This window comes from Capricornis sumatraensis, chromosome 12 (assembly GCF_032405125.1).
Source record: "Capricornis sumatraensis isolate serow.1 chromosome 12, serow.2, whole genome shotgun sequence".
In the NCBI taxonomy this organism is placed as follows: domain Eukaryota; kingdom Metazoa; phylum Chordata; class Mammalia; order Artiodactyla; family Bovidae; genus Capricornis; species Capricornis sumatraensis.
In genome coordinates this window covers 22,149,416-22,437,773 of record NC_091080.1, presented here as the reverse complement: position 1 = coordinate 22,437,773, position 288,358 = coordinate 22,149,416, and the positions used below count along the sequence as shown (strand labels likewise).

Below are 288,358 nucleotides of genomic sequence, written 5' to 3'. Positions count from 1 at the left end.
CTTTTATTAGTTCTCCTTTCCCTCAAGTTCACCTAAACTTTAATATATCACATCTTTGTCTTTCTACACTGCATTCTGGATATTTTTTTTTCAACTCAATATTCTAAGCCATAACTAATCTATTAAACTCTTGTTTTTTGGCTCCATTTTTTTTAATTTTAGAAGTTTTTACTTGTTTTTTAAAACTATTTCCTTGCTTTCTGCTGTTTTTAATTCAATTTACTGATATATAACTTTTATCACACAAAATTCATCCTTTTAAATATAAAATTCAGTCTTTATTCAGAGTGGCATAACCACTTGTTATGGTTTTTCAGTTGCTAAGACCTGTCAGACTTTCAGTCACTAAGTCGCAAAAGTCCAACTCTTTCAACCCCATGGACTGCAGCACACCACGCTTCTCTGTCCTTCACTATCTCCCTGAGTTTTCGCGAACTCATGTCCATTGAGCTGGTGATGCCATCCAACCATCTCATCCTCTGTTGTCCCCTTCTCCTCCTAACCTTCAATCTTTCCCAGCATCATGGTCTTTTCAAATGAGTCGGCTCTTCACATCAGGGGTCCAAACAAAGTATTGGACCTTCAGCTTCAACATCAGTCCTTCCAATGAATATTGATGGTTGATTTCTTCAATCACTGCTGCTGCTGCTGCTGCTAAGTCACTTCAGTCATGCCCAACTCTGTGCGACCCCATAGACAACAGCCCACCAGGCTCCTCTATCCCTGGGATTCTCCAGGCAAGAACACTGGAGTGGGTCACCATTTCCTTCTCCAATGCATGGAAGTGAAAAGTGAAAGTGAAATCGCTCAGTCATGTCTCTTTGCGACCCCATGGACTGCAGCCTACCAGGCTCCTCTGTTTGTGGGATTTTCCAGGCAAGAGTACTGGAGTGGGGTGCCATCGCCTTCTCAATCTATATAATTCCAGAACATTTTCATCACCCAAAGGAAACCCTGTACCCATTAACAGTCATTCTACGTTCCCTTCTTTCTCCAGACCCTGGAAACAATTAACTGTCACTATGGATTTGCTTATTCTGGACATTATATATAAATTGCATCACCCAACATGTGGCCACTTGTCTGCCTTCTTAGCATAGCATTTTTAAGCTTCATCCATGTTGTGATGTGTATCACTATTTTATTCCTTTTAATGACTGAATATTTTATGGATAAACATTTTATCTATTCATCAACTGATTGACAGTTGTTTCTACTTTTGGACTGTTATGAATAGTTTTATAAATATTCATGCACAAGTTTTTATAGAAATCTGTGTTTTCACTTCCCTTGAGAATCTCCTTAGGAACAGAATTGTTGAATTATATAACTTTTACTTTTTGAGGAACTGCTCACATGAGAGTTAGCCTATCAAGTCTCACGAAAGATTTTTAACTTGAGTCACTGCCAAAGTTTGAGAGAAGTTTTCTTTCAAGCCTCGGAGTGCGAAAGCTGTTCCCCCAACCCCAACTTCACTTTGATACTGTGGGTGTAGTCATCTGAGGTCTTCACTCTGGTCATGCCCCAAAGTTTGGTGTGATGGTTAAGGAAAAATGCTTCAGTTTGGCTAGGCCACAGGGCCAGATACTTGGTCACACACATCTGGAGTGCAGATATATTTACCTGAAAAGGAACTCTTTTTAATGAGATGAACATTCAAATCAGTAGATTCTGAGTAAAGCAGATGACACTACATTGTGTGGGTGGGCTTCATCCAGCCAGTTGATCTTACAAGAAAACAGACTGAAGGCCCCTCCCCCTAAAAGAAGGAATTCTTCCAGCAGGCTGCCTCTGGACTAGAGCTACATCATCAACTCTTCCCTGGGTCTCCAGCCTGCTGCCTGTTCAGATTTTGGACTTGCCAGCCTTCACAATCATGTGAATTAATGCTTTAAAATAAATCTTTCTCAATAGAAGATAAATAGGTATCGATAGATATGGATAGATATAGACAAGTATCAATAGATATCAATAGATAATATGAGTTCAGTTCAGTTGCTCAGTCGTGTCCGACTCTTTGCGATCCCATGAATCACAGCATGCCAGGCCTCCCAGTCCAGCACCAGCTCCTGGAGTTCACCCAAACTCATGTCCATCGAGTCAGTGATGCCATCCAGCCATCTCATCCTCTGTCGTCCCCTTCTCCTCCTGCCCCCAATCCCTCCCAGCATCAGGGTCTTTTCCAGTGAGTTAACTCTTCGCATAAGGTGGCCGAAAGTACTGGAGTTTCAGCTTCAGCATCAGTCCTTCCAATGAACACCCAGGACTGATCTCCTTTAGGATGGACTGGTTGGATCTCCTTGCAGTCCAAGGGACTCTCGAGTCTTCCCAAACACCACAGTTCAAAAGCATCAATTCTTCAGCGCTAAGCTTTCTTCACAGTCCAATTCTCACATCCATACATGACCACTGGAAAAACCATAGCCTTGACTAGATGGACCTTTGTTGGCAAAGTAATATCTCTGCGTTTGAATATGCTGTCTAGGTTGGTCATAACTTTCCTTCCAAGGAGTAAGCATCTTTTAATTTCATGGCTGCAATCACCATCTGCAGTGATTTTGGAGCCCAGAAAAGTAAAAGTCTGACACTGTTTCCACTGTTTCCCCATCTATTTCCCATGAAGTGATGGGACCAGATGCCGTGATCTTTGTTTTCTGAATGTTGAGCTTTAAGCCAACTTTTTCACTCTCCTCTTTCACCTTCATCAAGAGGCTCTTGAGTTCCTCTTCACTTTCTGCCATAAGGGTGGTGTCATCTGCATATCTGAGGTTATTGATATTTCTCCCTGCAATCTTGATTCCAGCTTGTGCTTGCTCCAGCCCAGCATTTCTCATGATGTACTCTGCATAGAAGTTAAACAAGCAGGGCGACAATATACAGCTTTGACATACTCCTTTTCCTATTTGGAACCAGTCTGTTGTTCCATGTCCAGTTCTGTTGATTCCTGACCTGCATATAGGTTTCTTAAGAGGCATGTCAGGTGGTCTGGTATTCCCATCTCTTTCAGAATTCTCCACAGTTTATTGTGACCCACACAAAGGCTTGGCATAGTCAATGAAGCAGAAATAGATTTTTCCGGAACTAGATGTAAATGCACCCCATAGACACAGAAGCCTGGTGAGCTAGTCTACAGGGTCGCAAAGGAGTCAGAGACAGTTTAGCAACATGTATTCTTGCAGGTGGTTTCATCATGTTTTTGTATTTTGGGCTTTAGTTATGGTGAAACAATGTAGTGTGACGAGCAGAACTTAGGCTCTGGAGCCTGGGAGATCATGGCATCACCACTATGCCTGCTGCAAAAAATTTCAACCTGAGCCTGAGTCTTCTCACAGGAAAAATAGGAATCATAACAAGATTGATGTCTGGATTCAATAACATGGAATGCTTGCCATAATGGTAAATAGGATTATTGTGTGAGCAAGTGTTGCATTTGGGTGGCTCCTTTCATTTTCTATCTTATTTTTTTTTAATGCTGCTAATAACCCTGTGCCTTTAGAGTTCAATTTCCTTCTTAGAAAAACAGTATCCACCTCAGTAGTTTCTCTTCTCAGCAGAGGTAAACATAAACTCTTTCAGTTTATCAGAAATTACCTTAATTTTTATGATCACTTTTTTAAATTAATTTATTTAATTTTAAAATCTTTCTTACATGTGTATGATCACTCTTGAAAAATAGCTTAGAAAAATATGAATTTCTAGATTTGATGGTTAACCAGCACTTTGAAGCTATTCTCTTTCAGCACACTGTTGAGCAGACTGCTAATCAAACTGTTGTGCCTTCTCAAAAAGTCAGGAAGCCACAATTTGTCATTCCTTTATCCACATAAAATGCCTCATTAAAATAGATACTATATCTCTGGTATTCCTTCATGCCCGCTGGGTAGTTCTGTTGAAAAAGGAAATGTAAATTGAAGCTGCTCTTGGTAAACCCAGGCTGGCTTTCCCTTCTTTCGTTTCTATATTGCTCTTAATAATTAGGATCTGTTCCCTGTTCAATAAACTCACCAAGTCTGTAATTTCTAGACTCTCCTTCCCAACTCTGCACAATCCTAGAGAAGCGAAGAGCTGCTAGAGAATCAGATTTCCTAAACACATCAAGTAACTCATCTGCTTTAAGTCAGTTTGCATCTCAAACACCTATACGGCCCCAGCAGGCAACACAAGCGAGCCAAGTGAAGCATGTCAGGCCACAGGCCAAGAGAAACAGAAGGCTGGACTACAGGAGCAACCATTATGCAGCTCCTGTCAAACTACTGCTACACAGGAGTCCAATCAGTGCGTGCGTGCATGCAAAGTTGCTTCAGTCGACTGTTCCACCTCTCTGCGAGCCAATGGACTGTAGCCCACCAGATTCCTCTGTCCATGCGATTCTCCAGGCAGGAATACTGGAGTGGGTTGCCAAGGTCCAGGGGACCTTCCTGACCCAGGGATCAAACCAGTGTTTCTCATGTCTTGTGCACTGGCAGGCGGGTTTACCACTAGCACCACCTGGGAAGGCCCCAATCAGTACTCCATGGCATCCAACGCTTCAAGAGATGCTGAAACACAAAACCTATTTAAATGTGAAATCTCCTTATTTTTAAGTGTTGGCAATTATTTTAAAAATCAGATCTCACATTGGACCAAAGCAGAAGTTTAACAGTGGGCTGAATCCAGCACACAGGAGTCCGGTTTTAATCCCTTGCTCTAAACTAAAAAATTGAAGTGTCTGTTTAAAAGATGACATGGGGTGGGGGATGGGGAAAGGCAGGGAGGGAAAGACCTAAAATGTCAAATTTGAAGCTTCAATCCTCTTGAAATGTCTCTTTTCATCTCTTTCCAATCTAAAATATTACCCTTCTTGCTCCAGAGCACAAAAGTAAAATGACGGTGAGGTGATTACAAAACTACAAAGGACAGAGAAAAAAACAACCATCACTCCACTCCCAAGGGGCAGCCTTCCTGAACTCGTTTCTGGTGTAAATGCTGGTGCTAAAGGCTCTGAGGTTTTCACTCCCACCCTTTGCATAATAGCACCAAGAGTATATTCACCCTGGGATATGTGGCTCTTCCATCTTTCATACTTTAAATGTGTGGTAATTCTTCAAGACTTGTCTCTCATCCTCCCTCCTTATCCCAGCTGAAACACAGATCTCAAACAGTAAGAGGAAAAAATGCAACCACCACTGCACTCCCAAAATGCAACTTCCTAAACTCTACTGTTTCTGCTGTAAATAAATGATGCTGCAAAGTTATTCAAATGTCATTTGTCACAAGGTCCCATTCCTTTTGAAATGTTTTTCCTCTTTGGAATTACAGTCAAAAGAATCTTATGGTTTCAGAGCATTTTGTTTTCTTGGTTCCTGAGATGTACTCATACCCAAGCCATTATATGTGATCATTATTTCCTAACATTTTGAAACATTCATGAAAAGCTAGAAAATCACTAATTCCAAGGCTCAAGACACTTAAAGTCAAATTCCATTAGTAATAAATAAGCACCTAGCTTTGAAGTGCCTGATGCTATACAGCATGACAAAGGTCTGATCTGTATATCCTACGGAAGAAGTGCTCAGTCCAGGCTGGAGAATTCCCTAACACACTTATATTCAAAGGCAATCACAATATTCCACTTAGCACTAAAATCCAAAAGGCAAACAGCCTGTCAAGTCATCCTGTCAGCATTCAGAGGCACTCGAATAAGAACTTAGGATTCAGTGTCCAATTAAAATATTCTAGCTTCCGTTCTTCTTTAAAATAATGTGAGAAACACAGAGGTTGTTTTATGTGCCTTCTATGCATTTGTTTTAGTTCAGTATTGAGTGTGTTAACAAGATACTACAGATTGAAAACCAAAGTCAGGCATCTCTTAAGTTTATTGGGAAATTCTTAATTGGGAGAGAAAGATCACAGACTTAAACAATTGGAAAAAATAAAAGAACAACTGATTGCAAATTATTACAAAAGTAATTTCTGAAATGTTTATTTTTGAGCCACTGCAAAAACAAAATTTTAGTGCATCCTGAAGTTCATATTTTGGTAAATGAACATATTAAATTACTGAAAAAGCAAAAGAAAAAAGTTACTGTTATACAAGATCTTAACGGAATAATTCAGCACAGTCAAATAAACAGCTGTAATTATTCAAAGCTGCTTTTGCTCTACAGCTGGTATATTAAACAAGAATGTGAATTGTTACTATTAACACTGCACAAGTAACAAAAGGTAGCAAATCCAGCAATATTAAAACCTGTATTAAATAGTGTTCAAACATTACAACAAAAAACAAAACAATGAGCTTCTAGACCTATGATTCTACCCCTGTGAGAGGAATGTACACGGATGGTAGAAAAAAAATAAATAAATAAAGTGACAAGTGTGACCAACACTGCGTCTGCATCTCCAGAGCAGGAATACGGTGAGTGAGTCAACGTATGCAGGGCCTCAAACAAGAGTGAGAAAAAAAGCATTTCACTTGAGCACAGCTTCATAATTCCCACGGAAGCTCTACTTCTCTTGTGCTGGTGACGGGTGGACGGAGTTTGAAATGGAAAGGATTTTCCCTACACCCTGAATATGGATGCATTATTATTTTTCTTAATTCTATGGAAAGTTTCTCTTGAAAAAACAAAATTTAAAGCAACAGACTGATGGGAAATTGATCATTTTAATTGTGAGAGAGTAGTATTTACTACTGAGAGTCTAGACCCTAGTGATGAGTTAAGGTTAAACACTGCATCTGGGGAATGTGCATCTATCAAAACCACATGGGTAAACCATCTTTTACTTTATAACTGGTGCATTTAATAAGTAACTAATTTCTCCTACCAGCAAAATAAAACCTTTAATTAAGCAAAATGAAAGTATTGAGTTGAATTAATTCATATCAAATATCTAAAAGGGTAAATAGAATGGCTGTCAAACTATGAAGATGTTATCACATATATTCACTGAGTAAATGTTCTCAAAGATTTTAAAACTCCATTAAACCATTAAACTGTGTTAAACCATCCCAGAAATACTGTAATTTTCTTCTGTGATTTATAAATGAATCATTCCTTTTGTGAAAATCAGGAAATAAATCAAAATCAAAATGAGTTAATACCCCAAATATAAATGGAATTTTAAACTTGGCTTGGAAAAAGAAGTTCCGTCTGAAACAATGTTCTAAAAACCCCATCCAAGGCCTCCTTCACTTTTTTTTCACAGTTCTCCAATGGTTCTGAAACTGATAAAACAGAAAATTCAACCCAAAGCACATCACAACTTTAACAGTTCTGAATAAGACATGATATTTCATAAAGGCCAAAGTATGCAGAATAGCAATATTACAGTATCATAATAAAATTACATCAAATAGATTTTTAACAAAATAAGACAGAGTCTTCCTCAACAAACAGATCTGTTCTGAAGGCTAAGCAACCAAATAGATTCTACATCTTTGGAAAAATCACAAAGTGCCTTTAAACAAAGTAAGTTTAGACTGTTCTTGATTAAAAGATACTGTTCTAAACTCCAATGTTCTCTCTATATATAAGGAAGCTTAACTCCCACTTCTTTTCACATTTGCCAACGTTTAACATTTTCTCTACATCCCTGCACTGAACCGCTGTGTGTGGAGCTCCACTGTGATCAGTACTATACATGCTAGCGTCCAAGGACTGGTCTGTTGGGCCACAGTGGCTGAATAGGGAACTCGGAATCCAGCACAGCTCCAGAAAACGAACAAAAACAAAGACAGGAGGAAAACCTTACCATACAGGAAATCAACATTTTCAAGTACAGAGTTTTACAGAACTAACATATTGTCACTTTAGCTTAAAAGAAATTCAGAACTCAGTTTTGCTGTTAATAACACCCGTACATACACTGAAAATACCAAATACAATTTGATAGCTATACACTTGTAAAAATTCAACCTAAGCTTAATAATCAATTAATCTATGTTAAAACAACCTGCTTCCTAACAATTAAGAACCTAGTCCAGTGCTGCTGCAGATCAAATTCTAAGAAGCTAAAGACAGAATCAATTCTGCTTACATACATTTTCTACATCTCTCCAACCTTAAAAAACACCCAAGAAACTTTTGCAAAATTTATCTTTAAGGCCTGCTCAATTTCTTCATCTTAAATTGGGAAAAATAGAAGCTTCTGTAAGTGTAACCTCAAAACACTCAAAGAGATTTTGGCATTTTTCTTAAGAAGCAATGATTTCCCTGCCATAACTGTAATTCAAATCAATGCAAGTGCCCTGTTCCTTGTCCCCTGGCAGGTGCTACTGTCCTCGATACTTCGTGCAGCTTCCAGAAGAGTCAGTTCTCAGGAAAAAAAGTGAGAGCAAAACCAAAAGCCTCCAACAAAAAATGATTTCCTCATTTAAAAATCTGCTAATGGAAGAATCAAAAATTCACACGCATATACCCTCATACAAAACACAATCCTGGTCCTCTATTCAAGTCAACTCGCAGTTACTAAAGACGAGTGGAACAAAATGCAGAGCCCAGAAAGACTGTATCAGAGGACTTTACAAAACAGTACAGATACATTTTACTGGGGAAGGGGTTGGTGGGAAGGTCCCGATTTTTCTAGAAAAAGCTAAAGTGGAGTTTTAATTTAAAAATCCTTACTAAAGGATTTTTTCAAAATCCCAACAGAGAAAACAATTATTGGGCTTCTCTAAATACATTTCCAAATGAACATTAAGGTTTAAAATTTCAATATGTTTTGCACCTTTATTTTCATTTAAAGAATAAGTTGGGGACTCAAAATAGTCAAAAAAGAAAAATTCTTACTGCACAATCTTTATAGACATTTTATTTTAAAGCACCTTTTTAATGTTAACAGTGGGTTTGTAACCAGAAAAGAGTAAAATAAAAGAGGGTACCCACCACTAGCAAGGTTAAAGTTCTCCTTTACAATACACACACACATACACACACACACTCTCTCTCACTCACTCACTCACTCTCATGCCAGAACAACTGGTAACATTAGCAAATAAGATCATTTAATGAAAGGCTGGGGAAACTATCATTTATAGTATTTATAGAAACCTAAACTACTGTTTATAAGAAATTAAATAACTTGGGGGATTCAAAAAATACCAATAGCTGAACCATGAAAATAAAACTGACCCTTAAAAATAGAAAAAGATGTCAGAAAAATAAATTAGCCTCAATGCTGTTTTTTTGATGTCAGATTTGTTATTAACAGGAAACCGTTTGCTTGAAAAGGAGCAAAATTATAACTCTTTATCCCTGGAACCCCCCTTCAGCCACCTCAGTGCAATTTCTAGCAGCACTATTTGGATGCGAAAAGAACGCCATCAGTCAATGTTCCTGAAAGCCTCATAGTCAGACCTTTCTTCAAATACACGTTCTTAGGGTCTTACTACACACACTGCACATGTGTACAGAAGAATAAGTAAAGCTAATATTTGACAGATGAGGAGAGTATGAACTATATACACCATATGATGACACAACACACTTAACAGCTATTTACTTTCCCCCCAATTCACTTTAAATGTTAAGATTCACTACTCAAATTTTACCCTATGCGTCTTTATCTGTTTCTTCCTCTCCCAAAACAAATAATAAAATACACTGGTTTGGAGTTTGTTCTATGCATTTTCCAAGAGCCAGTCAAACAGGGACTTGCATCTCTCCTCACTGGACGTCTTCTCCATCACCTCATAGTATTTAAGCACAGCCTGCAGGAGGTCTCCCACTTTCCAGCCTTTTTCCTGTAGCCGTTTTGAAAGCTAGTAAAAAAGGAAGATAAGCCAAACAGTAACCGAAAGCAATTTTTTAACAATAAAGTTTTCATTTGTATTTATAACCCTGGATGAAACTGCTGTTTGCAGCAAAATACTGTTTCCCAGTTATAACAAGGTATTCTCCCCTAAACCACCACTCTTTACACAAATTAAACATTTTTCCTTCCTGGCTTTTATAAATACTCTCCTCCACAGAGTGACACTTTGGGATTGCGGGAGCCAGAACCCCACAAACCTCACCCACCATAGTGTCTGTGTGGGCGTGGAGAGACTCCATCTCTACAGGAAACTCTGAACTGAACTAAATACATCTGCCACACCCTCAACCGGCAACATAAAATAACAAAGACAATGTCAAGCTTAATAAAAGGATGTGGATTTTCCTTCCACAACGTATAGTGTGGCTTTCTCCCCTGGAATACGCACTCCAGGCTCAACAAAAACATATAAGAAATGTTCATATTTCAGAAAAAAGTAAATAAATATTAAATACTGTGGCAATCATTTTGTAGTATGTACAAATATCATTATGTTGTTCACCTGAAACTAATATGGTATTATGTATCAATTATACCTTTTTTTAAGTATAAAAATACAGGTTTAAATAAACTATCATCACCAATCTGAACATGTCTTCAACTCAGATTTTTTCCTATTTAGTTCTATAAAAACTGTTTGTAATATAAATATGCTTAACCTTTTCAAAAATAGTTTTACTGTGATATAATTCACATACCACACAATTCACCCATTTAAAATAGACCAGCCAATGGTTTTTAGTGTATTCACAGAGTTGAATGCAACATCACCACAAACAACATTAGGATACCTTTATTACCAAAGAAAAGTCTACCTGTTAATCACTGCCCATTCCTCCCAACCCCGTCAACTCGAGGCAATCACTAAGCTACTTTCAGTTTACAGATCTGCCTATTTTGGCCATTTCATTTTAATGGAATCACAAAATATATGGCCTTCTGTGACCTGGCTCCTTTCACTTAGCATAAGGACTTCAAGGGTCCTCCACCTCCAGGGCGTAGCATGTCTCTACTTCATTCCTTTTTACTGACAACCAATATTCCACTGCATGGACAGACCACGTTTTATTCATCAGTTAATGGACATTTAGGATGTTTCCACTTTTGGCCTATTATGAATAACACTGCCTTGGACATATGTTTTCATTCCTCTTGGGTACAGACCTAGGTGGAGAATTGCTGGGTTATATAATAATGCTGTGTTTGACTTTTTGAGGAACTGCAAGAATGTTTTCTTAGGTTATGTGGGGATGCAGTTCCCTTACCTCAGCACCATTACACTCAGCTCTGCCTAAGGCCTTCCTTAGCCCTCAATTTATCCAAGACTAAACGACTTGAAAACGCTTGCTTCTATAGTCAGTTCTAATACTTTCCCTACCTATTCTTTCCCCTTGACAATTCATTTCCTGAACATCCCCTTTCTGTCTTATTTCCTCCCTCTGCCTCTAAACAGAAATCTATGCTGGAAAAATTCAAGAAGTCTAAATAAAAACAACAAAATACAAAAAACAATTTTTTTGTATCTTTTTCACATACTTCTTTCAATAATATTTTTGTAAATTCTGAACCAGAAATCAAGACAATTCCTTTTCTGTCATTATTAATCATTTTATACTGGTTATTCTTTGAACTATTCTACATTATACAGTAAGAGTAAATGAAAGTTCTGATAAAGAAAAGTCCTAGACAAAAACCTTAAGGCTGCAAACTAAAAATTCTGGCTAATAACATAACTGGTACACAGTAAATTATCAATAAAAATATTTTATTAATGCACCTAAACTGAATGCTTTAGTATTAGAACCCTACTAAATGCTCAAAGTGAACTACTGTCCCTTATTAAATGTTTATAAACTTTTTACTGGCTTTTGCTTATGCTAGCTTCTCATACTAATGACACTGGATTAACTGAAGAGACATACTCATTACTAGGCATAATTATGCATCAATTAAGGACAAAGAATGGACTTCCCTGGTGGCTCAGACGATAAAGCGTCTGTCTACAATGCGGGAGACCCAGGTTCAAGCCCTGCGTTGGGAAGATCTCCTAGAGAAGGAAATGACAATCCACTCCAGTACTACTGCCTGGAAAATCCCATGGACAGAGGAGCCTGGTAGGCGACAGTCTATGGGGTCGCAAAGAGTTGGACACGACTGACTTCACTTCCCAAGTACAAAGAATAACTCGATCTTTTTGCTTATTAAAGACAATCAGCTTTGAGAATTCAGGATGTGCCAGGCACTGGATTAAGCAACTTTTAACAGTGTTATATTTAATCCTCACAAATCTCTGCCAGGTAAATTCTATGCTCATTTCCACAGCCCAGATAAAAAGACTGTGACTAGTGAACCTGCCCAAGGTCACACTGCAAGAGTGCGGCAGAGCTGATATCTGAGCCCAAACACTGGACTCTAATGCCCGGGCATCTGCCCATTTGCTATCAGTGGGCATCTTATCAGATCAACTGTGACACAGAGCAGCACACACTGTGCCCTCACACCCACCCTACAAGGCAGGTACTTACTTGCATAAACTCCTTCTTTGCAGAGTCATGAAAATAAAGTTCTGCAACTTCTGCCTCAGAAGCAACAAGCCACTGAAGAATAATTCTTAGCTGGGGGTCTACTGTGCATGGCTCCATGTCAATATTTGTAATTAGCAGAGTCTTTCCATCTTGCGCCAAACCTAAAATTTAAATTTTTAAGCAATATGCAAAGAAATCCATCAATTCAATTCTCAGTACTCTGGTTTCTAAGGATATATAAGCATTTTCCATTTCTTAAGATTCCAAGGAATTTTCCAAAAAATAATCTTTTCTTAACTGCACTGTAACACCAACTAAACCATTACTTTGAAAGGGCAAAATAATGCTAAAATAAAAAAATAGGTTGATCATCTGTGACAACACAATGCAAAACTCTATTCTGAGGCACTGAATTCAACTGGCAATTCACAAATGCCATAATTTATGTCAAAATATAATCCATAGGTATAGCAAATAAAACTAAAATGCTACAATTACAATCAAAACACAAATAAATATATTAAATGGACTTTCAGAAAGCTTTCTGAACTAAGAAAAGTGAATACTTGGATCACACATATTATAGCGTAAGTGCTGACCTAAGCTCTTTAGACACACTAACTCCCTCACCCATCACAAGCACCCTAGGAGGAGGGAACCACAACCATCCCATTTTACAGGTTAGGGATCAGGGGTAGAGACAGACCAAGAGTCTCACAGCTGGGACACAGCTGAGTCAGGATATTAACATTGGCAATCCAGTTCCATGCTCTTAATCACTTCACTTTTCAGGCAAAATATGGGGGGGTGGAGGGGGGAGTCATATACAACCACTTACATCCACAAAACCAAACCAGGGACAGTGGTAGGAGATACTGTTCTCAAGTTTTGTTTTGTTTTTTTAAATAAAAACTATGTTTTCAACATAAAAAAAGATGAATCTCTGTTGACTATAAAACTAAACCAATATCCTGTGTTGAATACCGCTGCTTAGTGGTGGCTGAGCAACCAGCAGTGCTGAGGCCCGGGCCTCCCCCACAAGAGGCAGGCAGGGGGGCATGCAGGCATACACCGCACCAATTTGCACCAGTAATGGACATTTGCTGGTGAATGTCCCTGTTTTTGTTTTTTACAGTTGGCAGGGCATTTTAGACCACTACTAATTTTTAGGGTTCCTACTGACCTGTAAGATTTTTCATTTAAAAAAATTGGTTCCTGCTATTCTCTTAAAATAAATGTATTATCATTTCCTTCCTTTCCGCACTCTGATTCTCAAAAATGGGTCTGGCACACAACAGTATCATAGTCTTTGGACCATTCTATAAATTCTGCAGAGGTCATGGAGTTGAAAGGTTCTCTGTACCACTTGATTTTTCAGTTCAGGGTGTCTGGTTGCCTAAGAGTGATCTCTAAGAGAGGTCATTCAACTCTAGTGAAAAGAGAAAGAATTGACATCCTGCAACTACAAACAAAAATAAATAAATAAATAAATAAAGCTTGCTGCCTTAGGATTTCCATAATTCTGAATTGTTTTCACTCAGCAAAAAATAAAGCAAATATTCTTCCCTGGCTGGCTCAGATGGTAAAGGATCTGCCTGCAATGTGGGAAACTCGGGTTCGATCCCTGGGTTGAGAAGATCCCCAGAGGAGGGGATGGAACCCACTCCACTATTGTTGCCTGGAGAATCCCAGGGACAGAGGAGCCTAGTGTGCAACAGTTCATGGGGTTGCAAAGAGTTGGGCATGACTGAGCAACTAAGTATAAACAAACAAATACTAACAAAAACTAAAAATACTACCCAATCCCCCTGGAGAAGAAAGGCTACCCACTTCAGTATTCAAGCCTGGAGAATTCCATGGACTGTATAATCCATGCGGTCTCAAACAGTCGGACACGACTGAGTGACTTTCACTGTTACTTTCCCTTTTCACACCTACTTTATATCAGAAGTGTAACTCATCAGAAAAAAAAACTTACTTCCAGAAACCCTGTATGAAAAATGGCTACTAAGGAGTAGTTTTATAACTAAATAATAATCTTAGGTTTGAGGATTTGGACTCAAAATTGATACATGACCTTTCTAAATTAAAAAAATACAATTGGTAATAAAACTTACTGGAAACCCAGGTGGAAAGTACATTTTAAGAAATTTGTTCCTACAATTTTCTGTTTGCCTATTTCTGAAGAGATGATTAAAGAATCACTGGTTCAAAAACTAATGTCTAAATATGAATATTCTTTCATGCCACTCTATAGAAGACATTATTGGTATTTTCAGAAATAAAGGAAAATTAAGATTTTTGAAAAAAAACTCAACACCCATCTAAATATAATGAAAACTCAATTTCAAAGTGAGAAGTTTTTGAGATTCGCTTAAGACATTCTAATATATTTAATTAAGAATTACAAATCACATTCCAGAACTCTAGTATTTACACATTTGGAACCATGATCATTAACGGAAGGAATGAGTATTTTCTTCAAATATATGTGTGAGTGTAAGACTGGAATTAATGAAATGGAGAACTGGTTTAAAAATATCTTTTATTTATTGATTTTTATAAGACTGACATCAAGCACTAATTCTAGAAATAACTAGTTTGAAAGGAAAACAAACTGATGTGATAATTATAATAATTATATCTCATAACATTAAGAATTTTATATTTTAAACAAAATAATTATATGAAGAGACTTATAAACTTCTCCCTCAAATAACTGAATACTTCTTTTAATGTAGTTTGGTCTTTATACTGATGAGTATGCTTCCTTTTAGTTTAACAATCAAATAACACAAGCTGCTCAGCAAAAGATCTGACACTGGATAGATTAGTTCAAGAATACTCTGATTTGGAATATTTCTTCAATTCCTTTATTATCTGTGTAATAAGAAATGTAGACAAGAACTTCTCCTGGGTCTACTCTAATTGCAAACTTCTGTAATTTTAATAGAAAACAATTTAAAAATAAATCATTTGTCCTAATAAATAATTTCAAGTTACACTGAATAGTTTAAATGAGTAATAATGTGTTGAAGGGATCTCAAAAGACATTAATAACCAAAAGGGAAGGGGAAAAAAACACCATTATGGAATTATAAAATGATTTTTTTCTGTTATTATTAACAGTCTTCAGTATTTCCCATCTGATAGGGCTCCATATAGATTCTTATAAATGTCTTTTTTTTGGTATGTTTGTATTGTTTGAATGTTCCAAGTCTAGTAAAATGGCAAATAAATTAATGAATTTAAACAGAAAAGAATGTTTTGTCATGTAAAACCCTGATAACTCAGCAATAATACAGTGCCTATTTGATGAAAATGCACAAACATTAGACTTTCCTAAAGAACTTTATACCTTATACAAAAAACAGGCAAACACTTTAAAAAACAAACAGCCAGTTACCTTCTTCATCAGTCTGATGCTCCTCTTCTTCATCATCTGGCCCATCACTTACCAAATGAAGCAAAAGCAGTTAAAAAAAAAAAAGCTTTAATTAATAATGGTATTAAAGCCAATTCTTAAAATGTGACCAAAAAATGAATGTTACAATATGACATATGACATTTAAAAGGGGGAGAAATGACAAAAAAAAGGAAGCTTTGCTTCTCACACCATTTCATGTTAAAATCTCAAGTGCCAATGATGCCTAAAAGGAAGTTATCAGTAACAGAATTTCCACCTGACCATGATATACAGAGTGTCAAGTAATTATATAATAAAATTTAAAATAATTTAAAGCCAAAATATGCTAATTTGGTTTTAGATAACACAGCATTTGAATATCACAGAATGCCATGAATAATTATTTATTAGTGCTTCGGTTGATGCCATTTGTATATTTTTAACAGTTAAAAACACATTTTTTCCTATACTTTTCTTATAAATGGAATGAAACTATATACAGAAACAAACAAACAAAAAAAACAAAGCAACAGAAATCCTGTAGGAAGCAAGCTCTTTTTAATGAAACAGTAATTGGTAGAATGAAAAATAGCAAGCAGTGCAACACATGCATAAAAGTAACACATTTTGCAATTAGGTGTCAGTCGTATCTTAGCAGAGTTGAATTTTTTCATTAGATGTAAATTTATCAAGCAGAATCATGTGAAATATAGGAGAAAAGCAGGTTGATAAATGTTGGCACTCTAACCCACATTCTTTTAAGAATATGATATCATGCATTAGTGGTGAAAGACTCATCAGTGTTTAGATTTCTGGACTGGACCAACCTGTCTGATGTTGGAAAGGATAAATTGTCCTCACACAAATCTCCTTCTAAACCAAGACTGCTCCAGCTACTGCTGTTACCATTACTGCCAGAGGAAGAAAAGAACAGAGCTGAACTAGAAAATGAATGGTAAAAACAAGCCTGGTTTTCTTTGGAACGGCGTCCATCACTGATAACTGAGGATGTTCTGAAGCTGCCTCAGTGGGCACAGCATCCGTGGAGTTATGTGAAGACCATCGTTGCTACTATATTGAGGTGTTCGACAGCTTCAGAGATTAGGGAGTTTTCTTACTTGTCCTCAGCAGTTCATGAAAAGTATCCTAAATTTATATTTATTTTACAGATTCAGACAGTGACTTTTAGGACAGTAAATGAATGGAAGAACAAAAAAGTTTCACAAGGAAATTAATGTCACACAGTGACGGCCAGGGCAGGGAAGGAGGATGGGGAAAGGATGAGAAGGAAAACACTGAAACACAGTCCCAAAAGACTTCGTCTAACTACGGGGAGAAAACACATCTTCTGATTTTAAGATACTCATTATTATGTCAATTATCTTTATTTCATACATTATGTATAATTCAGCAGGTGGCAAATAATGTACATTTTCTTCAGAATATTGCATAGCCAAGGTCTAATCAAGCATTACACTTGACAGATCAGCCAGTCACTAACACCTCACCGATACCTTCTTACACTGCCTAATCAAAAGAAGAAAGCAACTACGTTCTACAAGTGCAGCAAAGCGACAGGACACAAAAAGCAACTGTGTTCGGAAACAAAACTAAATTCAGTTTTTCAGATTAAAATCTAAACATGCAATTTTTAAAAATTCTTATCATTAAAATAATTAGTAAGCACATTAGTTTGCAGTGATAAGCAGCTGTAGGCTAGACAATTATAAAAATATTTACACAATAGAAAATTTGGGTTCTAAAAATGAATTAACATAAAATCATCTTTTATGCATCAGTAAATGTTGATATGGTTACCGAAAAGGGGCTGATTATTTAAAAGTTCTAAAGAGTTTCCAGGCTATTTCAATAATTAACAGGTACATATTAGCACTATTCAACTGTCACAAACCATAATGCATTACATAAAAATTAAAACTGATCAGTGTCTTTTCAACATTACATTCAAACAAATATAGCCCTAGTGTAAAACCATGAAACCAGCCAGTTTTGCCTACATAGTCTGGTGACAGACAAACCAAAAACGAGAAAATATGGAAATACAGAATGGTTAGACAGCTGTGAGCCAAAGAGAGAGAAAATAAATGATCTCAAACACCATAATTTACTTCTATTAATAGAATGGTTAACTAAGCACAAAAAAAATAACAAAATTAAAAGTTTTACCCATTTCTACACTAAAGTCATGTATCTTAAGTGTGGTCTCTGAAACACCTGCTTTAAAATCATCTGAGGCACTTATCAAGCATGCAGAATCTTGGGACTGCCAATGACCCAGCAAATCTTAATCTCTAGGAGGCAAGCACACCACCAACCCCGGATGAGCCCCACTAAGTTTTTCTTTGTGCCGGAAACTTATTCACACAGTACTGTTAGTTCTTATTAATTCTATGGTCAATTAAACCACAGGTTTTTTTTTTCCTGGACAAAATGCTATCAGGTCAGGTTTTTCCCATTCAAGTAATTAATTTTCTGAACCTAAAGATATTTACTCATGTTAAACACAACTGGTTTAGCCTCAGCCTGATTTGGTCTTTCTGAACTCTGGTTCTGTTAACAGGATTACCTTTTCATCTCTGTTTTGAGTCACTCACAAATAATGAGTGTTCTACACCACTGATAAAATAATGCTAAAGAGGAAGAACCAACGGCTGACCCTGGTAGGCACTTCCCTTCTTTTCATCATACTGGACAGCATTCCATATTGAGTCATTCAACCAGCTACAGCCCTTTTATGGCCACTAGCCTCTAAGTTCTCCCATTTTAACACCAGGATTTCATAAGCAACAATGTTAACTCCACTGAAATTCTAGAAGCCTGTTTCTCAAAGTGAGAGAAGAATTTAAGTGTAAACATTCTAAAGGTATGGAGAGGAGCAAATGATAATCTGTGATATTACCCCACTTCCTACTACTAGTTTTAAAGACTGCCTTTTCTGGATTTAAATTTTGTAAAATATTGGTGGCTTGTGTCACATTTTAAAAACTATGACAATAAAAATATAAAAATATTAACACTCACTGGTTAATCCAAGCATCAAACCAAGTACTTTGAGATGATGTGTTCTAACAGCTGAAAAGCCATTTCCTTTCCTTCTGCTTCGTCATCCCCTCTTCCCTCCTCCTCCTGGTAAGGGCATTCCAAGGGCCTGTTCTGCAGAAGCTTCACAGGGTCCTTTCTACAAGTGCCCAAAACCCCTTCCTCTCCCTAGGCTCAGCTATGGTCAGTGTTTACTATTTCCAAGTATCACTTAATGTGAATAAAGATTTTGTAACATTTTATAGGTTACTCAGGAAGGCCTGTACAGCATTAGGAATAAAAGAAATAATTCTATTATAATTAATAAAATATTCTAAAACTGCTTTTAGGAACAAGGTTAACTGAGAGAATGATACACGAAGTGCCTTCTGTTATATCATACTGTATTTTTGTAATGAGTTTATGTATTTTCAGTCATTCGAGTATAACTGCTCAAGTTACAGTGATCCTGAATGGACAAATAAGGAATCCTTCCCCTAGAAAAATACTACTATAATATCAAAACAATTACAGGACCATTTTGATGCCTTTTACAGATAATTATTCTTTTTCCTGTCCTTTAAAGTGAGAAAGAAAATTTTCTCAAAGTTCATGAGAAAGCCAAGTACAGCATGAAGCATAGAAAATCAAATGTATGACATATTTTTCAATTATTGGCACAAAGAAAATTAGTCCAGCTAATTACTATATTTAATAAATGTCAAACCATTAGAAATAATGTTGGAACAAAATACACTTTGATAATAATGGTTAGGTTTACAAATTCAGAATTTTAAAATCAAATTCAGTATAAATTTGGAACTTATTTCTGAGGAGTCTGAGTACCTAAACTATGCAATTACGTTCAAAATCACAGTTACCTTTCACTTAGATGGTGAAAACTACTGCTTTCATCCTGGTGTTCATCTTCAAAACTTAAGTTGGACCAGCTTCCAGTACTGTCCTCACCAATACTGAGATGCATCTGCTGGCTACCAAGAGACTCAGCCGACTGAAAGTCTTCTGTTTCTTTTGGACTAGAAAAAACAAAGAAAATAAGTCCAAAAGCATCAGGTTCTGAGTTGTATTATTAATAGGAATATCCATTTGATGATAACGATGACAAAAACAAGAAACGGGACCTTCAGAGTTAGACCAGTGGTCAATCTAACCCTTAGTTTGGGTCTGCTAATAAAGAGACTTGGCAGGAGAGCGTATTAATTTCAAAATTAACTGAGATACCCACTGATATTCCTAACCTACTCTGTTCGTCTATTATGGGGCCATCCCAAGCACAGCACTTATTTAGATTCTCTTCAAAGCAGTTCATATTTTCAGCTGGGACACTATGACGGAGCACAAGTTCCTAAGTCTGCCACATCTGCTTTGTAAACAGTATTTTAATTTGTACCAAAAATTACCCCTTTTCTGGCTTTAAGAACAACAAAAAAAAAGTAGTTCAAGGAATTCTGGACTATCAATCGAGGCTACAGTCAGACTAGCCAAATCTCTTCAAGATTCTGAGCATGGATCATAATCCCTCTCATTTTTTTCCTCAATGAAAAAACACTTATAGTTTTATTCTATCTTCACAAGAAATTCCCTTTTCTGTTCAATTACTGTGTATGCCCCTTCTACATTTTATTCTTGACTAACAGTTTAAAGTGATGTTTTAACTTTGTGTTGAAGTAGTTGATTTACAGATATGCAGATGACACCACCCTTACGGCAGAAAGTGAAGAACTAAAAAGCCTCTTGATGAAAGTGAAAGAGGAGAGTGAAAAACCTGGCTTAAAGCTCAACATTCAGAAAACAAAGATCACGGCATCTGGTCCCATCACTTCATGGGAAATAGATGGGGAAACAGTGGAAACAGTGTCAGACTTTATTTTGGGGGGCTCCAAAATCACTGCAGATGGTAATTGCAGTCATGAAATTAAAAGACGCTTACTCCTTGGAAGGAAAGTTATGACCAACCTAGACAGCATATTCAAAAGCAGAGATGTTACTTTGCCAACAAAGGTCTCTCTAGTCAAGGCTATGGTTTTTCCAGTAGTCATGTATGATGTGAGAGCTGGACTGTGAAGAAAGCTGAGTGCCAAAGAATTGATGCTTTTGAACGGTGGTGTTGTAGAAGACTCTTGAGAGTCCCTTGGACTGCAAGCAGATCCAACCAGTCCATCCTAAAGGAGATCAATCCTGGGTGTTCTTTGGAAGGAATGATGCTAAAGCTGAAACTCCAGTACTTTGGCCACCTCATGTGAAGAGTTGACTCACTGGAAAAGACTCTGATGCTGGGAGGGGTTGGGGGCAGGAGAAGGGGACAACAGAGGATGAGATGGCTGGATGGCATCACCAATTCGATGGACGTGAGTTTGAGTGAACTCCAGGAGTTGGTGATGGACAGAGAGGCCTGGCGTGCTGCGATTCATGAGTTGGACACGACTGAGCAACTGAACTGAACTGATTTACATTATTTTATTAGTTTCAGGTGTACAACACAGTGAGTCAGTATGTTTAAGGATTATATTCCATTTAAAGTTATTAAAAAATAATGGCTTATATTTATTTCCCAATGCTATAAAATTTACCCTTGTTGCTTATTTTACACATAGTAGTTTGTGCCTCTTAACCCTATACCCCAATCTTGCCCCATATTTTCAAGCATGAAGAGGGGAAGTGTTAGTCTTCTGATCAAAATGTTCCAGTGGCTTCTCATCAATCAGAATAAGAGTCCAAACCCTTTTAACATGCATCTGGTATGATGACCTCTCATGACCTCCACTGGGCTCCTGCTCTCCCTGGCTCACCCACCTCAGCCGCACAAGCCTCTCTGCTGTTTCCCCAATACACAGTCCCACTAACCTTGGCTGGGAACTCCATTTCCCTGATTCCCACTTAGCTATTGTCTCTTCACCTTTGGCTCGCTGCTCCAATGACACTTTGTCAGAGCTGCTTCCTGCTACCTCTTCAAAACTGCACACCACCCCCAGCACTAGCTCCCTGCATCTCCCTATCTTAAGATGGCCAAGAAAAGAGGCAGTGCTTGTCACAGCACTGACAAAAGATACTAAAATATCCTGGGTTACCATGTGGCTCAATGAAATTCCTCAACTCAAGAAATTTTCTCTTTCCATGAGACTAACAAAAATAATCCTACAAACTAATAACACCAGTCAGTCCTAATGTTTTCCCAGGGAGAGAGAAGGCTAAAAGTGAACATCTGAACTAAGCTGTTAGGACCACTGAGCACAAGGCACGGCCTCTAAAACACAGAACACTGTAGGACTATCACAGAGAGCTGTCCCTTAGATGGCGGCTTATCCAGAGGAGTGGTGGCAGGAGGGGGTTAGTTAGAGAATGCCTGCTTTCTTCACGGGGCCTCCTTGGTGGCTCAACTGGTCAAGAATCCACCTGCAACACAGAACCCTAGGTGGGTAAGACCCTCTGGAGAAGGAACTGGCAACCCACTTCAGTATTCTTGCTGGGACATTCCATGGACAGAGATGCCTGGCACGTTCAATTATGCTCTTTGTAAGAAAACTTACCTCTGTGAACAGAAATAAAAACATAATCTCAGAGTGGTACATTAATATGGTGATACTCAGTATTTGCTGTATGAACTTCTCCAGCTGTTTCCTTGATTCAACCTTACCTACTCTACAGCTGTGTAAACTTGGGCAAGGTGACTATCTACTCTAAGCCTCACCTTCCAATTGAGGAAATGGTTCATACCTTCCTTCCCTCAAAGGGCTGCTGGGGGATAATGAGACAGTGTCTATGAAAGGTAACGGGTAGGATAGCAACGATATGCAAATGTAATAGGGAGTATTTCTTTTTGTTCATTTAGGATTAAAAAGAATCACATCTTTCTGAACATCTTTCTAAGACATAAATAATCAAGTTAACTCTTTACTTCAAAACCCAAAAGAAATCAGAAGCTTACCTGCTGATGGCCTGTCCAGCACTGACCACTGCTGATGCCAGTATCTCTGTGCTGAGGCACTCGGCAAAGCTGGCGCCTTCCTGTCCGATCCCACTGTCGGCTGCCTGGCTGGTACTACTCAGCTCTCTCTCTGCCTTTTCAATCGCTTCAGCAACTATCTTCTGAGCAAGCACTGTCTTCTTATCGAGATTAACGTGAATTTGAGGGACATCAAGATGAAAAATCCTAGATTTCTGATAGAAGCTGCTAAGCTGTGAATGAGAAACTGGCTTACTACCAGCAAGTGAATCCGGTCTGGGAAAGCGAGGAGACGAATTTCCAGTGCAGTCATGGAGCTCTTTACGGTCACAGTATCGGCAAGCCTGACCCACCAGATGCGACAGCGTTTCTGCGTAAGTGATCCTATCAACTGCTTTTGTGGCTTCAGACACGTGGAAGACGGCAGATCCTAAACCCACCTCTAAAGTGTCGCCCACAACTTTGTTAGCATACTGCTCGATAGCTTGAATGACAGTCTCTCCATAGCCACACCCACTCAAGCTGCCTGTACTCTGAGAAAATCTGTGATTCTGTGAAGAAGGCTGCAGAGACTTGGGAAACTCTGGCCCGACATGAGTCTCAGTATCTTCGTCACAAGCGTTTTTTTCATAAAGGCAAGAATCTGTTAACGATTTTGGCAAGCCACCTGTTGATGCCATCAGCTCTTTTGTAACATCTCTTGTGATGCTGTGAGCAAGACAGGTTGAAAAACTATGTAGTTCTGAGCACTCATTTCTGCACGTGTCCCGTGTCCACTCACAAGTCTGGTTTTTATGAAGGTAACTTCCACCACTTCTGCTTTGTCTTTTTTTATCTGCTTCTTGCTGGTGTTCTTTATTTAAAAACAGTAACAGTTCATCGTTGGTTTTCATCTGTGAGCTCTGCACAGGGAATATTTTGGAGCCGCACTTCACTTTGGCTGTTTTAGCTGCTTCTTGCAATCCTGACTTAACGGACCGATAGGCAAGTCTGTTGGCGTACTGGTCCATTATTAAGTCACTATTACCACCTTCCTGTTTTAGTATTTGGATAATGTGACCTGCATACTCATCTGTCACACTTTCACAGCTGGGATACTTGTACGTTAGACCTGACAGACAAGAACTTGGTGGTAAAGGAAGAACAAACGGATCTACTCCTCCCGGGTGTGCTACAGCCTCTACATCCGACTTCTCTTCTGATCTATAATCCTGGTCACCATCAACACAACTGTTCCTCTTCCTCCTGAAAAACATACAGCTCCTAACTTTTGCTATTTTTTCAGCTTCCGTAATGACTTCTGCTGCCATATCCCCTGCAAAACTACATAATGCTTGTAAGCTTTCATCTGAGCAATTTAAAAAAGCAGGTGACAGGTTTCTTTGACTCTGCACATTTAAGCAAGGGCTTTTCACCCTGGCTTCTTGAATCACTTTATTATCCAAATGAGAAGCCGCCATTTCGGTTGCAAGAGAAACGATGTGTGTCGCTAACGTGTCTGCAAACTGAACTTTCTTCCCTGCTGGCTCCAACTTCACGTCCACCTCTGGCTGCTCTTCGCCTTCACTACTTTCAACTTCTTCTGAGAGAGACCGCATGAGCTTCAACATGAACTCTTCTTTTTCTATTGCATTTTGTTCATTTTCAGACAAACTGCTTACAGACGAGTTGTGAGGTGTGGACGGTGGTGTGGCCGGTGCAAACTCTTTTGCTAACTCCCCCTTAAGCTTTTTGGTTAACTTCTTGATATCCCACTCAGAAGAAGCCTGGGATGGAACCAGAGGAGTTGATGGAGGGGTGTCAGGTATTACGTTCCCATCTCTCATTTTCTGTTTCTCTTCCACGTGCAAACCATCTGCACAGCTGAGCACTGTGGATGAGAAAGCATGTGAATGGGGAAAAGAGTTTTCCTGCCCAAAAGCCAAGGGCTCAAGGGCTGAATTATGCAAATTCTGCTTTTTCACAGATTTATCCTTAGCAATTTCCTTCAGGTCGGCTTTCTGGCCTGCTGCTGCCAGACAAGGTGGTGGTGTCTCCAAAGAAAATCCAGGAGCCACAGAACCTTTACCTCCTGGAACACAATCCTTTCCTTCTGAAAGTGAACAGTGAGTTAAATGATCTTGAGCTTCAAGAAACTTGGGGAACTCTTCCAAGGTCTGTGACTCGTCTCCAGGAACAGGCAAGTCTTTCTTGTGGAGGACATTTTTATCTACATTTAGGATCACTAACTTGCTTTCATCTATGGAATGTTTGATAATAGATTTAGATAACTGATCGGCGAACATGTCCTTCTTGCTAGCCTCACTCTGTGGCAGTGTTGCTTGATCCCAGCAGGGGATCGAAGAAGGGGTTTTTCCCTTTCCTGTTTGAGTTAAACAATCTGTGTGTTCTTCTGTTTTTGCAACTTTGGAAGATGTCACTGAATCTATAGTTTCATTTACTATCGTATGCACCATTGCAGCAGAAAAATCGCTAATAATGACAGGATCATTTGTTAACTTTGAAGAGCTTTTTGTTTCAACAACATCACTAGTTGGTTTCACCTCATTCTGGCTACCGGAGTTGTGGTCTGAAGGTAAACAAATATTCCTGAGACAAGCTAGCTCCTCTTCTTTGCTTTTTGTGGCAACACCTGCTAGGGTAGGGCCACCATTCAAATGACTATCATCACATGATGGATAAGACTTTGTCTGATACCTATTAGAAGAAATACGGTATGGGAGAAGGGCACTTCCTGCCAAGGGCACTGGGATTGAAGTAACAATTCCTGAAGTACAGAACAAGGCCTGCTGCACTGTGTATTCCTTTTTATACTCCTGCACTGGTTTTGTTACCACAACTGTTTGACTGTTAGAAGTAGGGGAACACACAGAAGTCTGTGTCGCTGACACTACATCTTCTGTGCTCACGAACTTGATGTTTTCTGGGGAAACGCTAACTGCTGCCTTTGTGGTGAAGGTAACATCAACCTGAGACAGCTCAATGAACGCTTCCTGTATTACAGATTCAGACAGATCTCTTGCATAGGACTTCACCACTCTGTCTTCATAGTGAAATGACCGACCCTGCAGAGATGCAGGTGTTGGAGGATACGAGAACTGACACACTTCCATGATGCCTTCAAAAATAAGCTCTTCGGCGAGATCTGCAGCAAATCTAGTGACGGTGTTAGTGAAGATCTGTTTCTTTACATATTGTAGATCTTTTAAAGCATTTGAGAATGCCTCACTCACCAAAAAACTAGCCAGGCCACCAATGGCTTGTTCTTTCAGTGAAAAAGCACGCTGCCTTCTCAGTTCGTTAAATGCCATTTGAAAAATGGATGACGTCAACTTGATGGCTAACTGGCATAAGGCATTGGTACATGAAGAGACCCCCTTCTGTAAGTCTTTAAATGCACTGCCAAAACTTTTTTCCACGAGATCTGCTGCAAACTTCTGAATGCTATCAATCATTAAGGGTTTATTTTTAGATTTACTTTTTTGATCAAGGCTTCCATGCTGAAGAGCTACCATTTTATTTTCTCCCTTTTTAATACTATTAGTGTTGGATGTTGCATTTGTATGCTGGCTATGAAGAACTGAGCCCAGAACTTCACAGGAAATGCTATTTGCATAATCTTCATAGGTGTAATAAAGAGAATCAGGATTTTCATGACTCCTATCTCCACCAGTATCTGTTTGGCAAAAGCATTCAGCTGGAGTACAGCCTCCAAGAGGACTGAAAGCAGAGGATCGAATAGGACTAAACAAACCACTGTCTTCCCCTGAGGCCTTCACGGGGCGGGGAGAATCTGGGGTGTCACACAGGTTACTATAAGGGGATTCGGGTTTACGAGGTGTTGGCTTCCTAATGTTAGCTGGGAGAGCTGGCCGATCAAACTTGAATTTTTGAGGATTCATAGTAGTGGTTACAGAGCACAATTTTTCATGCTTGTGCCCTTTCTTTTGCGATGACTTCCCTATAGCAAGATCTTTCAGAAACGGACAAGCAGTCTCTAAAGTTTGTTCTAGTTCATCAAACTGATCAAAACTATCAAAAAATTCACTCACTTCTGAGTCTGAATCCTCAATATCATCTTTCGTCACAGGAATTTTAGGTAACTCAAGTTTTGCTTTCAAACTTTTTTGATAACCTTCTTCATCCAAGAAAATAACAGGACTTGGACTTGAGCACTCTGATTCAGACGAGTAGGCAGGAGAAGAGGAGAACAACGGTTTCTGGGCATCACTACCTTTCTCTGAAGCAGCAAAGGACCTATAGAAACTCCTCTGGACCCATGGTTCAGAGACTGATGTCGTGACTGAAGCTCTCACTGGAGGCAGTTTTTTATGTCCCAGAATGTTTATTAAAGAAGCTGAAGGTTTAGCCAGTGACTTCTGCTGCTCAGAGCCAACCAGAACCCTGAAATCATGGGTATCCAAATGGTGACCAGAAATAGTCTGTGAAGCAGCATCACACTGGCTCCTTGGTGCAATTATGTTTAATCCTAGAGGAAAAGAAAATGATTATTCTCGAAAAGAATTTTTTAATTGATTTAAATAAATGGGAATAAGTAGACTTGAAGCATGAAATACTCATTTGTATTATAAGTATCGTCTATACTATTTCGTTTTAACACAGGGATCCCCAACCTCCAGGATGTGATGCCTGATGACCTGAGGTGGAGCTGATATAATAATACTAGAAATAACGTGTACAATGAATATAATGCACTTGAATCATCCCGAAACCATCCCCTTCCTGCCCTAGTTCCATGGGAAAATTATTTTTCATGAAACCAGCCCCTGGTGCCAAAAAGGATGGGGACCACTGAATTAACAGATTTATCTCAAGTTGTACTTAAGAACAAGTATTCAGTTCAAGTCAATCGCTCAGTTGTGTCCAACTCTTTGTGACCCCATGAACCATAGCATGCCAGGCCTCCCTGTTCATCACCAACTCCCAGAGTCCTCCCAAACCCATGTCCATTGCATCGGTGATGCCATCTAACCATCTCATCCTCTGTCGTCCCCTTCTCCTCCTGTCCTCAACCTTTCCCAGCATCAGGGTCTTTTCTAAAGAGTCAACTCTTTGCATCAGGTGGCCAAAGTATTGGAGTTTACCCATTACTAAAATATTCTCATTCTACCCCACATCTAGAAATACCTGGTCTAAGGAATATCTAGCATGCTACCACATGTTAGAAACACTAATATTTAGGTGACCCTGCCAGCTAGCAATAGATGTGGGTAACAATGATCTTAAAAGACATGAGAAAGTTAATTCCTCAATCAGAAAAAAAAAGATATCAATACTTAAATTTGATCAAATTTCAAAATAAATTTCAACTGAACAAGTCTGTCTTAAAACTTTTAAAACTGAACTTTAAACGTTAATTCTCTATTTCAAGGAAAAAAATCTAATGAAGAACAAACCATCATTATATGGCTTTGAAGTCTCTTCCTCCTCTAAGTGCTCAAAAGCAGTGACAAAGTCATCTTCGATTGAAGATACAGACTGGTTAGTATCATCATCATCTTCATTGGTGGCCTCAGGTTGGTGCTTGTGATGCAAATATGTGTCCAGGGTGTACCTTATGCCAGTAGCGTATTTACTTAGGAGACTAAAGATAAAATCAATTTTAAGTCTTGGTAACGTAGGTGACACTCTCATGACACAAAGCATTCCAGGATGTTGACTCTGGGAAAAGATAAAAGATGGTAACAATTTTAATTTCAAAATATACTACACTTACAAGACATATTACCTGGAAATGAAGTCCAGAAATAACACAATACCATTTTAAAAGAAAAAAAAAGAAACACATGCATCCTAAAAGGCTGCCTGATTTTGTAATGTTTAATTATTTTCTTCATTTTTTCTCCGCAACACTTCTCACTTTCCAGTATCTTCTCTCACCTTTCTCTTATCCAGGTATTCAAATTCTACCTATTACATCTCCTTAAATGTCAAAAGAACTTGCCATCCATTTCTGTGGCAATGATGCTTTCCTGTATTACTATACAGCCCTGTGCTTTTTCTTAATCATTCACCTGGTTCACCAACTATATTATTAACTGCTTAAGGACAGGAACCAGGTCTTAGTCTTCCTGTATCCCATTTTCCTGCAGCTTTCAGCATAATATATTCTCTTCTAGTATAAAAGAACTGTCCCTTCCCTTCTCCTAAATTCTCCTAGTATTTCAATTTCCAAGGTTTATAGCTTCGATTAAAAATAAAAAGTCAACTGAATTTTCCCATACATATTATTTTAAAAGACAAATGTTGACAAATGACTTGTTCAAAAGACTAGAAATGAGATAAAATAGCTGATCACCTCTTCTAGTAAATAAAACAAAGTAAATATAAATGAAGAATCTAAAGAAGGAAATGAGTACAGTTCTACTTTTATCTGTAAATCTCATAAAAAACACAGTAGTCTATAACACTTGAAGGAATAAGTAACCTAAATTTAAACCTACTGATTCAAGTTTTAGGAGGGAAAATATGCAATGCATTTTTGATTGATGCATTATCAAGAAATTAACACTTAGTAAAGAACTAATTGTTCAATGTTAATGAAACTAATGACCTCACTGAAATGGTGACATTATTGCTTATAAATAAATAAAGAACACATCTTCAGGTATTGATTTAACATGAAATTTTTTAAACCAGAAAATGAGTTAAAGTATATTCTTTAAAAGATACAGCTCAATGTTTACATAAATTTGGAGGTGGAAAGAAAAGGGAAAATTTTGTATGACTTACACATAGGTAAAAATTCAAGAAATCCAGAAATAATCAATTTTCAGAAAAAAATTAATATGTCTTACATACCACTTATGGAGCTTCACACATGGAAAATCTAATTTAAAGCTATGACCAAAATTATTTTATCCTTCAGTGAGTTCAAGGATTTATGAGTTAGATTTCTTATGAATTATATTTCCTTGAGATGGTATTAAACAAAAAGAAACTTTACCCAAGCATTTTAAAGTTTAATGCTCTAAATTAACCTCTTCATGGATTGCAGCCTGTTGTGGCAAAGTGGCTTATGTAACTCAATGAAGCTATGAGCCATGCCATGCTGGGCCACCCAAGACAGGTCATAGTTGAAAGTTCTGACAAAACGTGGTCCACTGGAGGAGGGAATGGCAAGCTACTCCAATAATCTTGCCTAGAGAACCCAGCAACACTATAAAAAAGGAAAAAGTTATGACACCAGAAGATGAGCTTGCCCAGGTCGGAAGGTGTCCAATATGTTACTGGGGTACAGGAGCGGGCAATTACAAATAGCTCCAGAAAGAATGAAGACCAGGGGCCAAAGTGGAAACGTGCTCAGTTTTAGATTTGTCTAGTGGTGAAAGTGAAGTCAGATATATAAAGAACAATACTGCATAGGAATCTGAAATGTAGGTGTATGAATCAAGGTAAATCGGATGTGGTCAAACAGGAGATGGCAAGATTGAACATCAACATCTTAGGAATCAGTGAACTGAAATAGACAGCAACTGGCGAATTTAATTCAGATGACCACTGTATCTACTACTATGGGAAAGAATTCCTTAGAAGAAATGGAGTAACCCTCATAGTCAATGAAAGAGTTCGAAACGCGGTAACTGGGTGCAACTTCAAAGATAATCGAATGACTCTGGTTCGCTTCCAAGGCAAACCATTCAACATCACAGTAATCCAAGTCTATGCCCCAACCATTAATGCCAAAGAAGCTGAAATTCACTGGTTCTATGAAGACCTACAAGACCTTCTAGAACTATCACCAAAAAAAAGATGTCCTTTTCATCATAGGGGATTGGAATACAGAAGTAGGAAGTCAAGAGATAACCAGAGTAGAGTAACAGGCAAGTTTGGCCTTGGGAGTACAAAATGAAGCAGGGCAAAGGCTAACAGAGCTCTGTCAAGAGAACATGCTGGTCACAGCAAGCACCCTTTTCCAACAACCCAAGAGACAACTCTACACATGGACATCACCAAATGGTCAATACCGAAATTAGACTGCTTATGTTCTCTGCAGCCAAAGATGGAGAAGCTCTATAGTCAGCAAAAGCAAAACATGGAGCTGACTGTGGCTCAGATCATCAGCTCCTTATTGAAAAATTCAGGCTTAAACTGAAGAAAGTAAGGAAAACCACTAGACCATTAAGGTATGACCTGAATCAAATCCCTTATGATTAAACAGTAGAGGTGATCAATAGATTCAAGGGATTAGCTCTGGTAGAGAAAGTGCCTGAAGAACTATAGAAGGAGGTTTTTAACACTCTATACAGGAGGCAGTAACAAAAACCATCCCAAAGAAAAAGAAATGCAAGAAGGCACAGTGGTTGTCTGATGAGGCTTTATAAATAGTTGAGCAAGGAAGAGAAGCAAAAAGCAAAGAAGAAAGGGAAATACATACCCAACTGAAACCAGAGTTCCAAAGCATAGCAAGAGAGATAAGAAGGCCTTAAATGAACAATGCAAAGAAACAGAGGAAAATAACGGAACCGGAAAGACTAAAGATCTCTTCGAGAAAATTGAAGATACTAAGCAAACATTTCAAAAGGGCACAAAAAAGGACAGAAATGGTATGGACTTAATAGGAGCAGAAGATATTAAGAGGTGGCAAGAACACACAGAAGAACTATACAAAAGAGATCTTAATGACCGAGATAACCACAATGGTGTAATCACTCACCTAGAGTCAGATATCCTGGAGTGTGAAGTCAAGTGGGCCTTCGGTAGCATTTCTATGAATAAAACTGGTGGAAGTGACGGAATTCCAGCTGAACTGTTTCAAATCTGAAAGATGATGCTATAGAAGTGCTATACTCAATATGCCAGCAAATTTGGAAAATGCAGCAGTGGCCGTAAGACTGGAAAAGGTCAGTTTTCATTCCAATTCCAAAGAAGGGCAATGCCAAAGAATGTTCAAACACCAGATAATTGTACTAATTTCACATGCTAGTAAGGTTATGCTCAAAATCCTTCAAGCTAGGCCTCAGCAACACATGAACTGAGAATTTCCAGATGTACAAGCTGGATTTAGACAAGGCAGAGGAACATGAGATCAAACTGCCAACATTTGTTGGATCATGGAAAAACCAAGGAAATTCCAGAAAAATATCTACTTCTGCTTCACTGACTACGCTAAAGCCTTTGACTGTGTGGATCACAACAAACTGTGGAAAGTTCTTGAAGAGATGGGAGCACCAGACCACCTTACTTGTCTCCTGAGAAACCTGTATGCAGGTCAAGAAGCAAAAGAACCAGATAAGGAATAAGTGATTGGTTCAAAACTGTGAAAGGAATACGTCAAGGCTGCACATTGACACCCTGCTTATTTAACTTATATGCATAGCACATTATGCCAAATTCCAGGCTGGATGAACCACAAGCTGGAATTAAGACTGTTAGGAGAAATAGCAACAACCTCAATGTGCAGATGATACCACTTTAATGGCAGAAAGTGAAGAGCACCTAAAGAAAAGCATCTCTTGCGTGGGTGCTAAGTCTCAGTTGTATCCAACTCTTTGCAACTATGGACTGTAGCCCGCCAGGCTCCTCTGTCCATGGGATTCTCCAGGCAAGAACATTGGAGTGGACTGCTATGCCCTCCTCCCCGGGAGCTTCCCATCCGGGGTTGAACCGGAGTCTCTTGCCTCTTGTGTTGACAGGAGGGTTCTTTACCACTATCACCACCTGGCAAACCCAGAAGATGGTCAAAGCAGAGAGTGAAAAAGCTGGCTTAAAACTCAACAATGGAAAAAAAACTCATGGAATCTGGTCCCATCACTTGATGGCAAATAGAAAGGGAAAAGGTGGAAGTAGTGACAGATTTTATTTTCTTGGGTCCAAAATCACTGCAGACAGTGACTGCAGGCATCAAACTAAAAGACGCTTGCTCCTTGGAAGGAAAGCAATGATCAACCTAAACAGCATATTAAATAGCAGAAATAGTACTTGGCTGACAAAGGCCTATATAGTTAAAGCTATGGTTTTTCCAGTAGTCATATACAGGTGTGAGAGCTGGACCAAAAAGAAAGCTGAGCACTGAAGAACTGATGCTTTCTAATTTGGCGCTGGAGTGGACTCTTAAGAGTCTCTCACATAGCAAGGAGATCAAACCAGTCAGTCCTAAAAGAAATCAACCCTGAATATTCACTGGAAGGACTGATGCTAAGGCTGAAGCTCTAATACTCTGGCCACGTGATGTGAAGAGCTGACTCGCTGGAAAAGACCCTGATGCTGGGAAAGACTTGAGGCAAAAGGAGAAGTGGGAGGCAGAGAACTAGATGGTTAGACGGCATCACCAACTCAATGGACATGAATATGAGCAAACTCCAGGAGATCATGGAGGCCAGGGGAGTCTGACATGCTGCAATCCATGGGGTTGCGAAGATTCAGACAGGACTGAGTGAGTGAACTACAACAACGCTCAATTAAGTCGTTTATAAAATGTGCCAACAAAAACTCATTAGAAATAATATATAAAAGTTACCTGGTTTAGAGGATCACTGTTTATATCTGATGATTTATTTATATCCTTCATACAAATAATTTCATTTTCATTTAGACTGCAGAAGTGCAGTGAATTCAGAAGATCTGGGAGTTCCAAAGAAACTGCAGCCAAATCCTAATGTAAAGCAATAACACAATAAACAACATTGTAGCATAACACTTTAAGTCCCTTATATTGTGGCCCTGAACTAAAATCATAAAGTCTACTTGTCATTGTTGTTCACTGCTCAATCATGTCCGACCCTTTGCAGCCCCGTGGACTGCAGCACACTAAAGTCTACTAGTTAGTAAACTTTCCAGTTCATAATAGCTAACACTTGCAGTTTATTGACCACCATCGATTGTTTGGAAACTCAAAAATAAAATGTACTAAAATATTTTAAAATTGACAATTTTTGTAGCATTTTAAACATAATGATACCAACTGCAACAAGATTTTACATGGTATCTAACATATCAACAACAACGAGGCATTTAATAGTTTTCAGCAGCAAATGTCAAACCTGGAGTCCTCAAGTTTAACCACGAAATTTCTCAAATGGGATTCTTGCTTTTACACTTCTTTGATGGTTAAGTTACATATTTGTATAATCCAAGTCTATTTTTCTGCCTTTCCTCCCTTTAGTGAAAATTTTATGAAGATGTAAAGAAAAATGCCTGTTTTTCTTTCCATTTGCCCCTTTTATGCAACTGTTTTGCTCAGTGCAAGAATTATTACCATCTCTGACCATTCATACAGTACTTTCCTTCGTAAACTTGGTTTTATCAGTCATTCTTAAAGAGGAAGTGGAGTATGAAAGAAATAACTTTGGATACGTCTTTTCAGCCTTACGTTCTCGCAACTATATCTTCTCCTGTGCCCTTTGTCTAGACTATTTCCTGCAGGCAAGGGCACGATCAAGACACACAGCAAAGTTTTCTTTTCTCATCACCAGATACGCGTTATCTTTACAAACAGTGCAGTGCTAGTGCTGCTGCTTCTGCTAGATGTTTTACTGACACAAAACGAAACACGACAAGCACAAGTTTTAAGAAGCAGTACAAGGTGGAAAAAAAGTACCCCTATCACATCTACCCGAGCTTCAACTCCTCTTCACGTAAGTGTGCAGCTTTCCTTTGCTGATCCTAATCTCAACTGTCAGTCCCTCTATAAACACCTGCCTAAATCAAACAGGCTAAAATTTTTACATTGGTTCTTCATTATTTTTTACAAATTTATTCTTACTTTAACAATTTTAACTCTTTTCTCAATTAAAAACATAAGAATATGACTGTTGAAGTTAGATTATAAAAACCATTGAAATAAAAAATAAATCTTCCATTCTACATTATGACAGATGCAGAAAAAGTTAGCCTGTGGTTTGCAACCTTCTCAGATAAATGACTTTTGTGGTTCCCTAACCTAAAACTGCTTTCCATAACAGAAACAGTGAAAACACTAAAAGTGAAAATGTCGAGGACACACTCAAAATGACCTCAAAATGTCATCTTTTAACTTTAAATCGGAATGATAACAGAAGAGTTTAATGTAACTTTGGGGCTAATGAGGCAAATTTTCCATGCTCTCAAAATTTGTTTCAAATAATCTCTCATGTCCCTTTCCAGTTCAATAAGTCGACCATACCTGTATATGAGCAGCATCTGTTTCTTCATTAAAACCTAGAAATGTGACCTGAATAAAAAAGGAATAAAGGTCCATTAAAATTTTTAAGTCTTATCTCAATTAGATTGTTGACAGAGCTGAGAAACAGAAAGCAAAGAACACAATGCATTAAAATGCTGCTGCAAGATGATTAATTTTTTGAAAGATGATCACAAAGGTTTTTCACCAAAGGTCTGGCTCCATAATTGGGGTTCCCGAACCTCTCCCACACCCACTCATTAGCAAGTTCAATCCTCACCCTCAAACATAAAGCACACGACTCTTCTCTCCACAGCCTCTGCAGCCACTTCTCCCCCACACGACCCTAGTCCTCTCCTACCTGCCTCGGGATTCATCCTGTCATTTCCCTGTCAAAACTTTTCCAAGCTTCTCAATGCAGAGTTCTAATGCAGGTCCCAAGGTTCTGGCTTAGCTGGTGGCTTCAACTTTCCCTCACCTTCATGCAAACACATGGGCCCCCTCTCTGGGTCCAGGACACTCCTGATTGTTCCTGCCTAAGGGCTTCAGAGTAGTGCCTTCAACCTGGACCCCTATTCCTTGCCATGTTTACCTGTCTAGCTGCTTCTTGTTCTTCTAGTTCCAACCTAAACGTCACCTCCTCAGAGAGGCTTTCCCTGGGAACCTCTCAAGCTACCTTCTGACTGACTCTCTGTGGTATCACATTTATTTCCTTCAATACCTTTACCTGGAGATTTCTCTACAAAAGTTTATAGAAATTAAATTTTTAAAGACAATCTAATGATCTGAGGAAATGTCACATTATTAAGCAAAAAGGGCAAGTTATAGAAAAATGATATAGACTATACACACCATTTCAACCTTATTTTTAAAAATATACACCAGGAAAATAATTCTGGAAGTTAATATACCAAATTATAAGGAGGGATTAACTTTCAATGATGGAATTATAAGTGATCTTATTCTTCTCTACTTTTATCCCCTCTATGGTTTTTTTCTTTCCTCACTTATAGGATTAATGACTTTTTTAAAAAATACTTTCAGTATTTCTTATTTTGCTATATGGAATATGTACAGTTTTATAACCTGAATAGTGTTAATTAAAAATTTTGTATTTCCTTATCTTTGACATCATAACAAGAAATTGTGACTGCTTGAAGAGAGACTAGTAAACTGTCTACCAAGTTCTGTGACTAAAAATATGAAATAAGTGGCAACAATATAGATAATCAATTCTCAAGAATTAATAGAAAACAGCATAGTTAAAATACAAAGCAACACTCAATATACTTTTGACATCTTTCTGATGACTCAAAAGCAAGTCAGAATCTTAAGGTTGTTGTAGAATCTTTACTCTCGTTAATTATGAGTACGACCTTCACAGAAATGCTACAGTAAACTTCGAGGTGTCCAGATAAGTCATTAACCTGTAGGAACCTGTCTCCCTACGTATAAATCTTAAGGCAACACAACTCCTCTCCCACAGTTCTGAGGGTTAATATGAGAATGTGGAGGAAAGTGCCCAGCATATCACAGGCACTCAATAACAAAGAGATACTCAAATAACAAGCTTCCTTTCTTCAACAAAGATACCTGGGAAATATATACGCCCTAACATGAGACAGAATTCCTTCTATTCTTTCAAGCTTCCTTTCACTGAATACAAGAGAGAAGGTGAGCTGGCATGGAGGTCTGAAGTTGCCAGCAGAATACTGCGTTTCACAGTGCCTAAGGAATGTGGGCTCAGAGGGCACTTCATAAACAGGACACCGGCTGGGGGCAGAGGACACAGAAGCCCTGCCATGCCTGGCAGCAGCCGAGATCAGGAGCGGCTCAGATCGACTAAAGCAGAAAGGGATAACAAACAGGAAAGCAGCCCAGAGCCAGAGAACCAAGCTCACACAAAAAGAAGAGGCTCAGGTCGGAAGCCACTGCAGGCCTGAAAGCTGTGCTTGCCATCCTATGCAGCTACTTCAAAAACAGTTCCTCAAGGAATATGAAAGAAAACCATACCCAAAATAACCAATATTTTTATTAGAACCCTGATTTCAAAAAAGAATCTTTAATCAACATATTTATCAGTTTTGAGCTTCAATGACCCCAATACCCTGTCTCTCTTCTTTGGTAAATAAATGTATAGATGGACTATGGTTATATATTGTAGGAAAAAACTTTACCCCTTTTTTATAGTAATAAATTCAAACAAAGATTGGAAACTGACGCAACAGAGAAAAAGGTGAGCAAGTAGTGTATCATATCCTTAAGTGGCAAATATCTTACTTCAAAATAAATATATCACTACTATTTCATTTTTGAATCAAAGCACTGAATTTAAACAACCAATAAATGAGTATTAGAAATAAGTATATATTTTGTTTCAGAGTAGAAAATTTCAGAATGTAAGTCCCAATTACTGAACATAGTAGAAATCATCTAATACAGAGCTGTGTGTCTGATGAGTGGTCAGTAATGACTATGCTGTGTGTGCGTGCTAAATTGCTTCAGGTGTGTGGGATTCTTTGCAACCCCATGTACTATAGCCCGCCAGGCTCCTCTGGGATTTTCCAGGCAAGAATACTGGAGTGGGTTGCCAAGCCCTCCTCCAGAGATCTTCCTGACCCAGGGACTGAACTCACATCTCTTACGTCTCTTGAATTGGCAGGCAGGTTCTTTACCACTAGTGCCAGCATATTAGCAGGTACTTAAAACAGGTACTTCTCACACATGAATTAATGTGCAGAGATTTTAGGCATTTACAAACAGACCATGCAGTTCTACAAAGATACTTGAAAATACACTGTGCTGTATTAGGAAAGGGTACAGAGAGTAATCCGTCAAACCTCAGTCAAATTGGCATGTTCATCCTGCTTCAAACAGTCCTCAGCTGATACACTGCACAGTTCCTTCTCGCTCTGCAATAAAGACTTCACAGACTGGAACACATCTTCATTGAAGCTCTGAAAACACAAGATACTCTTAATTTACTTAATTCTAAGACAATGTAAAAGATCCTGATGATGGATTAAAAGCAGAGTCGAACTTTCCAAAGAATATTCACTGGGCACCTTTTGATGTAACAGAACTCAATCAACAGAGAGAAAGAAAGAACAAAAGGCTGAAGCAGAACTCCACATGCTCAACACTCAACAACCCCAGGCTCTCAACCTGGAGAGACGTGAGGCCCTCAGCCAGGTCCTGTCCCTTTCACCCTACACTGACACCTAGCAGATTGCACACCTGATTTCCAAGCCGCTGGCAGAACAGAAGCAACAATTCCTAAGATGATGATGGGGAGCTTACAATAAGGTGTGCTAACAGTGTGATTAATTTCATAGCAAAGTTGGAGATGGAAAAATCAAAGCGGTAATAACCCAAAATAAGGCTTTTCAGGGTTCTTAAAGCAGCAATATGATGAAAGAGGGAAGGCACTCCAGATTTGAAAGAAAAAGATGTCATAAGTGCAAAGAAACAGAGGAGGAGGAAAATTTCATAAAGAAATGAGTATTATAGTTGAATATAAAGAGAACATTAATTTCTCTCTACCTTATTCCCCCCTTCTGATTTGATCACTATTCTAGCAAAAATGTCCTTATTCCCTAATGTTCCCCTGTAGAAATCCTATATTCCAAGACCTGTGAAGATTTCCCATCCCTTAGTCGTAATAAAGGTCTCCCAAACTTCCTACTGTATTGTTTGCACATTAAGATCATTTAATCTATACCACAATGTATTATAATTACTGCTTTTGTATCTATGTCTTTCCTACCTGTTAACCCAAATTACTGAAGTAACTGTCATTTACTCAATCTGTTACCCCAGATTTCAGTACCTCACATACAATATGAACTCAACAAAGAGAAAAGATGCAAATATGAAATCAAAGCAATTTTTTAAAAATATAATGTTAAATCTGAACTTTCAATATGAACTCAAGACTCTTTAAACGTATGTACTACGTTTTTTCCATTGATAGATCATAGAATCAATGACCCCTAAGAGCAATGAGCATATCCAGCACAGAAATTTTGGTTTCTAAATACCATTCACCAATTAAAAGAACTAGAAGTTCCCTGAGTGAAGGAATTCCAGGTCTGAGGCAGAAACTTATGAAGTGCAGCTGAACATCTTACTGTGACACAACGAAAGAAAGTGTCTCAAAAGAACACAGAAGCTTGAAGAACACTTGAAGGAATTCCAATTGGCCAAATATGGGATAATCTAAGCATCAGAAGAATACAGATGGTAATGGAGTACAACAGCTGAGTTTTAAAAGAAACTACAAGTCCATTAAGAGAGACGGATAAAAGGGTAGGGGTTGCTACCTTACCTTAGAACGCTGGCTAACAAATATGAACAGAATGACAAAATTTTAAAATTCCATTTGTAACTCCCAATATAACTACTGATTCAGGAAAGGACTATCAATGTATCCTCATCCACCAGATTAAAAGCTACTGGGGAACAAGATACAGTGTTTTGCCACATCACCCTATGGATTACTTATTAACAGTAATAATTATAAAGGGGTTATGTGTCTTTATGCTGGAGATAACTGGTGGTTTATCAGAGTTAAGGTAGTTAAGGGTAACTAACTATCCGGTCAAGCCTGGCCTTAACAAGATGCACCTTCTGATCCGACACACGAGAATGACCACAACATCATCCTGAGGTGTGCCCCCTGAACCTAACCCCAGGGAAAAACAAGTGAACTAGGAATATGAAGATGTTCTGCAAGATAAGTGGTACAAACTCTTCCAAAGATTTGCTATCAGGAGAAAAGAATTTAGACCAGAGATGGAGCCAACGGGGGTAGGGAGATCAAAAAGATACAATACCCAAGTAGACAATGTCAACCTTGTTTGACTCCCAGATGAGAGGCAAGGGGAAAATCATCACAAGGACACTGAGACAACTGGGGAAATTTAGGCATGGATTACACGTTAAGACTGTGCTACTGAATTAATTATTTTCTGAAGGACAGTAATAATGCTGATGTTCCTAAGAGAAGCGTGCTATCATATGAAGACAAGAAGTAAAATAATGTCTGTAGCCTACTCTCATTTGGTTTCAAAAGGGAAGTGTGTATGTACGTATATACACACAGAATGGGTTTGGTAAAATGTTAACAGGGTGAATCTAAGTGAAGAGTGTATGTGGTGTTCATTGTACTGCTTTTCCCCCCAATATTTGAATATTCGAAATTTTAAATGATTCTCTTCACTACTGAGTGGAAATTTTCAGGCTAAATTATGAACATGAACTTAAAATAGGAAAAAATATGAAATGTGATATCTGAACATAAGCAATCAACATAAACTCATGACAGTAAAAGAACAAGAGTCACAGTTAGTACCCAGATCTTGATTTCTAAATCAAAAGGTTCTGTGGAGAAAGAGTCCATTCCACGTCTGAGGAAGGTAAAGCAGAAACAGGGTCAGTCTTATACTAGAAAGCAAGGAAGCAATTAAAGAATTATAAGCCTGAGAAAAGGACTTTGGCATTGCCTGAAAGGGCTTATAGGGACCAAGTCTGGGGCAATCTGAGCAACTTAAATAAACGAGTGAATAAATAAATAAATGACTGCAAATAAATAAAAGATGAGAAAACATAGTTATTTTAAAATCAGTGCTTCCAGAGCAACACAAATAAATTTAAACTACTTGCATCCATTTAAGGTGACTATTCCACCAAGTCATTCATCTGAAAATTGATAATCACCATTTTGCAACTTTCAAGAAATATAAAAATATAATTACTACAGAAACTAGCACAATACTATAAAGCAATTATCTTCCAATTAAAAAATATAAAATAAGTAAGTTTACTTTCTGTTTTCCAACTCTGCAGGCACCTTTTTCGACAACCACTCTATTCCAGTTATAGACAAACCCAAACATTTCTTAGATCTCTGAAGAAGTGAATAGCTAAATGAAAAAGCAGGCCTAGCAGCTTTTAAGAACACTAACAATGAGAAGCTGGAAAGAAGATCTGCAGAGAAGACAAGAGCTACCATAAGAGAGCAGCGAGGAAAAGCTACAATGCAAGAAGTCAAAGACCATTTATCAAGCAAGGACTTGTCAACAGTGTCATATAATGCAGGAGATGAAGCTAAAAAAAGGTTTGACAAAGACTGCTAACCATCCTCCAGTGTTCATTCTCCCTTTCGTCAAGTGACACCCCCACAGTGTTAGTCAAGAAAAATGTCAAGAATGAAAGGTAACAGAATCATCACAAGAGAGGAAAAGAGAGAGGGTTCCTCCTCAGACTAGAAACCCGAAAGCATCAGGAATCACATTTTATTTGCTCGCTCTTTATTTTCCACCTGCTACCTAGCCCAGGGCCAGGCATACTAGCAGCACTCAAGTTTATATCTGCTGAGTAAATCAGTGAACAGTAATATTTTGAGGTAAAGCTAAAGCTTATGTAAGAAAAGTCACACCTGATGCTTATATTGTGAAGAAGAAGAAAGAAAACTACTGAGAAGAAATAGGGAGAGATTTTGATCTTTGGGAAATAAAGTTTATTGTCTCCATGATTTCATATCACTATTTTCATATATCCCAATCTCTGCATTTTGTCATTATTGATTTCAATAAATAAGATTCACTTAAAAACAGTAATATCAATTCCTTCTTGGCCTTTTGGCTAAGATCAAGTGTAAAAACAGTAATATTATAACACAGCTGCTTAAAGACTCTGACTTCAGAAAAAGATCAACATTTTTACTAAAACTGTCACTAAAAGGAATCTAATATAGTGAACTTACTTTTCTGACAGATGCTCTAGTTTTCATGTGATTGTTCCTGAAGGACTGGAAGGTCGCCATAACTATACTGCTGTTGTATGTAATCAATGAGGAGTTAATCCACTAAAGACCTAAAGAAAAAATAGTAAAAGAAACGAATTTATTGATCTGAGTAATTCAGGCAAGCATTTTGTCCTAAAATAACTTCTTCAAATTCAGTCACTTAGAAAAATGAAAATATAAAACAAAGATTCTCAGACATAAAAATGTACTCAACAGTCTAACATGAATATTTGAATATTCATGAAAACTATGAGTACTGGCACCTTAATGAGATCAATCATTACAAAATGTTATTTTTAGGTTCAAAATTATTATATATTAAAAATTACCCACATTTAGTCAGTCTTAGCCCTTTTTAATTACAAATAATAGCTGAAAGCCTTAATGAGAAATATTTCAAAAACTTTTAAAAAACCTAAAACATAGGATATCACAGAAAGAACCTCAACCTTCTTGTCTCCTTAAAGTGACTCTATTCCTACAGCAACCATGAATGCTCTAGACATTCTTATTTCTTGGGGAGAAAGGTTTAATAATATACAAATGAAAATATGAAATCTGTACATATCAGATAAAAACAAATCCCTTCTACAGGACTCTTAGGAGCATACCAATGACAAAAACATCCAATTCAAATGATTAATACCATAGTATTTAAAACACACACACACACCCTCCTTGGTAGAAAACACTAGAGCTATGTCACTTTTTATCAATGCTTTAATGTAATACATTTGAGAGCTTAAATCAACTTGGGTATTAACCACTGAATACCCACATTTGACCACAGTTACTTGTCCCTTCGTTCAAAATCTATGGGCACCAGATGCTATGGATACAGGTATAGAACGGGGCATATACAGCCCTTCTGGGTCAGAGCCTTACAAGGAAAATGCTTTATTACTGTAAAGGGCAGGAGTGAGAACTGAATTCTAAATCCTTAATACTAAAAAATATCTGAACAGAGATTAAAGACATGCCTAATCAGTTTCAGTCAAATTGTCTTATCAAGAATTACCTAGTTGAGGTTTTCAAGACATTTGGTTGATATTATACTATGAAGAGATTTATACACAAAACCAAACTTCAAACTAGTCCCCCACAGAACTGCAAAAAAAAGAAAATCTAAATTATATAGTGGAGTTCTAATTTTATATTCTTTTGCTACAAATAAAACTTAAGTATCAGTGCCTGCACACACATGCACCTCACTTTAGGGGTTCCTAGATTCTAATTTTTCACAAAGAATTATATTTTTTATTTCCTGGGGGGCCACACTTTTGGGGAGGATATCAGCTCCCCAAATAGGGATCAAACCTGTGCCCTCTGCAGTAGTACCGCAATCTTAACCACTGGACTGCCAGGGAAGTCCCAGAATTTAATATTTTTAGACAAAGAATTTCTATTCTGAATTAAAATAAACTTCTATTCTATTCTGATCTAACAGTAAAACGTGATTAATGACTGGAATTGAAGCAGAGTTGTCAGAAAGACAAGGAATGTCCAGACAGCACAAGATAAAAGAGCAATACACTGGGATGCAGAAAAGTAGCATTTATCCCCCTTGTGTCTCTCATTAGCTCTGTTCCCTCTAGGCAAACTGCATTGTCTCTGGATCTGTTTCCTCTATGTATATATCTGTGTGTATATGATGCATGTTAACCTCGATGTATACTACCCTACTTACTGGACAAGTTTATTTTAAGAACCAAATAGAAATTTATAAGAGGCACTTTAAAAACTATAAAACTTAGGTAAAAGGAGAATTAAAATATTTACTTACCTACCAAAATGATTAAGAGGACCAAAATTCTCAAAACAAAGCATAAAGGTTTATGTAACCAAAGCAAAGAAATAATCCTTTTCTTCGTCCCAGTCCAAGACACTCTCTCTTCCTCCTCTCCCCAACCCAAGTTCTCTACAGCTACCAAAACCCCTCAGAGACAAGTGAACTTGCCTCAAACTTCACATAAAACATATAAAATTAAGAGGCCAACACAAGGATGCCACAACAGTGAAACTCTAACTCAGTTCCTGAGTCAACTAGCACCTTTCTGGAGCGCAATTTTGTAATGCATGCCAAAACCCTGAAAACACCCCTACACTCTGACACAGCCACTCCACTTCTGGGAATTCATCAAAGGAAAGAATGCCCCGGAACAGCCAGGGTTCTCAGGAGAGCTTAAAACACACCAACAGCTGTGCTAAAAGACTTCCTTGCACGTATCATTCAATCCTTGGGACCGGCAGAATCCAGTTCTACAGTGAGAAAAACAGAGGTGAGCAAAGTTAACCACTCACCAGGCCCACACAGTGAGCAGTAGAGAGCTGAGACGCAAATCCAGGTCTTCAAACTCTAGCACCCACTCGCTTACCCTCCTCTCTACAGTGCACAAAGGCCTGAAAAGCTGTTCATCCCACTTTGTAATAGCAATAAGGACCACCCCAGATGTCAGAAACAGAGCCCGAGAGGGCCTTCCCACCATGGCATGATGTCAGCCATGGTACACAATGAGCAAGGACAGACAACCAGCGTGCAAAGCATCTTTACTTTCTCTGACCCCTAATCTTCCCCAAGAGATGGAGTTGCCCAAAGAGATGGGAGACAGCAATTACCTTTGCAGCTGCTGAATAAAGGCAACAGGAGCAAAGATTAAACTTGAACTCAATGGCGGCGTCACCAAACGTGAAACTGACCCACTACCTCACCAGAAGGTGGATGCTGCAACAGGCCAAGCCCCCGAGGCAAGAAGCAGTCACAAGGCCTTCAGGGAAGGCCAGGGCCTCTGGCACAACATCCACATCTGACACCATGTGCTACTCCAGCTCACTACCTGAAATATTCCTGAATGGCAGACCTAAACAGGACACCCTTTACAAAGCTGAGAACTAAACAATCCAGTATGAACCTACAAAGAATCATTAAAATACACACACACACGAGACACACTGAAGAAAGGAAAAAAAAACTTCAAACACACTCATGCCACCCAAAACTCACATTATCTATTTTTAGAACTTAAGAAACTAGTTTTAATCCCACATTTACTCTGCTTCACTCACTGAGGAAAAATACTTACTGAATCCTACTGCATTACTTCTTTGTTTCACTTAAAACATAAGCAAAATATTAACCTAGCAGAGAAAAGAAATCTATCAAAGAATATCTAGGAAACAGTCCATAAAAGTGAATCCAGCAAGAGATGGTATGACTCATACTTCTGATAAAGCAAAGAAACAAAAATCTCTTTAGAAAAGACACAAAGCCATATAGAGGGAGACAGGGTTCCTCACTCTTTCATAATTACAGAAGATGTACTTTTAAACAGATTTCACAAAAGGTGCAAAAATACAGCATTTTTTTTGGAGCATCTTTATGTTAGGAACTTTTCCCTTAATGCTTTTTTGTGTTCCATTCTGGGTGAAAAAACAAGAGTCCTAAACAGGAAATCGCTAAGGGTTTTTCTCTAGAGTCAAATATTAGAGTGAACCCGGATAATGTTTTACTAAGCAGCTCAAAGAAAAGAAGTACATATGGACAAGGCAAACAACTGAAAAGTAAGCTGTTAGAGCTCAGCAAAGCCACAGGATATAAAACACCACGAAATAAATGAAATCTTCTGAGAAGCAGCAAAAAAGCAGAATAGATATTGCTGAAACGGAAACAACCAAGAAAGTTTTAAGAACTATCACAATGGAAAAGTAAATATCACAGAATGTAAAAGAAAACAAATGAAAAGTAGAAAAACAATTGTAAAGAGCACAGAAAACAGGTATCAGACACTTTGAATAAACTGTACCTATCCTTGATCCTGCGATTTCACTTCTTAAAATTTATCCTATATACATACTCACACAAAATTCACCAGGATATATGTGAAAGAATATTCACTAAGACAAAAAGGATGAAAACTAAAAATAACCTAGAAGCCCAACAAGTCAAATAAATTATAATAAATTCATATGACTGTGTTGGAAAGAAGGCAATATATACTGACGACAGTCCAGAATGTTCACAATATATTAAGGAAAAAAGAAAGCTACAGAAGAACGTAAATAGTGTGCTCTCGGTGATTTTTTAAAAATTATATACATACAAAACTGACACTGCATGCTTCCCTCTTTTTGAGTTTTGAAGACAAAGTGTTTTATTGTATTTGTATTCAAGTACAGTAAGCATTCAAACATCTGCTGAAAAAATAAAAAATTATTTTTAAAGTACAAAGTAGATCTTTAAATGTTTAAATGGATACTTCTACATTTAACGAATTATTTCTAAAAATATAACTCCAATGATTTCTAATTTTATAATATTTCTGAACAATTTATAATAAATACTCCAAATACATATTTTGGCCAAATCCGAAAATATCCAGTGTTAAAAGTAAATATTCTGTTGACTATGAATCCAACTCAATAGGACAAAATAAGTGAAACATTAGTTTTAGACACTATCAGACAAGAGACAACACAAGACTGGATCTATGCAAGACTATGATCCAAAAGAAACACTTGCAGGTCCCAACACAAGGAGACGCATGCCAAGCAGTCTGGCAGTCTCACCGAATCAAAGAAACAGGGGCCAGAGTTTGGGAAGGCCAAGGTGCTTAGAATCTGCAGGGCAGAGTACTGGAGAAGAGCTCAGAAAGAGTCAGAACTTTACAGATCTGCAAGGTGGGTTTCCTAGGGTCCTTGGTCTACTGCTGATATGTGCCGAGTAGCTGAGTATACGGAAATAATTTCCAGAGAGCAGTAAGCCAAATAGTACCTTAAGCCACACAGGACTTTCAGAGTAAGTCCCACCAACCAGAGTGGGAAAACTCTGTAACATACCAAGAAATGGATGGACTCCTCAAAAAAAATTTGCCTCAGTTGAGGAAGTAATTCAGCACTAACGGCTGTTCTGGACTTACCCTAACAAAGATAAAAGTCAAGCCTCAAAACACCCAACAGACTACAAATAATCTAGCTGTATACTCCAACTAACTCCAACACTTAAGGAATAGAATGAAACTGAGCAAGTAACAACATAAAATTTAATGGCTGGCACACAGTCAAAAATTATCAGATATACAGAGGAGAAAAATAAGACCCATAAGCAGGAGGATAAAAGTCACTAAGTGCAGATCCAGAAATGACCGAGATAATGGAATGCACAGAAAAGATATTAAAACTATATTACAAATGCATTCCATATAGTCAAGAAGGGAGAGAAAACATGATTATGGTAAGAAGAGAACAGAAGATGCAAGAGATTCAAATTGAAATTCTAGAGATAAAAATAAAGTACATCCCAGATGCAATTAACAGCAGATTAGACACTGCAAGAGAGAAGCTCAGTTAATTTAAAGACATAGCAATAGAAACTACCCAAAATGCTGTACAGAGAAACTTAAAAACAAACAAATGACTCACTGTAAAAGATGAATAACTGGAATCCCAAAAAGTGTGGGAACAAGGAGCAACATATGAAGACAAAATGGCTCAGAATGTCCCAAAGTTGATGAAAACCATAAACTGACAGATGTAAGATTAACAAACCCTAAGGAAAACAAACATGAGGAGGACTTCACCAATACATACAACCAAATTTCTGAAAATGTGTGATAAAGAGAAAACTCTTGAAAGCAACCAGAGAGAAAACTACACATTACATACAGAGGAACAAAGGCAACAAATTTCTTATTAGAAACTATGCCAAACCGTAAAATAAAACAATGGGCAAACATCTAAAGAGTGTCAACCCAGATACGCATTCCCAAATATCTTTCAAAAATTAAGAGAAAATAAATTTACTTGAACTAAAAAAAGCTACGAGAATTCATCACCAACCAACCATCATTATAATCAATGTTAAAAAAAATTTTTTTCTACAGGCGAAAGAAAAACAATATCACATGCAAATCTGGATCTAAACTAAGCATAATATCTCAAAGGGTCAATATAAGGGTAATATAAAAAATATTTTCTGCTTTTTTAATTCCTTAAAAAATAACTTTTAAACTGAAAATAACAATGAATTATGGGCTTTACAACATACATATAAGTATGATGTGTGACAAAACATATCGTGTGTTAAGAACTGAAAAAAATCCTGTCCTACACTATACAAGAATATTGATAAGTTATCGTTAACCCCAGAGCAACCATCAAATACAAAGTGGTGTGAAAGGGTGCTATTCTCTTTTTGCAGATAAGGAACCCAAGACTTCATCTTCACAGGATGGTTATAAGGATACAATTAAGTAATACATTTAAAAACAATACCTGATGTACAAAGAACTGAAAAATGCTAGCTTTTTCCTTGGGTACAGTCCTGCAGTTTGATTTATAAAATCTAAAAATATCACACTATCAGTTACTACTTTGTCTTTCAACCCAATAATCATTCATGTAAAAAGTGTGAATGTAATCTATCTACTAAGATATCTGCTTCTCTATAATTTCCTGTATATGATCAACAAACACAACTTAAAAAAAATACCCTAAAATACTGAGGCTGCGCATTCAATGTGAATACGCTTCCTAGAAAGTAGGGTAATAATGTTCTTAACCTTCTGCATAATCCCCACCTACAAGATTATTTTTAACAAAAAAGTATGCTCAAAATTTTAATTCAGGAACACATTTCTCCATGTCAGTGGCATCTGTGATTTCACAGCTCTAAGAATATATTGCTGAAAAGGCACTTAAGCAGCTCGTGCAAATAATAATAACGTTCTACCCCCAACTGCCAGCAGCAAGAATGAGTGAACAGATCTCCTTTGCAGATGGGCCCAGTGCTTGGCACATGTGAAGCATTCTAAAATTCTGTGCAGAGCCTATTAACCAACAGAATACGCAAGGCATAAAAGAGTGTGAAAGGTAATTTTAAGGTTTCAAGGTTGGGGAGCTGTAAGTGAAGCCAAATAGAGGGTGTAGAAGATAGTGTTATTTTATGTCAAGATAATATCCAAAGAGCACCTAAAAAATACATTTAGCTGTGGCAGTCAGAGCTAGAGACGCTACTCTAGGAATTATCTGCATAGAGAAAGCTTGAAAGCTGACCCTAGAGACTCTGACAAGACAAGAAGACAATCGTGCCGAACAGTCCCCAGGCAGGTAAACGAAGAACCACAAATCAGTGGCAGTCAAAGCAGGTAGCGATTTAGGAGAATTTAGGTGTCACTCAAGTCAAGAAACAGTTTTAAGTATGCAGTGGTCAGCACTAGACTTAGCTAGGAATGAGTTTCTTCTTCAAATGCTGCAGGAGCCACACCGCAGTACCCACAGCCCTCAGTCACAGTCACACCACATCCCTTACACTCTGCCAGGCAGGCACTGCTGAATTGCTGATAAACAGAATTCATATTTTTCACAGCAGAAGTTGCTGTTTTATACCCATTTTTACATAAGAAAACTGAGACACAAAACATTTACTTCAGCGGTCCTCTAACCATTCTGGCACCAGGGTTCAGTCTTGTGGAAGACAATTTTTCCTCCAACTGGCAGGACTGGGGGGCGGGGGGGGGGAATGTTTTCAGCATGATTCGAGCACATTGTACTTATTGTTCACTTTATTTCTATTATTATTACATCAGCTCCTCAGATCATCAGGCATTAGGTCCTAGAGGCTGGGGACACCTGATTTACATACACATTTGGCCCTCATACACCTAGAACCTGTCCTGAAGGAGATCATTGCTGAGAACAAGTTCAGAGGATTACTAAGGGGAAAATTCTAACTGTAGGAGGTCAGAGAACACCGGAAGTACCCACCTTTTCCTGCCTGTTCACACTCCCTTTACTAGAGAACTTGTAGTACCCAGCCTGAAAAAATACAAACTGTGGGACTTTTTCGGGACTTTCGTGTAGGGCACACCTACATCTTCTCCATCTTTCCCCACCCTCAGCCAACAGGACTACAAGTAGGTACCTGACCAACTGGACTATCTATCTCTCCAGAAATTCGGAATTAAGACATGAAGATATCTCTAGAGAACCATACTGCAAAATCAAAACATCTTGTGTCGGCACTAAAGCAAACCAAGTCTCATGCAAACCAAAGGTACGGGGAAACAGAAACCAAGAACTTGAAAGAAAGAGTCAGTCTGAAAGAAGTCGAAACAGACATTACAGAGTAACAGAGACACAAGACCCATGTCATGGCTTCCCAGAGGAAAACTGGCTGGTTAACTGCCTGTTCTGGTTTCCAAACGCTGAGCTGGACTTCAGACGCTTCTGTCTGACAAATGCCCTTTTTAAGTAAGTTAATTCAAATGGTTTCTGTTTCTTGCAGGCAAATAATTCTCAAGACATTAAAAGAGGTCAAAGAAAAAACACTGGGTAAGCAGTTACTATGTGCTTCACAGTAACTAAGGTTTTAAAAACTCTCCTGTCGGGGATGAAGAAAAAGAGGCTTTGTAATATCAACGAACAGATCTGCTGGATTCCCAAACACAAACTCTCTTCTTTTTACTTTTTTCTTTTACACTGTACCTCTCTTTCACTCAAGTAATATCTAATCTGTTCCAATCCTCTATGCCATTTACCTATTTTTTCCCATGAAACATTCTCTGATTAGTCCAAAAATGTTTTCTTTTCTCCTGTCCAGTCTCTAACCTATACATTTCAAATGCCTTGATGCCAATAAACTTTAATATACGAAGATGAGTGACAGAATAAAGCCACTTGGAGCTGTCTGATTTGTTTCTAAATTGATGAAGTATGTTTCTTTCCTTACTTTACCAGTTTATATACTAACCCTTAACTCAAGCCCAGGCCAGCTTAGATCTTTTCCTGACCTGTCCCATTCCTCATTTCCTCTAAATCATTGATTTTACTACTAAAATGCAGGCCAGAAAAAGAACAGTTTAGCTTATCAAATAATCACCCTACCCAAAGTTACTTCATTAACAAGTATCTACACCCTAAACCTGAAAATATTGCCAACAAGTGATACAAACCAGCAAAAAAAAAAAAAAAAAAAGTTTTTCTATCCCTAAAAATCAGCTTCCCAAGATGAAATGGCAGAGAACTTCTTAAATCTATAAAAGTCTCTTTTGCCCATTCTCAGAAAGATACTGCTGAAGTTTTTCATGTTTTCTCCAAGTACAAATAACAGCATAGCCTACTCATTAGTGGAAATTTCCCTAAGAATAACCTAAAATTTATCATCTGATTTGGTTTGATTTACTTTTCCAGACAGTTAAGTTCCTGGAATTTTTCATTAAAAAAAAAAAAGAAAAACAAATGTACTATCCTTCTTCCAGCCTTGAAAGGCAAAGGAAGACTTCTTCAGCTTCTAGACTTCTCTGAAGAGTTGAAAAGCTAGAGAACTTCTTACTGTGGTTCAGGGTCTTCGGCAGGTCCCATCTCCTCAATAACTGGGAAATATCATCAGCCTGGCGGTAAACCACTAGGCCTTAATAATATTAACAGAGCAGCTAAGTGGGTACAGATATTCATCACTAGGTACCAGTTCAATTTGGGGAATTTGTTCTGACTGCCCTTTACATTCTCAGATTCCTCATAAACTTCTGTTACAGCCAAGAGTGAAATTCACTGTCAACCTTTGGGTCAGTTCTGCCACAAGAGCCATACAGAAGTATGCATAATCAGTGTACTTCTTCAAAAATATAACTGTGAATTTAAAGAGCTTCATTAAAATGGTAGTATCTAAACTGACAGTGATTGTGCTGGGCACTGGGATGCCATTTCCTCTAAAACCATAAATAAGACAATAAGAAGACATTAAAATAACTGCTGAGAACCCTAAATTTTCTGAGTACATTTCCTATTTCCAGACATACCAAAATCAGTATCAATCAATATATCATCCCTAACAAGGTGGAAAACAGCTAAGAAAAGCTTATGAGTTTTGCAAGGGACTGAGGAATTACAAGGCTGAAAAGCCAACCAGAATGTTTAACGCCAGGCTGCAAAAAGGCCATCAGATATGTCTCAGCAGTATTTCTCACCCTGAAATTTCCTTAGCATCTTAAGCTAAACTACCTCCAGTTTACCAGGGGTTTCAGTGGAAGGAAACCAGAAAGACTGTCCCCACGTCATACACTGCGGTTCAGATTCTACTCCCATTGTTATTCTGCCAACGTTTTTAACACTTTGGTCACACCCACGTATTTTTTTAATAAGGCAGTTTAAGTGCCTGGAATAAAAGAGTAAGTCTACCCAGTCCATTCAGATGAGGGGTGGTGGCCTGCATTTGAGCCGTTTAACAGCGCTGAAGGAAATCTGAGAGCGGATAAATCCAAGTAGCACGCCGAGGAGCTGCTTGACGCTTTCCGTTTGTCACAATATTTGGCCTGTGCCCGATTCCAGGGCTCAAAGGGGTCTGACAGAGGATGGCTGTTGGTTCGGGGGACAAAGTGCATCCTGCTATTCCTCCCGCAAAGGTTTCTGTGCGTGCAGCACGCACACCAACGAGGCACACGCAGCAGCACGCACGGCGTGGCCCCGGCTCTGAAGACCACCTTAGGGGACGGAAACTAGGCCTGTCACCCAAAGAGCTGCCGCCCCGCCGCCGCCCTCAGACCCCAGGAAGCCCGAGGTCGCCCGTCCCCGTTTCCTCAGGCCCAGAGCCTCGGGCTTCCTCTCCTCTCCTCTCCCCGCCCCGCTCCTCCCTCCGCCGTGCGAAGGCGCAGCTCCAGGCAGCCCCGAAGTCAGAGCCTGGGCTGCGGGCCGCTCCCGGCCGCTCCATCCAGCGAGGCCCCACGCCCCGCCGCCGCCCCAGCCAACGGGCGCCGCTCACCTCAGCTGGCGGACCCGCGCCAAGGCTCACCTGGGGGGCCGCAGCCTCCGCAGCTCACAAGCATGACACCCGCCCGCAACGACCAGCGGCGCGAGCGGCCAAGGAGGCGGGCGCCCCCCTCCCGCAGCGGCCCCCAGCCCTCCCCCCCTCCCCGCCCCGCGGCCGGCCCGCCCGCCCCCGGCTTCCGCCACCGCAGCTCCAGCCCGCAACACCTCCGAGAGTCCTCACGCCTCCCACTCGCTCTCGCGAGAGGACTCCCCGCCTCTCGCGAGAAGAACTCCGCGACCAAGCCCGCGCAAAAAGTGGGTGGGCTTTTTAAACGGGAGAGAAGGAACAGGAAAAAGCCTTCCCACGTGCTCCGGGGCTGCCAGCCGGATGGCCGCGCGCGTCACGTGACCACGCCCAGCGGCATTGCCATTGGTCAGAGTCCGTTTGGCCCACGGGAGCTTTAAACTCGAGGCTGACCTACGAACCTCCCGCAGACGTCTTGCGCGCTTCCTGGTCCGTTACCTGGGGAACCGTTTAACCCTTTCCTCTGGCAAAATATCCAAACCTTGGCTTGCTCTGCGGTTCGGGTGTAAGGCCCTGCCTCCTTTCCTTCGTCCCCTAGGTTCTATCGCCGGAGGTCAGCTGGGCTCCTTCTTCGCCCCAGATTAGCTTGTGCTTGCTTCTGATTCCGGGAGCCCCTTCCCATAGCGGCAGCCCCTCGAGATCCGATGGCTCTAGAAGGGCTCATCCTCTGACACAGCTCCACCCCTTCCCCCCTGCATTTCCCGGAGAACCACTCACAGCTCTCCAGGCCCACGGCCCCATGCAGACCTCAACAATTGGCATCAAGGGATCTCCAGGCCCTAATGCTCACCTTTCCGTCGTGAGGCGATGTCAGAATCGAGAAGTAAAGCCTTGATCACCGAGAAACCAAGACGGAGATGAAAAGCTAATATGTTTAGAATCAAGGTAGAATCGGAAGGCTAGTCCAGTGAAGTTGCAGTCTCCTCGAAGACATCTTTTCCTCAAGAGTGGAGATACCTGATAGATGAGAAGGACATTTTTAACTATCGTCATTATGAGTTTTGCCTTGGTTGGAAGAGAGGAGGGCAAGGAAGAAAGGGCATATTCATATGTCCGTTTCTTCACTTAACAAATTTTTGTTGAGCTTCTATGTTAGGGACTATTCAGACTCTCGATTGAGCATCCTCAAAAACACGTAAATCTAGGTTCTAGGGAGTTTATGGGCAGGGGAGAAAAATATCTCGGTGTTAAGCTCCACGCAGAAGAAATGCAGGGAATGATGTGATGACGATTGCAATGGAGTGGCCCTTTTGAAGAGGAATCATTTAAGAAGCGGTTTGCATAACAGGCATGCAAATATCACAGAAGCATTTGGGGCAAAGGAAACTGCTAATTCTAAGGCCCTGAATTCGGTTTGAGGGGGAAGGTATGAGAAAGTAAAAGGAAAGTAAGCTTGGAAACACGCTTGGAGAAGTAAACAAGCACAGGTTATATCCTGTAGGGTTTTGTAAGCCAATATAGGAATTAGTTTATTCTGAATGCAGTGGAAAGCACTGGAGAGTTTTAAATAGGGAAGAGACGTCTATGGTTTAATAATTTTAAGCTCTTCGCTGCACAGCACGGATCTTAAGGCCACAGAGGAAGATGGGAGATTAGAGGATTATAATCTATGTAAGAAGGAGCCCCGAAATTTTTAATTTCCGGTTGACATTGACATTCTTGTTCTAAAATCTGTTAGGTCAGAGTCCTGGTTCTGTTTGCCATATTTTGTTTAAAAAAAATCTAGATATTCTTCAGTTACTGCTGTTTAATTAAAACTGGAGAAATAAATGGGAAATTTTGTTACAGGGGAAAACGAATGGCCCCCCAAAATCGTTACCTTTGATTTTTTCCCCCTCCATTTACAACTCCTAGATTACCACCTCTTCTGTACAAAGGTCAGTTCTAAGAATAGCCAACATAAAATGACGTTCAATGTAGATATTTATTCATGAGTATAAGATTTGAAAAGACAGAGGTCTAGGGCTAGGAAATGGAGATGTTTCCCTAACAAGAAACAGAAATCTTGAGACCTGAGTTCCAACTAGAAGAACTCATTAACTGGTGACTCAACCAAATCAAGCAAGGTACCTTATCATCTGTGAGTCTCAGCTTCCTCATGCATAAAACAAGACAGTGAACTAGCCTGCACGCAAAGTGGTTAAGCCTGAATTATATTTTGGCATGCACACACCCGCAAGAGGGAAGCTGGAAAGAGAAATGAAATGAATTTTTATAAAAACCTAACAGAGTCAGCAGCACAAGTGAAGTGAAATTGGAAGCTCGTACACACACACACACACACACAACGTATGCACGCACACACAGCAGCTGAGAAACTATCACACACACACACACATATGCACGCACACACAGCAGCTGAGAAATTATCAAACTGATTAATACAGATACCAGGAATGCTTCCCTAAGAAACCTTGGCCTTCTCAGAGTGTGAAAATGGAAGCATTCCACCACCTCAACCTCATATTCCCTTTCTCTGTAGCTATTTTGAACCTATGTAGTGTGTAATAATGACTCACATATTCCTAATCAGAATTTAAGAACTAGAAAAGAAATGTTCTAAAGATCTGGAGCAATATTTTAAAGTTAAGCCAACACCTTGATTTTAATGAAAATAAGATTTCAACACTATAGGGTTTTTTTTGAAAGGAAAAATACTGAATGAGAATAAGTATTATTTTAACATATTAAGAGCGTTCATTTAAAATGCTGAAGGAACCAAGTAAGTACTCTTTGAATGCTGTTTGCAGTCCTTATAATGATTAACTGAAACAGCTGCTCCATACTGCTAGTTTAATGCACAATGGGCACAACTCTCTCATTCTAACCTAAACTAAAACAGCAATAAATGCTCCCAGCTCAAGCTAGCAGACAGTCACTGTTGTCTCTTGCGATCTACAATTATTTCTAGGCCAACAAATATAAAATGAGAAGAAATTAGGATTGAAATCCATTTCTACAGGTGTCCCTAGTTTCTAGATAATTTTTTATTTTCTTTTTTAACAGCTTGATTGATATATAATCCACTTATCATACAGTGTTCAAATGTACAATTCAGTGGTTTGGGTATACTCCCAGAGTTGCCCAATCATTAGCAAAATCTAACTTTGGAACAATTTTTTTTTTCCCCCGAAAGAAACCCCTTATCTGTTAGCAGTCAATCCTCCACCCTGTCCCCAGCCCTATACAACAGCTTTTTTTATAAAAAAGTATTTTTTTATAGACTTTCCTATTCTGGAAATTTTGTATTAACAAATTTATCCAATATGTGGTCATTTGTCTCACTCAGGTCATTTAATGTTTTCAAGGGCCATCCATGTATCATGTAGCATGTATCAGTACTTCATTTTTTTATTGCCCAATAATGATTCCATTGTATGGATATAGCACATTTTATTTATCAATTTGTCAATTAATAGACATTTGTTTTATTTCCAGTTTGGAGCTGTTTGTGTGGATGTTGCTTATTCTTTTTTAATACTTTAAAAAATAATATATATCCAGTTTACAAGTCCATCTTTTTTTTCTCCTAGCAGAGTTACTTTGCTCCTGTTGTTATTTACTCACTGAGTCATGTCTGACTCTTCGGGACCTCGTGGACTCTAGGCTGCCAGGCTTCTCTGTCCATGGGATTCTCCAGGCAAGAATATTGCAGTAGGTTGCCATGCCCTTGTCCAGAGGATCTTCCCAGACCCAGGGATTGAACCTGTGTCTGCTGCCTTGGCAGGTGGATCCTTTCCCACTGGGCCACCAGGGAAGCCCCTAGCTTTGTCTTTTTGGCCTGCTGTTTGAAATCTGCACTCATCCCCAGAAGGCCGGCATTTCTATTTGGGTATTTCACATCTGGCCATATCACTGCCCTGTTTAAAACCTTTTCAGTGGCGTATGATTGGTCTACCCGTGATCTTCCTAACTTTCTTCCCTGCTCTGATGTCATTCTCTTTCTCAGATAGTCTTCGTTTCAGTTCCTGGACGTAGGGCCAGACCCTCCTTGCTTCAGAGCCTCCCCACAAGCTGTTCCTTCCTTAGTAAATGTCCTTTCTCTCCCCATTCCCCTCAGCCTCTGAGTGAATGCCCGTGAATCTGCCAGCATCCTGCTCTGCTCTCACTTCGTCAAGAACTCTTCCTAACTCCCCAGACTAAGCTCCTCCTTATCTAGTACTCTCTACTTTTTCACCAAAGCATTCATCAACTTAAAATGATTTCTACTTGAGTAGTTGTTTGGTTACTGTCTGTCTCTTTCCCCTGCTAGACTGCAAGATCCCTGAGCAGGAACCACATCTGTTTTTACTTAAACATGCCTGGCACACAGCAGGCGTTAGTAGTTATTCAGTAACTATTCAGAGGAAGGAAGGGAGGGAGGGAGAGAGGGAGGGAAGGAAGGAGGGAAGAGGAAAGAGAAAGAAGGAGAAGGAGGGGGTGGGGAGGAGTGGGGGGAGGAAAAGGAAGAGGAAGAAGAGAAAGATAAGAAGGAAAGCAGGGAGGAAGAGAAAGAGAGGGAGGAGAAGGAGGGGAGAGTGGGGAGGAGAAAGAAAGGGAAGAAGGAAAGGGGGGTTCTATTTTTCCCTCTTTTTCTAGACTTGAACTAAATTTTAGGCCCACCATGGAGACTCTTGGGCCCACAGTACTACCTCAGCAAACCAAAACTTACAGAACTTTTATGTTCCTGTAATTCATCCACTAGACCAGAAACAGTATATTCAGTCAGACAAACCCCCCTGTTCTTGCCTGGGGAATCCCATGGACAGAGGAGCCTGGTGGGCTACAGTCCATGGATGGCAAAGAGTCGGACATGACTAAGCGACTAAACAAATCCCCAAATGGCAAGGCAACGCTGAGTTTATTTCCTTGTTCCTTCTCACCCCAAGCACGGTTGACAGTGTGGCCCCAGACAGTCAGATATTTTCTATTTTTGTTTTCCCCTGTTCTTTAACCTGTAAAAGCTTCCTGCCTTTCATTCCATTTTGCAGTTCTTGGAATGGAGGCTGTCTACTTCATGAAGAGTTAAAGTCCTGATAAATGTTGTGAGGCTTATCTGTGCTGTGGTAACGGAAATGAATAGAAAGCCTGGGCCATGCTTGAGATGGTGTAGCAAGGGATGTACATATCCCCTGCCCCATGCTTCTTACAGAGAGGGCAATGTCCGGAGGGAAAGGCATTGGTGTACAGTGACGCTGAGGCCTCAGTATGACAAATCAGAGAACACAGGCTGTGTCTAGTTTACCTAACATATGCCAAGGAAAGCCTCGGCGGTCCCCAGTCCCCAGGACACATTTTAGTGGGCTGATTCCCAGCAGTCAAGTTAGTGGCTGGTGGATCTCCTCCAAAGTAATTTTGCCATTTAATGAAACTGTTACTTCCATTTGTTCACATATCCTAATGGAGCCAAGACATTTGAGTTATAAGCGCATGAAAGAATCCTGGCCGAGCCCAGGTGAATGATTTGTTCTGATCACCTGGGGCGTTAAGCGTCATGTTGTTGTGGCTGTTGTTTAGTGAGCTGTGTACAACTCTTTTGTAACCCTCTGGACTGTAGCCCGCCAGGCTGCTCTGTCTATGGGATTTTCCAGGCAAGAATACAGAGTAGGTTGCCATTTGCTCCTCCAGGGCATCTTCCCAACACAAGGATCAAACCCGCATCTTCTGCATTGGCAGGTAGATTCTTTATCACTGAGCCACCTGGGAAGCCCACTAAGTGTCATGGTTCTGACTAAAGTTAGCTCGTTCAGTCTGGTTCTGCCTTTCCACGGAACTAGGCATGCGACCCAAAGCTAGCTGTCAATGTAATCCTCCTAATGACCTTTTGACGACAAAGCAGGCATCATCTTTCCTCCGGACCTCTGGAGCTTTACACCAGCAACCTCTGACAGCCAGGAGTAGATTCCATGTCGCTTCCTGTTTGAAAACTTGAGTCTCCCTTTGGCCCACTTGCTGAATTCCTGTTTCCTGCCTGAGTGAGGGTGCCAGCTGGCTGTTCACTTGTGACAGAGAGATGTCAGTCCTTCTTTGTCACGCTGCTCTCTGGGGATTTGGGAGGTTTTAGTATAATAAATCAATACTCACACGTATGCAGAATAATGGAAAATACAGGAAAAGAGAATAGAGCTGATTCCCTTTCTGGTGCTTGCTTTACATACATTACCGTTTCCCTGATGGCTTAGACTGTAAAGAATCTGCCTGCAATGCTGGAGATCTGGGTTAGATCCCTGGATTGGGAATATCCCCTAGAGGAGGGCATGGCAACCCACTCCAGTATTCTTGTCTGGAGAATTCCCATGGACAGAGGAGCCTGGTGGGCTACAGTCCATGGGGTGGCAAAGAGTCAGATGTGACTGAGCAAGTAACGTTTTTATTTTATGTATGTTATTTAGTAATATTTAATAAACCAACTTTGGAAGGTGGGAAAATATGAAATTTATAATTTCATCAGCCAGTTAAAAACATAAAAATACTTTTTAAATTTAAAAGATGAAGTATCTCATTCATGACTTTGTTTTGCATGAGTGATTACTCAGTCATGTCAGGGTCCTCCATCCATGGGGTTTTCCAGGCAAGAGTACGGGAGTGGGGTGCCATTGCCTTCTCCGTTAAAACGTCATAGTCATAGCTAAATTACTAACAAAACTTCCAATATGTAAAATACAGGTATACCGTCTTTTAAGAAAACATAATGTATAATTGTATGAAATTCAAAAACAATGTCTAAATGTAACTGCTTCGTAAGACAATTGTTAAAATATCAATGCCCTACTTATTTTGCATGGTTGATATAGAGTTAATTGTGGGCTTTCCAGGTGGTGTGGTCATAAAGAATCTGCCTGCCAGTGCAGGAGACACAAGAGACATGTGTTCGATGCCTGGGTCGGGAAGATCCCCTGGAGGAGGAAATGGCAACTCACCCCAGCATTCTTGCTTGGAGAATCCCGACGGACAGAGGAGCCTGATGGTTACAGTCCATGGGGTCGCAAAAGAGTTGGACGTGACTGAGCACAAGCACATAGAGTTAATCATAAAATAGAAGAGTAACATTTTATAAAATAAATTTTTACTACAGCGATTTCCCTGGTGGCTCGATGGTAAAGAATCTACCTGTCAGTGCAGGAGACACAGGGTTCAATCCCTGATCCGGGAAGAACCCACTTGCCAAGAATCAACTGAACTCATGGGCCAAACTGTTGAGCCTTTTCTCTAGAACCGGGGAATCACAACTACTGAGCCCATGAGCCACAACTACTGAAGCGCACGTCCTCCAGAGCCCGTACTCCACAACAAAAGAAGCTTCCACAATGAGAAGCCAGAGCGTGGCAGCTAGAGCGTAGCCCCCCTCCAGCAGCAACAAGAGAAAAGCCTGCACGGCACAGCTCTGTGATCCAGTGGATGTTATTAATTTGATCTCTGGTTCCTCTGCCTTTTCTAAATACAGCTTGAACATCTGGAAGTTCTCGGTTCATGTACTGTTGAAGCCTGGCTTGGAGGATTTTGAGCGTGATCTTGCTAGCATGAGAGATGAGTGTAATTGTGCGGTAGTTTTAAACTTTCTTTGGCATTGCCCTTCTTTGGAGTTGGAATGAACTCTGACCTTTTCCAGGAGCTTTTCTGGAGTCGGTAGCCATTCCCTTCTCCAGAGGATCTTCCTGACCCAGGCAGGGATGGAACCTAGGTCTCCTGCATTGCAGGCAGATTCTTTACTATCTGAGCCACCAGGGAAGCCCTGCCTTTTGAAAGCCTGTCCACATCTCACATTTGATTGTACAGGTTGCTATCCTTATCAGCTGCTGTAATAAGATTCTTACAAGGATCTTGTTATCTTGAAACATCATGCTTAAAGGCAAGGTGTAATGGGTGTAACATGACTCCTAACAGTGCTCCTGTTTCACACTTTAATAGCCTGTAACTCTCTTTTTCAGGTGCATGCATGGGTGCCTAGCTGCTTCAGTTTTGCTGTTGTTTTTTAGTCACTACTGCTACTGCTACTGCTGCTGCTAAGTCGCGTCAGTCGTGTCCGACTCTGTGCGACCCCATAGACGGCAGCCCACCAGGCTCCGCTGCCCCTGGGATTCTCCAGGCAAGAACACTGGAGTGGGTTGCCATTGCCTTCTCCGATGCATGAAAGTGAAACGTGAAAGTGAAGTCGCTCAGTCATGTCTAATTCTTTGTGACACCATAGACTGTAGCCCACCAGGCTCCTCTGTCCTTGGGCTTTCCCGGGCGAGAATAGTGGAGTAGGTTGCCATGCCCTCCTCTCAGGGATCTTCCTGACCCAGGAATCAAACCCTCATCTCCTGCATTGGCAGGCAGGTTTTTACCACTGACACCACCTGGGATGGTCAGTAGCTATTCTGAAATTCCTATATAAACATCTGATGAAAACAAGATGTTTAGTAAAATAGAATCAATAGAATACCACACTAACTTTTGTATATGAGTTGCAGAAATGTCATTCTTTTATGGAAAATAGAAGTCAAGACTTTACTAGGTTGGTGCAAAAGTAATTATGGTTTTACACTGTTGCACTTTGCCATTTGACATTGGAAAACAGTCTTAAATGAATGTGGTTATGTTATACATCATTTGATGCACATTTCTTGCTTTATGCTTTTTTGCTAATGACTTATTACTTGCTGTTTATTTTAGACTCTAGAAATGATGTCAGACAAAAAGCAAATTTGAGTGATTTTTTTTTTTCAAGTTCAAAATGGGTTGTAAAGCAGCAGAGACAACTCACAAGATCAGCAATGTGTTTGGCCCAGGAACTGCTAATGAATGTACAATGCAGTGGTGGTTCAAGAAGTTTTGCAAAGGAGACAAGAGCCCTGACGGTGAGGAGCATAGTGGCCGGCCATAGGAACTTCACAACAATCAAATGAGAGCCATCATCGAAGCTGATCCTCTTAAACTACGTGAGAAGTTGCCAAAGAACTCAAAATCAACCATTCTACGGTCATTTGGTATTTGAAGCAAATTGGAAAGCTGAAAAAGCTTGATAAGTGGGTGCCTCATGAGCTGACCACAAATTTTTTTAAAAATTGTTGTTTTGCAGTGTCATTGGACTGTGATGTCAAACAAGAAGTGGACTGTATACACCAACCAGAAACGACTAGCTCAGTGGCTGGACCAAGAAAGAAGAGGCTCCAAAGCACTTCCCAAGGCCACACTGGCACCAAGAAAACATCATGGCCACTGTTCAGTGGTCTGCTGGCCTGATCCACTACAGCTTTCTGAACCCCAGAGAAACCATTACATCTGAGAAGCATACTCAGCAAATCAATGAGATGCACCAAAAACTGCCATGCCTGCAGCCAGCATTGCTCAATAGAAAGGACCCAATTCTTCTCCATGACAATGCCTGACCGCATGGCAGGTCGCACAACCAGCACTTCAAAAGTTAAATGAGTTGGGCTACTCTCGCCAACCAGCTACCACTTCTTCAAGTGTCTCCAGGAGTTTTTGCAGGGAAAACGCTTTCACGACCAGCAGGAGGCAGAAGGTGCCTTCCAAGAGTTCATCTAATCCCAAAGTATGGATTTTTGCACTACAGGAATAAACAAACTTATTTCTCATTGGCAAAAAATGTATTGACTGTAATGGTTCCTATTTCAATGAATAAAGTTGTGTTCAAGCCTAGTTATAATGATTTAAAAGTCACAGTCCGAAACCACAATCACTTTTTCATCAACCCAATACTAGGTACTTCTTGGACTTTAGTGTCAAATCCTGTGCCCTGCCAACTTTAATATTAGTCTGAATTTTTTATGAATATTCTTAATTATTATGAATATTCCTTGCTCACTATACTCTTTATGTAATGCCAAGAATTCAGCTAAATTCCAGGAGGAACTAAAGCCCTCAGTGTATGTCTGCTGAAATGTACGGTATCCTATTCGATTCTGAATCATTATTACCTCCTCACACTGGCATCCTCCAAAGTGCCTGCATTTCTACCTGGTCTCTACCAAAAAGGTCAGTGCAGCCTTCTGCTACAGCTGCTGCTGCTGCTGCTAAGTCACTTCAGTCGTGTCCGACTCTGTGACCCCAGAGATGGCAGCCCACCAGGCTCCTCCGTCCCTGGGATTCTCCAGGCAAGAACACTGGAGTGGGTTGCCATTTCCTTCTCCAATGCATGAAAGTGAAAAGTGAAAGTGAAGTCACTCAGTCGTGTCCGACCCTCAGCGACCCCATGGACTGCAGCCTACCAGGCTCCTCCATCCATGGGATTTTCCAGGCAAGAGTACTGGACTGGGATGCCGTTGCCTTCTCCATCCTTCATTAAAGCAGAACTGGAGCTCTTTCTGAAGAAGTAATTGATTCTTAGATGCCATTTGGACTCTGTAGGACATGGTATGCAGGACATGGCATGTCCTTCTGCCAGGACATGGCAAATGATTCCTCTTCTTGTTTTTAATGATGTGATTCACCACCTCCCCTGGATCAATCCTCTGATCCAGCCTGCATTCCATTCCTGTCCCTCATCCAGAAATGACAATAATATACGAAAAGTCTTAGTTGATCAGTTATGTCTGACTCTTTGCGACCCCATAGACTCTAGCTCACCAGGTTCCTCTGTCCATGGAATTCCCCAGGCAAGAGTACTGGACTGGGTTGCCATTCCCTTCTCTACGGTATCATTCCAACCCAGGGATCGAACACAGGTCTCCTGCATTGCAGGCAGATTCTTTACCATCTGAAGCCCATAATATATGAAGAGATCCAGCAAATTCTCTGCCTTCCCTCAATCAGAAGTCTCTCTCACATTACCTACAAGTCAGAGAAGATTGTCATGAATTGCCATGAATCCTGACTGTTCATTTGTAAACTTTGGCCACCTTGGGTTCTACTTTTCATGACTCATGGCTTCTGATACCTGCAGGTCAAAAGGTGAAAGTAATGAAACATAAAGATGCACAAGTATACACAAGAACAAACACCTGATGGGAGAAGCCAAAGGCTTTCTGTGTTCCCTGCCAAGAAGTTAGTTTCCCTGTCCACCTTCATGATGGATTTCCTCACTAAGCTCCCTCCTTTTCAGTGATGTAACACCAACTTCATGGCTGTTCCACTAACAAGTGGTTCACTTCCACCTATGCCAGGAGCCACTGGGATATTCATATTGGCCATCTTCTACCTCCATAAAGGCATCAACAAAACTGCTGTAGTCTCAGGACCACGCTCTCACCCCAGCCCCGATATTTATATTCAGGATCACTTTACATCCTGTTTTTGCCTGGTACAATCATATACCATCCTGATTCAATCATGGTTCTTGCCTGTGATCAGTACCTCTTTTCTTTCTTAAAAAAATCTCAGTTTGTAAAATAAATTATAATGACATTGTATGTATGTCCTGCTAGACAGACCTTTTCTTTCCTGCCAAGTCAAAATGGATCTGTCCTGGGATACTTGCCAGAGAGAAATAACCGGCCAAATCCTAAAGTTACAATCTTCAGTTCTACTCTTCCCCCTATCAAGAAATCTAATTGATCATTTCTCCTTCCCACCGTCTAAATTGAAATATCATCCACCCTTACCTCAGAATATCAAAAGTGAATGAACTACATTTTCTAACTAGGGTACTTCCTGGACTTGATTCTCTTTGTCAGCGTTTGTAGCTGTAAAATATGGTGAGGAATTCTAAGTCGCAAAAGCTAATTGACAAGCTTTCTCAAGGAAGCCAAAGTGACCTTCAAGTGATATGTCAGTAGTGGTACCCAGGGACAACCCTACCAGCGTGTTACTAATCTCAGTAGCATCCTGGTAATTTCTCTCTTTAAAACCTTTTGCAAAGCTGCCTGACACCTGTCTCATCTTCTCAACATTAAGGCTGTCATATGGGTTTGACCTACAACTATAGCTCCTAAGTGCTCTCAAATTCTACAGTTCTTAAATCTAGCAGCCTCTCCTTCATCCTGCCAAGCACAATCCCCACTGTTCCCACTAATAAAGGATATTTAGGAATATGTAGTTCATGTCATACCAGATTTTTTGGATGTCCTGGAAAAAATTCCAGTACTTCGATAAATGGAATACAAGCAGAAGACCAAGGCTGGGAGCCTGCCTTCTCATCTCTGCTTGCCATTTGCAGGCCTAGGCCATTGACTTTTGCAGATAATGCAGAGACCCACAATTCTAAAGTGTCTATAGCCACTTCTGCCCTAGAAAATGATCTAGTCCACTTAGAGAAAATGGCATCACTACCTATCCACAAGGGTCTAACTCCCCCTGAGAATTTCTGAAAACTCATTTGGCAGGAAGCCGCCATGGGATAAATTTTCCTCCACTCTGATCCTGCCCTCTTCACCCATGATTTTTGCTTCATTGCAACCTGTCTGATAGCTGTGCCACTTGAAGGCAGGCAGGGACTGTGTGTTGCTTATCGTTGACTCTCCCCATGTCACAAAATTAGGCAAGGAGCTTCCTAACCTAGTGGTGCAGTGATAAAGTGCATTGCCTGCCAATGCAGGAGATGCAGGAGACACAGGTTCAATCCCTGAGTTGGGAAGATCCCCTGAAGGAGGAAATGGCACCCCACTCCAGTATTTTTGCCTGGAAAAAAATCCCATAGACAGGGGAGCCTGGTGGGCTATAGGCCATGGAGTCGCAAGAGTCAGATACAACTGAGCGACTAAACAACAACGAAGAACTTGGCAATGAGCTTCATTTAGGCAGCAGACTCATCCCTGCTGCTTCACTGTATCTTGCAGCTCTCTCTTTTTCATATGCTGACCTCGAGGCTTGGTCTGAAGAATGGGAGCAAAAAGCACTGGAAAAAGAGGTGTATGTTTTCTATATATAAATGTTTTTCTACTGCTGGTTATTTTACAAATTGAATCAAAATCTGTACTCTAGCTTCTTGTTTTTCCTCTCACAACCATCCAGGGTTCTTTTCCTTCCTTCAATAACACAATTATGTCAGGCCTAGAAATGTAATGACCCAATGAGACCAAATCACTATAGTTCTCCATCATCATATCGTGGTACACCTTCTTTGGAACAGGGTCAAGAAATTCCCACTCACGCTGAAAGAACTCTATGGCCACACCCTGAATGTTATTGAGCCACAGGCTTTGGTTTTAGACTTGCAAGAGCTGATCAGTCCTCAGGGTTGCTTTACCAGAAAAAACTCAGAAAGATCACACACGTTGGTATTTGCCTTTCTCTGTTAGACTTCACTTAAAATGGGGCTTCCACTGGTCGCTCAGATGGTAAAGAATCCGCCTGCAATGCAGGAGATTCAGGTTCAATCCCTGGGTCAGGAAGATCCTCTGGAGAAGGGCATGGCTACCCATGCCAGTGTTCTTGCCTGGAGAATTCTATGGATAGAAGAACCTGGTGGACATAGTCTATGGGGTCACAAAGAGTCCAACACAACTGAGCCACTAACACTTTTACTTATTTTCATTTTCTTCACTTAATATAATGCCTTCTAGATCCATCCATGTTGTGGCAAATGGCAGGATTTCCTTCTTTTTATGACTGAATAACCTGCGATTGTATATATACCGCATTTTAAAAATCCATTCATCTCTTGATGATCTCTTGTTGTTTCCATCTCTTGGCTATTATAAATGGTGCTGCATTTAACACTGGGGTGCTGATATATTTTCAAGATGTGATTTTGTTTCCTTTGGATAAATATCAAGCGGTGGAACTGCTGGGTTGTATGGTAGTTCTAGTTTGGGTTTTGGGGGGGACTCTCCATGCTGTTTTCCACGGTGGCTGCACCAGTTTACATTCCCTCCAGCAGTGCATAGGGGTTCCCTTTAGTCCACATCCTTGCCAACACTTGTTATTTCCTGTCTTTTTGGTAAATGGCTATTCTTGCAGGTGTGAGGTGCTATTTTATTGTAGTGTTGATTTGCATTTTCCTGATTACTGGTGATGCTGAACTCCTTTTCTTGTACTTATTGCCCATTATTGTATCTTCTTTGGAAAAATGTCTCTTCCGAGCCTCTCCCTGTTTTTCATTTGGGATGTTTGTTTGCTTTTCTATTAAGCTCTATAAGATTTTTTAAAATATATTGTGAATTATAAATCAACTATATTCTAATATAAAATTAAAAAAAATTTTTTTTAAGCAGTGGAGCTCTGGGATCAGAATTAGTAGCCCTGAAGATAGTGGGGCTTCAGTTTGGGTGTGACCCAGTTGCTAACGGATCTAAATCAGGCCTGAGCTGTAGTCATCTCTAAAAGGGCAATAAACAGAGGAGTCTTAGAAGAAGCAAGAAGACAAGCTAGTAGAGCCAGAGAGAAATGTTCAGAGAGCAGAAAGACCACACTGTTCAATGCAGAACTATTCAGGAGACCTTGGGCAAAGTGTTGCTGACAGATGTTGTGTTTCACAACACAAATAGCCTGGAGGCATGCCATCCTGGATACGTGCTTAAAGGACTCATGATACCCCAGTCTTCTCTAAGACAGAGGGTTATATTTCCAAAAGGCGCTTTAGGTCTGAGGAGTAAGAGAAGGTTAAGAGAGACAGCTGTGTCCTAATAAATGAGTTTCTATTCTGAAGGCCTGGATCTCAAGAGTGTTTAATTTGATCAGTCTGACACAGGTTAGGTAGGAAGTCTGAAAGCTTAGCAAGTATGGAGAGCTGTAAATTTTCATCACTCTTAGCTGAGCTATCTATTACACTCATTCACTGGACTGGGAGAGGTTTCAGACAACCGAGCTGGGTGGAAATCCAGTCTGGAACTCAGAGTTCCATATCCTGAAATAGTTCATGAATGCAGCAGGTGTTAAAAGATCTAACAAGTCTAAGAGGTGATTCAAAAAGCAGACAAATCCAGGCTCAGGGAACCGAGGCTCCAGAGATATTCAGAAATCCAGGCTGACAGCTGGCAGGATGTGTTTAAATAAAATAATGTCTCTCTATATGGGTGCAGAAGTGGGACATCAGTTTTGGAAGAGAAATGGCCCAAACAAGAAACTTCTGTTCCTAGATCAACTCCTTAGGTACCCAGGAGCTCAGGTTCAATGAAAAGAGAAGAATCAATTGTGTGAATCAGCAATTAAGCTATTAAATTGAGATGTAAGATCAGGGCCAAACACTAAGATATTTGGGGGACTTCCCTGGTGGTTCAGTGGCTAAGACTCTGCACTCCTAATACAGTGGGTCCAGGTTCAATCCCTAGTCAAAAAACTAGATCCCAGAGGCCATAACTAATACCTGGCACAGCCAAAGACATAAATTAGTTAATTAAACAAAATACTAGGATGTTTTGTATACCTTAAAGAAGTTTTGCAGTAAGGATAAATTCTAGAACCTGGCTCAGCTTTTCTGCAGGGACAAGATGGAGGCAGAAGATGGGAACTAGGTATAGTTTTAAATTAAGAAAATTTACAAGAAGCTGCAAGTAATATAACAGATTTTTTAAAAAGAAGTTAAATGTTCCAGGTACAGTTAAAGCTTTATTCTCACCATGCTTTCTTCTTTTCTTTTCATAGGAAACTGCCGTCCTGAAGTTGATGCATATCTTTACCACAAATGTTTTTATACTTTTAGCATATGAATTCATAAACAACATATGCTGAGTGTTAAAATTTTTACATAAATGGTGTCACATGGTCACGTGGTGTGTATATATTTGGCAGCCCACTTATTCTTTCATTCAACACTAAAAAGTCTAATATATTGATTGATGCATGCTTATATGATTCATTCAGTTGTATTAGTAGACAAGTTTATTTACGCGTTCTCCTTGAGCTTCTCTGGTGGCTCAGACAGTAAAGAATCCACCTGTAATGTGAGAGACCCAGGTTCGATCTCTGTGTTGAGATGATCCCCTGTAGAAGGGATAGGCTACTCACTCTAGTATTCTTGTCTGGAGAGGTCCATGGACAGAGGAGCCTGGCAGGCTACAGTCTATGGGGTCGCAAAGAGTCAGACAAAGCGACTGAGCGGCTAACACACACATTATTAAATATCTCTAGTTTTTCATTAAGACAATCTTGCAATACACCCTGTTATACATATCTCTTTGTGCCTATATGTATATACACAGGAGTGGAATCACTGGGTCATAGACCAGAGGTATCTTCAACCAATAAGGTATTACCGAGTAGGTCTCCAAGTGGTTATACTGATTTACATTCCCATTTGCAGTGTGCATTAATTCCTGTTTTCTTTTGCTCTTGCCAAAACCTCTGTTATCATACAGTTTTGCCAGTCTGAGGGATCTAAATTGATCTCTCATTTGCCTGCATTTCTCTGACTACAGTACCACTGCGCATATTTTTCGATTTTGTTAACATTGATTATCTGAATTCCTTTGATAGAAGTTGCTTTTTCATTCAAATTGCCCATTTTTCTAATGGATTATTTGCTTTCTGAAATTATTTGATATGAATTTATACAGATGGCAAAGAACCATATGAAAAGATGCTCAATATCACTAGTCACTAAATAAACAGAGTAAAACTATAATGAGATAAGCTAACTTACTAGAACTTACCCACTCATCTGGCTCAGTCACTTGATTGTGTCGGACTCTGTACGACCCTGTGGACTGTAGCCCACCAGGCTCCTCTGTCCATGGGATTTCTCCAGACAAGAATACTGGAGTGGGTTGCCATGCCCTCCTCTAGGGGATATTCCCAATCCAGAGATCTAACCCAGATCTCCAGCATTGCAGGCAGATTCTTTACTGCCTGAGCCACCAGGGAAGCCCAAGAACATTAGAGTGGGTAGTCTATCCCTCCTCCAGGGGAACTTCCCAATCCAGAAATTGAACCAGGGTCTCCTGCATTGCAGGCAGATTCTTTACCAGCTGAGCTATCAGGAAAACCTATATGTATACAATAGATACTAATTCATGGTACAATAGTTTTTATGTTTGAAAGTATTTTTCCAGTCTGTGGTCCATCTTTTAATTTTTATATGTTGTTTATTATTGAACAGAACCTTAATAATTTTGTCTAGTCAAATTTTGAATCCTTTTTAAAAAATGGTCTATGCTTTTTATACCTTATTTAAAATAATCCTTCCCTAGCCCAACAACACAGAATATTTTCTTATATTTTCTTTAAGAAGTCTGAAGGTTTGCTTTTTACATTAATGCATTTTGTTTATTAGAATTAATTTTGAATATGATGTAAAGGAAGGGATCTAATTTTTTTCTTCTTCCTTGTAGATGTGTAATAATTCCAGCACTATTGACTGAACAGCTTTTTACTTCCCTCTTAACTTTAAGCATTGGTTTTCATTCCAAGAGTCTAGGAAACATGCCTGACACTGCCTTTTCTACATTCATATTTTGTCCTCTCAAATAGCATGACGCTCCACAAGCCGAAAATCTTGTCACTTCTGAGAGATGACACTGACAGCAAACCAAGTGTTTATTAAATACTCCCTTTTAGGATAAAAATTCTAGAAAGTAACTAGAATGTATTCAGTTCAGTTCAGTCGCTTATTCGTGTCCAACTCTTTGCGACCCCATGAATCGCAGCACGCCAGGCCTCCCTGTCCAACACCAACTCCCGGAGTTCACTCAGACTCACGTCCATCGAGTCAGTGAGCTTTTTAAAAATTTCTTATTCAATTAAAAAAAAATTAAAATCTCCATTTGTGCTCATAAACACCCTTATAATATATATTAAGCACCCATAAAGTACAAAAAACTAATATAATGCTGTGATTAAAAACAGGTACATTTCCTAAATAATACTACAGACTGGATTACTTAAACCATTACAGTCTAAAAGAAATCTAATGCAAGCTATGCATGTAATTCACTTTTTTTTCTAGTAGCCATATTAAAAAGGTAAAGAGAAATATGAAAAACTAATTCCACAATATGTTTTATTTAGCCCAATATATTAATAATATTATCATTGCAACATTTAGCTAATATAAGAATTATTATTAAGGCATTTTACATTCTTTTTTTCATCCTAAGTAGCAAAATTTGATGTGTATATCTGAATTCAGACTAACTTCATTTCAAGTGTTTAATAGCCACATGTAGCCAGTGGCTACCATATTGCATAGTGCATATTGAGGCTCAGACGGTAAACAATCTGCTCACAATGTGGAAAACCGGGTTTGATCCCTGGATCTGGAAGATCCTCTAGAGAAGGGCATGGCAACCCACTCCAGGGCTCTTACCTGGAGAATCCCAGGGAAGAGGAGCCTGGTGGGCTATAGTCCATGGGGTCACAAAGAGTCAGACACGACTGATCGACTAACACTTTCCCTGTAAATAACTAAAACTGTTGGATAAAATCTGAATGAAGACAAAATTCTAGAGAGTTAAGTTTATTACTGAATCAGGTTTTATCTGAGGGCATTTGCCAAATGGCTGAATGAATGGCTATTTTCATGGCTTCCAGGATCTCAGGAGAAAGACTGTCAAGTCAGGACCACTCTAGGGGAGGAGTCTAACAGGAAACTGTTGTCGTTGTTGTTGTTTAATAGCTCATTCATATCCATCTCTTTTGTGTCCCATTCCCCCTCCCCAAAACACAAAAAGGCTGCCCCCTCAGCCTCATTCAGGTGAGTCAGAAATTAATCCATCCCATGGACTATGGGATGACTAGACCCATCTATGACTAGACCATCTCCAGAATGGAAAGCTGCCATTAACACACGTATTAAAATCTTGTGAATCAAAGAAAAAAATCATGAAGTAAATTATTATATGCTTGAAATTGGGTACTGAGGCTGAATGTTAAAATTTGGGGGATACGCAATACCTTCCCAGCATCAGGCTCAGCCTTGCTATGTCAGTCCTGAGCAGGGCATGGGCCTCTGTCTGTTGGAGAGCTTATCATACAGCATTAGTATGAAATTGCAGGTCTGGTGGCTGGAGGACTTGCTCTCAAACCTGGACATCCACAGAATTTTTCCACTGAACTGCAGCCCTCTCCTGCTTTTACCTTGCTGGATTGATTGTCTGACTAGGATTTGGCCTGAGTTTCCTGAGGTTAGAGACTTGTTAGAGTCTAACCCACAGACCTCTCTTAAGTGACTGAACTTGTCCAGGAAGTCCCAAACAGGCAGATGACTATCTTGGACCTATCCATGCATGCGTGCTCAGTCGTGTCTGACTCTTTGTGACCCCACTAACTATAGCCTGCCAGGCTCCTCAGTCCATGAGATTTCCCAGGCAAGAATACTGGAGTGGATTGCCATTTCCTCCTCCAGAGGATCTTCCCAACCCAGGGACTGAACCCATGTTTCCTGCATCTCCTGCATTGGCAGGCTGATTCTTTACCACTGAGCCAAGTGAGAAACCCCATCTTGGACCCAAACACGGCCTCTAAAAATAGAAAAAGAAAAATCCTGTGGGATGCAGCTAAAGTAGTACTTAAAGGAAAATTGATGATTTGTATCCTTTTATTAATTCATAAAAAGTATATACTAAACATCCAATCCAAGAAGTAGAAAACTAAAAAGAGAAGCAACTGAGAGTTTCTAAGAAACTAAGAACCTAACAACTAACAAGACACTAAGAGGAAATAAAGTCATGACTGAATAGTTTCACTGGTAACTCCACTGTATGTTCAAAGAACGGACAACTCCACTCTTACATAAACCTTTCATGGGATAAAAAAGAAGGAATGCTTTCAACTCATTTTATGAGTTCCTGTAACCTTGACTCTCAAGCAAGGGCAGTGTCGCTTTTGAACATAGATAAAAGAATTTTAAACAAAATATCGCACATAAGATATCTTCTTCACTCATTCAATAGACATTTTTTTGAAGACCAGCTAGGAGCCAAGCTTTGTTCAATGTGATGGGGACAAGATGAATAATATATGCTCTTTGTTCTTAAACCGCAAATTTAGTGGGAAGAGAGATGCATTAATAATTATGCTGTAACATAGTTGCTCTAGTCAAGAACAAAGTGTAATGGGAACAGAATGTCTAAGTTTGCCTTGAGAAGGTCGCATTGGGAGACCCTCTGAGCTGCGCCTCTATGGCTAAGCGGAAACTTGGCAGGTAGAGGAGAGGTGGTGTTGGTAGTGGAGCCAGGGAGGAGGGTAGGAGTGTGATTTAGGGTACTCTGTGTGTGTGTGTGTGTGTGTGTGTGTGTGTGTGTGTGTGGTATGTGTTGTATGTGGAGGGCAGGGGAAATGATGTAGACAAGGATGAGAAAAAAACACCAGTTCAGAGGTAGGCTTGAAAGCTTTCCTTTCATGTAGACTCAATATACAAGGGAGAAAAGTGACTTTGTGCTGTGCTTAATCGCTCAGCCATGTCCAACTCTTTGTGACCCTATGGATTGTAGCCCTCTGTCCATGGGGATTCTCCAGGCAAGAATACTGGAGTGGGTTGCCATTTCCCCCTCCAGTGGATCTTTCTGACCCAGGGATCTAACCCAGGTCTCCGGCATTGCAGGCAGATTCTTTACTGTCTGATCCATCAGGGAAACCCAAGAGTATTGGAGTGGGTAAGCCTATCCCTTTCTCCATGGGATCTTCCCAACCCAGAAATCGAACCAGAGTCTCCTGCATTGCAGGCAGATTCTTTACCAGCTGAGCTACCAGGGAAGCCCTAAGTGATTTTAGTTAATACCTAAACTACTCTGTAATTAAATTTTCAGAGAATGCAGAATATCAGAGAATGAGTCAGTATAAAATGAATATAAATTAATATTTAAGTTCACAGAGTGCACAATGAATTGATTCACTAAATTTAGTTTGACTTCCAATTTTTGCTTGTGTTTATTTTTACTCATTTTATTGTTATTGAAGTCCATATATTAAGATAGATCGAAATTACATTAAGATCATTTCGATCTTGATGAAAATAGAGACTGAATTTTACTTCTAAATTTAGAAATTACTTCTGGCCAAAAACAGTAAAACATATTTCCAGGATTCTATAATCATTTTCAAATCAGCTGAAGTGCTCTTTAATAATTTGATTTCCAGTTGAAATTGCGTATTTCATCAAATCATTATTAAGCTAATTAGAGTGTTACAAATCAGTGTTTCTTGATGGTCAAAAAATTGTCATCATCGAATAATGAGCTTTTAGACATTCATACCATTGAGCTGAACAAACTTTTATCACAGTCTTGAGATGTTTAATATTCTTATTGTCAGTCTAATGGTCATTGGCTTCTGAGGTTTAACTGGTTATCAGTTTTGCTGATTTACTGTGGGGATATATTTTGAACAAGTTCTGAGAGGTAAGTTTTATGCTCTGTTGCAGATTTCTTGTTATTAATTTCCAACTTAGATGCACTATGGTTAAGAGTCTGTAGTTTGTATGAGTCGGGTTCTTTAAATTTGTTGACAATTGCTTGAAGCCCAGAACTTAGCCTTTCAAGCTCTAGTTTATTTTCTGTAAACTAGGGGCGAAGGTGAGTAGAGAGGTTGGATCAGATCAATGATTCCTAAGCCTGGTCAGAGGTAAGAATTATGCAGGGAGGGTGATCAGAATGGCACACTGATCCCTTCCCCAAAGAGTCTAGTTCCATAGGTCCTGGACATTTTTTAACCTGCTTTCCAGATGATTCTTGGGAAGTCAGTGGAGCATTGGAAACTGTTGAACCAGGGCTGCATTTTTAAAACTGTAGAACTATGGACAATGACCTATTAGTGCAGGGGTCAGACTGCCTTCTGTTTTGTTTTAATATTTATTTGTTTATTTGGCTGCATTGAGTCTTACTTGCAGCATGCAGGATCTTTGCTGTGCCATGTGTGATCCTTTATTGCAGTGCATGGATTCTCTAGTTGTGGCGCGCAGGCTCAGTAGTTGCAGCTCACGGGTTCTCTAGTTACAGTGCATGGGCTTAGTTGCCCAGAGGCCTGTGGGTCTTAGTTCCCTGACAAGGGATGAACCCACGTCCCCTGCATTGCAAGGTGATTCTTAACCACTGGACCACCAGGGAAGTCCCCTTGTCATCTGTTTTTGTAAATAGCATTCTGTTGGAGCACAGTGATGCCCATTATCCACTTGTCTGTGACTGCTTTTCTGCTGACACAGCAGTGTTGAGTAGACTTAAGAGTCCCACATGGCCCACAAAGTCCAAAATATTCACGATTAACCCTTTAGAGAAAAAGTTTGCCTATTCTTTCACTAGTGAGTTATAAAATCATTTTAATAGGTTGCAATCAGTATTTTAAAAAAGAAAATAGAGGTGCTTCCTTGGCAGTCCAGTGGTTAAGACTTTGCCTTCCAGTGCAAGGGGCGCAGGTCCGATCCCTGGTTGGAGAGAACTAAGATCCCACATACCTCACTGCCAAAAATCCAAAACTTAAAAACAGAAAGCAATATTGTACCAAATTCAATAAAAGACTTTTTAAAAAATGGTCTACAAAAAAAATAGAAAATATTAAAGCACATTGCATGTACATAAGTGCTGTTTAGTTAAACTTGTTAACATATAAACGTGTATATATATATGTATGCATACACACATATTTATATATTTGCATTGTTCAGTCGCTCAGTCATGTCCAACTCTTTGCGACTGCAGCACACCAGGCTTCTCTATCCTTCACCATCTCCCGGAGCTTGCTCACACTCATATCCATCGAGTCAGTGATGCCATCCAGCCATCTCATCCTCTGTCATCCCCTTCTCCTCCTGCCCTCAATCTTTCCCAGCATCAGGGTCTTTTCCAATGAGTTGGCTCTTCACATCAGGTGGCCAAAGTATTGGAGCTTCAGCCTCTGCATCCGTCCTCCCAGTGAATATTCAGTATTGATTTCCTTTAGGATTGACTGGTTTGATCTCCTTCCAGTATTTGTGTATACTGGAAAAAATGTATTTTTTGGAAAAAATGAATAGAATGCTTTAAAAAACCTACAGGATCATCTTTGGTCCCTTCCCTTCGTGGACTTTCTCCCAGTTGGTAGGGTGCTATGGCAGGGTGGATTGGGGTAGGAAGGAGGTATTCGGAGAATGTGCTTTGCTGATACCATGCTTCTGGGGCTGCTTCCTACTTGGTAAGTCAGTGTCTCTCCTTTAAGGAAGGGTAATGTGCAATGCCCATATTGATCCAAAATATTATGGCCAAAAGCAGAACCAACCTGAGTTGTGTGGAGGGTGTGAGAACATTTCACATGGGACTAATGCTAAACTTATAGGGTTATGATGAAGATTAAGTGTACATGTGTGCATGTGTGCTAAGTCTCTTCAGTCATGTCTGACTCTTTGTGACCCCATGGACTGTAGTGTGCTAGGATCCTCTGTCCATGGAATTCTCCAGGCATGGATACTGGAGTGGGTTGCCATTTCTTACTCCATTAAATGTACATATAGTGCCTCAAACTAAGAAGTGCTATACAATTCTAGGACTCTACAATTTCTCATCTGTATTTTCTCATTCTTGTGGCTGGAATCTACACCCCAGTCAGAGGCAAGTTCCAGGATGTTACCAACCATAGCACTAATTGTCGCATTTTGTGAAGGCACCATGATGGCACAGGACTGGGGAAGACAAACACCAAGGCCTGAGATATGGGAGGAAAGATAAGGTTCAGATCCTGGACTACTGGGAAAATTCTTATTTCTAAAATAATAACAATAATGCAGGGAAATTTACTGTATTTAGATTTCTTGGTAAAAAATATATTTTGCTAGCACTACGCCATGATCTGAATGTTGAAATCCTAACCCTCAAGAAGATGATAGTAGGTGGCCGGGCCTCTTGGAGGTGAGTAGGTCACAAGGACTGTGCCATTGTAAGTGCGATTAGTGCCCTTATAAAAGAAACTCTTGGAGAAGGAAATGCAACCAGTCCAGTATTCTTGCCTGGAATATCCCATGGACAGAGGAGCCTGTTGGCCTACAGTCCATGGGGTCACAAAGAGTCAACATGATTGAGCACACACACAAAAAGAGGCTCCAGAGAGCTTCCTGGCCTCTTCCAACATATGAAGACAGAGGAAGAAGGTGGTCCTCTATGAACTAGAAAATTGGTTCTCATCAAACACAGAATTTCCTAGGACCTTGATCTTGGACTTCACAGCCTCCAGAACTGCAATCCATAAATTTCTGTTGTTTGAAATCTATCCAGTTTATGGTATTTTGTTATAGTAGCCTGAATGGACAAAGAGAGACTATACACTGTTAGCTGCCAAGATTAGGAAACTGACCTTCTGATTAGGGAAGAATTATGACTATATAAACAAGTTAACTGCTTTAAAGGAATTTTATAGAATATAATTTGCACTTTAAAGTAAAAATAATTTAATATGATGATTCAGAAAGTCCTTCAGACAGTATCTCAGGGTCACCATGGAAATGAATAAATGTTTCAGTCACTAGTGACTTGTTTTTAAAAGGATGCTGGATGACAAGCTTTTTTGGGGGGTTTAAACTCTGGTTCTTTTTTTTTTTCTAACTTGGTTAGGATTCTGCATATTTTCCCTTTATATATAACCAAATACAAGGTTAAAGGGCCCCTCAAGATGTTCTGCTTCTGTGATCTGATGCTCGAATTAATTCTTATTTAGTCATCAAATAGATCATATGCATACCATGTGCCAAGCACTGATCCATACACTGGGATACAGTGGTTAAAAATTTTCTTCCCCTGTGGGTTCACATCCTCTCAGTCTCTGGACCCTTCTCTTAAAGGGGAACTCATTCAATGACACAGTGCATCTTTGGACATCATGGTTTTTCCTGTCAATTTCACTTGTTTGTCTCATTTAGAAGTGCCCATCAATAGATGAATGGATAGAGTAGCAGAGATGTTTTATATAAATATATATATTATGAAATACTATTCAGCCATGAAAAAAGAATGAAAATTTTGCCATTTGCAGCAACATGGATGGACTTGAAGGGTATTATGCTAAGCCAGACAAAGACAATACTGTTTAACATCACTTACATGTGAAATCTAAAAAAATACAAAACACTAGTGAACATAACAAAAAAGAAGACAGATATAGAGAGTGACCCAGTGGGTACCAATGGGGAGAAAGAGGAGGCAATATAGGGGTGGGGGAGTGGAGGTACAAACTATTGGTTAGAAGACAGGCTATAGGGATGTGTTGTACAACATGGGGACATAGACAATACTTTGAAATGACTGTAAGTGGAATGTAACCTTTAACATTGTATAAAAATATTAAAAATTTTAAATTATTAATGATTTAATAATTTATTAAAGATGGATAAATAAAAGATAAATAATTTAATTAAAAATTAATGCAAGCCAAACTCCCTGTGATTGTCAAATATCTTAATCAACTTTAGGTCCAACCTCATCTCCTCCCACCTCTACCCCATTTCCTCAACCCGAAATTTTCTCTTTTTCAAACTAAGAATCCTCTAGTCCCTCCGCTGTTCCTCTGGGGGCAACATCTTGCCCCACTTTCCACTGTTCTTAAAGAAAAGTGCCGTGTGAGACTGAGGCCACTGACCTCTCAGCTCCCAGTACACACACTGTCTGCTGTGATGCTGGGGTTGAGGCTCTTGCAATACGAATGCTCTGCTCCTTTGCCAGCTGGTTTCCTGCCCGCTCTGCCAAAGTGGGGCACAGGAGGGCAAGTGGGAAGCAAAGAGGCTTACTCTTCCTGCTTTCTTCACCCTTGTTGCCAGCATGGCCTGGGATCAGTTCTCACCTCTGAAGGGTAGTTGGTTCTCCAGCCCAGAACCAGCTTCATCACCCCCCATCTCCCAGAGGCACCATCTAGACAGCACCCCTTCCTCAGAGGTCTGAGTCCTGGCTCTGTGGACCCCTCTTCTGAGTCCTTGGGGATCTTTCAAAACTTCACCTTTCTAATGGCTTCAACCCACCTAATGAGGCTCCCAGATCTGTATTTCCTTCCCATCTCTCCCCCAGACATTGTCATGTACTTTATGGAAATCCTATGGTCGTCTTATACCTGTGATGCCCGAATATTAAGTTGACCGAGGTACTTTCCTTTTCAGTTCGTAGAAATCCGAGTCTTCTCTTCTCCTTGCTTATCCATTGCCAGTCTCCAAGCACAAGCTGTTTTCATCTCAATATTTCTCAGACCTGTTCCCTCCTTTCCATTTCCACTAAAACTGCCCCGAAGAAGTCCCTCATCATCCATTGCTTCGATCTCTAGCTAAGCTTCCTGTCTTTAGTCCTGGGCAGGTCTACTCCACCCATGGAGGTCAGACCTGATCACGTGGTCGGGCCGTCACCAGCTCAGTTTCCATCTCGCTGTATTCCCTTAATGCCTCTGCAGCACCAGGCTGCACTGTCAGCCCTACATCACACACCTGTACTTTGCCTGGCTAACTGCTTGAAGACTCAAAGTCACTGATCCAGGAAGTCACCCTAAACCTCCTCTCATCCTCTGTCCCTCTGTGCTCCCCACATACAGTTAAGTCCCCTACATACGGCCCTTCAAGATGCAAACTTCAAAGACGTGAACATGCGTTCACATGTCCAGTCATATAAGTTAGGTCATGTGTCTAACCCACATTATCACATGGGTGCATCTTTTACAAGTGGTTGTGCTTTTGTGCACTTTAGAGTATTGTAGAGTATAGTATCTTTATTTCAAACCCAAGATGTCCAGAAGTAAGCTTAAAAGCAGTGGAGACGTAGCTGGCACTGCACTGTATTTGCCAATGTATGGTACTATGAAATATAAAATGTTTTGCTTGCTTTTATGTTATTATTTGGGTGAAAAGTATTATAAAGCTATTACAGTACAGTTCTAGACAACCAATTGTGTTCATTAGGTACCTAGGCTAACTTACGGTATTCTTGGAACGGAACTCATTCCTTTGGGGGGGACTTGCTGTACATGGTTGCAGACGTTTATTACTGCACATAACGGTCTGTGTTACAATAGCCTTTCTTTCCCACTAGACGGGACTATTCATAGATTGTTCCCACTGGAAACAGCTACTTGGTTCTTAACAAGTGTTTATCAGTAAACTGCAATGACTCATTACTGTAAGGATAAACCAAATAAACATTTACTGTGAATCCCCCCACTGAATGGAGTATTACTCAGCAATAAAGAAACAAACTATTGATGACTACTGATATATGCAACAACTGGATGAATCTCAGAAAACCAGACTGAGTTAAAAAAGGAAGTCACACACTATATGATTCCATTAATATAATGCTCTTGAAATGCTAAGATTATCAAAGTGGAGGCAGATTAATGGTTTCTCAGGATTAAGGATGGGGTGGAGGTAGGGGGGGAAATAGATGTGGCAAAACAAGGGGATCTTTATTGTGGGTCCTTGTGATGAGAGAACGTTTCTGTCTTGACTGCGTCAGTGTCGATATCCTGGTTGTGACATATGTTTGCAAGATGTCATCACCAGAGGCAAATGGGCAGAGGGTACACAGGATCTCTCTCTCTCTGTTAGTTTCTTATGACTATATTAGACTCCACAATTATCTCAACAGAAAAGATTTAATTAAAAAAAAAAGAGAGAGACTCCAACCAGAAAAAAAAATGGAGACTTCACACACTGTCCAAATGCATTCTTTTTATTTGAGAAGGACAATCTCAAGGCCGTGCCCTTTGGGAAAGGCATCTCTCATCATCAGGTACATCAAGATCAACCATTACTCTCGGCAAGGTACAAAAATACACGCATCAGTGACTTCCATACAATAAATACATAATCATGCATCCCACAATAAAAGGCACAGAAACCTGGTCACTTAGTAGTCATAAAAATTACTAGCTACATTAACAAAGCCACCCAAATTATCAGTATAAGGAACCGTAACAATATATTCCAAAGGGGAAAACACATAAAACATCTTTAAAATAGTATGCAATAAATATCTCAATTGTTGTATATATTTAAAAAATTATGCCATTGTAAACAGCATGTAAACAAACAAAACTCACGTTTTCTTACCATTATTAACAGTTATTAGAGCTAAAGTTATAACCTCTGCTCTGTCAGGTATATTTCACTGGCAAGTGTGCTAAGCAGTTTAAAGTTTCACTCTTTTCTGCAGCAAACAGAGCCCACTGTATAATAAATAGATAGGATCTCCATCTTTCAGATAAAAGTTTCAAAACAAGACTACAAAAATGTAGTAAATTATTAGCTATAAGTAATATGGCAAAGGCTAGAGTACAACTATCTTCTGCAATGCAAGGGACGAAAGGAACTATGCTGTTAGATATTCAGTGTGATGATAACTAAGAGGCAAATCATTACCAATTCTCTTTATTGAAAGGTAGAATGATGCTACTGAGTGTAATGGTCAAGTGTCCAGTCTTCTGAGCCTCCTTTGTTTGTGGGCCTTTCATGAAATGGAACAAAGAGTAAAGTTCTATCAAACTAAGAATTTCTTTTTGTTAGAGAACAAAGAAATGGTTGATATTTTATACTGATGGAAAATGGTGACTTCAAAATATGCCTATCAAAATGTAAGTATACCTTCAAGTAAGGTTTTTTCCGTACTTAACAATATTTTTTCCTTCTTATAAAGGAATCCAATTGTCTAACCATTAATAAATTTTCAGAGAAGTTAATTTTTTGCAACTCAAATATTTTTATTTCATCTATGGATCAGTGCATTGTGGCACACAAGTACTAATAGTGGATTTACTATATGCTTAGATAAGTATGCCAGCTGTTAATATTGTGACTCCTTTCTCCCCGTTAAAAATAAAAGTGGTGGAAACATCAACCCATAACTGCAAATGGAGCCTTTGAAGTACATTGCAAAGCACTGTTTTATAACTTTTTCCTTTTACTGTGAATTCCCAACGGATATTTCATATATTTTGGAGTAACTGTCATTAATAAGGATATATGCCTTCCTAAAATGGACTTAAAAGTTGAACTTGTGTTCTATAAACTCATTAGTCATTTGAATCATATATAGCACCTATGGTTGCGGAAATGGGGTTTTATAGAATTGGTGGAAGATGTACTTGATGAGTGATGGTCAAAAATTATTTGCAGTTGACCTGAAAATACAAAAATTATGGACATAAAAACGAGGTTAGTCCTTTATGACACAGAACTTGTTAGTTTTTTGGGTGGAAGGTGACGACTTCTCTGGAAAACCCTGAGAAGTAATATTTGCCTTAAAAACATGTCCTCCCAATTTCTTAAACAGACTAGAAAAATAATCATGAACATGAACTTGAACTCTATTAGATAAGAGCAGTCTTATTTTATTTGTATCCCCAGCATTAATCAAAGGTCAAATGTAGAGCAGGTAGAAAAAAACCTACTGAGTGAAGTAAGAGGTGATTTAATTTAATTATATGCAAATTTGGGACTTATTTAATTTTGAAAATTGACTTTAAAGGACTTTTTGTGTCAACCTTTATCATAATTTGGAGACATGGTAGAAAGGCTTTATAGAATCACAAAATAAAAACAGTCCCTTAGGTAATAGTTTTTAGTCTTTATGTTCTATGTGTGTGTCTCAGCTGCTCAGTCATGTCTGACTCTTTGCAACCCCCTGGACTGTAGCCCACCAGGCTCCTCTGTCCATGGACTTCTCCAGGCAAGAATAGTGGAGTGGGTAGCCATTACCTTCTCCAGGGGATCTTCCAGATCCAGGGATCAAACCCAGGTCTCCCACAATGCAGGCAGATTCTTTACCATCTAAGTCACCAACAGTGGCAAAGAAGCCTTCTTACATTTACATAATAAAAAATGAAATAACCATTAATTATAAATGACCTGAAACTGCACAAATCATTCTCCATCTCTGGTTGAAATCTATTTTTCAGAAAATTTTACCTTCATGTTTTTTTTTAATTCTTTCTCTAGTGTCATTCTTTTGTGTAGGTCATTAGTATATGTATCTATGTAGACTGTATACACTGAACACAGAACATCTGCTGATGAGAAAGATCATCTTCAAGGCATATTTACAAATCCCAAGTAAGAATTCTGCAGGTACCAGAAATTTTTCTAAGCCTCAACTTTAGAAACAAGAATTCAAACTTGGTAAATATTTCTCATGAGTAGCTAACGATTATCCTTCATAAATCAACTGTTCTTTCCTGCTGTTTCTCTTCTGTTGATTCTCCCAGAGTTCCTGCATGCTTCTGAACACACACCCACCTCTTGTGGACTCTCGGGAAAGTTTATGCATTCATTTGTGGAAGTGCAAAAATACAGAGAAGTCTGGGCTATATATTACCTTCACCATTTCAAAAACATTTACTAAAATCCTATGATGGGCTCGCTAGACACTGAAACTACGAAGATAGAGAAATCCAGTTGTTGACAAGCAGATATATACATACAATTGCTGACATGTGATATATATATACATACATACGTATATATATATATATATCTTATATATGGGGGCTTCCTGGATGGCTCAGACAGTAAAGAATCTGCCTGCAACGTGGGAGACCCAAGTTTAATCCCTGGGTTGCAAAGAGCCCCTGGAGAAGGACATGGCTATCCACTCCAGTATTCTTGCCTGGAGAATTCCACAGACAGAGGAGCCCATGGGCTACAATCCAGGGGCTTGCAAAGAGTCAGACACAAATGAGTGACTAACACTTCCACTTTTCTTTCATATATTCATACATATTCAATAATTATTGAAATAATTTTATAGAATAAATTTCAAGAGACTATGGAGCATGGATGAAATACTTAACCTTCTGGGTAGTTAGGCAGAGTGTCACAGAAGGTAAAATCTGAACTGAATCTTAAATGAGTTAATCTCCAGCAAGTGATTATGCCAAAGCACTGAACTGTGAGTAGCTCCAAATTCCCGGGTTACGAAAGGTCTCTAGTGGAATGGTAGGTGAGGATGCTAAAAATGGTGGGACGAGGTCATGGAGATCCTTATCCATCACTCTAAGGAGGTGGCTTGCTGCGCTGTAAAGAGGGAGAGTCTAGTTAAGATTTTTTTCAGCTGAGTCATGACAAAAGAAATTTGTGTTTTAAAAAGACCACTCTGTCAGTCATGTGGAAGATGGATGAGTGGTAGGGGAGAGTGAGGCAGGAAAACTGGTTACTGAAAAGCTATAGCAAAAGCACAAGAGAGAAGACTAACGAAGGTTTGTGCTGATAAAGGTCTGAATGGAATTATCACTTTGCTTTACTGCAACTAATTAGAAATAGAACATAAAATGCTAATTCAATTTTTGAGATGGACAAAAAATAAAATATGCAACTGTATAAATACTAAAAAAAAAAAACCTTTGATATAGAAAATGCTTCGGCTTACACAATTCAAAACCAAGATTAGGTTAAGCTTGTGTTTTGTTCCATATTTTAGCTTAGGAGTTTCTTGGCAGAAGAACATGATCCCATAATGTTGCTATGAGAACTGTGTCACCTCTCAAAAGCTTTCTGAAAGCTTTTCAAGTAAAAGGAGGCGAGGAAACAAAAGAACTCCTCGAGTTTGCAATGCTTTCATCCTCATCATTATGTATATAAAAAATTTGCTGCACAACAGCAATCTGTATACAGGGAAGGTTCTAATTTAAATTATAATTAATTTAAGTTAGACTAAGATCAACTATATATCAGGTCATTGTGGGAAGCAAATTCCCAGAAAAACAACTTATTCCCATCACTGTACCAAATCATTCTGGAATCATCATTTAGAGATCTGTTATTATGAAAGCTAAGCTGTGCCACTGTTGTTGTTGAGTCGCCAAGTTGTGTCCAACTCTTTGTGACCCCACGGACTGTAGCCCGCAGGGCTCCTCTGTTCATGGGATTTCCCAGGCAAGAATAGTGGAGTGGGTTGCCATTTCCTTCTCCAGGGGATCTTCCTGACCCAGGGATCGAATCTGCATCTCCTACAATGGCAGGTGGGTTCTTTACAACTGAGCTGCCAGAGAAGCCATTAAGACAAATCAAAACACAGGTGAATGAGTTCGGATTCAGCCTTTTCCTTGATGTCATGCAGCTTACAGCCTCTTAGAATCCCAATATTTTTAGGGGAGAGGGATGCCACAGGAGTGCCAATGTATCATATTATACTATTATAAATAGTAGATTTAGCAAAGAACTTTTTGAGTCAAGTGGTCAGATAGTGACTGAATTCAAGGGTCAGGGGAAAATAAAGTCAATATTCATTTACCCTCATCTACATTTGATAATTTTAACTGGGTTATTCTAATTTCTTTAATTGTACTCAGATTTTCATTATGGTAATGAGTAAGACAATCTCTAGCTTCATTTCTTTACCGGAAGTTTTAAAGGTACTTTGCAAGAGAGAGTACCACTCCATAGCTAGAGAAGACAGCGATGCATGCTTCAGATGATACAGGATGCTCGGGCTGGTGCACTGGGATGACCCAGGGGGATGGTATGGGGAGGGAGGTGGAGGGGGGTTCAGGATGGGGAACACGTGTACACTCGTAGTGGATTCATGTTAATGTATGGCAAAACCAATACAATATTGTAAAGTAATTAGCCTCCAATTAAAATAAATTTATATTAAATAAAATAAATAAATAGCAAGGAAACCATTCAGGATTCACTGGGTAAATGACATCACAGAGTTAAACATCCAGTATTCCTTTTTTTCAACGCAGATTTAAAGAGACATTTCCTCTTTGGGGATTTAAGCTATGAAAAGATGTGTAGGTCTTAGTTATGTATATATAACAGAATCACAGAACTCAGCTATATTATATAATATACATTATATATATATTTATAAAATGTTTGTCTGAGGTGAGTGTAAAAAAATTACTCTAAATTTCTGGAGATTTTAGAAATCAGTTTTTAGCCTATCCTAAGATGAAAAGATAAATCTATACTACATAGATGAAAATACCTATAACCTACTCTGGGCAAGATAGTGCTAATGTGACTTCACTCTCATTTTTAAAATAAACATTGAAGGATATTAACTTGGACTTTTAATTTTCACGCTAAAGTCTGGGAATCCTTTATATCTAAACGACAGTGGGAAAAGAGGTATGTTTAAGTACGATTCACACTTACATAGTTCCTCTTGTAAAAGAAAACACACCTGGTACTTATAACTGATAATATCTCGGGCCATTTCTAAGTAGGGAAACCAAAGGACCAAAACATAGAGCTCGTAGAAAGGACACAGGGAGCCAGGGCCAAAGTCAGTTGCAGAATCCAATGAACCTAACCCTATTCCCACCTCTAGACTCACAGGATTCAGCTTCTAGGAATACTGTAAATTTGAACACTTTGTTGTTTCAAACGAAAGGAAAATCCATCCTTCTAACAAATTTCAGGCTGAGAAGGTTCATTAATACCTCTTTACTCCGTGTGGTCTGGTCTCATCTACCTTTACCAAAGCTCTTCTTTAGGAAGTTGCTAAGCCCTACTGACCAGTTCTCTATCATTCACTAACGTGAAAAAAGAGAAGTCACTCAGTCATGTCCGACTCTTTGCGACCCCATGGACTGTGGCCTATCAGGCTCCTCCGTCCGTGGGATTTTCCAGGCAAGAAAGAGTACTGGAGTGGATTGCCATTTCCTTCTCCAGGGGATCTGCCCATCCCAGGGATTGAACCCCAGTCTCCCTCATTGTAGGCAGACGCTTTACTGTCCGAGCCACCAAGGAAGTCCAGGGATTATTGTCTAGGAAGGCTGCATATATATTATGGTTTATCTTGCCTCATGTAATGCACACAAATGATCAGGTCATCCAAACCATATCATAGCTATAAAATGTTGTGGAAAAACCTGAACGAGCTTTCTGGCCAACTAATACCTGTTTAATTGACTTTCAAGCTTCAACCGTAGAATGGGCTCCTTAAACTCACTGGTTGTTTTGAAAAGAGTAAAGATACAATTCCAAACTTCACCAGTGTGACATTTTTATGTTTTTCTTGTTTTGTGCCTGCCATATATCTCACACCTGCTTTGCATTTCTATAAAATAAGCTGAAAGAGATCTACATTCACACTCTTCATTTCCAAAACTCTCCCAAATTACCAAGCTCCTTTATCCTTTAATTTCCATAGAATGTTTCTCATATATTTTCTTCTTTCCTGCCTTCAATAATTGATTGTGCAACAGTAAAATTAATATAAAACTCTTTTTTTGAGTTAAATTAATTCTTAATTTTCTACATTTCTTAAACAGTTTACAATTCATCTACTGCTTATACTGTAAAGCAATATGGCAGTTGAATTTAGGGCTTTAGTATGTGACATTTTTCCTTGAAAATGTGATTTTTATTCTGTGTGGTATGCTGTTGTGCTATTATGTTTCAGATTTTTGGTTTTTAAAAAGTTGAATAGAGAATATTTCAAAAACAGAAATAATTCAAGACTCAATTAGAATCTCACTGACTTAACTGACAGAACCAAACTAACAAACCATAATTGCTTATGGGTACTCTGACTGAAGCAGCCCAGAGTCAAATGCAAACCTCTTAAAAACATACGCTTTGAAACCAAGAGCTGGAAGTAAGTGAAATTTGGAGGGTTCAAGATTCTGGATGTTCATTCAAATGTCCCCCACGCCTGTGTGCTCAAGCGCTTCAGTTGTGTCTGACTCTTTGTGACTCCGTGGACATGGACTGTAGCCCACGAGGCTCCTCTGTCCATGGGATTCTCTGGGCAAGAACACTGGAGTGGGTTGCCATGCCCTCCTCCAGGGGATCTTCCCGCCCCAGGGGTTGAACCTGCATTTCCCGCATCTCCTACACTGCAGGCGGATTCTTTACCTCTGACCCACTGGGGAAGCCCTCAAATGTTATACTGGCAGTATAATCACTGAGCTCTCTTTTACAACAAAAGTTGAAGCTTTATTACAGAAAAGATGTTCTGACTTGAAGATAAAATGTATATTGGGCAGATACAGCATGACGAATCCCTTTGCTACATTAAATTCTTAACCTTGATGATTTCATTTTTTGATTTATGTCTTTTTCCATATTTATTTTAAACATGAAAATGATTTTTTTAACAAAGTCCCTATGACTTTTCCATTGTGTAGGAAGGTAAATAATACCATTTTTTACAAGAAAAAAAAACCGGGCATCTGTTTGGCAGAAATGAGTACTTCAAGTACATAAGTAAATCAGAAACAGAGCTATTACACTCTAAGCAACAGCAGTAACAAGGAAAAGAGCTAGAATATGCATTTTGTATAAAGATTAAATTTCATGGTATAATAAATAAATGCACTCTGATTTACGCAACTTGTAAAACCCTTCTGCTGATGATTATGAATAATACTGTCTATCACTGACTTTGCTGATACCAGCACTGCCTCACATAGAGTTTCAAAGGCAAAATTCTTGCCCCCAAAGCCACAAAATGTACAAAGCTGCTTTGTTATTAAATATTTTGTCTGCCAAAAGCCCTGCAAACTAAAATACATCTTGGAAGTCTGAATCACCAGTGTGATCGTTATTTTGGTATAAAAAGATAAGAAAAATTTTAATATGAAAATTAATAAAACCAGTCAAAGGAGAAACCTGTTGTATAAATAGACATTTTAACATAAAAGTGAGACTTTTATCTCACTTAAGAGAAAGAAAAAATTTGATACAACTTACTTGAAGATTTGAAAATATCATATTTTCCCAGCTAAATATATTACTCCAATTTATCTTCAATATACAATATATAACTCACAAAACTGGGAATATTACAACACCAAAACCTTTCACAGCACTAGCTACCAGTTACCAGAACTGTAAGAAATCTCATAGCTACATATCAGCTTAATACTTAGAATATAGAAACAGATATGACTAAGCTGTGGTAAACAACAGTGCAATCAAACAGTAAGGACCACAAAATATATTTGTTTTCCTTTTTAGCTTGTATACTTAACCTCATTAACCTACTTCAATAGCCTTATCAACTGAGTATGAAACACTTTATTCCATTTAAAAAGTTGCCATATGTTCCCTTAGGTTAGGTTAATTTATTCTTGAAGTGCAGTTCTATGAAATATCCAGACTATTCATAAATTCCTATACAATGAGTAACTTGTAGCTAAAATGAAATATTTTATGTGGAGTTTTTTTTAATAACTTTTAAGTAGCGGCTTGGTTTCTGTTTTTCCAACTAAAACTTGGAAGTGCATACAAAATTAAGAGGGAAGATATAAATATATGTAAATAGAATCTTAATTACATAAAAGAATTAACTTGTTCACCTATATTAGTAATATGGGGTTTTTATTAAACACCATTACTGAGTTTTTTTTTGTTTTTATTTTTTATTTTTGCCGCATTGTGCAGCATGAAGGATCCTAGCTCCCTGGCCAGGGATTGAACCCATGCCCCTTGCGTTGGAAGCACAAGGCTTAACCACTGGACCTTTGGTGAAGTCTCTATCGTTACTGAGTTTAACGCAGCCTTGGTTACTGTGTTAAGCTTCTCCTGAAAATAACAGAAAGAAATACACAAATAGGAATAGCCCAGCTATCATTTCTCTCTCTGTTCTCTGGAATGACAAACCTTTATAGCTTTTTCCATTCTAACGGAAATATCTCTCAACAAAACTTGGAGAAAATAGAAGAGAAAACAATAAGAAAGATATAAATTAGTGCTCTGCATATTATAAAAATCAACCATTGTCGTTCTAAAGTTTTGCTTGTCTCTTCAGGAAGGCATCCCATTGCAAAGTCAACATATTATCCATCTAAGACAGAGACTGCTATACAGGAGTCACTGGGGAGATGCCAGAGCAGACAGAAACAAGCCCCGGGCCCCCTGGCATCCGGCGAGGGGCAGTGAGGGGACAGACATGGCGGCCAATCTCTGGAAACCACTTGGGAAGCCATCCCCCTGGCCAACAGCGAGTACTGAGAACTCTTCACTTCCCATTCTTTTCAGCTGACTTAACGAACTGCCACTTCGATCATCAGTCCAAGCTGCACTTGAAACATTCAAGATAAGTTCATTTTGGAAGGGGGTGGCAGGAGGGACCATAGATGTCAAGGTTGAGAGATATAATGTTTTTACAGCTTAATGAAAAGCAGTATCTTTAAAGAATTCACATCTGTACAACATTAAAAGTCCACTATGTTGTCAACTCTGTTGGGCAAACCGGATCATTTACTTTAGACATGACATAGAGAAGTTTCCGCTCTAATTTCTTAAGTCATAGCTTTGTATGAGTATTTCCTTCCTCCGTTCCTGTTACAAATAACTTTTATGGAGACTCAAGCAGTGATCTCATCATTCTTCAAAGTTAGCTGAAGAATCTCTAGGCAGTAATGTTTTGGTCAATTATATCATCACGTAAATAGTGAAGGCTTACTGATTGTACGTCACTGGGAAAGATCTTATTATAGAATTACATAATTTGTATTTTGAGGGTCAAGAATCTATTATTTTTCAGGCACTATTTTAAAGAATTATTAACTACCTGAAAATAAAGATAAGGTAGCATAATAAGAAAGCCAGATTTTAGTCTAGCAAAACACGCCTTGAGGGCTTTAATGACCTATTCACTTTATTTGCAATCATTTTGGGTCTCTCTTCCCCTCCCTTTTTTTTTGCATGCCTAATGATTCATTTAATGTGTGTGTGCTGCTACGTGTCCTCAAGCATGAACAATGTCAATAGGATAATCTGCTGATAAGAGAAAGTGAAAAGTACAAGTTGCTGGAGACCGACCCGGTCTTTCCTTATCTCAGTACATATTCTTCTGAAATGTTCCCTGTGGTTTAAGTTGTGAACAAATGAGAATGTCACATGAGCAAGTGCAGATTGTTAGTGACTTAGATGTGGGGTGAGGGCCTAGAGTGAGGTCAGCTGTGTTGGCCAGGATCTGTGTGCCACCTTAGTTACCAAAATATATACTGGGTAAGCAGGGCTCATTCAGAACCTGAATTAGGAATAAGGATTGAGAGGGAAACTCAGCTGGGTGATGAATGAGTTTCAGCTCATTTCTGGGATTAGTTGGAGAAGGGATAGGAAAGAGTGGGTTGGACAGTCAGCCATTCTAAGCACCTCTGAAGACCTCAGATCCCACTCATCTAGAAGAGATAAAACCAGTTAGGCCAGTACTAATCACCTCACAAATCTTAGTAAAAGGAAGATTTTGACTCAGTAGGGACGGAGTGGACTGAGATTCTGCACTTCTCTAAGCTCCCAGGTGACAGGATGCTGCTGGTCTATGGACCATATTTTGAGTAGCAATGATTGTAGCGTGTTACCCAGTAAAATTTCTTTAATGATGAAGTATTCAACATCTGAATTGCTACTATGGTTACTGAGCACTTGAAATGTGGCTAGGACAGGTGAGAAAGTAAATTTCTACTTAAATTAACTTTAAATAGCCACATGGAGCTAGTGGCTACGATGTAGGACAGCAGAGACCTTGGACATTCACGGACCTCTTCTCCACCAGAGCAATTTACGTCATGGCCCCCAGATGCTCTAATCCATCAATTCATTTAGATGAGTAAGTTTCCTTCCATTAAATGAAACTATAAAATTTAAATTTAAATTGTTTTCTTCCTAATAACACTTGGCTAGATGACCCACAATGAGGGGGCAAAGGTGCAGTAGTATCTGACTCTTTGCAACCCCGAGGACTGCGTAGCCTGTCAGGTTCTGCTGCCTGTGAGATTCTCCACGCAAGAATACTGGAGGGTTGCCATTTCCTGCTCCAGGGGATCTTCCCAATCCAGGGATTGGACCCGCGTCCCCGATGGTTTAGCAGTAAAGAATCCGCCAGCAATGCAGGAGCCGCAAGAGATAAAAGTTTGGTCTCTGGGTGGGGAAGATCCCCTGGAGGAGGCCATGGCAACCCACTCCAGTGCTCTTGCCTGGAGAATCCCATGGAGAAAGGAGCCTGGTGGGCTCCAGTCCATGGGGTCGCGAAGAGTCGGACGTGACTGCAGTGACTTAGCACGCATTTCTGCATTGGCAGGCAGATTCTTTACAACTGAACCACCAGGGAAGCCTGGGGGCAAAAGTGGGGTGAGACAAAAGGAGCCCTGTTGCAGTGGGATAATTGAAGAGGAAAGAGTAGTACATGGCAGTGAGAATGTGAGTAACCATCCCTGCATTGGACATACAGAAAGATCGGAAAGTGAAGCCACTCAGTTGTGTCCGACTCTTGGCGACTGCATGAACTGTAGCCCGCCAGCCTCCTCCATCCTGGGATTTTCCAGGCAAGAGTACTGGAGTGGGTTGCCGTATCCTTCTCCAGGGGATCATTCCGACCCAGGGATCAAACCAGGGATTGAATCCGGGTCTCCCACATTGCGGGCAGATGCTTTTACCAGCTGAGCCACCAGGGAAGTGCTGAAAGATGGGAAGCCAGGCAGTAAGAATGAAACTCAGAAAGTGATGTAGAAGGATGGATGGAAGAGAGAAAATGAGTACTTGGAAATTTTATTCAGGCCTGACCACATCCCTGTCTTACTTGAAGTCAGTTGTTCCTCAGGAAAATGAGCAAAGTGAGGGAACATGAAAAGAAGTGGGTGCTGGGAGGTCGGCTGTGAGTCTCCCCCAGCGCTCCGAGATTACCCACGTGTGGGAGAGCCTGGAGGGGAGGAAAGGCTGCAGTTACAGCCCCCAAGCCAGGCTCTGGCTTGAGCGTCTCACCTCAGCTTATATGTGGACCCAGGCACAGAGCCCCTCTGCACTCCCCAGAGCTCTCATCAGCTCTCATGGAGAAGCTCCTCCTATCCTTGCTGTAACCCCCTCTATGACAGAAGCTGGTTCCTCTGTGAGGCTGGACGGTGGCCTCCAGAGGCTCTGAGGTCACTGTCCTGGCAAGCAGGTATGGGTGAAGTCCTCTGGGTCCTACAGAGCCATGCACGGATGACTCATATAGTGAAAAGTGCTCTTATTTAACCCCAAAGATCAATCTTGTCATTTTTAAAGAATTTCCCTCATCCAAAAGCCACGTGCAGGAAAATTCTAGCTAACAATTCTGTTTAGTGAGGTTCAGCATACATAAGAGATGTTACTCAAGACTGAAAAGTGTTAGTCACTCAGTCGTGTCTGACTTTTTTGCGACCCCATGGACCATAGCCCCACCAGGCTCCCTGGTCCATGGAGTTCTCCAGGCAAGGACACTGGAGTGGGTTGCCATTCGCTTCTCCAGGGTGAGGGTGAAAGAACATCAAAGAAAAAATTCAGTCGTTAACATCTTACTCTTAAACTCTGACCAAGTGATAACTTGAGAATCTTTTCTATTGGCAAAGAAGAATTTGGAGAGAGTGAAAAATCAATAAAGCTTTTTTATATTAATTCACTTTTCTAGGATTTCTTGCCTCCTTTTCTCCTTTTTTCTTTCTTTTTTTTTTTTTTTTTTTTGTGGACAAGGATTTCTGATCTAAGCAGAGTTCAGAGAATCTGGACTGCCTGATTTCACAGGGAAGTGATTGAGGACACTTTCCAGTGCGGATGACTCTAAAAGGAACTGGAAATGACTTTTGATTTCCTAAGTGTGGATCATGTTAAAATTACTAAGTGAGTAGCTCTTGGCTCTTTTAAGCTACCTGATACAATCTGGAAAATTTCCCATTTATTCACAACTTCGGTAAAATATATAGTCAGACACGTTCGGTCAGGCGCCTGAGTTCATTTATTTTTAAGATATCCGAACTGTGACTTTTACTAGTAAATACTCAAATCATAAATAAGAATAAAGTGTCAAATATGTAAACCCTTTTGATACAATTAAATTATATGTCTGGCAATAGCTCATTTTAAATGTTTTCCCATCAGTATTTCTCTTTAAGCATTTGGCAAAAAAGTCTAGAAAATATCAATGAAAGTATATTTTAGATTACATGTATGCAAGTATGAAGGTACATATAAATGTATACGTGTATGTGTACATATATGTGTGTCTATATATTTAGTGTATATGTCTATCTTTTGAGCACCTACCTAGAAGGCTACTTTATGAAACCTGTCACCACTGGGTCAGTATCCTGTTTAATTCTCTTATATAGAAGATTTTTAAATACTATAATGAATTTTTTAGTATATAATGTCTAAAGTAAATTTATTTGAGGACATTTTTCTGACTTTTTGATAGGTATGCCTTTGGCTTTCAAAGATTTTGATCACAGAAATGTTAACTTCTCATGCACTATACATTGAAGTAGAGTGTTTTATAAAAAGGAAAATAATACCTGCCTGACAGGATATAAGAATTAAGTGAGATAATAACGATGGAAAGCCCTTAAGAAAATTTTAAATCTCTTTCACTGGGAAGTTTCTGTCGGTTGTCTCTTTAGCAAATGGATGACACTGGTGGCCAGTCAGTATACTGATCCTAGTTTGAGACACTGGGGAAATTCCTGGTTGTCAACAGTCTGCTATATTATAGATGCAAACAGAGTATTAAATAAACATTAAATTGAAATGAAAAACAGAGTGTGGGAATTTTGGTTTGGAGAGCTATACTAAGTTTTCTTAAGACAACAGAACATATAATTTTATGAAAATGTACAGAGAATTTTCTTAATGTGCACACCTGCTGTTTATGACAGACTGATATAAAATTGGCTTGCATAAGATATATATCATTGGTTGACTGGGGCCCTGACACATGTTCACAGATTCTTAGACATAGAATATGCAAAATTCCCCATCAAAGAACAGAAAAGTGCCTTTAGCCAACCAAAAGGTATTTAGGTAATCATAAATTAAATTCCATTAAAACTGACATTAAAGCTAAGTGTTACATATTAAATGTGACATGCAAGAAACAGAAAAACAATTCAGGCAGCAACATCGTGCATTAAGATTTGCATTCAGTCATAGTGTTTGAGGGATTTTAACCATACTCTTTGACCACTGAGAGCTAGAGATCTGAAATGATACCAATTCAAAACACCACGTAACTGACATCTTAGTCTTCTAGCCAGTGATTTGACGGAAGAAGCCAATGCCTCTAACAATGAAACCCAGTAAGTTTCAGCCACATGTTTTTCTGTGGTTGTGCGATAAGAAAATCCCACCTGACCAGATTAAAGGGAAGGAAATATTCTACAGTTCCACCTTTTGGACAATGCAGTTGTCTTAGATTCCTCCTACCTTTTTACTAATACGAACGTATTTGAACATGTCAGGTTTGCACAATAAGAAAATGGCTTCGTGGAATGTACTTTTTTTTTTGGCACAAAAATATTTTCTAATACCTCAAATCAAAAATTTCACCCACAGCAAAATATTAAGCCATAGAGGTGTCTTAGTGGTGCTTACTAATCTAGGCAGAAAACTACAAGAACAGCCAATGGCTCCCAAGGACTTTGTATTAAGTAGCGATGACTTTCCTTCCAAGGAATAGCACCAGTATGATTACACCTCAGGCTGGAGGGTGCTCCTTTCAAGCTCTTTAATTCCCTGGAGAATTCGCTTCACATGACCCACTTTCGGTATCCCCAGGTCCTAAAAAAAAAAAAGGTAAAAAGAAAGAAAGAAGTTAACTGATATGAGAAAACTGATGGTTAAATATTTAGTGAGCTAATAAAATGTAGTTAGCATTCATCTTAGTTTAGATTCAATGATTTACAAAGAAAAGTCAGAAAAGTAAGTTTATAAAACCAAAATCCTGAAATTAAAAAATTACCAACCATTAAAAAAACCACATCTTACATACTCTTAAATGTAACATTCTCATAGGTTACACACAAGGTAGTCAAAATTACTTTCTCCTTTTTCTTTTTTGATTTAGAGAAACACAGGTCTTATTGGAATCTGAGAGAAGTGACATATGATACCAGGGTATCCGCAAAATCTACTCAAATAAATTTTGTAGTCTTAAAACAACTACACATTTCCTTGCTAAAATATTAAACTTACAAATAAGTCCTGCTCCTCAAGGAAGACTCCAGTACCTATGACCTACATGTGGAATGTAAATCCTTTTAAACTTGCATTTAGAGTCTTTGATGTGAGTGAGATATTTAAATAATTTTTATGTTTTATAAGTGTAAAAAAAAAATCACATAGACATAGGTATATGTGAGTTGATGTTTTTCCTCAAAACACTTTTGACTCCTTTCCCTCAGAACTCTTTTTGTTTTTTAAAGACCCATCTTCCTGAAAAGAACCAAGAAGCCAAGATTTATTGGGTTGGCCAAAAAGTTCATTTGGGTTTTTCCTATAACATTGATGGAAACATCCATACGATGTTATGGAAAAATGCAAATGATCTTTTTGGCCAACCTAACAGTTTTCAGAAATGAATGGTGACTGCTGAGTGTGCAGCATAGAGCAGGAACTTGGCAAATGAATGCTTGCTGTATGGATAAAGGAGATGCATTCAAGGCAGCCATAATATTTACTGTCTGAAAAACTGAAACAGATGGTGAAGATCTATACTCCCAATAGCTTCTTTAAGCTTAATGGCCATAGTGTATTTGCCAGTATGTGAAATCAACTTCTTCACAAATCACAGTGTGGAATATCTGAAAATAAGTAAAAAGATGACTTTCAAAGCAGTCTCAAAAGTAGGATTATAAGGTATCACAAGATTATTTGTCTGAGAAGACACAGACACACACACACAGACACACACACACACACACAGACACACACACACACACACATTCTCTCAATCTCCCCCATATACTTCATGAACTCTGAATTCTATAGCACCAATGCTACTGAGGATTCAGCATCTTTCTGGAAAATAATCTTTCCACAGTGAGTGCTCTTTTCAAGCCTGAGATAACTTCAGGGTAATGTTTTTACAATATTTAATTGATCCTGAAAAACATCTGCTCATGAGACACCAGGTCACCCAAAACTAGTCTTACGTCAACTATCCAGCTCCTGAGTGTGTGCTAGAACAGCAGACTTAAAAACAAGGCCAAACCTTAAAGGAAGATAGACATGCAGATGCATTTGATTTGAGTGGAATAGTTAAGTATTCTTTATATTTTGTGATAATGTAGTTATCTGATTAAGAAAGATATTTAATATCAAATATTTTATATATAGTATGCCATACTATATTCTCAAGAATAAAAGCTTCACTGAGAGAAGCAGACTCTACTCATAATTCATGAGTCATGAGATGATGTTTCCCCTAGAGTTACACTAACTTCTTGGCTATATTTTCTTTAGTTTGAGTTCAACACATTCATGTCTTCTAGGAATCAGGCTGTGATAAAGTTATGCCATGAGACCAAAATCCTGAAATTAAAAAATTACCAACCATTAAAAAAACCACATCTTACACACTCTTAAATGTGTAAGTGTCGACTTTTTCGTTCTTTGGAAGAAGAGCTTTAACTTTGCAGAGGCATTCTTTGTAGCTGCCGTTATCCTTTGGCCCACACATAAACAACTTTCTAAATGGAGAAAACAAAACACCAACCAACCTCCCCCCAACCCCGTGTCTTTACCACTTTATTTGGGGGGTGTGTCTGTGTGTGCTCAGTCACTCAGTCATGTCTGACTCTTGAGGCCTGCCGGACTGAAGCCCACTAGGCTCCTCTGTCCATGGGATCTTTTCAGAAAAGAATACTGAGCAGGTTGTCATTTCCTATTCCAAGGGATCTTCCCAATCCAGGGGTTGAACCTGAGTCTCTCGTGTCTCGTGCACGGGCAGGCGATGCTTCACCACTGTGCCACCTGAGAAGCCCTACTTTCTTTGGTATCCCTCACTGCTTTCTACTGTCTTCCAGGAGAGAAAACACTGCAGTTTGTCTGTTACAGCACATTAGAAATATCTTCCCTTTCCCACCTTTAGACTGTCACATTGCTATCCCCAGTTGTTTGGTGATAATGAAGTAACACCTAAGCCAAGATCTGAGCAACAGCTAGCCAAGTGGCAGGTAGGGAAGAAGCATACCTTCAGAGGGTACACCCTTGACGTGAGAGTTTCATATTTTTAAATAAATGAAGCACGGCCAGATTGGAAGAGTATAGCCCCAAAGGGTCAGTGGCCCCACAGCTGGTTAAATACATAGGCAGAACTTTGTGGGTGTCCCATAGATGCTGAGTCTTTATTGGAATTGAAATAGGAAGCCATCGAAAGGTTTTAAGCAGAAGAGTGATATACCTGATGTTATTAAAGCATCACTCTGGGCTTCCCTGGTGGCTTAGATGCTAAAGAATCTGCCTGCAGTGTGGCAGACCCGGGTTTAATCCCTGGGTTGGAAAGAGCCGATGGAGAAGGGAATGGCAACCCACTCCAGTATTCTTGCCTGGAGAATTCCAGACAGAGGAGCCTGGTGGGCTATACTCCATGGGGTTACAAAGAGGCAGACAAGACTGAGCGACCAACACACATCATTCTAGTTGCAACGATAATAGATGAGAGGGCAAGAGTATCAGTGGGTGGGCCAGTGAGGAAGCTACTGACCTTACACAGGCAAGAGGAAGGACTGTGGAAAGGAGAAAGGTAACTAGATGGAGATTAAAATTAAACTACTTTGTGATGGTCTAATGAGGCAGGATAAGGAAGAGGAAGATGCTAAATGTGACCCTGGGTTTCTCTGGCTCAGGTCCCTGAGTTGCTAAGATAATAGACCACAGGAGAAGGGGCAGAATAGGAGGACAGGACTGCAAAAGTTTGGCTGTGGACACTTGGACTGATAGTCTGGGTCGTGGCCTAGTGGCAAGCAGACTTGGTGATACGATCCTAGACTTTACAAACGACGTCAGGGCTAGAAGTAGAACCGTGTGAGCCAATGATATATCTATGGACGGTATCCGAAGTAATGGAAATGGATACAGTTACCTAGGAAGTAGATAACCCTTCACCAACATTCAGAGACTTTCCTCTGAAGGGGCTGCTCCCTCTTAAAGCTCCAGTGACAGAGAACAAGGTGGGCTCCTTTCTGGCTTGGTTTTGTTCCACTGAAGACTCTGTAAAATTACTACCCTTCCCATTGCCCTATACTGTGTTTTAGAACCAAAAGAGTTAAAACTGACTAGGTCAATACAAATTTCTGAAAGCAAAGTTTTACGGGAAAGAATGTCATTTGCCTTAAAAATAAAAACAAAAAAGTCTCATGCTAAATAAAAGTTTTAGTAACATAATTCTTAATCACCTCCTTTGTACTCTCATTGTTTTTTCCAGCCGGGTTCTATCAGTCTAACTTTAACTTTTATATGTGAGCTTTGTTTTTTTCTTCTGCAAATATTATCACTCATCGTGTGCAAGTGTATGTTTGTGCATGTTTATAATACATATATTATATATAGACAAAACTCTTTTTGTTGAATGTATGCTTGTTCATGGCAAGTGAAATGCAAGCTTCTAGAGGGCAGATGCTACCTAGAGAAGAGAACAATATAGTCATCAATATGTACATACGTATGTGTTAGTCGCTCAGTTGTGCCTGACTCTTTGCGACCCTATGGACTGTAGCCTGCCAGGCTCCTCTGTCCGTGGAGTTCTTCAGGTAAAAATACTGGAGTGCATTGCCATTTCCTTCTCCAGGGGATCTTCCCAACCCAGGGATCGAACCTGGGTCTTCTGCTTTGCAGGCAGATTCTTTACCCTCTGAGCCACCAGGGAAGCCCATTCATCACTAGCTATTCAATAAATATTGCTGCCTGTTGAGGATATCAGAAGCTACACAAATATGTTACCTGTAACGGTCTTCCTCATTTACTTTTTAGTGTATTCATTTGAAGTGCTGAAGTCAATTTTTACTCGAATACTATATATTCTATATATTTTGCTATGTTCCAGATCTGGGACTTTCAACTAAGGTAACTAGTTAATCTATTATTTTATTATTATTCTGGCTAAAAATGTCTAGGTATATGTCTTTAGGTATAATGTTTAGCTATGTGGGCGTGCGTGCATGCTAAACCACTTCAGTCCTGTCTGAATTTTTGTGACCTTATGGACTGTAACCCACCAGGCTCCTCTGTTCATGGGATTCTCCAGGCAAGAACACTGGAGTCAGTCGCCATGCCCTCCTCCAGGGGATCTTCTGACCCAGGGATCCAACCCAGGTCTCTTCCATCTCCTGCACTGGCAAGTGGGTTCTTTCCCACTAGCGCCACCCGGGAAGTGCCAATGTTTAGGTATAATATACTTTATGTTACCCAGTTGGGTTTAAAAGTCTCTACTAAAATATTTTTAGATAACGGCACAGCTGTTCATGAATTTATTAGGAATTTACTGTCTCATAATGTTATGCATTGTTAGAACCAGGTGATTAGGAAAGGAATCAATCCATCAAATGTTGACGGCTTTATCACTGGCTTAATGAATCAATCTTGGAATTTTTAAATGGCAGTATGTGGCAAGAAAATATAACATGACAGAATGCTACTTTTAACCCTGGAACAGAATATGCTATTTAGGCCATTTCTGCAGTTGAGTGTCCACTCAAAGAAGAAAACTGAATTGCTGCAGACCACGAATTCATAATTTTTCTTCCCTGTCATGAAAGACAAATAAGTTTTGAGAAGCTCTCTAGCAAAAACAAGGCATAATTTTTACTTCATTCACTAAAAAGGAAAATACGTTTATTTTCGGGAAGAAGACAATCTCAATAATAAGCCATGGAAAGGAAATTTGAATTTGTCTAGTTGTTCACGTGACCTCTGAAAGGTCAATTTAGAAACACAACCAAATCGTAGAATTCTAAGTAGCCACTGCTGCTAAGTCTCTCATCTAGTTTCCTATATTAGAAAGGCTTTGTTCTCGGTATTTTGAATGAATTTTTAGTTATTTGAACTTTTTAGTAGATATTTTCAATCATTTTAAGCAACAAAAATCACCTTTCATGTTGATCCAAGAAAATGAACTGATGGAAACGTGATCCATTTGGAGATATTAGCACAGCCATGCCAATGGACACAGAGAAAAATTACTAAGTTCATGCTAAGCTTTAGCTGTAACTGTCAGACAATGATTCTGACAGAAAAATATTACTGACTTTCTCTTTTCAAAAGCATATAATGAACTCGGGCCACAGAACAATGCATATTATATAGATTACATACGCATACCATGAGCCAAGCTGCAAGCACAGAACTGAAGGTCGCAGAAGAAAGGAGTCTGTTTTGCAAGAAAAAAAATTTAAGAACAGAAGAGTAGCACAAAGGAAATACCTTAAGATCTCGCCTTTCCAGATGCAAAAGTTCAGCCCCTCTGATGTCATGACGGATGAAGATTTCTCTGTACTCTCCCAAATTGAGCAGATCCAGCCAAGCAGCAACTTCCTCTGTGCCCCACTTCTGAACTACCAAAGTTAAGAGCAAAACCCCCTTAATTTCTACATGCTCAATGCATTACAAAGCACAGGTTGGCCAAAGAAGAAGCAAAACAGCAGCAGTGCTAGCCAAGGGAAAGGTTCAAGGTACTGTCTCAACAGAACTACAACTCCGCTTTTTCCCATGCAAGTTTCAGACTGTCAATCAACATGAGGTCCTGACTCTACAAAGACATTCACTGCTGTGCACTTGCGCCTTTCGCTTTAGCTCAGTTTCCTCCTTAAAGCCATGCAAACCACACGACGTGTATAAAAATGTGTTCCTCGTAATTGGGATCAGCAGTACAAGGTCTAAATAAACTCTGATGATTTCCTTAAGATCATATACGAAACTTATTATAGTTGAGCTACCAATGCTAATAAAAAGTTCAAATCTGACACAGGATAGAATTTGACACAAACTTCTGCTTCAGGCCTTGCCAGCTTCAAGACCTTTATTGGTTCTCAGCTGCCTTTGTTGGTTCTGTTCTATTGATGATTCCCATTACAGACAATCACGCAATGCTTGCATGCTAATAATTATGCAAGGCTTGCGTGCATGCTAATCGCTTCAGTCGTGTCCGACTCTTTGCGATCCCATGGACTGTAGCCCGCCAGGGTCCTCTGTCCATGGATTCTCCAGGCAAAAATACTAGAGTGGGTTGCTGTGCTCTCCTCTAGATCTTCCCGACCCAGGGATCGAACCCATGTCTCCTATGTCTCCTTCATTGGCAGGTGGGTTCTTAACCACCAGCACCACCTGGGAAGTACAATTATACAATAAGTGTCTTGTTAAATCAACTTAACATTGTCTAAAAACTGTCAACACTGCTTTCCAAGATTAATTGGGTTATTTTACTGTATGTATTTTCTTTCATACATTTTACCCAACCTTGATTAGCTTAATAAAAAGTCTCCTTGTTTGCCACATTTGGTTTTAAAATGCTCTTCAACAGCTGCTTTGTGCATTATCAAAAATAAGGTTATATATCACTTTTTAATATGAGATGGCTAACTCAGAAGAGTTGTAAAATTATTCAATAAGTTAAGACATCTACCATCATATACATAGAACCTGAGGGTCTTCAGCAGTATTACAGCACTAAATTTAATCTCTAGGGAAAGGTGAAAGGGGAATTTGAAAGAATATCCAAGAAAGAGTTTAATCTTTGCTTGAGAATGCAAGTATCACAGTGAATTGTTATTAATGAGCTGAAACGGTGTTCTAAGTCTTTAAAAGAGGAGGAACAGAATATATGACTTGAGGTGGAAAATACACCTGGCAAGTTAAAGGATTAAACGAAAGTTTCTACGTTCCATTTGTCAAAATGAGGTACATTGTGCGTGCTAAAGAAGGAAAACAAACTGTAAGCGCTGAACTGCTGTTGAGCAAGATGAAGAACGATCAGAGGCGCTGACATTTACACAGTGAAGCGGAAGCAAATCAGCAAACTACTTCGTAGTCTTGTGTGCTTCATGACTACAGACTCCTGCTCACAGTGGGACTTATTTTAGGTGTGCTATGATTTTTTTGTATGGTGGTAAAATGAACATAAAATGAAATTCACTATTTAAACCATTTTACAGTGTATGATTCAACAGCATAAATGCTACTTATAAGTACATCCAATAAAAGCTATTTATGAGTATATCCATATGTGGTACAATGATTATCACTCTCTAATCTCAGCTCATTCTCATCCCCTTAACGATATCACGTTAATCTGTTATTTTTTCCAAAACATTATACTTTCCCTTTCCGTGTGGATCACCTACCAGGCTGTGAACTTGTCTTCTGCTTCTGAACCTTCTCCTTTTTGAATTTGGGCACAATACGAAATACCGTGCTTTTGCTATTTCTCTTGGTGCAATCCATGGGGGGCTCCTGTTTGAGTCGATCAAGCAAAGAATTTTCTCAGGATGTTAAGAGAAGAAAAACCCACTCTGACAGCAGAGATAACATAGGAAGAGTTATACACACAGAACATTGTTGGAGTGATAACTCCCTCCCCAAAAGTTCATGGTGTTGCATACTCCTGAAAATGTACTGACTCCTGCAAGATGATGTGTTCACATAAATGCTTTTTCTCATTTGCTCAAGAAAAGTGCATTCAAAAGGAGAACAGTAGTCTCCCCGACCAGGACAGTAGAGTGGTTCTCCTTTTCGTGGTTTCTGTTACCTGCCGTCAACCTCAATTCTGAAAATACTACATGAAAATTCCAGAAATAAACAATCCATACACGTTTTAAGTTGTACACTGCTCTGAGCAGCATGATGAAGTCTTGAGCCATCCTCATCTATCCCATCTGTTAGTCCCTTCATAACCCATCTGAGTTATCTGACCAGGTGTTGTGGTATCACCGTGCTTGTGTTCAAGTCACCTTATTTGACTTAATAATGGTGCCAAAGAACAAAAGTAGTGATGCCAGCAATTCACACATGCTAAAGAGAAGCTGCAAAGTGCTTCCTTTAAGGAAAAGACGAGAGTTCTTAATAAGGGAAAAAAAAAAAAATCGTATGCTGAGCTGGCTAAGATCTACGGTAAGAATGAATCTTCTGTCTGTGAAACTGTGAAGAAGGGAGAAAAAATTCATGCTAGTTTTGCTGGCACATCTCAGACTGCAAAGGTTACGGCCACAGTGCATGAGGCACGCTCAGCCAGTATGGAAGGGGCATGACACCTGCACAGGAAGGTATTTTGAGAGACGGACCACATTCACGTAACTTTTGTTACAGTGCGTTGTTATAATCGTTCTATTTTATTATTGTTGTTGTTGATGTCTTAACTGTGCCTAATTTATAAATTCAACTTTATCCTAGGTATGTGTGTGTAAGGAAGAACATAGTACATGTAGGGTTTGGTACTGAGGTTCCAGGGGTCCCGTGGGAGTCTTAGAATGTATTTCCTGCAGATAGGGGAGGATGGCTATATTTAAAATGTATTTTCTCCTGAACATTTCTTTTTCAAAAGGTGCATTCAAATTCTACTGTCACAAAGCATACACATTTATAAACAGGTTGAATTTTACATACCTCATCCTCATTCGGGTGTAAGATATAATAAAGCCACGGAATCTCTGTTAACTTCTGCAGCTCCACTTCCACGGAATGTAAGGCATTGGATACGCGCTCTTCATGTGGAGATTCCAATTGCTATTTAACAGCAGATTAAAAACCGAGATAAAACAAGCCTCAGAGACCAACCTCAAACCCTCAAACAGAATAAACTATTTCACTGACATTGAACATCCTCACCTCTTGTGAGGCGAGACAGAGTGTTGTTGGTTTTAACACAAAAAAATAGAGAAAAAAGAACAAATTATTTTATACTGACTTCATTTAAGCAATTTGCATAGATTTATCCTCACTTCCCAAAGGTGATGTAAGTAAGTAGTGTGACTTTAACAATTTCACAGAAAAAATTATTGCTATTGGTGGTTTTTTCCTATGCAAATCCCTTCTTCCTTCTTATCCTTGCATCCCATCTGCCTTGCTGTAGTAAATAATCTCATCATTTTAACATATTTGTGGCAAAAATCATTTTGATCTACACAGGCTACAGTGTAAACAAATAATGATATTTCAAATTGGTCAAAAACATGTCACATAATAAGAATCGCCTGCCACAATAATCTTCTGGGTAACTAAAATAATAACTTAAGGAGAAAAAAAGCCTACGGATCTCAGAAAAATTGGTGATAAAAAGCTGTTGTACAAATCGGGAAAAGCTAAATGGCTTGTAAACTGGAAGAAGCTTTGGAAACTTTAAAGAGAATTTAACTGGTCACCTCTTGCTCATTCATTTAAAGCACTTATCATCACTATTTTTAAAAATTTTTTGGCTACATGGGGCAGCATGGGGAACAGTTCCTTGACCAGGGATCAAACCCCTGCCCCCTGCATTAGGAGCTTGGAGTCTTAACCACTGGACCACCAGGGAAGTCTGTAAAGTAGTTATTAAAAGTCACAAATTCAATAAATAAATAAAGGTGAAATCAACACTACTACAAGCAGAATTGGGAGGCGATGAATTCTAGCCTTGGCCTTGTTACTAACTATGCCACCAAGGGATGATGAATTGATTCGAGGAGTCTCAGGTTCCTTCTCGGGCTTCCCTCATAGCTCAGTTGATAAAGAATCTGCCTGCAATGCAGGAGACCCTGGTTCAATTCCTAGCTCGGGAAAATCCGCTGGAGAAGGGACAGACTACCCACTCCAGTATTCTTGGGCTTAGAACATGACTACACAATTTCGAGGATCTCTTCCAGCAAATCAAACTTTGATAAATGATGTCAAAATTGTACAGTACCTATATATAGGTTCATGGAGATTGAATTTATTTATTTTGGTCACACTGCAAGGCATGCAAGATCTTAGCTCCCCAAACAGGGATGGAACCCACACCTGCTGCAGGGGAAGCGTAGTCTTAACCACTGGAACACCAGTGAAGTTCTGGTTGACAAGATTTTAAACTGAAAGTTCAGAGAGAATATTATTATTATTTATTATGGACATTATTTTTTCCCCTCTGTTATTCAAATGCTCTCAAATCCCCTCTGTTATTCAAATTCTAGTATTTCTAGAAGCAAATACAAATACAGAAATTCTCCACCATATCATATAAAAGTTATCACTTTTATTTTAGTCTAAGTATGTATGTCTTATAACACTGATAAAATAGTTATTGTATGTGCTATGTGCTAATAAGTTGCTTCAGTTGTGTCCTACTCTTTGTGATCCTGCGGACTGCAGCCCGCTAGGCTCCTCTGTCCATGGGATTCTCCAGGCAAGAATACTGGAGTGGGCTGCCATGCCCTCCTCCAAGGGATCTTCCTGACCTAGCGATTGAACCTATTTCCCTTATGTCTCCTGCACTGGCTATATTCATTCTATAAGCAAACTACAGAGTATAACTTAGCTGCTCTCAAATATGATTGATTTTTTATTTTGATATCAATATTGCCAAACATTTAAAAATCATCCACTGGTAAAGGGGAATTCCCTGATGGTCCAGTGGAGAGGACGTATCCTTTCATTGCCGTGGACCAAGGTTTGATCCATAGTCAGCGAACTAAGATTTCACAAGCGGTGCAGAACAGTCAAAAAATAAAAATTTCACTGGTGTACATTTTCAAACCAAACATCCATATTTGACTATGACAGAAGAATTAAAAGTGCAGAAGAATCCTTCTATATTAACAAAATATAACTGATTAATATTAACCAAGTAACACTCAATGGGTACTTTCAGTACAGAGAGCTAAAATATAAAGTAAGTTATGATTCTAGTTCTTCTCAATCAGCAATTATCTTAAATATATTTCAAATAACACACACAAAAAACATGTCCTTCATCCAGTAATTGGTACTGAGGTCATGACTTGCTGGATTTCCTGTAGGACTAATTTTAGAAGAGCAGCAAGAAGATTTTGGTTCAAAATAGAAGTGTCAAGAATAACCAAGATGATATTCCTATTGGTTTTATCAAAAGATATATCCAATATTTCTTCTGAAAGTTTCTATTCACGACCATAGGCAGCCACCTCTTGCCCCAAGGAAGTTGCTTTTGAGTTTCCCTTGGAAATGGGTAAAACCAATTGATTCATGCAGCCTTTAAGATTCTCTTCTCAGAACAAAGGATGCTTCAGTGGCAATATTCTTCTGGACAGCAGCCAAACAGAAATTCCAACCAATCACCTCCAATCACCTCTCTCATTCTTTCACTATGCCAGATACTATGATTTTTATTCTCACTTTTATTTAGATGTATACATTTTCCCCAGTAAGAGATAAAATTATAGTAAACAGAAATGTTTTAAGATTATCACCTCATCTATCAATTAATGAAAATTGTTACAAAGAATTAAAAAATAGCTAATATAGCAGGCTTTCTACATTTACAACAGCATGTGTGAACAGCCTAAAATTGAACACTAGGTGGCGAGAAGACCCAATGCTAGAACATTTCCAGGATGAGGGAGGAAAAGCTAACAAGGGAAGGATTCTGGGCAAACCAGACAGAAACGTTTACAGAATCCTAGCACTTATGCTTGAGGTCCAAGGACTGTGGTCTGATTCACACCTGGCCTCAACTCGATTCCCAGCACCAGTCTTGAGCTAATCCAGGGATAGGTCTAGTTCCTGAAATTTAGTTCTGGACACACTGAGTCTAGAAAGCATCATCTAAGCCCATCTAGAAAACAGTAACAATCATATTTCAAAGGTTAATTTCGGAGACACAGCTCAAGACTTCCTCTACTTTTCTGCAGTCATGGGTGAACAAGTCCCTGAAGGAGGTCTAGTAAGACCTCTGTAAAGCCCAAGATTCTCAAAGCTGACGGGGGAGAGCAGGATTATACAAAGACATGCTGACAGGGCAGCTCTGCTCCTGCTGTGGTTTAGCTGCAAGGTGGTCTCTGACTCTGTGACCCCACGGGCTGTAACCCACCAGGCTCCTCTGTCCGCGGGATTCTCCAGGCAAGAATACTGGAGTGGGTTGCCATTTCCTTCTCCAGGGGATGTTTCCCACCCAGGGATCAAAGCCGGGTCTCCTGCATTGCAGGCAGGTTCTTTCCTGACTGAGCTACGAGGGACCCTCTACTCCTGTTAGCCTGGAGCGTACTGCCAGGTACAGTCATATAGATTCTTAAAAGCAAAAGCGAGGTGAAAAGGAAGCTCTAGAGAAGGGGGCCAGAGCCTGCCTGTGCATTAGAATCTGATGAATGCATGCTCCCCAATGAAGGCAAGAACCATACATTTATCATCATTCTGATATTATCCATCATTTCTTTTCCTTACCAAAGGAACCCTGCCCACTAGCAATGATTCTGTTTCATTATATAGGGCCTTCACATTGATGGCTATTTCAGTGGCAGTATCTCTTGTAAGACTCTAGGAAAAAAAAAAACAGAGACATCAAAAACAAGTAGTTCTGTATTAAACTGGGATTCAATCATCAGAGAGTACATTTTATCTTTCTGATTTAAATTCACACTGCAAATATTTTTTAAAATCTGCCAAAACACTCTTGTAACTGCAAAATTTCACACTCACATTTGTTAGCAGGATTACCTCTTCTACGTCTTACCGCACAGAACCAAAAGAACACGCTGACTGTAGTAAACACACAGAACCACATCTCGGGCACACAAGCATGTATATGCTGGTGACAAAAGACACATATTCCCACAAAAATTAAGTCAAAGAAAATCACGTCTTAAAAGGGGCATTATCTGATCACATTAGTTCTATCCACTGAATTTCACTCTCATTAGTTCCAACCAACCAGACTGATTTTTAGACTTTCATCTTAAGGATGAACACTTCTTTTTACCCCAGGTAACTTCAACTAAATAACTGAAAGGATAAAAACAATGCCATGTATCACTTGGCAAGTGAATATAACTTCAAGACTCAGATTCTATTCACCTGTTGTAACTTCTACATTAGAAAACTGACCAAATTTACTGAGGCAGTAAAACGAAATGAAGAATTATTTCAGTGGACAACTTCAACACCGAGTGATCAGTTCTAGTTAAACGCGTGATACCTAGGTGTGCCCTGTGTGAAGGTGCAGGGGAGAAGGTGAAAAAGAGGAATGGCAGGTGCTTAAAAGGACAAGGAGTGCAAGGAAGATGGTAAGGTGCCAAGCGAGTCGAAGTGAAACAGAAAAAAGGTGAAGTGAACTTAAGAGCAGGAGTGGGAAAACGGTGGCAGGAAAGGAAAATCAAGAAAGCTTTGGTCATAAGTGAAGGGTAAGCTTTCGGCAGAGACTCATATACTGTTTTCCTTCAAAGCATGTGGCATGTTTAAAGTATCAAGCTGTGTACGTAACACCAAAAAATGTGCGGAATGGGCATTCACCATTAGCTCCTCACCTCTGGGAAGCGTGGGTTGGCTTTGTTCAGGGCGTGGGAGCAGGCGTTCACCGCGTGGGCCAGCTCCTGCTCCAAGAGACAGTGGATGGTGGCTGCATCGCAGATCCTGGAGGCAGAAACAAGACCCATGAACACACCACTCTTCCGAGCGCTACTTGAGTTTTCTGAAGTGTAGAAATGGTGGAATGAAACAAGTGAAAAAAAAAAAAGGCATGAAAGGAAAAAATTTTTTAATAACTGCTCAGTTATGGCACAGGGTAGATTTACAAAATTCAAATCCTACTGCAACAAAAAATGTGTGTATGTGTTAGGCGCTCAGTCATGTCTGACTCTTTGTGACCCCTTGGACTGAGGCCGCCAGGCTCCTCTGTCCATAGGATTTCCCAGGCAAGAATACTGGAGTGGGGTGCCATGCCCTCCTCCATGGGATCCCGGATTCGACGCAGGGATCGAACCCGGGTAGCCCACATTGCAGGCAGATTCTTTACCATCCAAGCTACCAGGAAACAAAAAATACCAACCCCAGAATCTTTTATATAAAAAGTTAGGCCTATGGACTCTCTGGCTGGTTAAGAATCTGCCTGCCAATGCAGATCAAACACAGGTTTGATCCCCGGTCTGGGAAGATTCCTCATGCCTTGGGGCAATCAATCAAGCCCGAGTGCCACAATGACTGAAGCCTACGCATCCTAGAGCCCGGGCTCCAGGAGAGAAGCCGCCGCAACCAGACACCTGCACGCTGCAACAAAGAGGAACCCCTGCTCACTGCAACCAGAGAGTCCGTGGGCAGCAACGAGCACCCAGTGCAGCCAAAAATAAATTAATTAAATTGAAAAAATGTTAGGCCTAGCATCAGAGATATGCATACTGAGGTGCTACTTGGAAGCACAAGGTATAGTGACACTTCATTTTGCATTATCGCTGGAAAGTTGAGAGGGGTCCCAAATGTAGAGTGTAGACACATCTTATATTCACTGAAACTTCAACCAGGCACAGTTACAACAGACTCAGTCAGTTCACTCCAGTTGCTCAGTCGTGTCCGACTCTTTGGGACCCCATGAACCACAGCACTCCAGGCCTCCCTGTCCATCACCAACTCCCAGAGTTTACCCAAACTCATGTCCATCGAGTCAGTGATGCCATCCAACCATCTCATCCTCTGTCATCCCCTTCTCCTCCCACCTTCAATCTTTCCCAGCATCAGAGTCTTTTCAAATGAGTCAGCTCTTTGTATTAGCAGGCCAAAGTACTGGAGTAGGGGAAAATATTGCCACATATATCATCATGCCAAGTGCTTTATATGCACTGTCTAATTTAATGTTCACAACCTAACAGGTAGTTGTGGTTTTTCTCCACTTTGTAGATGACGACATAGGAGGCTCAGAGAGCGTTAGTATGTACACAAAGCTAATCAGTGATAGAGCCTGGATTTTGGTCTATGTCTATCCAACCCCAAAGCCTGTTGTGCCGCAGTCCTTTGGAATCTAGACCTTCAAGAACAGTCCTAGAAAGACAGGATTTAGAAAGGCAGGGCAATAAGGTCAAAGAGAAAAGGGAGAAGTTCTACTGACTGCTAGAAAATGAGAAAGGTGTGCAATAAGCAAGAAGGTACATCTATTCTAATCATTTTGCTTCTGTCATCTTCAAGCAGAATGATCTTCAATCCAGAAAGGGAAGAACAAAGGAAGAGACAGAAGTCCTCCATGGCTGAATCACGAGCAAAGGAGAAGAATTTAATTCTTAAGGATCATATGATTGATAGCCAAGACACAAAGGAACTTGCAAACATCACCTAAGCATCCTTATCAACAACCTTGAAATCATGAGGAAGAGGAAGAGGAAGAACAGAGATGAGTAAATGTTATTCTAATTTTCAAGGCAAAAGGAAGTACTCAACCTCAAGGGAACATTTCCAACTGCTAACTGAATTTCCTACTAGGTGTGGGCTTCCCTGGTGGCTCAGATGGTAAAGAATCTGCTGCAATGCAGGAGACCTGGGTTTGATCCCTGAGTCAGGAAGATCCCCTGGAGAAGGGAATGGCCACCCACTCCAGTATTTTTACCTGGAGAATTCCAAGGACAGAGGAGCGGGAGAGGCTGCAGTCCACAGGGTCACAGAGAGCTGGACCCAACTATGAGAGCAACTTTCACTTTTCTGCCTTTTCAAATGAATACGCATTCTGAAAATCGATGAATGCGCCTGATTTACTGGCTGATGGGGAATCATGTCCCCCTCTTTTTTTTTTTTTTGATATTTGGTTGGTTGACAGGATGATAATATAGGAAGAACACTGTGATTTCAAGGGAGCATGCTTTAGTTTCAAGAAAACTAAGGAATCTCTATACTGCTTTCCATAATGTATTAATTAGCTGGATTGTATTATTTCAGAATGTATATGTACATCAAATCATCACACTGCATACCTTAAATATACAGTATAGAATTTTTATTCGTCCATTGTACCTCACTAAAGCCAGGAAAAATTTAAAAAAAAAAATTCTGTAAATTGAAGTCAACAGAAGATGTTCACAGTATCTAAGATGTATTTACCTTAAAACTACTGTGTCTGTGGATAAGAAGCTGAGATGCACAATAATGCAGTTACATGGATTTAGTTGGCTAAATATTAATCTTCCCTTATCTTTTTCCTAAGCTGCTCAGTATCTTACAGTTATCATCCTTTATTCTGAAATTTTAAATATTGGTCTCCAGCAGTAGGGAGTGTGTATCTTTTTTCATATCTCTAACATCTAGCATACTCTGGGCATCTAACACATACTTAAAGAGCAAAATAAGGAATGAGTGAGAGAGAGAGCAGACGGAGAGGGTGGGGAGGGGAAAGGAAGCAAGTTAGCTCCTCGGACTCCTAAGCTTTGCTTTCCTTTTTTGTTTCAGCATTTTGATGAGTGACCAGGTAAAGGTGTGGGAAGACTATAATAGCCATCATGCGCGGAACACCGAATATGCCGGACCTGCTGTGCCAAGGGCGCTTCCCATGGCGGGTCTCACTTAACCTTCACAGTGACCTGGTCAGGCAGCTCTTACCACATTGGGTAGATGTGATTCGGGTGAGGAGGTGAGAAGATGCATGCCTGTGGTCCCGCCTCATCTTTGAAGCTTAATCCTGGTCATAGTGATTTTTATCTGTTTTATGTTCACAGAACTTTTTCTTTTTTTTAATCTTCTCTTTCTGTCTCCTAAAATTAATTTCTGTAGTCTGGCGAAGTCCGTGATGTATCTACTGGAAACAGATTTTTGGACTGTTCCCACCCATCCCCACCCCCTAACTCTTCTTGGGAGCAGGGTTAATATTTCCTTCGACATCCTATAAACATTTAATAATTACAAAGCACCATATAAGTGAGTAATGTAGTATAAAGAGGGCTTCCTGGGTGGCTCAGGGGTAACAAATCCGCCTGCCAATGCAGGAGACCCAAGAGACCTGGGTTCAATCCCTGGGTGGGACAGATCCCCTGGAGGAGGGCACAGCAACCCACTCCAGTATTCCTGCCTGGAGAATTTCATGGACAGAGAACCTTGGTGGGCTACAGTCTGTGGGGGTCACAACGAGTCAGACATGACTGGGCTACTGGGCATAGACGCACAGTGAAGACTGTATGTAAAGTGGGGAAATAATAACAAAAGGGTTATACATATGTAATATATATACATAGTACATACAGATATGTTTCATATGTGATAAGTTGCTTCAGTCGTGTCCGACTCTTGCAACCCCATGCACTGTAGCCTGCCAGGCCCCTCCGTCCACGGGTTCTCCAGGCAAGAATACTGGAGTGGGTTGCCATTCCTTTCTCAGGGGATCTTCCCGACCCAGGAACTGAACCCACATCTTTTACATCTCCTGCCTTGGCAGGCGGGTTCTTTACCACTAGCGCCACCTATAAAATAGGGCTTTCCAGGTGGCTCAGTGGTCAAGAATCCAACTGCTATGCAGGAGATGCAGGAGACACAGGATCGATCCCTGCGTGGGGCAGATCCCCTGGAGAAGAAAACGGCAACCCACGGCAGTATTCGTGCCGGAAGAACCCCACGGCCTGAGGAGCCTGGAGGGCTACAGTCCATGGGGTTGCAAAGAGTCGGATAGGATGGAAGCGACTGAGCACATACAGAACATAAAATAGATACAATAACAAGAGTGTACATCGGGCAAGCTCTCCCTTGTGTTTCAGGAAGTCTGAGACCTGGCCTGTCCTGGTGTCGGAGTGGACTGATGAAGGAAAACAGGGATTTCGGAGGCACAAGTGAAGTGAAAGTCGCTCAGTCGTGTCTGACTCTTCGCGATCTCATGGACTGTAGCCTTGTAGGCTATCAGGCTCCTCCGTCCCTGGGATTTTCCAGGTAAGAGTGCTGGAGTGGATTGCCATTGCCTCCTCCAGGGAATCTTCCCGACCCAGTGATCGAACCCGGGTCTCCCGCACTGCAGGCAGACGCTTTACTGTCTGAGCCACCTGGGAAGTTTCTGAGGCACAAGGGAGGTAGCAAATGGAGAACAGAGGCGTCCCTTCCAGAGACCTGGAACCCCCGCAGAGACGAATTCAAACTACGGAAAGCAGAACGGGCCACGCTCGGCGTTCTCGCAGCCGCAAGGCTCGCGGGGCCCGGGTACCTGGTGATGAGCTCCTCGGCCGCCTGCGAGCACAGCTGCATCTGAGACACTTCCTCCGTGGCCAGGTCTGCCGCGTGCTGGATGTACAAGTGCGTTCGGAGAACTGGCTTACCAGAATCGCACTTCTGCTTATCTTCCCAAGACTTCAGGGTGCTTTCAAAGGCCTGTTTAAAATCAATAAGGCAATGAACTGTGCGCTTAGAGCTAAACACAAATAAATGTGTGTTTAGACAGTACACGAATGGGTTTAAAACTACTATTACTTTTTTCCTAATCCTAACACTTCATGAAATATATTGCAAGGATGAAGAAGATATCTTAAAGTTTTCTCATATATTACAGCAAATAAAAAGCAATGAACTGATGATCATTATATCAGAAAGTTTTTAAAAAGCTTCAACTTTTGCGTCAATATTTACTACTATATATGAATAACAAACAGGATGGAGTTGTAGTCTTATTTGTTATGGGTGTGACCTTAATTAAGAATACATATTCTGGTAAGGTAAAACTGTAAAGACAGAAAAAGATGGGGGTGCCAGGGTTGGAAAAAGGGAGGGAGGGACGTGAGGAGGAGGACAGGAATATTTAGGGCAGTGAAACTATTGGGCATGAATCTGTAATGGTGGACACAAATGATTATACACTTGTCAAAACCTATAGAATGGATAACACAAAGTATTACTTCAGTGAATAATAATGGATCAATAGTGGTTCATCAGCTGTAATAAATGTACCACACTAAAGCAAGGTATTAAGGGGAACAATATAGGGAAATATAATAGGGGAATTCATGTGTTTGTCAGGGAGGTGAGGACGTATGTGGGACCAGAGATAGTTTCTGCTTTATTTAGAACAATCTAACTGTCAGACTTTAAAGAAAATTTAGATCTTTTCCCTGGGCTTGTTTTTCACAATTGACTTTTCACAGGTTGAGCAGACTCTAGAAGAACTTATCTTTGGTTACGTACCCTGTCCCTGGTGAGCATCTGAGCTCTGTTCTTGTGCACGATCTTGATAATCCCTGGAGGCTGAACCCATGCTTCTCCGTCCACCTGCACTGGGACTCCCTCGTCACCAAAGATAGTGATCTTTACTGTACGGCACTGAAATAAAGGAGTTATCTGAGAGTTCAGCTCATCTGACACTCAATCTTGCTGTATTCAAAGCTGACTCTTAGTCCATTCTGTGGAATGGGATGTTATGCTTTTCTACATAGGATGACACAGTAACAACTGGAATAACAAGAAAGCCCATTATTTTACAGATGAGTATACAGGGTACGAGTCATTGGAATAGCTGTTCAACAGCCCAAGCGGTGAGGGCTTCTCAGCTGGCATTAGTGGTAAAGAACCCGTCTGCCAATGCAGGAGATTTATGAGACACGGGTCCGATCCCTGGGTCAGGAAGATCCCCTGGAGGAGGGCATGGCAACCCACTCCAGTATTTGGGCCTGGAGAATTCCATGGAGAAAGGAGGCTGGCGGGCTACAGTCTATAGTGTTGCACAGAGTCAGACACAACTGAATCGCCTTAGCACGCACATGCACACAAGTAGTGAAGTCAGGTTTGAGTAGGGAAACCAACCTGGGCGATTCGATGGTGCTGCAGTTTAATGACCCTTGAAACAGCCATCTGCACGCTGTCAAATATTGCAACGACTTCTAGGATCTTGTCATCAAATGATGGTGCAGCAAATATCTGAAAGAAAAACCACATTACACTTTCACTAATACAGTTAAGGTTTAAATGAAGTGGCCCAGCAAGCAATGTAAACCCTGCAACATATATATTTTTTAAAATATATAAAAATGGGAAGCAGAAAAGTAAGCAAATATTATCAGTAAATGATACTTCAAGGACAAAATTAATCACGAAGAGAGCTTAAAATAAACATAACAAAGGTTTGAAAACCCATGGATATAATACTCATGACCCTCTTATAAAGCAATCTTGACAGGAGTGAACTAATATATTTCCAAATAATTCATCTTGGTGTGTGTGTGTGTCTGTGTGTGTGTGTGCGCGCGCACATGCGTGCACTGTGCTCAGTCATGTCTGACTCTTTGCAACCCCATGGACTGTAGCCTGTCAGGTTCCTCTGTCCATGGAATTTTCCAGGCAAGAATACTAGGGTGTATTGTCATTTCCTGCTTAGGGAATCTTAGGGATGAAATCTGCATCTCTTGTTTCTCCTGCATTGGCCAGAGGATTCTTTACCACTGCACCACCTGGAAAGCCCAATCTTGGCATAAGATGTAGTAAATATGTTTATATATAACTCAGGTATCTCAATTAAATGATGCATGTAACTTTAGGAAACGTTAAAATTTCAGAATGTGATGCAGATTTCAGAAAATTAAAGCTAATGTCCACCACTGTACTACCTGGAAAGCCCCAACTTGGTATAAGATATATTAAATATCTGTTCATACATAACTCAGATATCTCAATAAAATGATGCATGTAATTTTAGGAAACTTCAAAATTTCAAAAAGTGATGCAGATTTCATACAGTTAAAGGTAATGAACATGGAAATTGCAATCGAGTTCACTTGATATGTTTTAAGGGAAATTTTTCAAGGTGTTACAAGCGGTGTCTGTATGTGCTTTATCGTGTATCTTACTACAACTTTTTAGGGCATTTAAGAACACGAAAAGAAATCTCAGGAGATGAAAACACGTGGGCTTACTTTGTTTTGCTATTAAATGTATTTTCACAAAATTAACCTAAAAACTTTAAATTTCAGCTCTATTACTTTGTTCCTTTTACTCCCTCTTTTTACTGTATCACACATAATTATGCCTCTGAAAAAATATTCAATGTAAAGTAGTATCATAATTAAAACTTTTACTGAAAATCTCAGGACACAAATTTGGGAACTTTTTGTTATCAGACTGCCTGGTTTTAAACTGTCTCCTCCACTTATGAATTGTGTAAACTTGTGTCAGTTTCTTCACTGATAAAATTTAGATAAAAATTGTGGGCATTCATATGATAATCTCAATAGATGCAGAAAAAGCCTTTTACAAAATTCAGCATCCATTTATGAGTAAAACCCTTTAAAAAATGGGCACAGAAGGAACCTACCTCAACGTAGTAAAGGCATATATGTTAAGCCCACAGCAAACATTATTCACAATGGTGAGAAACTGAAAGTATTTCCCCTAAGATCAGGAATAAGACAAGGATGTCCATTCTTGCCACTATTATTCAACATAGTTTTGGAAATCCTAGCTACAGGAATCAGAGAAGAAAAAGAAATAAAAGGAATCCAGATTTTAAAAGAAGAAGTAAAGCTCTCACCATTTGCAGATGACATGATATTATACATAGAAAACCCTGAAGATAGTATCAGAAAATTACTAGAGCTAATCAGTAAATTTAGCAAAGTCACAGGATACAAAATCAATACACAGAAATCACTTGCATTCCTATATACTAACAATGAAAAATCAGAAAGAAAAATTGAGGAATCTATCCCATTCACCATTGCAACAAAAAAAAATAAAATGTCTAGGAATAAATCTACCTAAGGAGACAAAAGAACTGTATACATAAAATTGTAAAACACTGATGAAAGAAATCAAAGATGACATAAACAGTTGCAGAGATATTCCACATTCCTGGGTAGGAAGGATCAATATTGTGACAACGACTATACTACCAAATGCAATCTACAGATTCAATGTGATCCCTATCAAATTACCAATGGCATTTTTCACAGAATTGGAACAAAAAAATTCACAATTCATATGAAACACAAAAGACCCCCAATAGCCAAAGCAGTCTTGAGGAAGAAGAATGGAGCTGGAGGAATCAAGCTTCCTGACTTCAGATTACACTACAAAGCTACAGTCATCAAGACAGTATGGAACTGGCACAACAACAGAAATACAGACCAATGGAGCAAGATAGAAAGCCCAGAAATAAGCCCATACACCTATGGGTACCTTATTTTTGACAAAGGAGGCAAGAATATACAATGGGGAAAAGACAGCCTCTTCAATAAGTAGTGCTGTGGAAACTAGACAGCTACATGTAAAAGAACGAAATTAGAACACTTCCTAACACCATACACAAAGATAAAGTCAAAATGGATTAAAGACCTAAATGTAACACCAGAAACTGTAAAATTCTTAGAGGAAAACATAGGCAGAACACTTGATGACATAAATCAAAGCAAGATCCTCTATGACCCACCTCCTAGAGTATTGGAAATAAAAACAAAAGTAAACAAGTGGGACCTAATTAAACTTAAAAGCTTTTGCACAGCAAAGGAAACTATAAACAAGGTGAAAAGACAAACCTTAGAATGGGAGAAAATAATAGCAAATGAAACAATTGACAAAGGATTAATTTCCAAAATACACAAGCAGCTCATACAACTCCATGCCAGAAAAATAATCTAATCAAAGAGTGAGAAAAAGATTTAAACAAACATTTCGCCAAAGAAGACAAATAGATGGCTAACAAACACATGAAAATATGCTTAACATTGCTCATTATTAGAGAAATGCAAATCAAAATTACAAGCTATTAGCTCACACCAGTCAGAATGGCCATCATCAAAAAGTCTACAAACAATAAATGTTAGAGATGGTGTGGAGAAGAGGGAACCCTCTTGCACTGTTGGTAGGAGTGTAAATTGATACAGCCACTATGGAAGACAGGATGGAGTTTCCTTTAAAAGCTAGGAATAAAACCACCATATGACCCAGCAATCCCACTTCTAGACACATATCAAAGACATATACCTGAGAAAACCAAAATTGAAAAACACACATGTATCCCTACATTCATTGCAGCACTATTTACAATAGCTAGAACATGGAAGCAGATGTTCTGCAGATGTTTATCAACAGATAAATGGATAAAGAAGCTGTTTTACATACATGCAATGGAATATTACTCAGTCATAAAAAAGAACACATTTGAGTCAGTTCTAATGAGGTGGATGAACCTAAAGCCTATTATACAGAGTGAAGTAAGTCAGAAAGAGAAAGAGAAATACCATATACTAATGCATATATATGAAATCTAGAGAGATGGTACTGATGCCTTTATTTGCAAGGCAGCAATGGAGAAACAGACAGAGAAGGGACTTATGGACATGGGGAGAGGGAAAGAGAGGGTGAATGTATGAAGAGAGTAACATGGAAACTTACATTACCATAGGCAAACTAGATCACCAATGGGAATTTGCTGTATGTCTCAAGGAACTCAAACAGGGGCTCTGTATCAACCTAGCTGTATGTCTCAAGGAACTCACACAGGGGCTCTGTATCAACCTAGAGGAGTGACTGGGAGGAGCTTGGGAAGAGGTTCAAGAGGGAGGAGACATATGGACACCTATGGCTGATTCATATTGCTGTTTGACAGAAAACAATAAAATTCTGTAAAGCAATTATCCTTCAAATAAAAAATAAATAATTACTAAGTTATGAATGTGAAACTCTCAGAACACTGTCTGCCTACCTAGGAGGGGTTCAAGAAACATTAGCTTTATTTATCTCAATCTCACTGATTTCTTCTTGAAATATTTAAGAGTGATGATGGGCTGACAAATAACTGGCTGCTAATTTAAATTTCTATACTCCAATAGGATTGGAATATATTCATATTGTGAAAATTACAAATATTTTCCAATTTATTTTATACCTTATCCCTGCCTGCACATTTAAGAGCTCTGAGAAATTGGTTCAGTGAGAGCCATTACATCATAAGCCTCAAATCAAAGGGCCTATCATTCAGCGTATATGACTCTTCAAAGACCATGGTAAACTTTCCAGTTTTATTGTTATATATGCATTAATAAGTGTCATCTCTCATCTTGAGAACAACTGCATTTCTTAGGTTGTGTTTTATCTTTTTTACTAAAGGAGAGTATAAAAACAAAAATAACCATATACCTCAACGGCCAAGTGAGCCCTTTGACATTTCTAAAAATTAAAACAGTAATAAAATACAAATTTAGAAAAGCAAAGGTACAGAAAAGCATTTTGGTAGGCAGACTAATATTCCCCTCCCTGCCTTCCAAAATGCCCATGTCCTCATTCCTGGAACCTGGGAATGTCACCTTACACGGCAAAAGAGCCTTTGCAGATGTGATTGAATTAGGGACCTTGAGATGGGGAGACTATCCTGGAAGACTGGGGTGGGCCCGGTGTAATCACAGAGTTCATTATAAGTGGAAGCAGGAGGCAGACGAGATCAGAGTGATGCAACATGACAAGGACACAACCGCCTCCATCAGCTATGGGGATGCAGGGAGGGACCTCATGCCAAGGAATGTGGGCAACTTCTAGACAGAGCCAGGAATACTTACATCATCTTCTTTAGTTCCACCCCAAAAGTTAGTGCCTCCGGCATAGCTGGGGATGTTCAGCACTGCTATTCCTTGCAGGCTGGGGAGAGGAATATACTGCCCGTCACACTGCAAGGACAAAAGCTGAGAGGTCAGATCCAAAGAGCAGAAACACAAGCTTGGAAGACAGTAGAAGACCAAAGACCAAGGACAATGGAGGAAAGTGGTGGTGACAGCAGCTTTCCTGTGAATATATTCCTACACATTTTCTTATTTTTTAATTTACAAAATTTTATAGAGTAAATAATTATTTATTTACAGAAGCTGTTACAGAAAAACAAATTAAAAAGTGTTTTATAAACCAACCTCAGTGTTCACTGATGAATAAATGGATTAAAAATGTGATATATATATACATATACATATATATATAATATACTGTGCTATGCTTAGTTGCTCAGTTGTGTCTGACTCTTTGTGACCCTATGGACTTTATCCCACCAGGTTCCTCTGTCCATGGGATTCTCCAGGCTGGAGTGGGTTGCCATTCATTTCCTTTTAGAGGGGCTCTTCCTGACCCAAGGATCGAAACCCACACCTCCTGTACTAGCAGGCGGATTCTTTACCACTGAGTCACACATGAGTAAATTCTTGCTGAAGAGAAGGATTTAGCCTTTGTCTTGAAAGCAAGGAGTCTGCAGATGTCATACTTAAAACAGATGCTGTATTTTCACTAATTCTCAAATTAAACTAAAAATTAAAAAATAATTAACATAATTTTATAAAAATTCCATTTTAATGCCCAATGAAAATGATCTTCAACCTTTAGAACAAATGAGAATCTGGTCTGAACCCACTTTTCAAAAATTGTAAGTAACTGCGAATACTTCCTAACACTAAGCTCCACAAGGTGTTTTTAACCTTTCCTTTCCTTTGCATGACAACACAGTCAAAGGCTCACACTGTATCTGGGCACCTAGGGCAGTTCCCAGCACATAGCAGGTGCTCAGTGAGTGTTTGATAAATGAATGAACATAAAGTATTTAGTTGAACAATAAACCTTTTCTGAAATCAACAGAACTAATATTTTTGTGTGCTTTAGAAAAAAGTCATATGAGTCACAAAGGAAATGGAAAAATGATATCTTCATAAATATAAAAGGACTACTAAAAAAATTTAGAGCAGTCCTTAAAGATTTTATCAATGAATATACTATTTGCAAGCATAATATGGAATAAGATGAAAATGTCAAAAGCTCCATATACTTTGCTGAATTTAACATACATGCATTAGGAAAACACCCAGGGTAGAGCTTAATGTCCATTTGTATAGTCTCAGGGAAAGTATGAGCAGTACAGATTCAATAAATTAAGGTCACCTGACAACTGTTTCTTTCAGATTCAGGAGTAAGTTCAGGAGTGTTATATTTTTTGTATAATCTTCTCTAATCTCATATTTCCACTTGTTCATGATGCTGAAAAATGCTTTAAAACTGCAGTTACACTTTTTTTCTGATTAGTGTTTGCTTTTCAGCTCCTTTCATTAGGAAATATGGGAAGACAGTGGGCCTGTTTTGAATTCTGTCACTTATCTGGTCAAATGCCTTAGACTTTCAGAGATTCATTTTGCTCATCTGGAAAATGGGCTAATAATACTTCATCCATAGTGTGGCCAACAAGGTATGGGACAAACCATCTAAAACACATACTAGGGAGTCAATACTCCCTACTAGGGAGTTTTTTCAGTTATAATTACAAATTAATGTTTTATGGGGAAAAAAACTAGAGTTGAAGTTTTGGCTTTTCCAGGTACCAACTGCTTGATTTTAGTTAGCTAAGTGACTTAAAATGAAATAAATTTTAATAAATTTATTTCTGAAATTAATAATACTTGCCTCATAAAGAATGATAATAACTCTCATAAAGTTTAAGTATTAAACATAATATGTAGAAAGCATTCAGGAAGCTTCAATTATTATTTTTGTTCCTCTTTAGTCACTTAGTTGTGTCTGACTCTTTTCTGACCCCATGGACTGTAGCCTGTCAGGCTCCTCTGTCCATGGGATTTCCCAGGCAAGAATACTAGAGTGGTTTGCCATTTCCTGCTCCAGGGGATCTTCCCAACCCAGGGATTGAACCTGTGTCTCCTGCATTGGCAGGCAGATTCTTTATTACTGAGCCACCAGGGAAGCCCTCGATTATTATGTAACATGACTTAAAATGTAGCTATAATCATTATTATTGAATGAACTAAACAAAGACAGAAGTTACTATAAGCCAATTTTAACAAATTATGGAAACAACTGTTATGAGATTATGGAGATATGTGAAATTACCAAAAATATGAATTAAACAACTCTTTGTTATATTTTATTAAGGATTACGGGTGAACATTGTTTTTCTCCTTCATGTATCTTAGTATTTAAAGGACTCAAAACAGTATTTGATCATTGCTGCTGCTGCTGCTGTTAAGTCACTTCAGTCGTGTCCGACTCTGTGTGACCCCATAGACGGCAGCCCACCAGGCTCCCCTGTCCCTGGGATTCTCCAGGCAAGAACACTGGAGTGGGTTGCCATTTCCTTCTCCAGTATTTGATCATTACTTCACTTAAAATCTAGAACAAGCTGCTTGATGCATGTAAATTAGGTATATCTGGACAAAAAAGTCATCTTTAAGAAAAAAAATTTGAATCTTAATGACATTTTTCATTCATAGGTCAAAGGTTATTTCTGCTCTAAAAATTATAAAATTTGATATTACGACATTATTCTACATTTCTGGCATTCCCATGATTGTACAGCGGATTATAAATGTCATTCAAAGGTTCTAAATCTTCAGTACCTATCAGATTCACAGGGCATATGGCTTGAGAAACAGGGTTTATATTTGCATAATTCTTTACAGTTTAAACTGTGATTTCTCATATCAATGAATTATAATTCTGCACATAAGCATTATTTTATCCATTTTGCAGTTGGAAAAGCGAGGGCCAAGGTCTTTGCTTTGTGCAAACTCAAAGTCAACACATGACTTCTATACAACACAACAGGGGAAGGCAGACTCCTGAGCAAAAAGTTGAGATTTTTTTTGGCCAGTGACTGGCACTTGGTGAAAAGGGATCTTTCTGAGAAAAATTCTCTAAGCCCTGCGTCTCTCTTCTCCACCTTTATCCCAAGTGATCCAATGTCAAGGAAATTCATTTTTAAATAATGGACCTTCCATGGTCCTCAGGAGTAGCAGGTGTTTTGTTGGTTTATTTTTAACTATAGCAAAGAATTCTCTTAATTTTTCAACTTTACCTTTTGTGCATATTAACAAGATGCTTTCACCTATCTTGTTTTCCTAAATTTACTTTCCTCTTAATCACTGAATATAAACTTCTGTATCAGCTCAGAATTATATCAAGTTCTGAACCTGAGGTTCAAAAACCAAGGGTCCATGGATAGATTCACTGTCTGTTAACTGGAATGGTAAAAACATATCTCTCATAGTCAGCAATCTCTGAAATCTAGCAACGCACTCAATTATAAATGTAGACAACAAACCACACATTGGCAATACAGTACTTGTGACTTCATCACAATAGAAACCAATATTTTGTATTATATTACAGATGTTTCAGATATCTTTTAGTATCATTTATGTTCATCATTACTTCAAAAGTAATGGTTAAAGTGTGAAGTGTTAGTCACTTAGTTGTGTCTGACTCTTTGCGATCCATGGACTGTAGCCCACCAGGTTCATCTGTTCATGGAATTCTCCAGGCAAGAATACTGGAGTGGGTTGCCATTCCCTTGTCCAGGGGATTTTCCTGACCCAAGGATCTTGACCTGGGTCTTCCATACTGCAGGAAGATTCTTTACTATCTGAGCCACCAGGGAAGCCCACACTTACTATTATATATACCATTAGATTTTTGTCATTTGATGTAGCGATAAAGAAACAAATATATTACTCTACAATGCTTTAAAAATATTTTGTTAATTTATTTCAATATTATTTTATTTTGTGTCTATATATATTTAAAGAGTACTTTAAAAACAATATTCCGAGAAGGGGTCCCTAGTTTTTACTAGCATGCCAAAAGGGTTCACAGGTCAGAAAGTGTTAAGAACCTCTGCTTAATGGAGATTACAAAGCAGCTGCATAGGATCCTGTTCAGAATTTGGACCATCAATCAAAAAGGTCAGAAACAGAACTTCTGAAGACCTGAATGCTCTCCTAGAAATAAAGCAATCCAGTCATTCTCATTCTGGACAGTTCCCCAAATCCTAAAGATGGCCAGCTATGGGTCTTGACCACACAACACCTAACAAATTATGTAAATGATCATTTGCCTCTCTGTTTCCCTCTCAAGTCAGGGCCAGGACCTGTGCAAGCTTATGGGGTTAACAAAGATGAACACAACTTCTTACCCATCCTTAAGCAGAGTGTAGCTGACTAGGGGACATGAATAAGGAAAATGATTATATAGGCAATCCATAGGCAAGAACCCAAGTTGAGCAATGGATGGGGTGGCCCACAATAGCATTTACAGAGTATGAGCCTTCCTGATTTTGTACCTTTTCAGCCAGAACATCTATTTTAATTTCATAAGCAATGATAAATCAAACCAGTGGATCACATAGCTGTGCTCTAGAGTGCCAGGTAGAATACGTTTATTTTTGCTAGGACATTTAGTTGATAATGAATGAACCAGAAACCTCTTTGGTCCACATTCCACTATTAAGATAACAACTAAAATAAAAAACATTCTGTTTAATTCATTGAGCTGTCAACTTAAGATTTGTCCTGGTGGCTCAGACAGTAAGGAGTCTGCCTGTAATGCAGGAGACCTGGGGTTCGATCTCTGGGTTGGGAAGATCTCTTCGAGAAGAAAATAGCAACCCAGTCTAGTATTCTTGCCTTGAGAATCCCATGGACTGAGGAGTGTGGTGGGCTACAGTCCATGGGGTCGCAAAGAGTTGGAGAAAACGGAGCGACTAACCATTTCCCTTTCACTGTATGCAGTCTATACCTCAACTTAAAATATACGGTTATAAAAAGATACAAGATAGGAGAGACAAGCCTATCATCATAAACAGTGAGCTCTGGACCAAAGGTGAAAGAAAATAATACTCTAAGAAATGAGTACACTTCTCGGGGCTTCCCTGGTGGCTTAGTTGGTAAAGAATCTGCCTTCAATGCTGCATCCCTGGGCTGGGAAGATCCCCTGGAGGAGGGCATGGCAACCCACTCCAGTATTCTTGCCTGGAGAATCCCCATGGACAGAGGAGCCTGGGGGGCTATAGTCCATGGGTTTGCAAAAAGTCAGACACGACTGGGCCACTAAGCACACACATACACAGCAGACTTCTCAGAGCCATGTCCTCTATCTTCTTTTTTCTGTTACCAGATTAAAGAACTTCTGCTGTCCTTATTCTATTTAAATTAGTAAAAAAACAAAACAAAACTAGAAAATATAAGTGCTCAGAATCTCTTTTGATTTTCTTAACTTGTTGTTAGAATTAATTGGAACAAAGTATACATTTAACTTAAAATTTTCTATTTACTGTGAATGGTATTTTCAGGGATTTATGAAACTTCAGGCATTATAGAATCAAGTTAGAATTTGGAAAGTTAAGTGAAAAAAAATCTGATAAAAATGCTACCCTGGGAGGGAGGTTCCAGAGGGAGGGGGTATATGTATACCCTATGGCTGATTAATGGTGATGTATGGTGGAAACCAACACAGCAATGTAGAGCAATTATCCTCCAATTAAAAATAAATAAATTGAAAAAATGCTATCCTGTGTATGTACACACTTCCATGGTCTGGCCTTTTCATGGGGAACCTCAATTTCATAGAAACATCTAAATTTCAGGATCTAATGATAATGGTAATTAAGTGTATCACTCATATCCAATGTCTAATACCTCCTTTGGCATAAAGTAGAAAACCACTTTTATTTCTTTGTTTATTTCCCTCCAGTGTTTAAGCACTATTCAAGAGAATAAAGTGTGCCCTAAATGTCGTAAGTGTTAGTCACTTAGTCATGTCCGACTCTTTGCGACTCCTTGGTCTGTCCACGGAATTCTCTAGGCAAGAACTGGAGTGGGTAGCCATGCCCTTCTCCAGGGGATCTTCCCAACCCAAGGTTCAAACTAGAATTTCCTGCAGTGCAGGCAGATTCTTTACCATCTGAGCTACCAGGGGAGCCCATTCAAAAGAACAGTTAAGGTCAAATCAGCTCCACAAATCAATCTTGCAAGATAATCTGAAATTTCTTTACTATCAAGATGAACTTACTTCAAGTTGAACCCTCTGTTCCAAATTCTTGTACGATCTTTGTAATAATTCCCGAGTTCCAAGGACTCCATACCACATCAAGTTTTTAGTTCGGCTTCTGAAAATAAACGTTGGCAGAGAATTTCTATAACTATTATTTATTTACCCTTTAAACGCAGAGTGAGCCAAAGAGGTAATGAATGAAATTAAAGTAGAATTGCCTTTGTGTAATTACATTATCACTATTATCCAAATTACCTGCATTTTTCAGGGTGCTCCTCTCTCTTATTATTAAATTCTAATGAAATTTTTGCATCTAATCCAATCCCAAAGTAATTGTTCATGACACATTTTTCTGAATAGCCATCTCTACAATAAGGAAAAGTACATGAAAGTCAATTTCAGGTTCATAACAACAATTACAATTTGCACACGAAATAACACTTGACACCATTTAAGCTTACATTTCCTATAGAAAAGGGGAAAGTTTACCAGGAATCATTTCCTGTTTATGAGCCACGTGCATGCCCCAGTGTGTCGTAAATTTTAGAACCAGTGACCTAAAGGGACTTCGGGCAGGGGAAGTGGACACAGTAGTGGTAATGCTGTTTCTATTAATTGTAACAAAATCTTAGTTCTTCTACTTCTGAGGTAAGCCCCTCACTACACACATAAATGAGAGGGCCTCACAGTCAGATGCTAATTCTCTTTTTTTGGTCAGAAAGTCTCCTCCACACTTGCACTTTTACTGAATATTTATTAAGCAGAAAACAACTAGATTAGTCCCTTCTTCTAGGCGCTTAAAAAAAGTACAAACGAGTGTGGTACACTCCTTCAGGAGTATCATTAGAGAAATGAGACATAAAAAAGCAAAATTAAATATGGAAGTAAAACAAAGATTCAGTACATATTTGAACAACTGATGTTTTAAAGGACTTTTAAGAAGGGAAGGGATCAGTGTGAGCCAGAAACTCCCCGAAATAAGTACACCTTGACACTGAATGTGGAAAGATGGCAGAATTGGCAAGGCTGAGAAAAAAAATGAGGTGAAAGGAATAGCAAAATTACGATTATGAAGGCACTGATAAATAAAACATTCCAGGGAAAAGTGTATACAGCTGTGACTCATTGTGCCACTGGCTTGGTATCCGAGACTATAGGCTGGAAGGGACCTACCTTAGATCATTAAAAACCACTGGATTTCACATATGTTAATGTATTCATCATCATCAACTTTTGAAATTTTCTGATGATTCTTTTTTTGGATGTGGGACTATTTTTATTGTAATGTATTTTAAATGTCACCATTCATATAAAACAGAAACAAGGAAAGCCAAAACAAAACATATCCAAAAGTATATTCTTACACTGAATCTGGGTCTGGGTCAATAAATGGCGTTGCACCAAAAGGGTCAATATTTGCTAGCAACATTTTGTTGATAATAGAACTTCCAGCAATTGAGGCAGCTAGTCCTGCTCTTAAACCTGGCCAGAAAAAAAAAAAAAAAAAACAGGATAACACGTTAAGAGAAAAACAGAAAGAGCCAATCCATTGTTTTTAGTTTTCATCAGAAACATCGTGCTCCCAAAGCATGGAGCAAAATGTCTCTATGCTTTTCAGTGTTTGTTCTCATTAATCCAAACTAAGAATTATGATATTGGTAAATACAAGGTTTCTGATGCTCCTTTTTATGATCTGTTGTCATAAAAACTGAAAGAGATAAGGACCTAAATAGGAGTCTCTTCGTGACAGTTTCTTATTTACCATCAATGATTCTGTAATTTCAACAAGTAACCACCGCTTCCTTTTCACTGCTTAGCAAAGAAGGTAGGAAGTCTGTAAGGAATTTACAATAAAGGCCAAATTATCCAGAACGTCACAGTTATCATTTTCACACTCTCAAAGCACAGACAGTAATACTCAAGTAAAAATGCTGACATACAAGGGTGAACGCTCAGTGTTGGTGCCAAGAATAAGCAGTGAAACATTAAACCCAGGTATTTACGGATTTTAGAAGAATACATATGTCTTGAACAGAAAAATGAAGCATCTTACCTCTAAATGTGCAAAACTTCAAATTTATTTCAACAACTAGTTAGCTTTCTACTAACTAGTTATAATATTCAAAGCTAATGAGTTTTATGATTTACCAAACCGAATGTTAAGGCCAGAAGCACTAAGGAATAAGGACCCCAGGGAACAGACAGACAGAAAAGAAAGAATAGTTAAGAAAAATATGTTTTGCAATTGAGAAACACTAGGAAATTAGGAAACAAAGTTCTTTCTTTAGCTAACATTCCTTTCTTCAACAAAGCGCTCCTCTTAGAAATGTTCATTATTTTAGTTACAAAGTTTTAGCTGATTATCAAATAATCAAGACTAACTTTATTCTGTCATTTACTCTCATAGTTTCCAATATACAACGGCTATGCCAGTTCCCTTTACGTCTAAATAAGTAAATAAATGAACAAAACCACCATGCTGGTGAGAGGAAAACAGCTTGAAAAGATGAAGAGTCATATTTCAGATGCCCCAAAGAAAAGCACAGTATTTTCTAAAATGTTTTAAGGTGAGCCATATGTACAGTTTCCATCTAGAAGGGTCCAGGTTTGAAGAGAGATAGGATCTCTAGACTTAGAATCCTTTCCAGAACCAAATGTGTCCTGGATTTATCATTTATACTTTAATATTTTCATTAAGATATAATTCACATACCATAAAATTCACCCCTTTAAAGTATATAATTAAGTTCTACATGCACAAAGTTGTTCAATGATCATTACTACCTGATTCAGAACTTTTTATTACCACTGAAAGAAACCCCATATGGGTTTGCAGTTATTTTCCATTCCTTCCAGGGCCCCCCGTCTCAGATCCTGGAAACCACTAAACCACGCAAGTTCTCTTCCTCTATAGACTGGACTCTTCTGGACATGTCATGTAAATGGAATCATATAATATGTGCCTTTTGGGGTTGAGCTTCTTTGGCTTGGCATAATGTTTTCAAGGGTAATTATGTTATAGCATATATCAGTGGTTCACCCTTTTTAATGACTGAGTAATATTCCATTGTATGGACACATTGCATTTTGCTTCTCCATTCATCAACTGATGAATATTTGGGTTGTTTCAACTTTTTGACGATAATAAACAATAATAGAGGCTCCAAATATTACTCTTGAATTGTGATACACTCAAAAAATCATTTGGAGAAGAGACTGATTTTTAGGGTGTAATCTAGGTTCCAAACTACTCTGGAATGAATTTGGAAAGTTTTCACTAAGGCAAACAAATGGTACTTAAGGAGATCTCTGAGACATTTACATTTAACTCCCTCCACTTCCATACACATCCTTCAGTTTCCACTAATACTATCCTAAATCCCAAGCCCTTATTAGGGCTGAAACAGATGCCTCAGATATTCCAAAATGATGCAATATTATCAGTCTAAAAATAACTATAGATACTTGTGGCTTGAAACTAAGAGAAAGGCTGTAGGGATACTTAAAAGTTGGTTAAATATAAGATCAAATTTACCTTAGAACTTAAATTCAGATTCCTGGGTTCCGCTCTAGAGCTACGCAATCAAAATTTCTCAGGTCAGGGGCCAGGAATATGCTTTCTAAGAGTTTCCAGGCAATTCTTTTACACACCACAGTCTAAGGATCTGGACTTCGATTAATAAAAGTACTAAGAACACTCTCTTAAAGGAATACTTTATGAGTACATTTCTATACAGTTCAGGAAGACGAGTACTTATACATTTTCACAGAAATACTTAAAAATACACCATGTTTCACAGTCAGTACTACCTGGGCAAATTATTCTGGTATTGAGCACAGGGAGGTTTTCCTTGCTGGCTGCCACAGGGGCACCAGGGCCAGAGTCAGTTTGGGAACGACCAGCCCGGCCATCCGGAGACCGAAGTGCACCTTTAACTGTGGGCAAAAAGTCCAGATTAAAAACAGATACTGATATAGTTGTCTTAAAAAACAACCATGTCTCTATACACTTGATGCCATAAAATAATTTCATACATGTTTAATCAGTAGAACTGAAAATATTACCTTGTGTTTACCTTTTTTTTTAAAACCATTTTCTATTCATTTTCTTGGGATTTACCATGTAGAAGGAATGTGTCACAGGTAGCTGTATTGATCTCTCATTTTAAATAGATGATGATCAATAGGATCAGACAATGAGCTATCTACCTGTAATGCAGGAGACCAGGGCTGGATCCCTGGGTCGGGAAGATTCCCTGGAGGAGGGCATGGCAACCCACTCCAGTATTCTTGCCTGGAGAACCCCCATGGACAGGGGAGCCTGGTGGGCTACAGTCCATGGGGTCACAAAGAGTTGGACATGACTGGGCAACTAACATTTTCACTTTTTACCATAATTAAAGGTCAAAGATACTACTAATCTGAAAGTGAGCAATCCATATTTAAAGAAAGGAAATTTTGACACCTGACAATCTTTGAAAATGGAACATATATATTGTAGTGTATATTACCAATGCAATCCTTTTCTCAAAAATGTTGAGTAAATAATCAAATGTAATTAATGTAATTCCCAGAGGAAAAATATTATTTTTTCAAATGAAATCAATATACTTATATGTCTCAATTAACCATTTACTCAAAGAAAACAGTTCTACCATATCCTTATAAAAGCTCATTAAAAAAATTATTCCAAAACAGAATTATTCTCAAAGTAAACAATAAAAAGAGATTTAATTCTACCTAAACTGGCACAATTTAATGGAGATCAAATAGTATCTTTAACTAATTTAGCAGCAGTTGGCAGGTGTTTAAAAGAAACAGTAATCCTCAAACTCAATTTAAAAATACTCTAAAACCTTATTATCTTTACTTTGCCTAAGACTAATTACAAACTAACCATATTAATCTTATACTCTCATCTCTCTGTTCAAAAACTGTCCAGTTGCACTAAGGAAAAGGAACAGAACAGAACTCTTTTTTTTTGGACAGATGGGAGCCCTGGAACTAATTTCTTATAAAAACAACCTTTTGATATTCATCTCTGATAAAAAACCAGACAGTATTCTAGTGACCAAGATTGATGTTTCACTACAGGTAACTAAATTAATGTTTCATGGCTCTTCTTAAATGAACATATCATTGATCATATTAATGTGTATTTTGCACATCTCAGACATACAAATAATTAAATTATTCAATGATAATATAACGAACATGTTTCAGAAAGTTAATGATTTAACTTAGAAAACACTCTTCCAGATACTGATGCCCAATAAACTGGAATACTAGGCAAAAATTAAGAACAAATGCTGTACCATAAAGACTTGCATAATCTATGCTTATTTCAATAACAATATCTATGTCATTCTATCTCTGTTTTTTTTGGTTTTCTTTGCAGACTACAATGGAAGCATCAAATTCATGACAGTATAGTAGGATGGCATGGTAGGTGGTTGGAAAACCAAAACCAATGAGTGCTGAAAATCCAGTCCTCCAAAGAGCCATTCACTACGTCCAGAAGGAGGAGTGTATGAGTACTGGTGTGCTATTACATTACAGAAATATCTGGAAGATGCTGCTCAAAATGGGGCCTTATGTTTTGATGGGGCATCATATTGACCATTAATGAGAAAAACAAAAGGTTTAAAATGATCACGTTAGATTGGTAAAATAATTTACTAGACAGAATCTGGAAAAAGAATATGCAATGTGTGGAAAGAGGAATATGATGCCCTGAAGGCTGTTTTCAGTAAGGGCTGTCCCCTGGAAGAGCAATCTGCAATATCATGAAATAATGCCTGTAAAACTGAACCGTGAAGCAGATGTCAGTAGTTGTTTCTCTTAACATGAACGTACAAAACGTTTTTTAATAATAACGTAACTGTGGGTAGAAATTTAAGGAAGAAAATAGAGAGCTCATACATTGACAGAAGAAAAACTTTCCAACAATTGGAGGTGATCATGACAGCAGGCTCCAAAATCACTGCAGATGGTGACTGCAGCCACAAAATTAAAAGATGCTTGCTCCTTGGAAGAAAAGCTATGACAAACCTAGACAGTGTATTGAATAGTCGAGACATCACTTTGCCAAAAAGGACTGTATGGTCAAAGCTATGGTTTTTCCAGTAGTCATGTATGGATGTGAGAGTTGGACTGTAAAGAAGGCTGACTGCAAAGAACTGATGTTTTTAAATTATGGTGCCAGAGAAGACTCTTCAGAGTCCCTTGGACTGCAAGGAGATCCAACCAGTCCATCCTAAAGGAAATCACGCCTGAATATTCATTGGAAGGACTGATGCTTAAGCTGAAGCTCTAATACTTTGGCCACTTGATGCGAAGAGTTGACTTATGGAAAAGACCCTGATGCTGGGAAAGAATGAAGGCAGGAGAAGAGGAGGCAACAGAAGATGAGCTGGTTGGAAGCCATCACTGAATCAATGGATATGAGTTTGAGCAAACTCTAGGAGATAGTGAAGGATAGGGAAGCCTGGCGTGCTGCAGTTTATGGGGTTGTAAAGAGTCAGGCACGGCTTGAGACTGAACTACAACAATGAGAGTGGGTTGTAGTGACAGTGAGTAATCCAAGGCTGCATGACCATTGGTCAAGAATGTAAAATATGCCTGCACTGGATTATATTCTGCAACGGGCCATTTAAGGTCGAAAAGGTCAAAGGTTAAATTAATATAACTGGGTTATGTGCTGGAAAAGGTCTACTAAGTCGCTTCAGTCATGTCCGACTCTGTGCGACCCCATAGACGGCAGCCCACCAGGCTCCCCCGTCCCTAGGATTTTCCAGGCAAGAACACTGGAGTGGGTTGCCATTTCCTTCTCCAATGCAGGAAAGTGAAAAGTGAAGTCGCTCAGTTGTGTCCAACTCTTTGCGATCCCATGGACTGCGGCCCACGAGGCTCCTCCGTCCATGGGATTTTCCAGGCAAGAGTACTAGAGTGGGGTGCCAGTTCCTTCTCCAGAAAAAGGTCTAAAAAGGTCTAAAATAAGGTCCAAAAAGATGCTGTAAAATATGAAAGAACTGGTTATAGGTCAGACACATGAGGTCCATAATAAGTTTCTAGGAGTTTTAAATACAATTAAGAACTAGTCTTTCAAAGTTCGTGTAGTTAGGAGCAACAACAGCAGAAGCAGCAGCAGTGATCATAATCGTGACACTGAGAGCAAACGTTCCTTCTCAGCACAATGTACCCAGAGCTATTCTAGGCACTTAAATCACTGCAGAGGTGACTACAGTCATGAAATTAAAAGACGCTTCCTCCTTGGAAGGAAAGCTATGACCAACCTAGACAGCATATTCAAAAGCAGAGACATTACTTTGCCAACAAAGGTCCGTCTAGTCAAGGCTACGGTTTTTCCAGTGGTCATGTATGGATGCGAGAGTTGGACTGTGAAGAAAGCTGAGCGCTGAAGAATTGATGCTTTTGAACTGTGGTGTTGGAGAAGACTCTTGAGAGTCCCTTGGACTGCAAGGAGATCCAACCAGTCCATTCTGAAGGAGATCAGCCCTGAGTGTTCTTTGGAGGGAATGATGCTAAAGCTGAAGCTCCAGTACTTTGGCCACCTCATGTGAAGAGTTGACTCATTGGAAAAAACTCTGATGCTGGGAGGGATTGGAGGCAGGAGGAGAAGGGGACGACCGAGGATGAGATGGCTGGATGGCATCACGGACTCGATGGATGTGAGTCTGAGTTAACTCTGGGATTTGGTGATGCACAGGGAGGCCTGGAGTGCTGTAATTCATGGGGTCACAAAGAGTCAGACACGACTGAGTTGAATGGGTGTTAACTTATTTAAACATCACAAAAAAGTAGGTATGTTATTACCCCCATTTTACAAATGAGGAAATCACAGAGAACTTAAGTATTCTACCCAAGTTTATATGTAATAAAAGTATAAGCAAAAATTTAATGATTGCAAACAGTTGTGATATAATAGTATTAATTTTCATTTGCACTGTTAATTATTTTCATATTATCTTCTTGCCTTCATTAATAATTCTGTTGTTTTATATTCTAGTAAATTAATACCTTTTCCCTTATTCAACATGAAAAATTAAAAGTATAAATTCATTTTCAGTTAAAACTGGAAAAGTAGAGAAATAGTTAATAGTCTTTAAGCAACTACATGTTAATTCCCTGGCAAAAATAACTTCAGTAGAGACAGGGTTGTAACTGGATTTAAAAACTTAATGTAGCAGTAAGGATTATCAATGATCTAGGCTGATCAATAGAACTCAAGGGACCAATGAATTATTTAAATGCCACGTGTTATGCTTGTGAGGCCTGCAGCTTCCATATTATTCTCAAAGAAATCTGAAAGCTAAAACAAGCTAAAATCTTCAGTTTTGGTAGTTACGCTTTGTAGAGGAAAATTAAGATAATTAGCCATGTTTGGTCCCCAAATTCTTAGTTTATGATGATGATTTCCAGATTAAATGATAAAAAGGGATGCGAGAGTACCTGACAATAGTCTAAACAATGTTACCTTCATTATTTCAGCATTCATGAATACCTAAGCTTTAATTTCTGAAAAACCTCGTTAAAAACAAAAATGCAAATAGTTTATTTCATACTAAGAAGCTGTTCGAAAACAGAAAGCAGAGTTACATTTTATCTAATCCCAAAATAATCTTATCACAGTTTTCTTACCAGTTAATGACTCTTTCGCATCATCTTCTTTTAACTCATCTTTGGAATCATCTGTCTCTGTGCTATCATAATCGAATGACTGATTAACTAGTTCAGAGGAGTGAACTGGCTGGTCATCCATCACTTTAAGTAGCAAGAGGAGAAATATGTTTGAATGAGCAAAAATTAGATCCATAAATATTAACGTATTCTTGGAAAATTGAAATATAAACTCAAAGAAATTTCCCATTCACAAATAAGCACTGATTGGCAGTGAACTCTGGGGTCATGTGATGTCTGTTAAATATTAATACTAGAGACTATAAAAGGAAATATTTTAAAATCTCAAAACTATATTTTTAGCAGAAGAGAAAAATTCAATCTAAGAACTTCGAGAATGAAAGACAAGTCCAACTACAAGTTACAATTCGTAAAGGGTTTCTGAATATTATTCAAAGTTAAGTTTTAGTCGGTTACCTCAAATTCTAAGTGCACGTATTACAGGAATACAGAAAAACTAAAATAGAGGTGGAACTTTTACAAAAACTTAAAAAAGCAACATAAACATTTAAGAGATAAATGTTAAGAAAATATTTTCAAAGTAGCTTATAGGCTTGATTTTCTTTTAAGAATGTAACAGATTCCAGTTAAAAAATTTAATTTCAGAAATATGATTTAAAAGTAATTTGTAATTTTATTTTAACATTTTCAGTGTACTTTATCTCTGAAATTCTTTTAACGTGTGTCTAGTCTGACCAGTGGGCTTCCCAGTTGGAGCTAGTGGTAAAGAATCTGCCTGCCAATGCAGGAGACTCAAGACTTGTGGGTTCAATCCCTGGCGGAGGGTTGGGGGCAAGATCCCATGGAGTAGGAAATGGCACCCCACTCCCATATTCTTGCCTGGAAAATTCCATGGGCAGAGAAGCCTGGTGGGCTATAGCCCACGGGCTGTAAAGTCAGACACGACTGAGCACACAGTCTGACCAATCTGAAAATTCTCTTGTGCTTGCAAGAAGAATGTTGCCAACTTCAGAAGCTGCTTCTGTTAACGTGTACCTTTTCCGGCCTCCTCAATGACTTGCCTCACTGCTTTCTTTAAACTGTTTGCCCGCAGCATTATTTCCCTTGGTTTGACAGCTTTCTGGGAAGAGGGTTTTGTAGTGTCATCCAAGAGATGTTCCTTGCTCTCACACAAGGATTCTTCGCTGGAAGATTCCACAGCATCTTCTACCATGAGAGGGCTGATGCCTGGGAGAACTGGACCTGCCTGGGACTCTGTGTGCAAAGCCTGGAGCAGTTGTTCAAGCTTCTCATTTAGGATGGAACACTAAGAAAACAAAAACATAGTGATGAATCTTCATTTAGTGGAGATGGAAAGTGATAGTTTAAATGAATGGTTTTCAATTTTTTAGAGGAAAGATGCCTACATTGATGTTTATCATTAATTTTGTTGCTGTTTAGTCCCTAAGTCATGTCCGACTCTTTGTGACCTCATGGACTGTAGCCCACCAGGCTCCTCTGTCCATGGGATTTCCTAGGCAAGAATACTGGAGTGGGTTGCCATTTCCTTCTCCACGAGATTTTCCTGATCCAGGGATTGAACCCGAGTCTCCTTCATTGGCAGGTGGATTCTTTATCACGGAGCCACCTGGGAAGCCGTTATCATTAATTGGCTATCTATTATAAATTATACTTTAGATACCTATGGACTAAATAACTTTAATTTTTTTTTACACTGCACAATTATTTTGTCAATTTACTTCCAGAACTATTTAAACTCCATTGCATGGGTGAAAAATCTTTACACTCCTCCTAAAGGTATTTTTCCTTAAAAGAAAACAAAGTTTCATGATAAAGTGACACATTACACAAACAATTTACACATTATACAAAATTTGCTATACATTAGACGAAACATGGACTTCCCAGGTGGTGTGAATAGTAAAAAAAAAAAACAAAAAAAAAACAAACCCTGCTTGCCAATGCAGGAGACATAAGGGTTCAGCCCCTGGGTTGGGAAGATCCCCTGGCTGCTGCTGCTGCTGCTAAGTCACTTCAGTCGTGTCTGACTCTGTGCAACCCCATAGATGGCAGCCCACCAGGCTCCCCCATCCCTGGGATTCTCCAGGCAAGAACACTGGAGTGGGTTGCCATTGCCTTCTCCTATGCATGAAAGTGAAAAGTGAAAGTGACGTCGCTCAGTTGTGTCCGACTCTTCGTGACCCCATGGACGCAGCCCACCAGGCTCCTCTGTCCATGGGATTTTCCAGACAGGGGTACTGGAGTGGGGTGCCACTGCCTTCTCCAAGATCCCTTGGAGGAGGGCAAAGAACTCACTCCAGTATTCTTACCTGGAGAATCCCATGGACAGAGAAGCCTGGCAGACTACAGTCTATGGGGTCACAAAGAGTTGGACATGAATGAAGAAGCTTGGCACACACGCATTCACGCAAAACACTGAATAAACATTTAAGTGATCAACTTACGGCACTGTCTGGAGCATCACAAATCTCCAAATCTGGCTGAGTCTTGTAAACACACCTTCAAAGCTTTGGTTTTGCAAAGGAGTGTGAGTACTTAAGGGATTATTGGCTCAAAGAAAGTGAAAAGGAACGTGCCCAGGATAGGAAATAATGATGCCAAAAAAAAAACAAGTGCTGGGCCCTTGTTTCCTTCTGCTTTTTTGAATCCCTAAGGGTAAAGAAACATTTAGGACTGAAGGTATGGATCACGCTGCTTAGTTGCTTCAGTCGTGCCTGACTCTGTGAGAACCTAAAGACCACAGCCCGCCAGGCTCCTCTGTCCATGGCACTCTCCAGGCAAAATTATCGGAGTGGAGTGCCATTTCCTTCTCCAGGGATCTTCCCGACTCCGGGATTGAACCCACGTCTCTTATGTCTCCTACTGGCAGGCAAGTTCTTTATCACTAGCTCCATCTGGGAAGCCCAAAGCTACTGATGCCGCTGCCTAATGTACCTGTTATCTCCACACAAATTCCCAGTCCTCTCTGCCTTTTTTTGATCACAGGCCAGGACAAAGTAACAGCAGAAACAGTCAGGAGAAAAGCGTGTGATACAGGGTCTCTGTTTTCTGAAGCTCTCCACAGAGAATAAAATTACGAGAAAGAGGCTGAAAACTTCAGATGTATTATTTCTATTTTCTTTCCCTTCCACTCAATCCAACCACCATCCACAGCTGGGTAAGATCATGCCTTTGCAAAGCCCCAGAGAGCCAAACCGTCTGTAAGAATGCCCTGTTGTTAGCAAATGAAAGCAAAGACAGTGGCTTTCAGGGTTCAGTAAACTGTTCTTATTTTAGCCTAAGACAGCTCACAAAGGGAAAAAAAGTACCTATCAAGAAAAAAGGCAAAGCAAGAGGCAGAAACCTGAAAGATGCTGAGGACTATAACATCTGGGGAATCCGAACAACCATGCTGGCAGGGAACTTGGGCGGCCAAGGTTTGCCTGGAAATGGAAAACCATTCCTCCCCGCTCTGGAGCACCAGCTGCCTAGCAATTTCCCCCATATGACCCAACTACTGTGCATTTCTCCTTCAGAACGTCAACCAGTGGGGAAAAGGAGGTGAGTGACCAGATTTGGATTGTTGGTCTTCAGCAATGCAGTTTTCGTACGTACCAATGGGAGGGAGGTCCAAGATGGATATTTGTAAACCTCTAACTGGTTCACTTCATTGTAAAGCAGAAACTAACATGACATTATAAAGCAATTATACTCCAAAAACATGGGAAAAAATAGCGTATATTTTAAATCCTCATATCTGATACAAAAGCAATTTTCTCTTGCCTTGAGATGCCTAGGCAGGAAAGCCACTTAATCAATTTAGCTGTGAAACAGTTTGAGGTTCACATTGTAAAAGACCTTCCCGCCCCGAAAGTGTCCCGCTTACTTTACTGGCCACGGCATCAGCTGCAACAGCTTTTTCCAGCGTTTTCTCATGTGCTTTCTCTACTTTGGCAACGAAGTCCTTTACAGTCTCACAAAGTATCCTTTGAGCAAAAGAAATTGTGCAATTCAGGAAACTCAGAAAGCTGCTTTGCTTTGATTTACAAACATATTTAAAAATAAGCACAATTGAGTAAACTGTTAAAAGATCAGGATCATTGCTTTATAAACCCAAACTTATATTTGCACTGTGGCGGGCCCTAGGTCAGTTCAGGACATTCGAAGTGATAAATGAATATATGAATAAGCCTTGCTCCACATAACTGAAATAAGTCTTTTTAAGGTTATATCAAGTTTTTCTCAAATATTTAAATGCTTTAAATTCTTGAGAAGAGTAGTTTTAGATCGTATTTAAAAAATAAAACATTATCTTCTGCGTCTTACGTATTCTTAGAAATTGCAGTGTTGAACAACAAACAAAAAAATTTGTCACTGACGATGTCCCTGTTGCTCTTTATTCATTATATGTGTATCTTGAAAGTATATCTTTCCTGAAGAGAAAAGAAGTTGTACATTATGCTGGAAACCAGCTTGCCACTTGAACTGACTTATATTCTCTGTAAATCCAATCTCCTCCCCACCCCCCTTAAGGTAATAATGCAATACCACGCAGACTAATTGAATTTAGGTCTTGTTGGTGTCAGCAATACACGGTTTATCTGTTTGTTTCTTTTAATTACATTTGGTTTCTTTGCAATGAAACAGACTAAAAAGAAAAAAAAATCATCTGAAATAAAAACAAAATTTGTCAAAAGTCTAGAACTGGTGTTGGATTAAAAACTACAACCGACAGAATGGTATGAGCAGCTTTCTGAAGCAGGAGCTTATAAAGTGATTCTTGAAAACAAAAATCAGACTATTTAAAAAATAGCATTTCTCTTTAACATTGATAGAAGTTGAGGAATTTTAAGAAAAAGATTCTACCAGTTATTTTTTCTATTATGCTGACAATTTTCTCTGGTATGTGAGCAACATTAAGTTTTCAGATACTTAAATAACTATGAAATCAAGCCATTCAATAGATATAGGGGACACACACACACTCCAAACCTTCACATTTATCATCTAAGAAATAAATTACTCCAAACAATTTTTGTTTTGTCCTTTGGCAACAATTTCTAGGTGTCACTTGGACAAAAGGTAATACTTCCTAACCTTCAACCTTTTTGACCACCCTTTTAAACTCAAATTTCTACAGAGACTCTAGTTTATTGGAGATTCATTCATGTGTTTCCTGTCATTTGGTCTTCTTTGTTTTATGTATAATACTTCTATGGAATTTCTTGAAATATTAAGACAGGCTACTATGAAATTTCTTCTATGGACTTTAGGATTCTGTGTTAGGAGAACACTGGCCACTGAGCTGGAGGAATCTCATGGTTCATTAAGTTCCATATTCCAGAAGATAGAGGACATTTATCATAATCCAGAGAATGGATTCACTTCCTGTTATACCTAAATGGGTAGAGTTTTTAAACAGAAATAAAATATATACTTAAAAGCAGTATGATTTCAAAGTCACACCAACCAGGAACTTGCAAAATTGGGGAAAAACAGGTTTAAGATGTACTTACCATAGTAACACAAAAAACACTCTCCAACTGATACAATTTCCCCCTTAATACATAAAGATTTCCAGAAAACACGTACAAAAATCAAATGAATGAAAGTGGCACATGGACCTTCAAACAGAGCTAAAAATATTTTAAATTTCTAATTACATATTTATTAATGTTAATTATTATTTTAATGAAGCATTTCCAGCACTGTATTTCTTTAGTTTTGCTCTCACTTCAAGCTGAACAAACACATGCATTGAATATTCAGTTGAACCTAACAGAAGTCCACAGTTAGCACGCCTGATGGTTCCCACCATCATCTCGATTATGAGATCCATACTTAGCAGCAGCAGTACCGTCGTTTATCAGTTTTTCACTTATTTTTTATGAGAGATAAATGACAAAAAAACACGCAAATGCTACAGTAAGAAAAATATGGCAATGGTGCCCAAACAGGATCACATATTGGTAGGCAGGGACCATACTATCAGAATCCGAAAATTTCATTTTTAATCTGATATTAAGAAGTTCCAATCAAAAATTAAAGGTGATTTACAAGTATCAATGCATAGCATCTTAAAATCCCTGGCTACCTATGTGCTCTGAGGAAAGAGTCTTAACGACTATATATCATACCTCATCTGTTCAGTGAGGGGGGTTGCCTAAGTTAGTCCCCAAATCTAAAATTCTATGGTTCTAAGACAATGATTCCAATTTTATTATTTTGTTTCCTGCTAGTGATCCCGTTTTTTGAGAAGTTTTGTCCACAGAGCAAATTGCATTTACTTAATAACCTGTTTTTCATTTTTATTAATAAATGGCATCTATAATGACTAATTAGTGCTTCTGAATCTCAGAAGATAACTCATGTTGTCTTACTGGACTGGCAAAATTTCAAAGTCAAAGAAATATTGATGTTGTGTTGATGAACTACATTAGTTAACCTACTTATTAGCTATGCTGATGAAATACAGCTTTTTCATCAGCATTTTTAACATTTAAAAATAGTTAAAAATAGCTTAAGCTACTGAGAATTACTATCTTATGAAACAAATATAAACATAAAAAACAGGAGGTTTATTTTAGAAATGTTCTGCCTCAATACTGTATCCTTCAATAATTAAATGGCACTAACAAGAGAAGGAAATGCTTTATCTGGTGGTGCTCAGAAGAATGTGAGTGTGAATGTGTGTTATTTTTTTCTAAGCACTGAGTTGTACCTTTGTGGTTTGAGCACATTATTGTGTATGTGTCATGCCTCAATAACACAATTTTTTAAAAGCAGGGAGATATATTATAGATTTTCCACATTTTAGAGGCATAAAACCTAAAGGCAATCTGCACCTTGTTAGGATTTTGATTTGAATGAATCAATGTTTTTAAAAAAAAGAACTTCAAGAAAGTTAAAGAAATGGAATATAAGTTGAGTAATTATTATTAATTTTATTAGACTTTTAAAAAATTATTGGATATACAAACTGAAAGTAGAATAAAATGATTTCCAGGATTTGCTTAGATATACCAGCAAGAGAAAGTGGGGAGTAGATAACAAAATATTGACAAAATACTGAAGCTGAGTGATAGGTATGGTAGAAAATCATTATACTGATGTCTCAATTTTTTCGTATGTCTGTAAAAAGTCTGTAACAAAAATCAAGTAGGGACCTTCCTTGGTAGTCCAGCAGCTAAGACTCTGCACTTCCACTGCAGTGGACGCAGGTTTAATCCCTGGTTGGGGAACTAAGATTCTGCATGCCACTTGGTGAGGCCAAAAGAAAAAAAAAACAACTCAAAAATATACTATACTGGTATAAAAATATACTATATTGGTACTATATTACTGGCATAGTAAAAACATACTATACTGGTAGTATTACTATATTACTGGTACAAAGTTATTGCATATAGTCCCATCTTTTCTCTCTTGAACCTCATGATGGCAAATGCCCTTGAATTTTAATCGGCAGTTGCAAAGGTTGGGCCCCTGGGCAGGTCTGGGCTCCCGGAAGAGTGACAAGATGGGACCAGGACAGGAAGAGAGTCTGCTTAAAGGCAAGTGAGCCAGGCAGGGAGGAATCCAAAGCTAAGCTAACAGCAGAGGCTAGATAAGGAGCCAGGTCAAGGTCAAAAAAAAAATGTGAAATGCAGCTGGGTAAAACATGAGGTGACGACACCATAATTTAATACAGCACTCTGTACTTCATAAGTTCTATATTTATTTCGTTCCTCAAGTTAGTTCCCCTAAGAGTTCCATGGGGGAGGAAGGACAGGCATTCTTTCCATTCTTACACTTGATAAAACAGACATGGGTCACAAAGCCAGCAAACGGCTGAATCTCATCTAGGACCTCAGACTGACACGGCCCAGCACTGCGACTTACGTCAGTGGTTTTCAAGCTATTTTTCAGAAATATTTCAAGGATTCCACCAAGGCTAGATTAAAATTTCATTTAGAAATATAGACTATAATTTTAAAACTGTTCTCAAATCATTAAGCATGTAAGAGAACAATACTATGTTAGCTTTTAACTTTGAATTCACTACTTTTTGTGCAAGTCTTAGACTATATTCAACGCAGTTTCCAGCTATTTCTGTATTTTATGTTGGTTACATAGTTGTAAGGAAATTGTCCTCAATTAATAAATAAAAGTGGCATCCTTACAATTACATAACCAATGAAATACAGATAACTGGAAACTGCATTGAATATAAACTAAAACTGTCACCTGTAACCTTATTGCTTATTTCTTTTTTTTTTTTGCTTATTTCTTGTAAATAACCAAAAACTTAATCCTATCCAGTGTATTAATGTCAACAAAACAGAATTTTAGTTCTTAAATATTGAGATTCTTCATAAAATTTTATTTAAAAAAATGTTGTAAGTCAATTATACTCTTAAAGAAATAAAATAAAAAATATATAAAAAGTAAAGGAGGCAGTAACCAAACACATCAAATACACAAAATTCAATATTAAAGCTCTGCTAACATCCAAACTAAGAAAGTGGCCAAATACAATATTTACTTAACTATATTGAAGAATAACTCTGCAACTTTTTATACCTTTAAAAAGGTCCCACTTCAACTTTTCATGTTTTCTAACAATATCTTTTAAAATGTCCTGAAAAGAAGAAGTTGACTCATAGGGCCAGAGTGGAGATGCAAATAGCTTCCTTGTAGAAGTAACTTAAGAAATACCTAAGGAAGTAACTTAGTATATGGATCTGGCCCAAGATGAAAAAGGCCATAGGAAGTGTTAAGGCCTGGGACAAAGTTGAGATTTGTACATTTCACCATAAAGCAATAGAACTGATTAGAAAACACCCAACCGAGGCATCAAACCCAAAAACCCAGTAGCAGCACTGTCCATCAAAAGAGCTCTGGAGCCCACCAGGCTGGACAACCAGTGTGTTCCCTTGACTTACACTGCTCAACTCTTTTCCTACGGCTCAGTCGAATCCCCTTCCTGGGGGTTATAGCATCAAAAGCAACTGTCACTACATTTGTACTTTTGTCACAAGCAAATTTGTTTATAATGATTTATCTTGTCTTTCCTTGATTTTTTGCTAATTAAGTATATAACATACTAAGTTTTATGTTTTTTTTTCTTCCACCACTTTCCCATCCCTTTTCTTTACTTCCTCTTTCTCACTTCTTTCTGTGTATCAGTAATATTTCCTTGCAAAACCAGAATCCTTTTTTTGGGCTCCAAAATCACTGCAGATGGTGACTGCAGCCATGAAATTAAAAGACGCTTACTCCTTGGAAGAAAAGTAATGACCAACCTAGATAGTATATTCAAAGGCAGAAACATTACTTTGCCAACAAAGTCTGTCTAGTCAAGGCTATGGTTTCTCCAGTGGTCATGTGTGGATGTGAGAGTTGGACTGTGAAGAAAGCTGAGTGCCGAAGAATTGATGCTTTTGAACTGTGGTGCTGGAGAAGATTCCTGAGAGTCTCTTGGACTGCAAGGGGATACAACCTGTCCATTCTGAAGGAGATCAGCCTTGGGTGTTCCTTGGAAGGAATGATGCTAAAGCTGAAACTCCAGTACTTTGGCTACCTCATGCGAAGAGTTGACTCATTGGAAAAGACTCTGATGCTGGGAGGGATTGGGGGCAGGAGGAGAAGGGGACGACAGAGGATGAGATGGCTGGATGGCATCACTGACTCGATGGATGTGAGTCTGAGTGAACTCCGGGAGTTGGTGATGGACAGGGAGGCCTGGCGTGCTGCGATTCATGGGGTTGCAAAGAGTCGGACACAACTGAGCGACTGAACTGAACTGAACTGAACTAACTAAAGCATGTTTTTACTTTCACTTATTAGTTGAAAATTTGAATGCGTTTCACCCCTTCCGCCAGCTGATTTTCCATTTCTCATGACGGCAGTAGAGGATGCTTCCAACCAAAATGCTAAATCCTACCCCGGCAACATTTGGAATAATAAAATCAGGTAGTTTGGGGGTCCATGTATGGAGTCAACAACTAAAATCTGATCACTTTGAATTCAAATATAATTACAAAATTTAACCATACTGAGAAATGTCATTTTGAAAAATCTCATTGTTATTTTCCTTTTTCTGATGTAAACGACCCCTAAACAGTAGTGCTTATGGAAATAATGAATTATAGTGTTTTCCACATCATAATCAATCATAAATGTTTGTTTAAATAAGAAAGATAAAATGCTTTCCTCGCATTTTCGTCATATAACTATTTCATGACTTGAACGCCACAACTCACTTGGCAGAAGATATGACCACTGCATGTTCATCAGAATTGAGGATTTTTGTAAGATGAGCTGCAACTGAGTCTTCATAAATTGTCATCTGAAAAAGATAAAGAAAACCTACCCTGTATTACTGTTGCTGGCATTCATACAACTCTGTCATTAGTGCTTCAAACATGGGGTCATCTTGACGCATGTGACACACAGCAATGGCTATAATGAAATATAAGTGACTTTAATGAAATAAACACATCTATGAGAGTCATCATACAAAACAGATAAGTATTTCCTTTCTCTGAAAGGTTCTTAGTTTCTGGATTCCTCAATTCATATTCTCAGAGAAACCCAGAAAATCCATTTAAAATTTTGTAGGAAGTTTCATTGAAAATCTTTTACACTAAAAATAGCCTTCTTCCATGAAGTTACAGCTGTACCTTATTTAGTGACTACACATATGATAAAAGTAAACTGTCTAGCTTTATTTTATATGCTAGGAGATAGACATCTCTGAAGTAAGAAAAGCAAAATAATCTCCTCCTTTCGTCCCTTTGGAGAGAAAATTGGTAACATTAAAAAATTCCATGACGAAGAAAGATTGGTTCCTATAAAACCTTTATGTTTATAGTTGGATAAAATATTCTTATAAACAAAAACAAAAATGCTGCTGGAAATAAAGTAGAAAATATATTCATCTTTAACAGTAATTATTAAATATTAGTAATTAGGGCTTCTCGGGTGGAACTAGTGGTAAAGAACCTGCCTGCCAATGCAGGAGACATAAGAGACACAGGTTCAATCCCTGGGTGGGGATGATCCCCTGGAGGAGGGCATGGCAACCCACTCCAGTGTTCTTGCCTGGAGAATCCCATGGACAGAGCAGCCTACCGGGCTACAGTCCATGGCGTCACAAGGAGTCGGATGTGACTGAAGTGATTTAGCACACAAGCCCCTCTGGGTGGCAGGACTATATATAAAATTTTCCTTTTCTTTGTTAGATGTTTTTGTATTTTCCCAATTTTTTAGAAGCAGTTTATGCTATTTCTATATTGGGGAAAAAATTTAAATACAATTAGTTTCTTTAAGAAATAAAGCCCATGTTTCTAGATATTATTCCCTTCCTTAGTTTTGACAAGATCATAATTTTCTTAATGACAAAACAAAGATTTCAACTGTAAAATAAACAGATGAATTTTCCTAGAGGGAAAAATCAGCTGTCATAGATCAAACGGTCTTAGTAAGTCAGAGAATAATCCTTTGAAAATTATGTTCTTTTTAAAATCTCCAGTGCTTTGAGGTTTAATCAGAATGTTGAGTCTTTAAGAACGTCTAAAAGTTGTAGTTATTAAGAGTCTGGAGCAGGGATGGAATGAAGGGCACTGTCTTCCTTTGTTTTATTTTGATCAACAGGCTTAACCTAGAGAACCTTAACCTAGGGAGGTTATCCTGATACGCCCTCAACATAGCGGACAAAGCAGGAAGAGAGAAATTCTACAATATTCTGGCAACAAGTATTGGTGTGCTTGGAGGTTATTTAAGGGAGCTGGGTGAACACCTAAGAATCAAACAGGTGCTCATGGCTGAGGCAAGACATGAGTGAAAGCTGAGAGGAGCCTGGCATCAGCTGGCTTCCCTAGAGCCCTGCTGGAAAGAGTAAACCGACAGGAAGACTATTCAGGGAGAATTCTCCTGGGGTGGGAGCAAGGGGGTCTGCATGTGCGGTGCTTTCCACACCTCATCACCTCCTTCAGTCCTCCCAACAAGGCGCCTCCTCAACAGATGAGGTCCATGAAGACGAGACCCACGAAGGCGAGTGATGTGGCTGAATTCACACAGCCAAGGAGGGTGTCGGGGAAGGACCCTAACTGGGATGGTAAGGATTCTTTCCTCTAGACCGGAGGACTAGAGGCAGTCAGTGAGACCAAACCCCAAATAGGAACAATTACAATTAAGTGAACATGCTACCAGATCTTATGCATGTTTTTTTTTTAAATAGTTCAAGATACTCAACTCTGTTTTCAAATGATGAACAGGTAAAGAGTTAAAGTCTTACATAAAATTCTTCAGACGTCTCTGGAGGTTCGGGAAGTAGAGAAGCTTTTGGCGGCAATTTGAGTTCATAGGTCATAATACTCCACCTGAAGGGAGAAGAATATCTGGTCTAAAATTCCTTTAAAATGTAATGGATTTTGCTCTCACCTCACATCCACACATGCTCGTGCTAAGTCACTTCAGTCATGTCTGACTCTTTTGCGACCCCATGGACGGTAGCCCCAAAGGCTCCTCTGTCCATGGGATTCCCCGGGCAAGAATACTAGAGTGGGTTGCCATTTCCTCCTCCAGGGGATCTTCCTGACCCAGGGATCGAACCCGGGTCTCCTGCATTGCAGGCAGATTCTCTACCGTCTGAGCCACCAGGGAAGCCCCTCACATACACATGTGCATACATTCACGAACATGTTTCCCATGTCTGAAATAACCAAATATGGGAAGAGATGGACTTACCATAATCTCATAAAGTGCTGAATTCATAATCTATGATTTCCCTATCTTACCAAATCTCTGATTGGAGACTTTCAAACATTTGAAGGCCATGGCCCACAGTAAGAAATGTACATATGTAACAAGACCGCCCCTCTTCACTAAGTGCAAAGCTTTATGACTTTTCTGTTCTTTTCTGTTTTACTTTTTAAATAATGCTCACTGCAATTTCTAACTAGATTATAAAAGTTACTAATGGGTCACAACCCCAAATTCTAAAATAACGTCCAAGATTAAATAAGTGCACCTATGAAAAATAAATCATTCTGCAGGTAACAATCACTCTTACCAAGTCACCTTATACAGATATGAAATGGAAATTAACTAAATAGTCCTTCTTACATTAAGAAAGTAAGTGTGAAATTGAGAGGAAAATATTAATAGAAATAATGCTTGACTGAAGCAAATTCATTTCAATTAGCTGTAAACATTAATTTCAAACCAAACACTGAATCATTTGGTGTTAGACATAAGCAATCAACTCCAGATAAATCCAGTCATCTACCTAAAGTAATTTCAACACTTGAGAAGAACAATCGGGTATAGACGTTATTATCGTCAGTAACAAGATGTGAAATAAAGACTTTTAAAAGACACAAAGCAAATGAGAGCAGTATTACAAATTATGAAATTTTAAGAAAAGCATATCACAGTGACAGAATCTAGCGAAAAATCCCAAGATTAGCATCAGTATGTAAACAGAACCTAGTGTATCAATCAGACTAATAAGTCTGATAAAAATTCAAATTCTGAGAGAAAGACATAGGTTATCTGTTAGGGTGTGTAAACTAAATAGATGTGTATAACTACTATTCAACTCTTGATATGAATACATTATAAATATGTGCCTGTTGCTGGTTTAGTCACTAAGTTCTATCTAAGTTTGAGACCCCATGGACTGCAGCCTGATAGGCTCCTCTGTCCACGGGATTTTCCCAGAAAGAATACTGGAGTTGGCTGCCATTTCCTTCTTGACCCAGAAATCAAACCGCCATCTCCTGTACTGCAGGCAGATTCTTTACTGCTGAGCCTGCATGGAAACCCTCATTATAAAAATACATATTTGAGCATAAAAAGTCATTCTTTCTTTCATGCATCCATGCAACAGGTATGTACTGGACATCTCACATTGACAGTATTCAAGGGTCTGCTAATAGAAAAGTGAATATGACTTCTCTGATAAAGCCTATATATTCTGGTGCCGAAAACAGACGTAATAAAAGCAATGAATAAAACAATAAGACCTTGTGAAACTTCAAAAAGGGAAAATCACAACTGAAAACAAGGAAGTCAAGTTCCGTATACCTGGAAATACTTCTCTAGTCAAAGGATGGTTAAAGAATTGGGAAAGGAATCCACCCAAGCGTCCTTGGACCTTCCACCTATACCTCTTCCCTTTGTTGGCAAATGACTGGAGCTGAAGAAACAGGAGAAAGTCTCAGCACAGCCCAGGAAGGGATGCTTATTGGTACCAACTAGGCAGAGTTGGAGGCAGAAAGAACCATTTTGGTGGTGATTATATGCATGAAGGGCTTCCCAAAGTTCAGTCGCTGGGTTGGGAAGATCCCCTGGTGGAGGGCATGGCAACCCACTCCAGTATTCTTGCCTGGAGAATCCCATGGACAGAGGAGCCTGGTGGGCTGCAGTCCATGGGGTCCCAAAGAGTCAGGCATGACTGAAGCGACTTAGCATGCATGCATGTGCATTAAAGAGTGAGCGCAGTATTGAACAAAGGCCCTCGGAAAGAGTCTGTATTTTGGTGTAGACAATTGGTTCAACCACTTATTAGCAATTTGACCTTGAAAACAAAAGAAATCTCCTGAGCCTTTTACCCTGTAAGATAGAGACAATAGTATTATCCATCTCTAAATGTATAGTGAGGATTAAATGAGATAATATTCTATTAAGAAAAGCAACTAGATGTGCCAGGCAGCCAAAAATATTAATCATTCTTATTTCCACTGTCTCTAGAAAACTCAACATTCATCTCTGTGAAATAGTCCTAATAATGCTTTTCTTAGTCAGTGTTGTTTTGAGGACTAAGTAAGTTAAAGTGAAGTCGCTCAGTCATGTCCGACTCTTTGCGACCCCATGGGAAGTGCAATTAAGTTAATATATATGAAAAAGCATACATAATGTGGAATATTATTAAACATCAATTTTCCACTTGTACTGACAAAGGTCCATATAGTCAAAGCTATGGTTTTTCCAGTAGTCATGTACGGATGTGAGAGTTGAACCATAAAGAAGGCTGAGTGCTAAAGAATTGATGCTTTCAAATTGTGGTGCTGGAAAAGACTCTTGAGGAGTCCCTTGGACTGCAAGGAGATCAAACCAGTCAACCCTAAAGGAAATCACCCTTGAATATTCATCAGAGGGACTGATGCTGAAGTTGAAGCTCTAATACTCTGGCCACCTGATTCAAAGAGCCGACTCACTAGAAAAGACCCTGATGCTGGCACAGATTGAAGGCAGGAGGAGAAAGGGGTGACACAGGATGAGATAGTTGGATGGCATCACTGACTCGATAGACATGACTTTGAGCAAACTCCTGAGAGAAGGTGAAGGAAAGGGAAGCCTTGGCATGCTATAGTCCATGGGTGGCAAAGAACTGGATACAACGTAACAACTGAGCCACAACAACAATCAGCTAAAGATATCCTGTTAGCCTGTGGCCTTCTGACTGACTGAAGGGGGTGACAGAGGATGGGATGGTTGGATGGTATCACCAGCTCAATGAACATGAGTTTGAGCAAATGCTAGGAGATAGTGAAGGACAGGGAAGCCTGGCGTGCTGCAGTCCATGGGGCTGGATGAGTTAGTGACTGAACAACAACAACAATTCTTAAATTAGTAAAGAAAGCACAGGAACAAAATTGTCTTATGTTTCTAACAATAGTCCTAGCTTTTAAAATCCCTTTTATTTTTTTGGGGGGGCATTGGGGGCTTCCCTTGTGGCTCAGCTGGTAAAGAATCCACCTGTAATGAGGGAGACTTGGGTTCAATCCCTGTGGGAAGATCCCCTGGAGAAGGGAAAGCCTACCCACTTCAGTATTCTGGCCTGGAGAATTCCATGGACTGTATAGCCCATGGGGTCGCAGAGTTGGACATGACTGAGCGACTCACCTTCACTTTTTTTTTTGCGGGTTGGTATTAAGGAATTTTACCACAGGGGTGCTGTTTCTCTGCTAACCACCTGGAGACGTTAATTTTTATAACATACAAGGCAAAAGCACACACCCAGTGCAGAGGAAATGCCTCATAGTATTTCCTAGGTTGTGGGGAGAGTGGTATTTAAATTTATAAGAAAAAGCCATTTAAAATACCTTGTGAGGTTTGGTAAGCACTGAATTGGGCAGTCTTCCGGGAAACCACCTCTAGATTCTTTTAAAGACTGGAGACTGAGTCCACTTTATGCTCCCAAACTACAGGGGGATCCCTCTCATGACTGGTTTGGGATTAACACAGATAAATGCTCACCAACCTAGCTTTCTTTTTAAATACCCTGTCTGCAGAAGAATCAGCCATTGCAACATTACCTTATGACAGGCAAGGTTACCGTTAATTAGATTACAGCTTATTTTAGAGTAATTACATTTTGGATTGGTAGCTCCCTGATGAGATTTTGTTATTTTCGGCAAGAGTTCCACAGATGGCTAATCCTATCAGAGTTGTTTTGATTTGTGCTAGCTGGAGTTTATAATGAGATTTTGACATTTGTGTTCCAGTGATGATGGAGGTTACTGCTTACTGAGCCCTGGTTGCTCCTTATGCGCCTGCGCTCAGTCGTGTCTGACTCTTTGCAACCCCGTAGACTGTAGCCTACCAGGCTCCTCTGTCCATGGCATTCTCTAGGCAAGCATACTGTAGTGGGTAGCCATTTCCTTCTCCAGGGGAGCTTCTTGATGGAGTAATCAAGCCCACATCTCCTACACTGGCAGATGGATTCTTTATCATCCATCCATGAGCCACTAGGGAAGCCCGGTTGCTCCCTATATGTCAATTCTAAACACCTCCTCCATGATACTCAGGTCACACAGACTGGGATTTTCTTCTTTTTACATGTGAGGTATTTAGAGAGAGGGCAGTTAAGAGATGCAATCCAGAATACCATAAAAACAGTGATGGTTCCTCCATGTGAAGCTGTTTTCCTAGCATTTTCCTGTCCCTGGGAAAGGATTATATTTTTTAGTATTTTGTTGGCTCAATTTCTTATTAACATGTATAATTAAGACGATATACTATCTAAAGTTTGTATGTTTTCTGTGGTTTTCATGAAACCAGAAGAGGAAAGGGCCATACCTAGTATATTCATTAAAAGACCCCCACAAATTAACTATTTAAGCTTTCTGACCCAAACAGCAGTTGAAAGTAATTAGTATCAACATGAGCTTTCCAAATGGTTCACTGGTAAGGAATCTGCCTGCCAAGGCGAGAGACGCAGTTTCAGTCCCTGGGCTGGGAAGATCCCCTGGAGAAGGAAATGGAAACCTAATCCATTATTCTTCCCTGGAAAATCTCATGGACAGAGGAGACTAGGGGGTTACAGTCCATGGGGCCACAGACAGTAACATGATTGAGCGACTAAACAAGAGTAAGGATTAGTGTAGCCATCTATCTTTAAAATAATGGGTTCATAACACTAGTTTTCTCATTTACAAAATTCACTCAAAAAACATATTTACAGAGTGTCTGTTCTGTGTCAGGCTCTGTTCTAGACCACAAGGGTGGAACCCCTTCACGGGCTTCCTGTCAGCACAATTCTAATGATCAAAAGGAGGATATCAGTATGCTGCTTTCAGTCTAGTTTTAGAAGAGAATTTGTTATTACCTGTCCAGCATCTTGGTACTGGCTCGTTCCAGCTTCTCAAGTATCTGAGGAAGTTGGGTGTCATCATCGTACGAGCCTCCCCAGCCAAGAACCCGGGCAAGGTCGTTTCCTGTACCCAGAGGCAGTACTCCCAGCTGACACTGAATAAAAGAAAAACAAAACAGCCCCACAGGAGACCTCAGACAAGTCGAGAGAGAGGGACTCTGACATTTCTGCACTTCACCGGTCAGCAGGTTAGGATGCACTCATGGTAACCAGCAATGAAAAGAATGATGACCACTTGCCTGTTTGTTCAAGTTGAGCTTATCGATTTCAGACAAAACCCAACCTACACTTCCATCTCCTCCACAAACAAGAATCCGGAAATTGTCAAACTTCTGGAATAACCTTAAACTGAAAGTAAGAAGTATTTTATTTTAGGATAAGTGAATAAAAATCACTTTCCCCAATTCTTTTGTCAATTCTGTTGTTACTTATGGGTACTCATGTTCAGGTTAAATATAAGAACTCTTACAGGTGAATCACACTATAAAAATTAATTTGATTGCAATGTTGAAGTCACGAAAATGTCTTAATCATAAAGAGGAGAGAGGATTATAAGCAGAAATGGAGACAAAATTAGGAAGAAAACGGAGTGAGAAATGCAAAAACAAAAACAAAAAAGAAGCATAACCCAGGAAAGATTATTAAATGTTAAGTGACAAGCAATGGTAAAAGTAGTGATCTTTTTTCTTTCTATCACAAGGATATATTATTTCCATGAGTAGCATATTAAAACCAAGGTGGAGAATCCAGGGCACTGATGCTCTTGAGTGCATGGGGGCGATTCCTAAAGAGATCCACCAAACATCACTAACGTACCGCCACCATACTGCCAGTAGCTTTTTACCTTCCTCTTTTCCTTTTCTCAGGTCAATCTCTTTACTTCTGCCTTCCTTCATCTCAAATTTTGACACATCTCACCTTCTGAATGTACCTTTGTATACCTCAAGTATTGTGGAAAATCGAAAAAAATATGGAGATAATCTCAAGAAGTTTCACAAAGGGAGTTCCTTGGAATTTCAGAGGATGAGTAGAAAAAATGCAAAAAAATAAGATAAAGCAGATATGCTAGAAAGGGAGACAAAGCTAATCAGCAATGGGAGAGACAGAGGTGATGAGAAAGTGCCAGGACCCATGCAGGGGGAAGGAAGGGAGGCACAGCACATCAGGAAGGACTCGGGTTCAGATGAAGAGCAACACCCAGGGAACCAGAAGGGCCCGAGACAGCAAGACAAAGGCAATGGAAACAAGAAGGAAGACCCCGAAGGGACAAAAGTGAAAAGGGGCACAACGAGAGACTGAGAAGAGAAACAGAGAAGATGAGAGAGAGCTGAAGCACAAAACACAAAAGGCCTTTCCAGGAACTGGGGTCTGAAGTCTTCATTCCTACTCCGGTGTTACAGTGGATCCAAGAGAAAAGCCAAGCTGGCATGAGCAAATCAGAAAGAGCTTGTGCGCCCCTGGTTCAGATGACTCAGTATCACCTCTTCAACAAAAATCATATATATATATACACTAATATATATATATATATACTAATATATATATACACTAATATATATATACACTAATATATATATACTAATATATATATACACTAATATATATATACACTAATATATATATATACTAATATATATATACACTTATATATATACACTAATATATATATGCTAATATATATATACTAATATATATATACACACTAATATATACATATACTAATATATATATATACACACACTAAAAATGTATTCAAAGTGCCTCAAGGCATATTTTCCATCACTAAAACACTTAATTTTTTCCCCCCAGATTTTAAGTTATACGACATTCCAGAAAATTTGAAATGGAGAGTTAATGACAGTACTTTCTGTCATTTATGGGAACCAAGTCTGAAATCCTTGAGAACTTGTTTCTGAGATCCACAAGGGTATCTGTGTTTCGGTTAAATAACTGATTATTTGTATTGTATATAGTTCAGTACTAGCCTCCCAATGCAAATCGTTTCCTGAAGTTATTTTTTTGTATTTCTCCATTTACACAAGTTGGTCTACTTCTGTAGAGCTAAGCAAACAGAACTGTTTGATGCAGGATATATTCTAAAACATTTTCTAAACAAATTCACACTTTGGGCACACAGGAAGTTATATAAATATCAAAAGAGTTGTGTTAAAATTTATAATTAGAATGTTGAAAAAAGGGAGGTGTGAGAAGATCAACCCAGAGGCGTCTAGATGAATCTACCATTTTCATGAACTGAAAAACCAAATGTACTTCACACTTAGTGCTACATTTCATTCAAGGAAGATTTGTCAGTAATCAATTACCCCAAATGAGGACCTCCATTCATCAAATCAAACACCTGAGCTGGATTTAGTAACTGTTTAAATCGACGAAGAAACTTGACTCCCTGATTATCGCCACTCTTAGAATTGACAAAAACCAATAAAGGACTAACACAGAATGAAAATGTTGCTCTACAGAAACCTGTGGGGGAAGAAAACAAAAACACAAGGTAAGATCAATATGCACCGCTTTCTCTTAACAAAACTTTAGAAGAAAAACAGTAAATTCATACTTCAGAGCCCCCATATGCATACAGGTTTATTGCTTACATATTAAGAACACAGAACTTACCTTTTAAAATATGAGCTATAATGAAAAATCATACAAAAGATGGTGAAAGTATTAAGCACATATAATTTGAGATCTACCACTTGCCCTAACAACACTTAATTATTAAGAGAAACCAATCATAGTGTACAAATTCACAGTTGTTGAAGGATTCATGCTAATTTTCAGTATTATAAAATATTTAACACCTCCTTGTTGAGGTCTCAGAAAGTATTTTTAAATTTTATAATAAATAACAGAACTTTGATATATTGGGGCTTGGGGGAGGCTGTTAACAGCACAGGTTAAAAAAATCATATCTTCTGCAGCTTCTATGATATGCAGCCAGTAGCTATGATATCTACCGGCATATTTCTATAAAAAGTTTGAAAAGCATAAGGCATTTTATTAATGCAAAACATTAATAATAGTTTATGGTAAAAGCCTTATGTAATATGGTTTGTTTACAAAGAAGTGATAAGTATGCTATCCCCAAACCAGTGTTGTAAATGGGTTCTTCCATATGTACAATTAAGTCATAAAATAGTAACACTAAAAAAAGTGCATGAATGTATGGAATATAAATTCCTACAATGAAACAACAGAAAAATGGGTTTCAAAAAGAGCTTTGCTAATGGGCAGTTTCAATTACAGAGGGGAAAAAATGCTTATAAAAAATTAATTTGTTCAGGTTGCATTTTCTTACAGAATAACGATCTTATTTGATCTGCTGAAATGTAAAATCTATAAATCTTATACACTCTAATTTCACCACTGTGTTAATAGCTATGTTAAACCTTAATTTTAAAATGTTCTTGTATAAATTCAATGTACTGTTCTGCAATTGAAATGGAATTATTATATATAAACTGACCAGAATAACCAACTACAGTGTTATTTATACTAGGAAAATAGTGTACATATCAACATTTGATAAACCAGGAATATACATACTTATATTAGTGATACTTACCATCAGAATCAGTGCTGTTTAGTGCAATTGGAGGTATGACAGACACTTTACATTGGCCAAGTGGACAAATAGGATGATATAAATCTTTACAGGCAGTGTGTACCTAGTAGCAAAGAAATAAGCCTTCAGGAATCAGTAAACACACGTTCATGTTTTGTTATGGAACAAACTATGTCTAAGGAACTGAAAAATGAAGATTAAGTGCATCTTCAAATGTCCAGGAATTCATAAATTATTTCAATGGCACAGTGTTTATACTTCTAAGGAATGGACTAATCATCTTAGAGATGGGAATTTGATTTGGTTTGCGCAGTCTGTTTTCATGGGTGACTCAGGCAAGTCGTCTGTAGTCAGTAAATGCCTGGTGAGAGCAAGGAGAGAGGGAAGAGACAGAGGAAGGAGAACAGAGGAAAGAAGAAGGAAGAAGGGGAGGGAGGAAGGGAGGGAAGAAGGGATGAAGAAGGGAAGCAAACCGGTATGCGTCCAGCATAACTGTCCATAGGAAAAACTGATGACACTGACTGTACAAAATTCTTACAGAATATAATGAAAATAAATACAGTCTGCAAGGTGTCTGCAGGGATCCTGCAACTGTCTATTCACACCTTTTTTACAACACCGTCATGCTAGTACAGTTATAAGGACATCTGTGCCTACTGTCTCAGCTAGACTGCCCGCTCAGTAAAGAAAAGAGAAAGGTCTTATTATCGCCCACTCATCTTGAGAAGTGATCCACATCACCGGCACTCAGCGGATGTCTTAACTCCGTAGGAAAAAAAGTTTCAAGGTCACTCAAGCTGGGCAAACATATCATGTAGGACCCAGGCAATTTAGAATAATTTATGTATCTACCTAGACAGCCTTTAAATGCTTCATCAGGAAAAGCAGGCACTTCATAAAGCACTTATTTAATGTGGTTTTATTTCATTAGTCCTTTTAGAAAACTGGCATATCCGTTAAATATATTTATCAAAACTCTTGAGAAAATAATCGAAATTTAACAGTGATTCTTATTCTGCTGATGACCTGATTTGGGACAGTTTCCTATCATGATTTATAATAATTAATCCATCAGGATTTTAGAAAAATGAGAATGCACAGTTTTAAAAGAAAAAAGTTTGAGAGTCATGAGACAAAACAAAAGAATATTTGTAACAGTGTTAAATGAAAAAGGCAGACATAAAATTGTATCTTCACTATTTTTACAGAAAAGGTAAAACTACGTCCAAAACCTGGACAACAGCTGGAAAACTTAGGCGCTGATTCATGAAGGTTGTGGAAATACGGCTTGGTTTGGTTTTGAACCAAGTGACTACGTTTAGACACTAGGTATTCTGCTGTTAGAAACTCATAGTCTAAAGGCAAAATAATATCATAACAGATAAATGATACTGTATATAATGTACAAGATTAGGAGGGATGGAAACGGTGGCAACAGAGGATGAGATGCCTGGACAGCATCACCGACTCAGACACGACTGAGCAACTGAGTAACAGCAAGCTTTCCTTTTTGGTTACTGTAAGTTTATCTCCTATGTCTGCAGGATAAATTAGGAGTTTGGGATTAACGTACACACACTACTGTATATCAAATAGATAACCAACAAGAACCTACTGTACAGTACAGGGAACTCTACTCAGTATTTTGTATAGCTATAAGAGAAAAGAATCTGGAAATGCATATATATACACCCGTATATTTACTTATGTATAACCGAATCACTGTGCAGTACACCTGAAACTAACACGCCACTGTAAATCCAGCATACTTCAATTAAAAAAAAAAGAAAAAAACAGCTGACTAAAGATAAGTAGAGAGCTATATATTGCAGGCAAAGACAACTTTTATAAGACCTTTCTAAAATGAATCATCACACAGATGATCTCCTTTCTTTTCAAAAAGTTATGAAAAGAGCAGCTGCAGTTTCAGGAGAGAAACAGACTTCAGTAAATGCAGACTAATAGAAGCAGTGGCAGAGACATACGTCAGCAGTTACCGCCCCCAAGAGAAATCTTAGGTGGGACGGAATCCTGACTTAACATCTGGTTTGAATGGCACAAGAGTGTTTTCAGGGCTAGGGTTGCACAAAAGCCCCAAGAAGAGCGAGACTATCGTATATAGTCTGTGTATTACATTAAATGGGATTAAAAACATAAAAAGCAACACCTATGGCAATAAAAGAGGCAACTGATGAAGGAAAACAAAATCATGGTGATCAGGAGAATTATGTTTGATTCAAAGACGAAAAAGAAACACAAGATAACCTATCAGTCCTGACTAAAAAGTCATAGTGCTTATTTCTCCTCCATGGCTCATGCAATCAACTTCATGGATGGCAAAATCAAGACCATCATATGCAGACCTTTTGCATTCACTGATCTTCAAATCAGCAGTATTTTTAAAATTTTTATTAACACTATATTTTGTTTTAATTTTAATTTTTTGGCCACATCATGAAAAGATTTTAGTTCCTGGACCAGGGATTGAACTCGCACCTCTGCAGTGGAAGTACAGACTCTTAACCACTGAACCACCACAGAAGTCCCTTCAGCATACTTACTGAGAGCAATGGTTTCCCATCTTTTTTGTTGGGGGGAAGGGGTGACTTCCAAGACTCAAAACATGACCAAACAACTCAGCCTCAATGCAAGGCAACCAGCACCCTAGTCGGACGGCATCGCCCAGTGCTCAAGTGGGCACACACTGCCTCCTCGCCCTGCTGTCTGAGGGCCGTGAGGTCACCCTGAGGTCCTGCTCAGACTACCCTCCTGCAGCATGGAGGCCCAGTCCTCACGCAGTCTGTCAGAGGCTAGACCATTCCTTGCCGCAGGCTCCATGCTATGCTGTATCTGCTTCCCACCACTTGTTTGCATGTGCAAAGAAGATTTTAAATATTTACTCATTTCTAAAACATAAATGCATACAATTTAAATTGTATCAGTGCATGGTCTACTGAATTCGGCTTCTTTCTGTCAAGAGAACATGCCCAGGGTTGTAGCAAACTCACACCTTGCTTGTCAGTCAAAATCTGGTGGCTTTCTGTCAGCAACAGGTGTTAAAATGGGCTGAAAATAGCAAACCACTAGATGCGGCTAAAGCTTGATGAAAAACAGTAAGACTGTGAGAAAGAGGTCTTCAGATAAAAGAAATATATAACAAAAACAGGTGTCACAAACAGGAAATGTGCAGAAGTAACCAGAGTGGAAGGAATACACTTTGAAAAAGGTGCACCTTAAAATGCGCTTCCCTTGTAGCTCAGCTGGTAAAGAAACGCAGGAGAACGCCTGCAATGCAAGAGACCACCTTCAATGTAGGGGACGAGGGTTCCATCCCTGGGTCAGGAGGATCTCCTGGAGGAGGAAATGGCAACCCACTCCAGTATTCTTGCCTGGGAAATCCCACGGACAGAGGAGCCTGGCGGGCTACAGTCCACGGGGTCACAAGAGTCAGACACGATTAAGCGACTAAACCACCACCACCAAAACGGGTTCATGTACTATCGGCTGTGCTCCGCCATAAATTCTTAGCTTTGTCTCTAAATCTCATAGATGAAAAGATACAGGAAGAAACATTTCTTTTAATGGAGAACATTTATAAAACTCTCACCATCGTTCTACACCAAAGGCATCTCCAGTCTTGAAGACGGAGAACACTGCCACACGTTTTGTCGCAGACAGCACACTTGGCGCTCACGGGCAAGTTACCCTCGAGCCACTGGTGAGGCATGGCCACCTACACAGCAGGAAGAAAGGGCAGTCAAGTTAAAGACCATGGCGGACATCATTCTTAGCCCAGGGAAGAGACACAATGATTTCTTACTCCATGGATCAGCAACATGTATCATTCCTGGCATGCACTCATTTCCCCCACTTTTAATGAGCATCTATTATGCCCAAGCACTATAGGGATACAAAAATAAAACTAAACCCCTACCCTGCAGGATGTGTACTCTCGCTGAGCACAGAGAGGGATTATCATAAAGTGACCAGGAAGGGGTATCAGAGATTTGCATGCAAAGGAGATAAGGTTTTGAAGGTGGGGGGAGCAGGCCCCAAAGTCTGAGGAGTGAGTGTCTGAGTATACAGCTGAGCTGAGCCTTACAGAGTACCTCAGTCAGCCAGATAGGGGTCTACAACATCAGCCCGGCCCAACAACCCCTCCTAAGCCCTTACACACTCCTCTTAAAATTTCAGAGCTGAAAGAAGCTATGAAGGATTGAATTGAAAATAAAAAGTCAGTCTACCCAAACTCTCCATCTAATCCTAATAATCAACACTTCCTCTTAACTCCCTGTTGTAACTACTTAGATGGCTCCCACCTAATTTCCACGGGAGCAGAGGACGAAGGAGTGGGGGTGCCCGGGAGAGAGGGGAGGAGAACGGAGCCTACCCCATCCTCGTTCTCGATGATGTCCTTCCCAACGGAGGCCAGGGTCGTCCACTTGCAGTTGTTCGTTGCCCTCACTGCACAGCGTTTGTGAGCCTTGAACTTGCACACTGAAAAAAAGCCAGCCATTGCTAAGTGAGTATGTACTTGTGGACCAACGAGGAAAGGAAATCACAGCATGAAAGTTCAAAGGCCTGGGGAGGGTGAGTAGAACAAAGATAATATTTTTAAAAGTTTCGATTACTCTTCAATAATAGTCAATATTCTAAAAAGCAAATATGATTATGTGCTTATGAAGCATTCTGATCAAGCTACAGATTGCTACTTAAAGAGATTTCACTTACTCCTAAAAGAAGAAAGGACATAAATACTAAAAGAATTAATTCTTGAGAAAGGAGACAGCACACACACACACACACACACACAGGAAGATAAAATTCAGTAACACAGGAGTTCTGGTAAAATCCAATTTCTAAGCCTGGGTGCTGATTACATAAAAGCATTTAGTTTGTGAAAATTCAACAAACTGCATACCCTTCTGATGTTTTCTTTTTTCTGTTCGTATATTACACTTAAATAAAAAGTTTGAAAATATCAGAGAGATAAAGAACAAGATAATTCAGGGGAATTTGAAAGTCCAAGTATGTCAAGAAAATATCCAGACATCATGGGAAATACATTAACGAGGGTCACAAAGACGGCACTGTCTTTTAAAAGTGTCCTGTTGGGACTTCCCTGATGGTCCAGTGGTCAAGACTCGGTGCTCCCAATGCAGGGTCCCCAGGTTCGATCCCAGATCAAGGAACTAGATCCCCCATGTCACAACTAAGATCCGGGACAGCCAAATAAATATTTTTTAAAAAGTATCTTGTTGGAAGTGAGTAAGTAAAAAAGAGAAAAACAAACATTGTATACTAACACAAATATTTGGAATCTAGAAAGATGGTACTGATGAACTAATCACAGACACAGAGAACAGACGTATGTACTCGGGGCAGGGAGGGCAGTGGGTAAGGAAGGAGAGGGTGGGGCGCATGGAGATAGTAATATGGAAACACGCATCACCACGTGTAAAAGAGACGGCCATTGGGAACTTGCCCTATGACTCAGCGAACTCAAACCAGAACTCTGTAACAGCTGAGAGGGGTGGGAGGGGGAGGGAGGCGGGAGGAGGTTCGAGGGAGGTGACTTAGGTAAATCTTTTCTGAAGGAGATCAGCCCTGGGATTTCTTTGGAAGGAATGATGCTAAAGCTGAAGCTCCAGTACTTTGGCCACCTCATGCGAAGAGTTGACTCATTGGAAAAGACTGACGCTGGGAGGGATGGGGGGCAGGAGGAGAAGGGGACGACTGAGGATGAGATGGCTAGATGGCATCACAGACTCGATGGATGTAAGTCTGAGTGAACTCCGGGAGATGGTGATGGACAGGGAGGCCTGGCGTGCTGCGATTCATGGGGTCGCAAAGAGTTGGACACGACTGAGTGATTGAACTGAACTGAACTGAACTGAACTCATGGCTGATTCATGCTGATGTTTGGCAGAAACCAAAGTAACCCTGTAAAGCAACTGTGTGTATGTTAGTCACTCAGTCGTGTGCAACTCTTTGCGACCCCGTGGACTGTAGCCCGCCAGGCTCCTCTGTCCGTGGGATTCTCCAGCAAAGAATACTGGAGTGGGGTGCCAGGCCCTCCTCCAGGGGATCTTCCCGTCCCAGGGATTGAACCTTGTCTCCTGCATCATAGACAAATTCTTTACCATTTGAGCTACAGGGAAGTCCTAGGGATATAGCCTTCGATTAAAAACAAATAATGTTTTTTAAAAAAAGATTTTAAAAGTATCCTGTTGAGATGACTACATGATAATGCAGAAGAAGGGAATGATGAAGTCACACCCCCACTACATGCATCACTAAAGCTCCCCAGCCATATCATCAAAAAGATACCTACAGAAGAGAAATATGAGGAGACAGCAAGACAGAAGCAGCACGTACATGAAAAAAAAAAAACCACAGGTTACTTGAAAAATCAAACCTTGCTTATGGAAATCAGAACTTGACTACTACGCTTATCCATCCCTGTAAGGACACACTTGTTTGGTTGTCCAGTCCTGTCTGATTCTTTGCGACCCCGTGGACTGTAGCCCATCAGGCTCCTCTGTCCGTGGGCTTCTCCAGGCAAGAGCACTGGAGTGGGTTGTCATGTCTTCCTCCAGAGGATCTTCCCGACCCAGGGATCGAACCCGTGTCTCCTGCACTGCAGGTGTATTCCTTACACTGAGCCACCAGGGAAGCCCACCAAGGACACGCATTAACACACATTTAGCCAATCGCTAATGAATATTGACATTATAACGAGTTTCTGACTTTTCAGAGAAATATTTAAAAGCAGAGATCATTTTGGTAGAAACATAGTAAGTAAGGTACCTGTTGCAAATTCAAAATGAAAAAGTGGCTCCTTTTAGTGTGGTTTTTGAATTTCTACCAGTAAACCATTAACAAATTTGAAATAACAGGTTATGAGCCCTTCTGTTGAAATTGTCTTAATTTAATATAACATGAAAACAAACAGGTCAAGTAAAATAAATAAGATGCCTATATAGCCAAATGTTCAGAATGCTTCAGGTATCATAAATAGCCAGTATATAAATGGCCACTTAAATCAAGCCGTTTTTCCTTAAAAACAATATGAGTACATAGATACTGGCAATGTTTCATTTACCTGCTCTTTTGTGTACACTGACAAATTCTTTCCTGGAAATCATAATATTTTGCTGTAAATGACTTTGTGACTCAAGCAACAGACCTCATATAGAAAACAAATTTTCCACTTAACTTTATTGCTGAGAAACAGTAATGTAAAGAAACAGCATTGCAGGAAGTAAGTTTTGTTTGAAAAGTTACTTCAGCATGATATCTGCTCCCGTTTGCTATAAGGCAAGTGACTTTTACATTAGTTAGTATTTTTAAATTATTTAAATGGCTCAATCTGTTATTTTATTTCTCAAAAGAATGGGTCTAGTTTTAGTTTTAAAAAAGCAAGCTGTTTTCTAAGTACAAGTAAGTGTTGATAGTCAATAACTTTTCTAAGAGACAAAGAAGTAAGTAATATAAGGAGGGCAACAGGGTCTAATTTCATGGCTTTTTGAAGATTTTGCCATTAAAAATTAAATAGTTCATGAAAAATAAAAATCACTTTTGTAATAATAAAGTTCTTCATGCAATGAGTGTTGAGAATCACAAAGGTGTTTAATATAATATACAATGATTAAAATAAAACAAATAAATGAAATTATGGTCACTATGGAATGGACATGAGGAATAGGCACCTTAATTTGGTAGGTGACAATTTTCTCCCAACAAGTGATTCTGAAATAAAGCATTTTTTCCTGACCTGTAATAGCCATTATTTTACACCACAGAACTTAAAAAATATACTGGCTTGTAATAAAATTATGATTCTTCATTGCAATATAGTCTTTAACAAGTTTTAAGTGTTCAACCGTGGTTAAGACAAAAATTCATAAATACCTGTGTAGAGATATTTTAAGCTATTGATTGAAAAGAACTACCATCTAACTTTTTATTCTTAGAGCGCTGTTTAAATACCAGTGAATCACAATTATGCTCTGAAATTATAATTACCATTCTCAATTGATTTGGGGAATTATCTGTGAAATGTGTTTTCTGCCTTCTGTTTTTCATTCATATATTTTATATATGCAAGGCCTTAAAATGATAATTCAGTTATTGTTCAACACAAGCCTAGAAGACAAATCAACAGACTCCTTTTATTGTGAAAAGGGGGCAGAAAGACTAAGAAAATAGTATTGGCGTTGCACCTTGGAAGCTGGATTCTATTATAATACATTATTCATTGTCATTATTGAATGAATTTTTCCTGTATTTGCACCTCTGTTATAACTTAAAAAATTTTTTGTGTTGTAAGCCTTCAGTTTTGCTAAACAAGCAGTTTATGCAGATTTCAAGGGGATTTCTAAAGTTTAACTTTGTTTACAATGAACATATCCTAAATAACTACAGTCTCTTAGAATAAAAAGGCTTCCCTGGTGGTTCATTGTAGAGAATCCCCCTGAAAATGCAGGAGATGTGGGTTTGATCCTTGGATCAGGAAGATCCCCTGGAGAAGGGAATGGCTACCCACTCCAGTATTCTTGCCTGGGAAATCCCATGGACAGAGGAGCCTGGCAGGCTACAGTCCATGGGGTCACAAAAGAGTCAGACATGACTTAGCAACTAAACAATAAAACAACACAAAATAAAAGGCAACCTTTTTGGGTATTCATCAAACCTTTGGGATTTCTAAAATCTGCTACAGTTCTAAATAAACTAATGGCAAGATTTCAAATTTTTATCAACAAAAAAAATTGAATACTAACATATATTCCTCTAAAAGATAATTTTAAAATGCTATAATTGAGACTTTAAAAATCAGAAACTTAATTATCAATAGAATAATGTAACACGTCTTTTTAAAGACTTGGAAGCTTTTTATCCTCACCAGCTAATGTAATTTTCATTTTTCTTTTAAAATGCTTAGAAAAATATTCAGTCATCCCACTGTTAAGTTCAACTTCTTTACAATTAAATATATTTAATAATGCATAACTCTCAGATCATAACTCACAGATCAGTTCTAACAGTACCTAAGATGCTATTAGATTAGATTTTTTTTTAGCAGTTTGAGGAATAACAGACTATAAGCTAACTATAGGGGGGCTTCCCTTATAGCTCAGTTGGTAAAGAATCTGCCTGCAATGCAGGAGACCTGGGTTCAGTTCCTGGGTTGGGAAGATTCTCTGGAGAAGGAAATGGCAACCCACTCCAATATTCTTGCCTGGAGAATCCCATGGACAGAGGAGGCTGACAGGCTATAGTCCATGGGGTCACAAGAGTCAGACATGACTTAGCGACTAAACCACCACCAAGGTAATTGTACAAAGACCTTCAGAATAACTCCATACCATCACTAAAGTCAGAAAGACTAATTATGTCTTTGTTTTCAATTATTTGTTAAATCTAAAAAAAATGTTTATGTCTCCTCCAACTCGTTTTCATGAATTTTAATGCATCAGGCCATGATACAATCTGTAATTGTTTGCTTGATGAATTTCTTATACAACTCACCTACAAATGTCTACAATTTATCTGACTGGAAAAATAGCATCAGTGTATGCATTCTCTTCTTTCACTTTTATAGTATCCTGTGAGATATGAATGCCTATTATCCCCATTTTAGAGAGGAGGAAGCAAAAGTCTAAAAGGGTTCAACTAGTCCTGGTCATAGTTTGTAGCATTGAAACTGGAATCTGAACCCACAGAGTTTAACTACAGAACTTCATTCTTACGCACGAAGCTGCGTCATGTTCAATAGCTGAAATACTGATGTATCTTGGATTTCATAATTCAAAATGAGTTAAAACTGTGACTCTATTTCTAATCTATTATTTAATTGTAATAGTTATATTACAAAATTACCTAAGAATTTTTTGTATTAAGAGAGAAAAGCTAATAATAGTAGTGGTTTAAAAAGAGGTACACAGTGATGGAACCACTGAGCTATTAAATAAATCAAAAGAAGGTATGAGTTTTCCCCTGGTGACGGTAAGCGGTTACTTCTCTTAAATTTAAAAATAACCCACAAATCCTGTGATGAGAACAGCAGCATAGACCATTTTTTTAGAAAACTTTAAAGAAATTTAAAAGGATGTGTGTGCATGTTAGTTGCTCATTCATGTCCGACTCTTTGCAACCGCTGGACTGTAGACAGCCAACTTCTCTGTCCGTGGGATTCTCCAGGCAAGAATACTGGAGTGGGTTGCCATTCCCTTCTCCAGAGGGTCTTCCTGATCCAGGGATCAAACCCAAGTCTCCTGCATTGCAGGCAGATTCTTTAGCATCTGAGGCACCAGGGAAGCCCCAGTTACATTAAACACAAATGAAATAAAACATTTAAAACAATGTAGTATAAGTAACCATCAGAAATTCTGCCAAAAGAGTGTATACTGTCCACCAGAAAGTTTTGTCCTCTATAACCAAACAGAACAGAAAAACAATGCTGGAAAATGAGAAGGATATACACAGTCTACAGAGTTTTCTTTACCAGCAAATGCTAGTTCCCGAGGAGGGAAATGCCACATTTTGATTTATGCATATATGCTCACTTGTTCAGTTGTGTGCTACTCTTTGAGGCTGTTTGGATAAGGGCCCACCGGGCTCCTTGTCCATGGGATTTTTCAGGCAAGAATACTGGAGTGGGTTGACATTTCCTCCTTCAGATGATTGCATGTTATCTTTTCCTAAGCTAAACTATTTTCTAAGTTGTTCGTATCTGGGCAGAGCTCCACTTGAAGCCACAGTTTAAGGACAACACTCTGGGTCCCCTGAGAGGCTCCCACTTACTGCTTCCACCCAAGCGCAATGTCTTGCTGTGATGCTGTTTCTCTGCTCACAGAGGTGCCGGTGGCGGCGTGTTTACAGGAAGGACAGTGTTGGAGGAGGTCACGCCCTGGATGCTACCGTACCTTCGCAGGACAGGCCGTGGGACGTGACTCCAGAAAGACTCTCTCGGCACACGTTACAGAAAGTGGGTCGGGCGTGGGAGCACGCGTACCAGTTATGCATCCCTGAGAAATGTTCCACGTTAAACTGGGCCACCTGGAAATGAGACATCAGTGTAGGTTTGCCAAACGAGAGAACGGGACTATATGCAGAAGGTACATAATGATGATCGAAATTTCAAATCCATTATTCTTAAAACTAAAACACTTTGCTTTAGCTAAAAAAAAAAAAAAAAAAAAAACCTATATCAGGTTTAAACAGGTTTCTGAATGAATCTACGTATACCCCCCACAGAATACAGCTGTAGCATTATGGATCACATTTATTCTCTAAGAGGACAGGAGAGATGCTACTTCACCTCATAAGGTTCTCTGGTCTGTACAGACTTCAGCGAGCTGATCCAATCCTCCATCTCTTTCCTGTTCTCAGCGCACAGCATTAGTCTTCTAAATGGAGTGATTATCTGAAAGGGATAATTCAACCTAATGACTGCTAACAGGCAACAAAGAGAGGTTATTACAAGACCTAACATATTGCAAGGTGATTCTATTTCTAAACTTTGAGTCCTTACTTCCTTGCTGAAGAAAGTATGACTCCCTTTAATGTAAATGGATTTAGTTCTTGCTGTGGTACAGAATGTTTCTAGGAAAGACACATTCTGACGAATCTTTTCTAGTTTTTTATCTCATTGCTATTCACTTATCAGGCTTTTCAGCCCTTTACCCAAGTCTATGAACTCAAATGAGCAGAGTATTCTTATTTCATGGAATATATCTTGAAAATTAATTTAAAATATACTTCAAAATAATTCACAGTAAGCTTAGAATTAATACATTTTCTAATATGAAAATTTTTTAAATTAAAAAATCAAGGAATGTAATATTAAATGATTTCATAATGGCTTCATTACAGTTTCAAGACTATTCTAAGTAATGTTATGTAATATGATTTCTGTGATGAACTTTTCTTCCTATTGTGTAGAACTCCAGTGTACTACTTTTTAGTGAGAGCAGGGAAGAGGAATTAGCATGCAAGTCCTTTAGTTGGCTTTAAGAGAAGAAAATAATTGTGACTTTCATCTTTTTTCTCTTGTTACTAAAGAAGGCAAATTCATTACACCAAGAATCTTAAAGCAAGAGGAATAAAAATTTCATGCTGCTACAGTACCAAAAGTAAGATTCTTCGAGGTAAGATTCTGAAATGACTTGAAAGCAGCCACTATTTATGCGTGAATACAATACTCTGGTGGTAATCTTAAAGTTGCTACACCCTAAGCATTTACGGAAAGAAGGGACCATTTATTTATTTGTGAAAGAAAAACAAAATGTTACATTACTACCTGGAAACTAATTCCAAATAATAAATTATATATTTATTTATAGAGCAAACAAGAAATTTTCTCAGGTTAAAAGCCATGTGATTGAGTGATAATCTACATATTGCATTAGAGAGCAGATTTCCCAAGTTATGGAAAAGTAATAATTAATATTAAAAACAAACAAACAAACATGGAGCACTTCTCTAAAAGAGTAAACTGGCAAGCCTCAATCACTACAGTTCATCTTAGGAAATAAGTCCTTTATTCAAAGCTACAGAGTTCAGCACAGTTGTAGCTACTCACCGGTCATTGCCTATTGCCTCCTCTCAACCGTCATTAGTTAAGGCTAACAATCCGTCCTCAGACCAACGGGACTTTAGTACACTGCACAGGCACTCATGCTTAAATACAGCTGGCCAGAAGTCACGTGGATGGGGAGCACGAACCACTCAGCACTGAGTTATTTGTTAATTGCACATGAAATTGAACAGAACCTCACTTTTCTTCTGTTTTCCACTATGCTCTCTGGATAAAGCTTATTAGCAATTGGTCACTCCTCTTCCTCAATAAATAGTTAATGCAAAGAGCAATGCCTCTCTCATTACTTACGAGCCAAATGGATGCTTTATTGCTTCAAAATGTTTTTCCAGGACAGCTCATCGAGTGCAGCAGAGAGGTACCATTAAATGATAAAACCCCTGGCTCCAGTGACTGGCACAACACTCCAGAAACATCTGCATGTCAATGGGATTGACTGAATAAATCTGGTATTTAAGTAAGTATCACCTCCTGTATGCTTTACTTAATCTTTCTGCTATATGATACGATGTCACTTTAAGGATTCCTTCTCTTTCATTATGACCTTAGAGTGAGTGAGATACATATCATACAGATAAATAAACCAGGCTTGCTATCTTATTCTTTCATTTTGTTGTTGTTGTTCTTAGTAAAGCAGGATGTCTGATGGTTTTAACTATCTTTAATGGCTTTAAAAGCCATTGTGAATTCTATATAAAGACGGTAAAGAAAGATGGAAAAATAGCATCTAATTTTTCTTGCAGTTTTTGAAACTACATAAATGCCTCAATGCTGAAGGATTTCAGCAACATAAATCATGCGTGTACTTCATGCATTCACAAAGTAAAATGTTTACACTTTCAAATTATCCTTTTTATTTTTTTTTTTTATTTTTATTTTTTTATTAAATTTTAAAATCTTTAATTCTTACATGTGTTCCCAAACATGAAACCCCCTCCCACCTCCCTCCCCATAACATCTCTGTGGGTGATCCCCATGCACCAGCCCCAATCATGCTGTATCCTGCGTCAGACATAGACTGGCGATTCAATTCTTACATGATAGTATACATGATAGAATGCCATTCTCCCAAATCATCCCGCCCTCTCCCTCTCTCTCTGAGTCCAAAAGTCCATTATACACAGCTGTGTCTTTTTTCCTGTCTTGCATACAGGGTCGTCATTGCCATCTTTCTAAATTCCATATATATGTGTTAGTATACTGTATTGGTGTTTTTCTTTCTGGCTTACTTCACTCTGTATAATCGGCTCCAGTTTCATCCATCTCATCAGAACTGATTCAAATGAATTCTTTTTAACGGCTGAGTAATACTCCATCGTGTATATGTACCAAAGCTTCCTTATCCATTCATCTGCTGATGGACATCTAGGTTGTTTCCATGTCCTGGCTATTATAAACAGTGCTGCGATGAACATTGGGGTACATGTGTCTCTTTCAATTCAAATTATCCTTTTTAAAAAAAAATGCGTTTTAAAATGGGCAATAATAAGCCAGTAAAGATCATAATATATTCTTAAAATATAAGATTTTTTTGAGCCATACAGAAATTGTAATCGGGATTTACAAGCCTTGTGATTAAGAAATCTACTGATTATCAAGTTAAGATGTTGATCCAGAAAAAGGAAATCCTCCATAAATCATGAAATGCAGAGAGATCTCATTTTGCGGCTGCAGGACCAAAAATACTCAGGGAGCAGCCCAGAACTGGCTGGGCTGAACAGCAGACAAGACTGGTTCACCAGGCAAACCAGTAACACCTCCCAGATTGCCCCTTTCCCCTGCAGGTCAATCGCTCATCCATCCGCCAAAGCACGAGTCTTCTCCCCACCTTTAACTTAAATTCCTCATCACAGAGAAGAGGAGGAAAAGAATGTGACGTGACAGTCACAGCTGCTAACTGATGGGCTCTGGTTGCATCGTCACCAAACCCCATTAAACTACAGTGGTCCCTCATCCAAATCTTTATTAGGAAAATATCTGAGAAGCAGCAAACTCTGAGAATTACTGAGTTTTACTCTGAAAGCCTTTTTATTACAAGACAAGGCGGTAGGGTGGGCAGATGGAAGGACGGAAGAGGGACCATTCCCAGGGAGGACTAAGTTTGTGGGTGCTCACTCAGTCTTGTCTGACTCTGCGACCTCATGGACTGCAGCCCACCAGGCTCCTCCCGTCCATGGGATTTCCCAGGCAAGAACACGGGTGTGGGTTGCCATTTCCCTCTCCAGGGGATCTTTCTGACCCGGGAATCGAACCTGTGTCTTCTGTTTTGGAAGGTGGACTCTTTACCCACTAAGTCATCGGGGAAGCCCGACTGGGGGCCAAAGGTGGGATGTTTCTGGAAGTAGAGGACTTTTTTCCTTTATTGCGGGATTTGCACTTTACCTATTCTAAGGCATCCCCAGCTTCCCTGGTGGCTCACCAGTAAAGAACTCACCTGCCAATGAGGAGACATGGGTTCGATCCCTGGAGTACGAAGGAAAGACATCTAACACTACTATGTGTAAGATACACAACCAACAAATACCTACTGTGCAGCACAGGGAACCCTTCTCAAAATTCTATGATAACCTACGTGTGAAAAGAATATGAAAAAGAATGAATATATTTATATATAGAGAGAAAGATAGATATAACTGAATCACCTTGCTGTATACCTGAACTAACACAACACTGGAAAGCAACTGCTGCTGCTGCTGCTGCTAAGTCGCTTCAGTCGTGTCCGACTCTGTGCAACCCCAGAGACGGCAGCCCACCAGGCTCCCCCGTCCCTGGGATTCTCCAGGCAAGAACTGCAATCCAATAAAATTTTTTAAAAAAGGAAAGATATCTAAATTAGTTTTCTAAGTGCTACCTCAAATAAAACACAAACACTGTAGAAACAGAGATACTCTTTCACTTTGATGGTTATTGCCCTATAAGGGTTAATCCAACAAGATGATTATGTTGTAAAAGGATCAATAATTTCTCAGTTCAGTAAAGCATGTAAATATAAAAAACACATATAAAACAATCTAGCATTAATATATAAAATTATATCAAAGAGCAACATTAAGTTAAGACTTTAAATACATGAATAGAAAAAAACAAATAACTGTATTGGTCATCTTTCAGTGAAAGAACTGTAGACAATTTAAATATTTTGTTTTGCTTTGCCTGTGGTTTCTAAAGCAAATATGTAGTATTTCAGTCATAAAAACATCCTTTAATTTTACTAACATTAGAACAAGAATTTAAAACTTTGCACCATTTTAAAGCAGGAGTTTTCAAACTTGGCTGTACTTTAAAATCACCTGGGAGACTTTAAAAAATTCCAATGTCAAGGCCATGCTCCACACTGATGAACTCAGAACATAAGAGGGTGAAATCCAGCTACCAGTTGTAATTTTTTTAAGCTCCCAAGTGATTCCCAAGTACAGCCAAGTTTGAGAGCCAACATTCTAAAGATGCGTGCGTGCTCAGTCACTCAGGCGCTCAGTCTTTGCGACTCTTTGCGACTTCATGGACTGTAGCCCGTCAGGCTCTTCTGTCCATGGGATTTCCCAGGCAAGAATATAGGAGTGGGTTGCCATTTCTAAAGATATTTTATTGTAAATTCCCAACTGGAAACCACGAATGCAACAACAGAGTGATTCAGTGTCTAAACCCTGAAGTCAGACTTAGAATGAATACCAACAGCATCCTTCCTTAGATGTGTGGCTAGGAACGCCTCCTGGCTCTCTGCGCCTCAGTTTTGCATCTGCAAAGAGAGGCTGGAACAGCTCCTCACAGCTCTGCAGAGTGTGGTGTGGATTAGGGAGACAATCCAAGCAAAGCCCTCAGCACAGTGTCTGTTAGGAAGCCAGAGATGAGATGAGGTACATATTCACAGCTTTCTTCTATAATATACATATTTCTTGTGAAAGTATGCATGCATGTTAAGTCGCTTCAGTCATGTCCAACTCTTTGTGACCCCGTGGACTGTAGCCTGCCAGGCTCCTCTGTCCATGGGATTCTGCAGGCAAGAATACAGGAGTGGGTTGCCATCCCCTTCTCCAGGAGATCTTCCCGAACCAAGAATCGAACCCTCATCTCGTATGTCTTCTCCATTAACAAGCAGGTTCTTTACCACTAGCACTGTGTAAGTGTGGTCATAGACAAAAGTAACAGGAACTTGGGTCAAAAATGGAGGCATTTTGCCAACAAAATAGTCACTGAGTAGGAAACCACCCAAATAGAGTTAGAGATAATGACCTATTCCTTAGAAGACATTAGGAGATATCAACAAACAAATCAGGAAACAATGGTCCCCTCCTTTAATTGCACTGTGTCTAACCTTACCCACAGCAGGATTATAATGGCGAAAGGCTTACCAAAGAGCATGAGATCCCAGTACAGCAGTGAGAGTTCAGAATGCTGGCTCTGGAAGGTATCATGTCTCCACTAATTAAGATAGAAGGTTCCTACTGCAGGGATGGGGCAGGTGCAGAGGAGAGAGTGAGAGAAAATGCGTGTGTGTGTGTGAGAGAGAGAGAGAGCGCGCATGCATGTGAGAGAGAGAAGGAATGAGGTTGAGGTGGTGGTGAATATGCGTGTGTGTGAGTTGCTTAGTCGTGTCTGACTCTCTGCAACCCCATAGACTGCAGCCCACCAGGCCCCTCTGTCCATGGGATTCTCCAGGCAAAAACACTGGAGTGCGTTGCCATTTCCTTCTCCGAAAGGAACTATAGAAAGAAAGAAAGTGAAGTCGCTCAGTCGTGTCCGACTCTTTGCAACCCCATGGACTATAGCCCACCAGGCTCCTCTATCCATGGAATTTTCCAGGCAAGAGTACTGGAGTGGGTTGCCATTTCCTTCTCCAGTATATATGTGTGTGAGTGTGTGCATATACATACATATATACATATGTGTACATACATATATACATACATACATATATATATACATATATGTATGTATAATACACGTCAGGTGGATATGTGTAAGATAGACTGTGTGTGTCTGTGAGAGTGTGTGGTGTGTTGCCGGGAAAAAAACATAGAGGGTTCCTCCTTTTAATTAATATTCCTGATTCTGCAATGACGGAAATTCTGAATCTTCTCTGGTAACTTTAAGTGTCCAACAATTTTTTCTGTTAGAAAATTCTTATTTCTAATCTAAAGGTCTACAACATAGATATGTCTGCCCTCTGGCAAGTACTTACTGTTATATCTTTAGTGATTAATCCTGAATTGCCTTGATTGAAATAAAAATTCGTATGCAGTGAGAGGCCCTTCTTGGAAAGCAGGACAAACAGAAAGTCTAGTTGCGCTATAACGATGTCTGTTGCCTGTATTTGTTATAACTTAGGGACTACACTTCGACTTTGTTAAAGCCGAACCAGGTATAGATACATGTCTTTCTTACACTCGGTTTGCTATACATGAAGTGGCCAAAAGCTCAGTCTTAATGTTCCTCTTCCATCCTTCCTCATAAAATCTACATCCATCTCTTAAATTATGGATGTTCTCTTTTTTTCCATTGTCCTTTTATGGAATGAAATAATTCACTTTGACAATTTAAATGTGCCAAACTGCAACATAGCTAAGCATCATACATGGGTATTTTGAGAGCAGAGATACTCCCATACTTCAGAGAGTAAACAGAGACCGCTACATCCAAAGGCGCAGGTCTTTAATGATGTGTCCGTACTTGAATCAAGCAGAGAGTTTTTTCAAAACATGCTCCAAATCAGACTTGGTGAATCAAAATCTTATTGTGGGGGGCATGAATAATTTCAGATATTACTGTATATTGACAAAGCTATACAGGTAATTCTGGTGCACCTCCATTAATCAAACATGAAGGATAACAGAAGCAACCAATTTTCCCTTTAGTCAAGGAAGGATCTGGTCTAAATAATGTAAAGAAAATGATCTTAAGCTTTATGGCTCTTTATGGGAAAACAGCCATACCCCTTTCCCCATACCCCTGTGCTCCCAAGTTTCCAGAATTCTGCACCTAGTAGTATTTCTGTGTGTGGGACCCGTATATAACATGGAGAAGGAAATGGCAACCCACTCCAGTATTCTTGCCTGGAGAATTCCATGGATACAGGAGCCTGCCAGGCTACTGTCCATGGGTTTGCAAAGAGTCGGACACGACTGAGCGATGATTACCCACTCACTCATATGTAACAGCCTACCACCTTTAGCACCCCATGCGATACAACATTAGTTACCAAACGGTGATCTCCGAGGTTTTTGTTTGGCCATTCTGTTGACCACTGAAGTGGTGTATTGTGAAACAACAAGTTAATGTCTATCATTTTAGACAGGTTCCTAGCTCATCACCATACAGGCAGCTTAAACCTATTTTCTTCAGCTGACCACTCCATACCCTGTTGGTCCCTAGAGGCACTGAGTTTGCAAATCCTACATACTGGCGCCTTTGCCTTCTAAGGTCAGTGCTTCCCTCTTTTATCATAGTTGCTTCGAGCCCCACTGGTTTTCTAAGATGACAAATACTGATCTAAAAAGTAATTTTTCTGAGGTGTTGATGGATGTGCTGCTGTGCTATGCTAAGTTGCTTCAGCCGTGTCCAACTTTGCGACACTATGGACTCCAGCCTGCCAGGCTCCTCTGTCCATGGGGATTCTCCAGGCAAGAATACTAGAGTAGGCTGCCATGCCCTCCTCCAGGGGATCTTCCCAACCCAGGGACTGAACCCAGGTCTCCTGCATTGCAGGTGGATTCTGTATCATTTGAGCTACCAGGGAAATCCATGAATACTGGAGTGGGTAGCCTATCCTTCTCCAAGGGATCTTCCCGACCCAGGAATTGAACCAGGGTCTTCTGCATTGCAGACAGATTCTTTACCAGCTGAGCTACTAGGGAAGCCCCCTACTTTCTATATGAGGGGTTTAAAAAGTGTTAACAGCAAATTAAAAAAAAATTATCCCTTCACTGTAAAATACTGAACTAAGTAACTACGGTCAACTCAGATTCTCTTTCTCTTCCACAGCTTCTGCATACCCAGGTTTTGTTTGAGAAGAAAGATGGAAAAGAGGCAGAGTTAAAATCTGGCAACTAAATTTTGAGGGATGCCTACTAAAGAATCAGGGGTCAGTACAATGATGAGAAAGATTTGCTTTAAAGCACTTCAGATAAAATAGAGAGAAGAGAAGATAGATAAATCAAGTGTGGCAACATCTAGATGGCAGTAAGAGAGAGGCTGTGTGGATGGGGGGGTTCATCACAGTTACTCTGAGTCTGGATTAAAAAAAAATGTACTAAGCATTTGGGAACCCCAAGCAAAACTCTTTAAGGAAATGAGAAGGCAAGGGATGTGGGTGTCTTAAACCTCAGCTTGCAGGCCACACCCACCTGGACACAAGCATCTGACCCCCCACTTCCTTCTCCCATGCTGCTGCTGCCTAGTTGCTCAGTCACGTCTGACTTTGTGCGACCCCATGGACTGCAGCCCGCCAGGCTCTTCTGTCCACGGGGATTCTCCAGGCAAGAATACTGGAGTGGGTTGCCATGCCTTCCTCCAGGGGAATCATCTCAACCCAGGGATCGAACTCGGGGCTCCTGCACTGCAGGCAGATTCTTTACCACTGTGCCACCAGGAAAGCCCTCCTTCTCCCATACCAAACTCAAATTAGATGAGTAATGTGGTTCCCTTGCTCAACTGACCCAAAATGTCCACAGAATCTAATGAAGCAAGACTTCTGATTACTGATGGAGATGCGGTGGCATAAAATACGCTGCAGAGAGCTGCGTAAATCCTACTCCCATATAATTGTTGAGTTTCAATGATTCTGCTTAAGATTAAGCCTGTAGATCACAAAACTTGATACAGGGAATCATAGCTTCATAACAATGTCATTTTCTATGCTAATTTGATTTGCCTTATAACCTACGGTTGGATTTTTAAAATTGCCTGGTACCTGTTCCCCTGAAAAAAGAACCACTGACTTCAATGCTATCAATACCAATATTCTCTCTACATATCTAGTATTTCCACAGGAGCTCACATTCTAAAAATCAAAGTTTCCCTTCACTTAAATTAAAAAATATAAAATACTCGAAAATCAAAATTTTCTTGAAAAACAATAAAATATTAACACTACAAAATAGAGACTTGTAAGCTGCCAGAATCTAAATATTTTTCAAAGGAGCAATGAACTCAACATTACGTAATTCATGTAGTCTTAGAATCCATCTAAAAACTGTAAAAGAAAGCAGTGCATTTAACATCTTTATGGGAATGTCGTGTCTTTAAGGCTTTGCTTCAGGGAGATCGTTCTGTCACTTCCTAGAAGCATTCAGTTCACTAGAGAGTCAAAGAGGGGCCACAGTGAAGCTGTAAAGTCAGTACCTCTGAAGCTGTGCTTCCCTGACCTGCTATCCCTGGAAAACAAGACGTGGAGAAGGCTTCATGGAGGCTATTAAGGAAAGCTATAAGTGTTCTTTGTTGGGATGTCCTACCGTATCATTTACATACATAAATTAGTTGTATAATGACAAACCACTGTTTCTTTGAAGACAAAGTTTGTATCCAAGTTAGTATTAACAGTCTCTTATAACTCTAATGACCTATAATTATGAATGCTGTTGTTTAGTTATCAAGTCACATTCAATTCCTTGCGACCCCCTGGACCGTAGCCCGCCAGGCTCCTTTGTCCATGGGGTTTTTCCTGGCATGCATAATGGATCCAGCTGCCATTTCCTTCTCTAGGGAATCTTTCTGACCCAGGAATTGAACCCATGTCTCCTGCATCTCCTGCGTTGGCAGACAGGTTCTTTACCAGTGAGCCACCTGGGAAGTACAATTCTTAATGTCAGGCAGTCCCTCCTGTATTAGTTTCCTATTGCTGCTATAACAAAGGATTCCCATACAGCTGTGATAGGAGTTTGAAATCAAAGGTGTTGGAGGGCTACATTCCTTCTGGAGGCTGTAGGAAGAATCTGTTTCCTGTTTTGTTTCAGTTTCTAGAGGCTGCCTCCATTGCTTGGCTCATGGTGCCCCTTCCTTGTATCATATCGTTTCACCCATTTCCTTCTCTGATTCCTCTTGTCTTCCTCTTACAGGGACCCAGGTGATAACTGGGCCCACTCCAATAATCCAGGATAACCTCATCTCAGTATCCTTAACACAATCACAACTAGCAAGTCTCTTTTGCCATAGAAAGTGATGTTCATAGGTCACAGGAATTACGGTGTAAACATCTTCAGGGTTCATTATTCAGCTTCCCGCACCCACAAAATAAATATATAGTTATAACTTTTGATACTATAATCAATGACACCCCTAGTATATTTTATTATATTCATAATTTTAACTAATATCCATGGATGTAGACAACTTCTTTTCAAAGGGATTAATAATTAAGTTCCTTAAAAATAGGAGGCTCTTCACATGGAAACTCTCCCCAGCGTTATGTGGCAGCCTGGATGGGAGGGGAATTCACAGGGTAATGGATACATGTGCATGTAAGGCTAAGTCCCTCCACTATTCACCTGAAGCTATCACAACACTGTTAACTGGCTCTACACCAATACAAAACAAAAAGTTTTTTTAAAATAGGAGGCTCTTATGTTGATAAATGGGGTTTCCCTGGTGGCTCAGACCAGGTTTGATCCCTGGATTGGGAAGATCCCCTGGAAAAGGGAACGGTAACCCACTCCAGTATTCTTGCCTGGGAAAGAGAAGCCTGGAGGGCTATAGCCCATGGGGTCACAAACAGTCAGATCACACTTTCACTTCCATGTTAACAGACAGAATGATTACTCCTGCAGGATTTTACATTTTCAGAGTGCCTTATCTCATTCAATCATCCAGATATTTAGCTGGCCGACATGATAGGTAAAAATAAATTTAACTTGTTTAAAATCTCCTATTTAAACTTGTTAAATAGGAGAGCCAGAGTGTACAGTTAGAATGTCCAGCTTCATATCACAACCTCTTTTTCTTGTTAAGCCAAACAAGTAGAGCCTGTTTCTAAGCTGCCGAAAGTGAAATCTCTTGTGCTATAAACTGAGATATCAACTCTAAGAAACCAACTGTTGACAAAACAATTATGTCAACAGAAAACAAAAGGCTTAAGATGAAGAAAGTTTCAGATTAGCAATAACAAAAAAAAATTTCCTATAAAAATTTTCAAACTAATTAAGCTATAACTTAACTAAATAATAGTACTTAAAATATACTTGGTTCACCAAAATTGATTTCTAAAAAATCTAAAAACCACTGATCATCATTTGAAGAGGAGACCAAAGTCAATTAATACTTACACTGCCAGTACAAAGCAAACCTATTTCACAACTACCAAAGGGAATTAAAAGAATTCAGAACCGAAAGGCAGGCCACACCCATCAGCTGTGCACTTCTATACAGTTTGCTTAGTGTGTGCAGGTTCCCCGTACGTCTAACACCCAAGTGTTTGAAAAACAGAGTTGAGTAACTTCCTGGGTTCACCTGGCTTCAAGGTGCCTGGGTTCACCTAGAACCAGACATCTTGGAATGAGAAGTCAAGTGGGCCTTAGGAAGTATCACTTTGAACAAAGTTAGTGGAGATGATGGAATTCCAGTTGAGCTATTTCAAATCCTAAAAGATGATGCTGTGAAAGTGCTGCACGCAATATGCCAGCAAATTTGGAAAACTCAGCAGTGGCCACAGGACTGGAAAAGGTCAGTTTAGTTTCCAATCCCAAAGAAAGGCAATGCCAAAGAATGCTCAAACTACCGCAAATTGCACTCATCTCATACTCTAGGAAAGTAATGTTCAAAATTCTCCAAGTCAGGCTTCAACAGTACGTGAACCGTGAACTTCCAGATATTCAAGCTGAATTTGGAAAAGGCAGAGGAACCAAAGATCAAATTGCCAACATCTGTTGGATCATGGAAAAAGCAAGAGAGTTCCAGAAAAACATCTACTTCTGCTTTATTTACTATGCCAAAGCCTTTGACTGTGTAGATTACAACAAGCTGTGGAAAATTCTTAAAGACATGGGAATACCAGACCACCTAACCTGCCACCTGAAAAATTTGTATGTAGGTCAGAACTGGACATGGAATATCAGACGGGTTCCAAATTGGGAAAGGAGTATGTCAAGGCTGTATATTGTCACGCTGCTTATTTAACTTATATGTAGAGTACATCATGTGAAATGCCAGGCTGGAATCAAGACTACCAGGAGAAATATCAATAACCTCAGATACGCAGATGACACCACCCTTATGGCAGAAAGAGAAGAAAAACTAAAGAGCATCTTGATGAAAGTAAAAGAGGAGAGTGAAAAAGCTGGCCTAAAACTCAACATTCAAAAAAATGAAGATCATGGCATCCAGTCCAATCACTTCATGGCAAATAGATGGGGAAACAATGGAAACAGTGACAGACTTTATTTTGGGGAGCTCCAAAATCACTGCAGATGGTGACTGCAGCCATGCAATTAAAAGACGCTTGCTCCTTGGAAGGAAAGCTATGACAAACCTAGATAGCATATTAAAAAGCAGTCTAGTCAAAGCTACATCCAGTAGTCACGTGTGGATGTGAAAGTTGGACTACAAAGAAATATGAGCACCAAAGGATTGATGCTTTTGAACTGTGGTGTAGGACAAGACCCTTTAGAGTCCATCCTAAGGGAAATCAGTCCTGAATATTCATTGGAAGGACAGATGCTGAAGCTGAAACTCTGATACTCTGGCCACCTGATGTGAAGAATGGACTCATTGGAAAAGACCCTGATGCTGGGAAAGATTGAAGGCAGAAGGAGAAGGGAACGACAGAAGATGAGATGGTTGGATGGCATCACCGACTCGATGGACATGAGTTTGAGCAAGATCCAGGAGTGGGTGATGGACAGGGAAGCCTGGCGTGCTGCAGTCCATGGAGTCACAAAGAGTCAGACACAACTGAGCTACTGAACTGAACTGAACTGAACTTCCCTTAACTGATAACCTTATCTAAGGTCTCCACTTTCACTCTCTACCTTTATAGCACTTTTCTCTACTCAGAGAATAATATTTGACTGTTTCCTGACTCCACCCACTTCATGTCTGTTGTACAAGTGCATTCTAAAAGTCAAACACACACACATACAACATAAATAAATAAAAAATAAAGATCGAAAGCGCAAGTGTAGCACAGAGCGTATTAATGTCTTAAGCAATGGGCAAAGATAACGGATTAGATGAGCTATAACATTATGAGGAAAGTGCTAAAGGCTATCTATTGTGATCGTTTAGAAACTTACCCTCTCTATTTGAATCCATCAATCAAATTACTCAGTCACTAGAAAATATAAAGAGTGTCTATTTTATGCCAAGCAATATTGAAGCCCTGGAAACAACGACATGAAATACTCCATTCTCAACGAGCTCATAGGATAACGAGGAACACGGATAAGTAAACATGGTTTCAGTACAGTCAGTTCCTGCCGTCTTCTAGACCACGTGACCCGACTTCAAGATCCTTCAAGATCTGGACCCTTATCTACGCTCTCAGCACCCAGGGTGCAACTGAAATATAGTGAAACTTTGGCAGCTAACCAAGACTGATACATCAGGGAGCCAATAGTCAAGCATTTAACGATGAAAATAGGATTTTTTTTTCACACCTAAAAAAGTGTAATAATTCCTTGAGTGAGTGAGTGAAAGTCGCTCAGTCGTGTCCGACTCTCTGTGACCCTGTTGACTCTACAGCCCATGGAATTCTCCAGGCCCGAATACCGGAGTGGGTAGCCTTTCCCTTCTTCAGGGGATCTCCCCAACCCAGGGATCGGACCCAGGTCTCCCGCACTGCAGGCGGATTCTTTACCAGCTGAGCTATCACGGAAGCCCTTACTATCATTTTATAATATAATTCCTTACTATAATTTTATAATCAGTCAATGGCCAAAATTTCCCCAATTGTCCCATTAAGTGCCCTTTTTTTTCAAGTTAAGATTTTGAGTGCATTTCTATGGAGAGGGAGGGTTATTGCCAGTAAAGGGACACACAAACCACACAGGTGAAGAAAGGTCAAGGTGAGAACCAGTGCTGTAAGTAGTGTGATAGGCCAATCACAGGGGGAAGAACAAAGCGAAGCCAAAGGTAGTTATGAAAAGCTTTCAGCCATGCTCCGGAGTCTGGCTTTGATCCCCAGAGTGACAGAGCGCTACGAAAGGGCTGTAAGCAAGGAAGGGAGCAAGCACTTTATTTTAGAAAGAGAAGTCTGGCAGCAACGTAGCGGGTCAGCCGGGTGGGCAAGAGACAGAGGAGAAGACTCTTCTGAAACTGCAGGCAGGACAAGCCAGGGTCTGAGCTCAGGGTGGCAGTGGGCTGCTACGGAGAGGAGGAGGCCAGAACAGACAGCAGAGATGGTGAAGGGTTTAACAGCCTTCCAGAGGCAGCATTAATGGGACGTGGCGACTGGCTGTGAAAGTGATGAGCGAGCAGTTCAGATGACTCCGGCTTTCACACTTGGAATGAAAATCAGTTTAAAGTCCAAAATGCTAAGAATTACCATTTACGGAGTCGTTGTAACAGGCCAGAACACATGTGTACTAAGATATATCTCATCATATATCATCTCATCTGTCGTACAGCGTATACCATGTGTGGGAGCTCAGTCATGTCCAGCTCTTTGTGACCCCATGGACTGTAGCCCACCAAGCGCTTCTGTCCCTGGGACTCTCCAGGCAAGAATACTTGAGTGAGTTACCATTTCCTCCTCGAGGGGATCTTCCTGACCCACGGATCGAACCCTCATCTCCTGTACTGGCAGGCAGATTCTTTCCCACTGTGGCACCCAGGACGGCCAGCATATATCATATTACATCACATATCATACTGTATCAAATTTCATCCACAGAGCTCAAAAGGGAGCAAACCACCTTACATTTGAGGAACCTAAGACCCAAAGAGGTTTGTAACCTGCCCAAGGTCACAATGTACATGTAGGATTTGAAACTAAATTCGGTCTGCTTTCCTAGCCACCTCCTAGAGAATGAAGGAACATCAAACAATTTACTGGCATTATCCTAGAAGAAATGACAGAAAAGCCTGTACAAACTGCTACCTTTTTCTCCCCTTAAAAAATAATCAGGGATATTTCATTTATATCTCAGTCCTGTATATACTTGTACATTCTTTAAAGATGAGCACGGAAAGGTGCTGGTAAAATAATAATAATAACTTCATTTACTAATATAGACAGATCTCTGCAAGCCAGATTATCTTTGGAGAACAAAACAGTGACAAGAACCAGGACATCCTAAAGGAAATCAACCCTAAATATTCATTGGAAGGACTGATGTTGAAGCTGAAACGCCAGTACTTTGGCCACCTGATTCAAAGAACCAACTCATTGGAAAAGACCCTGGTGCTGGGAAAGATTGAAGGTAAAAGGAGAAGGGGGTAGCGGAGGATGAGATGGTTGGACAGGTAAGATTTATGTCCACCAACTCAACGGACATGAATCTGAGCAAACGCCCGGAGACAGTAAAGGACAGGGGAGCCTGGCGCGCTGCAGTCCACATGGTTGCAAAGAGTCGGACACAACACAGCAACCGAACAACAGCAACAACGATAATCATATAGAGCACCATCCTTGAAGTATTACACAGTCCATTGGAAACTGAAAGGTTTTTTGTTTATTAACAAACCATTAATATCAGTATTAACGGTAATAACAAGGATCACAGCAATTTCAGGAATTGTTTATGTAGGCCGTCACATACACTTCCACTGAAAATTAGCAGCGAGTATTAGTTAATGGACACATTAAAAGTTTTATCCTTCATTTAATATTTTTAGACTGTACTAGGGATTGGAACAATACATTAGCCTCATTCCCTGGGCACACGCTCTTTTGGTTTGTAACCATAAATTGCTTTGTACAGAACACACAGGCAATGGAAACTGTCAAAACAAAGTAATTATCTTATTTGTACCGGTCACCACAAAACTGAAACGTTTCTAAAATCTAAAATTTCCATTACACCACAATCATACGTAAGGAATAGAGAAGATATCTGAATATGCTAGAGAAAGAGCCACGAAAAGGAGAGCCCCCCGAAAGCACTTCATGCTATTTTAAGGGTTTTAAAGCATCTCTCTCAATAGCCTCCTAAGAATCACCAGGATACCTTACCATTGTTTCAAATTCACAATGTCCAATTCACAGCCTCCTTTTCACTCCCCACAAACCTGCCTGTCTTCCTATTTTCTATCCTTCAATAAAAGCATCGTTTATATACCAATCCTCCCAAATTCAACAGTTCTAAGTTCATTTCCTCCTCTCGCTCTCCTCTCCCTTCGGCACTGTTCTCTGGCTTTCCCCCACATCATCTCTCATCCATCCCTTCCTTCCCTCCTACTACAGACGGTCTGATATGCAGCCTATGATGGTTTCCTTGGCACTCGAGCGGTGTCCAACTTGGGCTTCCTACTAAACCCCTCTGGCGCAATGGTAAAGAACCCTCCTGCCAACTCAGGAGAGGCAAGAGACTCGGGTTTGATCCCTGGGTTGGGAAGATCCTCTGGAGAAGGGAATGGCCACCCTCTCCAGCATTCTTGCCTGGGAAATCCCATGGACAGAGGGGCGTAGCAGTTACAGTCCATGGGGTCCCAGAGTCAGACACAACTGCATGACTGAGCACGCACACCCTAAACCCATCACTCTTGTCAAATGCATCTGATACGAAGCTATCAGAAAGGGCTTCCATATAGCATGTAAAATTTTTTGAATAAGTAATTTGTAAGTTTCCTTCCTGATGGAAATATTTGTAAGCTTCCGGGTACCTCTTCAGAGACCTTCTCTGCATATACAGCAAATATGTAGTCTTTTGAGGTTTAAATGTATGCATGTGTGCGCATACGCAGACTGTGGCATTTTATACACACATGCTTTTCCACAGTTGGCTTTTCCCACTGAATAAAATTTGGGAGTTTGGTGTGTATTTTTTAATTTAATTTTTTCTTTTTTTTCTTTCCTTGGCTATGCCACGTGGCATGTGGGATCCCCGTTCTGCAACTAGGAATTGAACCTGTGTCCCCTGCATTTGAAGGGCAGAGTCCCAACCACTGGACTGCCAAGGATACCCTGGTGTATACAGACACAGAGAGAGCTCATTGAATCATTCTTTTTCGTTATTGCATAACATTCTACTGTGTGACAAATTTCACCATTCATCTCAACCAGCCTCTAATTTGCACATTTGGGTTGCTTCCCATCTTTCCTTATTTCAGTGTGCAATAAATATCCTTGTGCATATGTCTTTGCACACATACACAGAACATTTCACTGCCTCTGCTAATTCTAGACGCTGTGAGCAGTAAGGCATTGATGATCTAAAAGCCTGGCGGATTCATGGTGATGTATGGCAAAACCAATACAGTTCTGTAAAGTAAAATTAAAAAATATATATTCTTCACAATCTATCCCAGGAAGTATGTATCTTGATCATACACTGTTAAACCTGTGGTCAAAATTTTTTAGAAGCTCCTCAGCAATTGTTTTGAGCAGCCACGTCAATCCTTGCTGGTGGGCATGCTTCCACCCAACCCTAGAACAGAGTCATAGGAACAATGCCTCATCTGTGCAAAAACAAAACGACCTGGATTCTTACAAAGGTATGCAAAGGGAGAAGGATTTGCCGCTCTGTCCATCAGCCTTTCTCACTTTATGAGGTTAACAAACAGGGAACTTCTAACACTACTGTTGAGCAACTATGAAAAATCAATGTTGGGATTCTGAGAGAGAAAATGGGCAAGGTTTGTGCACAAGCCAGACCACAGAGGCCAAATACTCAACCTTCATAAATATGAGCTACGTAGAACATACATACAGACAACACATGCTATACTGTGACTCTTTCCACTTGAAATATCAGCAGCAGGTCTATATGACTTCTGCTTTCTACCACATTAACTACCCACCATCAGATGCTCATACTAAACAGGGCTGTGCTAGATTATTACAAGGGCTTCTGAGGTGGTGCCTGGCAATGCAGGAGATGTAAGAGACACCAGTTCAATCCCTGGCTCAGGAAGACCCCCTGGAGAAGGAAACCCATTTCAGTATTCTTGCTTGGAGAATCCCATGGGCAGAGGATCCTGGCAGGCTTTAGTCCATTAGGGCTGCAAAGATTCAGATGGGACAGAAGCCGCTTAGCATGCACATACACACGCAGATTATCACAAAGCATTAGTGAAATGTCCAAAAGCATTCCAATCGCAGAGACTAGACAGCCTACCAACTGACCCAGACAGACAGCATCATTAGGTCACGTCCAGGGTCCGGGTCACTGGAAGGGTATCACTCACTCTTGCTGGAAGGAGGTCTAATCAAGCTCTGATGTCAAGGGCCGAGTTATCTAATGGCCACACCTTCCACTCTAAGATGCCAGCTCTGTTTAACAGCTTCTTGATGATAATCTGCTTCTCTCCAAGATTTAAAGACCATCTTCTGCCTTGAATCCCATAGTGGGGGCAGCTTACTAGAAACTTCTGAAACTGTCCTATACAGCTGTCTGATCCTTCATAAACCCTGATCAGCAAACACAGCCTAAGTGCCAGGACCATCCACAAGCCTTCAGGTCTGCTCTCAGCCAGACTTCTCTGTAACAATAAGCAAAACCAAACAGGAAAATAATCTCCGACTGCCTAGCACTCCATCTGCCAGTTGTCCATAGGGAAGTCTTTCTTCTGATGTGCTGCTGACTAGACTGTAATTTGTCTTCCGTAAGTATAAACCCATCTTCGCCTGCATGCAAAGTTTAAAAGCACTGGGTCCAGAGACCACAGAATATTTAAGGCGTAAACGACTGAACTGAAAAATCTCTTTTTTAACAACGTTTTTGTTGGAAATTAAATTGTTACTGGAGACCTGTCACAATGAGGAGGGCAATCAAAATTGCAAAATCCTCTTTCTTCCATTAAAGACAATTAACCTAATGACTACACAAAAATTGACAATGAGCAAGCAGTCTAATCATTGATAGCTGGTACACTGGTCTACATATCCTTCTCTCCACCTGTAAGGTAACGAGGATTCACTAAGAATGTCCGGATTGAACTAAATCCTATTTAAAATGTTGATTACTGCACTTGCACTCATAAAATTGTAATATGCTATTCATCCTCATGGAAAAATCACAGACTTTAAATATTAATTATCCTACCCATTAACTATATAAATTTACAAAATTAAGTTCTCTGAACTTCACCTCTTCATGCACTGACGGGAAGAACTACTTCCTGGGTTAAATGAGATAATGAAGCAAGCTATAAACTAAAAAATACCTGCTGTGAGCTCATGACTCCTTATTGTGGGTTACCAGACAGACCAAAGAAGTTTTGGAAATGAATAATCACTCATTTTTCTTGCCTATATTATAAACAGCTTAAATTTTTAAAACTTGTAGAGTAACAAAGAGGCTTTCCTGTGTGCGCTCAGTTACTCAGTCATGTCTGATTCTGTGCAATCCTATGGACTGTAGCCCGTATCAGGCCCCTCTGTCCATGGGACCCTCCAGGCAAGAATACTGGAGTGGGTTGCCATTTCCTTCTCCAGGAGATCTTCCAGACTCAGGGATCAAATCTGTGTCTCTTAGGTCTCCCTCGTTGGCAGGCGGGCTCTTTACCACTAGAGCCACCTGGAAGTTTTAATATTTCATTAATGTTCAAGGTAACTTAAAATGAGTTTAATATTTAAAAAATAAGTAGTTGATATTTTAAATTGTTTAATGGAGCCAAAATCTGAAAAGCATAATGATATGTTTAATTTTTAGAGCATTTCAGGCTGAATGCAAGGCCAGACTCCAGAGTCATCAACAAGGCCAGGGGTCGTGCACAAAGCACCCCTTTTTGAGTGCACATCACTTGGGCTTTGTCAGAGTGATTTAAGGCTGCAGGAGGCTTGGATCACTCATAAGGAACAGGATGGCAAACATCTCTGGAATTTTCTGGAATGTTTGAGCACCATGGCTTTTAACTATTTCTAATTTCTTAAAAGGGTGCCAAAGATTCTGACTTCCTGAGAGATATGGAACATCAGACTCCTTAGAAAGACTGCTCGGCTGGCGAGGACAGAACTTCCAAGACACTGAACCCTTCACAATTCTGCTGCTTCAGTCAGAAGACCATGGGATAACAGAATATCTTTAGCTGATTGCTGTCATCGTTCAATCGCTAAGTCGTGTCCACACTTTGAGACCCCATGGACTGCAGCATGCCAGGCTTCCCTGTCCTTCACCATCTCCTGGAGCTTGCTCAAACTCATGTCCATCGAGTCAGTGATGCCATCCAATCATCTCATCCTCTGTCATCCCCTTCTCCTCCTGCCGTCAATCTTTCCCAACCATCAGGGTCTTTTCCAGTGAGTCAGCTCTTCACATCAGGTGGCCAAAGTACTACAGCTTCAGCTTCAGCATCAGTCCTTCCAATGAATATTCAGGATTGATTTCCTTTAGGAATGACTGGTTGGATCTCCTCGCTGTCCAGGGAACTCTAACACCACAGTTCGAAAGCATCATTTCTTTGGCACTCAGCCTTCTTTATGGCTCAACTCTCACATCTGTACATGACTACTAAACCATAGCTTTGACTAGAGGGACCTTTGTTGGCAAAGTAATGTCTCTGCTTTTTAATTTGCTGCCTAGGTTTGTCACAGCTTTTCTTCCCAAGGAGCAAGCTTAATCCAGACACTGATGATGGTTTGGGTCTTTTTTTTTTTTTAACATTTTTATTGCTGATAATTTATTTTCCCATATTAGGCCTCTATTTCAGTACCTCTGTGAGACAGGATCTGGTCTCTTACAGGGTTCAAGGCTCCATTCTGCACCACAAATGGAGATCAGAAGGCAGGGCTAATCTAAATGAGCATGGAACTAAAGAGCCTTCAGCCACGTCAAGTCCACTGAAGTCCAAATAAACCCACAGCCCTTCTCCAAAAAAAGCCTCGGTGGAGCGGCCAGGCTGGCGGTGTGAATGCATCTCCTGTGTGGTCTGCACACCTTTGAAGCCTCTGTGGAGCTGGATGGCCGGTGGGCCTGGGGCTGCTCTTTCAGACCTTGGGCAGCCCTCACCTTTCATGCAGCATCTCTCCAGAGAGAAGATGCAATCTAGAAGTTCAAGTCCATGCAGCTACAGCTGCTGCTCCCAAGATCACAGTGAGAGGGCCAGCATCAGCTCACTACCAGCTAGCTGGAACCTGGGAAAGACCTAGTATGTGTAACGTTATCACTGAAATGCAGATTTACAACAAGCCCAAGAACGGGAGGCTGTGTAGCACTGTGGCCATTCACTGGCAACTTCAGTGCAGCGGGGGCACCATGAAGATCAACTGTCCAGGACACAGGCCAGGCCTCCCATTAGGGTGGACGTCTTCCACTGGCCATCCCCGTGGTCCCTGAGGCTAAGTCTTCCCAGGGAACAGGCTTCATGAAACACTGGTGTTTAGGGACAGGAATAAGGAACTCTAGCTGGTCACCATATTGTGGTCACAGAAATACTGGTACAGGGTGCATGTTTGCACAGAAAAACAGTAGAAGCCGTGCCAGAGGATTTTTGTCTATGGAATCCTGAATGGCCTGGCCCTTGAGGTTTAAGAGTTTGTTTAATCCTTCTCTTTCCTATCACTTGAGCTCTTGTGATGGCATAGTTTCTGGACTAGCTAGGAGGCAACTCATTGTTTTTCATATCTCAAGAACCCTATTCCAAGGCCACATATTTCAAAGATGGGGACCTGTTCCTGGAGGCTTTTAAACTTTTTCAAAATATAGTATCAGTGGCCAGTTCCTCTTACTTGCCACTATATATATCCAGAATCTAGCAGTGTCTGTTACATATGTAAGCTTCTTTGATAGGGTCAGTCGCTCAGTCGTGTCTGACTCTTTGTAACCCCATGGACTGTAGCCCGCCAGGCTCCTCTGTCCATGGAATTCTCCAGGCATGGAGAATGGAGTGGGTTGCCATTCCCTTCTCCAGGGGATCTTCCTGACCTGGGGATCAAACCCAGCTCTCTTGCACTGAAGGCAGATTCTTTACCGTCTCAGCCACCAGGGAAGCCCCTAAGCTTTGGATAACTATTTGCCAAATGAATGAATGAATGTCTAAGGGCAGTTCTGAAAATGGAGAATCAGGGGGGAATGTGGCCTGCGGTGTAGGTTACAGATTTCTGGTCCTGAGCACCATGTTCCTCCTGAGCTGTGGATCAGCGCTGGGCAAGGAGCAGGTGGTAATGTCAGGCACAGCAAATGAACACGGTACCCTACCCGGATCTCCAGGCACACAGTTCTCTCAACGACGAGAGAACCTGCCCAGCCTTTTAGTGGTGTCTATTCACACAACAACAGGTTCTCTTGTGAAACTGATCTGGACACCCATGGTCTGATTATGCAACCAAGCCCAGGTTCCCAGAGCTCCTGGGCTGCCAGGATACTCAAGGACATGCTCAATGGTTTACTCCAGAAAGTCCATTTAAAAGATGTATGGAAGGTTACTAGTGAAGGTGGAGACCTCAGTTAACCTATCTGACAGGTTCATAGAAGGGTACTGACGAAGGTGGAGACAAAGGTACAGTTCTCCCACCCACACCATATTTCCAAACATTTCAGTCTAGCTACAAAAGGACCAATGTTTTTTCTTACCTCCTAGGACTGTGGCTTAAGGGAACTCATGAAAATGTAAAAAAGTATTTGTGTTATACTCTTGGAAAAGATGTATATCACCCAATGAAAAGATTAACATGACACACCCAAAGAAATAATGCTATTTCATTTCTAAAGGTCTGGTGTCTTTTATAGAAAAACAAATACAAATTTCAAAAAATGTAAAAATCATCAGAATCATAATAAAAAGTCTAACCTAAACTGTATATAAATCAATTTTAAAAGCAAAACAATAGCCACTCCAATTGCATTAGTGTGGTATCACTTTGGTGGTGGTGGTGGTTTAGTCGCTCAGTCATGTCCGACTCTTGTGACCCTATGGACTGTAGCCCACCAGGCTCCTCTGTCCATGAGATTTTCCAGGCAAGGATACTGGAGTGGGTTGCCATTTCCTTCTCCAGGGGATCTTCCCGACCCAGGAACTGAACCTGGGCCTCCTGCATTGAAGGCAGATTCTTTCCCAACTGAGCTACAAGGGAAGCCCATGGTATCACTTTAGAGTACAAGAAAATATTTTCATCAACACAGACATTAAAATATTTTCATCAACATTACTTTCAAGTATCTAGTAATTATGTGGAAATACTGCAATGATCAACACAGGCGAGAATCATGTTTGTAAGGCTTATTGTTGGTATAAAAATAGTCTGAGTCATAAGGTATAGATGTCAAAGAAGGAAATACATATTTATGGGTATATTATAATCCAACACCATGGGGGGAAATTAGGAAACTGTGCTCTCTAGGCTAAAACTTGAAATGACACATTTCAAAAACTAGAGTCTACAAATATCACTGACTCCTTCAACAAGACCTATTCTTTCATTCATTCGACAAATATTTGTCTTTCCCTTCTGTGTCTGGCCCCATGTTAGCCTTGGGGATTCAGTGGTGAAAGAAGACAGTCTTTGCACCTTAGGAAATTTCAGACTCCACCATTCCTTAGCCCCTACCCACATACACACACCACGAAATAGTCTCAACAGCAATCTTGAGGAAGGTCCCTTAGCTCTTACTGTGTGCAATGAGACAAGAGTATGTAAACTGTCCAGCGTGAAGTCCAGCCATCTCTATAGCCCTTGCCCCCTGCTTACTCCCAACAAACCCTGAGGGTTGAGAGCCCTGAATTCTATACCAGCTGTGCGCAGCTATCAGTCATCCAACCTTGAGAAAGTCAGTTCAGCTCTCTGAACCTGAGTCTGCTCTGAGAACTCTCTTCTTGAAGGCCCCTTCCAGATCACACGGAAGCAAATGACTAGAGATTTCTAATAATGGGCAGAGCCATTACCTCACAAGAGGCCTGTTCTATCAGATGACACAGAAAGTTCTCTCCTTATGTAGAGCTGAAATTGTCCCTCCATGAATACAGGATCTCTCTCCTACACACCAAACCTGTCAACTGTTTCTTATACATAAATGTGTGCTCATATGCTCAGTCCTGTCCAACTCTTTGTGACCCTATGGACTGTGGAGCCCACTAGGTTCCCCTGTCCATGGGATTTCCCAGGCAAAAATACTGGAGTGGGCTGCCATTCTTCCTACTCCAGGGGATCTTCCCAACCCAGGGATCAAACCCACATCACCTGCATTGGCAGACGGATTCTTTACCACTGAGCCACCCGGGAAGCCCTCTTATACATAATAATCCTTCAAATACTAAACAGATGTCACATTTTCCCAAGTCTTTCAAATAAAAAGTGCCCTTTAATGTCAAACAATCCCATGATTCCCAGACCTTTTTTTAAAAAATATTAGCTTTTTATAATATTAGTTACCTGCCTTGTTATCAACCGTTCTATTTAAAGTGCAGCCCTCACAATAAAATGTAGTGCTCTAAATCTGCGGTAGAACCAACAAGCGCACATTGAGTTACTGCACATCGCGTAACACTAAGACTCTATGATTGACTGGGAAAAGAAAACACAGCTGAACATGTAAAAACCAATAACAGGAGTACTATCTGAATCACACTCGCTTAAAACTCTATGAGAGAGAGACAGAAGAGCAGAGCATCAGGAGTACAGATCAAGGCACTTCCCTGGGGGTTCAGTGGATAAGAATCCACCTTCCCAGGCTGGGAAGGAGAAGGGTGTGTCAGGTGACCCCCATGCCAAGGGGCAACTAAGTCTGCCCACCGCAGTTAAGAGCAGCCTGCCCACGCAACAAAGAGGCAGCACGGCCAAAAAAGAAGCACAAATCAAGGCCTTAGAACCCAGATACGTTAGATGTTAACTTCTCTGTCTCAGATTTCTCACTGTAAAACGGGAAGCATACTAGAACCTACATTACAGGTGAAAGTGAAAGTGAAGTCGCTCGGTCGTGTCTGACTCTTTGCGACCCGTGGACTGTAGCCCACCAAGCTCCTCCGTCCATGAGATTCTCCAGGCAAGAATACTGGAGTGGGTTGCCATTGCCTTCTCCAGGGGATCTTCCTGACCCAGGGATCAAACCCAGGTCTCCCGCATTGCAGGCAGATGCTTAACCTCTGCACCACCAGGGAAGCCCAATTACAGGACTGGTATACAAAATTGAATGAGTGATGAGATCAGTGATCTTACGAAACAGTTATAAGAGGTACACAGCAGACTGCAAAGAGTGAAAGTGTTACTCGCTCAGTCGTGTCTGACTCTTTGTGACTCCTTGGACTGTAGCCCACCAGGCTTCTCTGTCCATGGGATTCTCCAGATCAGAATACTGGACTGGGTAGTCTTTCCCTTCTCCAGGGGGTCTTCCCAACTCCAGGATCGAACCCGAGTCTCCTTCATTGCAGGCAGATTCTTTGCCATCTGAGCCACCAGGGAAGCCCCATGCAGCAAACTAAATATTACCTAATAAAGTAGGCAACTTACTTTTCTAAGTGATTGTACATCAACTTGTTTATCTGAATACCTGTTTTGTGATGGGCATTCAAAAATGACAAAAAGAAAATAACTTTTTGCTATTTCCATCTAACTGAAGAGTGTGTTGTTAATAGATAAAAGTAAACTGACACTTCCTTAGGTTCAAAGGATATGACATCTCTCTTAGGAGATGAAGTGAATTACATTAGCAGAGAGAAAGCTAAGGGGAAAACAGGATAAACAGAAAGTAAACATGAAAGAAATAAGTTCTTAAAAACATCTTCCTTTCCATTAAAACTCAGCCTGCTTACTTTGACTGGACTATGAGAGCATCGTTTTCAGCACTTTATGTGCCCTTATGAGTATTCTCTCTATTGGTTTGCTTTTACGTTTCCTTTTAAAAACCTCATCAGAAGAATCATAATCTAATGCTAATCAACTTTTGATCATGTTTACATGACCACGGCAAGTGACCCAGCCCTAACAGGACTCTTTGTTCCAGTGCTCATTTAGTTCCAAAAACAAGTGCTGCCACATGGCATCTGCTCCATACAACTGAGTGAGCCGGCATGGATGTGAAATAGCCGGGGGATTTGAAACACATTTGGAGATCACTCACTAAAAATGCCAAGGGCAGTTAAATAAATGACCTCTGTACCTCTTTCTTGTTGTTTGTTTTTTTTAAAAAAAGCTTTCCTTACAAACTTCCATAAGAAACTTCACCAACGTCAACACAATCATTTCTTTAAAAATGATGACTCCTTTGTTGAAGGTTTAGTCTAAACTTCATTAAAATTTAAAGAAAACAGTCATTTGAACAGTACACTTTGAAAGCCTGAGGTATACCACACCACTGTGATGGCTTTCAAATCATTAAAAAGCTTTTCTTTAGCAAAGAACATTTAACCAACAAGGAACAACTGTATTTTCATTCATTACAAAATGGTCCCTTTGCCTAACAATATAATGAGAAAAGAGTGGAAATAAATCTTCACAACATCTCTGAGAGACAGGCAGGATGGAATGTTTTCTCAAGATAAAGTTTGCCCATATTCTCTTTCAAAATTCCCAAACTTTTAAAAGTTGGCAATACTGACACTTGTGAAGGGAATCAAGGGATAATTAAGTTCAAGGGAATGATCAACAGCAGTCACCAATATGTGGGACTTCCCTGGCGGTTCAGACAGTAAAGAATCTGCCTGCAATGCTGGAGACCAGAGTTCGATCCCTGGGCCGGGAAGATCCCCTGGAGAAGGGAATGGTTACCCACTCCAAATTCTTGCCTGGGGGATTCCATGGATGGAGAAGCCTGGCAGCCTACAGTCAATGGGGTCAAAAAGAGTCAGACATGACTGAGAGACTAACACGTTCACTTTTCACTTTCAAAGGTAAGGACACTGAACATTTAAGGATTTAGAGCAGTTAACTAATTAGTCCGAGGTCACCTAACTAGACATGGCCCCCCAACCCAAACCCTGACTGTTTGACTTCACAGTCTAAGCACTGCAACTGGAAAAAGCACCTAGTTCCAGGAAGAGCTGCAGATGCAGAGAGTGGGTGTATGGACACAGAGGGGGTCCGGGAGGGAGGGATGAATCAGAAGAGTAGCGTTGACTTATATTCACTACCATGTGTGAAATAGATAGCTAGTGGGAAGCTGCTGCATAGCCTAAGGAACTCAGCTCAGTGCTCTGATGACCTAAAGGGGTAGGAGCATAGGACGGAGGCTCAAGAGGGAAGGGATATATTTATACCTAGGGGATATATGTATGTGCTAAGTCGCTTCAGTCGTGTCCAACTCTTTGCGACCCCAGGGATTGTAGCCTGCCAAGCTCCTCTGTCCATGTGATTCTCCAGGCAAGAATACTAGAGTGGGTTGCCATTTCCTCTTCTGGGGGATATTCCCCACACAGGGGTCAAAGCTGTGTCTCTTAGGTCTCCTGCATTGACAGGTGGGTTCTTTACCACTAGCGCCACCGGGGAAGCCCTGGTATATGTATGCTGCTAAGTCGCTTCAGTCGTGTCCAACTCTGTACGATCCCATAGATGGCAGCCCACTAGGCTCCTCTGTCCCTGGGATTCTCCAGGCAAGAACACTGGAGTGGGTTGCCATTGCCTTCTCCAATGCATGAAAGTGAAAAGTTAAAGTGAAGTCGCTCAGTCATGCCCGACTCTTAGCGACCCCATGGACTGCAGCCCACCAGGCTCCTCCGTCCATGGGATTTTCCAGGCAAGAGCACTGGAGTGGGGTGCCATAGCCTTCTCCTGGTATATGCATACTTACAGCTGATTCACTTAGTTGTATAGCAGAAACTAATGTAACACTGTAAAGCAATTATGGTTCAACAATAAATCAATAGAAGCTGGGTTTGTAGACGCCATGATTAGTGAGAAAGAGATGAAGAGAGCAGTGGATGTGAGAAGCGACAGCAAAGACTGACCAGCCGGACAGAAGCCTACACGGCAGGAACGCACTCTGGGTTAACTATCAGGAGAACTGCGGCCCCTTCCTGGGGGACCCAGTGGGACCAAAGGGAAGTGAGTGCCCTCCAGTCTAGTATCAGAGGAGCACAATCACACACAGCACAGAAGTGTTTGGGATAAAAAGGTTAAAGTGAAAATAAAACCCCAGAACACTATGCAAATGTCAATAAAATAAAGAAAATGAACGACTGAAAATAGAACAAAAATTTAAGAACGTTTTATTGATCCCATAGTCAGAGAAGACGTCGTGGTAGGACTTACACTGCAAATTAACTGTGAATGTTAACCTAAGGACTCATAAAATGCCAATAAGGCTGCCAGGAATTGGTCTTTTCTGTTCCCCAATCACATCACTGACAACTGTTCAGCGTTAGAAGATTTTGTTGTTGCTGCTGCCTAAAGCAGAAGACACTTGTAAAACCAGAAATTCAAACACAGGTCAGAATTAGACCAATGTGAGATTTCCCTGGTGGTCCAGTGGTTGAGACGCTGCCTTTCAATGCAGGGAGTGTGGGTTCAATCCCTGGTTGGAGAGCTAAGATCCCACACGCCTCAACCAAAAAAACCAAAACACAGAAAAAGAAGCAATACTGTGATGAACTCAATAAAGACTTTAAAAACAGTTCACATTTTTTTTTTAATCTTAAAAAAAAATCAGCGCAAAGTGGTGTCACTAGTGGTAAAGAATCCACCTGCCAATGCAGGAGACACAAGAGATGTGGGTTTGATCCCTGGGTTGGGAAGATCCCCTGGGGGAGGAAATGGCAACCCACTTCCGTATTCTTGCCTGGAAAATTCCATGGACAGAGGAGCCTCGTGGGCTACACTCCATGGGGTCGCAGAGAGTTGGACACAACTGAGTGACTAAGTACACAAGGTAATTAAAGAGTATATGTGTGTGTGTATTTACTTTACCATATCTATCTATTTCAACATCATGAGACCTGAAGCAGAAGAATCCAGCTATTTTATGAGACCGACAGAAACTGTACGATTATAAATAAGCATTGTTTTAAGTCACTAAATTTGTGGCAATTTGTTAGAAAGCAAAAGAAAACTAATACAATACCTGAGGCAATTTAAACAATCTCCAAATCAAAACAATTATTCACCCCGGGGATGAAAGCACACGGCTATTTAAAGCAGTCCTCACGTGGGTCGGTCTTAACGATGCCTGCAGATCCCGTAACACCTTCCTTGGGAGGTCTGTGTCCCCCCACTCCATGCAGCACCCCTCTGCTGGGCCCCAGCCAGCCTCGATGCCCGCTCATAACCACAGGAGTTAGAACACTCACTCTAGAACCCATTTTACGAGAGCTTGAAAACTGGGTTTTTGGGTGAAGCACAGAGTTTCCACTTTTCATTTGCTAATTATAGATTTTCCATTTACTGTGTGTCCCTTGTTGATATATCATCCTTAGGGACTTCAAGGCAAGAAGAGTGACTGAAGGGAAGCAGAATTTGACCATTTGCTGGATTCACCAAACTACACCATCAACCTCTGACACAAACTGGTCAAAGTAACAGCATCAGCCAGCAGTCACTGTGACCCAGGAAGGTGGAATATTTAAATATTTAAAGACAGGGAGGATTGTCCACTGCTTGAAAACATATCTCTTATTCCATTTTATACCCTGCAAAGTTCTATTGAATTGACTTGCTATAAAATTCTAAGCAATCCACCCAACATTTTAGTCTCTGCATTTCTAGTTCAACAAACTTGAGAAACAACATTTGGATGAGTCAAGAAATTTCCTGAAAATAATTCAACAAAAAAGTCTTCTCATACCCCAAATAAACTTTCATTTTATTCGTTAAAATCAACAAATGTTTATGGATGAGGAACTGTGACCTTAAATGTGTGACAGTCCCTATTCTCAAGGAGGTTATGAAAACATAAGTACTTAACTAAAAAAGGCAGAAAATAATAAATTCTAGGAAAAGACACAACAGGAGACACTGCGTGTGGTTGAAGGTCCAAGAAAGAGTTGTACAAATAATTTGAATAACCTCTCCCTAACCCAGGTTTTCCAAGTCCCTTTACGTAGTCCAACACCCTAGGTCTTGTCTTCACCTGAAGTTACTCTATCTTTCAAATCTTAAATTTTGGAACCCTCTTTCATATTAAACACTAGATCCTGGTCAGGGAGAAACTCTTATCTGCAACCATCACTTTGAGTCTCCATGGAGGGGAGAAGACTCTTGTTTTGTTCACTCCCTAGGGAAGGCAAGTGGTTAATCTGATATTTTAATTACAGGACCCCACCCTCACTTCAGAGGAAGGAAAAATAAGCAACATTTTGCCCTTGAGCCTCCAACAACTTATCAGAAGCTCTGTATTTACTGGTTACTGGATCCTGTTCAGCCATTAATAAAGTCATCCCTTATTCCTTATACTCTATTCTCAAAAACTGAGAACACAGAGGGGGAAGATGGATGAGTTACTGATCCCTGAAATCCAACAATCTCTTTATCTTTCTCTCCAATATGCCCTGCGTGCATACTAAGTTGCTCAGTCACGTCTGACTCTGCGGCCCCATGGACTGTAGCCTGCTAGGCTCCTCTGTCCATGGGATTCTCCAGGCAAGAATGCTGGAGTGGGTTGCCATGCCCTCCTCCAGGGGTCTTCTCAACCCAGGGATCGAACCCAAGTCTCATTATGTTTCCTGCATCAGCAGATGGGTTCATTACCACTAGCACCACCTGGGAAGCCCTCAAATGTACCCTAGAAGTCATCAATCTTGGGCCAACTTAGCTGTTTTCCTTTACTCATTTTATAGAGAACTCTGTTGGCCTAGGAATTAAGAACATTTCTAAACTTAATCTCCAATCTTTGGCAGACACTCTCTGCTACCTAGTAATCTTCTACTAGCCTCTGTTCAGTTTTAATTCTCATTTTCTACAGTAGCTCTTGCAAACCCTCCTGAACTCTTACTCATAGTATATATCCTTATCTTCAATTTCACTGAGAAAACAGTAGTGTTTGGTTTTGAAATATATGAACTTCCTGCCCACACCTTTACTTCCATAAACTTTCTGTGTCTTGTTCAAGGCTTACCTTTCTTTTTTTTTTTAATTGGGGTATACCTGCTGTACCACATTATATAATGCTGAATCAGCTGTATGGGTACATATATCCCCTCTTCCACGGCACTTCCTCCCAAACCCCACCATAGGTCACCACAGAACGCCAGGCTGAACTCTGTGCTATAGAGCAGGTTCAGTATTCTTGCTGGAGAGTTCCATGGACAGAGGAGCCTGGTGGGCTACCATCCATGGGGCTGCAAAGAGTCAGACACGACTGAGCGACTAACACTTTCAGTGTTTCCCTATATCGCAGGTTCCAGCTATCCATTTTAGAGGCTAACCTCTTGACCTGTGTTCTGGGTACCACCCCGTCGTTTACTCGGCAAATACGCTCCATCAATTATGCCCTCTCTCTCCTGAAGCTTCAGAATTTTTGATCTAACACTCTGTCCTCCGGTGGTATAGACACGCTCAAAACCCAGTTTTAAAAACCAAAGCAAAAGATCTGCTACTACAACAACGAAACCAGAGCTGCCTCTTCGAACCTGCAAGTTCCTGGTGCTCTGTGCCAGCTCCTTCTTTTAACAGCGAGGCTCTGGGATCAGGATTCCGTGCTGCTGCCCTCTGCCTTTCCACATGGCGTCTCCATGTGCCTCGTGCACACGACCCTCCTCTGCCACTGCTCCCACCAGCGTGACCGGATGACCTGCCCTGTTTCGACATTCAGCAGACGCTCTTCCTTTCTTCTTGGCCTTGACCTCTCCACAGCATTTGATGTGCGACGACTTCCGCCTTACAACTCCCTTCCCCTTGGCTTTTCATAACATCACCGCCTCCTGTCGTTCCTTCTATACTGCAGAGCGCTCTCTCTGTCTTTAGTGGCCAAACCTTACGTTGTTAAGCTTTTCCCAGGATTCTATTCTTGGCTGTCCTCTCTCTTCTCAAACTCAACGGTCCCTGGGGAGGGGGGAGGGGGAGGGATGCTCGCAGCATGAATTATCTGTCACGCCCATAAATCAATCAGACTAAATCTGAACTCTTGCTTCCTCTCCACCCCCAGCCCTACCTTCCGGAGCTCACCTCCATCATGGCGCTGCCCTGCACCTGTCTGTCCTCCCTGCCCTGCGTGCCTAGGGCATGAACACAACGCCCTGCTGTCTGCGGTGGTGGCTGGGGCTGGGAGCCTGGATGGCGACGGGACCCAGAAAGAGCACCTGAGCGGACCTAAGGATGTAGCTACCCAAAGTATCCCAGATGAACTTCACTCAGTTATACTGTGCACATCTTCAGCAGAGTGGTATATATATATATGTGTGTGTGTGTTTTCATCTCTGAATCTTGTTTATTATGTTTATTAGTTCCTGGCACATGGTGGATCCTCAATTCATATTTAATTTGTATTTTTGTAATCAAAGAAGTACAAAAAGAATGGGATATCTGACATAAGCTTTGAAGCGTCGGTAGACTTTCAACAGCTACAGATGCAGGAGGCATCATTTAAGCCAGAGGGAGCAGAAAGAGCATTTGGCTCAGAAAGAAATGCTGGATGGGTAGGAGGTATAAGGACAAGCAATTATCAGCAACACTGGAATGTAGAGGTAGGAGTTTATAGGGCTTTCTAATGGAGTTACAGATGCAACCTGAGCCTATGAAGCCTTTGAAGCAACATGATTTGCAATTGGAAAAAAAAATTAACTAGAGGACTCTTCTTTAAATAGCTGCCAAATGAATTACTTAAACGAGAAGAAATGAAGGTCTAAACTTTAGCAACTGGAGTAACAGCAGAAGAAAAAGAGAAAATATTATTTTTAAGAACGAAGGGAAAAAAACAAACGTGAATATTCAAGAACGGTGGAATCAGTTGAACTATTATATTTAAGGGGGTGAAAAATTTAAAGCACTAAAATTAAGAAATCTAAAATATATATATATATTTAAAATACACATTTAATGGATTGGTTTATTGACCCAAACAATCATGAATGGTTTGGGGTACTAGAATCTACAAGGTACTAATCAAGGTTATTGTGTTGGGAAGAACTCCAGCACACATGGCACACAGTTGGCAATTGAAGAGGGCATTCAGTATAAGCTTTGGAAAGGTTTTTCTATAACGTTTGAGGAGGGAGTTAGCAGAATAGAACCATACCGTGAAGCTGTTGTTAGCATTTTTTGTGCTTGCTTCAGCTACACTGGCATCTGAGAGGTCAACTTCATCAAATATCAGAGACTGTTAATGAAAAAGAACACAAACATATTATTTGAAAACCTAATTCAGTGATCCTCAGTATTTTTTTTTTTTTTTTACCATCAGGTCATGACCATGAAGCTATATCAGGAATTAGAAATAAAAAATGATGAAAAACTTAAGTTAGTGATATTTTGTGAGTAAAACCATAAAGTTCAATAAACACATAAATTTCAAACTGTACAGGACTTTAGAGAAGCCCCTGGTATACAGTCTCACTGCAAAACGCCCTGTGCTCTCCAGAAGCATCGTTTATGGGGAACCTACTAAGCGTGTGATATGCACACCTCCTCACACACCCCACCATGAGAAGAACTAGTCCTGGCTCAGGTCACAGCCAGTTACCGAACCTTCTGAATGTTGCCGTCCGCATCTGTAAATGTGTTCTAATGAGACGGTGCATATGCTCTGCAAACAGAAGATGACTTTCTTTATATACTCTTAAAATTTTTATTTATATTCTTTTCTTTTTTTTGGCCAGGTTCAAACACTTCTTTTTAGGCTGAAAAGCATTTTAATCAAAAAAGTTTCAGTGGTTAAAAACTCCATAGAATTGCAATCTTTAAAAATGGACAATTGAGAGATTAGGAAATTCTAGTCAATATATGTATCCTTCCTATTTTCAGTCAGTTGGGCCTCGTTCACAGTCCTTCAGTGTACTTCCAGCGAGGTCAGTATAACACTGCTCCTCTAGAACTGCAGAAAAAAGGGCTCCCTTATCTAATTTCAGTTTCCATCACTCCCCAAGATCTCCAGGGTGTAATGCAACTCTACTTCAAGCCAACCAATCTGACCATAAGACTTGTTCCCTCACTAGAAAGAATTTATAATCTGGCATGGGAACTGAAAGAGACACAACTAGTTTTAAGTAAGGTAGACCGTTAAACGTGGAAGAGGAAGCGCGCAAAATACTACGGAAGGTCATAGATAATTTCTCCAGGAGAAAACAGACACTTTCTCTTGCGTATACTGGAATAAAGATAATTTTAGAGGCATCTTAAAGAAAACAGGGAATTTCTTCAAGTGGAGACAAAGGGAAAATCATCCTGGAGATGGAAAATATGGGGCGGGGCTGTAGGCGATCAAATGGTCAGTGTTGCCTGGAAATAAATATGCAGGGTCAGGATGGAGCCAGATCAGGGTTTAACTGTGAACATAATGGCTTTTAAAATAAGATTATTTCATTTTGCTATTATTTCCATAGCTGCATAAGCTAAGAATTAGGTTTGATTGTTATTTATTTTTTACCTCCTGGTATATAATGATACTAATTCTTATATCACAAACATATCTAATATAAAAATTATCAATTATCTTACTGGTGCAGTAACAATAAATCTTACTATTTTTAAATTGAAGTATAGTTGACATATACTATTATGTTAGTTTCAAGAGTACAACGTAGTAATTTGACAATCAAATACATCATCAAACGATTACCTAAGTAACCATTTGTCATCATATAAAATTATTACAATATTATTAATTATATTCCTTTTACTGTATATTAAATTCACATGACATTTATTTTTATAACTGAAAGTCTGGATCTCTCAATCCTCTTCACCTACTTCACCCAACCTCACATACCCCTCCCTTTTGACAACCACCCATGTGTTCTCTGTATCTGTAACTCTCTGTTTGGGTTTGTTTGTTCATTTGTTTTTTAGATTCCATATATAATTTACAGATTCCACATATAATTGAAATTATATGGTATTTGTCTTTCTCTGTCTAATTTATTTCACTTAGCATAATACCTTCTATATTCATCCAAGTTTTTGCAAATGGCAAGATTGTTATCCCGTATTTCTTTTCATTTCTATTTGCATGGCTGAAAACTTTCCTAACTTGGTGAAGGATACAGGTATCCAGGGCCAGGAAGTACAGAGAGACTCAAACAAAGTGAACCCAATGAGACCGACACCAAGACACATTATAATTAAAATGCTAAAATGCTAAACTAAAGAGAGAATCTTAAAAGACACTAGAGAAAAACAACTAGTTACGTACATGGAAGCTCCATAACACTGTCAGCTGACGTTTCAGCAAAAACTTTACAGAAGGGAGTGGCATGATATAGTCAAAGCATTGAAAGGAGGAAACTTGACCAAGAATACTGTAGCCAGCAAAATCATAAATCAGAATTGAGAGACAGAGTTTCCCAAGCAACAGCTTGTCTACACTGTGGTTCATCACCACTAAACCAGTCTCACAAGAAATGTTGAAGGAATTTAAACAGAAAAGAAAAATTATAACTAGAAATATGAAAATTATGAAAGAAAATATCTCTCCAGTAAAGGCAAAAATGTAGTAAAAGTAATAGATCAAAGGTATGAGTGCTTTCCAGAGGGCGCTAGTGTTAAAAACCCACCTGCTAATGCAGGACACGTGTGAAGGTTAAAAAACAAAACCAGTAAAATCATATATATCTACAATAATTAAGGAATACACAAAGTAAAATAACATCAAAAACATAAAATGTTGAGCGGAGTAAAAATGGAGTGCTTTTAGAAAATGTTCAAACTTGAGCAACTATCAACTTAAAATAGACTGCAATATACAGAGGCTGAGATATAAGCAGTAACCACAAACCAAAAACTGATAATATGGGGTTGGTCAAAAAGCCCTTTCAGGTTTTTCTGCAGGATGCTGGAGAAAACGATACATGAATAATAAAAAGAAAGGAATATAAACATAATACTACAGAAAGTCATGGAATCACAAGGGAAGAAAGCAAAAGAAAGGAGCAGAGAACAAAGACAAGCACCAAACAGTTAACAGGATGGCAGGAAGCACGTACCTATCGAGCATCACTTCAAATGTACATGGACCGAATGCTCTAATCAGAAGACACACGGCAGCTGAACAGATACAAACACAAGACCCATACATATGTTGTCTGCAAGACTCACTTTAGATCTAAAATCACACACGGACCGGAAGCGAGCAGACGGAAAAGCTATTCCACACAAGCATGAATGAAAAGAAATATGGGATAGCAACACTTATACCAGACAAAATGATTTTAAAACAAAGACTGCAACAGGCGACAAAGAGAGGCGTTACCTAATGACAAAGGGATCAATCCAACAAGAAAATGTGACACTAGTTAATACATATATACCCAACACAGGAGCACCTGGATCCATAAAGCAAATACTAACAGACATGATGGGAGAAAACTGACAGTCATACAGTAATAGCAGGCGACTTTAACACCCTCTACATCAGTAGATAGATCATTCAGACAGCAAATCAATAAGGAAAACCGCTGGCCTTAGGTTGGGGCTTCCCAGGTGATGCTAGGCCTTCGGTTAGGAAAGTTTTGCAGCCATTATTTCTTCAAACGGGTTTTCTGTCCTTTCCACTCTCTTCCCCTCCAGGACTCCAATAATGTGAATCTTAGCACACCTCCAATAATGTGAATCTTAACACACTTGATATTGCCCAAGAGGTCCCCTAAGCTAGTTCCATTTTTTGGTTCTTTTTTCTTTTTGCTGTTCTGATTGGGTGAATTCCACTAATTTATCTTCTAGATCACTGGTCCTTTCTTCTGAATTATCTAATATGCTGCTGGTTTCCTCTAGTGTATTTTTCATTTCTGTTATTGTATTCTTCAGTTCTGATTTTTTTTAAAAAATATTTTCTATCTCTGTTGAAATTCTCACTTTTCTATTCTACTGAGTTCAGTGAGTTATCTTTATGACCATTACTTTGAGCAACTTATCTGGAAGGTTGCTTATCTCCATTTCATTCCGTTTCTGTTTGTCTTCTTATTTTCTTTGGAACAAATTCCTTTGTTTCTTCATTTTGTCTAACTTTGGGTTTTTTCCTACATATTGGGTAGACCAGCTCCGCCTCCTGGTCTTGAGAGTGGCTTTGTGTAGCATGGCTGGTCCCCATAATGTTGTCTCCTTCGGTTACCAGGGTCAGATGCTCCAGTGGAATATGTTAGAACTGGGATATGAACTCTTGTCTAAAATCAGAGTATGAATTCTTAGCAACTATAGCAAATCCTCTCTCATGTTCAGGAAAAGATTTATAAGGTAAAAATTAGCAAGAAAGGGGGGAATTCAACTCTAGACTTTATTATATCTAATAAAGTTACATTTAACTGTTCATCTCAATTGGAAGGGAAAAAGAAAGAAAACTACACTAGAACCTTGCCATAAGATTGTCCTTAGGGGACATCACATGAAATTGTCTCAAACAGACCCCCTTGTGATCTGGTCCAAGATGAACCATATTTATATTGAATTAGACCAGTAATGCTATATGAAGCCCCAAGACAAAGACAGTTTACAGAACCATCTACAGCTCTCTAGCATTCTCTCAAATTACCTTTGAGTCCTTTGCATAATAAAGTGTACGACCTCGAAGTTTGAAGTATCGCTTTTTCCACCTTTGGAAGGAACTGGTTTGCTTCAACAGCTGTCCCTCTTTAATACTGGTCTAGGGAGAAGCAGAAGCACAACATGATTAAGATGAAATTCAAAGCCAAGTAACATTCAAAATTAATGACGCACTAGCATTAACATTTTGAATATTATTTCTCATGTTTTGCAAATTACAGGAGAAAATATTTCACTCTCACCATTCAACCACGGAAACACATATGCAAAGCTCCAAGTAGCAAAGGTGAATCTGACATGCCCTCAAAGCAGTCACAAATAGTATGGACGATACATACACAAAACTAGTACTTTCAACACAGTGATGAATACACGTACCTCTTCAAGTGTGTACTTATATAAAGACTTAATAAATGATGGAAGGGTAGGTCTACAGTAAATGCAATGGTTAAGAAGGCATAAGCTCTGGAGCCAGAAATACTGTGATCGACTGTTGGTGACACCACTGAGAAGCTGGATTATCTTAAGCAAATCAATAAACATCTTCTGCCTTTAATTATTCATCTATAAAACGAAGATGACAACAAGACATACCTTTCCGGGCTGTTGTCAAGAATAAATCTTTAAAACATGTAAAGGATTCATTGCATGGCACATAGGAAGTGCTCATTAAATGTCAATTATCACCAACTATGTGTTACTGCAACAAACACATATACAAAGTATGGTGCATGGCGGTTCAGAAGAGAAAGCTCTGCCTCAGAGGGAGTCAAAGATGTCATCCTCCCAGAGGACAGCCTTAGGTAGGTCTTGAAGGAGTTTATCAGAATAAGGAAGGGTTTTTTGTTGTTGTTCATTTACTAAGTCCTGTCCAATCTTTATGACCCCCATGGACTGTAGCACGCCAGGCTCCCCTGTCCTTCACTATTTCCCAGAGTTTGCTCAAATTTATGTCCATTGAGTTAGTGGCTATCTAACCATCTCATCCTCTGTCACCCCCTTTTCCTTTTGCCCTCAATCTTTCCTAGCATCAGGGTCTTTTCCAGTGAGTCAGCTCTTCGCATCTGGTGACCAAAGTATTGGAGTTTCAGCATCAGTCCTTCCAATGAATATTCAGGGTTGATTTCCTTTAGGATTGACCGGTTTGATCTCCTTGCAGTCCAAGGGACTCTCAAGAGTCTTCTCCAAAACCATAGTTTTTTTTTTTTTTTTAATTTTAAAATCTTTAATTCTTACATGTGTTCCCAAACATGAACCCCCCTCCCACCTCCCTCCCCATAACATCTCTGTGGGTCATCCCCATGCACTAGCCCCAAGCATGCTGTATCCTGCATCAGACATAGATTGGCGATTCAATTCTTACATGATAGTATACATGATAGAATGCCATTCTCCCAAAACCATAGTTTAAAAGCATCAATTCTTTGGTGCTCTTCTTTATAGTCCAACTCTCAACATCCATACACAACTACTGGAAAAACCACAGCTTTGACTAGATGGACCTTTGTTGGCAAAGTAACGTCTCTGCTTTTTAATAAACTGTCTAGGTTTGTCATAGCATTTCTTCCAAGGAGCAAGAGTCTTCTAATTTCAGGGCTGCAGTTGCTGTCCATAGTGATTTTGGAGTCCAGGAAAATAAAATCTGTTACTGCTAAACTTCTTCCCTTTCTATTTGCCCTGAAGTGATGGTACCAGATGCCATGATCTTAGTTTTCTGAATGTTGAATTTCACTCTCTTCTTTCACCCTCATGAAGAGGCTCTTTAGTTCCTCTTCACTTCCTGCCATTAGACTGGTATCATCTGCTTAACTGAGGTTGTTGATATTTCTATCTTGATTCCAACTTGTGCTTCATCCAGCATAACATTTCATATGATGTATTCTGGATAGAAGTTAAATAAGGAGAGTGACAATATACAGCCTTGTCATATTCCCTCCTCAATTTTGAACCAGTCCATTATTCCATGTCCAGTTCTAACTGTTGCTTCTTGAGCTGCATACAGGTTTCTCAGGAGACAGGTAAAGTGGTCTAGTATTCCCACCTTTCTAAGAATTTTCCACATTTTGCTGTGATCCTCATGTCAAAGGCATACTCAATGAAGGAGAAGTAGATACTTTTGTGAGCTCTCTTGCTTTCCCCATGATCCAGTGAATGTTGGCAAATTGATCTCTGGTTCCTCTGCCTTTTCTAATCCAGCTTCTACATCTGGAAGCTCTCCAGTTCTTATGTACTGCTGAAGCCTAGCCTGAAGGATTTCGAGCATAACCTTGCTAGCATGTGAAATGAGCACAACGGTTTGAACATCCTTTTGCATTGCTCCTCTCTGGGACTGGAATGAAAACTGACCTGTTGCAGTTCTGTGGCCACTGCTGTTTTCCCAGCGTATTTTAGGTGTGTGCAAAAATAGAAAAGTTTAGATCAGCACAGATATTTGGAGAATCTTCATAGAATTTTTGATTATAAACACAGGGTAGGGCTTTCAACAGGGAGCAACAGAAGACGTGGCTGGAGAGGTGGGCAGGGCCTCTATGATTCTTGGCCACACCTTGCGCCAGGTGCTTTATGTGTATATCGGTTCATTTTATTGCTACCACCAACATCCTTGGAACCCCTCTGACTTCATCTAGTACCTCTCCTTCACCTGGTCACCTTCCCTCCTTCACAACAGCGCGTCGCTCTTAAGTAGGCATATGTGTACGACCCTCAGGACTGAACACCACCTATTCTTTCCTCCTAGATGGTTCTACCCTTAAATATCCATCTGATCAACTCCCTCATTTCTCTCAAGTCTCTGATCTTCTCGATGAGACCCACCTCACTGACCTATTTAACACACTCTTCACATTTCCCTCCATCCTGATCTTACTTTCCCCACACAAAGTACTTCCCATCTTGTAACATATAATGCAATGTGTATGCGTGAGTTCTCAGTGGTGTCCAACTCTTTGTGACCCCAGGAACTGTCATCTGCCAGGCTCCTCTGTCCATGGAATTTTCCAGACAAGAATACAGGAGTGAGTTGCAATTTCCTATTCTATGGAATCATTCCGATCAGGGACCTAACCTGGTCTCCTGTGTCCCCTACACTGACAGGTGGATTCTTTACTGCTGTGCCACCCGGGAAGTCCATCATGTAATGTAATTTATTGTATTTATTGTGTTCATCCACTCCAATATTTTTGGGCTTCCCTTGTGGCTCAGTTGGTAAAGAATCCTCCTGCAATGCAGGAGACTTGTGTTCAATCCCTGGGTTGGTTAGATCCCCTGGGTCAGGGGATCAGAGGGGTTCCATTCCAGTATTCTGGCCTGGAGAATTCCATGGACTGTCCATGGGGTCACAAAGAGTTGGACACAATTGAGCAACTTTCACTTTCAGTTCACTTTCATGATATGGAAGTCTGTATGAATGAATAGAAGATGCTGAGATTAAACTCATGTTTGTTTGACTCCAGAGTTTATTTCCAACTTTTACACTTTTATTATTATTGCCTTTTATTATCAACAGGACATAACAATTTGAGAAAAGTTTATTTCCTCTAATTGGGTAGTTAGGTCTTACTAATGTTTACTTTCAATTTCATTACAAGATTCCCTCTAGAGCTTGCTCTCAGATGGTCCTCCAGGAATTATGAGAGCATTAAAGTTTAATGATAACAAAACATTTTTGTATCTTCGGTACCAAAGAGCCCGACTTAGAATCAGACAGACAGCCTTCAGGCCAGGCTCCACTACACACTACAATATAAATCTGGGCAAGTCACTTCAGTTCTCTGTGCTCCCATTTCCTCGCCTAAAATCCAGGCATAATAATGCCAACTTCACAAGCTGATCGCATCTAATTTAATGATAAGATAATGGCTCAAGAGCACTTAGCACACCATGTGGATTAAAGAAAATATTTAATAAATGGCAGCAAGTGTTACTATGATATCATGATGCTATTAAGTTCAGGGAGTATTTTAAGAGCTTTTCAGAAGAAGTGAGTAAGTGTTTGCAGGCCACTGAGAGAGCAAATAACAGCTGGAATGGAAGCAGAGTATCAAGAGATGAAGCGAAGGGAGCCAAGAGCCAGCAGATGCTGGCCACAAGGGGCATTAGCTTTTTATTCTCAGCGCAAAAAACTAGTGAGCTGTCCAAAGCGAGAGACGGAGAAATGGGTGAGAAAGCAAGGGGAGAACCAATTTTAGGAGGCGACTGCAGGAGTCCCAGGGAGAGACCAGGGAAGACGGAACTAGGACTGTGGCATCACTGAGACAGACAGGAGCAGCGGCAGTTGAGCTGTTGGTTTGGAGGCAGAATCTACTGGCCTTGCCAGCCTTACCTTCTTACTTTACCTTGCCAGCCTTACCCTCTTGACATGAAGGGCAAGAGATGGAAAGGAACCAAGAGAACGGGTAAGTACTTGCCTTGGGCAACTAGGTGCAAAAGACTGAGAGAGTTCCATGTGCTATGCAACAGGTCTTTGTCAGTTATTCATTTTAAATACAGCACTGTGTACATGACCGTGCCAAAGTCCCGAGCACATGGAAATCTGCTCAGTGTTATGTGTCAGCCTGGGTGGGAGGTGGGGTTGGGGGAGAAGGGCTACATGTGCACATGGCTGAGTCTCTTCTCTGTTCACCTGGAACTCCCACAACATTGTTAATTGGCTAACCCCAATACAAAATGTTTCCGGTGTTAGAAAAAATAATTTAATGTCAAAAAAAAAAAAAAAAAAAGATTAAGAGAGAAAGGGTAAGAATAAGGAAGAGTTCAGTGATGAGTCGCCCTGCTGTAGCCCAGGGTAGAAAGTCTACATTCTTAAACCCAAACACAAAATCTTGAAATGCCAGAGAGAGATAACTCACGTAGGGAACAAACCTCTTGGCAATTCAAAGGCTAAAATGTGGGTGTTTTCAGATTTTTGTGAAGTTGCTTAAGGCAATGAGGAAGAAAAATTAACGTTTAGTCTACTTATGTTCTATAAGGCTGTTTTTTTAACAGCATAAGTAACCTAATATTTCTTCTCCATGTTTATTAAAGTAATTTTCTAAAATGAAAACCCAATAACAATATGCTGCTGCTTAGGGTCCTTCTGGTTTTCTCTTTTTCTAAGTGAAGTGTAGCTGACTTACAATATTGTCTTAGTTTCAGATATACACCAAAGGGATTCAGTTATACATATACCAATTCCTTTTCAGACTCTTTTCCCTTATAGGGTATTACAAAATATGGAATAGAGTTCCCTGTGCTATACGGCAGGTCCTTGCTGGTTATCTGTTTTGTACACAGAAATACGTATACTTTAATCCCACACTCCTAATTTATCCCTCCCCACCTCTTTCCCCTTTGGTAACCATAAATTAGTTTTCTATGTCTGTGGTTCTTTTACTATTTTGTAAATCAGTTCATCTGTATCTTTTTTGTGTTTTGCCTGCAATATAAAATCCAAACTTCTATATGGGTCAGAAAAGACACCTGTGTGATGCTCTCCAAACTCCCCACTTGCCCATTTGCAGGCTCCTCCCTCTGCCCTTAATGTCCTTTCCTCAATTACCTGTCTTAAAAAAAAAAAATATATATATATATATATATTATATATATATATATAATATCCTTTTATTTGGCTCTGTCAGGTCTCAGCTGCAGCAGGCAAGATCTTCGTCGAGAGGTGAGGGCTTAGTAGTTGTGGCAGGAGGGATAAGCTGTCCCATGGCATGTGGGATCTTAGCCCCTGACCAGGCATCAAACTGCATCCTCTGAACTGGAAGGCAGACTTATCAACCACTGGACCCCCAGGGAAGTCCCCACAATTGACTGTCTTGAAAGCTCCTAATCACTTCGACTCCGACTCAGTGCCACGGCCCCAGAAGGCTTCCCCACCCGATAGGAAAAAGTGAACACCTCCACTTTGCCCATCGAATGCATCTTTCTCCTACCTGTTTAGTGGCACCTCTGACAACTGAGTGGCCTGTTTGTGGTCCCATCAGGCTGTGACGTTCACAGAGCGAAGACTGTGTTCTCTGTATTTTAACAACGTCACCAATTAACACATTCATTGGCACTTTAAGGGGCTTCCCTTGTGGCTCAGTTAGTAAAGAATCCGCCTGAAATGTGGGTTCGATCCCTGGGTTGGGAAGATACCCTGGAGAAGGGAAAGACTACTCACTCCAGTATTCTGGCCTGGAGAATTTTGGACTGTATAGTCCATGGGGTCACAAAGAGTCAGACACAACTGAGTGACTTTCACTTCACTGACACTTTAAGACCTTCATAAGTGTTAAACCAAAATCACTTTTATTTTATTTATTTCTTGGCCATGCCAGGCGGTATATGCAATCTTCATTCCCCAGTCAGGAATAGAACTGCATTGGAAGTGCGAGGTCTTAACCACTGGACTACCAGTTCAGTTCAGTCGCTCAGTCGTGTTCGACTATTTGCGACCTCATGAATCACAGCACGCCAGGCCTCCATGTCCATCACCAACTCCCAGAGTTCACTCAAACCCATGTCCATTGAGTCGATGATGCCATCCAACCATCTCATCCTCTGTCGTGCCCTTCTCCTCCTGCCCTCAATCTTTCCCAGCTTCAGGGTCTTTTCAAATGAGTCAGCTCTTCACATCAGGTGGCCAAAGTACTGGAATTTCAGCTTCAACATCAGTCCTTCCAATGAACACGCAGGACTGATCTCCTTTAGGATGGACTGGTTGGATCTCCTTGCAGTCCAAGGGACTCTCAAGAGTCTTCTCCAACACCACAGTTCAAAAGCATCAATTCTTCGGCACTCAGCTTTCTTCACAGTCCAACTCTCACATCCATACATGACTACTGGAAAAACCATAACCTTGACTAGACGGACCTTTGTTGGCAAAGTAATGTCTCTGCTTTTGAATATGCTATCTAGGTTGGTCATAACTTTCCTTCCAAAGAGTAAGCGTCTTTCAATTTCATGGCTGCAATCACTATCTGCAGTGGTTTTGGAGCCCAGAAAAATAAAGTCTGACACTGTTTCCGCTGTTTCCCCATCTATTTCCCATGAAGTGATGGGACCAGATGCCATGATGTTCGTTTTCTGAATGTTGAGCTTTAAGCCAACTTTTTCACTCTCCTCTTTCACTTTCATCAAGAGGCTTAGTTCCTCTTCACTTTCTGCCGTAAGGGTGGTGTCATCTGCATATCTGAGGTTATTGATATTTCTCCCGGCAATCTTGATTCCAGCTTGTGCTTCTTCCAGCCCAGCATTTCTCATGATGGACTACCAGGGAAATCCCCAAATAACTTTTACAGTGTAAAATGGTATATAAGTTTGTCTTTTAAAGAAAACGGTAGAAAATGGAAAAGAGAGGCTATAAATGACTTTCTGGGTCCCGGCATTCAGCACACCTGAGCCTGCTCCTTTTTACTGTGTATAGAAACAGTAGTGCTCAGCCACTAGTCCTGTCTGACTCTGCAACCCCAGGGACTGCAGCCCACCAGGCTCCTCTGTCCATGGGATTCTCTAGGCAAGAATACTGGAGTGGGTTGCCGTGCCCTCCTCCAGGAGATCTTCCCAACCCAGGGATCGAAGCCAGGTCTCCCGCATTACAAGCGGATTCTTTACAATGTGAGCCACCAAGGAAGCCCAAAAACCATCAGATACAACACACAAAAAAGTGTATACGGGGCTCAAATGCCATCCCTGCATGAAAGGCTGGGGAGAGACAGTCAGAGGGCAGGAAAATATCTGTCTATCCTGATTTTAAGACTATTGCTAATTTAAAGATGCTCTTTACACAGTCACTTTCAAAGCACATTTATGTCTTGTCCCATTTGGCTTTATATATTTTTTTCAAACCTGCACAAGCATGGATTTATTTGCAATGTGTAAGGCTGAGGAGAATACAGAGATTTGTAAGATATAGTCCTTATTTTCATGCATTTATAAACTTCTCTATGTTATAATATACAAACAGTCAATTTCAAATTCTTGAAGAAAGAAAAAAAGGAAGAAAAAAAGAACATCTAAAGTTAGCTCACTTTCCTAGAGATGTGATTAAAAAGATTTAACTAGGAGGCAGTTTTTCACATGAAAGTTAATCCTCAAAATAAACTTCTGTTTATATATGGAGAGTTAAACAAACACTTCTCATGAAAGAAGGCACATAACAAAAATGATTAATCTGCAACAGCTCCAGCCAATATAATCATATAAGTGTGGTTCAGAGAAAAATGATGTGGTTCGAAAAATCTCAAAATAATGAGTAAAACAGATGAAGAAACAAGCAGGTTTTTAAAAATCACAATATTTAATATATTCAATATCACTGTTCACCTAGCATGACAAACTGAATTTGGTAAAAGAAATAATAAATAGTTATGACCAGAGAGCTATTATTAAAATCTACTAAAAATACATATTAGAATTTTATGTTGTTTGCAATTTCTAGGATAAGGGATAAACTCTCCCCTCCCTCAAAAAAGGGCTTAGAAACATTTTCATTTAACAGCCATTGGTCACATAAACTGATAGCTCAGTTGATAAAGAATCCACCTGCAATGTGGGAGACCTGGGTTTGATCCCTGGGTTGGGAAGATCCCCTGGAGAAGGGAAAGGCTACCTACTCCAGTATTCTGGCCTGTAGAATTCCATGGATTGGAATGAGTGACTTTCACTTTTCATCACATAATCTAGCAGATATTAGTTTAGTATTATTTGACCCTCATGAAAAATCAAGAAAGCCACAGAGCCCCCAATAGTAATCCAATAACCCAGTTTCCAAATATTAAAACCAAAAAGTCAAATGAATTGGCTTTGCAAAAAAAGGTTTCAAAAAAATAAGCTTTAAAAGTTTTAAGATCTCTTTTCTATCTGGCTTTCTGCAGTCCAACGTCTTCAAGCTGTGGAATTACTCATTTCACACCCCTTTCTAAAAGCAAACACAAGTAATTTCTCTTTTAAATTATATACACGAGTGCTCCAGGATTTCACCTAACATTTCAGAAACACCTCTGCGTCAAAAGTTGAAGCTGCTTTGGGGACTTACTACATTGATGTCCTGAGGAGAGTGCAGCTTTATAAACAGCCATTCAGTGAGCCTTTTTAGAAAGCTAAGAATCTCTGGAAAATCTGTTCCTGCCTGATTTATCTGATAAATGTACATTTTCATATGTTGGCTTTGGGGGAAACACCACATAGGCGTGGTGAAGAGTCTGATGTGGAAAAGGGGAAATGTCAGTCATGACTCATGTTTTACAGATGCCTTCAAAAATTCCAGAAGCATCTTGAGCTTCTCGTCTTGTCCCAACATGACCCCTTAACTTCTCTCCTAGGGAATGGGAATACAATTTGTTGTGATAGGAGATGTGGGCTGTTACGGACTAAATGTTGGAGGGCAATCCTAACTCCTAGTGTGATGGTACTAGCAGGTAGAGCCTTTGGGAGGAGACCGTGTTAAGAGGGGCTTCCCAGGTGGCACTAGTGGTAAAGAGCCCTCTTGCCAAAGCAAGAGACTTAAAAAGATGCAGGCTCAATTCCTGGGTTGGGAAGATCCCCTGCAGGAGGGCATGCCAACCCACTCCAGTATTCTTACCTGGAGAATCCCACGGACAGAGGAGCCTGGCGGGCTACCGTCCATAGCGTCGCAGAGTCAGACACGACTGAAGCAACTTAGCACAAACGCGTGTGTCAAGAGGGTAGAGCCCGTGTGAATGGGGTTAAAGCCCTTACAAAAAAGACCCCAGAGCCCCAGCCAGAAGATGGCTCTCCCTACTGGGACACTGATCTTAGACTTCCCAGACTACAGAACTGTGAGAAATAAGTATTTATTGTTTATTTTGGCAGTCTTTAGCATTTTTGTTATAGCAGCCTGAACAGACGAAGACATAGGTCAAGAGAATTTTTACCACTGTATATTTTGTATGTAATCGCTTCTTTCTTCTGAAAGTCACTCAGTCGTGTCTGACTCTTTGAGACCTTATTGATTATACAGTCCATGGAACTCTCCAGGCCAGAATACTGGGGTGGGTAGCCTTTCCCTTCTAACGGGGATCTTCCCAACCCAGGGATCGAACCCAGGTCTCCCAAATTGCAGGTGGGTTCTTTACCAGCTGAGCCCCAAGGGAAGCCCAAGAATACTAGAGTGATATATTAAAAAAAAAAAAAAAGAATCCTGGAGTGGGTACACAGTCTTCTCCATCTTCCCAACCCAGGAATAAAACTAGGATCTCCTTCTAATTCTGTCTACTTCATTCTCCCAGAGAATTATTCTTTGTCTTATACCTTTTGCTGCCATATCGTTTGTCATATAAGATCCAGGAAAGCTGTCTGTGTACAGGGTACCTGTTCAGAACCTATAACATCAATGAGTCTAGAAGACTTCCTTAAACGGTAAGCCTCTTTAGTTTTACAGACTTTAACTTCTCAGTGGAAATAATATCTGTATATCTGTATGTGCTACTGCGATATGTGAAACAATGGATAGGAAAAGATACGTAATTCTTTAAAAAGGTGGTATGACAAGATATCATCATCAGTCACCTTAGGCTCCATGGTAAGTGTTATTCATTACAGAACAGATCTTATCTTTCATTCCATCCCTTTCCACTCCTGCCTTTGCCTTAGTTCAAGCTTCTCTCACTCCTTTGAACTCCACAGTACCCTACGTGGTCTCCATACTAGCAATTTTTCCCACCACTAGTCCATTCTTCCCACTGTGGACAGAATTACCCATGGGGGAAAAATGTTTTTTGATCTTGCAAAACTCTGGTTTAATACGTTTAGTGGTTTCCTATGACCCACAGAGTAAATCCAGAGTTGTGAGCTAGGCAGAGACTCTTCCTTCTGTAAATGACCCACCTTCTTTAACAGTTTCTTCAGCAGTCCTCCTAAATTCATCCACAGTAGAGGAGACGAGAAGTACCTGTGAACCCCCAAATCCTCCATGAATCTCTGTGTCCAAGCTCTTACTCAAGCATTTCCTTCTACTCATAATACCTTCCTCTGCTTCTTCTTAGAAACCTCCCATTCCATCCTATCATCCTCCAAGGCTCAGGTCACCATCATATCCTGGGTGCACCCAGCGCAACACAAACACACACACACACACGTGGCACTAACCATGTGAAATAAAAAATTCTTGTCTCGCTCCTCTGTATCTTATTTATTTTTCCATTCTACACATATAACCATGTACTTGACACTAAGAAAATAACGAGTATGTTAACAGATTTATTCAATAATTAAGAAACAAAAAGTAAGAAATCTAAAGGATTAAAACATATTTCTCAGATCTTGAGGAATTCAACAGAGAAAGAGATTTCAAATTTTCTTTCCAGCAAGTCAATACAGTGTCAGAAAGGGCAAAAGACATAGGCCTGACTCCTACTAAACGAGAGCCCTTGGGACGTCCCTGGCGCTCCTGTGGCTAAGACTCCGTGCTCCCAGAGCAGGGGACCCAGGTTTGATTTCTGGTCAGAGAACTGTAACAGATCCCACGTGCCACAATTAAGACCCGGTGCATCCAAATAAATTAAAAATATTAAAAAATAAAAAAAGAACCCTGGATTGAGTTCCATCTCTGGCTCCATTTACTGTATTTGTGACTGCATATGAGTGACAACATCTATGATCCTAAGTTTTCCTATCTGTAAGGTAAGGATAAATATCACCCGCCCTGTATTCCTCAGAGTTGCTAGGACAAAACAAAATATAGCATAAATATCTTCCATAATCTTCCAAATGCCATACAAAGTTTCATAAGCAAGGTACTCTTTTTAACAGGCCATACTTCTGGGAAAAGTATTTTAAGTGGGACTGACACAGTTAAATAAAAAGATACACCATTTCTGAACAATGGCTTGATGCTTACATTTAAAGAAATTATCCCCAAAAGATCAGGTTTAACTACATAAAGTATACAGTTCCAAAATGCATACTAGTTTTCTAAACATTAAAATAAATCAATCATGAAATTATATTTAATAATGGAGCAGACTTTACAACTCATATAGTATTATTATTTTACTTCTTAGAATATCAGTCTTATTTACCAGTAAGAATTATAAAATGATGACCACTGCTCTTGGATAACTCCACTCTGGTGCCAGGGGCTCTTCAAAATTCAATTACCCTCAAACTAATCTCCCTATTAGTTAGAGCAGGGCCAGGCCCACCTTATTCACCACTGCAGTGCCAGCGCTTTATCATGGTTCCCAGCACAGAGAACAGTTCTTAATTGCACAAATGAATCAGTGAGGTGAAGACGGATGTTCAGTCCTTTGAGAGGAAACATGAACTGCACACCGAGAGCTTTTAAGGGAGAGCCTGGGCAGGGAGCTTGACGGCATGCTGAGAACCAGATCCAGAGGGCTTTACTCTGCAGCCATCTTTCTGATTTGCTCATGTCCCTGCAGCAAATTTAAGCATTTAGTTGCTGACTATTCTCTTGGGGTTTGCTTTCCCCCAAATTGAAAGCCAGTCTGCTTTTATTCACTGCCATTCACTCCACCAGTATTAGTCGCTCGGTTGTGTCCGACTCTTTGCAACTCCGAGGACTGTAGCCCACCAGGCTCCTCTGTCCCTGGGATGTCCCAGGCAAGAATACTGAAGTGGGTTTCCATTCCCTTCTCCAGGGGATCTCCCCCTGACCCAGGGATAGAACCGGGTCTCCTGCACTGCAGGCGCATTCCTTACCACCTGAACCACCAGGGAAGCCTTTACTTTACCACCTGAGCCACGAGGGAAGCCTTTACACCAGGGAGACCTTCTACTGCATCATAATTACTTTTGTATTTGAACGGTATCCAGTATATACCTATAAAATGTATATATCAGTGATTATCTGCAATAAACTTTCTATCATTCCCTATTTTATCTAACAGTTAAACTGACAAAATTTGGCTTGAAAGGTTGAATGCAAAGCACACAGGTCCAAATTCTGCTCTCCATCTCTAAAACGAGGAAGTCCATCTTCATCACAAGATTGCACATTAATGTATGTGCCTTCTATGACAGCATCATTTTTTTCTTTTATTAGCTCTTCTGGTTTTTGCCTGATTATAAAATAAGAACTGGTTTTCTCCACAAATATGCCCAAGCTTATGATGAATGGTTATTGCCCATCGTCTTATGACTTTGGAAGGTTAGCCAACTACTGTCATTCTGATTCAGTCCGTCAATCTCTTTTATCAGCTGCTTATTCAATTGCTTAATGCCTGGTTTCTCTATCAGCCTCCAAATTTCCCTCAGTTCCTCTTAACTCCAGACCCTTTGGTTTTGTGCCTTATATTCCTCTTTCCCCTTCTGAATTCTGTAGGAAATCTCTGTTAAAGTTGATCTACATTAAGCCCTAACAGAGACACCAGTTATTATTCGAAAATCTGGCTGATCACCTGAATCACATGAAGAACTTTATAGACATGAACAGTCTCAGTTCATGTGGGACTTTTTTAAACTGAAGTATAGTTGATCTCATGGGAAAAGACCCTGATGCTGAGAAAGATTGAAGGCAAGAGGAAAAGGGGACGACAGAGGATGAGATGGTTTGATGGCATCAGTGACTCAATGGATAGGACTTTGAGCAAACTTCAGGAGATGGTGAAGGATGGGGAAGTCTGGCATGGTGTAGATCATGAGGTTCCAAAGAGTCAGACACGACTGAGCTACTGAACAACAACAGTTGATCTACAATATTGTGTTGGTTTCAGGTGTACAGCAAGGTGATTCAGTTATACTTTTTTTCAGATTATTTTCCATTATAGGTTATCATAAGATATTGAATATAGTTCCCTGTGCCATACAGTAAATCCCCATCACTTGTCTATTTTATGTAGTTTGTATCTGCTGACCCCATATCCCTAATTTGTTCCTCCCACTTCCTATTTCCCTTTGGTAAGCATGTGCATGTACAGTCACTAAGTCATGTCTTGACTCTTTGCAACCCCATAGACTGCAGCATGCCAGGCTTCCCTGTCCTTCACTCTCTCTCAGAGTTTGTTCAACTTCATATCTTTAAGTTTGTGTTTTATGTCTGTGAGTCTGCTTCTGTTTTGAATACAGATTTGCTTTTATTATGCTTTTAGATTTCACAAGTGATATCACACAGTATTTGTCTTTCTCTGACTTATTTCACTTAACATAGTATCATCTGAGTATACCCATGTTGTTATAAATGGCAAAGTTTCATCCTTTTTTAAGGCTGAGTAATATGCTTTTGAACTGTGGTGTTGGAGAAGACTCTTGAGAGTCCCTTGGACTGCAAGGAGATCCAACCAGTGCATCCTAAAGGATATCAGTCCTGAGTGTTCATTGGAAGGACTGATGCTAAAGCTGAAACTCCAATACTTTGGCCACCTCATGCGAAGAGTTGACTCATTGGAAAAGACTCTGATGCCGGGAGGGATTGGGGGCAGGAGGAGAAGGGGACAACAGAGGATGAGATGGCTGGATGGCATCACCGACTCGATGGACTTGAGTTTGAGTGAACTCCGTGAGTTGGTGATGGACAGGTAGGCCTGGCGTGCTGCGATTCATGGGGTCGCAAAGAGTCAGACACGACTGAGCGACTGAACTGAACTGAACTGAACATTCCATTGTGCATACACACCACATGTGAAGTGATTCATCTACCGAGGGACATTTAGGTTGCTTCCATGTCTCAACTACTGTAAACAGTGCAGCTATGAACACTGCGGTGCACGAAACTTTTCACATTATAGAGTCTTTGTCTTTCCTGGATATATACCCAGGAGTGGGATTGCTGGGATCACATGGAAGCTCTGTTTTTAGTTTTTTAAGTTACCTCCATGCTTTTTCCATTGAGACTGCACCAACTTGCATTTCATCTGGGATGTTCTGCTTCAATAGATTTGGAGTAGGACACAGGAACCTACACATATTAAAAACTACTTCTGCTGTCACAGAGCCTCGGCTTTGGGTTTCCTGTATCATACAGCAAATTCCCACTGGCAATCCATTTTACATTTGGTAATATATATGTTTCAATACTACTCTCTCTAGTCTTCCCACTATCTCCCTCTCCCACTTTGACCAAAAGTCTGTTCTTTATGTCTGCGCCTTCTTTGCTGCCCAGCCAATAGGATCATCAGTATTATCTTTCAACCTAGAGGAGGAGGATTGGAAGGAGGTGGCAGGTGGGTTTAAGGGGGAGGAGACATGTATATGCCTGTGGCTGATTCATGTTGATATATGGCAGAAACCATCACTATATTGTAAAGCAATATAAAAATTAATTTTTATATTAATTAAAATTTCAATTAACTCAATTAATTAAAATATACCCATTAAAATTTTTAATTAATTTTAAAGGAAAATTTCTTTTTGTGATTACAATTATCAGTCAGGTTTAATAAATTCTCATAAATATTTAAGTATAAAAATTTGTATAAAACCTTAAAAGATATCTTAGCACTTTAATTGATTCCACTCAGTCTAATCATTTACTTAACTTCAAACATTTTAAAAACTGGGGGCAAGAAACTTCCTAAAATACAGTTATAGGAAGTACTGCATCTCTACATTCAAAGCAATCCTTTCCTCTGTATGCATGCATGCTTGCATGAGTCATGTCCAACTCTTTGTGACCCTCTGGACTGTAGCCCACCAGGCTCCTCTGTCCACGGGATTCTCCAGGCAAGAACACTGCAGTGAGTAGCCATGCCCTCCTCCAGGGGACGTTCCTGGCCCAGGGGTCGCACCGCGTCTCCTCTGTCTCCTGCACTGGCAGGCAGGTTCTTTGCCACTATTGCCACCTGGGAAGGCCTTTCCTCTGTATGTGGAGCCCATTGGTGCACCACTTCTGCCCTCTTTCCACCCCTGCTTGTTCTGCTCCAGCAAAGGTGGGAGGAGTCATTTGGCTTTAATAACCGAGCACGTTGGGAATTCCAGTTGTTAGGACTCTGCATTCTTAGTGCCAGAGGATAATGTAACCAGGGAGGTGAGTCTCAGCTTATAGAAGAATGGAGACAGCGTGTGTTCCCAGAATTAGTATTTAAGAATAACCCAGTAAGGTGATAGGGCTTCCCTCATAGCTCAGTCATTAGAGAATCCGCCGGCAACACAGGAGACCCCAGTTCAATTCCTGGGTCGGGAAAATCTGCTGGAGAAGGGACAGGCTACCCACTCCAGTATTCTTGGGCTTCCCTTGTGGCTCAGCTGTAAAGAATCCGCCTGCAATTCGGGAGACCTGGGTTTGATCCCTGGATTGGGAAGATCCCCTGGAGAAGGAAAAGGCTACCCACTCTAGTATTCTGGCCTGGAGAATTCCATGGACTGTATAGTCCATAGAATCTCAGAGTTGAACATGACACAGTGACTTTCACTTTCACTTTAATAAGGTGATGTAGGTGCTCTATTTACAAATTACAAAGTTATGAAACATTTCCCATTTTATAAACTACCACTTGAAGCAGTTGTCCTCAAGTAGTTTTGTGTATCAGAATATATGATCATAAACTGTTTTTATTTTATTTTTTAAAATTTATTGAAGTATACTTAACTTACAATGTTTGTGTTCTTTTTTGCTGTACAGTGAAGTGACTCAGTTATACATATATATATTTCTTTTCATATTCTTTTCCATTATGGTTTATCATAGGATATTGAATACAGTTCCCTGTGCTACAGGGTCTGCTCAGTCATGTCCGACTCTGCAACCCCATGGACTGTAGCCCACCAGGCTCCTCTGTCCATGGGATTCTCCAGGCAAGAATACTGGAGTGTGTACTGCCATGCCCTCCTCCAGGGGATCTTCCCAACCCGGGGACTGAACCCGTCTCCTGCATCGGGAGGCAGATGGAGTAGAGCCCTGCTATTTATTCATATAATAGTTTCCATCTGCTAATTCCAAACTCCCAATCCATCCCTCCCTGCTCCTCCTCCTTGTCAACCACAAGTCTGTTCTCTGCGTATGACCAGGCACTTTGAAAAGGTATTCCAGAACCTAACCAGCTCAACCGCCACATTCTGGGCTACTCAGAAGAATTCTACAGCTCAAAAACATAAAAAACAGCTCAAAAATAGCCTAAAAAACAACTCAAAAACTATGAGACAAATGATAAGATCCATTTAACATAATGATGTTTATAGTCATACAACAAAATCTTGGGATTTATTATTCTAGAAGTTTGTGAAATCATTTTGCTTTTATCCTTAGAAAAAAAAATAAGCTACTGTATTGTTTTTAAAGTTGCAGGATATAAAATCAACACACAGAAATCCCTTGCATTCCTATACACTAATAATGAGAAAATAGAAAGAGAAATTAAGGAAACAATTCCATTCACCATTGCAATGAAAAGAATAAAATACTTAGGAATATATCTACCTAAAGAAATAAAAGACCTATATATAGAAAACTATAAAACACTGGTGAAAGAAATCAAAGAGGACACTAATAGATGGAGAAATATACCATGTTCATGGATCGGAATAATCAATATAGTGAAAATGAGTATACTACCCAAAGCAATATATAGATTCAATGCAATCCCTATCAAACTAACAACAGTATTTTTCACAGAGCTAGAACAAATAATTTCATAATTTGTATGGAAATTAAAAAAAAAAAACTCAAATAGCCAAAGCAATCTTGAGAAAGAAGAATGGAACTGGAGGAATCAACCTGCCTGACTTCAGGCTCTTCTACAAAGCCACAGTCATCAAAACAGTATGGTACTGGCACAAAGACAGAAATATAGATCAATGGAACAAAATAGAAAGCCCAGAGATAAATCCACACACCTATGGGCACCTTATCTTCTACAAAGGAGGCAAGAATATACAATGGAGAAAAGACAATCTTTTTAACAAGTGGTGCTGGGAAAACTGGTCAACCACTTGTAAAAGAATGAAACTAGAACGCTTTCTAACACCATACACAAAAGCAAACTCAAAATGGGTTAAAGATCTAAACGTAAGACCAGAAACTATAAAACTCCTAGAGGAGAACATAGGCAAAACACTCTCTGACATAAATCACAGCAGGATCCTCTAAGACCCACCTCCAAGAATATCAGATATAAAAGCAAAAATAAACAAATGGGACCTAATTAAAATTAAAAGCTTCTCACAACAAAGGAAACTATAAGCATGGTGAAAAGACAGCCTTCAGAATGGGAGAAAATAATAGCAAATGAAGCAACTGACAAAGAATTAATCTCAGAAATATACAAGCAACTCCTGCAGCTCAATTCCAGAAAAATAAATGACCCAATCAAAAAATGGGTCAAAGAACTAAACAGACATCTCTCCAAAAAAGACATACAGATGGCTAACAAACATATGAAAAGATGCTCAATATCACTCATTATCAGAGAAATGCAAATCAAAACCACAATGAGGTACCATTTCATGCCAGTCAGAATGGCTGCTATCCAAAAGTCTACGAGCAATAAATGCTGGAGAGGGTGTGAAGAAAAGGGAACCCTCTTACACTGTTGGTGGGAATGCAAACTAGTACAGCCACTATGGAGAACAGTGTGCCGATTCTATAAAATATTGCAAATAGAACTGCCATACGACCCAGCAATCCCACTGCTGGGCATACACACTGAGCAAACCAGAAGTGAAAGAGATACGTGTACCCCAATGTTCATTGCAGCACTCTTTATAATAGCCAGGACATGAAAACAACCTAGATGTCCATCAGCAGATGAATGGATAAGAAAGCTGTGGTACATATACACAATGGAGTATTACTCAGCCATTAAAAGGAATACATTTGAATCAGTTCTAATGAGGTAGATGAAACTGGAGCCTATTATACAGAGTGGAGTAAGCCAGAAAGAAAAACACCAATACAGTATACTAATGCATATATATGGAATTTAGAAAGATGGTAACGATAACCCTGTATGCAAGACAGCAAAAGAGACACAGATGTATAGAACAGTCTTTTGGACTCTGTGGGAGAGGGCAAGGGTGGGATGATTTGGGAGAATGGCATTGAAACATGTATATTATCATATGTGAAATGAATCGCCAGTCCAGGTTCGATGCATGAGACTTGGGTGCTCGGGGCTGGTGCACTGGGATGACCCAGAGGGATGGGGTGGGGAGGGAGGTGGGAGTGGGGTTCAGAATGAGGAATACATGTACACCCATGGTGGATTCATGTGGATGTATGGCAAAACCAATACAATATTGTAAAGTAATTAGCTTCCAATTAAAATAAATAAATTTATATTTATTAAAAAAGAAAATTTCTGGGGGAAAAAAAAAGAAAAACAGTATAATCAAGAGATCTAATCTGGATAGATAAGTAACGTTCAAAAAGAATTCTGGTAACAGAAGTAGAGGTAATCCTGAAGGAAGAAATTATTGTGTCTGCAAAGAGAGCTCTTTGGTAAGTTCATATCTTAAAGGATCGTTGGCAGAGGAATAAATAATCAAGAATATAACCTGCAAAACAAAGCTGAAAGTGAAAAGCATCTTACCAAAAAACCTTGGGTGACACAGTGAACTTTGTTACACAGGAGAACAAATGGTAAAGAGGTGATGGATGATAACCAAACTTACTGTAATCATTTCACTATATAGACATATATACAATTATTGTGTTGGGTGCCTTAAAGTTCTACAGTGTTCTATGCCATGGATCGCAGTAAAACTGGAAAGAAAATAAAATGTAAATGAGTAATTGAAAAAAAAAAAAGAAATTTTCCAGAACTGTTGACCTTTACATGCAACACACATATGCACATAATCCTCTAGCATGCACACACACACACACACACACACACACACACACACACACACCATACACACACCCTCAGGCTGGAGGTTGTCTGGGCTGTATATTTTGAGAGAAACACACATACACACACCCTCAGGCTGGAGGTTGTCTGGGCTGTATATTTTGAGAGAAAAATGTAGTCTGGCCATCCATCATACATGAGTGTATTTCTGGTGTATACCTACTAGTACTGTGCATATAAGAGGTTGTTAAGTCAAGTGAAGCAGAAAACTCTAAAGTGGCCCTGTACGTGGCTTTGCAGTTTTTCATCCTGCCCTGTTCAACACAGTGACAGAAGAGCCTTTCCACCACAATTCCTGACATCTTCCCTGTCCCAAAAGGAAAAAACATGACCTGTCAAATAAAAGTGTGTTATGCTGCGATAAGCACAAACCCTGGGAAGCGATCAGGTCTGCCCCCTAAGAAATCAGGAGACCATACATGCCCAGGGAAACATAATGAAGCAACCACAGTTTCCCCACGCCTAGAGAAGGGGTCTGAAATGTCTGGATATATTAAAAAGCATCCTCATTGTTATTTATTTACAATTATTCTTGGCTGTGTTGGGCCTTTGTTGCTGTGCGCAGGCCTTTCTCTAGCTGTGGCGAGTGGAGGCTACTCTCAAGTTGCCGTGTGAGGGCTTCTTGCTAAGGGGGCTTCTCCTGTTTGTGAAGCAAGGGCTCCGGGCACATGGGCTTTGCTGGTTGCGGCTGGAGGGCTCTAGAGCGCAGCCTCGGAAGTCATGGCTCATGGGCTTAGTTGCTCTGTGGCTTGTGGGGTCTTCCTAGACCAGGGAGCGAACCTGTGTCCCCTGCATTGCAAGGTGGATTCTTAACCACTGGGCCACCCCAGAAGCTCAGCTTCATTATTTCGTCTGAAATACTATCAACTCTAATTTGGGGACACATATTTAGAATGCACAATATTTTCAATCAAAGCATAGCTGATTTACAAGGCTGTGTTAATTTCTGCTGCACAACAGAGTGATTCAGTTATATATGTATATACATTCTTTTGTATATTCTTTTCCATATGGTTTATCTCAGTATATTGAATATAGTTGCTTGTGCTATACAGCAAGACCTTGTTCTTTATCCATTCTACAGAACACAGTAGCCCGGCATGCTGCAGTCCACAGGGTCGCAAACAGTCGGACACAATTTAGCAACTGAACAATGAAATGTAATAGTTTAGAATTCACCATATTTATAAATTAAAGCATTCTAAAGCAATATAATAAGCACGATATTAAATATCAACGTATTCTAATTAACCTCTATGTCATTAAGCCATCTAATGATTATGAAAGTACTTCGTCCCCTACACTGCTTTGTAATTGTCTTGAGAAACGCTGTAGGGAGGATCACCTTCCTGAGACTGTGGTTATTTTGTGAAGTTATTTTTAATCTGTTCCTCCTTTAGAAGTTTCTAACTGTTTTTCTAATTAATATTAAAGGGATAAAAATTCATGATTTTATAAAGTGCTATTATACTGTTATACAAAGGAGAAGGAACAAAATGCTCATACTGTAAACACATCAGCTGTACTGCTTTTCATGAAATACCCTGAATTACAACGTATTACCACAGGGTGGTGGTGGTGTTATGCCCAACGCCTGGCTGTTCTTTCAGAGCCGGGAACAGAGATGGGCCTTTCGTCAGAGTTAGACCAATCCTTGCCTCATGAGTAGCATAAAATAACTTTGTTGTAAAGGAGTAAAAAACCTCCCCTCTTAATCCTGAAGTCACTTCTTTTATTAAACATCTCTGCTTACTTTGAAGAATAATACCTTTGCCTATACGTGACATTTTTTTTCCTCTGTAGAAAGATCAATCTTAATAGTTTTATTGAGATGTAATTGATATGCAAAAAAACCTGCACACACTTAAAGGACTGTGTCCCCTTTGATGAGTTTTGACCTAAGACTAAACCTGTGACACTGTCATCACAATCAAGGTAATAAACATATCCGTCACACCTCCAAAAGATTCCTCCTGCCCTTTTCTTTCTCGTTATTATTGAAGTAAGTACACTGAACATGAAAGCTACACCCTTAACAAACTTCTGAGCACACAGTTCAGTATTGCTAACCACAGGCACGATGCAGTGTAGCAGATCTCTGGAACTTACTCGTCTTGTGTAACCGAAACTTTATACATTTGGGATAGGAATTCCTCATTTCCCCCTCTCCCCCCAGCCTTTGACCACCATCATTCCACTCTATTTCTGTGTGTTTGATTATTTTAGATCCTTATATAAGAATGATGCTCTGTGTGTCCTTCTGTGACTGACGTGTTTCACTTAGCAATTAAATGCCCTCCAGATTCATCCACGTTGTCACAAAGGCAGAATTTACTTCTTCTTTAACATGTGTCTGTTCTTTGGTATTCAGTCAGGTCTGACTTGGTGATCCTTTGGACTGTAGCCTCTGCTAGGTTCCTCTCTCCATGGGATTTTTCAGGCAAGAATACTGGAGTGATGTAACTACTTTCCCAGTCGGCCACAATGACACAACTATTTTGATGTGGTTGATACAAACCACCAAACATCATGCTTATTTTTTTAACTAGTAAGTAATGTGCGTAACAAACAACTTCACACCATGCCAAGTGTCACAACACTATGCCCTCTGTCCCCAGTTCAGACGGCAGTTCCACCGGGGGGTCAGTGGTCAGAGGGTCCAGATGGTCAGCAATGGGATGGGAAATGGGGTGATGCTCAGGATCTGGCCCCATCTAACCAGGAGTTCTACATATATATCACATATTTATATCAGAAAGGGCTTTAACCATTCTGTGCAAAGTATCTGTTTATTTTCAGGAATTTCAGTTGTGATCGTCAATAGTACTCTTCAAGTTCACTGGTTCTTTCCCAGAGACTATCTGGGTCTCCACTACATAGGAAATTCTTAGATGTCTGCTCTGATTTCATTGGTAGGTGGGAAGGTGAGTAGATGGACAGGTCAGGAGGTAGGCGGAAAAGAAAGAAGGAAATTTTATTATTTTTAAAATCATAAACTCCACTCTAATGATGGTTTCAATTGGCAGGACTGATACTCCTAGAAGGATAACTTGGTTCTCGGTGATTTTTTTTCCTTGTTTGAGTTTTCTTTCTTTTTTAAATTAATTAATTAATTTTAATTGGGGGCTAATTACAATATAGTGGTGGTTTTTGCCATACATTGACACGAATCAGCCATGTGTATACACGTGTCCCAGCATCCTGAAGCCCCCTCCCATCTCCCCAGGAGATTTAAGAGCATCTTAATTGTTCATAAAAACAGAATAAAATCAAATGTGACTGTCCTCTGTGATTAGAATGGAACAGAGCAAATGTCAGAGATGAGAGCTGTGAAATTACTAGGTAAAACAGTGACACACACATACGTGCACGTGCACACACACATGCACGACCAGCGGGTTCCATACAGGGCTTGTGACCACGTGTTCCTTTATTAGGACCCACCTCCTGTCCTCCACTCACTCCTGCTCTGAGATTTCCTGCCCTACTCTATCCACTGCCAGAAAAACTCCTCCTTGACTTCGGTGCGTTCTGTTCGCATGACCCCCGGCGGGCAGAGCTACAGTCTGGGTGCAAATCATGGCTCCAGAGCTGACTGCATGATAAAGACCTTGAGCAAATGATTTACTCTTTCTGTGCCTGAATTTCTCATCCTTTGAACCGTGGCTACTAACGATGATAACCAGCATGTAGGGGGTGTGGTTAAGGACTAAATGAGCCAATGAATTTATGTAAAGCTTTTTTGTTTTTCAACTTAACCTTTTTTATCTTTCAATTTAACTTTACCTTTTTTTTCAATTTAACTTTATGTGTGTTTTTTTTTTTTTTTGAAGTATAGTTGATCCACAATGTGGCATCAAATACTGCTGTACAGCCAAGTGACTCAGTTATATACATACACACATTCTTTTTTTAAAAAACATCTCTTCCATTATGGTTTGGGGCTTCCCAGGTGGTGCAGTGGTAAAGAATCTGTCTGCCAACATGGAGACACAAGAGACGAGGGTTTGATCCCTGGGTCAGGAAGATCCCCTGGAGGAGGAAATGGCAACCCACTCCAATATTCTTACCTGGAAAATCCTATGGACAGTGGAGCCTGGCAGGCTACAGTTCCTGGGGTCACAAAGAGTCAGACATTACGCGCACGCGCACACACACACAAATTATGGTTTATCACAGGATACTAAATATAGATCTCTGCTATGCGGTAGAACCTTGTTATTAACTTATGGTGGCTCACATGGTAAAGAATCTGCCCGCAATGCAGGAGACCTGGGTTCTATCCCTGGGTCCAAAAGTTCCCCTGGAGAAGGGAATGGCAACCCACTCCAGTATTCTTGCCTGAAGAATCCCACGGACAGAGGAGCCTAGTGGGCTACAGTCCATGCGGTTGCAAAGAGTCAGACACAACTGAGCAACTCACTCACACACACACACACACACACACACACACACACACACACATGGTAAATAAAGTTCTCTGTGCTATACAATAGGACTTTGTTGTTTATTTATGTGACGTATTTACAACAGTTCCCAACACATAAGTCTTAGCAGATATTAGTTGTTCTTACATTATTCTTTAATAATTATTTTAATACATTATTTATTATTTATTTTGGTTGCACTGAGTCTTAGTTGCAGCTTGTGGCTTCTTAGCTGTGGCATGTACACAGGGTCTAGATCCCCGACAGGGGGTCGAATCCAGGCCCCCCACACTGGGAGAACAGAGTCTTACCCACTGGACCACCAGTGAAGTCCCCCTTATCTTATTCTTGGTCCCGTCCTTTACGACGCAGAAAATGCCCCAAATGCAGGACTGTGTTTACTCCATCTCTGTATCCCTGGTCCCCAGCAGCATACTCATCACCTCAGTGGTACTTAATAACTTTTTTGTTAAACTGAATTCTTCCCTCTGCCTCCCATCTCTAATCCTTCCTTCCCTGCCCATTCTTTCCCCCTGGCAAGTCTGCACTTAAAAAGCAAAAACTTGTTTCACCTCTTAATTATGTCCCAGGTTACAATCTATGCCCTGCCTCTCACTTAAACTTCCTATAAACTTTTTTTCTCCCCTCCAAATATAGAGTATTCTTGCCTCTTTCCTTTTCCTTTACTGCCCAGCTTTCACTCCTTCTTCAAGACAACTGCCCCTTGGCTATTTCCAAATATATCCTATCTGCCCAATCTTTCCCTGCGAGCTGATTCTCCATTTATGTCCTCTAAATATATACAGACCTCCTAAAATCAATGTCTCCATTTAGTCTTGGTTTTTTCATTCCAGCTCCATGGAGATGCCATCACCATCTGAAACTCGACAAGCACATTTTACTTCACAGAATGTGTCTTGGTATAAGTTTTTTAAAAACATGTTTGTCTGGTCCAGGAAACCTAGAGTCTAATTCTGAAACTTCCGGGAAGTAACTACACTACGCTGGGTAAAAGTCACCCATCTGAAATTCGAAACGCTCTCAGCACCTTCCCACGGCAGCTTTGCTCCTCTTCCTGTGACCCCATCTGTCAACGGCAGGAGCAGCGTTTTCCGAAGCACACAACCCCCAGACTTCTGAACTATCTTTAATTCGCTCTTGCCCTAAATTCCTTAGTTTGCCATCAAAACGATTTGGAAATCCTTCTTTCTTTCTGTTCCTACCGCCAGTGCTCTAGTTCTGGTCATTCTGTTACTTCTCACCTAAGATGAAGTGTTAGCCGCTCAGTTGTGTCCAACTGTTTGCAATCGCATGGACTGGATCCCGCCAGTGGAATTTCTGTCCCTGGAATTTCCCAGGTAAGAATACTGGAGTGGGTTGCCATTTCCTTTTCCAAAAGATCTTCCCAACCCAGGGATCGAACCTGGGTCTCCTGCATCGGTAGGCAGATGCTTTACTGTCTGAGCCATCAGGGAAGCCCACTTCTCACCTAGATGTCAGCCGTGACCTACTACGGAGAAGGGGAACCGGCCCTGGAGGAAGAATTTCCTGCTGGGCTGCTGTCTCCAGCACCATCCTTCATCTGGTGACTGCTTCCCCTTGAAATCTGGTCCGAGTGTGGAAAACAACTCCACTCTTACTAGCCCATACAAAGTGAAGGCAAGACAGAACACTCAAACAAGTCTTCCCTGAAGATTGGCAGAAATAAACAGAAGAGACACAGAGAAGACCCAGCCAGGCGGTATAAACAGAGGACCTCTTGTCCTTCAGGTCTGTGAGTCCAAGAGGGACCCAGGACCTTTGTGTCTTGGCTCCCCCAGCAGGTACACACCAGGGGTTGCCTGACCGCCAAAACACTATAGTCAAAGTCTCCGAACAAACACCAAGAAGCAGAACCTTCCTGTCAGCCCGTCTAGACCCTGTCCTCACCATTGCTCTCTACTCACAGGGATGCTGCTCATGACACAGGCCTCAACTGAACACCACCATCCAACAAACCTTCCCTCCTGTTCATAAAAGGAAATCTCGTCCTTGCTAATTCTCCATACTCCTTCCCTTCAGAATTGTTTCCTTAAGATACAGTTTTAATCCTGTCACTTCCTTGTTCAAAATCTTGGTTGGTTGCTCGTAAACCACAGAGTGAAACAAAAACCCTGCATTTGAGGCCCTGGGCTGCCAACACCTTCACTGCCTTGGCAGTTCACTCTCTACGGCAGTGTGCAGCCTCACTGGTCCTGTAACTCATGCTCCCGGTGTACTGGTCTACCTGCCGCGGGCTGAACGAGGGCAGACTTTCCTGTGCTGGGACCTACATTTATGTGTTTTTAGATGCCCGGAATGCTTTTCTCCAGGATCTTCCCTTCTCGTTGGCTCACCTTTAACTATTGGGCTTTAGTACCCTCCTGTCCAAATGCATTACCCAGGCAGAGCTCGCTCATTTGCAATTCCATGTGCTCAGTCCTCTTGGAGCCCTATTTGTAAAAGGTAATGCATTCCCAGAGGAGAGCAATGTGCCAAGATTATGTTTACTCTAAAAAGCTTATTATCTCTCTCATTTTCAATATTATCAGTGGATGTGAATTCTGAAAAATACATTACAGTTTGAGAAGAAAATAAATCATAAAACAGGTCAAGCTACCCACTCAGTTGGTAGGCAGAGACAACAGTTTAACCCTATCTCCTTAACCCCACAAAGTCATTCTAGTGTCCAAATTATTTTATTTCTTATTCAAGCCATTCAGACTACAATCCACTTGAGAAAAACCGTGTTGAGAAAAATGGATGTTTTTGTTGTCTGGCTGGAGACTACAATCCACTTGAGAAAAACCGTGTTGAGAAAAATGGATGTTTTTGTAGTCTGGCTGGAATGGAACATTTCCTTCCCTCTCTTCAATTCGCGTATATCTACACCTTGATGCCTATCTCAGGTGGCATCACATACCTGTTGTTTATTCACTCAGCTGTGTCCAGCTCTTTGCGACCCCATGGACTGTAGCCCACCAGGCTCCTCTCTCCATGGGATTCTCCAGACAAGAATACTCGGGTGGGTTGCCAAGCCCTCCACCAGGGGATCTTTCCAACCCAGAGACTGGACCTGCATCTCTTACGCCTCCTGCATTGACAGGCGGGTTCCTTACCACTAGTGACACCTGGAAAGCCTGGGATTGACATATACACACTACTACATAGAGAATAGATAGCTGATAACCTGCTGGATAGGACAGGGAATTCTACTTGATATTCTATAATGGCCAATGTGGGAAAAGAATCTTAAAAAAGAAAAACAGAGAGGATAGATGAATCTGTATAGCTGATCCATTTTGCTGCACATCTGAAACTAACACCACATTGCAAATCAACTACATTTCAATAAAAATGATTTTTAAAAGTTTAGGACAACATCCTACCACTCAAAAATAGTTTTCTGCATGAGAAAGTAAGCAACCACCTCCGAGTAGCAGAATCAAAATCCAAATGGGCTATGGGAAGAAATTTCACCACCCACTTCCAAAGAGATGCCTGTTTTCTTTTAGGTCTCTACCCTCAAGAATGGGATTAGCGCTCCTAGAAGAGAGACCCCAGAGAGCTCCCTCACCCCTCTGTCATGGGTGGACTCAGCTAGAAGATGATCACCTATGAACGCGGAGGCCGGCTCCCATCAGATACTGAATCTGCTGGCACCCTGACCTTGGACTTCCTACCTTCACAACTGTAAGAATAAACGCTTTTTGTTTATAGGCCAGCCAGCCTTCAGTATTTTCTTATAGCAGCAGAAACAGAGAACAACCTCAGGCTTTTCACAGTTGGATGAGCCCTGTGGCTAAGATCCTACACATGGAGTGAGAGCAGAAATGAGTGCCCTCTGGCCTGGCCCCTGATACACGGGCTTCCCTCCTGCACGTTTTCTTTCTCTACTTCCTGGCTGGAACCTGGAAACGGTAACAGACTGGAGCCCCTAGTTAGGGACAATCGATCCCACGATGTTTGTTTTTGTCATTCAGTCGCTAAATCACGTCCAACTCTTTGCAGCCCCAGGGACTGCAGCACACCAGGCTCCCCTGCCTTCAGTATTTCCAGGAGTTTGCTCAAGTTCACGTCCAGATGGCAAAGAAACAACACGGAAGGAACCACGGTCTCTGAGCAGCCCGACGTAGCAGAGATACCCGCTCACCTCCGAAGCTTGCCTAGGGCTGTTACATAAGAGAGAAACTTCCTTGTTCTCTCAGTCTCTGAATCTGGAGGAGGTTCGTTGTTATTACAACTTGGCAACTCTTAACATTCAAGCTATGTTACAGCTATCCCACCAGCTCTGGGCCACATGCTTCTGAACTGTTTTTGGTGAGAAAGAAATAAAGTTTGCAACAGACTTCCCTGGTAGTCCAATGATTAAGACTTCACCTTCCAATGCAGGAGGTACATGTTCAATCCCTGGTTGGGGAGCTAAGATCCAACATGCCTCTCAGCCAAAAAGCCAAGACATAAAACAGAAGCTATACTGTTAACAATTCAATAAACTGTTAACAGTATAGCTTCTGTAAGACTTTAAAAATTCACATCAAAAAAAAAAAAAAGACATAAAACTTTCGTATAATTAAACCCACTATATTATGGTGTTTTACAACAAGTTAGTCAATGCATACTATGGTCCTACCATCTAATCTGTAATAAGTTGCTATATGTAATTCTAGGAATATGTACAAGGCTTTACCCAACATCTTTTTCTCCTTCCTCACAGAACCCCAATTTGGTTTAAACACCCACTTTCTCTCCCTGAAAGCCCTATACTGGGGGAATGCCGACTCTATTCCTAGTTCCAGCAAGTTGGTTTAGTAAGTTGCTATGAGGAGTCCTTCCCCCTCCTATGAGGAATTAGTCTGGAAGCAGGATGAGACCCAATTCCAGTCCATGAAGTCTGAGTGGAGTTTGGGGGGTGTGGGTGTGAGGGACTGCTCTGGGTTCACCGGAAGAGAGAGCCTGTTCTCTGTGTGCTGTCGGGACCTGGAACTGACTGATGTAAGCTGAGGATACAGCTTACACAGAAAGGAGGGTACAACCTCACGAATCACACAGAGAAGTCAGAGCCAGCCCTTCATCCAGGTGCTTAAGGCAGTATGATTTACGGGTGTTTTTCTGAGTCACATATAGCTTATGGCATTCTAACTCACAAAGTCCCCATAGAGAATGCACGCATGCATGCTCAGACCCTTCAGTCATGTCTGATTCTTTGTGACCCCATGGACTGTAGCCCCTCCAAGCTCCTCTGTTCATGGGATTCTCCAGGCAAGAATACTGGACGGGGTTGCCGTGTCCTCCTCCAGGGGATCTTCCCTACCCAGGGTTCAAACACGCATCTCCTGCATTGCAGGCAGATTCTTTACAGCTGAGCCACCAGGTAAGTCCCCCACAGAACATACATAATAAGTAAGTCAAGCCTAAGAATAAAATAGAAATAATATATTACCCCAGCCCAATCATGAACTGAAAGAAACATAATTAATAACTATCCCCCGCCCCCGCCATAGCATCAATGGCACTAGAACCACCAACAGAAGAAAACTCGACTGTGTTAGACAGTGTCTTCCACTTGCTTTTACTTTTACCTCAAAATAACAATCCACAAAACTGCGAGGCTTAAAAATTCTGAAACTATAAAAACCAAGTAAATATATAAGTCTCCTCCTTATTCCAGACTAGAGAGTGCTCTCCCAGTGAGTGGCAAAAATCCCATTTGCTTAATCCATTAATTCCTATTGTTTCTCTTCAACCGGCCACTTCGGAGGTTACTATCCTTTTTGCTTTGTTGTTGCTCAGTCGTCAAGTTGTGTCTGACCCTTTGCAACCCCATGGACTGCAGCACACCAGGCTTCCCCGTCCCACACCATCTGCTAGAGTTTGCCCAAGAGTGATGCTATCCAACCATCTCATCTTCTGTCGACCCCTTCTCCTTCTGCCCTCAATCCTTCCCAGCATCAGGGTCTTTTCCAATGAGTCAGCTGTTCACATCAGGTGGTCAGAGTGTAGGAGCTTCAACTTCAGCATCAGTCCTTTCAGAGTATCCAGGGTTGATTTCCTTTAAGACTGACTGGTTTGATTTCCTTCTTTTGTTTCAGTTCAGTTCAGTTCAGTTGCTCAGTTGTGTCTGACTCTTTGCGACCCCATGGACTGTAGCACACCAGGCTTCCCTGTCCATCACCAACTCCTGGAGCTTACTCAAACTCGTGTCCATCAAATCAGTGATGTCATCCAACCATCTCATCCTCTGTCATCCCCTTTCCTCCTGCCTTCAATCTTTCCCAGCATCAAGGTCTTTTCAAATGAGTCAGCTCTTCACATCAGGTGGCCAAAGTATTGGAGTTTGAGCTTCAACAACAGTCCTTCCAATGAATATTCAGGACTGATTTCCTTTAGGACGGACTAGGTGGATCTCCTTGCAGTCCGAGGAACTCTCAAGAGTCTTCTCCAACACCACAGTTCAAAAGCATCAATTCTTCGGTGCTGAGCTTTCTTTATAGTCCAACTCTCACATCCATACATGACCACTGGAAAAACCATAGCTTTGACTAGATAGACCTTTGTTGGCAAAGTAATGTCTCTGCTTTTTAATAAGCTGTCTAGGTTGGTCATAGCTTTTCTTCCAAGGAGTGTCTTTTAATTTCATGGCTGAAGTCACCATCTGCAGTGATTCTGGAGCCCCCAAAATAAAAGTCAGCCCCTGTTTCCATTGTTTCCCCATCTATTTGCCATGAAGTGATGGGACCAGATGCCATGATCTTCGTTTTCTGAATGCTGAGCTTTAAGCCAACTTTTTCACTCTCCTGTTTCACCTTCATCAAGAGGCTCTTTAGTTCCTCTTCACTTTCTGCCATTAAGGGTGGTGTCATCTGCATATCTGAGGTTATTGATATTTCTTCTGGCAGTCTTCATTCCAGCTTGTGTTTCCTCCAGCCCAGCGTTTCCCATAATGGACCTTTTGCTTACTTCCTATTAATTCTCAACATAATCTCTTATTAGATTTTTATTACTATTATTATTTGGCCAGGCTGGCTCTTGACTGCTGCACGGGCCTTTCTCTGGCTGCAGCGAGAAGGGGCTTCTCTCGCAGTGGGGCGCGGGCTTCTCTCGCAGTGGCTCCTCCCACTGTGGAGCACAGGCTCCAGCGCGCATGTGCTCAGTAGAGGCGGCTCCCGGGCTCTGGAGCACAGGCTCAGGAGTCGTGGCGCACGGCCCAGCTGCTCCACAGCATGTAGGATCCTCCCAGATCAGGAACTGAATGTGAATCTCCTGCCTTTAGAATCTGCATAAAGAACCTCTGGCAGGTGGCTTCTTTACCACTGAGGCACCAGGGAAGCTCCTTAACACGATCTCTTAATAGCTCTTCTAAACATTCCATACTCTCATCAAACTCCAAATCAGTACAGCCTCTAGCCCAAATGGATAAGACTCCCTAGAGAGCAAGTAGCAAAAACTGTGGTCTCTGCCCACTGTGCCTTTATTCATTCCCTATCAAGGATGGAATCCGTTCCAAAGCTCTTCCAGTCATTCATAAAAATTAAACGTTCTCTGGCCACCGATAGTCACAAAACCCATTATATTCACATTTCACTAGGGAAAGTGTCCAGCCCAAACTCCAAACTTCATTCACTGTTCAAGTTTCTCCCCTCCCCAGTCCAGGCTGTTCCAGGTGTGAAAAGGCTTCTTCCCTTGGAATCTGTCAGCTCCTTCCTTTCATTTACTATCCACAGCATCTGGCTCCTCAAAGGGGCCTCTTCACGAGTTCTGCAGAGCTTTTCCTTCTGGAAACATCCTTGGGCAGCTCCTTCTATTTTGGGCTCACGCACTGGAAGGACTGATGAGGAATGTGAGGCTCCAATACTTTGGCCAACTAATGTGAAGAGCCGACTCCCTGAAAAATACTCTGATGCTAGGAAAAACTGAAGGCTGGAGGAGAAGGGGACGACAGAGGATGAGATGGTTGGATGGCATCACCGACTCAATGGACATGAGTTTGCACAAGCTCCAGGAGGTGGTGAGATGGTGATGGACAGAGAAGCCTGGCATGCTGCAGTCCATGGAGTTGCAAAGAGTCGGACATGACTGAGCAACTGACAACAACAATAACAAAAGGTGACCACCCTCCAAGTGAGCGTCAGCCTCCAGGTGAGCGTCAGCCTCCACGTGAGCGTCAGCCTCCAGCCTCTGCATCTGATGGGCACACCTCCCGCCTGTACCGAGGAGGTCATGCTGTCCCCGGCAGGAAAGGCTCCTGAGTAGGGTCACTCTTTGAAAGACCACCCACCAGGCCCTGTCCTGGTTCATGGAAAACAAACCCTGCTGCTTTGTGTGTTTTTCAACTGAAGTATAGTTCAATGTTGCTTTAGTTTCAAGTGTTCAGCAAAGTGATTCACGTATACATACATACATATCTATTTTTTTCTTTTCCCTTATAGGTTATTATTACAAAATGTTGAGTACAGTTCCCTAATACAGCACGTCCTTGTTGGTTATCTAGTTTATATATAATAATAGTGAATCTGTTAATCCCCAACTCCTAATTTACTCCTAATTTACATACACACTTTTCCTTTTTGGTAACCATAAATTTGTTATCTATGTCTGTGGGTCTATTTCTGCTTTGTATGTAAGTTCATTTGTATCATTTTGATAGATCCCACATTTAAGTGATATCATATGATGTTTGTCGTTTGTCTCACTTAATATGATGATAATCTCTAAGTCCCTCCATGATATCATATGATGTTTGTCGTTTGTCTCACTTAATATGATAATCTCTAAGTCCCTCCATGTTGCTGTAAATCACATCATATCATTCTTTTTGATAGCCGAGTAATATTCCATTGTGTCTACGGACCACATCTTCTTTATCAATTCCCCTGTCACTGGACACGCTGCCTTATTGTTAGTGAAAGCACAACCGCCTCTCCTTGTTCTGAAGCCAGCCAGGGAGATGGAGGTTAGCAGGGAGATGCTGTGGCATCTGCCCTCTAACCTTGTCTAGCCCAGGTTCAGTGACCACACAGATCATGTCAAGAGAGTAAAGGGGAACTTCCCTGGTGGTCCAGTGGTTATGAATCTACCTTTCAATTCAGGGGAAGGAGGTTTGATTCCTGGTTGGGGAACAGAGATCCCATATGCTGCAGGGCAACCAGAGAACCCGAGAGCCACAACTGCTGAGCCCACAAGCGCAGCAGAAGCTCAGCAGAGGCCTCTCGTGTGCCTCAATGAGAAGCCTGCGTGCACTGCAACTAGAGAGAGTCTGCGCCCCGCAGCAAAGACCCAGCACAACCAAAAAAAGAAAAGGAGCCAAGTGGTCTCTTTCCAACCCCCCTCACTCAGGTGAGATGGACGCATCCGTTTCCCTCCCGCCCTCTCGGCCCTTGCCTTGGTCTCGTCCAGCTTGACCACACCTTTAAGGTGCTGGGCTCAGGGATGCAAACCTTACTTAGGAACATGGATGTCATTGCCATTTACTGCGTGACATCTTTTGGAGCTTCACTCAAAACTGAAACAAAGTGAAACCCATGCCAACATCCTGTTTCTTGTTTATCCCAAAATCCAGTATGTCTAGCTTTTCCTCCTTACTCTTCCTCCGATGTATAGAACAGACTCAGTCCTGTTTTCATGAACTTTTCTCCCCACACACCTCATTTTACTTGGTTATTACTTTTCCTCCTATCCCTCTTGTCACTTTCAAACCTCTAGGAACAACTATCTAAACTCATCACTTCCATCTTTTCAACAGGCATTTCCTCTGAACATCTGCGAATCTATTCCTCCTCCAGAAGTTCCTGAAACAGAACTCCAGAGACACCTGTGGCCTTTTAGACACGTGATGTGGAATGTCCTGCAATGATGCAAATGTTCTCTATCTGCACTTCTTACTAGCCACTGGCCACACGGGGTTACTGAACACTTGAAATCTACAGTTGAGACTGAAAAGTGAAAGTGTTAGTTGCTCAGTTATGTCCTACCTTTGCAACTCCATGGACTGTAGCCCACCAGGCTCCTCTATCCATGGAATTCTTTAGGCAAGAACACTGGAGTGGGTTGCCATTTCCTTCTCCAGGGGATCTTCCTGACCCAGGGTCAAACCCAGGTCTCCCGCACTGCAAACAGATTCTTTACCATCTGAGCCACCAGGGAAGCCCTGAGATTCAAAAACTGAATTTTTAATTGTACTTAGTTTTAACTGATTTTAATTTAAATAGCCACACATGGCTGGTGGCTACTGTGCTGGACAGCAGCGTCTTGACAAAACAAGTGGCTGGTTCCAATCTACTTAAATGCTGTATCATTTGGTATTGCCAACACTCTTCCAGGAACTTTTCTTTAACCATGAGTTCTAGGAGACTATTTTAAATGTGCATAATTTAAATCAATGGCCTAAACAAAGAGCCCAGTCTGGAAGAACAACATAAATATAAACAAAGAGTAATTAATCAGCAAGTGGTGTGTGCATTGGAGAAGGGAGGAGACAGGAGTGAAAAAGATGAGCAACTAGAGCACCTTCAAAGGGCAGGGATTATTCGTAGGGAGAAGGGCACTGGGTAGGTAAGCTGGAGATGGATCAAGAAGCACTGACATAGCTGAGAGAAAAAAAATCACAGCAGTAAAAGTTTAGAGCAGAGACGATATCTACAGATGAGGAAACTAAGATCTGCTTTTAATAGGGTGTGAGTTTTAAGCATTTAATTATAAACTTCAGTGTTTTCAGAAAATTAACTCTATCAATGGTATGCAAGAGAGATTAGAAAGGAGAAAAGTCTGAAGGTGCTGAAGACAACTCTGGTAAACCAAGGGGAAGGCAAATTAAATTCTATAAGGTGGTTTTCAAAAACTTTGAGCAGTGCATTCTCAATGTGTATGTAAGCGAGATGTTCTATTAAAGCAAAATCATCTTTAGGTTTAAGTGGGTAAAACTACATATTATGATATTAACAAAAATTGTATATTATAGTAAGAACATAACTGTGCCAAAACCCAGGCCTCTTCCCAAACATGACTATTGCATGGGCACCAGTCAGCACGTTGGTGGTATCTAATGTGTAAAACTTCATACGTAACATATTTGTCTGCACATGCTATTGCTCATTACTATTTTTGAAATGTTTTCAAACATATTAAAAAAAATTTTTATATGTCTGTTCACTGCTGCATCCAATTGTGAAACAGTGGCCTGGTTTCACAGTTGAATGAAACAACTGTGACACTCAATAAATACTTGCTGAATGAATGAATTCAGTATCTTTTGAGCCTTCGCCCGAGCTTACCAGTGGTGTCTCACCTGCAAGGAAAAGAGCCTCAGAGACTTCCCTGGTGGTGGAGCGGGTGAAGCTAAGACTCTGCACTCCCAATGCAAGGGGCCCGGTTTGCTCCCTGGTCAGGGAACTAGATCTCACATGCCACAGCTAAGAGTCTACATGCCCCACCTAAAGACCCTGCGTGCTCCAACTAAAGACCCGGTGTGTGTGTGTGTGTGTGTGTGTGTGTGTGTGTGTGTGTGAGTCGCTCAGTCATTCAGACACTTTGGACCCCATGGATTACAGCCCAGTAGGCTCCTCTGTCCGTGGGATTCTCTAGGCAAGAATACTGGAGCAGTTTGCCATTCTCTTCTCCAAGGAATCTTCAAGGATCAAACCCAAATCTTTATATACAGCAGACTCAGGCCTAATATAAAATTTAGCATCTAATCATGTTCCCTGTGAATCTGTAATTCTTCCAACAAGAAAAGTCTTCACTAAATACTTATACACTTTAGTACCCTCCTGGGATGTGTCCTTAAATATTTAACATTACTCTTCTCAGTGAACAGAAGCTCTGAAGCACTGCCTTTGGCTTAAGAATAGCTCACACAGCACTAGCCCATATATGCATTCAAATATTTATGCAATTATTGGATTTTTAATATAACTCATTTTAGAAACACATGCTACTAACAAAAGTGAAAAGTAAATTATTTATACTTCTGAAGTATCCATCACATATTTAGATCACAGAGAAAGTGGCATTACACTACAAATATAAAGAACAGGAACACATGAGGAATCACATACTTAAGCTTCTTCTGATCTATTTTGGGGTTACCATCCAAAAGATTCACTCTTAAGCTATGCTCCCACTGCCACTACACACCAACAGATTTTTAAGTATTAATTTTTACATTAAGACATTCATTCCTTGAAGTATTGCCATTTACAACAACATGGATAAACCTGGAGATCACCATACTAACTGAAGTAAGTCAGACAGAGAAAGACAAATGTCATATGATGTCACTTATGTGTGGAATCTAACAAAATGATACAAATGAGCTTATTTACAAGGCAGAAACAGACTCACAGACATAGAAAACAAACTCATGGTTACCAAAAGGGAAAGGGGATGGGGAGGAGAAACAAATTAGGACTTTGGTGTTAGCACATCAAACTACTCCAGATAAAAACACACACAACAAGAGAAAAACACACACAAAAGACACACAACAAGGTCCTATTGGATAGCACAGGGAACTATATTCAATATCTCGTAATAAACTATAATGGGAAAGAACCTGAAGAAGAATATATATATACCTACATATATAGGTGTGTGTGTGTGTGTGTGTGTGTGTGTGTGTATACACACACAACTGAATCACTTTGCTGTACACCAGAAACCAACACAACACTGCAAATCAACTGCAATTTTGAAGTAAATTTATTTAAATTTAATAATGTAAATAAATTTATTTATTATAAATAAATGAAGATACCCATTCTTATATCACCTCGATCAAGTTTTAAGTTCCCAAATTCCCAATTTAATATGGATGATTGAACACATGCTTTTAACTCTATGCATTCTCAACACTTCAAAATCTCACTAAAGGGATTTCTAAAAAGGCATAAAACCACAAGGATAAATGAAATGAGATGTAAAATTCTGTAACACATAAAACAAATGGACGAGTACGGATGGACTCAGCACAACCTAGGACAGCAATGAGGAAGAGGTGAAAACCACCCCCCTTGAACAAACAATCCCCAAACGGCTTAAGAACTGGCAGCACCAGGTGCTGCTGGATACCAGATAAAGGTGCAGCTAAAAAGTCACTGCAGATGGTGACTGCAGCCACAAAATTAAAAGACGCTTACTCCTTGGAAGGCAAGTTATGACCAACCTAGACAGCATATTAAAAAGCAGAGACACTACTTTGCCAACAAAGGTCCGTCTAGTCAAAGCTTTGGCTGTTCCAGTGGTCATGTATGGATGTGAGAGTTGGACCATAAAGAAAGCTGAGCGCTGAAGAACTGATGCTTTTGAACTGTCGTGTTGGAGAAGACTCTTGAAAGTCCCTTGGACAGCAAGGAGGTCCAACAAGTCCATCCTAAAGGATATCAGTCCTGGGTGTTCATTGCAAGGACTGATGCTAAAGCTGAAACTCCAGTACTTTGGCCACCTCATGTGAAGAGTTGACTCATTGGAAAAGACTTTGATGCTGGGAGAGATTGGGGGCAGGAGGAGAAGGGGACGACAGAGGATGAGATGGCTGGATGGCATCACTGATTCGATGGATGTGAGTCTGAGTGAACTCTGGGAGTTGGTGATAGACAGGGAGGCCTGGCGTGCTGCGAATCATGGGGTCACAAAGAGGCGGACACGACTGAGCGACTGAACTGAAATGAACTGAACTGAAAAGGAAGTGATTGAAAATCGACTTGACGGGGAAGGGAGGCTCAAGAGGAATGGGCTACATAAAATCATGACTGATTTGCACTGATGTACGGCAGAGACCACCACAACACTGGAAAGCAATTATCCTCCCACAAAAAAGTACATAAATAAAAGAAAACCTATTGGAAAATCACTCAGTCCGCTCTTTACTCTCTACATTCCCCTAACACCTCCATTCTCGGTTTCTTCAACTTCAGCCCAGCAACTGCCCTCTTCAACCCTGGAATAAAACTGGAGGTTTATTCTGCAGAGGGTCACACAGAGAATGCTGGAAATAGAAATCCAGGCATAACTGAAAGTGGGGACATAATATTAAAAAATAGGAAAATTACACAAAATTTTACACACTGGATATTGAGAGCTCCACAGACTCTCTCGTCAACAGATGCTGGCACCCAGGACTACAACTTTCCATTGGAAGAGTCTTCTCTGGGGCATGGACAAAGTGAAGAGAAAGGCTGTAAAGACAGTGATGGCAGAGGCTACCGACAGAACGGCTGACCCGATCACACAGCGGCAAGCCCCCAGCCCACGCACACACGCCGAGTCCATACAGCTCTGAGGGCGCTCCTCTTTGTTCCCTCTCTCCCTCTCTTCCTCTCAAGCTCCACCACCCTGCCAAGCCACATTTTCCACATACAAACACCCACACACAGTACATACATTTATGCAGGTATATGTGTCTAGCTGGCACTCGTGGTAAAGAACCCGCCCTGCCAATGCAGGAGACATAAGAGACGCGGGTTCAGTCCCCGAGACAGAAAGATGCTCTGGAGGAGGGCACTGCACCCCACTCCAGCATTCTTGCCTGGAGAATCCCATGGACAGAGGAGCCTGGCGGGCTACGGTCCATGGGGTCGCAAAGAGTCGGACACGACTGAAGCGACTTAGCACATGTGTGTCTGCCTAGCTAAAGACGTGGAAAATGCAATAAAAGAGTTAGAAAAATAAAGTTGAGAACATCATCCGGAAAACAGAACAAGAAAACCAAAAAGATGGAAAATGGGGGAGGAAGGGGGAAGAAGAAAATAAGGTGATGCATGGGGAAGGGCCAACATCCAAATAATAGTGATTTCAAACGAAAGAGCACAGAAAAGAGAGCAGAAGAGATCGTTCGAGCCAGTTTCCCAGAACTGAAGACCAAAAGGGCGTAAAAAGCTCACAGAGTGCATGGAAATAAACCTACTCAAGAGTACTGCTAGGAAGTTTCAGACTCCTGAGGAAAAGAGAAGATTCTGCAAACTTCCAAAAAGAATGGAGGAAAAGCTATACACAAAAGCCTCAAAAGTCCAGAATGTAAAAGAATTTCTGTATTCTGAAAACTGGTGATAGTGGAGCAATGCCTTCAGTGTTCTGAGGCGGGGGGGAAAATCACTTCCAAAGAAGATTTCTAAGCCAGCCAAGCCATCAATCCAGCGTGATCAAAAAGCAGACCCACCTTCAGACACGGAAACCCACCTGCCGAGGACCTCCTCCCACATGCTCACACCCATCATCAGACTCTGTATAATCCTTACACACTCTCCTTTCTCCCGTGGTTCCCCTACCCCACCTCACAGAAGACCTCCCCCTGGAAAGAGACCTCGATCACGTGACTGGAACCTTCTCTCCCAGTGGAGCAGCAACTTTAACCATTCTGCCAGTTCCACTAAGCATAGGAGAATATACAATGTACTACATTATTAATATTAAATTACAGTTATTGAAATTCATGGGTGGCACAAAATCAAGAAATCTGGAAGGACTGTGGAATGCTTACCACGATAATGGGATCTGAAATGAATTTGACGGCTCTCAAAAATAACTTGTCACAACCTAACACATGAAATTAAAAGATGCTTACTCCTTGGAAGGAAAGTTATGACCAACCTAGATACCATATTCAAAAGCAGAGACATTATTTTGCCAACAAAGGTCCGTCTAGTCAAGGCTATGGTTTTTCCAGTAGTCATGTATGGATGTGAGAGTTGGACTGTGAAGAAAGCTGAGCACTGAAGAATTGATGCTTTTGAACTGTGCTGTTGGAGAAGACAATTGAGAGTCCCTTGGACGACAAAGAGATCCAACCAGTCCATCCTAAAGGAGATCAGTCCTGGGTGTTCTTTGGAAGGAATGATGCTAAAGCTGAAACTCCAATACTTTGGCCACCTCATGTGAAGAGTTGACTCATTGGAAAAGACTCTGATGCTGGGAGGGATTGGGGGCAGGAGGAAAAGGGGACGACAGAGGATGAGATGGCTGGATGGCATCACGGACTCGATAGACGAGGGTTTGAGTGAACTCCGGGAGTCGGTGATGGACAGGGAGGCCTGGCGTGCTGCGATTCATGGGGTCGCAAAGAGGCAGACACGACTGAGCGACTGAACTGAACTGAACTGAACTGAACACTAATGAATTGACGTAAGTTAACCTGAATTATTCACAAAATAAAGTTTCAACTCTAAAGAAAATAACAAAACATATACATCATACAATTTCTAAACAAATCTAACTACGCCTTTTTTAAAAAATAAAATTCTTTATTCTATACAGTCCATGGAATTCTACAGGCCAGAATACTGGAGTGAGTAGCCATTCCCTTCTCCAGGGGATCTTCCCAACCCAGCAATTGAACCCAGGTCTCTCACATTGCAAGCAGATTCTTTACCAGCTGAGCCACACGGGAAGTTTTAATAAATCTAATTACATCATTTTTAAAAATAAAATTCTTAAATGACACACTGTTGCACACGTCTCTTAACTCTGCCCAATGGTAAGAGTCATCTCATACACAGATCTACGTCTGTGAGAAATAGGAAAAATATAAACCCTTTATGAGGCATGAAAACTCAAATTAAGCATTACTACAGAGTTAGCTGGACAAACCTCTGTGAACTCTGTGGTGCCTTTTACAGACCCACACTAAATTCCGTTTTCTAATTTATGACTGAAAACCATGTATATTTAAAGATGAATGTGTTTAGTCGCTCAGTCACGTCTAACTCTTTTGCGACCCCATGGACCGTAGCCTGCCAGGCTCTTCTGTCCAGGGGATTCTCCAGGCAAGAATACTGGAGTGGGGACCTTCTCCAGGGGACCTTCCCGACCCAGGGATCAAATCTGTGTCTCCTGTACTGGCAGGCGGATTCTTTACCACTGATATCACATTACACATTTGAATCCAAGTTTGCGTCTTAAAATCTAGAAGTATAACCAAATTCGATCAATTGTTGCTGAGCACTATTTTAACAATCACCTTTATATATTAATAGTTTCCGCAGGCGTTCCTTAGAAGTTGGGGTACAATGCACGTGAAACAAATCTGACCATCTTAACCACCTTTAAGTGTACAATTCAGTAACGGTGGCTATTCTCACACTGTTGTACAACCAGCCTCCGGAACTCTGTAAATACACACTTCATATCCATTAAACTCTCCATTCTCCCACACCCCCAAGTCCCTGGCAACCAGCACTCTACCTTCTGTCTCTATGATTAATGACTATAGGTAGATCACATAAACGAAATCATACAGAACTTTGCCTGTGTGGCTAGCTTAGTTCACTTGACATAATGTCCTCAAGATGCATCCATGTCCTAACATGTGTCAGGATTCCCTTCCTTATTATGACTGAATAATATTCATAACATATATACAGAATATGTAACACATTTTGTTCATACATTTGCCAGGTGATTAACATTTGGAATGTTTCCATCTCTTGGCTAATGCGAAAAACACTGCTATGGACGTCATGAGTGTACATGTAACTTTTTGAGATGCTGATTTTGATTTTTTTAAAGATCCCTGCTCTTACTGCTCTTTTAAAAAAAACTAAAGTCTAATAATAAGTGAGATAAAAATACAGACATCCCACAAATACATCACTATGTTGTAAATACCTTTGGAAAGATGCTTAAGTGCTACAGATATTCACAGAGGAAAGAGAAGACTCAGATAATGAACTTTAACTATACCTGGATCTTTCAAGAGTTGAAGTATTTTTAAAAAACTCATTATTTCAATTTAAAAACTCTGCCTACACTAGCTTCAAAAAAAGGCATAGAGCTATGTCTCAGAGTCTTAAATCCTAGTATTACTTTTTCTTTATTCTACTTTATGTTTTTCCCCAAACAATCCATGTCATCCATGTAAAGGCAAGTTCTGCTGAAGAGCTCCCATTCTGGATCATTTAACATTTCAAGGAGTATGGCTGCTACATCACAGCACCCTTATTGCTTCTATTTCAAGAACTATCAGAGCTTTCAAACCACCCACAGCCACAAACTGCCGATCAGTGTACTTTTCTTCTTGTGTGATCAGTCACTCAGTCACGTTCCAACTCTTCCAGACCCCGTGGACTGCAGCCTTCCAGGTTCCTCCGTCCATGGAATCTTCCAAGCAAGAATACTGGAGTGGGCTGCCATTTCCTCCTGCAGGGATCTTCCAGACCTAGGGAATGAACCCGCATCTCCTGCAATGGCAGGCGGATTCCTTACCGCTGAGCCACCTGGGAAGCCCATACTTTTCCCCTTACATCAGTGTATTTCAAACTGTATCCCATGGAGCCATGCCCATCCTGGGCAGTTTCAGGAGGCAAAGGTGAAAGTTAGATGCTCCATTGTGTCCGACTCTTTGCGACCCCATGGACTACAGCCCACCAGGCTCCTCTGTCCAAGGGATTTCCAGGCAAGAATACTGGAGTAGGTAGCCATTCCCTTCTCCAGGGAATCTTCTGACCCAGTGACTGAACTCAGGTCTCCTACATTGCAGACAGATTCTTTACCATCTGAGCCACGAGGGAAGCCCGTCTGGAGGCAGGATTGCCATTACTTTGCAGGGGCAAGGGAAAGGGAGGGGTGGGAGGGGAATCCTTGCCACTATTTTGTTCTTACATATTCTACATATATCAAATGTAATATTATAATTTACAAACAGTTACTCTATTATCAAAGGTTCCCTATGCCCTGTCAACTTAAGTGCTGGTCAGTACACCACAGCTAGTATTCAGTTGATGATCCAGCCAGTCTCAGTGAACATTTTTATCATTTTATGTTAATATAACCTAAATTTTCATTTTTTAAATATTGCATCATATCCTCAACTCATAAAGTAGATCAGTAGACTGCTGGCTAGTTCAAAGCAGGGATAAAAATAACAACATAAAGTACCATGAGAAAAATAGTAAACAGAAATCCAGGGTGCATACACAATATCCATTGATGGGATTACAGGTTATTTTATACCAACAGAGAATGTCCAGTACGAAAATTTCCACTGGGTTAATAAAGCAGAATTCACTTGACCACTACCATCTGCTTTTGCCAAATTTGCTATACTTCTCTGTTACATTCAGAACATAGACAGCTGTAAACTCCTAGTAATTTTGCCAGAACAATGACAACCCTAAATATTATAAGTATTATAAATATATTGAAACTTAAATCTAGTATGTTTAAGCTACTAATCTAGAAAAAAAAAATCTAATCCTTAGCTCCCCCTCTACAACAATCTTAAGTGTTAAGATTGCACTCTAAGCCTGTATTGGTTGCATCGAACACACCCACAAAGATTATTTTAATATTAGTTCAGAATGAAAAGAATATAGGCAGTGCTCCACTCAGCTAAAGCTTAATAAACATATATATATTAAACTAATTTATTTTAATTAGAGGATAATTTCTTTACAATATTGTGGTGGTTTTTGCCGTAAACCAACGTGAATCACCCAGAGGTGCACACGTGTCCCCTCACCCTGAACCTCCCTCCCACCTCCCTCCCCACCCCAGTCCTCTGGGTTGTCCCAGAGCACCAGCTTTGAGTGCCCACCTCATGCGTCGACTTGCACCAGCCATCTATTTTACATATGGTAATATACATGTTTCAGTGTGAAGCTTAATAAATATATTAACATTAAGGTAATCCATACTTTATTATGTTTATATAAAGTTAACATCACTAGCCATTTTCTGTAATAGTAAAGCTCTTTAAGATGAATGAGGCTATTGTGAATAGCTTCCTGAAAAAAAAAAATTCCTGGTAGTTTTAAATATTTACACCTAAACTAAAAACACACAAGCACTCTTATATACAACACTGACTAGCAGATGGAATCATTTCCTACAATGTAGCAGCAAAGAAAAAAAGAACAGATTGTACTATTTCTGTTTAGAAAGCAATAAGAAGAACAGTAAAGAACTTCCAAGAGATACCTGTGAATAAACAATTCAAAAAAATGTTGTCTTCAATCACTGTGCATAAGTACGTGCTAAGTCGCTTCAGTCATGTCTGACTCTGTGACCCCATGGACTGCAGCCCACCAGGCTTCTCTGCCCATGGAATTTCCCAGCAAGAAAACTGGAGTAGGTTGCCATTTCCTATTCCAGGAGATCTTCCCGACCCAGGGATTGAACCTGGATGGCATCACTGACTCGATGGACATGAGTCTGAGTGAACTCTGGGAGTTGGTGATGGACAGGGAGGCCTGGCGTGCTGCGATTCATGGGGTTGCAAAGAGTCGGACACGACTGAGTGACTGGACTGAACTGAACTCCTGCACTGGCAGGCAGATTCTTCACCATTGAGCCACCAGGTAAGTCCAATGTTCTTTATACTGTGTGTATGGTAGTCGCTCAGTCATGTCGGACTCTTTGAGACCCCATGGACTGTAGCCCACCAGGCTCCTCTGTCCATGGGATTCTCCAGGCAAGAATACGGGAGTGGTTGCCATTTCCTTCTCCAGTTCTTTATATTAAATACTTAATATTTTTACATACATATCCACAGCTAGGAATTCCTACATCACTAAGTAGAGATTGTTGCTAAAGTTCAGTCACCAGTTTCTATTATTCTCCTATTTGCCTTAATCTGCTCTCCTGTTCGAACCTCTGCTACAGTCGCGGCTTCTACTTGTAAAGCCAGCTGCCCCTCTTCCTGGGTCTACTGCACTTAAAACTGGGTATAACACCAAGTCCACTGGTCTTTCTTATTCCGTATAACCCTTGAGAAAATATGTTGGCTTCTGGGGTATTGTTTCTTTTTCTATTTATTGACTGATTGGAGAAAACGTGTTGACTTCTGGGTTATTTATTTATTGATTTCTTTGGCAGGGCTTATTTCATTTTCAGTATTTTTTAATTTTTGGTCACACCCTGCAGCATGTGGGATCTGAGTTCCCAGACCAGAGATTGAACCCACGCCCCCTGCATTGGAAGGTGGAGCCTTACCCCCTGGGGTGGGTCTTTGTTTATATTACATGTTTATTTGACTGCACCAGGTCTTAGTTGCAGCATGGGGGATCTCGTTCCCTGACCAGGGACTGAACCCAGGCTCACTGCGTTGGGAGCTCAGAGTCTTAACCACTGGACCACCAGGGAAGTACCTGAAGCTTCTGGGAACTAGTTCCCGCATGCCTCACCTAAGACCAGGGATCAAACCTAGGCCCTTTATACTGGGAGCTCAGAATCCTAACCGCTGGACAACCAAGGAAGTCCCTAAGCCCATTTATGTACAAGATGCAAACATCCATGGATTTCAGTCTGAGGGCCCTGGCACCAGCTCCCTGGAGACTGAGAGCTGACTGTATTCCCTGCATTCTGAGTAGTGAAATAACACAATCTTGAATTTGCATAACTCTTACAGCTTTCGACATGTCTCTATTTGGATCTCACAGCTGAATAAAACAGGAAGAGAGGATGGCAATCATTACTTTACGAATGACAGAATAATTCCAATGACCTCACAAGCGTCACACCACTATATACTGGTGTCACTGACCCTTCGATATATCTCCCCATGCAAGGTGGAAGTTCCTTAAGCAAAAAGTAAATTTTTTTGTTTGTTTTTGCTTCTCAAACATTTTTAAATGCTGACAACCAGCAGCATACTTACTAAGAGTGCCATCTTTAAAGATTCTTAAATTTATTATCTTTAAAAAATTCTCATGATCTTATGTACACTACTATGTATAAAATAGGTAATTAATAAGAACCTACTATATAGCATAGGGAACTATACTCAATGCTCTGTGGTGGCCGAAATGGGAAGGAAATCCAAAAAAGAGGAGATACATATATATTGGATCTCATTGCTTGCATATACACATATGCGTAGGTGATTCACCTTGCAGTACAGAAGAAACTAACACCATAAAACAAGTATATTCCAACAAAATTTTTTTAACAAATTCTCATGATCTTAGCTAAGACACGACTGAGTGACTGAACTGAACTGAGGCTAGTTAAAGCAGAAATTTCTAGGCTATTCTCCTAGACCACAAATAGGAAGAGAGTCTAGGCAGTCAGAGCCTCTGGCATAAACGCTATCAACTCTCCACTATCCCAAAGTTCTAAAACCGACTGCTTATTTTCACCCTCTTCAATTCATTTCAAAAGACTTTCAATAAGCCCTATGCTGGGCCCAAAGGCAAAGGCTGGAGACTCTAGCAGGTACACAAATATAAACTGACAGTATAATTTGTAAAAAGGAGTATAGAATGTTATCAATGCCTACAGGGGGGGCATGTAACCTCCTCCAGAAGATATCAACATGGAGTGCCCTTCTCTTAATAAATTAAAGAAAGAGCATTTTGGCACCTGGTAAAAATGATGATTTGAAAATATCAGTGTGATTACTCAGAAAAAGCTAGCATTATTTTATACACATTAGTTCTACCACAGGACAAGCAATGAGATCCAATGATGCATGGAATCGAATAAAAACACTGCTATAAACTAAAGTTTAAAAATACGGGCCTCTGCCTCTGACATGTATTAACATTGGAGGGGAAACTCTATAGTAATAAAATAGAAACTGATGGGTAAATATAGTTTGAGATAATAAGGCAAACAACACAGGAAAAACATATTAAGGAATATGAAAACCCTAAGAACAAAAAGGTCACTAAAAATACAGTTGGAAGGTCTAGAAAAAACATTTCAAAAGGTAGTTTCACTTCACATTATTATTGCTGCCAATAACAAATGTTTTCCTTTCCTTCTTGACTAATTCAGTTCAAAAGCCCATTAGGTGGGGTGAGCAATGGGGTAAGCATGGAGTGCTGGAGACCAGCCAGGGTAATGAAGGTCTGCTTCCCCAGAGTCCTGTGGGGAGCATCAGTGGCTTATAACCCACTGAGTAAAACAGAAAGTCACAAGTCCATACAGACATAGGAAAAAAACAAAACTTAAAAATAAATGGCGAGGACTTCCTTGTTGGTGCAGTGGGTGAGAATCCGCCCGCCAATGCAGGGGACTCGGGTTTGGATCCCTAGTCCGGGAAGATTCCACATGCTGCAAGGCAACTGAGCCTGTGACCACAACTCCTGACCGGCCAGCTCTAGAAGCCACGAGCCGCAGCTACAGCTGAGTCCAAGCGCCGAGAGCCTGCGCGCCTCAACAGAAGCCCCTGCAGTAATAAGCCTACGCACCGCAACTAGAGAAAGCCTTTGCCCAGCAATGAAGACTCAGCACAGCCAAAAATTCATTCATTTAAATAAACAGAAGCCAAAACATCTCCTTAGTAAAAGAGCAACTCACAAAGGTAGAAAAGGGTGCAATTAAAAACAACCCATTTGGCAAATACCATAGTAATTGTTCCCAAAATGCTGCAGCATTTTAAAACAGATATATAAGGTGGTAAGTGTGGAATGAAGAATGATCTGAGTTTTTGTTTCCCAGCACTGCATAACTGAAAAAAAATTAGGAATCTGGCTCTGTGACTTACTGCCAAGGACTTAATACTGAGTTATTTCTGATTCTTAAACTTTCCTCACATGTAAAGACATATAAACTTGATTCATGGTTCTAAAGTATTAGAGTCAAGAAATCCTTTTTCCCCTCCAAAGTAAAATTTTATATGGAAACTACAATCTATAATATTCAGGTAAGTAGTATGGGGATAAAATTTTCTGAGAAGAATTTAAATAATAACTAAAATGGGTATACTTGGGACTTCCCTGGCATTCCAGTGAACCACTTCACCTCCCAAGGCAGGGAGTACAGGCTCAATCCCCGGTCATGAAACTAAGATCCCACATGCCTCATGGCCAAAAAAAAAAAAAAACAGAACATAAACAACAGAAGCAATACTGTAACAAATTCAATAGAAAAAAAAAATGACCCACATTAAAAAAAAATGCAAACTAGTACAGCCACTATGGAGAACAGTGTGGAGATTCCTTAAAAAATTACAAATAGAACTGCCATACGACCCAGCAATCCCACTGCTGGGCATACACACCAAGGAAACCAGAATTGAAAGAGACACATGTACTCCAACGTTCATCACAGCACTGTTTATAATAGCCAGGACATGGAAACAACCTAGATGTCCATTAGCAAACAAATGGATAAGAAAGCTGTGGTACATATACACAATGGAGTATTACTCAGCCATTAAAAAGAATACATTTGAATCAGTTCTAATGAGATGGATGAAACTGGAGCCAATTATACAAAGTGAAGTAAGCCAGAAAGAAAAACACCAATACAGTATACTAACACATATATATGGAATTTAGAAAGATGGTAATGATGACCCTGTATGCGAGACAGCAAAAAAAAAAAAAGGGGGTAAACAACGAAAAATGCTCAGAAATCTTAAGTTTTCAGACGTCAAGAAAAATATGCAGGGCAAGAGAAAAAGTCATAAAGGCTTCGGTTTTAACAATATTGCAGACTTGACATTTATAATCATCAATTCAGTAGCCTTCTTAGAATCTGAAACTTTTAGAGAAAGACTTATAAGAAGTGAGTTAATTCAGAACCTAGTTTTCAAAAGATTATCAATAACTGGAAACAGTTCATTCATTTTCATTACAATAAGCATAATTAGCAAAGGATTTCCCCATAATATTGCCTAGTTACAGGCTGATACTGGAAGTCACAAAATACTAATTGAGGAATATCAGAGCTGGAAGGGTCGGTCACTGATCGTGCGTGCGTGCATAAGTCCCTTCAGTCATGTGCAACTCTGTAAACTTATCGACTACAGCCCGCCCGGCTCGTCTGTCCACAGGATTCTCCAGGCAAGAATACTGGAGTGGGTTGCCATGCCCTCCTTCAGGGGATCTTCCTGACCCAGGGAACAAACCCACATCTCTTATGTCTCCTGCACTGGCAGGCAGGTTCTTTACCACTAGCGCCACCTGGGAAGCCCACTGGTCACCTAGTCCAATCTTTTATCCAAGAGAACAGAAACCCAACCCACTCAACAAGTACTCACAGATGGGAATGGCAGAAAACAGCACCTTGTAAGGTACAGACATAAGGTAGAGACTAGATCTAGAACTGGAAAGTTAAATGCCTTCTCTAATACTCTTACATTTGGTCTGAAAAACATGGACTCACTTGTAGAGGGAGTTTTAGAGGCAAAATAAGGCTGGAATTGGAAAATCACTGAGAATGCTGATGCAACATCTTGAACTGCCCTTGCAGGAACACTTATAGCTAGACATTTTCATACAAAATCTATTTGGTGGAAATAGAAGTAGGTAACATTTAAATCCTGATGGTCAGCAGCCTCTTTTATTTTCTTTAGCCAGAAAAGCAGTAGACTGCCTTGAACCAAAAGCCAAATTAGCTTGAGATGTTTCTAAATAGGCTGACCTTATTCACCCTAACATTTCCATTAAACAGATAAAAGTTCAAGGACAGTGCCAAGGATGATAAAACTTACTTTCCAATTTCAGCTCTGATTCAGAGAAACAGCATTCAGAAATTTGTATCAGTCATTCTTTATCTGAACATATTACTAATCCTTTTTTAATTTCTTGGCTAAATGACTTTACTACTTCTTAGTACTGCACCATTAAGTCAAGTGCCATCAGTAATAATCAACAATAAAGTGCCATGCAAGCTTTCAAAAGCTCTAACAACAGAATTTCATGAATTATATATTTCTATTCTGAAGTTTGTAACATCATCCTTTCAAGTATTAATAAAGTGGTGATCTAAATCACATCAGAAAAAAAGTGCTACATTCATAATACGGGTAGATTAATGAACATTTTCTAGCCTTTTTTTTTTGGGGGGGGGGGGGCTGTGTCATGCAGCATGGAGGATCTTAGTTCCCTGGCCGGGGATCGAACCCAAGCCCCTTGTAGTAGAAGCACAGAGTCTTAACCACTAGACCACCAGGGAAGTCCCTCTTCTAGTCCTCTAGTCTATAATTTCTCAAGCAGCATGTTAAAGTTTTATTAAACGGATTATTACAAATATAAGCACCCTAAAAGCACCAAGAATGTCTGAACCATACTGCAAAAAGAGCATGAATACACATTACGGAGAAAGAGAAAGTGGTGCATAATTACATGTAATACCCTTGGGGACTTTTGTTGTAACAGGATAAAAGTCTTAGTTACAAACCACCAAAAGAAAAAAACACACATACACATATTTTAAAAATATATAACATTCTACTAACTTCTTTCTCAATGCTATGGAAATTGGAGCTGTATCAAATTACTTTAACCAGCAGGTCTTAGTTGCTTCTCTTGGATGAAGCGTACTGTCACATCTGAATAACACAGGTCTTAAACCAATATTCTGTTCCTTATGTATTCTTAGAAAAAGAGCCATGCGTTACTTATGATAAAACAATCAAATCCGCCACATTATATGTCAAAACCCTACAGTCACAGAAAACAGAAATAAAATTAAAATAGTCAACTGTAGAGAAAACATGGTTAGCCTGAACAGTAGTAAAATTTCTTGAAATTGGGCAATAAAAAAGATTATAGTGTTTTCTTGAAAAACACTCAACTGAGATAAATATTTTGCCTTTCGCCTTCCAGCTCTAGGCTGGAAGTTGATTCTTCTCTGCTTTCTTCAGCTGGTCGTTGTCCAAAAATCCAGTGCAGAAAGTTTTCCATTATAGATAATAGAAAATAAATTACTATGTTAGCACAGATTATACATCCAACTATACCAAACACTGGCTTACTTCTGACATATAATAATTGCCTTAGTCCATACAGACTGTTATAAGAAAACGCTACAGACTAAGTGGCTTATAAACAATACTAATTTATCTCTCAGACTTCCAGAGGCTGGGAAGCCCAAGATCAAGGAGCCAGCGGATTCAGTGTCTGGGGAAGGCCCATGCCCTGGTTCATGGACAGCTGGCTTTCCAGTGTCCTCATGTGCCAGAAGGGGCAAAGGTGCTCTCTGGGGTCGCACCATAGAGGCACCAATTCCATTCGTAAGAGCTTCACGCTCACAACCTAGTCACTTCCCTAAGTCCCACCTCCAAATATCCCCACTGAGGATTAGCTTTCAACACAGGAATTCTGTTGGGACACAAACATTCAGCAATACCACTTTTATTCTCTAGGCCAATAAAGAATTGAGCTGTTTCCTTTGAAACACAGAAGTCTGTGACCCAGCCTATAAACAACATGATTAACAATTTTTACTACCCAAGTAATTTTTTCAGCTTATTTTAAGGAGGCAAGAGTCCTGTATTTTTTTTTTTCAAAAGTGAAAGTGAAGTCGCTCAGTCGTGTCTGACTCTTTGAGACCCCACAGACTGTAGCCTACCAGGCTCCTCCATCCATGGGATTCTCCAGGCAAGAATACTGCAGTGGGTTGTCATTTCCTTCTCCAAATCATAGACTAAATTTTGGGAAGTTTATTGATATAAACCATTAGTACAATATTTACAAACACCATCTGCAATTAAAAAAAAAAAAAAAAAGGTTTTAAGAGGATTATATACAATGATCCAAAATGGAAGGTGGAATTACATTGAAAGTGGGCTCGTGTTAAAAGGAAAAAGCTATTATTGAGATTTAAAGCTTAATATGTTCTACATTGTTTAAAATCACTCAGGAGATTTAGGGCCTTCAAAAATAAACCCAGGAAGGTTCAGTTAGGAGTACAGAAATCAAGGATGACAATAGCTAACACAGGTGGAACTGAGGTGACAAAGAGTTTGTAAAATGTAGAGAGCAGCCTGAGAATAGAAAGAGTAGGAGGAAGCTGCTGAAACAGGTCCCAGCAAGGGCTGCTGTAATAACTGGGATAACCGCTGAACAGCCGTGGTAGAATCAGACCTAAAAGAGTCCCCTTCACGCTCCTTTCATTTCAGTTGGTGGCTCCAGCAACCTGAAGACACTAGTAAATAACATGCAGGTCATACCAAACACCCTTTTCCAACCCAGCTCTACACGTGGACATGACCGGATGGTCAATACCAAAATCAGATTGATTCTTTTCTTTGCAGATGAAGATGGAGAAGCTCTACACATCAGCAAAAACAGGACCTGGAGCTGACTGTGGCTCAGATCATCAGCTCCTTATTGCAAAATTCAGGCTTAAATTGAAAAAAGTAGGGAAAACCACTAGGCCACTCAGGTATGTTCTAAATCAAATCCCTTTTGTTTATACAGAGGAGGTGACAAACAGGTTCAAGGGATTAGATGCTGTAGGCAGTGTCTGAAAAACTATGGACGGAGGTTCGTAACAGTGACCAAAACCATCCCTAAGAAAAAGAAATGCAAGAAGGCAAAGTGGTTGTCTGAGGAAGCCTTAAAAATAGCTGAGGAAAAATGAGAAGGGAAAGGCAAGGGAGAAAGGGAAAGATATACCCAACTGAATGCAAAGTTCCAGAGAACAGGAGAGATAAGAAGGCCTTTTTCAATGAACTATGCAAAGAAAAGGAGGAAAACAACAGAATGGGAAAGACTAGAGATCTCTTTAAGAAAATTAAAGATACCAAGAGAACACGTCACACAAGCATGAGCATAATAAAGGAAAGAAATGGTAAGGACCTAACAGAAGCAGAAGATATTAAGAAGAGGTGGCAAGAATACACAGAAAAACTATACAAAAAAAATGTCTTAATGATCTGGAAAACCATGATGGTGTTATCACTCACCTAGAGCCTGACATCCTAGAATTTTAAGTCAAGTTTGGCCTTAGGTAGCATTACTATGAACAAAGCTAGTGGAGGTGATGGAATTCCAGCTGAGCTATTTCAAATTCTAAAAGAATATGTCACTAAAGTGCTGCACTCCATATGTCAGTAAATTTGGAAAACTCAGCGGTGGCCACAGGACTGGAAAATGTCAGTTTTCATTTCAATCCCAAAGAAAGGCAATTAAAGAATTTCAAACTACTGTACAACCGCACGCATTTCACAGGCTAACAAGGTTATGTTCAAAATCCTTCAAGCTAGGCTTCAGCAGTACATGAACTGAGAACTTCCAGATGCACAAGCTGGATTTAAAAAAGACAGGGAAACCAGAGATCAAATTGCCAACATTCACTGAATCGTGGAGAAAGCAAGGGAATTCCAGAAAAACATCTACTTCTGCTTCACTGACTACACTAAAGTTTTTGACTGTGTGGTTCACAGCAAACTATCGAAAATTCTTAAAGAGATGGGAATACCAGACCACCTTACCTGCCTCCTGGGAAACCTGTATGTGGATCAAGAAGAAACAGTTAGAACCAACATGGAACAAAGGACTGGTTCCAAATTGGGAAAGGAGTATGACAAGGCTGTATACTATTACCCTGTTTATTTAACTTCTATACAGAGTACACCATGCGAAAAGCTGGGCTGGATGAATCACAAACTAGAATCAAGATTTCCGGGAGAAATATCAACAACCTCAGATATGCAGATTATACCACTCTAATGGTAGAAAGTGAAGAGGAACTAAAGAACCTCTTGATGATGGTGAAAGAGGAAGTGAAAAAGTGCCTTGAAACTCACCATTAAAAAACTAAGACCATGGCATCTGATCCCATAACTTCATGCTAATAGATGGGGAAAAAGTGAAATCAGTACAGATTTTATTTTCTTGGGCTCCAAAATCACCACAGATGATGACTGCAGCCATGAAATTAAGACATTTGTTGTTTGGAAGGAAAGCTATGACAAACCTAGACAGCATATTAGAAAGCAGAGACATCATTTTGCCAACAAAGGTCCATACAGTTAAAGCTATGGTTTTTCCAGTAGTGTATGGTCTGACAGTTGGACCATAAAGAAAGCTGAGCACTGAAGAACTGATGCTTTCGAACTATGGTGCTGGAGAAGCCTCTTGAGAGTCCCTTGGACTACAAGGAGATCCAACCAGTTAATCCTAAAGGAAATCAGTCCTGAATCTTCATTGGAAGGGCTGATTCTGAAGGTGAAGCTCCAATACTTGGACCACCTGATGCAAAGAGTGGACTCACTGGAAAAGAGTCAGCTAGGATGCTGAGAAAGATTGAAGGCAAAAGGAGAAGTGGGTGCCAGAGGATAAGATGGTAGGGTGGCATTACTGACTCAACGGACATGTACTCGAGCAAACTCCAGGAGATGGTGGAGGACACAAGAGCCTGGCATGCTGCAGTCCGAGGGGTCAGAAAGAGTCAGAGAAAACTTAGCAACTGAACAACAAGTAGTCTAAAGAAGTGAGCAGGAGTGATGAGGACCAGCTGAAAAATCTACTGAAGGCGAAATTTCAAAGGGACTTCTGAAGGACTTGCCTGGCCATCCAATAGTTGAGACTTCACAGTTCCAATGCAGGGGGAGTAGGTTTGATCCCTGGTCAGAAACTAGGATCCCACATGCCCCCTGGTGCAGCCAAAAATAAAAAAACTAGTTTTAAAAAAGGGAGACTTCTGAAAGATTTGCAAGCTAGGGTAAGAGAACGACAGTATTTCATTTATAGATTAACAGGGATGCAAAAATAATGATGGTGAACGTCGAGCCAAGTATGTATTGCACTTTTATACTTCGATGTCTTATTCACTGATGCCCTCAGTCCCAGGAGATACGTTTTCATGATCAAGCAAATATTTTAAAGGTTCTTTCACTGCAGAAGCACGAGACATAATGCTGCAGCAGAGCCACCACAAAGCTGCCAGCCTGAAAATTAATATCCTAGATGTACTGCCAAATTAGAGGACTCCTGCACTTGCAAACAACTCGTAGTAAACTCAAACCTGAACATAGTTAACAAGTTGCAGAAATATGACCTAAAGCAGGAAAAAGTACAAAAGAGACAGAAAACAAACTGAAGCTCGCTTTTCCATATTTCATCTCATTTAATCTTCATAACAACCCCAAAAGGTGAAAGGAATTATCTCAATTTTAAACTTAGGAAACTGAGGTTTGAAAATGTTAACTAACTCACCTACTATCACACAATTAACTGTAAGTGGCAGGATGGTTTACAGGTCCTTAACACACTCAACATTATCCATTCCCAAGCATTGCTTCAATAATGCTGGGTGTGGAACAAAGTACCAGGTACTATTTATTTCAAGAGTGATGTGTATTTTCAAAATATTCAATTCCATTTTCCAAAAACTGTTTTGTTAAATCAAACTATGCATTTATTAGAAGTAACTTTTGAGGTATTATTCAAACATGAGAAAGCCACATCAGACAATGAACAGCTAAGATGTAGGGGATGTGTTTCATTCATTTTTGTAATTTCAGCACATAAACAGCTCCCAAGTTCAAGTTGTTAGCAGGTGAGTGGATGGATGGATGCTGGACAGCCTGTCTTGAAACAATATCTGGGTGGGGAGATACACAGCTATGCTACAGCCCATAAGCCAAGGTACGGCAAGGATGCCACTGTTCCTCTTCCATGATACAGACTGTTACACGTGTCATCCTTTTTTCTCTTTTAAAAAGAATAATTTCTATTGGAGTACAGTTGCTTTACCGTGTTGGGTTAGGTTCTACTTTACAGCAAAGTGAATCAGCTTTACATATATATATATGTAAAATATATATCTCTCCTTAGGGTGATTCAAGTGTCATCTTAATAGTTATTTTAATATGCCACAGACAAAAGTTTACAAATTTCTTCTTTGTTTACAATTTATTCAAAGGCGAAAGGATGATGAAATTTGCTGCTTTTCACAACTGATTTTGAGTGAGATACCTGAACTTTCAACGTCCTCAGAATGTTGATTTTAGTAAATGTAGTAACCTTATAGAAGATATGAAAGTACACAAACAACACAGTTTAAAAAGGGCAAAATCATGTTTTGAAGAATTCCTTAATACGCCTAAGATTCTCTTTAAAAAACACATATAACCTCTGTAATAATTCTCTATGTTCAAAACACAAAAATGAAAATAAACTGGCATTCTTCATCTGTTTTCTACTGTGTATCTTAGAACCACAGGGACTACAATGAAAAGAAAAATCTTTAATTCAAAAACACATACTGGAGCATAATGAAGATAAACAGAACTTAGCAATTTTTCTCATTACCCTTTTCTGTTATATACAGTCTAAGAAAAACACCATAGGCAACTTCCATGAAAACCCCTGAAAAAAGTTCCATGAATTCAGTGAACACTAAAAAACAGAGTTTTAAGGAAAGGGTAACACAGTCTTTACGGCAGAGCACCAGAAGAAAGAAGCCAGGATGCGGTAACGTCTGCCTAGAAAGCCCTGCTTCCTGGGTGCGCTTCCCTCGTCCCTGACTCCTGTTCCTCACCGGTCAGGGTCCACTTCAGTGTGACTCTCCTGGAAGGCTTCCGTATCTGCCCAAGAGCGCCCTCTATGTTTGTCTCTGTTACCGCATGCATCAGTCGCCACAGCAGCAATCTACAGCCTTTCTGACACTAGGGACGGTTTCATAGGAGACAATTTTCCCACAGACTGGGGTTGGGGGGATGGTTTCGGGATGATTCAAGCTCATTACATTTATTGTGCACTCTATTTCTAATATCAGCTCCACCTCAGATGATCAGACATTAGATCCCAGAGGTTGAGAACTCTGCCATATATTATATATTTGTACACATGGCAATCACTTCTGCTAAGAGAGGACTGTGTTCTACTAATTTTATATCCCCAGCACAGAATAAACCCTTAATAAATGGCGAAGAAATAAAGTATTAATAGCTACACAGCATTAAAATGTTGCACGCATGCTAAGTTGCTTCAGTCGTGTCCAACTTTTTTGACCCTACGGACTGTAGCCCGCCAGGCTCCTCTGTCCATGGGATTCTCCAGGCAAGAATACTAGAGTGGGTTACCATGCCCTCTCCAGGGGACCTCCCCAACCGAGGGATCGAACCCACATCTCTTATGTCTCCTGCACTGGCAAGTGGGTTTTGACCACTAGCACCATCTGGGAATTACATAATACGGTGCATATTCTGCTATAAAATATTGAGAGTGTCTATCAGGAAGGATCCTAATTTAAAACTTACTCTTAATTAAACTGATATCAAAGAGAAGGATGAATATTACCACAACATCTAAAATACATAGAAGAATTTCTCAAAACTAGAATCATATCCTTATTCATTCAACAAACTTTCTAGGCAACTACTGTCTAATAGGAGGGCTTTCAGATGGCTCCGTGGTAAAGAATCTGCCTGCAACGTAGGAGATGTGGGTTTGATCCCTGGGTTGGGAAGATCCCCTGGAGAAAGAAATGGCAACCCACTCCAGCATTCTTGCCTGGGAAATCCCATGGCCAGAGGAGCCTAGTGGGCTAAAGTCCATGGGGTTGCAGAGTTGACACAGCTGAGCAGATACACGCATACATTGTTCGAGACAGGAGATAGAGCAGAAAATAAAACAGACAAATATCCCTGCCCCCATGCAGTTTATATTCTAGAGTTAGGAGATAAACCATGGAGAAAATAAATAAACGTATAAGGCAGGTATCAGACACTAATCTGCGCTAAGGGAAACAGGAGAGAAGGAAAGGACGTTGAAGCACCCAGACTGAATGGGGTTTGCAACTTCACAGCACCGCCGGAGCAGGTCTCACTAAGGAGGTGACGTTTGAGGGGAGGAAAGGATTTGGGTATTTTTTCCCTTCGTTTTAAAAACTCATTGGGAACTTTGTTGGTGGCTCAGTGGATAAGAATCCACCTGCCGGTGCAGGGGACACAGGTTCAATCCCTGGTCCGAAAAGATTCCACAAGCTGCGCAGCCACAAAGCACACGCACCACAAGTAGTGAAGCCTGTGTGTCCTGGAACCCGCATGCCACACGTACTGACCCACGTGCTGCTGTGCTGAAGCCCGCATGCCCGAGAGGCTGCTCCGCAACAAGGAAGCCACCGCAATGAGAAGTCCATGCACTCCAGCGAAGAGCAGCCACCCGCCCCCGCTCCACCGCAGCTAGAGCAAGCCCAAGCAAAGCGACAAAGTGCTGCCAAAAAAAAAAACAACTCATTGGTTAAAAACATTATGTCCTATAAGTTGTTGATAATAAACAAAACTCCAATAGACAATGCCCTGTCTCGGCTTTCATAATGAGATTTCACAATGCAGTAAATTTATTAATAGAAACTATTTACAACAGAACTAATGAGATGCCATTGTCTGATGACAGTGGGCAGATCTATGTTTCTTTGCGAAGTAAACATTCTTTTTTCTTGATCATCATCACAGAGTAAAGTGTGTTTCGGATGCTGGCTTTATTTTAAACACCAAACTTGTCACGGTACATTAGCTGTATTTCTTTAAGATTAACATATAACTGAGCATTATTAATTACCAGTTATGTTCCAGCCACTGTTCTAAATACTCCTATTATCTCATTTAAATCCTCACAACAACTCTATGAGGTAGGTGCTCTTACTATATCAAATTTAATGAAACTGGTTTCGAGAGATTGACTCTCCCAAAGTCACTGAGATAGTTAAGTTGGACAACTCGGATTCAAGACCAGGCCTTTCTCAAAGAGCAAAGTGTCCTTGACGACCATACTCTACTGCTTCAAAGGAGCTGTTATGCTATTAATATATAGCATTTCAATATACCTGCTTATTAACTGTCCAAATATAAACTTACTACAGAAAGATTTCATAACAAAAATTTTTCTTGTAATTCAGACATTAAGTGATATGAACTCCAAGCAGCAGAATACAGCCCCTATTTTTAAAGATTCCTTCAGGAATCTATTACATAAACACAGTAAGTAGGTATCCCAGAAGGGTCATTCTGATAGGGAAAAGGAAATAAAATGTAACTGATAAAAACAAAAGTAAACCACATCCTTCTGTCTCTAAGAATATCTCTAGTCTCAGAGTTGCTCCTTTTAAATTAAACCAACATAGGAGTGAGAAATGTATTGTTGATTGCTAAATCAACAGTAGCAATAATTAATAATTAAGCCCAAAGATTAAGAATTAATGTAAAGTGTTGGGGTCAACACACACAATATCTACTTGTTATTTCAAGCTTCTATGTTCTTTCTGGGATAAAGGCCAGTTTTCTATGACATGAAACAGATTATCGCAAAGTCAAATATGTGCTTGGTACAGAGAAAAATGAGTTCTCTTAATGAAGTGAGTAATTGTGCTCTATCTTAAAAATTCTTCTTTTAAGTGTGTTGAAAATGGAAACAACAGACTTCTCTTCCAACAGAACAGATTTTTTGGTATACTATTCTGACTTGACTGGTTCTGCAGTGATGAGTTTCAGCTCAAATACTGGCTTTGCTTTCATGATAATAAAAAATACTTTAAAAATCTCTGATAATTCTTTTCTCCTGAAGAACAAAAATGAACTCAACAGAACTAAGGTTTTTAATAAATACTTTTTTAAAGAATCATTACCTAAACTGGATTCCACAGAACATTTTCATTTTCCTTGAAAAGAATAGTTATTGGTGACATTTTTTCTTTAAAGTAGTTTAATACACAGTTAATTCTCATTACTTACAGTAGTAATGCTCCATAAAGCCACTGAGGAAACAACAAAAGCCCCAAATAGCCAAAGAAATCTTGAGAAAGGACAAAGCTGGAGGCATCATGCTTCCTGATTTCAAACTATATTACAAAGTTACGATAATCAAGAGAGTATTTTACTAGCACTAAAATAGACATATAGATCAATGATGAACACACAAAATAGAGAGTCCAGAAATAAACCTAAGCATAAATGGTCAATTAATTTACAACAAGAGAACCAAGAACATACACTGGGGAAAGGAACAGTCTCTTTAGTAGATGGTATTGGGGAAGTTGGACGGCCACGTGCCAAAGAAGGAAACTGGACCGCTATCTTACACTTCTTACGCTATACACAAAACCCAATTTTAAATGATTTAAAACTTAAATGTAAGACCTGAAACACAAAACTCCGAGAAGGAAACATAGGTGGTAAACATATGTGTGAAATATGTGTCAAGACATCAGCCGTGGCGATGATTTTTTGGATCTGACACTGAAAGCAAAGGCAACAGAAGCAAAAATAAACAAGGTGGGCTACATCAAACTAAAAGGCTTCCACACAGTAAAAGAAACACAGTGAAAAGGCAACCAACAGAAAGACATAAAACATCTGCAAATCATTTATCTAATAAGGAGTTAATACGCAAAATATAAAGCATTCATACAACTCAATAGCAAAAAAAAATCTGATTAAAAGAACAGGCAGATCTGCTGCTGCTGCTGGTAAGTCACTTCAGTCGTGTCCGACTCTGTGCGACCCCATAGACGGCAGCCCACCAGGCTCCCCCATCCCTGGGATTCTCCAGGCAAGAACACTGGAGTGGGCTGCCATTTCCTTCTCCAGTGCATGAAAGTGAGAAGTGAAAGGGAAGTCGCTCAGTCATGTCCAACTCTTCACAACCCCATGGACTGCAGCCTACCAGGCTCCTCCATCCATGGGAGTTTCCAGGCAAGAGTACTGGAGTGGGGTGTCATTGCATTTTTCAGGCAGATCTGAAGAGACATTTTTCTAAAGAAGACATACAGATGGCCAACAGGTATTAACACATGAAACTGTGCTCAACATCATTAATCATCAGGAAAATGCAAATAAAAACCACAGTGAAATATCATCTGTGTTTGAATGGTTATTATCAAAAAGATAAAAAACCACAAGTGTTAATAAGAACATGGAGAAAAGGGAACCCTTGTGCAATGTTGTATGTGAACTGGTGCCTCCCCTATGGCAAACAGCACGGAGTTTCCTCAAAAAATTAAAAATAGAACTACCATATGAGTCAACAATTCCACTTCTGGGTATTTCTCCAGAGAAAATAAAAACATTAACTCAAAAAGACACATGCCCCCCCATGTTCACTGCAGCACTGCTTACCATGGTCAAAGTACAGAAACAAATATCCATCAATGCATGAATGGATAGTGATTTTTTTTTTTTTTTTGGCTATGCAGGCTTCTAGCCTGGAACATCTCAGTAACATCTTTATAGCAATCATATTTATAAGTATGGATTACACCTTGTAGGGGATTTAGGGGTTACACATGGCTACACACGCCAATATAATCCCCTTTTTCTACCCACTATATCGTGAATCTCTTCCAGGTCAACACGATGTAAATTATTTGTTCGTTTATGTACTTCCTGAATAACAACTGCCAGGCACTGCACATCTGATGGAACAGTGATTTATTTGATATGAACACAGCATAATTCATTTAACCAATATTTTATTATTGGACATTTGTGTCATAACCATATAATGAGAATCTTTCTAGATAAACACTAATTTGGGAAGTTGTTTGCCTTGCAAATTGGTTCATGATGAGTTTCAACACGTCAGGATTCAGGAAGCTTTTACTCTCTGTTTTCTTCCTTAGTGTCACATTTTAAAATTCCCTCCAACCCTATGACAATGTAATTACTTATCTTTATGAATTCTAGTACTTTTATGATTCATTTATTATAAATTTGATCTTTAATCCATCTGGAAACCACATAGTCCATAGTGTGAGGTAGTTTGGGCTTCCAAATTTTTTGACTGAATGGTGAGCTAGTTGCCACAAAAGGAATATTGAGTAATACATTTTTTTCACCACTGATCTGAAATATTATCTGTACTGTAAAATATATTCTTATATATTTATCGGCAAGTTTCTGGACTTTTAATTTTATTCCTTTGATCTCTCAGTTTATTCCCATATCAAAGCCACATTGATTTTTGTGTAGTTTTAGGCTAAGTTTAATTATACCTGACTGACTAAGACTCTTTCCAGTACTCTTTCATTTCAATATGTAACTAGATATTATTTTATAGCCTTTCAGATCATTTCAGTAAGCCAAAATTCCAATAGCAAATGTATTTGTAATTGTGTAAATTTTACAGATAAAATTAGGTAAAACTTACACAAGCATTCATTCAAATTCTTTTTGTCCTTAAGCAACGTTTCATAGTTTTCTGATGTTTTCATAATGTTCTTGATGCTTTTCATATCTCTTGAGTTTATTTTTCACTTTTGTCTCACTAAAAAATTCTCAATATTTTTAATTTATAGTGGGCCATTTCTATGAAATTTACATTATAATTTGCTTTAATTATAAAATACACAAAAAACATAAAGTTCACCATCTTTTTAAACTTAATTTTTATGGAATATAGTTGGTTTATAATGTGTTAATTTCAGGAGTACAGCAAAGTGAATCAGTTATCCATTTACATATATCCACTCTCTTTTAGATTCTTTTCCCATATAGGTCATTACAGAGTATTGAGTAGAGTTCCCTGTGCTCTACAGTACAGTTGCTATACAGGTTCTTATTAGTTATATATGTCAATTCTTCTTAACCATGTTTAAGTGTACAGTTCAGGGGTGTTAAGTACATTCATACTGTTGTTCAACCACCGTGCATCCACAGAACTCTTTCACCTTCCAAACTGAACCACAGAACCCATTAAATACTAACTCCCTGTTCCTCCAGCCCCTGGAACCCACCATTCTATTTTCTGTTTCTCTGAATTTGACTTCTCTAGAGGCTGCATGTAAGTAGAGTTATACAGCACCTGTCCTTTCACGGCCAGCTTATTTCACTTAGCATAATGTCCTCAAGGTTTAGCCATGTTAAAGCACATGTCAGAATATCTTTCCTTTTTTAGGCTAGGATCCCACTGCCTACACAGACCACATTTCGATTACCCATTCACCCACCAATGGACACTTGAGTTGCTTCCACTTTTTTGGCTCTTGTGAATAATGCTGCCATGACCATGGGTGTATGTGGCTTTGTAATTTAAGTATTTTATGCGTGCTCACAGTATACCATGATGGAGCATTAAAGTGTGCATCAAGTCCCGGGCGTTATCAGCCTGCAGATATACACGCAATCACAACAACGGCAATGCTCCATACTGGACTGGCTGTTTCTCTTACTTGTTCACATAGGACGCCAGTCGTCCTCCTTTGCCCACGTATTTCCTCAGAGATGTCTCACACATGCTCACAGTTTGCTTTAACAAGAAAGCCAAGTGTATGTGACTTCCTGCTCATTCATTCCAGCCTCTCAATTATACCATTAGTCCCTTAAGGTACTAATGCCGCTGAGGGAGTGTTCTCCAGTCGAATCATCAAAGCTGTTCTCTTCCTCCATAACCCAGGAGAATGAAGAAGCTGATTCAACAAGTTAGAGAGGTTTTTCTTTAAGAGGAGGAGGAGGAGAAAGACCATGAACACTCAAATGGTAGTAAATTAGAACTGTTATGACAAGTATGGGTGATGATAAGGCAGAAGTGTTATGGGGGAAAGTTGAATCTCCTCCTTCAACATTCCTCCCTTTACCGTGGAATCTTAACCAGATTTATGATAAGATCTCTGTAAACTTCCCAACTTAGAAAAGGTTTACAGTCAAACAGCTCTGAGCTCTGCATGCCAAAGGCAGAATTAGTCTGGGAATTTTTCACTATGACTGAAGACTTTACTAGCACCTCACTCACTCATATACTTGTAAGCACAGAGGTTTCCTCTTGAAAAAGTGCTATTTACTTTAAGATTCTTGAATAATATAAACGAACATTTATTAGCATTAACTGTGTACCAGGCACTGAGCTAAAGACTTTATCTCTTTGGTCCCCACAAAAGTTTTAAGATGGTTTGTTGTTAACACTGATACTTCACGTTTGACACTTTTGTGACACCATGGACTATAGTCCACTGGGCTCCTTTGTCCATGGGATTTTTCAGGTAACAATACTGGAGTGGATTGCCATTTCCTTCTTCAATGGGTCTTCCCGACCCAGGGATCGAACCCACATCTCCTGCATTACAGGTGGATTCTTTACCGCTGAGCCACCAGGAAAGCCCTCAAGATGGTTTACATATAAGGAAGCGAAGGCTGAGAGAGGTCCTGTAAGTTAACCAATAAGAGCTGGCATGGGAACACCTGAGTTACTTAATGCACGTTAGACTGTCATTGCATAGTTAAAAAAAAAAAAATTCCAAACCTGGTCTACTTATTTCTTTGAGGAACCATTTGTTTCATGATCTAAGTAAAATATTCTTTGTACTTACTGATGGAGGGACACCAGCTGTACATACATGACCTAAAGATTTCCCCAGAAAAACCTATTACTAATGCATCTGCAAAGCACATTTAAAATAATTAAAGCTTCTTCTGGTGGCCTTTCTTTCATCTCTTTTCTTCTCTTTTTAATTTAAATGACTACAGTTTAACCCTTTGCAATAATGTTCTCTTCCACCACCCTTAGGTGTTAGGTCCCAACCCTACTCCTTAGGACCTGTTTCGAGCACCCACTGGATACCTAACACAGATCTCGGAGCTTGTCATGATAACCTCTCTTTTGTTTCCACTCTCAATCTCCCCATCCCCTCCAGCTCTGCCATACTTTCTTAGACAAACCTCAATCCTGGCTTAATCCAATTTCCCACTTATTCCGTGCTTATACTCACACATTGGAGAAGGCAATGGCACCCCACTCCAGTACTCTTGCCTGGAAAATCCCATGGATGGAGGAGCCTGGTGGGCTACAGTCCATGGGGTCGCTAAGAGTCGGAGACGAATGAGCGACTTCACTTTGACTTTTCACTTTCATGCGTTGGAGAAGGAAATGGCAACCCACTCCAGTGTTCTTGCCAGGAGAATCCCAGGGATGGGGGAGCCTGGTGGGCTGCCATCTATGGGGTCGCACAGAGTCAGACACGACTGAAGCAACTTAGTACTAGTAATAGTAGTAGTATACTCACACAACCAAACGTGGTCCCACAAAAGGCTGGCAGTGCTGACCTTAAACTCACAGCCCCTCACTTCAGGAGTACCCTAAGTGCCCCCTTGATATTCCCACTATCTTCCCAAGTGGCACAGAGGTAAAGAATCTGCCTGCCAATGCAAGAGACACAAGTGACGAGGGTTCAATCCCTGGGCTTGGAAAATCTCCTGGAGTAGGAAACGAGAACCCACTCCCACATTCTTGCCTGAAAAATTCCATGGACAGAGGAATCTGGTGGGCTACAGTCCAGGGCGGCTCGAAGAGTCGGGCACGACTGAGCAGCTGAACAGAGCACAGTTCATTCCCACTCTGTTTCTCTGCCCCGCTCACTTTCCCGCTCTCCCATTCAAGTATTTCACATCTCCTCTCTTCAGATCACTGTCTTCCCCACCATATTGATTCTCAACTGTTGACCTCAATTCTTATTCCACTAAGAAAACTGGAAGAATCAGAAAAGATCTTCCAGAAATGCCTATTGCTGGGTCTACCCAGACTAGAGAGAAACTGCCCTGTTCCCAGCAAAGACCAGCTACTCACAAGATCCCATCCTGCCTCATATATTCAGGAACACTGCTCCAGCAACGTTGCTCTCTCTTTTCTGCGTCATCTAATCCTCCCTCTCAACTGTTCTCCTCAGACCACCAATATTCCCTCCTTTCTCCTTTCAAAAGAAAAAAAAAAAAACACCTCACTTGATCCTAGAGATCCTCAAAAGATCAAGAGATCCTCACTTGATCTCTCCAGCTACAGCTTCATGTCTCTCCTACTTCTAGAGTCTGTTTTAGGCGCAGTTTTTATTTTGAAGGTCAAACTTGTAACTGTATTACTTTACTATTACTATGACAGGCTGTGTACTGTGCTAGGTCACTTCAGTTGTGTCCGACTCTTTGCGACCTCCTGAACCGTAGCCCACCAGGCTCCTCTGTCTATGGGGTTTCCCAGGCAAGAATACTGGAGTGGGTTTCCATTTCCGCCTCCGGGGGATCTTCCCAACCCAGGGATGGAACTGGCCATCTCTTACATCTCCTGCATTGGCAGGTGGGGTCTTTACCATTAGCATCACCTGGGAAGCCCATTACTATGATAAGCAGTATCTCTGAAGTGTCGACTGTGTGCGCGCTACCGTGCCAAATATGTATATTATCTCACAGAAACCCTCACAACCTGGCTGCTGTCCCCAACCTCTCTTACGGTCCTTCCTGCTACTCACTCCCACCGCCCTCACTTGGCCCTAGGCATCCTTTGCCTCCTCACATTCCTGGGCTGTGTCAAGAGTCCTTCTACCTCAGGGCCTTTGCACTGGCTTTTCTCTCCGATTGTTCTGTTCTTCCTCCAGACATCCTCCCAGCTCTCGCTCTCAAAATAACATAAAATAAAATCGGCCCCAATTACACTGTGCAGGCATAGCAGTTGTCAAACTGTCCTCAAGACCTTTCCAGGGGTCCATGAGGTCAACACTCTTCTCGTAATTTTCCTGAAACGCATACATGTTTTTAACGTTCTGCACTGCACTCATAAAACACTGAAAACATATTCTTAAAAAATCTACTTGCAGAACCATTTAATACTGAGTTGAGAGCTACCAAGAAACATCAGACTTTTCTTTCTGTACCAGCTAAGAATAGACCCTTCAATCCCCTCTTGTCAGTCACACCTGAATAAATAACAGCAGCAAAGAACGTGAGACGCTAGGATACTTCCAAAGTAGTTCAGCAGATGCCCAGTTTAACAGGCAGATGGTCTGAAGGTCATGCTATTTATTCAATCTTCAAAAATATTTTGGATTTTATGCCTGGATTTAGTCACAACTAAAGCTGCCTTACTTAAATCCCCTCCCAAACTGCTGGCATGAAGGTGCAGTCTGGATCGTGTCCAGCCCTGACAAGGGGTGACATTGCAGGGACACGCCCACATTTGTGTCGTGATGTAGGTGAGTGTCTACCCCAGCCCTCAGGAACAGCCACGCGGATACTGGCAGAGCATCACGCAGCCTTGGGGACCTAGAAAAACTTGTTTTCCTGCTAAAATCCAGAGGGCTTTTTCACTCCTGACCATAAAATTTTATAAGTGACTTTATTGCTGTGGCTGCCGGGAAGTGCGGGGCCAAATTTACAACTCACCTTCCTTTTGTTAATAAAGTATATATCATACATTATGATATATAAATATAAAGCATACATTTATATGTAACATTATATATAATATAGTATATATTATTAGTGTTATAAAATCATTACATATACTATATATATTATCTGATATGTAATATATAACATAAAGCATTATTATATCTATTGCACCGGCTTCCCTGGTAGCTCAGCTGGTTAAAGAATCGGCCTGCAATGCAGAAAACCCCAGTTTGATTCCTGGTTTGGGAAGATCCCCTGGAGAAGGGAATGGCAACCCACTCCAGTATTCTTGCCTGGAGAATTCCATGGAGAGAAGAGCCTGGCGGGCTACACTCCATAGAGTCGCAAAGAGTCGGACAGGACTGAGCAACCAACACTTTCAGTTTCATGTATTATATAATGTTATATAATACATATATATATAGAGAGAGAGCGGAGTCTCTGCTCTATACTAACCCACTAACCTTCCTCTTGGTCCCACAGTCACAGCTACATTTTACTGAAGCTTGATACACAGTACTGGATGTAAGCCACTTCACTGTTTCAGAGATGTGGGAAAATAAGAGTAGAAAATGAATCAGGCAGAGAAACAGAAAAGAGGAGGCTTTCCAGGTAGACAGAATAACAAGTGCAAACACTTGGAGATGGGACCGCACCTGCCTTACTCTGGGACCAGAAAAAGGTCTGGCCTGACTGCCCTCAGGATGGCAGAGGCAGCCTGGAGCCCACAGTGCTGACTCTGCCTGGCACGCCCTGACGCCAGACATCTGCACAGCTCACGCCTGTTCATTCAGATCTCTGTTCAAATAGTACCTCACCCAGGAGAGTCCCTCCTGGGCCAGTTCACCCAAAACCCTTCACACTTACACACGTGCATGTACACACACACACACACATACACACACTGCTCTAAGCACTTCCCCTCCCTTTATCCCACTTTATTTCCCTTCATTGTGCTTATGAACATCTGATATGTATTTGCTTATATGTTTATTAACTTCTCCCTCAATAGACTAGAAGCTCTAGCAAGCAGGTTTTTTTTATGCGATTTTGCCATTCCGGCAACTACAACAGTACTCAATAAATACTGACTAAATGACTAGGAAGGTGGTTTACCACTACATTGAAAAAGACCTACTAAGCCATAAGAAATTTACCATTAATGGGTACTAGGTAAGAGTTTATGCAAAGTTTTATTCTAATCAAACTTATTATAATGATAGCTTTTATAATGACAGCTTTGGCAGAGGAGTAGTAGAGAATGGACCAGATAGGAAATCCATGACAAAAAATCCAAATGCTAAATCCTGAAGGTTAAGTGAAGGTTAGGAAAAAACAGCAACAGAAGTGAGAAGGAAGGAAAGAACTCACAACAGAGACAAGCAGTAGAGAAAAAGACAGTAGCATGTAAAGACAGCAGCATGTATCATAATGGGCTTTCCCAGGGGCTCAGTCAGTAAAGAATTCACCTGCAATGCAGAAGACCCCAGTTCGATCCCTGGATCAGGAAGATCCTCTGGAGACGGAAATGGCAACCCACTCCAGTGTTCTTGCCTGGGAAATCCCACTGACAGAGAAGCCTGGTGTGGTCCATTGGATCGCAAGAGTTGGACTCCGACTTAATGAAGGCTCTATATAAATATTGTAATCGTTAAATCAGGCATGAAACAGGTCGCTTGAAGGCCTGGGTGATCTTGTGTAAATTACTTATATAATCCTTGGTTTCCTTGTTTCTAAAATGGGGATAATATTGGCATCTACCTACTTAGTTTTATTATGGGGATTAAGTGAAATAACCTATGCAAATACACAATTGGCCAAACATAGTGACTGCTAACTGGGCTCCATGAGGAAAGGGGCTGTGTCTGCTTTATACACTAGTGTTTCCTAGGCCCGAGCACTCACCCTAGCCAAAGGAGCCACTGAACGCATATCCACCAAGAGGAAATGAATTAATGAAGACGATTAGCAAGACAAAAAAATAATAAATCAGTTAACTACAAAGCAAATTCTTCCTATAAAAATAATGGAGCTAAATTTGCCCAGGGAGTGGGGAGACTGTATTTAATCTATTTATGAAAATACTGAGGCTGAGATGGTTACAGGACCCACCACAGTTAAGTGTCTAGTAGGCAAAGGAACTGTGTTCCGGATCGCACAACGAAGCACAGGCTGGAGATAGAGAAGCCTGGACGCCAAAGCCTAACCTAATAGGGGAGATCAACAAAGGAAGAGCAAAGAGAGTTAGCATCCTGGGAAAACGCACACAGGGACAGAGATTGAGAGGCAGTCAAAAGCTAGTAAGAAAGAGAAAAGGAATGAAACCTTGAAAGCAAACAGGGAAGATGTGAGGGGGGAAAAAATGGTCAACAGTGTCAAAATTGCAAGAAATACAGTTAGAGTGGAAACTAAAAAGAGACTGCTGGAGGTTAGCAATTAGATCACCTTTGCAAAAGAGATTTTCATGAAGTGGCTGGGGCAAAAGCCAGATCATGGGGACAGAGGAGGAGTTGAGAAAGGGGACGACAGGGAAAGTGTAGAGAAATCAGTTCCGGAAAAAGCAGATTGGGCTGCAGACGCACCTAAAAGCCTACCTGGCCACGTATCCCCACTACCAGCTGCGAGAGGTCATTTGTTTTTAATAAAGTATATTTTCCCGATGGCATTTGTAACATATCTTACTCTAGGAGCAAGGTTAGTCCTCGTGAACGTCATGCAGTGAGCCCATCGACACGGCTCCTGCAGTATGAGTTTTCAGATATCCAAAGGGCCCTTTGTGGTGGCAAAGATAGTTCTGGATATTACAAAATAATGATCTGTAAAAATATAATACTTTTATCAAGTCTTTTAAAGAGCCAAAAAGGACTACATAACCTACTGATTCAGAGGCTGCTTAAAATATTTAAAAGGCACATGTATCAGGAATAACTGAGGATTTTATACCAGTTTTTAAAAATGAGTACACTAATCAGGGATACAAGAGCACCCTGCGTATTTCCTTAATCCTCCTCATGACCCTGAGAGGTAGGAATCACTAGCCCCATTTGGCAGATGAGAAATCCAAAGTTCGGGGAGATGAAGCGTGTCAGTCATAGTATGCTAACTGCTGCAGCGGATAATACCCAGATCTTAGGGGCTCAACACAGTAAAGGTCCACAGCCCTTCTGAGTCACAGTCCAATGTGGTCAGTGAGCTTGGGGGCAGGAACACAGAGGCTCTGCTCTCTGAGTCAGGGATCCAAGCTCTTTCCACTGCAAATCTACATCTGCAAGGAACAACGCGAGCAGAGGCCCACGGATGGCTTTAGAGGCCACAGTGACAAGCATCACTCCCACTCCACCGGCTGAAACTCGGTGACACAGCCCCACCTTTCTGCACACCAAACGGAGCCTCACAGATGGCCAGGAAAGACGCGGAGACCCAGAGACTGACGGGCACAGCATTCTCTGCCACAGGAAGTAACATCGAAGGGACTCTTGTGGAGGCCCAGTTGTTAAGACTTCACCTTCCAATGCAGGGGCTGAGGGTTCGATCCCCGATTGGCAAACTAGGATCCCACATACCTTGCAGCCAAAAAAACCAAAGCCTAACACAGAAGCAATATTGCAGCTAATTCACTAATGACTTTAAAAATGGTCCGCATTTAAAAAGAAAAAAACCAATACAGTATACTAACACATATATATGGAATTTAGAAAGATGGTAACGATAACCCTGTATGCGAGACAGCAAAAGAGGCACAGATGTATAGAACAGTCTTTTTGACTCTCTGGGAGAGGGAGAGGGCGGGATGATTTGGGAGAATGGTCTTGAAACATGTACAATATCATGTCTAGGTTCGATGCAGGATACAGGATGCTTAGGGCTGGTGCACTGGGATGACCCAGAGGGATGGTATGGGGAGGGAGGTTCAGGAGTGGGAACTTATGTACACCCGCGGCAGATTCATGTTGATGTATGGCAAAACCAATACAGTATTGGAAAGTAAAAAAATAAAAATTAAAAAAAAAATAACATGTAAAAAATAAATAAATAAATATAGTATACGGAAGAGTTGAGACATAAACCCGACACTACTTGAGGGTCCCAAGGAAACTTGCTCTCCAGTTGGGCTTTCCCTTTCATTTCATTAAATCCATTACTAAGTTTAGCATTTCTCCAAATAACCATGATAATGGACGATTACAGTATGTGTTCCTTTTTTTTTTCACCTATCTTTTGCTGTCTGTCCTGCAATTCCCTTTTACAAATCGATGGTCTTAGTCTTCTGAGGGGCATACACATGAACACAAAATTTGGGGAGCCCTCTGAAGCCCATCCAGACTACAGAACGCACGTGTGTGCTGTGTGTGCACGTTCAGGCGTGTCAGACACTGAGATCCCATGGACTGCAGCCTGCCAGGCTCTTCTGTCCACAGGGTTCTCCAGGCAAGAATCCTGGAAAGAGTCGTCATTTCCTACTTCTGGGGATCTTCCCGACCTAGGGACTGAACCCGCATCTCTTGCTTCTCCTGCACTGACAGGCAGATTCTTCATCACAAACGCCACCCTAGGGACGCATGAGCCCGAGGCAAAGGACTCTCCACTGCTTTACTGTTGACGTCTGGCTTTCTTGCCAACCCCCTACCCCACTTCAGCCCCACCCCGCTGACGCCCTCCTTGTTGTAGCTTCTGTCTCTCGGTCACTGTACCCTGTTCCTTCTGCCTAGGCTGTCTTCCCCCAAGAGGAAGGCTCATTCCCTCAAGGTCAGCGTTTCGATGTCACCTTCTCAGGAAGACCTTCCTCTTCCTACCCTACCCACACTCCCATTCATGTTTTTCCCCTCTTTAGCACTTCGCACCTTCTAACACATTATGCATTTTACATACTTATAAGTTTCGAAGTTCTCCCAGGGTTAACATGTGAGCTCCATGAGGGCAGAGATCTTTGTCGACCTTGATTCTGTTTACCGCTCTATTGCTGGCATCTATGACAGTGCTTGGACACCATATGCATCTTCTGGAATAAATTACTTTCAAGCTGGTTTTAGAAAAGGCAGAGGAACCAGAGATCAAATTGCCAACATCTGCTGGATCATCAAAAAAGCAAGAGAGTTCCAGAAAAACATCTATTTCTGCTTTATTGACTATGCCAAAGCCTTTGACTGTGTGGATCACAATAAACTGTGGAAAATTCTGAAAGAGATGGGAATACCAGGCCACCTGACCTGCCTCTTGAGAAATCTGTATGCAGGTCAGGAAGCAACAGTTAGAACTGGACATGGAACAACAGACTGGTTCCAAATAGGAAAAGGAGTACGTCAAGGCTGTATATTGTCACCCTGCTTATTGAACTTATATGCAGAGTACATCATGAGAAACGCTGGGCTGGAAGAAGCACAAGCTGGAATCAAGATTGCCGGGAGAAATATCAATAACCTCAGATATGCAGATGACACCACCCTTATGGCAGAAAGTAAAGAGGAGCTAAAGAGCCTCTTAATGAAAGTGAAAGAGGAGAGTGAAAAAATTGGCTTAAAGCTCAACATTCAGAAAACGAAGATCATGGCATCTGATCACATCACTTCATGGGAAATAGATGGGGAAACAGTGGAAACAGTGTCAGACTTTTATTTTGGAGGGCTCCAAAATCACTGCAGATGGTGATTGCAGCCATGTAATTGAAAGACGCTTACTCCTTGAAAGAAAAGTTATGACCAACCTAGACAGCATATTGAAAAACAGAGACATTACTTTGCCAACAAAGGTGGGTCTAGTCAAGGCTATGGTTTTTCCAGTGGTCACATATGGATGTGAGAGTTGGACTGTGAAGAAAGCTGAGTGCCGAAGAATTGATGCTTTTTAACTGTGGTGTTGGAGAAGACTCTTGAGAGTCCCTTGGACTGCAAGGAGATCTAACCAGTCCATTCTGAAGGAGATCAGCCCTGGGATTTCTTTGGAAGGAATGATGCTGAAGCTGAAACTCCAGTACTTTGGCCACCTCATGCGAAGAGTTGACTCATTGGAAAAGACTCTGATGCTGGGAGGGATTGGGGGCAGGAGGAGAAGGGGACGACAGAGGATGAGATGGCTGGATGGCATCACTGACTCGATGGACGTGAGTCTGAGTGAACTCCGGGAGTTGGTGGTGGACAGGGAGGCCTGGCGTGCTGCAATTCATGGGGTCTCAAAGAGTCAGACACGACTGAGCGACTGAACTGAACTGAACTGAACTGAACTGAACATTTATTTACTTTTGGCTGTGTCCAGCCTCAGTTGCTATGCACGGCCTTCTCTCTAGTTGAGGCACGTAGGCTCAGTTACCCCATGGCATGCAGGGTCTTAGTTCCCAGACTAGGGATAGAACCCTCATCCCCTGCCTTGGGAGGCAGATTCTTAACCACTAGACCACTAAGGAAGTCCCTTTTTGAATGAACTGAGGGACAACAAAAGAGTAAAAAAGAGAAAGGGCACATAGGCAGATGGCTGCTGTTGAAAATGTTCTCTTTCTAGTTCATAGGGGTTTATTTTAACACCATGCTCCACAAACCGGAGACAGTATATATTCATTCATATATATATATATATATATAAAGTAACATGATTTTAAAGTACTATATTCAGTTCAGTCGCTCAGTCATCTCCAACTCTTTGCAACCCTATGAAATGCAGCACGCCGGCCTCCCTGTCCGTCACCAACTCCCAGAGTTCACTCAAACTCATGTCCATCGAGTCAGTGATGCCATCCAGTCATCTCATCCTCTGTCGTCCCCTTCTCCTCCTGCCCCCAATCCCTCCCAGCATCAAAGTCTTTTCCAATGAGTCAACTCTTCGAATGAAGTGGCCAAAATATTGGAGTTTCAGCTTCAGTATCAGTCCCTCCAATGAATACCCAGGACTGACCTCCTTTAGGATGGACTGGTTGGATCTCCTTGCAGTCCAAGGGACTCTCAAGAGTCTTCTCCAACACCACAGTTCACAAGCATCAATTCTTCAGCACTCAGCTTTCTTCACAGTCCAACTCTCACATCCATACATGACCAGTGGAAAAACCACAGCCTTGACTAGATGGACCTTTGTTGGCAAAGTAATATCTCTGCTTTTCAATATGCTATCTAGGTTGGTCATAACTTTCCTTCCAAGGGGTGTCTTTTAATTTCATGGCTGCAATCACCATCACAATAAATTGTATTCATGTATTTTCCTCAACAGGCCAAATGGAAAAGTACTTTATATAATTCTTATTAGCACTATAGCGTGACCTTTTAAAGTCAGCAATCTTATCTTACAAAAGTGAAACTAACAGTTTTCTTTGAAAATCCACTGAAGCATTAGATACCTATAAGCATTTCTCTTAAATGAGTCCTTCTAAAGCCATTTTCAAAGTGATTCCACGATTTGGCTAATGGTAATTAAAATTAATAGAAATTTCAGCTGAAATATTTTATTCTGGAAGTCATTTTTCAAACATACACTGTTCAGCATCTCACTAAAAACACGAGTTTTGAATGCAAAAAGGCATTAGGAAACCTAAAACATTGGTCAGAGATACATTCAGATTAAACAGATGAATAAAGGGCAAGGCAGGAAGGGAGAGGGTAACATAGAGGAGGGGAGGCAGGAGAGGTGAGCAGACACCCACATACTGGGTTGGCCAAGAAGTTCGTTAGGGTTTTTCCATAACACTGTACAGAAAAACCCTAACGAACTTCTTGGCCAACCCAACACACCCATACTTGTATACTATAGAAGTCAAGTTTCAAATCCAAGAAGCTTACCGGACTTAAAAGAAGACACTTGGAAGCCATCCACTATTTCCAAGTTCTGCTTTTGAGTTCCAGTCCTACCATTTACTTAGAAGATATTCCAACCTGCTGCTCTCAGTTTTTTCATTTGTAAAATTCAGATAGTTTTACGCAACTGTTTGATGAGATCATGTATATATTATAAAACTGCTCTATAAACAAACACTAAGGAGAAAGGTATTTTTACATTTCTGACATGAATGTCCCAAGCTTACAAGCTGGACACAACTTAGTGACTGAACAACAAACATTAATTACAATCTGGTGTTTAGACAAAGTCCTGGTATTCAGCCTGCACAATGAGAAGATTAGAGATGCTTGCTCCACACATGATACAGTTAATCATATTTCCTTGGTATAAAACAAAAGGCTTACGTAACTAATAAGGACCTACCATATAGTACAGGAAACTCTACTCAGTACTCTGCAGTGATCTACATGGGAAAAGAATCTTAAAAAGAGTGGATCTACGTATATGTACAACTGATTCATTTTGCTGCATTCTTTTATATTCCAATAAAAATTAAAAAAAAAACAAGAGGCTAACAAGTCTTCCAAATATCCTTCTAATAAAAAGTGGGGTGGAAGGAATATTGTCATTTATGTTACTTTGAAAAAAATAAGTGACAATCTATTGATAAAACAGAAACAATGTATATTGCATCTTAAATTAAGGTTATTATCGACAATGGATATTGACCTTTTAAGCCACTTAACCAAATCAAAAACACAAACGTGTTTCAAATAACTAAATAGTCACAGGAAAAAACCACTCCATACCCAACAAGATCAAATTAATTTGTCAAGGGAAAACATAGTGGACTAACATGTTTCGGGTCTTTTTCAAAGGTCTATTTTTAGACATAAACCAAACGCTCTTTAATTAAAACCTTTGCCTATAAACATATTTCCTGAGCAAGTAAAGCCTAACAAATCCAATATGAGTGAAACCCTGTACCCTGGAAACAGAAAGGAGCCCCGAGTCATTTACAATAAAAGTTTCATATAACCTTTCATCACTCCCACCACAACAGCAAACATGCAGCCTTAAAGTGAAAGCTTTCTAAATTTAGATACCTTCAAATAATGCATCATAAGTTGTATGTGAAGGCTGAATAAATTATTTAAGTCTCATCTTTAATAATGGGATATCATGTTTAACTTGTAATCAAAATGGAAAGTTGTTATACCATATATTACTGTACCAAGACTCAGAGTTTCCAATCTATATTTAGTTCACATTAAAATGGAAGCAAAGACGCAAACCAAGCTAAAAATAAAATGTTCTACAAAGATGAGATTTTTAAATGGATTGAGATCTAGCTTTATTTGGTCCCTTCAATGCTGGTTGCATTTCATAGCACCTTAACTTTGCAATGCTATATAAGCCATTTTCCATTACCTAGAAAAGTAATCAGAAACTAAAGCCCACAAGAAAATCCATGGGCCATATACTTCCAGCACCTGATTATACACAGCCCACAAGTTAAGAAGGTTTTTACATGTTTAAATGGCTTTTTTAAAAAAAAGAATATTTGTTAAGACATGAAAATGTTATGAACTCAAATGTTAACATCCTTGAACTTTTACTGGAAGAGATGGTTAGATAGCATCACCGACTCAACGGACATGAAATTGAGCAAACTACAGGAGATGGTGGACGGCGGAACGTGGCATGCTGCAAGCCATGGGTGTGCAAAGAGTTGGACACAATTTACTGACTGAACAACAACACACATATAGACATATACCACATGACAGCCACTTATAGGAATATTCAAGTACTGCCTATAGATGCTTTTGCACTACAGCAGTAGAGCTGAGTAATTCTGACAGTCTATGGCCCACAAAGCTTTGAATATTTACTACCTGACCCTTTATAGAAAAAGTTAGCTGACTTCTGCCTAGACGAATGTTAATTACTCTTATAATTCAAGATATCTTCCTGCTCATCACCTATCAAAATGTAAATATTCCTACTTGCTTTTCACATCATAGTGAGTTTCTGAACAATAAACTTATTAACATTGCTTTATTTATTACCAATCTGCTGGCCTTGTTTCTCTTTCCCATACTATTTCGATCATCACCTAATTCAATGTTTCCACGTAGAACTGTGGCTAAGTCTTAAACAGTACTTTCTAATTTATTCTGTTTCTGTTTCAAATACTGGATATGAACCAGCAGAACCTAACAGGCTGCCGTCTACAATCTGAAAAACATTGAGCAAGTCCTCCCTAATCTACTCTACAGAAGGTTTATGGTAAAAGATAATGTTTAATTGTACAAATTGTATCTCATAAAGCAATGAAAAATACAAATCAATATTTCCATATTGATCATGCCTTACCTTATGGTAAGGTTTATTTATACATCCCTCAAGTTAAAGTAAAACCAGGTTTTAACTGAATAATATGGTGGTTATTCTTTTAATGGGCAGAAAGAGATGCCCTAATACAGGTATAGTGTTGCAAAGTTCAGAATATCTTTCCAGTGTTTAGGTATGTTTAGAAACTCATTTATGGACATTAAAATTAACTAAGACATATAAATGTGGAAAAAATAAGTGGGAGCATAATAAAGCAAATTTTAGGAAGCATTTTTGACACATGAAGCTTCATGACCTTAGCCAAGATGAGTCAAAAGGTCTTTGAGTTGGTTCCTATCTGTTTTTACCATTTGGCTTATGACAGTTGAACAATTCTAGTCTATAATCCTGACCAAGGCTCCTCCAGTCATTCACTGCAAAATGAAAGACCACAGTATTGATGGGCCAACAAAAAGCAAACCAGGTGACCCTCACACTCATGTTCAAAATTAAGCTGTTCTGAGTTTAGTGCTGTTCCAGAATGCCTCACTCCCAACAAACACCTGTGAAATTCTCTACAACAGTAAATCTAAACACAGAATTATCCTTGAGGCAAGATGAAGAATTTAGGGATAATAGTCAAGGGTAGAGAGAAAGGAAGAGATCTGATGAGTTACAGCTCCCTTTAGTTTCCCCAATCAGCAGTACTTAAACCTCTGTATACAAGTGATTTATTTCCTTTGAGGAAATCAAGGCAGCCATAAAATTATCTAGTGTTTAGCACTGGGTAGCTAGAGGAGACTACCTGAAATCCTATTTAGCTGATAGTTTGAGAATCACTGTGTGTATGTGTTAGCCACTCAGTCGTGCCCAACTCTTTGCAACCCCACAGACTGTAGCCCACCAGGCTCCTCTGTCCACGGGATTCTCCAGGCAAGAATAATGGAGTGGGCAGCCATTCCCTTCTTCACGGTATCTTCCCGACCCAGGGACTGAACCCAGGTCTCCTGCACTGTAGGCGGATTCTCTACCATCTGAGATACCATAGAAAGAAAAAAGGTGAAAAACAGAGAATGAGAAAAGTAGGAGAGAGAAAGCAAGGACAAAGAAACAGAAGGGAAAAAATGGGAAATGAAAAGAGGAACAAAGAGCACACAATACAGGATTGAGGAGGATACTAAGACATACATGTGGATTTTATTAGACCACGCTAATTCAAAAAGCATGCCGGTCTTACTTATTCTTTACTTAAGAAGCGTATAGTATCCACTGCAAAAAAGCTGAGATTGGTGTTGTCTTAAAATAGCCCATATTTCCTTTCATAGAGAGCTGGTTAATTAAGTGATGACATAACACGCTAGATTAAACCCTATGAGATTTCCCATATGGGATCATTTTTTTGCAGCTCTATAGAGGTCTAATTGACAAGTAAAATTGTATATATACTTAAAGTACTTAGTGTGATGATTATTTGATAGACATATATATTGTGGAATGATTCCCACAATTAAGTTAATTAATATATCCATTACCTCACAGCTACCATGTGTGTACCTGTGTGTGTGCTGAGAATACTATCCTCTTAGCAAATTTCAAATACATGAGACAGTTTTAGTAACTACAGTCACAATTCTGTACATTAAATCCCCAGAAGATATTCCTCTTAGAGTTGAAAGCATGTACTTCTCCCCATTTTCCCCACCTCCCAGCCTTACTCTCTACCATTCTGCTTACTCTCTACCGGACTGCTGACAGTACAGTTTGACTGAGCTCAATCTGATATAAAGGAATACTTTGCCACCAACAGAAAGAACAAGGTATCTCTAGACAAACATTAGAGAAATGATCTCTATATTGTATCCCCAAACAAACAAGATGCAGAATGTGTACAGAATGTTCTCATCAGTATTTGTAAAATACTACATATTTAAGTGTGGTGTGTATATATAAATACACACACACACACACACACACACGTGTGTGTTAGTTGCTCAGTCATGTTTGACTCTTTGTGACCCTGTGGATGGACTGTAGCCTGCCAGGCTCCTCTGTCCATAGGATTCTCCAGACAAGAATATTGGAGGGGGTTGCCACTCCCTTCTTCAGGGAATCTTTCCAACTCAGGGATCAAACCCAAGTCTCCTGCATTGCAGGTGGATTCTTTACCATCCAAGACATCAGGGAAGCCCATGTATGTATACATATATATATTCTTTTATGTGCATAGAAATTTTCTAGAAACACACAACAAAGAAACTGTCAACAATTGCCTTTGAAACAGAGACCATGAAGTCTAGTGTGGGAAGGAGATGACTTTTCAGTGGATACCGTTCCATCACCAAGTATCCTCTCACACTGTCTGAAGGTCTTACTATATGCACACTTTACTTTTTTCAATTAAGAAAAGTCTGGACACTTTCCAAATGCCACAATTAAGGTTCTTCACTAACACTCAAATTATTTAAAATATTTACCAACGTTTACCACAAAAACACACTTAAAATAATGTAATGACTTAAATTAGTGGTTATTTTTCACTCCAAAGCTAAACACCAATCAGCTTTATGATCCTAAGGATCTTAAAGGAAACTAAAAGAAGTAGTGCGTTTTAATGCTAATACCCATATACACGAAGCATTACATGAACACATGTAATGTATACACACAGTCATTCAAGAAATAATGTTCAACTCATCTTCTCAATTCACTCTGCTGTAGGCTCTCTGTACGTGCACAAGCGCTTTCCAAAGAGAGTGTATATTAACATACACAAACATACGTAAGCATGTGGATATAGGCATGCAAACTATGTGTTCATGTGCCACGTATACCATTCCAGACTGCTATACACTATAATGAAGATGCTATTAGTAACCACAACCTGTCAGACCTAATGATCCCTTGGTTTATCTTCAGGATGTATGAGCTCCTGCTGTCTAATAAATGACTAAGCCTTGGGCTAGTCCCAGGGCCTCCTCCTCCAGGCTCTCCCATCTCACACACCTGTGCAAGGGATCAACGGAGTGTCCATCCTTTTCCAAAGATCTTTTCCCTCAACTTTTATCTGGATCATAACTGAAGCTGGAAACCAACAGTTGAATTTAGCGGTGCTCCTTCCCCCCACTGCTCTGCCTTCATCCCTGAGAATCAGAGATGTAACTGCTGAAATTTGTGGCAGATATGAACAGTCTGGACTGGGGGATGGGGCGGGTAAGGAGGCCAAGGATCAGCAGTTACAGCCAATTTACGCCCTGATCGCTTGTGTCCATCCATGTACGATAATGTTGATAATGTTGATGAACTTGTATGCACTTGCATTAAGCAAGTATGAAAAACACAACTTCTAAAATACAATACATTTTTGGTAATTTAAGGAACATTTCATTTAATGATCATTAATTATCCCTAATCATGGCAAAACATTAGTGTTAAATATTTTTTTTAGAAAGTTAAATGGGAAACCAACAATAAATATGCTTCTTGAATTGACTCTCAGTCTTGATATATATGCTTTTCCCAAAAGCACAGAAAATATCAAATTTAAACAGTATAATTGTAGCTATTATCATCAGTTCAAGTATCTTTCAAATTTTAGTGGTACTCCCAACAAATTTGTTTTTTATTTCACTCAGTTCAAATTAGAAATCTCTCTAAATTTTCTTCTAAACAGTATAAATTTATTGATCAATTTTGATGTAAGTAAACATGGAATGTTAACCATTTCAGATGAATATGTAAAAATGCCACTTTACCTGTCATTTTGCTGATTATCAACACAGTTTTGAGAACTTTTTAAATTAAGATTTTAAATGTTAAAGGCACTCTCTGTTAGGAAAGTCCCTATTTTATTTAGCCTTAATCTTCTAAAAATACATTAAACGCCATACCCTTAATTTATCACAAATTTTATTAAATTAGAAATGTCACTATTAAAAGCAGTTACAAGATGTGCACTTAAAAATGAAGCAGTCTTTGACTGTTCATTCAGTGAAGTTTGTTAACAGTTTTGTGTGTGCTTACACATATTTATTTTAGAAAGTAAGGAGGCAGGCAAGTGCAAACATGAATCCACAGGCATATAATAAAAGTTCTATTTTCATATGTGGGTCCCTTAACCTTAGAAAACAAGTTCTCGTAAAAATAGGTATCAGAATGAATTAACTTCTGCACATTTATTTTTAAAGAGCACACAAACTTAACGATTTTATTGGTTCCCTTTTCTAATTCCTCGTTAAAATCGCCCAGTGATAACAGACTCTCAAGGGTATAATTTCTAAAATATGACCCAAATTTAGAATATATAAGTAATGTTTAAGTTGCAAGCATTTGAAATATATATATTACATAAAATCAAATTAAAACTCTCAACTTGAGCCATCACAGATCAGTAGCATGTGCTACAGAAAGAGTAACACAGCTTGCCTATCTCCATATACGACAAAGCAGTTACTTTTTAGTATTAAAAATAACCATGCGTGTGTTGGTAAGATCTGAATACAGCACTTAGTGGAAACCTGGGACTCGAGGTTTGTGGTTTGTGCTGCGCAGAGTGCGAGCATCATTTACCAAAGGACAGCAAAGGGGAAGGCAGGGGTCACCTCCCCATCCTCCCCTCTGGGAGGGTCAGGCAGGGACAGGCTGCTGCCCTCGGGAAGAGAAGGTGGCGAAGGTCACAGCTGCTCTGGCTGGCCTGCCTGCACTTTTCTCCTGTGCAAGGTCTCCGCAACCACTGCTCGGCAGGTAGGACCGAAAATAAAAAAACACTCCTTTTTGGATCGCTGAGTGGTAACTCTAAACAGCGTTTCGGCTTTTTCCCACGCTGCTTGGCTCCCCGTCTCCACCTCTGGCTGCCTGGCTCCCCGGGAGCCCACCCTGAAGGCCCCAGCATTGGGACCGGGAACAGCTCCCGCGGGCCCCGCCCCCAGCCCCGGCTCCGCCCTCACCTCTGTGCCCCACGCCCCCGGGCTCAGGCCCCGCCCCCGAGCCCAGGCCCCTCCCTGAGCTCAGGCCCCGCCCCCGGGCTTTGGCCCCGCTCTCACCTCTGCTCCCCGCCCCCGAGCCCAGGCCCCATCCCCGGACCCCGCCCCCGCCCTCACCTCTGCTCCCCACGCTCCCCGGCTCAGGCCCCGCCCCCAGGCCCAGACCCCGCCCTCATATCGGCTCCCCCGGCTCCCGGGTCCAGGCACCGCCCCCCCCGGCCCAGGCCCCGCCCTCACCTCTGCTCCCGGGATCCGCCAGCGCGCGCGCGGGCGCCCTCCGTCCCCTTCCCCGGCTGCCTCCTCCCGCCTTCCCAGTTGCTCTCGGCCCGCCTCACCTTGGTGCGGATCTGCCCCGAGGTGGACACTTTGCGGATCAGCTTCTGGGGTCCCTCCTGCTCCGCTTCGCTGTCTGACGAGTCGTCTCCGGGCCCCGCCGGGACAGTGGCAGGGGTGACCGCGGCGCCTGCCGCTCCTCCCGCCGCGCCCGGGGGGTGGTGTTGGCCGCCGGCCCCGGCCATCCTGTCCGACTCCTGCGGGAACACAGCCCCGCCCGGCGGGGGCGGCGGTCAGGGGCCGCGCTCCGCTCGAGCGGGGCCGGGAGCCCCGCGCCGCCGCCGCCATCTTCACCCCCCAGCCGCCAGTGCAGGGGAGGGGTCGCCCGGGAGCCCCCTGGACCCCGCGCCCGGCTCCGGCAAGAGAGCGCCCGGCCCGAAATACCACCCGCGCGGGTAGCGGTGATGGGAGCGACGGACGGGTCAGAACTACGTTCCATGTCCCACGTCCCCGAGGGTATGGGGTCCCCAGGGTGGGCCGCGCAGGGCGAGCGAGGTGCGAAATCTCCGCACACACATTCCCGGAGGCCCAGCTGGCGGCGATGCTTCCTCCCTCCCTCGGTTCCCGGGCAACCGTGGCAGGAACGGCCCCGGGAGCAGAAAGGGAACCTGGCTTCCTGCCGGCTCCCCTGGGTGCTCCCCCCACCCTCCCGAACTCAGGATCTCTGCAGAGACACTCGGGCCTCGCGGCACAGTCCCCGAGAGTACAAGTCCCCTGCGGCCCCGCGACGGACGGGCGCTGCCCCTTGGTGGGTCTCCGGATCCCGCAGCCCCTCTGTGATGAAGCGTACCTCTCCCGCCTCCGCCCGGAGGTCCGGGTCCCGTCGGCTCTCCCGACCGTGGCCTTCAGTTTCTGACCCACCCCCACCCCCATCCGGCGCACACGGAAGAGAAGAGCATTTTCCGGGAGGCTCCACTCGGCTCGGAGAACTTTTTCGTTCGGAAAGAGCGATCCCTTGGGCTAACAGGAAACTGGCAAGGGCGTGGAGAGCGCGCAGAAACCAGCGAGTTACACGCAGCCCGAGACGACGGCGGGCAAGAGAAAGGTCTGAGCTCAAGCGCGAACCGGGGGGACTGCCTAGAAGAAAACAAAGCGCCGGAGCCGTGCGAACGCCGGAGCCCGAGCACGAAAACACTGGAAGGTCCTGGGAGAGAGCCACTCCCTAACCCGGACTAGAGCGGGAGGAAATGGGATCAACAGGCGGCAGCCACCGCTCACAGCTCGTCCCCTGCGAGCTGGTGGAGCGGACGCTTGGGAAACAGCAGTCTCGCCTTGCCAGGTGCACGCCTGCTGTGGGAGGGCTTCGGGGAGAAGAGACTCAAGTGACAGGTTCCTCTTGTGATCCACAGAGAATTCCAGGCTGCTGTTAAGCTGTGTGTTTAAGTAGGGCAAAAAGTCCCTGCCACACCATGGAGTCTCTTCACGCTT

General features: G+C 40.3%; 2 protein-coding genes across 3 annotated transcripts; both read right to left on the bottom strand.

Annotated features, from left to right (window-relative positions):
* Positions 1–5,861: 5,861 nt before the first annotated feature.
* AKAP11 (A-kinase anchoring protein 11) lies at positions 5,862–41,676 on the bottom strand. Its single transcript, XM_068984275.1, has 11 exons — positions 41,617–41,676; positions 37,691–37,807; positions 34,854–34,901; positions 33,210–33,344; positions 28,147–28,411; positions 22,712–27,218; positions 19,647–19,802; positions 16,554–16,637; positions 15,727–15,773; positions 12,321–12,481; positions 5,862–9,742 (listed from the first exon to the last, which is right to left on the bottom strand). Exons 1-11 carry the CDS (start codon positions 41,674–41,676, stop codon positions 9,602–9,604), a joined length of 5,721 nt encoding a protein of 1,906 aa, XP_068840376.1. The 3' UTR covers positions 5,862–9,601.
* Positions 41,677–94,577: 52,901 nt separating this feature from the next.
* Positions 94,578–287,784, bottom strand: DGKH (diacylglycerol kinase eta). 2 transcript variants are annotated; one of them, XM_068984345.1, is made up of 31 exons: positions 287,721–287,784; positions 286,933–287,127; positions 204,581–204,691; positions 200,138–200,218; positions 166,743–166,847; positions 166,348–166,480; positions 159,810–159,916; positions 159,027–159,152; positions 155,420–155,522; positions 154,161–154,320; positions 152,076–152,184; positions 151,792–151,931; positions 146,473–146,557; positions 144,437–144,522; positions 138,079–138,178; positions 135,228–135,498; positions 134,193–134,315; positions 129,342–129,467; positions 126,896–127,013; positions 125,787–125,897; positions 125,550–125,646; positions 119,282–119,389; positions 114,540–114,653; positions 113,925–114,059; positions 112,954–113,117; positions 108,326–108,431; positions 107,247–107,339; positions 103,482–103,601; positions 102,224–102,332; positions 100,308–100,438; positions 94,578–94,667 (listed from the first exon to the last, which is right to left on the bottom strand). In XM_068984345.1, the coding sequence occupies exons 2-31, from the start codon at positions 287,113–287,115 to the stop codon at positions 94,578–94,580; spliced, it is 3,645 nt and encodes a 1,214-aa protein (XP_068840446.1). In that variant the 5' UTR covers positions 287,116–287,127; positions 287,721–287,784. The 2 variants fall into 2 exon arrangements, with proteins under 2 accessions (XP_068840446.1, XP_068840447.1); XM_068984346.1 differs by lacking the exons at positions 200,138–200,218; positions 204,581–204,691; positions 286,933–287,127; positions 287,721–287,784 and adding exons at positions 98,057–98,071; positions 98,285–98,320 and having other exon boundaries at positions 166,743–166,823.
* Positions 287,785–288,358: the final 574 nt, after the last annotated feature.

Excerpts from the sequence above, each read along its gene's own strand:
- AKAP11 (XM_068984275.1), bottom strand. The coding sequence starts at position 41,676 with ATGGCGACCTTCCAGTCCTTCAGGAACAATCACATGAAAACTAGAGCA. Across the intron at positions 33,345-34,853 it reads CAGATGCTGCTCATATACAG|GATTTGGCTGCAGTTTCTTT; the intron begins GTATGGTCGACT and ends GCTTTACATTAG. Across the intron at positions 9,743-12,320 it reads CAAAGAAGGAGTTTATGCAA|CTTTCAAAACGGCTACAGGA; the intron begins GTAAGTACCTGC and ends CTTTTTTACTAG.
- DGKH (XM_068984345.1), bottom strand. The coding sequence starts at position 287,115 with ATGGCCGGGGCCGGCGGCCAACACCACCCCCCGGGCGCGGCGGGAGGA. Across the intron at positions 146,558-151,791 it reads AGTACCAAGATGCTGGACAG|GTGGAGTATTATGACCTATG; the intron begins GTAATAACAAAT and ends TTCTCCCTTCAG. Across the intron at positions 138,179-144,436 it reads GTGGTCATATCTTCTGCCAA|GATACTTTGTGAGACTGTAA; the intron begins GTGAGTTGTGGC and ends TTTTGCTCAAAG.